A 252,585-nucleotide genomic window follows, 5' to 3' on the forward strand; every position below is an offset into this window, starting at 1 on the left:
TGTATAATCGGCTCCAGTTTCATCCATCTCATCAGAACTGATTCAAATGTATTCTTTTTAATGGCTGAGTAATACTCCATTGTGTATATGTACCACAGCTTTCTTATCCATTCATCTGCTGATGGACATCTAGGTTGTTTCCATGTCCTGGCTATTATAAACAGTGCTGTGATGAACATTGGGGTACATGTGTCTCTTTCAATTCTGGTTTCTCAATCCACACAGTCAAAGCCCTTAGTGTAGTCAATGAAGCAGAAGTAGATGTTTTCCTGAAATTCCCTTGCTTTTTCTATGATCCAACGAAGATTCACAATTTGATCTCTGGTTCCTCTGCCTTTTCTAAATCCAGTTCGTATATCTGTAAGTTCTTCTTCTTCTTTTTTTTTTTTTTTCCTGTGCATCTACTGCATTTATTTATTTTTCTTTTTTAATATAAATTTATTTATTTTAATTGGAGGTTAATTACTTTACAATATTGTATTGGTTTTGCCATACATCAACATGAATCCGACACAGGTATACACGTGTTCCCCATCCTGAACCCCCCTCCCTCCTCCCTCCCCATACCATCCCTCTAGGTCGTCTGAGTGCACCAGCCCCAAGCATCCAGTAAGTTCTTGATTCACATGCTGTTGAAGCCTAGCTTGTAGGATTTTGAGCATTACCTTGCTAGCATGTGAAATGAGTACAATTGTGTGGTAGTTTGGGTATTCTTAGGCTTTGACTTTCTTTGTGATTGGAATGAAAACTGACTTTTCCAGTCCTGTGGCCACAGCTGAGTATTGCAAATTTGCTGTCATATTGAGTACAGCACTTTCACAACATCATATTTTAGGATTTGAAATAGCTCAGCTGGAATTCCATCACTTCCATTAACTTTGTTTGTAGTATTAATGCTTCCTGAGGCCCACTTGACTTCAAACTCCAGGATGTCTGGCTCTAGGTGAGTTACCATACCACAGTGTTTATCCAGGTCATTAAGACCTTTTTTGTATAGTTCCTCTGTGTGTTCTTGCCACCTCTTCTTAATATTTTCTGCTTCTGTTAGGTCCATACCATTTCTCTCCTTTATTGTGCCCATCTTTGCATAAAATGTTCCCTTGGTATCTCTCATATTCTTGAAGAGATCTCCAGTCTTTCCCATTCTGTTGTCTTCCTGTATTTCTTTGCATTGTTCAGTTAAAAAGGCCTTCTTATCTCTCCTTTTTTTGGGGAACTCTGCAGTCAGATGGATATATCTTTCCTTTTCTCCTTGGCCTTTTACTTTTCTTCTTTTCTCAGCTATTTGTAAGGCCTCCTCAGTCAACCTTTTTGCCTTTCTCCATTTCTTTTTCTTGGGGATGGCTTTGACCACTGCCTCCTGTACAATGTTATGAACATCCATCCATAATTTTTCAGGCATGAAGGAGGGGAATATATGTATACTTGTGGCTGATTCACATTTTTGTATGGCAGAAACCAGCACAACTTTCAAAGCAATTATTTTCTAATTCAAAATAAACAGAGAAAGGTTAGGTAACTAATTTGAGGTCACATAGTTAGAAAGTAATACTTTTGGTGTTTGAACCCATCTGCTGTTCTAAAGTCTGTACTCTACTATGATGGCACACTGCCTCTGTAGGCACTCAGGAGACCTGTTTTTCCTCTGTATCACTAGCTTTTGCCTCCATATCACTCTTGTATCCTGGCCAAGTCACCTTGTCAACTTTAAAATGAGAGAACTGGGCTTAATGAACTCTGGTAACCTTCCAATTCATCTCTGACGGCAATAGGTCTTGGCCCTCCTTGCCAGAGGGTTGAAGGTTACTGAACTTCTACTTCTCATGAACTCAGTGGAGGACATTATATTTAGGTATCAATAAATGTTTAAAGCACATCTTTTCTTTCTGCTAAGTTACTAGGAGGGCTGGGAGGGTTTTACTACACATTTATAAGTATGTATATGGCTTCCCTGGTGACTCAGTCAGTGAGGAATCTGCCTGCAATGAAGGAGATCTGCCTGAGTACAAGAGAACTAGGTTTGATCCCTGGGTCAGGAAGATTCCCTGAGGAAGGAAGTGGGAACCCACTCCAGTATTCTTGCCTGGGATACACCACGGCCAGAGGAGACTGGCATGCTACAGTCCATGGGATCGCAAAAGTCCGACATGGCTTAGTGACTAAACCACCATATGTATATATAGTTATTGAAAATTAGATTATCTATCCTATGACACCATTTTCATATAATGGCCAAGGCATTTCTTTTAGTTTCAGTATATCTTGATAAATTATTAACAGACTGAAAATTTGTTAATTTTTTCTTTTCTTGACTGTCTGCCCAGGGAGAGACATTACTTCTCAGCAATGCCATTCTCTGAAAGAAAGCTGAAACTGCAAAAACCCATTATACCTTCTTTCTAGTTAATAAAACCTATGTATAGGCATTTAATCCTATGAGAATGCACTTCCTTCCATAATGCAAAACCAATGTGTGATTCATTGGACTTTTACCAACAGACAGACCAGCCAGCAAGCTCTTATTCAAATATTTCATTTGTTTCACACTTCCAATCAGAGTGCTTGTTAACAGTATGTACACTAGGAACTCAACTTTACCAGGAACTGAAGGCCCTGGATCACACTGTGAAGTAAAAATCCAAGAATCTTATCCTCTGAAGGAGTTTTGATATTATCTAGTCCTTTCCCCTTATCTTAACAAATGAGAAAACAGCTTCAGAGAGGTCTTACCAAGAGCATGGTCTTCAGAGCTTTTTCTCCCTCCACCCCATCTTCCCATCCCAAAATATATTCTTGTGTCTATACCTTTTTTGAACACTTTTCCTCCACCTTATGTATATCCAGTCCATGAATACTGACTTCTGAGGATTCCATTTCATACCTTTCCCTTCAATTTCTCCTGGACTTCACCAACCCTTCTCAGGTCAACTTTAAATGGAATGTTATAAAAATTCTGTTCTTACAGTTTTTTCTAATACCATAATGCCCTTGTGACCATTTTCTCCACTCCACCACCCCCCCCCCGCAACAAATTCTAAACTTATGGGGATTTATCCCCTTTCCTCTGGGCCTTGTTCCAAAGAAAGACATTAGAGCTAATATGAGAAAACTAATAAATGTTAATGGTGTGAACTGGTTAATATGTTGCCTCTTCCAGGAATGATGCTTGCATTTTAACAGAGAATATTGAGATGAAGTTAATGAACTGGAGTGACTCTTCCCTGGGAATTTCAGGCCAGACTAGTAAAGAATAAGGTTCTGAGTGGGAACCCTTTAACCCTGAATCACAAGGTAGAACCTATCACTATACCTAAGGCTAACACTGTTACCCATGGTTAAGAATTTGTCTTTTTGGCAAATTAATATATAACCAATCATGTACAAACTAATTTGAGTGTTTTTTCTTTTTTAAAAGACCAGTTCTTAAAGATATTTTAACGCAGGAACAACCCTGAAACCAGCTTTCAACTTCAAGAAGAAAGTCATTTGTATGAGCACAAAGACCTTCAGTGGACCCTATTCCATATTAGATACAGAATCAAACTATGTTTTCTTTCATGTGACAAGTTAGAGTTCTCCTCTGAAAGCCATTTACCTAGTTTTCTTCTTTCACCTTTCAAGGTTTATTTAATCCCAGTCTCTATTTTACATTCCTTGCCTTCTGTTTTTATTTCTATAAACTCTCTTTGATTAGTTCCTTTCTCTGACTCATCTGTTATTTTACATATTCTTTCTCACATTTTCCTTTTCCTGTAGGTTTCTTTCCACTATTTCTCCTGCCAGCTTTGGCATCTCAGGTACAGAGAATCTCTTGATGATTTGGCTTTTAAACCATTCTGAGAAATTTCACCTTCCAAAGGAAAAATTCCAATTCCAGTGTCACACTCCTGGTCTCTGGGGAAAAGTAGTAAGTGGTCCTCTTAATAAAATCAGGACAGCTTAAAGACATTACTAACTGTACTCTCTACACGTACAATATCTTTAACTTTAGTGATTTTTTTTCTTTTCTTTTTTTTAAATTTTTTTTAATTTTTTTTATTTTTTTTAAAATTTTTTATTTTTTTATTTTCTATTTTTTTTTAAATTTTAAAATCTTTAATTCTTACATGCGTTCCCAAACATGAACCCCCCTCCCACCTCCCTCCCCATAACACCTCTCTGGGTCATCCCCATGCACCAGCTCCAAGCATGCTGTATCCTGCATCAGACATAGACTGGTGATTCAATTCTAACATGATAGTATACATGTTAGAATGTCATTCTCCCAAATCATCCCACCCTCTCCCAATGTCAAATGTTTACATTTCACTTTTCTCCTCTGAAGATTAATTCTCATGTATTCTTGTGTTTAGTTTCAAGTCTACTATGTTCAGTTGCTTTTGATGTTCTATAGACAGGTATTTGTTTTTATTATGCTAAGTGTGCTACCTCCTCACCCACACTATTCCCACCTCAGCAAGCACAATTATTCTGCTTCTCCCTGTATCTGACATATTCTTGACTGACTCTAACTTTGTATTCCGCAATTCTCAAACCTTAGTGAACAGTAGAATCAGCTGAAGACCTTGATAAGTTACAAATTTCCAGTCCTCATCCACTCAGGATATTATTATTTACAGCAGGTTGGAATGCAACTGTACAACATTCATCCCAGGTGATTCTAATAAAAATAACTCCTGGTTAAATTTTTTGACATGCCACCGTGTGGGTGAAGAGATACATCAACCAAGTACTCTAAAAGGCCTGTGCAGAATCTAAAGTTTACAATCAGAAGAGTACTTAGACAAGTGGTTTTCCATGATATTTTGCTACAAGAGCCTTGTAACATAATGAAACAATTAGTATGTGCAGGTTCTTTGACATCACTCACTTAGGCCAATGGGGAGAATGGTATCTCTTACTGTCAGTCATGAAAATTCATCTAATGGAAGTGGAAGAGACTTTAGAAATGTTCTAGTTCAATAAATCATTTTATTTATAGAGAAACTATGGCCCTGAAGGGGAAATTGACTTGCCAAATAGAGTAAAATTCTAGCCAAGGATTAGAAAACAGGTCTGCTAACTCAAATTTTAATATTTGCTCTTCTAAAAACTGAGATCTCCATAGGCAAATCTTATTTTTACCTTACTACACATATGTCCTTGCACTGACCTATATTAATTTTAAAAAGTTCATTGGTATTGGGGATGTCAAGAAAGATTGGGATGTATTTAAGGAAGTAGAGAACCAAGAGAGATATTAAGAGCTAGAAGCATTTTGAACCCATTGCAGACTGCTTTGAAATACAGGACTTATTTTATTTTATTTTTTTACTTTACAATATTGTATTGGTTTTGCCATACATCAACATGAATCCGCCATGGGTGTACACACAGGACTTAGGCCCTGTAAAATTGACTATAACTTGAAGATCAAGAGAATACATTTTTAAATTTAAAGGCTTCTAACATTTTCCCTTCAAATGTTAAATTCTTGGAATGATCAAAGACCTTCAGCAAAGATAAAATAAGGTAAAAATCAGTAACTACTGATATGAAGCCTTTAGAGCAAAATAATTATCTACTTTCTTATAATAAAATTAAACACAAAAGTTGATCCAATAAACGAATCATACTAGATCACTTTTTTAAAAAGTTAAATAGCATAGAGAAGTACTCTAAACCTGTGCTTAATTAGAAACTGGTGATAGTCTAAAGCAAATTTGGACTTCAGCAGACTAGCCATAAATATTTGCAGTTGTTGTTCAGTCACTCAGTCATGTCCAACTCTTTGTGACCCCAGGGACTGCAGCACACCAGAGGACTCTTCTGCCCTTCACTACCTCCTGGAGTTTGCTCAAACTCATGCTCACTGAATCAGTATTGCCATTCAACCATCTCGTGCCCTGTCACCCCCTTCTCCTGCCCTCAATCTTTCCCAGCATTGGGGTTGTTTCCAAATGATGCAGCCCTTCACATCAGGTGGCCGAAGTCTTGGAGCTTCAACATGAGCATCAATCCTTCCGATGAATGTTCAGGGTTGATTTCCTTGAGGATTGACTGGTTTGATCTCCTTGCAGTCCACGGAACACTCAAGAATCTTCTCCAGCACAATTCAAAAGTATCAGTTCTTTGATGTTCAGCCTTCTTTATGGTCCAAGTCTCACATCCATACATGATGTCAACTACAAATTGGCACTTACCAAGAGCATTGCCAACAACTGAACAACAAAGGTGTTTGCCATCTGCCTCTATGGAGATTGAGCCCCATGCTGCTATAGCTGTTGACCTTCAACAACCCCTGAAGGAGTTCAGGGTGGAGTGAGACACTCTGTGCTCCAGGGAATCTGGTGGGACAGGTCTTTAGATAGTTGGATGTTTTTAGGAACAGATTTAATGATCTCAATCCTTCAGTTCAGTTCAGTTCATTTCAGTTCATTCACTCAGTCGTGTCAGACTCTTTGCGACCCCATGAATTGCAGCACGCCAGGCCTCCCTGTCCATCACCAGCTCCCGGAGTTCACTCGAACTCATGTCCATCGAGTCCGTGATGCCATCCAGCCATCTCATCCTCTGTCGTCCCCTTCTCCTCCTGCCCCTAATCCCTCCCAGCATCAGAGTCTTTTCCAATGAGTCAACCCTTCACATGAGGTGGCCAAAGTACTGGAGTTTCAGCTTTAGCATCATTCCTTCCAAAGAAATCCCAGGGTTGATCTCCTTCAGAATGGATCTCCTTTCAGTCCAAGGGAATCTCAAGAGTCTTCTCCAATACCACAGTTCAAAAGCATCAATTCTTTGGCGCTCAGCCTTCTTCACGGTCCAACTCTCACATCCATACATGACCACAGGAAAAACCATAGCCTTGACTAGACGGACCTTAGTCGGCAAAGTAATGTCTCTGCTTTTGAATATGCTATCTAGGTTGGTCATAACTTTTCTTCCAAAGAGTAAGCATCTTTTAATTTCATGGCTGCAGTCACCATCTGCAGTGATTTTGGAGCCCCCCAAAAATGAAGTCTGACACTGTTTCTACTGTTTCCCCATCTATTTCCCATGAAGTGATGGGACCAGATGCCATGATCTTTGTTTTCTGAGTGTTGAGCTTTAAGCCAACTTTTTCGCTCTCCTCTTTCACTTTCAACAAGAAGCTTTTTAATTCCTATTCACTTTCTGCCATAAGGGTAGTGTCGTCTGCATATCTGAGGTTATTGATATTTCTCCCGGCAATCTTAATTCCAGCTTGTGTTTCTTCCAGTCCAGCGTTTTTCATGATGTACTCTGTATATAAGTTAAATAAGCAGGGTGACAATATACAGCCTTGACGTACTCCTTTTCCTATTTGGAACCAGTTTGTTGTTCCATGTCCAGTTCTAACTGTTGCTTCCTGACCTGCATACAGATTTCTCAAGAGGCAGGTTAGGTGGTCTGGGATTCCCATCTCTTTCAGAAGTTTTCACAGTTAATTGTGATCCACACAATCATAGGCTTTGGCATAGTCAATAAAGCAGAAATAGATGTTTTTCTGGAACTCTCTTGTTTTTCCATGATCCAGTGGATGTTGGCAATTTGATATCTGGTTCCTCTGCCTTTTCTAACACCAGCTTGAACATCTAGGTAGGTTTATTCCTAGGCAATTTATTCTTTTTTGTTGCAATGGTGAATGGGATTGAGTCCTTTATTTCCCTCTCTGATTTTTCATTGTTAGTATATAGAAATGCAAGTGATTTCTGTGTATCGATTTTGTATCCTGCAACTTTGCTAAATTCACTGATTAGCTCTAGTAATTTTCTGGTAGTATCTTTAGGGTTTTCTGTAAAATATCATGTCATCTGCAGACACTGAGAGCTTTACTTCTTCTTTTCTGACCTGGATTCCTTTTATTTCTTTTTCTTCTCTGATTGCTGTAGCTAGGACTTCCAAAACTGTTTGAGTAATAGTGGTGAAAGTGGACACCCTTGTCTTGTTCCTGATCTTAGGGGGAATGCTTTCAGTTTTTCACCATTGAGAATAACATTTGCTGTGGGCTTATCACATATGGCCTTTACTGTGTTGAAGTAGGTTCCTTCTAAGCCCATTTTTTGAAGTGTTTTAATCATAAGTCGGTGCTGAATTTTTTCGAAGGCTTTTCTGCATCTTTTGAGATTATCATATGATTTTCCTCTTTCAATTTGTAATATGGTGTGTCAGATTGATTTATTTGTGTATATTGAAGAATACTTGCATCCCTGGGATAATCCCAACTTGATCATAGTTTATGAGCTTTTTAATATGTTATTGAATTCTGTTTGCTAAATTTTTTTTTTTAATTTTTGCATCTACGTTCATCAGTGATATTGGCCTGTAGTTTTCTTTTTTGTGTGTTGTCTTTGTCGAGTTTTGGTATCAGTGTAATGGTGGCCTCATAGAATGAGTTTGGACGTGTTCCTTCCTCTGCAATTTTTTGAAAGAATTTTAGAAGAATACGCATTAGCTCTTGTCTAAATGTTTGATAGAATCCACCCGTGAAGCTGTCTGGTCCTGAGCTTTTGTTTTTGGGGAGATTTTTGATCACTGTTTCGATTTCAGTGCTTGTAATTGGGTTGTTCATAATTTCTGTTTCTTCCTGGTTTAGTCTTGGAGGATTGAACTTTTCTAAGAACCTGACCATTTCTTCCAGGTTATCCTTTTCATTGCCATACAGTTGTTCATAATAGTCTCTCATAATCTTTTGTATTTCTGCATTGCCTGTTGCAACCCCTCATTTTTCATTTCTAATATTGCTGGGTTTATTCTTCTTTCTTTTTTTCTTGATGAGTCTGGCTAAGGGCTTGCCAGTTTTATTTCTCTTCTCAAAGAGCCAACTTTTAGTTTTATTAATCATTGAAGTGAAGTGAAGTCGCTCAGTCGTGTCCGACTCTTTGTGACACTTTGGACTGTAGCCTGTCAGGCTCCTCTGTCCATGGGATTCTCCAGGCAAGAATACTGGAGTGGGTTACCATTTCCTTCTCCAGGGGATCTTCTTGACCCAGGGATTAAACCCGGGTCTCCAGCATTGGAGGCAGACGCTTTAACCTCTGAACCACCAGGGAAGCCCATTGTTTTTTAATTTCTTTTTCATTTACTTCTGCTCAAATCTTTATCATTTCTTTCCTTGTGCTAATTTTTGGAGTTTTTAGTTCTTCTTTTTCTAGTTGATTTAGGTATAAAGTTAGGCTGTCTATTTAATTTTTTTTTCTTGTTTCTTGAGGTAGGATTGTATTGCTATAAACTTCCCTCTTAGAAATGCTTTTGCTGCATCCCATAGGTTTTTAGTTGTCGTGATTTCATTGTCATTTGTTTATAAAATTTTTTTGATTTCTGTTTTGACTTCTTCTGTCACCTGTTACTTAGAAATGTATTATTTAATCTCCATGTGCTTGTGTGCTTTATGGGTTTTTTTTCTTGTTATTGCTATATAGTATCATAGTGTTGTGGTCCAAAAGGATGCTTGATTATGATTTCAATATTCTTAAAGTTACTGAGGTTTGAATTGTCACCCAAGGTATGGTCTATCCTGGAGAATGTTCCATGTGCAATTGAGAATAAGTTATATTCTGCATTTGGATGGAATGTCCTGAAGATATCAATGAAATCCGTTTCGTCTAATGTATCACTTAAGACTTTTGTTTCCTTATTAATTTTCTGTTTTGATGATCTGTTCATTGGTGTGAATGGTGTGTTAAAGTCTCCTACTGTTATTGTATTACTGTCAATTTCTCCTTTTATGTCTGTTAGTGTTTGTCTTATGTATTGAGGTGCTCCCACATTGGGTGCATAGATATTTAAAATTGTTATGTCTTCCTCTTTGATTCATCCCTTGATCATTATGTAGTGTCCTCCCATGTCTCCTTTAATATTCTTTATTTTAATGTCTATTTTGTCTGATATGAGGATTGCTACTCCAGCTTTCTTTTGCTTTCCATTTGCATGGAATATATTTTTCCATCCTCTCACTTTCGGTCTGTATGTGTCTTCAGGTCTGAAGTGTTTTTTTTTGTAGACAACATATATATGGGTCTTGTTTTTGTATCCATTCAGCCAGTCTGTGTCTTTTAGTTGGAGCATTTAATCCGTTTATATTTAAAATAATTATTGATATATTGCCTATTTTTTTGCCTATTGATATATTGCCTATTGGTTCCTATTGCCATTTTCTTAATTGTTCTGGGTTTGTTTTTGTAGATCTTTTTCTTCTCTTGTGTTTCCTGATTATATAAGTCCCTTTAACATTTGTTGTAAAGCTGGTTTGGTGGTACTGAATTCTCTTAACTTTTGCTTGTCTGAAAATCTTTTTATTTCTCCATTAATTTTGAATGAAATCCTTGCTAGGTATATTAATCTTGGTTGTAGATTTTTCCCTTTCAGTACTTTAAATATATCCTGCCATTCCCTTCTGGCCTGCAGAGTTTCTGCTGAAAGATCAGCTGTTAGACATATGGGGTTCCTCTTGTATGTTACTTGCTGCTTTTCCATTGCTGCTTTTAGTATTCTTTCTTTGTACTTAATCTTTATTAGTTTGGTTAGTATGTGCCTTGTCATGTTTCTCCTTGTATAGGACTCTTTGCAACTCTTGGACTTGATTAGCTATTTTCTTTTCCATGTTGGGGAAATTTTCAACTATAATCTCTTCAAAAATTTTCTCATATGCTTTCTTTTCTATTCTTCTTCTGGGACACCTATAGTTCAACTGTTGGTATGTTTAATATTGTCCCAGAGGTTTCTGAGACTATCCTCAGTTCTTTTCATTATTTTTCATTTATTCTGCTCTTTAGTAGTTATTTCTACCATTTTATCTTCCAGCTTACTGATACATTCTTCTGTGTCAGATATTCTGCTATAGATTCCTTCTAGAATATTTTTAATTTCAGTAATTGTGTTGTTTGCCTCTGTATGCTTATTCTTTAAATATTCTAGGTCTTTGTTAATTGATTCTTGTATTTTCTCCATTCTATTTTCAAGGTTTTTGGATTATCTTTACTATATTCTGAATTTTTTTCAGGTAGTTTGCCTATTTACTCTTCATTTATTTGGACTTTTATGTTTCTAGTTTGTTCCTTTATTTCTGCAGTATTTCTCTGCCTTTTCTTTTCTTTTTTTTAACTTATTGTGTTTGAGGTCTCCTTTTCCCAGTCTTCAAGGTTAACTTCTTTCTTCTTTTTGGTTTCTGCCCTCCTAACATTTGTCCAGTGGTTTGTGCAAGCTTCTTATGGGGTGAGATTTGTGCTGAGTCTTTTTTCCCCCTTCCCTCTGATGGTCAAGGCTGAGTGAGAAGGTAATCCTGTCTGCTGATGATTGGGTTTGTATTTTTATCTTGTTTGCTGTTTGGATGAGTTGTTCTGCACAGGGTACTACTGGTAGTGGGTGACGGTGGGTCTTGTATTCAAGTGGTTTCCTTTGTGGGAGTTTTCACTAGTTGATATTCCCTAGAGTTAGGAATTTTCTGGTTGTCTTAAGTCTTGGAATCAGTACTCCCACTCCAAAGACACAGGGCTTGATCTCTGGCCATGAACAGAGATTTTATAAGTGGTTTGTTATTGCATTAAATGAAATTAAAGCAAATACCCAGAAAAAAATAAACCTCAGACAAATGGCAATCACAAAATCATGCAAATAGTAATTAAATAATGGAATATATACATATACACCCATAAGCAAAATCAAAGCAGTCCAAAAAAAAAAAAATAAGGTACAATAGATTGACCTGGCAAATAAAGGAAATGAAATATAATATCCACCTGTTAACAAAACTAACTAAAGCACAAACTGGAAAACAAAGCTAAAGCAAGGTGCCAACTGGGGAATAAAACAATGCAAATAAAACTAACAACAATGGTGAGAAAAAAAAAAGAATAGAAGTGCAAAGTTAAATAGAGGTAGATAAAGAAGATTTATTTATATATATATATATATATATATATAAGATTAATTATAAGGAGAAAAGAAGAGTACAAAAAGTAAACAAAGGAATAAATGTAGAAAAACAATAGAAAACAATAATAGGTTGTAAAGATTTAAAAATTATAGTTAAGAAAGAAGAAAAAAAAGGAAAACTCTGCATAAATCCAAAAGGCCAAAGTAGAGGCAGAGGTTTATAACAGCAATAAAAAGTGTGATTAAAAAAAAAAACTCAAAAGCTTAGTTAGATTTCATAGTGCTAATAAAATTGACAGCTACAACAGAGGGGAAAAAAGGGGGGGAAAGAAAAAAGAAAAAAAATCCAAAGGAAACTACATAAAAAGTCACAATGGGATTAATAAATGTTTTTCGTGAGTCTCTGCTGTCAGCATCCTTTCCCTCTCTGGAAGTCACAGTCCACCTCACTTCCCTAGGATGCCTTCCAACACTGTGTTGGTCTCTAGACCTGCTGTGGGGGTAGCTCAGACTTTAATCTGGTCCTACTCCTGTGTGTTCTTGCCTCCAATGTCCACAGCTATCAGAGCTAGTGCATTTTTGTGTGTGTGAGAGAGCTCTCAATGTCCTTTCATATATTCCATAGACACAGAGTCTGCCTAGTTGATCACGTGGATTTGATCTGCAGCTTGTACAACTCGTGGGAAGGTTTTGAGTCTTCTTCCTTAGCCACACTGCCCCTGGGTTTCCATTTTGGTTTAATTTCCCCCTCTGTATGTGGGTCATCCACTGGGGTTTGCTCCTGAGGCTGCCCTGGAGGACTTGGGTCTGCTTCATTGAGGGCCAGGTATGGAGGTGGTGTGGCTGCTTGGGTCTCAGGGGTTCTGGCAGCACCAGGTACTCAGGGGAGTTGGTGGCTAGGGCTGCAGGAAATACAATGCTCTAGAAGGGTATGGCAACCAGTATTGGCCAATGAACTCCAGTATTCTTGCCTGGAGAATCCCACTGACAGAGAAACCTGGCAGGCCACAGTTCACATGATCACAAAGTCACAGCAGAAGCTACACCGCATGCATAGATGCAAGACTTTTTGGCTGGTGGCAGCTCTGCCCCAGTGAGGATTGAGCCTGAAGGTGGCACAGCTGCTTGGGTCACAGGGACCCTGATGGCACCAAGTGTGTAGGGACATGGACTGCCTCAGCCAGAGGAGTTATGGCCCTGTCAGAGTCTTTTTATGAGTCTCTGGTAGCTGGCAATCAGAAGGCCCCTTTGGCTAGTCTTTCTGCATTGCTCCATCCATTCAGTCACTTAGAGGGTTCCCTTGCCTGGGGTCCTTCTCTGGTGTTCAGTGCATCAGGCACTTAAATGGGCACCCTGGGTGGGGTTCTACTCTGTTGTTTTGCCTGTCAGGCACTTGAGGGGCCAGCCTCTCTATTGTTCACCTGCTGGCATGTGGGGAGGGAGAGGCTATGGTGATGACTTTATCCCCTACGCATGACTCAGAAGTATTGCCTTGCTTCTGAGGCTGCCTGGCTTTCCTCCACAGGAATTTCCCACCACAGTCTTCTTGCTCACATCCCCTTGGTCCATATCTACACAGTCAACAGCAGCCCTCGCCCTGGGATTACTCCATAATCTCTATGCTCCAGCTCCCAGTCGCTGCACCTTCTAGAGGACCTGCATCCTTGTGCAGGGCATGTATGGCTGCAGTAGAGACTGTCGGATTCTCATCCCATTTAGGCTTCCATAGATCAGCTGCTTCACTCTTGGCCCTAAATGTTTCTCCTCTGACCCAGACAATTACCCCTATGTGGGGATTGGACCCCTGTTTCACTCCCCCCACTGTCCAAGGGCAGGTCCATTCTTACTAACACTCTTGTATTTCTTCTAGTTCCTTCATCCTACCAAGTTTTGCATGCTTCTGTATATTCTTTTACAGTGGCCAGGTACTCCTGTCCATTTCCGGCTGGTGTTTAGCAGGCAATTCTGTGTCTGAAGGTGTATTCCTGATGTATCTGTGGACAGAGATGTACTCCACATCCACCTAATCTTCCACCATCTTGTTCCTTCCTAAGTGTTGCTTCTTGACCTGCATACAGGTTTTTCAGGAGGCAAGTAAGGTGGTCTGGTATTCCCATCTTTTTCAGAATTTCCCACAGTTTTCTGTGATCTACACAGTCAAGGGCCTTAGTGTAATCAATGAAGTAGATGTTTTTTTCTGGAATCCCCTTGCTTTTTCTATGATCTTATGGATGTTGACAATTTGATCTCTGGTTCCTCTGCCTTTTCTAAATCTAGCTTGTACATCTGGAAGTTCCCAGTTCACATACTGTTGAAGCTTATCTTGAAGGATTTTGAGCATTACCTTGCTAGCATATGAAATGAGTACAATTGTATGGCAATTTGAACATTCTTTGGCATTGCCCTTCCTTGGGATTGGAATGAAAACTGATCTTTTCCAGTCCTGTGGTCACTGCTGAGATTTCCACATTTGTTGGCATATTGAATGTAGCACTTTCATAGTATCATCTTTTAGGATTTGAAATAGCTCAGCTGGAATTCCACCACCTCCATTAACTTTGTTTGTAGTAATGCTTCTTAAGACCAGCTTGACTACAAACTCCAGGATGTCTGGCTCTAGGCGAGTGACCACACCACAGTATTTATCCAGGTCATTAAGACATTTTTTGTACAGTTCTTCTCTGTATTTTTGCCACCTCTTCTTAATATCTTCAGAGGCTACAGCAAAGGTAAAGGTGAACAATTGCTCTCTCTGAATTAGTATATCTTCTGGAATCTAAGATCAATTGTGGACTAAAAAAGGACTTTTTTGTCTTTATTGTTACTAAAGATTTTCAGCTTCATATAATCCTTACAAAAATATATTAAATTGCAGCTATTCATTTCAGTTCAGTAGTAATAAGTACATATGAGAAAATGTACTAGCTCTCTGCCTAGTACTGTGGGGAAAAAGGAAAGCTATAAATACACACTCTTCCTTATAATGGTCTTGCAATTTACCATTTACAACATTCTATAACATCTACCATTTCAATTCACCCTCTCATTCTCTCACCTCAAATATGCGAGCAAGGCAAATCACGTACTATTCCCATTTTATAGATGTTAAAAGGGAAATTTTGAGAAATAATGAAACTAGAGCCCAATTATGTGCATTAAGTGCTGTTACTCAGTGGTATTTGAGTTTTCTTAGATGTCTCAAGTTGTTTTCAAACAAATTTCTTTCCAGAACATATAGAATGAATCTCTCATGGTATCATTTCAAGTCAGCAGAAAAGACAGCTGTTTTGGGGCCAGAGCTATTTTCATATTACTTACTTGGACCTGGGACCTAGTCTGGCACCCCAACTCTTGATGCCCTTATGTCTTCCCATCCTAGGTCTAGTGCTGTTTTCCTGCTGCCTTCCATCTACCTAGAGCCCCCTTGCAATGGACATTAAGATATTACTTGTTCTCTGAACCTGGTTTACTTCTTTTTTCTTCCTAATCAATATTGTTCTCTTTTGTCCTTGTGACCAAGTACCTCAGAGCACTTTCCCCCTTGATAATTAAAACATCTATTTCTGCTTTATTGACTATGCCAAAGCCTTTGACTGTGTGGATCACCATACTGTGGAAAATTCTTAAAGAGGTGGGAATACCAGACAACCTGACCTGCTTCTTGAGAAAATTGTATGCAGATCAGGAAGCAAGTTAGAACTGGATATGGAACAACAGACTGGTTCCAAATAGGAAAAGGAGTACATCAAGGCTGCATATTGTCACCTGCTTAATTAACTTATATGCAGAGTACATCATGAGAAATGCCAGGCTGGAAGAAGCACAAGCTGGAATCAAGATTGCTGGGAGAAATAGCAATAACCTCAGATATGCAGATTATATCACCCTTATGGTAGAAAGTAAAGAGGAACTAAAAGCCTCTTGATGAAAGAGAAAGAGGAGAGTGAAAAAGTTAGCTTAAAGCTCAACATTCAGAAAAATAAGATCATGGCTTCTGGTCCCATCGCTTCATGGGAAATAGATCGGGAAACAGTGGAAAAAATGTCAGACTTTATTTTTTGGGCTCCAAAATCACTGCAGATGGTGATTCCAGCCATGAAATTAAAAAACGCTTACTCCTTGGAAGGAAAGTTATGATCAAACTAGACAGCACATTGAAAAGCAGAGATATTACTTTGCCAACGAAGGTCCGTCTAGTCAAGGTTATGGTTTTTCCTGTGGTCATGTATGGATGTGGTAGTTGGACTGTGAAGAAAGCTGAGTGCCAAAGAATTGATACTTTGGAACTGTGGTGTTGGAGAAGACTCTTGAGAGTCCCTCGGACTGCAAGGAGATCTAACCAGTCCATCCTGTATGTTCATTGGAGGGACTGATGCTAAAGCTGAAACTCCAATACTTTGGCCACCTCATGCGAAGAGCTGACTCATTGGAAAAAACCCTGATGCTGGGAGGGATTGGGGGCGGGAGGAGAAGGGGACGACAGAGGATGAGATGGCTGAATAGCATTACCGACTCGATGCACATGAGTTTAGGTGAACTCCGGGAGCTGGTGATGGACAGGGAGGCCTGGCGTGCTGTGATTCATGGGGTCGCAAAGAGTCGGACATGATTGAGTGACTAAACTGAACTGAAGTGAAGGTATTAATAAGTGCTAATTAACTAATGAACTAATGCATTATTTTCCCAGGGAGCACAATTTGCATTTTAACTGAGGCTTTTTAGAGAACTGTGCTTCATCCTGTTCAAGTCGCCCCCTGGACAAACTCTTCAAAGGCTCCCCACTGTCAGTCAAATTAATTTCAAACACTGCAATCCTGAGGTATTAAAGCTCCCAGAATATGATCACAATATAACCTTTCTTTCCCAGAAATCTACCCTGTATGTCCAGCAAAATGGACTACTCCCTTTGCTCCATATAGTCACACTTCAGATGTTAACCTCTCCTCTCCATAAATGTTTCCCTAATCCTTTCTGACTGCCACACCTTTAGCATTCAAACAATTATGAGCTAATCTTACCAGACTAGCTGTTGGAAGAATTACAGAAGTAATTGAAACAAGCAGCCAAATTAGAAGTGCTTACACAATTATGAAGATAGAAGGATTCTAGAGATAAGCTTTGTCCACTTCATACTTTTGCCAAGTATTATGCCTGGAAGTGGATGTTCAGTAAGTTACCAATTAGAGAGCTTTGTCCTCGATTCAGCCTTGCTGAAAAAGTGGGCCTATGGGTATCAGAAATTTGCAAATATCAATATCCTCAGAGAGAAGAAAATTAAGGAAGTGACATACATAAGGTCATATAGTTAGTGAAGTGGCAATCCAGAACTTGAAAATCCACTGCTCTTGAAAATCCTAATAGGAAAAAAACTTACACTGTAAAGGTGAGCCTTTACACAAGGAAGGAAATCATCTACAAAACAGAAAAGCAATGGGCTGACTGGGAGAAGATATTTGCAAATGATATTTTAGATAAGGGGTTAATATCTAAAATATACAAATATGTCATACAGCTCAGCATCAAAAAAATCAAACAATCCAATTTAAAAAAGGACAGAGGACCTAATAAGCATTTTTCCAAAGAAGACATGCAGATGGCCAATGGACACAGGAAGAGATGCTCAACATCATTAACCAACAGGGAAATCAAAATCAAAACCACATGGGATATCACCTCACACCACTCAGAATCTGTTCAGTTCAGTTCAGTCACTCAGTCGTGTCCGACTCTGCAACCCCATGAATCACAGCACGCCAGGCCTCCCTGTTCATCACCAACTCCCGAGTTCACTCGAACTCATGTCCATCGAGTCAGTGATGCCATCTAGCCATCTCATCCTCTGTCGTCCCCTTCTCCTCCTGCCCCCAATCCCTCCCAGCATCAGGGTCTTTTCCAATGAGTCAGCTCTTTGCATCAGGTGGCCAAAATATTGGGGTTTCAGCTTTAGCATCACTCCCTCCAATGAACACCCAGGACTGATCTCCTTTAGGATGGACTGGTTAGATCTCCTTGCAGTCCAAGGGACTCTCAAGAGTCTTCTCCAACACCACAGTTCAAAAGCATCAATTCTTTGGCACTCAGCTTACCTTATAGTCCAACTCTCACATCCATACATGACCACTGGGAAAACCATAGCCTTGACTAGATGGACCTTTGTTGGCAAAGTAATATCTCTTCTTTTGAATATGCTATCTAGGTTGGTCATAACTTTCCTTCCAAGGAGTAAGTGTCTTTTAATTTCATGGTTGCAATCACCATCTGCAGTGATTTTGGAGCCCAGAAAAGTAAACTCTGACACTGTTTCCACTGTTTCCCGATCTATTTCCCATGAAATGACAGGACCAGATGCAGTGATCTTAGTTTTCTGAATGTTGAGCTTTAAGTCAACACTTTGACTCTCCTCTTTCCCTTTCATCAAGAGATTTTTTATTTCCTCTTTACTTTCTACCTTAAGGGTGGTGTCATCTCCATATCAGAATATCCATTATTAAAAAGCCTACAAATAAATGTTGAAAAGCAAGTATAGTCCTTAGATTTGCAAATTCAATTCTTCCATTATTTCAGAGAATTTTTCTATTGTTATATCTTCTAATATGTTTTCTGTTTTATTGTACAATAAATAGAAGTCATTCTGTTTCAGCATTATTCTTAGTAGATTATTTTTGATCCCATTTCTATTATCTTGTAACTAGTTTAATTTGTCTTTATCCTTTTCACTAACTGTTTACCCCAGAATTTTTGTTCATTGTTATCACTTTGAATTTTTAGCAATTCTACTGAGTTTCTTGCTCTTTATATTAGTTTTTAAATTATGTTTTTGCATCTCAATTTGTTTTCTTGACTCTGTACAGATACTTGCTCAAGTGCCTGCTTTCAATTATTTTGTGTATAATCCTAGGAATGGAATTGCTTAGTCATATGTTAACCAAGAATTTTGTGACCAGGAAAACTATCCTTCAAAAATGAAGTAGAAATTAAAACATTATCAGATAAACAAAAGCGAAAAAAAAATTGTTGTTAGTAGACCTCCATTACAAGAAATCCTAAAAGGAGTCCTTCAAGCTAAAGGGAAAGTCAAGTCAAAGTGAAAGTCAAGTCACTCAGTCGTGCCCGACTCTTTGCGACCCCATGGATAGTAGCCTGCACCAAGCACCTCCGTCCATGGAATTTTCAAGGCAAGAGTATTGGAGTGGGTTGCCATTTCCTTCTCCAGAAAAATGTGTCACAATATCATTTCTGTATGTTTATTTAATTGTATGAAGTGAAGTGAAGTGAAGTCGCTCAGTCGTGTCTGACTCTTTGCAACCCCATAGACTATAGCCTGTCAGGCTCCTCCGTCCATGGGATTTTCCAGGCAAGAGTGCTGGAGTGGATTGCCATTTCCTTCTCCAGGGCATCTTCCTGACCCAGGAATCAAACCAGGGTCTCCCACATAGCAGGCAGACTCTTTACCACCTAAGCCACCAGGGAAGCTAAAGGGAAAGGAAGCTATAATATATGGCAACTTAAAGTCATATGAAGAAATAAAGATCTCCAGTAAAGAAAAGTGCATAAGCAAAAATAAAAGCTAACATCATTGTATTTTTGGTTTGTAAATTCTCTTTTGTTTCTTATGTGATTTATAAAGACAAATGCATAAAAAGATAATTATGAATCTATGATAATGAGCACAAAATATATAAAGATTTAATTTGTGACAACAACATAAATGAAGGGAAGAATTTGGATAGGAGCAGAGTTAAGGTACGGTTCTTGAAGCTAACTTGGTGTCAATTCAGATTAAATTATTATGTATCTAGGATGTTGACTATAATCTCCATAGCATAACTAAAATGTGCAGAAAAGAAAGCAAAGAGGAAATAAAAATGCTACACTAAAAATTTAATCAAAGACAAAAAAAACAATATTGGAAGAATAGAGGAACAAAAAAGATACAAGATATATATTTTAATAGCAAAATGACAGAATTAAATCCTTCATTATCAGTAAATTCTTTAAGTGTAAATAGATTAAACTTACCAATTAAAAGACAGAGACCGCAGAATGGGTAAAACCATGTTGCCACTATATACTGCTTACAAGTACTCACTTTAGACACAAACATAAAAATAAGTTGAAATTGAAAGAATGGAAAAAGAAATTTTATGCAAACACTAACCAAAAGATAGCTGGAGTAACTATGCTGCTGCTATTGCTGCTGCTGCTGCTGCTGCTAAGTTGCTTCAGTCGTGTCCAACTCTGTGCGACCCCATAGACGGCAGCCCACCAGGCTCCACCATCCCTGGGATTCTCCAGGCAAGAATACTGGAGTGGGTTGCCATTTCCTTTTCCAATGTATGAAAGTGAAAAGTGAAAGTGAAGTTGCTCAGTCGTGTCTGACTCTTAGCGACCCCATGGACTGCAGCCTACCAGGCTTCTCCGGCCATGGGATTCTCCAGGCAAGAGTACTGGAATGGGGTGCCAGTGCCTTCTCCGGGAGTAACTTTAATAATATCATTAAAAAGTACTTTATTTTTTTTTAATTTTACATTGGAGTATAGTTGATTATGGAGAAGGCAATGGCACCCCACTCCAGTACTCTTGCCTGGAAAATCCTATGGGCAGAGGAGCCTGGTAGGCTGCAGACCGTGGGGTCACTAAGAGTCAGACACGACTGAGCAACTTCCCTTTCACTTTTCACTTTCATGCATTGGAGAAGGAAATGGCAACCCACTCCAGTGTTCTTGCCTGGAGAATCCCAGGGACGGGGGAGCCTGGTGGGCTGCCGTCTATGGGGTTGCACAGAGTTGGACACAACAGAAGTGACTTAGCAGCAGCATAGTTGATTAACAATTTTGTGTTAATTTCAGATGTACAGCAAAGTGATTCAGTTATACTTAAATATGTATCTGTTCTTTTTCAAATTCTTTTCCCATTTAGATTATTACAGAATATTGAAGAGTTCTCTGTGCTATACATTAGGACATTTCTTGTTATCTATTTTAAATATAACTGCATGTACGTGTCAATCCCAAACTCCAATCTGTCCCTCCCCTAGCCCATCTTCCTTGGTAGCTATAATTATTCTCTTAAGTCTGTGAGTCTGTTTCTGCTTTGTAAATAAGCTGCTTTGTACATATATAATTTTTAGATTTCGCATATAAAGTGTACCAAGCTTCCTTCACTTAATATGATAATCTCCAGGTCCATCAATGTTACTGCAAATGGCATTATTTCATTCTTTTTAATGACTATTATTCCACTGTATATATGTACCATATCCATCTTTATTCATTCACCTGTCTATGGACATTTGGTTTGCGTCCATGGCCTACTTATTGTAAACAGTGCTGCAATGAATATTGGGTTGCATGCATCCTTTCAAACCATGAAAAAAAACTGACTTTAAATCTGAAAAGTTACAAGAGACTGAGAGGGGATTATATATTAGTGAAAGGTTTAGTTCAGCATAGCTAGAGGATATAACAATTATAAACATTTATATACTCAATAACATTCAAAATTTATGAAGTAAACATTGACAGACTAAAGGGAGAATTAGTTCTTCAATAAACTGGAGACTTCAATATCACACTTTCAATAATGGACAGAATATTTAGAAAGAAAATCAATATGGGAATAGAGAACTTGAACAACTCTGTAATTCAACTAAACACAGTAGACATACACAGAACAGTTCACCCAAAAAGAAACTATGCATTCTTCTCAAATGCAGATTGAACATATTCCCTAGGCCACAGGTTAGGCTCCAAAGGAAGTCTTAATAAATTTAAAAATATTGAAATCATACAAAGTATTTTCTCCCTCAACAGTGGGCTGAAGCTAGAAATCAATAACAAAAGGAAAACGGAAATTCACAGGTATATTAAATCAACAGTGTATTCTTAAACAACTACTGGGCTAAAGAAGAAATCCTAGAGAAGCTAGAAAATACACTGCGATTGATGAAAGGAAAAATATGAATACCAAAATTTATGGGATGCAGCGAAACAAGTGCTCAGAGGTATGTTTGTAACTATAAATGCATACATTAAGAGCTCAAATCAATGGACTACATTTTAAGCAATTTGAAGAGGAAAATTGTGAGGGGTGAAAAGGAACATATTTTCGAGAGGTATCATCCATATAGTCAAAGCTATGGTTTTTCTAGTAGTCATGTACCAATGTGAGTCTTGGGCAATAAACAAGGCTGTGTTGAAGAACTGATGCCTCCAAAGTATGGTGCTGGATAAGACTCTTGAGAGTCCCTTGGACTGCAAGGAGATCAAACCAGTCAATCTTAAAGGAAATTAATCCTGAACATTCATTTGAAGGACTGCTGTTGATGCTGAAGCTCCAAAACTGTGGCCAAGAGATGCGAAGAGTTGACTCTTTGGAAAAGACCCTGATGGTGGGAAAGATTGAGAGCAGGAGGAGAAGGAGACAATGAGGATGAGATGGTTGGATGGCATCACCGATTCAATGGACATGAGTTTGAGCAAACTCCAAGATATAGTGAAGGACAGGGAAGCCTGGTGTGCTGCATTCCATGGGATTGCAAAAGAGTAGGACACAACTGAGCAACTAAATAAAAACTCTGTTATCAATACTATACATACAATAATCTCATTCAATCCGTGGGGGGCGGGGACTCCAAGGCATAGGTAATGTCATTACTATTTTACAGAGGCAAAAACTGAGATTCAAGAAAGCTAAATAATTTGTTCAAGGTTTCACAGTAATTTGTTGAGCTAAATCCAGGTTTAGGTATGTCTGACTCAAAAGATTTTTCTTTAGCCCAGTGCCCATAAAGACATAAGGATGGAGACATATTGAAAGAAATATCAGAGACAATTGATAAGATGCTATGAGAAATTATATGTAGAAACCAAGAGAGGGAAAAAATTCAAAGAAAACTCATGCCTGGGTTTTTTACTTGAGTGAGTAGATTATGCTGTCAACAACAGATATTGGGAGAAGCTGGTTTAGGGAAGGAAATTCATTCAGTTAAGAACATATTGAGTTTGAGGTACCAGAAAGGCATCTAAGTGGAGTATATTTAGTACTTAAAAGTGCATCTAACACTATTTGATCACCATAGTATGCCAAGTGCTTTCCATCTTTGCATTCATTTCTGTAAGATGAGGGGGCTTCCTTGGTGGCTTAGTGGTAAAGAATCTGCCTGCAGTGCAGGAGACATGGTTTCAGTACCTAGGTTGGGAAGATCCCCTAGAGAAGAAATAGCAACCCACTTCACTATTTTTTGCCTGGGAAATCCCACAGTCAGAGGAGCCTGGTGGGCAAAGTCCATGGGGTCACAACAAGTCAGACATGGCTGAGAGACACAACAATATCAATGTAAGATGAGAGATTAAAATTTAGACTTCATCAGTCTGTTGAGAATGGAAAGGAAGGAACAGATACAAGAGATCTCACAAAGGAAGGATCTCTTAGACTTAGTAAGTGCCTGGATTTGGAGAAGTACTCCAAAGTCCCAGGCCTAGGTGCCTGGGTAAACAATGTTGTCTTTGATACTGAATGAGAAATATAATACTTTGTATTTATATTTGTCTTTATAGATATCAAGTTCCTTTCCCACTTTATTGGGAACTGACTTGGAAAAGAAGATGTTAAATCTAACATTTGATGGGTTTGAAGCAGCATCTAAATGTCTCTGTGGAAATGTCCAAGAAACAGCTGTGATACAGATTTGGAGTTAGTGTGATAGGGTAGGGCTGCAGATATAGATTTAGGAGTCATCCACATAGATATGAGAGTTGAAGCCACGTTACTGGGCAAGAACTTAGAGGAGGGGAATGCAGATGGAATATCAGTTCATTTGAGTCACTCAGTCGTGTCTGACTCTTTGTGACCCCATGGACTGCAGCACGCCAGGCCTCCCTGTCCATCACCAACTCCCAGAGTTTACTCAAACTCATGTCCTTTGAGTCAGTGATGCCATCCAACCATCTCATCCTCTGTTGCCCCCTTTTCCTCCTGCCTTAAATATTTCCCAGCAACAGGGTCTTTCCCAATGAGTCAGACCTTTGCATCAGGTGGCCAGAATATTGGAGTTTCAGCTTCAACATCAGTCCTTCCAATGAATATTTAGGACTGATTTCCTTTAGGATGGACTGGTTGGATCTCCTTGCAATCCGAGGGACTCTCAAGGGTCTTCTACAACATCACAGTTCAAAAGCATCAATTCTTCCGTGCTCAGCTTTCTTTATAGTCCAACTCTCACATCCAGACAGGACTACTGGAAAAACCATAGCCTTGACTAGACAAAGTAATTGTTGGCAAAGTAATGTCTCTGCTTTTTAATATGTTGTGTAGATTGGTCATAACTTTCTTTCCTAGGAGTAAGCGTCTTTCAGTTTCATGGCTGCAGTCACCATCTTCAGTGATTTTGGAGCCCCCAAAAATAAAGTCTGCCACTGTTTCCATTGTTTCCCCACCTATGAAGTGATGAGACCAGATGCCATGATCTTAGTTTTCTGAATGTTGAGCTTTAAGCCAACTTTTTCACTCTTCTCTTTCACTTTCATCAAGAGGCTCTTTAGTTCTTCCTCGCTTTCCGCCATAAGGGTGGTGTCATCTGCATATCTGAGGTTATTGATATTTCTCCCAGAAATCTTGACTCCAGCTTGCGCTTCTTCCAGCTCAGCATTTCTCATGATGTACATAATTTAAAGTATGCACACAGAAGAACTGTACAAAAAATACCTTCACGACCCAGATAATCACGATGGAGTGATCACTCACCTGGAGCCAGACACCCTGGAATGTGAAGTCAAGTGGGCCTTAGGAAGCATCACTACAAACAAAGCTAGTGGTAGTTTGTACAGTTCTTCTGTGATGCACATAATTTAAATAAGCATGGTGACAATATACAGCCTTGATGTACTCCTTTTCCTACTTGGAACCAGTCTGTTGATTCACGTCCAGTTCTAATTGTTGCTTCCTGACATGTATACAGATTGCTCAAGAGGCAGGTCAGGTGGTTTGGTATTCCCATCACTTGAAGAATTTCCCACAGTTTATTATGATCCACACAGTCAAAGGCTTTGGCATAGTCAATAAAGCAGAAATAGATGTTTTCTGGAAACCTCTTGCTTTTTTGATGATCCAGCAGATGTTGGCAATTTGATCTCTGGTTCCTCTGCTTTTTCTAAAACCAGCTTGAACATCTGGAAGTTCACTTTCATGTATTGTTGAAGCCAGGCTTGGAGAATTTTGAGCATTACTTCACTAGCATGTGAGATTAGTGCAATTGTGCAGTAGTTTGAACATTCTTTGGCATTGCCTTTCTTGGGACTGGAGTGAAAACTGACCTTTTCTAGTCCTGTGGTCACTGCTGAGTTTTCCAAATTTGCTGGCTTACTGAGTGCAACACTTTCACAGCATGATCTTTTAGAGCATATTTTCACAGCATCTCAACTGGAATTCCATCACTGCCACTAGCTTTGTTTGTAGTGACACTTCCTAAGGCCCACTTGACTTCACATTCCAGGATGTCTGGCTCCAGGTGAGTGATCACTCCATCGTGATTACCTGGGTCGTGAAGCTATTTTTTGTACAGTTATTCTATGTATTCTTGCAACCTCTTCTTAATATCTTCTGCTTCTGTTAGGTCCATACCATTTCTGTCCTTTATTGAGCCCATCTTTGCATGAAATATTGCCTTGGAATCTCTTGTTTGTGCTGACTGTATAAAGCTTCTCCATCTTTGGAGGCAAAGAATATAATCAGTCTGATTTCAGGGTGGACCATCTGGTGATGTCCATATGTGGAGTCTTCTCTTGTGTTGTTGGAAGAGGGTGTTTGCTATGGCCAGTGCGTTTTCTTGGCAAAACTCTGTTAGCCTTTGCCCTGCTTCATTCTGTACTCCAAAGCCAAATTTGTCTGTTACTCCAAGTGTTTCTTGACTTCCTACTTTTGCATTCCAGTCCCCTAAAATGAGAACAACATCTTTTTTGGGTGTTAGTTCTAGAATGTCTTGTAGGTGTTCATAGAACCATTGAACTTTAGCTTGTTCAACATTACTGGTCAGGGCATAAACTTGGATTACCATGATATTGAATGGTTTGCCTTGGAAAAAAACAGATCATTCTGTTGTTTTTGAGACTACATCCAAGTACTGCATTTTGGACTCTTTTGTTGACTATGATGGCTATTCCATTTCTTCTAAGGGATTTTTGCCCACAGTAGTCGATATAATGGTCATCTGAGTTAAATTTACCCATTCCAGTTCATTTTAGTTCGTTGATTCCTAAAATGTCAATATTCACTCTTGCCATATCCTGTTTGACCACTTCCAATTTGCATTGATTCATGGACCTAACATTCCAGGTTCCTATGCAATATTGCTCTTTATAGCATCAGACCTTGCTGCATATTGGGGACCTACAGACCTGGGGTGTTCATCATTCAGTGTGTTATCTTTTTGCCTTTTCATACCATTCATGGTTCTTAAGGCAAGAATACTGAAGTGGTTTGTCGTTCCCTTCTCCAGTGGACCACATTTTGTTGGAACTGTCGACCATGACCCATACATCTTGGGTGGCCCTACAAGGCATGGCTCATAGTTTCATTGAGTTAGACGAGGCTGTGGTCCTTGTGATTAAATTGGTTACTTTTCTGTGATTGTGGTTTTCAGTCTGTCTGCCTTTTGATGGAAAAGGATAAGAGGCTTATGGAAGTTTCCTGATGGGAGAGATTGTATCTTGTTCTGATGGGCGAGGCCATAGTCAGTAAATCTTTAATCCAATTTTCTGTTGATGGGTGGAGCTGTGTTTCCTCCCTGCTATTTACCTGGGGCCAACTAGCCCAGGCGGCTGCGGCCGGTGCACTAAGAGCGGCCGAAAGGAGCTACCCCACGTGTGAGGTCAGGGGCAGCAGCCTAGAGTGCCAGAGGAGGCAGCTGGGAGGAGCAACCCCATGTCCAAGGAATTGTGGTTGCGTGAGTGCAGGAGGGCCTAGAGGAGCCAACCCACGTTGAAGGTCAGGAAGGGCAGCAGTGAGGAGATACCCCTCATCCAAGGTAAGGAGCAGCGGCCATGCTTTGCTGGAACAGCCGTGAAGAGATAACAAATGCCCAAGGTAAGAGAAACCCAAGTAAGATGGTAGGTGTTGCAAGAGGGCATCAGAGGGCAGACATAATGAAACCATATTCACAGAAAATTAGTCAATCTAATCACACTAAGACCACAGCCTTGTCTAACTCAATGAAACTAAGCCATGCCCGAGGGGCAACCCAAGATGGGGGGGTTTGGAGAGGTCTGATGGAATGTGGTCCCCTGGAGAAGGGAATGGCAAACCACTTCAGTATTCTTGCCTTGAGAAGCCCGTGAACAGTATGAAAAGGCAAAATGTTAGGATACTGAAAGAGGAACTCCCCAGGTCAGTAGGTGCCCAATATGCTACTGGAGATCAGTGGAGAAATAACTCTATAAAGAATGAAGGGATGGAGACAAAGCAAAAACAATACCCAGCTGTGGATGTGACTGGTGATAGAAGCAAGGTAGGATGCTGTAAAGAGCAATATTGCATGGGAACCTGGAATGTCAGGTCCATGCTGCTACTGCTGTTACTTCAGTGTGTCCGACTCTGTGCAACCCCACAGACAGCAGCCCACCAGGCTCACCGTCCCTGGGATTCTCCAGCAAGAACACTGGAGTGCGTTGCCATTTCCTTGTCCAATGCATGAAAGTGAAACGTGAAAGTGAAGTCGCTCCAGTCGTGTCTGACTCTTCACAACCCCATGGACTGCAGCCTACCAGGCTCCCCTGCCCATGGGATTTTCCAGGCAAGAGTAGCAGAGTGGGTTGCCATTGCCTTCTCCAGTCAAGTTCATGATCAAGGCAAATTGGAAGTGGTCAAACAAGAGATGGCAAGAGTGCACGTCAACGTTGTAGGAATCAGTGAACTAAAATGGACTGGAATGGGTGAATTTAACTCACATGACCATTATATCTAGTACTGCAGGCAGGAAGAAATGGAGTAGCCATCATGGTCAACAAAAGAGTCTGAAATGCAGTACTTGGATGCAATCTCAAAAACGACAGAATGAACTCTGTTCATCTGCAAGGCAAACCATTCAATATCACCGTAATACAAGTCTTTGCCCCAAACAGTAATGCTGAAGAAGCTGATGTTGAATGGTTCTTTGAAGACCTACAAGACCTTTTAGAACTAACACCCCAAAAAGATGTCCTTTTCATTATAGGGGACTGGAATTCAAAAGTAGGAAGTCAGGAAACACCTGGAGTAACAGGCATATTTGGCCTTGGAATACGGAATGAAGCAGGGCAAAGACTAATAGAGTTTTGCCAAGAAAACTCACTGGTCATAGCAAACACCCTCTTCCAACAACACAAGAGAAGACTCTACACATGGACATCACCAGATGGTCAAAACCAAAATCAGATTGATTATATTCTTTGCAGCCGAAGATGGAGAAGCTCTATACAGTCAACAAAAACAAGACCAGGAGCTGACTCTGGCTCAGATCATGAACTCCTTATTGCCAAATTCAGACTCAAATTGAAGAAAGTAGGGAAAACCGCTAGACCATTCACGTATGACCTAAATCAAATCCCTTATGATTATACAGTGGAAGTGAGATATAGATTTAAGGGACTAGATCTGATAGACAGAGTGCCTGATGAACTATGGAATGAGGTTCGTGACATTGTACAGGAGACAGGGATCAAGACCATCCCCATGGAAAAGAAATGCAAGAAAGCAAAATGGCTCTCTAGGGAGGCCTTACAAATAGCTGTGAAAAGAAGAGAGGTGAAAAGCAAAGGAGAAAAGGAAAGATATAAGCATCTGAATGCAGAGTTCCAAAGAATACCAAGGAGAGATAAGAAAGCCTTCTTCAGTGATGAAAGCAAAGAAATAGACGAAAAGAGCAGTAGGGGAAAGACTAGAGATCTCTTCAAGAAAATGAGAGATACCAAGGGAACATTTCATGCAAAGATGGGCTCGATAAAGGACAGAAATGGTCTGGACCTAACAGAAGCAGAAGGTATTAAGAAGAGGTGGCAAGAATACACAGAAGAACTGTACAAACAAGATCTTCATGACCCGGATAATCATGATGGTGTGATCACTCATCTAGAGCCAGACATCCTGGAATGTGAAGTCAAGTGGGCCTTAGGAAGCATGACTATGAACAAAGCTAGTGGAGGTGATGGAATTCCAGTTGAGCTCTTTCAAATCCTGAAAGATGATGCTGTGAAAATGCTGCACTCAATATGCCAGCAAATTTGGAAAACTCAGCAGTGGCCACAGGACTGGAAAAGGTCAGTTTTCATTCCAATCCCAAAGAAAGGCAATGCCAAAGAATGCTCAAGCTACTGCACAATTGCACTCATCTCACATGCTAGTAAAGCAATGCTCAAAATTCTCCAAGTCAGGCTTCAGCAAAACGTGAACTGTGAAGTTCCTGATGTTCAAGTTGGTTTTAGAAAAGTCAGAAACCAGAGATCAAATTGCCAACATCTGCTGGATCATGGAAAAAGCAAGAGAGTTGCAGAAAAACATCTATTTCTGCTTTATTGACTATGCCAAAGCCTTTGACTGTGTGGATCACAATAAACTGTGGAAAATTCTGAGAGAGTTGGGAATACCAGACCACCTGACCTGCCTCTTGAGAAACCTATATGCAGGTCAGGAAGCAACAGTTACACCTGGACATGGAACAACAGACTGGTCCCAAATAGGGAAAGGAGTACGTCAAGGCTGTATATTGTCACCCTACTTATTTAACTTTTATGCAGAGTACATCATAAGAAACACTGGGCTGGGAGAAACACAAGCCGGAATCAAGATTGCTGGAAGACATAACAATAACCTCAGATATGCAGATGACACCACCCTTATGGCAGAAAGCGAAGAGGAACTAAAAAGCCTCTTGATGAAAGTGAAAGAGGAGAGTGAAAACGTTGGCTTAAAGCTCAACACTCAGAAAACGAAGATCACGGCATCTGGTCCCATCACTCCATGGGAAATAGAAGGGGAAACAGTGGAAACAGTGTCAGACTTTATTTTGGGGGGCTCCAAAATCACTGCAGATGGTGACTGCAGCCGTGAAATTAAAAGACGCTTACTCCTTGGAAGAAAAATTATGATCAACCTAGATAGCATATTCAAAAGCAGAGATATTACTTTGCCGACTAAGGTCCATCTAGTCAGGCTATGGTTTTTCCAGTAGTCATGTATGGATGTGAATGTTGGACTGTGAAGAAGGATGAGCGCTGAAGAATTGATGCATTTGAACTGTGGTGTTGGAGAAGACTCTTGAGAGTCCCTTTGACTGCATGGAGATCCAACCAGTCCATTCTGAAGGAGATCAGCCCTGGGATTTCTTTGGAAGGAATGATGCTAAAGCTGAAGCTCCAGGACTTTGGCCACCTCATGCAAAGAGTTCACTCATTGTAGAAGACTGTGATGCTGGGAGGGATGGGGACAGAAGGAGGAGGGGACGACAGAGGATGAGATGGCTGGATGGCATCACTGACTCAATGGACATGAGTTTGAGTGAACTCCAGGAGTCGGTGATGGACAGGGAGGCCTGGCATGGTGAAATTCATGAGGTTGCAAAGAGCCGGTCTGAGCTGAACTGAACTGAAACTATGGTGGAAGTAATGAAGATAATGGTGACCTCCTTCAAAAGATCCCATGCATGTACTGCAACACTCAGTGCCCCGAAACCTGCAGCAGGCCACCACCGACACACGCCTCCAATGGAGATGCTGGAACAGTCACAGGCAAGTCTGGTCAGTCTCTTATGGGGTCAGAAGAAAAACTACCTGAATAACTCTTGGCCTTACCAGTCCTCCATGCCTTTTTTGTATGTCAACCAAAGGCATGTATTTCTCTTCTGGAATATTACTCCCTGGAAATAATTTTTTATTTCTGACACTGAAATTAATATATTGAGGCTTTCCCTCCTTGAAAGACAGGTCTCTGACTAAATTCTTAGTAGATTCAGAGGTTGTTTGCTACATTATTATTTGTTAATTTGTGCAGGGTTGGTCTCCTCCATTCTTGTAAGAGAATGTTTACTTTTACCCCTGGCAAATGTATTAGATCTGAACTGAAAACTCACATGTTTCTCCCAGTTTTTTGGTTTCTTGGTGGAAAGGCTAGGCTCTTCTCTCCTTTGACCTATGACTCAAAACACTGCTGATGTGGAACATTCCTCCTTTCCAACATCACTATGAAAGCCTTGGCATGCCATGGCCCTTTCATGCAATGTGAGGGAAAGTACTGATGCAGGGTTTTGGCTTTTATCTGCTATTTTAGCTGCCCCTGGAGATCTCAATATTCTTTTAATATAAGACTTAACCTGTTAGAGCTTAAAAGGACTTTAGAGATCAATCTAATCCCCTGATTTTATTAATGTGGAAACTAAGGCTCAGTAGAATGAATGTGGAAACGAAGGCTCAATAAAATGTTATAGAGCCAACAGCATTTCCTACTGGTTAAAAGTGTGACCTCAGGAGTCAGATGAACCTGAGTTTGAATCCTAGTTCTGATACTTACTAACTGCTTGAACTTTGGTTCTGAAAACTTCCATAGTCTAAGGCCATGTGAAACTTTGAGAGATTTTCTCAACTTCTCTGAGCTTCAGCTACATAATCAACAAAGTATTAATTATAATAGTGTCTATCTTATAAGGATGCTGTAAAGATTTAATGGAATAGAGCATCTAAAGTACTTCTTTCATTGCTTGGCAGATAGTAAGTATGCAATGCATATTACTATTATAATTGTTGCTATTTTTATACTGGAGAAGGAATGAACTTGCCCAAAGTTGCATGAGAATTAAAAGATGCATCTGGGACTCAAATGGAGATTTCAACTCTTACTCAGTGCTGTTTCCTCTACACTATGCTACTTCTTTTTAAAATATATATTTTTTAATTGGAGGATAATTACTTTACAATGTTGTGATGGTTTTTGCCATGCAGACTGCTTCTTTATCAAGATTTCTTTGAGGAATCTCCAAGTCTTCCCCAATATAGCTGAATTATAGTATTCAATGCTGTTATTATTACTTAGAACATTCTTAGTTCTAAGAACATTTTTAAATATATAGTAGATAAAATACAGAAGAAGAAATGTTTTCAAAGCTCTGCAATTCACAATTAGAATAAAGAGAAACTTTACTTTGAAACTAGAAAGATAAAGGAGAAGATGGAGTATTTTTCTCAACATTTGGATTTGATTTCAATTCTGTCCAGTCTTTTCTGTCAACTTGATATTTATGGATTTATAAATGAGCTGTCTGGGTCAAGGGCTTCCTGAAAGATCTAGGTTAAAATGACTTTAGAGAAAGTCATTGATGATAGCTCTGTGAGGCCAACATATTCCAGGGGTGCCGGGGTCCAGCCCCGGTGGATCCAGGGAATTTGAAGGGTGGACGGCATTGGCGTGGAAAGACTTGTTTATTTATTAATGTAAGATTAGATTAAGAAACTATAGTGTAGTATGAAGATTAAGTGGAGGAAGAGGGCTGAATAGCTTGGTTTACGCGGAAGGCCAATAAAATTCCAGACAAGGAATTTGCACCATCTACGTTGGGCCACCGGTGCCCGCTTGAATATCTAAGGGTGCCTCGCCTTAAGCTCCCTTTCGTGCGGGTCTTAACAGCCAGGGCAAGTAAGTAGACCTGACGAGCCTCCGCGCCCCAGGTGGAGATTCAGCCTGAAGTTAAAGTAAAGAGCAGAGAGAGGGAAAGGGAGAGAAGAAGAAAGAGAGAAAAAGACACGGGGGGAGCCAGAGTCCCAAAAAACCAGGCCGAGAGACTAGTTCGAGAAACTGGTCCGAGAAGCTGGTCCCCTCTTTTATTGTTCAGAAGGCCTTTTATACTTTTGATAAAACATGGCGATCAATGGATAACACAAAATTATGTGGCGCTCGCAGCCCAGACTCTTTCTATACATCATTTTGTGTACAGAAGGTCTCAGGTGATTTACATTATCTTCTGGCCAAGAGGCTTGTCAACACTTTTTGGCTCTCTTCCTTAATGAATGTTAATTTTGTTTCCCCTGAAGTGTTTTTCTTTAATCTGCATCTCCTTAAAGCATTAAAGTTACATCTCTATAGAACAAAGGTGCAGTGGGATATAACAAAGAAGGTACTTAACTCAAAGATCTAATGTTGCTAATACCAGGTCTACTACTTGTTTTTCTATATACCAACTATATCTAAAAATAAAGGATATGAAAATTTGGCAGCAAGCATTGACTCAACAAATGAAACCTTTAATCAGTCCTATTCTAAAGATTTTGACTCCTCGGAAGCCCCTACATTCCTAGGATGTTTTAAGCTTCCTGTGCCTCCTGCGGTCAGGAGGCCTCAAACAATCACAAGCGCAGCTGTATGAGTCCTGCAGGCAGGCTAGAAAGCCATCAGAGGGGTTTTTGGATTGAAACACTCTTTCAAATGTAGAAGACTAAAGCCCTGAATTGACTTTTTCCAGAAAATGTCAGAAGAGTAGAAAAGCAGAGCACAAAAACCGGCAGATTTTTGTTGGGGTACATGCTTAGGAATTTCCAGAGGGGCCCCTGAAGTCTGAGCACGCCTTGCGTATGTCAGCTTCCTTCCTCATGACCTTGTCACGGGAGGGATTCCTCACACTGGCTCCCGGCACAGGGGTCTAAGGAAAAAGCAAGAAATGAGGAATGGAGGGTTAGGCAGAAAGGGAATAAACAGTGAAACGGTCAATGGAAGAGGAACTGAAGGACGGAAAAGACAGCATGCTTGGGGAAATAAAAAGAGTGAGCTCAATGAAGAGATAGACCTCCAAGAGCTGGCACTAACATACAGGATAAGTTGTTTAATGACTACTCTTATTCCTTTCAGAGAAGGGACTAGGTAAAAACAGATAGGAGTTGTACCATCTCTCTCATTGGTTTTCTAGTAAGGGCAGAATTCACCCATAAACTTCTTAACTTCTTCTGGCTGTGATCTACACTTGTACAACCACACCCAGCAAATAGGTTAAAATCAATTGGATCAAATATATGCTACTCTCAGATTAAAGCTAATTAACCTTGCACATCTCTCATCCTCTTGATAACTTTCAGACCTCTAAGCCTCTGGACTCTGATTTCTGCCATAACTGGCCTATACCTTAATCTAGGCCTGTACATGTGTCCAATATCTCTTATTAACACTTTATGTGCAGGACATATTGAAGAATTAGAATATTGTTACCCAATACATGGAAACAACCTAAATGTCAACAGATGAATGAGTAAAGAAGATGTGAAATATATATATATATATATATATATATATACACATACACATACATACATATATATATGTATATTTATTTATTTTTTTTTAGTCACTAAGTCATGTTGGATTCTTTTGTGACCCAATGGACTGTAGCTCTACAGCCTCTTCTGTCCATGGGATTTCCCAGGCAAGAACACTGGAATGGGTTGCCATTTCCTTCTCCAGGAGATCCTCCCAACCCAGAGATTGAACACATGTCTCCTGCATTGGCAGACAAATTCTTTGCCACCAAGCCACTAGGAAAGCCCATATGTATGTATGTGTACACACAGACACACAGACACACATACACACAGGAATATTACTCAGCCATAAAAAGAATGAAATAATGCCATTTTCAGCAACAATGATGGACCTAGAGATTATCATACTAAACGAAGTAAGTCAGAAAGAGAAAAAAAATACCATATGATATCACTTATATGTGGAATTAAAAATGTGACACAAATGAACATATCTACAAAACAGAAACCGACTCATAGAATATAAAGAAAAGACTTGTAGTTGCTAAGAGTGAGGGTGGATGCGGGAAGAAAGGATGGAAGTTTGGGATTAGGAGACACAAACTATTATATATGGGGGTCTCCCTGGTGGCTCAATCTGTAAAGAATCTTTCTGCAATGCAGGAGACCCAGGTTCCATCCCTGGGTTGGAAAGATACTTGGAGAAGGAAATGGCTACCCACTCCAGTATTCTTGTCTGAAAAATCCCATGGACAGGGGAGCCTGACAGGCTACTGTATATATAGAATGGATAAACAACAAAGTCCTACTGTATAGCCCAGGGAATATTATTCAATGTCCTGTGATAAGCCATAATGAAAAAGAATATATATTGAAGAGCCTAAGCCACTCTATTTTGCCAAAAAAAAAAAAAAAAAAACAACTCCATTTTAGAGTTCTGAGGAAAGAGTCTTTGGAAATCCCCTGACCTCACCCCACCACCTGAGAGCCAATCAGATCCCAGATCAGGATCTCCTGACTTTATGTTCAGGACTTATGACCTGCCCGGGAAATTCGAATTAAGCCCGGGAAATGGGAACCAATCAGAACCCATGGCCAGCCCAGGAAATGAAAACCAATCAGAACCCAACACCTAACCCTTCCACAGAAAGTAACCAATTAGACGTCTCCCAACCCGGAAACTCCTGTTTTTCGAATTTTTCACGCGAGAACACCCTATATAGGCAATGTAACCCAGAGTTCGGGGCTCGTCTCCTTAACCGCTGAGTCAGTAACGGTGGGAGCCCCAGCTCGAGCTTGATAATAAAAACTCTTTTGCTTTGGGTCACCGGTGCAGGTCATTGGGAGACATCCCCGGCCCCTTCGGAGGGGACGGAGTGCCCCTCTTCTCTGTAAACAATAGCGGGTTGCTCCCGCTGAACGGCCAGAGGCCATCGTCTTACTCTCAGTTTTGCCTCCGGACTCCCGGAGGTCTGTATCTTCTGTCTCTCTGTCTGTCTGTGTGGCTATCTGTACTGTCTGTGTTAATTTACCAACATTTGACTGATCTAGGAATGATGGGGCAAAGTCAATCTAACCCTACCCCTCTATCCCTGATCACTGACCATTTTAGGGAGGTCAAGATGTGTGCACGTGACCTCAGTGTGGAAATTAAGAAAGATAAATTAATCACTTTTTGCAGCGCGGAATGGCCAACCTTCCACGTGGGATGGCCCCCAGAGGGCACCTTTGACTTGGAAACCGTGCACCGAGTCCAAGACATCATCTTTTGACCACGGAGCAGACACCCTGACCAAGTTCCCTATGTCATAGTGTGGGAAGATCTCATATTGCGCCCCTCTCCATGGGTAAAACCTTTCTTGCCTCAACAGGCATTCTCCACCGCACAGGTGCCGGTGACACGTGTAGGAAAGAACCTGAAAGATCCCAAGGAACCTGAACCAACGGCGCTGCTGTACCCCATTTTACAAGGGGGAACAGAGGAAGAACTTCTCTTCCCACCCCTTACCAACCCCTCGAGCCACTGCGGGCCCCTGCTATCCCTCCACCTAGGGCCGATGCATCAGAAGGGGGGCCTGCAAAAAATACTCTCCATAGGCCAGCCATGTCTCTGGTGGGGCCAGTAGACTCAACTGTTGCCCTCCCTTTACAAGTGGCCGGTCCCCTCGATGAGGAAGGGAACCAACCTCATCAATACTGGCCCTTCTCTACCAGTGGCCTATATAACTGGGGGTCACAGAATGCTAGGTTCTCAGATAACCCTAGAGATCTAACTAACCTTCTAGAAACTGTGTTTTTTACTCATCAGCCCACATGGGACGACTGCCAACAGCTGCTCCAGATTCTCTTCACCATGGAAGAGAGAGAGAGAATACAGAATGAGGCCTGTAAAAGGGTCCCAGGGACAAACGGAGAACCCACCACTAATACAGATGAAATTAACACCTCTTTTCCTTTATCACGACCTGACTGGGATTACAATAAGGCACAAGGTAAGGAGAGGCTCCAGGTCAACCACCAGACTCTGTTGGGGGGGCTCAAGGCAGTTGCATGGAAACCCACTAACCTAGCTAGAGTAGGAGATGTTCAACAAGGCCCCACTGAGAGTCCACCCGCTTATCTGGAAAGGCTGATGGAGGCCTTTACACAATACACCCCCATGGACCCAGAAGCAGAAGGCTCTCAGGCTGCTTTGATAATGCATTTTGTCAACCAGGTGGCTCCAGACATCAGGAAAAAGTTACAAAAACTAGAATGCCTGGGTGAAAAGAGTATCCAGGATTTAATAACAGTGGCAGATAGGGTCTACAATACTCGAGAGGCACAACAACACCCCCAACTAACCTTGTTGCAATACGTAGATGACCTCTTAGTTGCAGCAAAAGACCAACAGACTTGCCTCATGGGCACCCAAAAACTATTGCAGACCCTTGGAAAATTAGGGTACCGAGCCTCAGCCAAAAAGGCTCAGATATGCCAACCAGAGGTCACCTACTTAGGGTATGTGTTAAAAGAAGGGCAGAGGTGGCTGCCAGAGGCACGAAAGGAGATGGTACTCAAAATACCGACCCCAGACTCACCTTGAAGGGTGAGAGAATTCTTGGGGTCTGCTGGCTTCTGCCATCTTTGGATTCCAAACCCTTATATGAAGCCACCAAAAGTACCACCCCTTTCAGCTGGACAGAACAGATGGAGGCCGCCTTCAAAACTATTGAAACGGCTCTGCTGTCAGCCCCCGCCCTAGGGTTGCCTGACCTCACAAAACCCTTTCTCCTGTATGTGGATGAAAAACAAGGAGTAGCAAAAGGGGTGCTGATGCAACATTTGGGACCTTGGAAATGGACAGTGGCCTGCTTGTCTAAATGCCTAGACCCCGTAGCATCAGGCTGGCCCCCATGCCTCAGCATGATTGCGGCCGTGGCCCTAATGGTCAAAGATGAAGACAAACTGACACTACGGCAGGAGTTACATATTACTGCAACCCATGCCATTGAGGGCATACTGAAACAACCCCCAGATAGATGGATCAGCAACGCTCGGCTGACCCACTACCAGGGACTACTGCTAAACCCCTCCAGAATCATCTTTCTACCGCCTACTGCTCTCAATCCAGCTACGTTGCTTCCTAACCCAGACTTGGAAGCCCCGATCCATGACTGCAGCAACATACTAGCCCAGGTGCGTGGGAAGCGAGAGGACTTGCAAGATCGCCCCCTGGCGGATGCTGAGGTCACCTGGTATACCGACGGGAGCAGTTTCGTTTGAGATGGACTCAGGTATGCGGGGGTGGATGGAAACCCAAATTGTGTGGGCAGAAGCACTACCTCCAGGTACTTCGGCTCAAAGGGCTGAACTAATCGCCCTAACAAAAGCCCTCCAGCTGGGAAAGGACAAAAAGCTTAACATCATTACCGATAGCCAATACGCCTTTGCTACTGCCCACATACACGGGGCCATCTACAGAGAGAGGGGGCTCCTCACAGCCAAGGGAAAGACGATTAAAAACAAAGAAGAAATAAAAGCTCTCCTCTCAGCATTATGGCTTCTTAAAAAACTAGCCATAATACACTGCCTGGGGCACCAGAAGCCAGACACCCCAATCTCAAGGGGAAACAACTTGGCCGAAAGGGCAGCCAGGGATGCAGCCCAGAATACCATGATAGAGGCCACTCTTCAGCTGCCTGACCCTGGGAGCCCTATTCTGCCAGCTTTGCCCAATTACTCAACAAGAGACTTAGACTGGATAAAAAAGCCTGCCTATGGCCCAACAGCTGGCTGGGTGGTGGAGAGCAGCAGACAGCTCTCTAATCTTCCCAGAAGAACTAGGAAAACAAGTATTACTAAAAATGCATCATGCCACTCACCTGGGACCCCACAAGATGCAAGACCTGATTAGACATGCCAAGATTACCATGAAAGATGTCAGGACGATAATAGGACACATCAAACTGCAAAGCATGCCAGCTCACGAACGCTGTCCCTCATCTGGCCAACCAAGGAATTAGAGAATGGGGGACAAGACCAGGAACTTATTGGGAGGTGGACTTCACTGAGGTAAAACCTGGTAAATATGGATACAAATACCTGTTGGTGTTCATAGATACCTTCTCAGGGTGGGTAGAAGCTTTCCCCACCAAGAGAGAAACAGCACAGGTGGCGGCCAAAAAGCTAATTGAAGACATCTTGCCACGGTTCGGGTTTCCGGCACAGGTGGGGTCAGATAATGGGCCAGCCTTCATGTCTCAGGTAAGCCAGGGGGTAGCCTGGGCTTTGGGGGCTAGATGGAAGCTGCACTGTGCCTATAGGCCCCAGAGCTCAGGGCAAGTGGAAAGGATGAATAGGATGCTTAAAGAGACATTAGCAAAACTAGTTGTTGAGACTGGTGGGGACTGGGTGGCTCTCCTCCCCTTTGCCCTGTACCAGGTGCAGAACTCACCATACCAACTGGGACTCACCTCTTTTGAAATCATGTATGGGATACCTCCCCCAATAATCCCTAACCTAAAGGCAGAAGTGTTAAAAGAAATAGATGATCAGCAGTTGCTTTTTTGTCTCCAGTCCTTACAATACTGCCACAGGGACACATGGAAGAGGCTCAAAGCACTATCTAAATCAGGCCCTCCACCTGAACCTCACTGCTACCAGCCAGGAGACTGGATGTACGTGTGCCATCATCGCCAAGAGACCCTAGAGCCTAGGTGGAAGGGACCCTTCCTTGTCGTCTTGATGACACCAATTGTTCTCAAAGTTGACAGCATCTCTGCTTGGGTCCACTACACCCACACACGGCCTGCGTGCCTGTTCGCCTTACGAGAAGAGTTCCTCCCCCAGTGGAAGGCTGAATTGGACAAAACTAACCCACTCAAGCTAAAACTGCGATGACAACAAAAGTAGGTAAAATGGTAAAATGGCTACTCGGCTACTCCTGGTGCTCTCCCTCCTGAGCTGGAAGGCTTTAGGTGTGGCCCAGGACCAAAATACACACCAACCTTTTAAAGTAACCTGGAAACTATGAAATGGAGAGACATACGATGTGCTGAACCAGATGATTGCCATGCACCCTGTAAACACATGGTGGCCCGACTTATACTTCCACCTAAAAGAATTGATGGAGACTTCCTGGGCACGTGTTTATCTGTGGAAAGTGGGTTTTTATGCATGTCTGGGGCACAAAAGAGACCGGATAAAGACTTGTGGCAGCATGCACAGTCGTCACTGTAAGGCATGGGAATGTGTGACTTCAAATGATGGCTGGTGGAAATGGAGTGTGGCCAGGCCATTGGACCTGGTCACGATGACTTTCGTAAATCCTATCACCTCAGACATGTGGAACAAGCGATTTACTGGTAATTGCCCTGACTATGACCTCGTCAAGGTCTCCTTCACTTCTGAAGGACAGAGGGACATAAGATGGACATCGGGACTCGTCTGGGGTATACAGGGCCTCTGATTATCTTACTTTTACTACTCACCTTCAGGCCGTGTTTATTGAACAAGTTAATGACCTTCATCAAGAGCCCCATCAACATGGTGCAGCTTATGGTGCTCAGGTCCCAATATACAGCTCTGCCAGAAGCCCCCTTAGCGGAAGAAAATACAGAGCTGGTTACAGACCCATGATTGGGTCTGTTCTGGGTCCTTGAGAAGCGGGGAATGAAGAGCCTAAGCCACTCCATTTTGCCAAAAAAAAAAAAAGACTCCATTTTAGAGTTCTGAGGAAAGAGTCTTTGGAAATCCCCTGACCTCACCCCACCACCTGCGAGCCAATCAGATCCCAGATCAGGATCTCCTGACTTTATGTTCAGGACTTATGACCTGCCCGGGAAATTCGAATTAAGCCCGGGAAATGGGAACCAATCAGAACCCATGGCCAGCCCAGGAAATGAAAACCAATCAGAACCCAACACCTAACCCTTCCACAGAAAGTAAACAATTAGATGTCTCCCAACCCAGAAACTCCTGTTTTTCGAATTTTTCACGGGAGAATACCCTATAAAAGCAATGTAACCCAGAGTTCGGGGCTCCTCTCCTTAGCCGCTGAGTCTGTAATGGTGGGAGCCCCAGCTCGAGCTTGGTAATAAAAACTCTCTTGCTTTTGCATCGGATATCAGCTCCCTGGTGGTCATTGGGAGATTTCATGACTTGGGTATAACAATATAACTGAATCTCTTTGCTGTATAGTTGATTACTTCAATAAGTTGTTTTAAAAAGTATTAGAATATTATTGCTTGGGAAAGGAGATTATATTTAATAGAATGAAAGGAGTTTACAGACGTAATTGTTGACTTTAAAATTCCATGAAGGGAATTCCCTGGAGGTCCAGGGGTTAAGACTTGGTGCTTTCACTGCAATGACCCGAGTTCAATCCTTGGTCATGGAACAAAAGTTCCACAAGTTACATGATGCAGCTCCCCCCCCCCCAAAAAAAAATCCATGAACATATCCTTCCATTTTTTTCTCCCTTAGTCATTGTTTTTTGGAATAAGCTTTTATATTCACATTAACAAGGTGAGGGGACTTTCCAGGTATCTCGATGGTAAAGAATCCAGCTGCCAATTCAGAAGATGCAGGAGATGTGGGTTAGATCCCTGGTTTGGGAAGATCCCCAGAATAGGAAATGGCAACCCACTCCAGTATTTTTGCCTGGAAAATCCCATGGACAGAGGAGCCTGGCAGGCTATAGTCCATAGCATCTCAAAGAGTCAGACACTACTGAGCAACTGAGCACACATGTAACAAGGTGAAGAACAGTTCTCTTCCATGCTAAGAAACTTGGGTTCCTTCCTACCTTTGATTGATTGTCTTCTTTCTTCAGTTGCCCACTAATTTCAGTGGGTCTTAGTTTTCCCCAATATACCTACAGAGATAGTTGTATATAACGGAGGACTTTAAATCCTGAGGAAAAATGTAAAAAACTTTTCAGCAATGTAAAAAAAACTTCTCAAAGTAGTTGATTCACTATAGAAGGAACTTTAAAACTTTATATCCTTTTAACCACTGTGAAAAGTTTGGAAAGTTTTGTCTGGCTGTTTTAGTGAGCAATTTATGATTCTGTTCAATCAAAAACATTTATTGGGTTCCTATTATGTGCCAAAGTAGAAAAGACCCTGATGCTGGGAAAGATTAAAGGCAGGAAGAGAAGGGGATGGCAGAGGATGAGATGGTTGGATGGCATCACCAACTCAATGGACATGAGTTTGAGTAAACTCTGGGAGTTGGTGATGGACAGAGAGGCCTGGCTTGCTATGGTCCATGGGGTCACCAGGAGTCAGACAGGACTGAGTGACTAAACTGAACTGAACTATGTGCCAGGCTCTGAGGTAAGTAGGCACTATGCCAGTTCTACAAGGAAAAGTTCATCAGGGTGTTGTTTTAAGTGGAGCTACTAGAGAGCAGATTTAGCCCTGAGACACCCCTGGCAAGGACCAGTTTTACCATGGCAAGTCCCGCCAAAAGTTAATACTAAAATATTTCCACTCCCATTCTTATCCCCTATAGCCATTGACATGTGGTTAGGAGTAGACTTACCATTGCAAACTTCCTTCTTGGCATACTATCCCAAACCCTGAGTTATATACTCTGTGGCAAACTACCCTGAACTTGGAATGAATATACAGGTAAATAAGCAAGAAGAATAGAGAGCATTAAGGGAGAGAAAGAGAAGTATTTTGCCTATGAGCCATCCAGGACTGGATATGAATTGGGATACCCTAGAAAGTGAAGAGGAACTAAAAAGCCTCTTGATGAAAGTGAAAGAGGAGAGTGAAAAAGTTGGCTTAAAGCTCAACATTCAGAAAATGAAGATCATGGCATCCGGTCCCATCACTCCATGGGAAATAGATGGGGAAACAGTGAAAACAGTGTCAGACTTTATTTTGGGGGGCTCCAAAATCACTGCAGATGGTGACTGCAGCCGTGAAATTAAAAGACACTTACTCCTTGGAAGAAAAGTTATGACCAACCTAGATAGCATATTGAAAAGCAAAGACATTACTTTGTCAACAAAGGTCCATCTAGTCAAGGCTATGGTTTTTCCAGTGGTCATGTATGCATGTGAGAGTTGGACTGTAAAGAAAGCTAAGTGCCAAAGAATTGATGCTTTTGAACTGTGGTGTTGGAGAAGACTCTTTTTTTTTAATTTAAATTTATTTATTTTAATTGGAGGCTAACTACTTTACAATATTGTATTGGCTTTGCCATACATCAACATGAATCCGCTATGGGTGTATACATGTTCCCAGTCCTGAACTCCCCTCCCACCCTCCTCCCCATGCCATCCTTTGGAGAAGACTTTTGAGAGTCCCTTGGACTGTAAGGAGATCCAACCAGTCCATTCTGAGGGAGATCAGCCCTGGGATTTCTTTGGAAGGAATGATGCTAAAGCTGAAACTCCAATACTTTGGCCACCTCATGCGAAGAGTTGACTCTTTGGAAAAGACTCTGATGCTGGGAGGGATTGGGGGCAGGAGGAGAAGGGAATAAGATGGGTGGATGGCATCACTGACTCAATGGACGTGAATCTGAGCAAACTCCGGGAGTTGGTGATGGACAGGAAGGCCTGGCGTGCTGTAATTTATGGGGTCACAAAGAGTCGGACACGACTGAGTGACTGGACTGAACTGAACTGAACTGAATCTTCAAACTGGAAAGACAATCTTTTTTTTTTAAGTATTTATTTTAATTGGAGGACAATTACTTTACAAGGTTGTGATGATTTTTTGCCATACATCAACATGAATTGGCTATGGGTATACATGTGTCCCCCCATCGTGAACCTCCTTCCCCACCTGGATTGTCACAGTGTACCAGCTTTTGGTGCCCTGCTTCATGCACTGAACTTGCACTGGTCATCTATTTTACATATGGTAATATACATGTTTCAAAGCTATTCTCTCAATTCATCCCACCCTTGCATTCTCCCACTGAATCCAAAAGTCTTCTTCTTTGCTGTCCTTCATGTAGTGTCGTCATTACTGAAACCAGAAAGACAATTTTTATAGCCTATCTAGTTAGAAAATTTGCCCCAAGAACACAGCATCATACCCCAGAGCCCTATATTGTGCCTGAGCTTCAGTCCTGAATCCTTATATAGCCCTACTTCCTTCTCTATGGTTCTTGCTTTTCTATAATAGATGAAGCACTAAAAATAGATACTCCCAGCCTAAGAATTTCAGACATATTATGGCTTCTGTACTGTATTATTTGAGTATATCTGAGCTTAGGGCACTATTAATGGACTCAGTTTATACCCTTCTACCCCACTGTGCCTTATCTTTAGATTCCACTTCTGTTCATGCAAGTTAGGATATCAAGTTACCAAATTCTGCTCAAATGTTAGGACCCTGCTCTGGTATGTGCTCTTGTGCCAAGCATGGATTTGTAAGCATTAAACCCACTGCTATTTTAACATTGTCCATATCCTGTTCCCTCTGTTTTAACATGACACCCAGATTTCTGATTACAGTTTTTCCCTTTGGATCCATTATACACTTGAGCCACTTATTCTGTCAGACTTGACTTCTATCTTATTCTCCTCATATTGCCTGTGAGTGAGACTTATTCTCCAGAGAACTGTCTGTGGGGAACCCAGCTTCAGGGTCTGCAAAGCAATCATGAAACAGCAGCTTCTTGGTTTTGAAGCCAAGTCCTACCCTTGGTTAGAAAGCTGACAACACTGATGTAATATCTACATAAAAGGGTTAAATCAGACATGGCCAAAACATTTCAAATTCTGACCTATTATTGGTGAGGACAGAGATTCCTGGAGTCTTGCCACCCCCAGGAGTGTATAAATGGGCAGACCTGAATTAGAATCTTCACAGGTGGTAGACAGAAGGGAGACAGAGTGGACAGCATGGGCTGAGAGCAGCAATCAGGTAAGATTTCTGATTGCTATGGTATATGAACTAGCCTGAGCCTTTCATTTAGATTGTGTGTGTGTGTCCGTGTGTGTGTATGTGTGTGTATTCTGGGCACTGAGAGCTTCTCAAGCAAGTTTCACTCAAATCACAGATTTCTCCTCTGGAGCAGTAGAGCGTTCTACCTTTCTTTCTCCCCTGCTTCACACTTACCACACAGTTAGGTTGTGCCTGAAGAGTTTTTGGTGCTTATGGAGTCTTTTCCTGAGGATGACTGGACTTCTCTAGGAGAGAGTAAAGCTGATGAACAACAACTATCAGCTGGCCTCATTAAGGATGATGCTGGCAAGAGAAGAAGTGGAGGGGAGAATGAAAGCTGTTCTTAAGCCAGGTAGGACTTGAAGGCAGAAACCAGGGAGTTAGGGATCTTGTGTGAAAGCTAAGGAGGTCTTGAGAGTGATACCAGAAGTGTTGGCATGAGATCTGTTTGGATAATAATTTCTCACACTTCTACAGTGCTCTTTGCTTTGCAAAGTGCTTCCATCTCTGTGATTTCATTGGGCCCTTCTAGTACCTCTGTGAGGTTGTTAGATTCAATATTAGAGGAGAAGGAATTTGCTCAAGCTCACAAAATGATTCAATGACAGAGATGGAACTAAAAACCTAGGCTCCTGCTTCCCTCTCCTGTGTCCTCCCACAGAAGCAGGCTGGCTACCTCTGAAAGCCAATGAAGACCCAACTTCTCTGTGGTGAGTAGATTTTCAAGTGTGTTCTTAGAACAGCAATGGAAGCCTCAGAGTGAAGGATTATTTTTTTACTGGTTATTCCTGTGGCCTGGAGCTCTTTTTCCTTAATACATTCAAAGAGCTTTCCAGAATTCAACTTTACTTTCTTTAGCAACCATTTTTCTAATCTCTTTTCTAACAGATAGTTGTTGGTTATTGTTGTTGTTTAGTCATGTCCAACTCTTGGCTCCTCCACCCATGGGATTTCCCAGGCAAGAACACTGAAGTAGGTTGCCATTTCCTTCTTCAGGGGAACTTCTCAACCAGGGATTGAAACTGTATCTCTTGCATCTTCTGCATTACAGGCAGATTCTTTACCAATGAGCCACTAGGGAAGCCCTGTTGGTTATTGCTTTCTTTTATTATTCCATTTTTTTAAATGTTTATTTCTGCTATTCAAGCTGATTACCATGCCAAACACTGATTTTTCTTCCTGCAGAGCACTGGAATTAAGTGGGCAGGTCTTATACATTCCTTATGAGGATCACTTGGTTGTGTACTGTTTACAGCCAGCCATTTGAAGTGCCTCTTGAGAAACCTATATGCAGGTCAGGAAGCAACAGTTAGAACTGAACATGGAACAACAGACTGGTTCCAAATAGGAAAAGGAGTACGTCAAGGCCATATATTGTCACCCTGCTTATTTTACTTATATGAAGGGTACATCATAAAAAATGCTTAGCTGGAGGAAGCACAAGCTGGAATCAAGATTGCCAGAAGAAATGACACCACCTTTATGGCAGAAAGTGAAGAGGAACTAAAAAGCCTCTTGATGAAAGTAAAAGAAGAGAGTGAAAATTTGGCTTAAAGCTCAACATTCAGAAAATGAAGATCATGGCATCTGGTCCCAACATTTCATGGGAAATAGATGGGGAAACAGTGGAAACAGTGTCAGACTTTATTTTGGGGGGCTCCAAAATCACTGTGCATGGTGATTGCAGCCATGAAATTAAAAGATGCTTACTCCTTGGAAGGGAAGTTATGACCAACCTAGATAGTATATTCAAAACTAGAAAAATTACTTTGCCAACAAAGGTCTGTCTAGTCAAGGCTATGGTTTTTCCAGTGGTCATGTATGGATGTGAAAGTTGGACTGTGAAGAAAGCTGAGCACAGAAGAATTGATGCTTTTGAACTGTGGTGTTAGAGAAGACTCTTGGGAGTCCCTTGGACTGTAAGGAGATCCAACCAGTCCATTCTAAAGGAGATCAGTCCTGGATGTTCTTCGGAAGGAATGATGCTGAAGCTGAAACTCTAACACTTTGGCCACCTCATGCGAAGAGTTAACTCATTGGGAAAGACTGTGATGCTGGGAGGGATTAGGGGCAGGAGGAGAAGGGAACGACAGAGGAAGAGATGGCTGGATGGCATCACCGCCTCGATGGACGTGAGTTTGAGTGAACTCCAGGAGTTGGTGATGGACAGGGAGGCCTGGCGTGCTGCAATTCATGGGGTTGCAAAGAGTCGGACAGGACTGAGTGACTGAACTGACTAATTTGAAGTGTGGTTGCTCTTCTAGAGAAGGACACCAGCATCAGCATTGAGAAACACAGGGACTCAGAGATTAATCAGGTAATCTCTCTTTGAATGATTATCTTCAAGCATTATTCTGGTTGTGCAGGTGAGCTGGAAAAATGGGCATTTTCTCTCCCCTCATCAGTAGGCAGAACTGTTCCGGGAATATGACAAGTGGAGTTGATCTCCATGGGGCTGTAAATTTAAGGTACTCCTGTGGGCAGACAGTAAGTAAGGAAGGCATTTCATAAACTGGTACTAAAAGACCTAGAGCATGTATATGCAAACACATAAATATCCCATTCCCCCTCTGCAGCTACCTCCACCTGCTTCTCCAAGGTACAGCAGCCAGGGGTGGCTTTCTTTCCTCTCTTTCATACATGCACCCTCAAACTGACCTCTAAGTGACTGCTCTTTTGCTCTCAGACTTCCCTGTTATTTCTTGTAACACAAATGTTGAGAGAGAGAGAACAGCATGTGATTACTTTAGGGCCCTCAATTCCTAGTGATGACCCTACCTTTAAGCAAGTTACTGAGCACAGACATACCTGGGAAGAGTACCTACCCACTCTTCTTCCCACTTCATAATTGTGATATGGCCCTTCTATCTTTCCACAACTACAGGAATAACTCAGCTTCTCTCCAGAATCAAGCAATTCTCTGACTATAGAAGTCAATTTGGTAGCTGCCCTAACTTTGAATTCCTGTAGTTCCTGAGCTATGTCACTACTGTTTAAACTATGTCACTACTGTTTAAACTATGTCACTACTATGTCACTACTGTTTAAAACTATGATAATAATATATGGAAGTTTAAGAGAAAATCTCAAAAGTATGTCATGTATATAAACAGATTTTGACTTACACTCTGGAGGAATCTGATTTACATTACCCCACTTGAGATTCATGTCTTAGTTATTAAAACACTGAGAGTGCTATTGATGATTTAGCCTTATCAAAATGATAACAAATCAGTTTATTTCCCAGACCTTAAAACTTTTGAAAGTTGCTACTGGATGCACAATCCCCTTCTCCACCTCCAAACCCTCCAGTTTCTTCCTTAAAGATGGTTTCCTGTCTTTGTTTAAATAAAATTTGTTTATTACCTTCTTCAGATGTACCCTCCCTTAAATCTTTACACAGTGAGTATATGATCCATTCATAAAGCTGTGTAAGAGCTTAATCTGGACACTATACTGTTTTAAATTACATTAGTCTTGTTTAAATTGCATTAGTTTTGTCTATTGGTGGTGATGTTTTTTTTTGTTTGTTTGTTTCTGGATTTTTTTTTCAGCAGATACTGGTTTACTGTGTTTATGATCAACAGCAACAACAAAAAACCCTTCCAGTGTTTTTAAGGCAGTCCTCCTTGTGTAGATAGTTTATAAACTAATTAAGATACTTTTCATTAATTACTTCCATTTCATATGGCTAGATTTTAGTCATTCTTTTAGATTGACATCACACTCATGTGCTCACCCTTCTGGTTTTGTCATCTGCTCATTAAAAAACACATTCCTTTTCTATTTTCATCATGAGAGCCTGATATCAATGTGAATAAAGTAGGAGAGCCTATAACTTTCCACTATTGTCAGCAACGAATTAATACATCTGTTAGAGTGTTTGGTTGTTGTGATTGTTTAGTTGCTAAGTCATGTCCAACTCTTTTGTGACCCCATGAGCTGTAGCCCACAGGCTCCTCTGTCCATGGAATTTTCTGGGCAAGATTACTGAAGTGGGTTGCCATTTCCTACTCCAAGGGATCTTCCTGACTGAGGAATTGAAACTTCATCTATTGCATTTCCTTCATTTGCAGGCAGATTCTTCATCACTGAGGCACCTCTGAAGCCCCAGAATGGTTGGTTACTTAACTATATATCCTCCTACTTTTCCTGGCCACATTTTGTTTGCCTAACAACAGGAAGATTATGCTTTGTTCATTTCAGATATGATACCTGTAAGGCATCTATCTGATCTATTAGACTATTCATACTATCAAAAAAAGAAATGAGGTTAGTTCGGGCTAAATTGTTCTCTGTAAACCTTTGCTAACTTATTGAAGACAAAATGGTCTCTATCTTGCCAGTTCAAGTTATTTGGATTTAAGAAAGATAAATTATATGCTGTCAGAGTACCTATACTGTCCTGACCAACCCCAGAAGCGGAACTCAAATTCCAATTAACAGAGCTCATGTTTCAGAAGTCATATTTAACATGAAAGTGACCCAGAAGTCAGTATGATAGACAGAAATAAAAGCTGGAAAACTGAGAGAACATGACCCTACCTTTGTCTAATAGGAAAGAAAAGGAGGGAAATACTGGTCTGTCACCTTTTCTGTTCATTTTAAGCAATCTTATTTCTTTCTTTATAGTTTGGGATAGAGACCAAGTGGAAATTTAAAGTATGTGTGTTAGTAGGTGGATTGAAGCAGACTTAAAAGTCAAAAGGAAGCAAAAAGACTTAAGGCAGCTGTAGTCAGTAAAAAGAGAGTAACTTGAGGTCAAAAGTTCGACTGAAATATGAGACTCTGGTACATATTAGGTAAGTGCCCTTGAGTAAGTCATTTAATACTTTTGAGCCCTGGTTTCTGGGTTTTTGCTTTTTTTTTTTTTTTCCAGATGAATGGTACTGCATAAAGTTGTTGTGAAGATTAAAATCCTTCCTTCACAAGGTATAAAAGCAGAGAAACTGTGTTCAACAGGGACTTACTTTCCTGCTGCTCTTACTTTAGGGACTGTCTTTTTGGGGGAATCTTATTTTGCCATTTTGTAATGTTATATTAGTACAAGATACACATGTGAATCTGATAAAATGTGTAGGAATCTCCATGCCTTTTGACTTGATGGTAAAGCTTGAAATTTAGACAGCATCATTAATGTTGAGTATTTTATGATTTTTTACCTTAGAAATTCAAAGTATGTTTTTTTCTTTAACCTGAATTCCTTATCATTAACCTGTATTAGACAAATCAAGATTTTTTTTCAGTTTTTTGAACTGGAAAGATAAGGTATAGCTAAATTATTTAGATAAGTGGTCTCCAACATAGGCTGTGTAAAACAAGCTATTGGGATATGGTAAGAAAAATAACGTAACTATAGTTACTGTTGACTCAATCTTTTACATTTTCTGCCTTTTGTGTAAGTTTTGTATATAATTAGATTGCTACATTAATATAATTTCCCTACAAATTTGGGGAACACATATCCAAAATTTACTGATAGGTTGCACAAATTTTAAATCACTGCTTTGGAGGATGATAGAAATAAGATCAGAGAACTTTTGCCAGAAATTCACTGTGCCTGAAACCAAATACTTCTGTTTCTCCTATGAATCTGCTTTTCCTTTTGATGTACCTACTTCTATCAATGATATGATCATTCTCTTAGTTATTAAAACTAGGAACTTAGGAATCCTTCCTCGTCTTATCTCATTTATCACATAAAATTAGTTGCTGTGTTCATTATTTCTGAAACATCTTTCATATCTGCTTCTCTCCTTTTAATTCTACAGCCACCATGCTAATTCATGCTTTAGGTTTTTTTTATTGTAGCTGTTTGCTTGCTTGTTTGTTTGTTTTTAGCATGCTTACTGCAGTATTGTAACAGCTTCCTAACTGGCTCATTTTCTCTTGGCCTAATTTAACCTATCCACTTTTTTTGTCTGCATACCTGTCTTATCCTTCTTAGTTAAGATATGTGAAGCTATGGGCAATGTCTTTTAACTTCCTATTTAGTGCTTTGCATGTGGTAGGCACTCAAACATTTCTAAGTGCATAAAATTAGACTGGGATTTATATTTTTGTCTGGAACTGAGAATTAGGGTTCAGGCCTTGAGGTTCAAACTCACATAGTTCTCTACGATTTGTACTATCAAGTAATGTTAATCTAGCAGTCTAAGAAAGCAGTGCTTCCTAGGATTATATTCAGAGATCAAATTTGCCAACGTCTGCTGGATCAATGAAAAAGCAAGAGAGTTCCAGAAAAACATCTATTTCTGCTTTATTGACTATGCCAAAGCCTTTGACTGTGTGGATCACAATAAACTGTGGAAAATTCTGAAAGAGATTGGAATACCAGACCACCTGACCTGCCTCTTGAGAAACCTATATGCAGGTCAGGAAGCAACAGTTAGAACTGGACATGGAACAACAGACTGGTTCCAAATAGGAAAAGGAGTACATCAAGGCTTTATATTGTCACCCTGCTTATTTACCTTATATGCAGAGTACATCATGAGAAACCCTGGGCTGGAGAAAGCACAAACTGGAAACAAGACTGCAGAGGGAAATATCAATAACCTCAAATATGCAGATGACACCACTCTATGGCAGAAAGTGAAGAACTAAAGAGCCTCTTGATGAAACTGAGAGAGGAGAGTGAAAAAGTTGGCTTAAAGCTCAACATTCAGAAAACGAAGATCATGGGATCAGGTCCCATCACTTCATGGCAAATAGATGGGGAAACAGTGGCTGACTTCATTTTTCTGGGCTCCAAAATCACTGCAGATGGTGATTCCAGCCGTGAAATTAAAAGACGCTTACTTCTTGGAAGGAAAGTTATGACCAACCTAGACAGCATATTACAAAGCAGAGACATTACTTTGCCAACAAAGGTCCATCTAGTCAAGGCTATGGTTTTTCCAGTGGTCATGTGAGTTGGACTATGAAGAAAGCTGAGTGCAGAAGACTTGATGCTTTTGAACTGTGGTGTTGGAGAAGACTCTTGAGAGTCCCTTGGACTGCAAGGAGATCCTACCAGTCCATCCAAAATGAGATCAGTCCTGTGTGTTCATTGGAAGGACTCATGTTGAATCTGAAACTCCAGTACTTTGGCCACCTGATGCGAAGAGCTGACTCATTGGGAAAGACCCAGATGCTGGGAAAGATTGAGGACAGAAGGAGAAGGAGATGACAGAGGATAAGATGGTTGGATGGCATCACCAACTCAATGGACATGGGTTTTGGTGGACTCCCGGAGTTGGTGATGGACAGGGAGGCCTGGCATGCTGCGGTTCATGGGGTCACAAAGAGTCGGACATGACTGAGCAACCGAACTGAACTGATTCATTTGTTCTTGTTAGGTACTCTGTAGAATCTCAGTTTCTCTGAGAAAAGCATTTCATGAATAAAATAAACATTATCATAGACGAAATGCCACTTCTCTTTTTCAATACATGCTTGCAGGGTGCATTTTTTTCTTTTTTTTTCCCCCCTCCAAAGCCATTTGTTTATTCATTATTTTTTAATAAATTTACTTATTTTAATTGGAGGTTAATTACTTTACAATATTGTATTGGTTTTGCCATACATCAACATGTATCCACCACAGGTATACACGTGTTCCCCATCCTGAACCCCCCTCCCTCCTCCTTACCCATATTGTCTTGGGAATTAGAGTTGAATTCTAGGCTGCACTTTTTAATCAACTTCCTGTGATTACCTCGGTGAATTGTTACAAATCATATGTTTGCTATGTTTATAGAAATAATCAGATCTTCCCTTCCTCCCTCTTTACCTACCTTCGTCCAGCTATCTTATAGAGATAGAAGAAATGTGATCTTACATTTTACATGACTAAATATTCTTAAAAGAAAAACTCTATAAATTCAGAACAATGTAATAAAGTTGCCTCTTGGGAAGAAAAGGAATTGAGAATAAGATCAAACTGGTTCATTCCTGTATAATTATGAATTTATTACCTTATTCAAAAATCTTCACAAATAGTGTATATGAAGTAGCTCCATGACTATTTATTTAATGAATAGATAGTAATGCTTATAGTCTTTCATGTTCATGCTACAAATATACTTGGTGGGTTCTGCCCTCCTTCCTTCCACCTACCCAGCCACCAGTTCTAACATTTCCCTTTGAGTTCCCCATGACAATTACAATTTGCTTCTGTATGGTATTTAGAATATAAACCATCATGTTCTTTCTATTAATACAAATCTCTCCCATTTTCATTTTAAGCACCAATTCACTAACATATTTAATATACATATTATTCATTTTTAGTTGTATGTTTCAAGCTCAAGCCTTCTTCCCTTTTTTTTTTTTTTTTACCAGATTGTTTTAGCATCAAAGAAACTGAGCACTCAATGCTGATATTGGCAGCAGTGGCCTCTCCTTGTTTAAGACTGATTATAGCCAACTTCTTTAGGTTTGCATGACAAAGAGGCTGCTGATAGCACCACTGATTGCTCTGTTTATCCCATGCCAAACAATCCATTAATTCAGTGCAAAATTGATTTGCAACTGGAAACTACAAGGAAACAACTGGTTTCTAAACTATCAGATCAGTCTGATATTTAAAAAATTGTTACTGAGCTGGGGTGTGATTCAAGAATGTACACACCCATGTGATTAGACGATGTATTCTATCTACATACATTTTTCCTTGAAGATCATGTAATATATGCAAAATTTGAAAATGCAGGGAAGTAAATGATACTGTGTAGGCTATTTCAAGTAAGTTACTTGTTATGAATCATCTCAGAGCAGCTACTGTAGCACATTTCTAAGCAATAATTGACTGTTGAGAATATGTTCTTTTGGTCATTTTAAGCAGAAAAAAAAATCCCAGAGGCACTCTCTTGACCTGCTTCCAATTTGGTGCATTACATTTTGCCATAAAGCCACTGCTTTTAGTAGTTTCAGTTAGCCCACTCCAATACTCGTTAAGAGTCGGCACGACTAAACAACTTCACTTTCACTTTTCACTTCCATGCATTGGAGAAGGAAATGGCAACCCACTCCAGTGTTCTTGCCTGGAGAATCCCAGGGACGGAGAGCCTGATGGGCTGCCATCTATGGAGTCGCACAGAATCGGATACGACTGAAGAGACTTAGCAGCAAGGTAGGGCCTCTACAGTTAGATCCATTTCATACTTCTTATCAAAGCTTAATATAACAGTTTGTCTGAGCTTCAACACTGTCAAATGTACTCCAACACAGAATTGGTTTTGTTACAAAGACGTATGAACAAATTTCTACAACTGTTATGTTTGTGAACACTTTTTAAACTATGAAGAGTATAAATAACTTCATGGTATTACGGAGGATGGAATTTTGGTTTCTTTCAGTACTGAGATTTTATAAAACTGTCAGACATGTTGGAAACAGGAATTTATTGTCCTGTAGGCATACTCTGTGTATACAGAAGGAACTGGAAAGATATACATTATGGTACACAAACAAAAACTAAGGAGTGAAGTTAATTTATTCTAAAATTCGGATCACAAAATCTTATGAGAGCAAACCTAGCTTTTGTGACTGGTTTCAGAAAACAACTAACAAAAGGGAAGTATATAAATTGGTCCTGACTGACATGCTTCCTACTGGCTTCTTAGAATTTGTGCATGGGTTCTTAATAGCCAAGACCCGTTTATCATAAGGGTCTAATACTTCATTTTATTTTAAGATCATATATACTTATTGCCACTACATTTACAAAGAGAGGAAGTGCCTTAGTTATACCCCTCTTAATTCCTGTTAATGCACAAGGGGATGTCTCTTCTTTGATCCACAGGCTAAGAATTAATTTTATAAAGTTAATGAGTTAATTAGATATCAAATTAAGAATTAATTTTATAAAAATGACATATTGCATACAAAGTATTTTCATATAAGCTATAACCATTCATCCCCATTACAATCTCTATTTCGCAGTTGACAGAAGTAAAGTTTACATATGTTGCCATTCATCCAAGGTCACAAATTAATAAAAGGCAGAATTGTTATCAGAGCTCCTCATCCTCCTGAATTACTAATAATGAGACTGGAAGAATTTACCTCAACCTGAACCCAAATATAAGCACTTGGAAAGAAACCATCTCCTAAGAGATGCTTTCTTTGCTGCTAACCTGTTATAAATTCTTCATAACATGAAATCAGTTGCCAATATTCTTACAGTAATTTTCTTTTGGACTATAAACATCCTAATAACTTGAAATAGTCTCTATAAATGTCACCTTGCAGATTGTCACTAAGACATGGTGTATAAGCAGGGTTTATCAACCCTCTCTAGTTACTAAACTAATGCCTGGAAATTTTCTCTCCATTTGCTAAAGCTACATTCATAATTGTTTCATGCAAGCTTTTAAAATATATACTTATTAACAGGTAACTGTGGAAAAAACAGAATGAAGGAGTAGGAATCTGAAGGTCAGGTTTTATGTTCTGGCTTTGTTGCTGTGACCTTGCACGAGCTACTTAGTCTATGGGAAACCAACATTAAATGATTGGTTGTGATGACTAGCACCATTACATAATTGGTGTTTGTGAAGAGCTTTGTAAACTGTGACATTAACAACAACAAGTGAAATTGCTCAGTCATGTCTGACTCTTTGTGACCCCATGGACTGTAGCCCACCAGCCTCCTCCATCCATGGAATTTTCTAGGCAAGAGTACTGGAGTGTGTTGCCATTTCCTTCTCCAGGGGATCTTGACCCAGGGATCAAACCTGGGTCTCCCACATTGCAGGCAGATGCTTTACCCGCTGAGCCACAAGGGAATCCCAGTAAACTGTGAAGTACCGTATAAAGTTTATATAGTAAGTGTAATGGCTACATCTGAATATTGCACAAGTGAACAATTTAGAGGACTATGAACAAGTGAACTGTGTTAGAGGATTTGCTTAATGGCTAAATTATTTGTCTTTTGACCAAAATTTATTGCTTTGTTATTATAGTTCCTCCCCAGTGCATTTCTTGATAATGTTCAGTTAACAATAGAATGATTTTATCAGCATTATTTGAGAGATAATTATTAGTGAACCAAATGTGGTGAGGTACTGTCTCATTTTAAACTCAACCTTATATTTTTCATATGTCAGTCTCTTAATTTGCTGGTGAATCTTGGGACAATAACTTTTTTTTAATTTATTTATTTTAATTGGAGGCTAATTACTTTACAATATTGTAGTGGTTTTTGCCATACATTGACATGAATCAGCCATGGGTGTACATGTGTCCCCCATCCTGAACCCCTCTTCCACCTCCCTCTCCATCCCATCACTCAGAGTCATCCCAGTGCACTGACCCTGAGTGCCCGGTCTCATGCATTGAACCTGGACTGGCAATCTAGTTCACATATGGTAATATACATGTTTCAATGCTCTTCTCTCAAATCATTGCACCTTTGTTTTCTCCCACAAAGTCCAAAAGTCTCTTCTTTACATCTGTGTCTCTTTTGCTGTCTCGCATACAGGGTTATTGTTACCATCTTTCTAAATTACATCCATATGCATTAATTGGAGAAGGCAATGGCAACCCTCTCCAGAACTCTTGCCTGGAAAATCTCATGGACAGAGGAGCCTGGTAGGCTGCAGTCCCTGGGATTGCTGCGAGTTGGACACGAACGAGCAGCTTCGCTTTCACTTTCCACTTTCATGCAATGGAGAAGGAAATGGCAACCCACTCCAGTGTTCTTGCCTGGAGAATCCCAGGGATGGGGGAGTCTGGTGGGCTCCCATCTGTGGAGTCGTACAGAGTTGGACACGACTGAAGTGACTCAACAGCAGCATGCATTAATATATGCATATTGGTGTATGCATACCAATTGGTGTATTGGTGTTTTTCTTTCTGACTTACTTCACTCTGTATGAGAGTCTTCCCTGGTGGCTCAGATGGTAAAGCATCTGCCCGCAATGCGGGAGACCCAGGTTCGATCCCTGGGTTGGGAAGATCTCCTGGAGAAGGAAATGGCAACCCACTCCAGTACTCTTGCCCAGAGAATCCCATGGATGGAGGAGCCTGGTAGGCTCCAGTCCATGGCTTTGCAAGGAGTCAGACATGACTGAGCGACTTCACTCACTCACTCACTCTGTATAATAGGCTCCAGTTTCATCCACCTCACTAGAACTGATTCAAATGTATACTTTTTAAAGGCTGCGTAATACTCCATTGTGTATATGTACCACAGCTTTCTTATCCATTCATCTGCCGATGGACATCTAGGTTGCTTCCATGTCCTGGCTCTTATAAACAGTGCTGCGATGAACATTGGAGTACACGTGTCTCTTTCAATTCTGGTTTCCTCAGTGTGTATGCCCAGAAGTGGGATTGCTGGTTCCTATGGCAGTTCTATTTCCAGTTTTTTAAGGAATCTCCACACTGTTCCCTGTAGTGGCTGTACTAGTTTGCATTCCCACCAACAGTGTAAGAGGGTTCCCTTTTCTCCACACCCTGTCCACGATTTATTGTTTGTAGACATTTGGATAGCAGCCATTCTGACTGGCTTGCAATGGTACCTCACTGTGGTTTTGATTTGCATTTCTCTGATAATGAGTGATGAGCATCTTTTCATGTGTTTGTTAGCCATCTGTATGTCTTCTTTGGAGAAATGTCTGTTTAGTTCTTTGGCCCATTTTTTGATTAGGTCTTTTTTTTTTTCTGGAATTGAGCTGTAGGAGTTGCTTGTATATTTTTGAGATTAATTCTTTCATTTGCTTCATTTGCTATTATTTTCTCCAATTCTGAAGGCTGTCTTTTCACCTTTCTTAGAGTTTCCTTCATTGTGCAGAGGCTTTTAAGTTTAATTAGATCCCATTTGTTTATTTTTGCTTTTATTTCCATTACTCTGAGAGGTGGGTCATAGAGGAGGGTGCTGTGCTTTATGTCGGAGAGTGTTTTACTTACATTTTCCTCTAGGAGTTTTATAGTTTCTGGTCTTACATTTAGATCTTTAATCAATTTTGAGTTTATTTTTGTGTATGGTGTTAGAAAGTGTTCCAGTTTCATTCTTTCACAAGTGGCTGACAAGTTTTCCCAGCACCATTTGTTAAAGAGATTGTCTTTTCTCCATTGTATAGTCTTGCCTCCTTTATCGAAGATAAGGTGTCCATAAGTGTGTGGATTTATCTCTGGGCTTTCTATTTTGTTCCATTGATCTATATTTCTGTCTTTGTGCCAGTACCATATTGTCTTGATGACTGGCTTTGTAGTAGAGCCTGAAGTCAGGCAGGTTGATTCCTCCAGTTCCATTCTTCTTTCTCAAGATTGCTTTGGCTTTTCAAGGGGTTTTGTATTTCCATACAAATTGTGAAATTATTTATTCTAGTTCTATGAAAAATACCATTGGTAGCTTGATAGGGATTGCATTACATTGAATCTATAGATTGTTTTGGGTAGTATACTCATTTTCTCTATATTGATTCTTTCAATCCATGAGCATGGTATATTTCTCCATCTGTTTGTGTCCTCTTTGATTTCTTTCACCAGTGTTTTATAGTTTTATATATATAAGTCTTTTGTTTCTTTAGGTAGATATATTCCTAGGTATTTTATTCTTTTCTTTGCAATGGTGAATGGATTTTTTTCCTTAATTTCTTCTTCTGTTTTCCCATTGTTAGTGTATAGGAATGCAAGGGATTTCTGTGTGTTGATTTTATATCCTGCAAATTTACTATATTCATTTATTAGCTCTAGTAATTTTCAGGTGGAGTCTTTAGGGTTTTCTATGTAGAGGATTGTGTCATCTGCAAACAGTGAGTTTTACTTCTTCTTTTCCAATCTGGATTTCTTTTATTTCTTTTTCTGCTCTGATTTCAGTGGCCAAAACTTCCAAAACTAGAATAGTAGTGGAGAGAATTGGCATACTTGTCTTATTCCTGACTTTAGGGGAAATGCTTTCAATTTTTCATCACTGAGGATAATGTTTGCTGTGGTTTATCATATATAGCTTTTATTATGTTGAGGTATGTTCCTTCTATTCCTGCTTTCTGGAGAGTTTTTATCATAAATGGATGTTGAATTTTGTCAAAGGCTTTCTCTGCATCTATTGAGATAATCATATGGTTTTTATCATTAAATTTGTTAATGTGGTGTGTTACATTGATTGATTTGCAGATGTTGAAGAATCCTTGCATACCTGGGATAAACCCACTTGGTCATGATGTACGATTTTTAATATGTTGTTGGATTCTGTTTGCTAGAATTTTGTTAAGGATTTTTGCATCTATGTTCATCAGTGATATTGGCCTGTAGTTGTTGTTTTTTTTTTTTAATAGCCTCTTTGGTTTTGGAATCAGTGTGATGGTGGCCTCATAGAATGAGTTTGAAAGTTTACCTTTCTCTGCCATTTTCTAGAAGAGTTTGAGTATGATAGGTGTTAGCTCTTCTCTAAATTTTTGGTAGAATTCAGCTGTGAAGCCATCTGATCCTGGCCTTTTGTTAGATCCTGGCCTTTGGAAGATTTCTGATTATAGTTTCAATTCCCATGCTTGTGATGGGTCTGTTATGATTTTCTATTTCTTACTTGTTTAGTTTTGAAAAGTTGTACTTTTCTAAGAATTTGTCCATTTCTTCCATGTTTTCCATTTTATTGGCATGCAATTGCTGATAGCACTTATAATCCTTTGTATTTCTGTGTTGTCTGTGTTGTCTGATCGCTCCATTTTCATTTCTAATTTTGTCGATTTGAGTATTCTCCCTTTTTTTCTTGATGAGTCTGGCTAATGGTTTGTCAATTATATTTGTCTTCTGAAAGAAACAGCTTTTAGCTTTGTTGAGTTTTGCTATGGTCTCTTTTGTTTCTTTTGCATTTATTTCTGCCATAATTTTTAAGATTTCTTTCCTTCTACTAACCCTGGGGTTCCTCATTTCTTCCTTTTCTAGTTGCTTTAGGTGTAGAGTTAGATTATTTATTTGACATTATTCCTGTTTCTTGAGGTAAGCCTGTATTGTTATGAACCTTCCCCTTAGCACTGCTTTTACAGTGTCCCATGGGTTTTGGCTTTTTTTTTTTTTTTTGAAATTTTCATTCATTTCTATGCATATTTTGATTTCTCTTTTGACTTATTCTGTGGTTTGTTGGTTATTCAGCACCGTGTTGTTCAGCCTACATATTTAGAATTTTTAATAGTTTTTCTCCTGTAATTGAAATCTAATCTTACTGCATTGTGGTCAGAAAAGATGTCTGGAATGATTTCAATTTTTCTTAATTTACCAAGACTAGATTTATGGCCCAGGATGTGATCTATCCGGGGGAAGGTTGCATGTGAACCTGATAAAAAGTTGAAATTCACTGTTTTGGGGTGAAATGTCCTATAGATATAAATTAGGTCTAACTGGTCTATTGCATCATTAAAGTTTATATTTCCTTGTTAATTTTCTGTTTAGTTGATCTATTCATAAGTGGAAGTGGAGTATTAAAGTCTCCCACTGTTACCGTATTATTGTTAATTTCCCCTTTCATATTTGTTTGCATTTGTCTTACATATTGTGGTGCTCCTATGTTCAGTTCAGTTCAGTTCAGTCGTTCAGTCTTGTCCGACTCTTTACGACCCCGTTAATCACAGCACGCCTGGCCTCTCTGTCCATCACCAACTCCTGGAGTTCACTCAGACTCACGTCCATCGAGTCCATGATGCCATCCAGCCATCTCATCCTCTGTCGTCCCCTTCTTCTCCTGCCCCCAATCCCTCCCAGCATCAGAGTCTTTTCCAATGAGGCAACACTTCGCATGAGGTGGCCAAAGTACTGGAGCTTCAGCTTTAGCATCGTTCCTTCCAAAGAAATCCCAGGGCTGATCTCCTTCAGAATGGACTGGTTGGATCTCCTTGCAGTCCAAGGGACTCTCAAGAGTCTTCTCCAACACCACAGTTCAAAACCATCAATTCTTCGGTGCTCAGCCTTCTTCACAGTCTAACACTCACATCCATACATGACCACTGGGAAAACCATAGCCTTGACTAGACGGACAATAGTTGGCAAAGTAATGTCTCTGCTTTTGAATATGCTATCTAGGTTGGTCATATCTTTTCTTCCAAGGAGTAAGCGTCTTTTAATTTAATGGATGCAGCCACCATCTGCAGTGATTTTGGAGCCCCAAAATATAAAGTCTGACACTGTTTCCACTGGTTCCCTATCTATTTGCCATGAAGTGATGGGACCAGATGCCACGATCTTCATTTTCTGAATGCTGAGCTTTAAGCCAACTGTTTCACTCTCCTCTTTCACTTTCATCAAGAGGCTTTTTAGTTCCTCTTCACTTTCTGCCATAAGGGTGGTGTCATCTGCATATCTGAGGTTATTGAGATTTCTCCCGGCAATCTTGATTCCAGCTTGTGCTTCTTCCAGTCCAGCATTTCTCATGATGTACTCTGCATATAAGTTAAATAAGCAGGGTGACAATATATAGCCTTGATGTACTCCTTTTCCTATTTGGAAGCAGTCTGTTGCTCCATGTCCAGTTCTACGTGTTGCTTCCTGACCTGCATACAGATTTCTCAAGAGGCAGGTCAGGTGGTCTGGGATTCCCATCTCTTTCAGAATTTTCCACAGTTTATCATGATCCACACCGTCAAAAGCTTTGGCATAGTCAATAAAGCAGAAGTAGATGTTTTTCTGGAACTCTATTGCTTTTTCCCTGATCCAGCGGATGTTGGCAATTTGATCTCTGGTTCCTCTGCCTTTTCTAAAACCAGCTTGAACATCAGTAAGTCTACGGTTCACGTATTGCTGAAGCCTGACTTGGAGAATTTTGAGCATCACTTCACTAGCATGTGAGATGAGTGCAATCATGTGGTAGTTTGAACATTCTTTGGCATTGCCTTTCTGTGGGATTGGAATGAAAACTGACCTTTTCCAGTCCTGTGGCCACTGCTGAGTTTTCCATATTTGCTAGCATATTGAGTGCAGCACTTTAAAGCATCATCTTTCAGGATTTGGAATAGCTCAACTGGAATTCCATCACCTCCACTAGCTTTGTTCATAGTCATGCTTTCTAAGACTCACTTCACTTCACATTCCAGGTTGTCTGGCTCTAGATGAGTGATCACACCATCGTGATTATCCGGGTCGTGAAGATCTTTTCTGCACAGTTTTGTGTATTTTTGCCATCTCTTCTTATTATCTTCTGCTTCTGTTAGGTCCATACCATTTCTGTCCTTTATTGAGTCCATCTTTGCACCAAATATTCCCTTGGTATCTCTAATTTTCTTGAAGAGATCTCTAGTCTTTCCCATTCTGTTCTTTTCCTCTGTTTCTTTGCATTGATCATGAAGAAGGCTTTCTTGTCTCTCCTTGCTATTCTTTGAAACTCTGCATTCAGATGCTTATATCTTTCCTTTTCTCCTTTGCTTTTCGCTTCTCTTCTTGTCACAGCTATTTGTAAGGCCTCTCCAGACAGCCATTTTGCTTTTTTGCATTTCTTTTCCATGGGGATGGTCTTGATCCCTGTGTCCTGTACAATGTCACGAACCTCATTCCATAGTTCATCAGGCACTCTGTCTACCAGATATAGTCCCTTAAATCTATTTCTCACTTCCACTGTATAATCATAAGGGATTTGATTTAGGTCTTACCTGAATGGTCTAGCGGTTTTCCCTACTTTCTTCAATTTGAGTCTGAATTTGGCAATAAGGAGTTCATGGTCTGAGCCACAGTCAGCTCCTGGTCTTGTTTTTATTGTCTGTATAGAGCTTCTCCATCTTGGGTGCATATATATTTATAATTGTTATATCTTTTTCTTGGTTTGATCGTTTGATCATTATGTAGTGTCCTTCTTTGTCTCTTTTCACAGCCTTTACATTAAAGTCCATTTTATCTGATATGTGTATTGATACTCCTGCTTTCTTTTGGTCTCCATTTATATGAAATATCTTTTTCCAGCCCTTCACTTTCAGTCTGTATGTGTCCCTTGTTTTGAGGTGGGTCTCTTGTAGACAACATATTTAGAGGTCTTGTTTTTGTATCCATTCAGCCAGTCTTTGTCTTTTGGTTGGGGCATTCAACCCATTTAAGTTTAAGGTAATTACTGAGAAGTATGATCCCATTTCCATTTACTTTGTTGTTTTGGGTTCGAGTTTATACACCTTTTCTGTTTCCTGCCTAGAGAAGACCCTTTAGCATTTGTTTCAGAGCTGGTTTTGGGGTGCTGAATTCTCTCAGCTTTTGCTTGTCTGTAAAGTTTTTGATTTCTCCTTCATATTTGAATGAGATCCTTGCTGGGTACAGTAATTTCAGTTGTAGGTTTTTCTCTTTCATCACTTTAAATATGTTCTGCCATTCCCTCCTGGCCTGAAGAGTTTCTCTTGGAAGATCAGCTGTTATACTTATGGGGATATCCTTGTGTGTTTTTGTTGTTTTTCACTTGCTGCTTTTAATATTTGTTCTTTTTGTTTGATCTTCATTCATTTGTTTAATATGTGTCTGGGGTGTTTCACCTTGGGTTTATTCTGTTTGGGACTCTCTGGGTTTTTTGGACTTTGGTGACTATTTCCTTCTCCATTTTAGGGAAGTTTTCAACTATTATCTCCTTAAATATTTTCTCGTGGTCTTTCTTTTTGTCTTCTTTTCTGGGACTCCTATGGTTCAAATGTTGAGGCATTTAACATTGTCCCAGAGGTCTCTGAGGTTGTCCTCATTTCTTTTAATTCTTTTTTTCCACTTTGCTTCATTTATTTCTACGATTCTATCTTCTACCTCACATATCCTAGTCTCCCTTCATTATTCCACTGTTGGTTCCCTCCAGAATGTTTTTTATCTCATTTATTGCATTATTCATTATTGATTGACTCTTTTTTATTTCTTCTAGTTCCATGTTAAGCATTTCTTGCATCTTCTCAATCCTTGTCTCCAGGCTATTTATCTGTAACTCCATTTTGTTTTCAAGATTTTGAATCATTTTCACTATGATTATTTGGAATTCTTTATCAGGTAGATTCCCTTTCTCTTCCTCTTTTGTTTGGTTTGGTGGGCATTTATCCTGTTCCTTTACCTGTTGAGTATTCCTCTGTCTCTTCATCTTGTTTATATTGCTGAGTTTGGGGTGGCCTTTCTGTATTCTGGCAGTTTGTGGAGTTCTTTTATTGTGGATTTCCTCACTGTGAGTGGGGTTGTATGGGTGGCTTGTCAATGTTTCCTGGTTAGGGAAGCTTGTGTCATTTTTCTTGTGGGTGGAGCTGAATTTCTACTCTCTGGTGCAATGAAGTGTCCAGTATTGAGTTTGAGATGTCAGTAGGTTTGGTGTGACTCTGGGAAGCTTGTATATTGAAACTCATGGCTATGTTCTTGTGTTGCTGGAGAATTTGTGTGGTATGTCTTGCTCTGGAACTTGTTGGCTCTTGAGTGGTGCTAGGTTTCAGTGTAGGCATGGAGGCTTTTGGATGAGCTCTTATTGATTATATTCCCTGGAGTCAGGAGTGCTCTCATATTCTCAGGTTTTGAACTTAAGCCTCCTGCCTCTGGATTTCAGTCTTATTCTTACAGTAGCCTAAAGACTTCCCCATATATACAGCACCAATGATAAAACATGTAGGTTAATGATGAAGTGTTTCTCCACGGTGAGGGACACCCAGAGAGGTTCACAGAGTTACAAGGAGAAGAGAAGAGGGAGGAGGGAGATAGAGGTGACCAGGTGGATAAGAGGGGGAATCAAAAGGGAATAGAGCAAGCTAGCCAAGGATCACTTCCCTATGTGCTCTCCACATTCTGGACCCCTCAGAGATGTTCACAGAGTTACACAGAGAAGACAAGAGGGAGGGAGGAGACAGAGGTGACCAGGAGGAGAAAAGGGGGAATCAAAAGGAGAGAGACAGATCCAGCCAGTAATCAGTTCCCTAAGTGTTCCCCACAGCCGGGAATACACAAAGAGATTCAGAGTTGGGTAGAGAAGAGAAGGAGGAGGGAGGAGTTAGAGGCGACCTGGTGGAGAAAAAGGAGAGTCAAAAGGGGGAGAATGCAATCAAGCCAGTAATCACACTCCCAAGTAAAAATGGGTACTGACGATTGCATTCTTAAAGGTACAAAATTGATAACAAATACCAAAAAGCAAAGATTAAAAATCTAGAATAGAGATTAAACTCTCAAAAGTAAAATATTAAGAAAACAAAACAAAGTCACAAAAATTGAAAAAAATATATATATATATGAAGTTTTTTTTAATAGGGTCTTTTTTTGCAAGTTAATAGTAGATTATAAAAGTGAAAATTAAAGGGGTAATAGAGGACTTAAAAATTTTAATAGTAAAAATATATCTAGGAATTTCTCTGAAGCTGTTGTGGACAGTGTGGGGTCAGTTCAGTTTCAGATAGTTCCTTGATCCAGCTTATACTTCTCAAGTTCTGTAAGCCCCTTCCAATGTAGTCGGTGCTAACTACAGGGTTTTAATCTGTTGCACCTATCACTTCCAAAGTGGTTCCCTCTGTTTATTTTAGCTTCTTCTGTTTGCTGATCTCTTCAGTGTTTAATTTCCACCCTGACACAATGGGGTGGAGGTGGTCACTTATTAGGCTCACTTGTTCGGTCGTGGTGTGAGGAGGGAGGAAAACCGCAAACAAGTATCACTGGCATGAGTCGGGATTGCTCGCATTGTTTCAGACACACTGGGTTGCCCCCGCTTATGGTGTGTGTGCTTTCATGGTCTACCCTTCTCAGGCTCTAGGCTGCTCTGCCTGGAAATGTCTGATTTGGGCCCTGGGTTGCGTGCACTTTCCAGGTCTAAGCTGCTCAGGTTCAGGTTCAGGTTCTCGAGTACTCCACAAAGGCACAGATTCGGTTAGGTCTGCATTTTGTGCCCTTCACAGTTCTGAGCAGCTCAGGTGACCAGGTGCTTGGGAAGGGCAGTCATCCCTAGGTGGGTTGGGTATCTTATCACCTCCCCTGTCCCAACTGCTTGGTTTTCTGGGTGTACAATGGGCGTGCCTTCTCAGGTGTTCTGTGTGCCTCTTCTGGGGAGCTGATCTCTTTCTGTGACCCTCCTGATGGATGTCAACCATCCAGAATCCCAAGAACTCTTGGTTAGCAATGGAGCCTGCTTGCAGTTTGGTAGAGGATGCCTCTCTGTGGCTGCAATTGCCCCTTTCTGGCTCTGGCTGCCCCCTGCCTGCTTGTCTACAGTGGGGGATGGGCCAGGCAACAGCCTGCTAGCTCTCCTCTGGAGTTTGCTCAGTCCTCTGTTCTGTGAGCGGGCCTGACAGTGCTTCAGGTTAGGGCTTTTTGAGGTATAATTATCTCTCTCTCTCCCCCCTTTTTTTTTTCTTTTCTCTCTCTCTCTCTCTCTGGCTATCCCCGATTCCATCACTTCATGGCAAATAGATGGAGAAACAGTGGCTGACTTTATTTTTTTGGGCTCCTAAATCACTGCAGGTGGTGATTACAGCCATGTAAATTAAAAGACCCTTAGTCCTTGGAAGGAAAGTTATGACCAACCTAGACAGCATATCAAAAAGCAGAGACATTACTTTGCCAACAAAGTTCCATCTAGTCAAGGCTATGGTTTTTCCTTTTGTCATGTATGGATGGGAGAGTTGAACTCTGAAGAAAGCTGAGTGCTGAAGAATTGATGCTTTTGAACTATGGTGTTGGAGAAGACTCTTGAGAATCCCTTGAATTGCAAGGAGATCCAACCAGTCCATCCTAAAGGAAATCAGTCCTGGATGTTCATTGGAGGGACTGATGGTGAAGCTGAAACTCCAATACTTTGGCCACCTGATGCAAAGAGCTGACTCATTTGAAAAGACCCTGGTGCTGAGAGGGATTGGAGGCAGGTGGAAAAGGGGACGACAGAGGATGAGATGGCTGGATGGCATCACTGACTCTATGGACATGGTTTTGGGTGGACTCCGGGAGTTGGTGATGGACAAGAAGGCCTGGCTTGCTGTGGTTCATGGGGTCACAAAGAGTCAGACACGACTGAGCGACTGAACTGAGCTGAAGAATTTGATCTGAGTGGTATTTTATGATCACAACTATCCTAAATCACCAAATTGTTTAGTGTTACTAACCATGCTATCTGTTTTTAATCTTAAGATAATTAGATGTAGCTTTACATTTAACATACTGGCTAAGCCAATATAACTCAGAATAGTGAAACTCAGTTTTGAAGGCTAATTTAGCTATTAGGTTGCTGTAGTATAATTAAGACAGAGAAGGCAATGTAACCCCACTTCAGTACTCTTGCCTGGAAAATCCCATGGATGGAAGAGCCTGGTAGGCTGCAGTCCATGGGGTCACTAAGAATCGGACACGACTGAGCGACTTCACTTTCACTTTTCACTTTCATGCATTGGAGAAGGAAATTGCAACCCACTCCAGTGTTCTTTCCAGGAGAATACCAGGGACAGGGGAGCCTGGTGAGCTGCCGTCTATGGAGTCACACAGAGCCAGACATGACTGAAGCGACTTAGCAGCAGCAGCAGTATAATTAAGAAATAAATAAACCATCACTCACTCTTCATTTTAGTGGTATAGAGCTAGTCATTTCCCCAGTACTCTTATACAGATTATAAATATGTGTGTGCACGCTAAGTTGTTTCAGTCATGTAAGACTCTGGGACCCTATGAACTATAGCCTGGCAGACTCCTCTAACCATGGGATTCTCCAGGCAAGAATACTAGAGTGAGGTGCCATGCCTTCCTACAGGGGATTTTCCTGACCCAAGGATTGAACCTGTGTCTCCTGCATCTCCTGCACTGGCAGGTGGATACTTTACCACTGGCACCTTGGAAGCCCAGATTATAAACACGTTTGCTCTAAAAGGTTTACTTCAAGCGTGACCGTTTTGGGGCAATTTAAATTTTCAATGTTATTCTTCTCCTTTGTTCCATGTGAAAAGCCTATGATTCAATTGCAGCTTTCAGGTGTGGTATTTGTGTGTGTGTGTGTGTGTGTGTGTGTGTGTGTGTGTGTGTGTTTGTCATTAGTAGTCTGACTCTTCTGTTTTGTTCACTCCTCTAAGCCAGCAGTCAAGTTTTTTTTTTTTAAGCCTCTATCCCATTTTCAAATTATTATTAATGATACCTTACAGTGAACACTGTCAGATTCGTGATCTCCAAAGATTTAACTTTGGCACCAGGGACCAGTCTTGATCACTCAAGAGATTTTGTGTATCAGAGTTTTATTAAAGTATAAAAGGGACAGAGAAAGGTTCTGACATAGACATCAGAAGGAGGTCTAAAGTGCTCACCTTGCTAATCTTAGCAAGGGAGCTATAGACTTTTCAATTGGTTATTAACAATAAATCAAAAGAATCTCTCAAGATTGTAAAGATCTTACCAGACCCACTCCCATAATACATATTTTAGGATAACAGGATTAGTCATAAGGTTCTCAAGAAGAAACAGGTCTTCAAGCAGGATACATTGTTGTTATATAATCATTGGTACAGAGTTTAAGGAAAAACATATCCTTGAGCAAGATGAGTTGTTTTATTGTGCTCTGGGCTGAAAGAAAAAAAAAAGTTTGTCCTTTTCACCTCCTTGAGAATTTCAGGCCCCTATCTCCTCCCTGAGAACCCCAGACCACACTCTCCTTCTTGGGAACCCCAGACTTTTCATCAACCTGCCTAGGAATTGACTCTTTCATTGGTAAGTATCCTTTAGTCCTAAACTGCAAACTCACTTTCCCTATCAATAGTCCATATATCAAAATTGCCAGATATATGTTCACATAAATGAGTCGTTTTTCTTCTCTCCAACTCAAATCTCTATCATTTCAGTTCAGTTCAGTCATTCAGTCGTGTCCGACTCTTTGTGATCCTATGAATCGCACCATGCTAGGCCTCCCTGTCCATCACCAACTCCAAGAGTTTACCCAAGCTCATGTCCATCAAGTTGGTGATGCCATCCAGCCGTCTCATCCTCTTTTGTCTCCTTCTCCTCCTGCCCCCAATCCCTTCCAGCGCCAGGGTCTTTTCCAATGAGTCAACTCTTTGCATGAGGTGACCAAAGTATTGGAGTTTCAGCTTCAGCATCAGTCCTTCCAATGAACACCCAGGACTGATCTCCTTTAGGATGGACTGGTTAGATCTCCTTGCAGTCCAAGGGACTCTCAAGAGTCTTCTCCAACATCATAGTTCAAAAGCATCAATTCTTCTGTGCTCAGCTTTCCTAATAGTCCAAATCTCATATCTATATATGACCACTGGAAAAACCATAGCCTTGACTAGACAGACATTTGTTGGCAAAGTAATGTCTCTGCTTTTGAATATGCTATCTAGGTTGGTCATAACTTTTCTTCCAAGGAGTAAGCGTCTTTTAATTTCATGGCTGCAATCACCATCTACAGTGATTTTGGAGCCCCCAAAAATAAAGTCTGACACTGTTTCCACTGTTTCCCTATCTATTTGCCATGAAGTGATGGGACCAGATGCCATGATCTTTGTTTTCTGAATGTTGAGCTTTAAGTCAACTTTTTCACTCTCCTCTTTCACTTTCATTAAGGGGTTTTTTAGTTCCTCTTCACTTTCTGCCATATAAGTGGTGTCATCTGCATATCTGAGGTTATTGATATTTCTCCTGGCAATCTTGATTCCAGTTTGCGCTTCTTCCAGCTTAGCATTTCTCATGATGTACTCTGCATATAAGTTAAATAAGCAGCGTGACAATATGCAATATTTGCATACTCCTTTTCCTATTTTTTTCAGTCTCTAGCATTTCCACATTCCCTTCTGTCTATGGAATGTGTTGTTCCTTTATTTTCATTGATAATTCTATATCCATTTCCCTAGTTCTATCCTTAGTCTACCTTTATAGGAATTTTCTTCACTTTTTATCAAGGTCTGTGTTGCTGTTGTTTTTTATTCATTAAGTCGTGTCTGACTCTTAGACCCCATGGACTTTAGTTTCCCAGGCTTCTCTGTCCATGGGATTTCCCAGGCAACATTACTGGACTGGGTTTCCATTTTCTTCTCTAGGAGATCTTCCCAACTCAGGAACAAGCTTGCGTCTCCTGCAGTGGCAGGTGGATTCTTTACCACTGTGTCTCCAGGGAAGCCCATCAACGTCTGTAGACAGGACCAACTTTGACCAAATGGCAAACAAAGTAGTGAGGTTTTCTTACTCTTTCCTTTAATATATGTCTGCTGCTATCTTGCTCTAAGGGCCCTTTCCACCATAGAGTGTAATTCTCTCAATTAGCAATCACATTTGTGAATTTAGCTGATAAGAACTATGGTGTTAACAACTGGTAACTATAAAGGGTCAGAGCTTTTACCCTTCTGGAGTAATTATATTTTTAATTTGAGGATAAGGGACATGCTGAAATCCACCCGCTTTGAAACACTTTTATTAGTAAATCCCTAAGGATGTAATATCAGCCATTAGTTAAAGAGATATTTGTGGGCATATGCCTTTCCCAATGTCTCTTAAATCACACCAGATTGGCAAGTGCCTGTTTTGTCTACTTTAAAATCAGCCTTTTCACCTTCATACTATTATTTTTGAGACAGTTTGAGTGGGTATTTACTAGAATTATTTGGTAGATTAAATGTCTACATGGTGAAATTTAAAGCAGTGCTGATTTTTACAATGTTGTGTTTAGTCACTAAGTCATGTCTGACTCTTTGTGAACCCATGAACTGCAGCCTGCCAGGGTCCTCTGTTCATGGGAATTCTCCAGGCAAGAATACTGGAGTGGGTTGCCATGCCTTCCTCCAGGGGATCTTCCTGACCCAGGGATCAAACCTAGGTCTCATGCATTGCAGGAAGATTCTTTACCATCTGAGCCACCAGAGTTACCCAGAAATATTTTGCTGATTAGCTGCAGAGCAAATTTGCAACAGCTCTGTGTATTGAAATGAACATCTTGTTTTAATAATTCTGCAAAATTTCAGAACTAAGTACTTTCAGATGGATAACAGATTTGGATAGCAAATTTTTTCCAGATAGTCTAGTGGGTAACATTTGACTAATAGTTTGTTAAATAATTGCTCTTTTGTTTAAAGCATGATGCCTCATTGCTATGACATTTTCTTGTATTCTAAATGCATATCTAAAATTCCAAAATCTTATAACTGAGTGCCCAACCTCCTAATATTCAACTGGGAGCAGTTGTAATCCGTATAGATTTTATTTTGGTTATTCTAGAAATTTTTACTGGACTTAGCATGTGAATACTTTTCTAAACAGGTGAATTGTCTTCCCCATCTGTCCAGCTCAACTCCTGCTTTTTGAGGCTGGAGCTCATGTAAAATTCCAATTATCATAAAAATAGTTAGTCAGTGTTATTCATGAACACTTCTTGTAGACCGTGCTGTGATGTCCATAACTGCTACTATTAGAGACACAGCTTCCTATCTGTGGACTTTAAGCTAAGCTAATCTTTCCTCTTTATTGGGATAACCTTTAAGTAAATACTTAACAGGGACTAACTAGAGTTTAAAATAAATTCACTGTTTGCCTTGGAATATCTCTAATATTCAATAGATTTGTTGATATGTACCTTTTGGAGGAGAATATCTCTGGAATTCCATCCAATGCAATTTTAGTATTTTTACCTAAGCTCGTGATAACATTAAGATAGTTTTCTATTAAGTCAGACAGTTATAGATTCTTCATTAGCAGGCACCGTTTTCTATTTCTTTACCTTCATTCATTATTCCAAGCAATAGCTTCAGCTGCTGGGGTACCTTCTTTACTATTCAGTTAAAATTTCCATTGGGCTTTCCTGGTGGCTGAGTGGTAAAGAATTCACCTGCAATGCAGGAGACACAGGTTTGATTCCTAGGTTGGGAAGATTCCCTAGGAAGAAAATGGCAACCAACTGCAATATTGTTGCCTGGGAAATCCCATGGACAGAGGAGCCTGACAGATTATAGTCCATGGGGTTGCAAAGAGTCAGACACGACTTAGTGACTGAACAACAATAAGTTTCCATTCTTCTGCAACATCCTGTTTAAAGGCATTCATTTTGGTTATAGATAGCATGTTTCTTTGTTGGTAAAAAAAGGTCTCTGCTTTTTAATATGCTGTCTAGGTTGATCATAGCTTTTCTTCCAAGGAGCAAGGGTCTTTTAACTTCATGGCTGCAGTCACTATCTGCAGTGATTTTGGAGCCCAAAAAAATATAAAGTCTGTCACTGTTTCCACTGTTTCCCCATCTATTTGCCATGAAGTGATGGGACCAGATGCCTTGATCTTAGTTTTCTGAATGTAGAGTTTTAAGCCAACTTTTTTACTCTTCTCCTTCACTTTCATTAAGAAGCTCTTTAGTTATTTGCTTTCTCCCATAAGGGTGGTGTCATATGCGTATCTGAGGTTATTGATATTTCTCCAGCAATCCTGATTCCAGCTTGTGTTTCATCGAGCCTGGCATTTTGAATTATGTGCTCTGCATATAAGTTAAGTAAGCAGGGTGACAATATACAGCCTTGACGTACTCTTTTCCTGATTTGGAGCCAGTCTGTTGTTCCATGTTCAGTTCTAACTGTTGCTTCCTGACCTGCATACAGATTTCTCAGGAGGCAGGTCAGGTGGTCTGGTATTCCCATCTCTTGAAGAATTTTCCACAGTTTGTTTTAATCCACAAACCATAGTCAATGAAACAGAAGTAGATGTTTTTCTAGAACTTTCTTGCTTTTTCAATGATCCAGCTGATGTTGGCAATTTAATCTCTGGTTCCTCTGCTTTTTCTAAATCCAACTTGACCATCTGGAAGTTCATGGTTCCTGTACTGTTGAAGCCTGGCTTGGATAATTTTGAGCATTACTTTGCTAGAGTGTGAGATGAGTGCAATTGTGGGATAGTTTGAACATTATTTGACATTGCCTTTTTCTGGGATTGTAATGAAAACTGACACTTACGAGTCCTGTGGACACTGCTGAGGTTTCCAAATTTGCTGGCATATTGAGTGCAGCACTTTCAACGCATCATCTTTTAGGATTTGAAATAGCTCAAGTGGAATTCCATCAACTCCACTAGCTTTATTCACAGTGATGCTTCCTAAGGCCCACTTGACTTTGCATTCCAGGCTGTCTGGCTCTAGGTGAGTGATCACACCACTGTGGTTATCTGGGTCATGAAGATCTTTTTTGTATAGTTCTGTGTATTCTTGCCACTTATTCTTAATATCTTCTGCTTCTCTTAGGTCCTTACTATTTCTGTCCTTTATTGTGTTCATCTTTGCGTGAAATGTTGCCTTTGTGTCTCTAATTTTCTTTAAGAGATCTCTAGTCTTTCCCATTCCATGGTTTTCCTCTATTTCTTTGCAATGATCACTGAGGAAGTCTTTCTTGTCTCTCCTTGCTATCCTTTGGAACTCTGCATTCAAATAGATATATCTTTCCTTTTCTTCTTTGCCTTTCACTTCTCTTGTGTTCTCAGCTATTTGCAAGCCTCCTTAGACAACCATTTTGTCTTTCTTTTTCTTTGGGATGATCTCAATCACTGCCTTCTGTACAATGTCATGAACTTCCATCCATAGTTCTTCAGGCACTCTGTCTATCATATTTAATCCCTTGAATCTATTTCTAACTTCCTCTGTATAATCATAAGAAATTTAATTTAGGTCATACCTGAATGGTCTAGTGGTTTCCCGTACTTTCTTCAATTTCAGTCTGAATTTGGCAATAAGGAGTTCATGATCTGAGCCACAGCCTTGTTTTTGCTGACTGTATAGAGCTTCTCCATCTTTGGCTGCAAAGAATATAATCAATCTGATTTCGGTATTGACCATCTGGTGATGTCCATTTGTAGTCTTCTCTTGTGTTGTTGGAAGAGGGTGTTTGCTATGACCAGTGTGTTCTCTCGGCAAAACTCTGTTAGCCTTACTTTACCAAACAAAGGTCCCTCTAGTCAAAGCTATGGTTTTTCCAGTAGTCATGTATGGATGTGAGAGTTGGACTATAAAGAAAACTGAGCGCTGAAGAATTGGTGCTTTTGAACTGTTGTGTTGGAGAAGATTCTTGGGAGTCCCTTGGGCAACAAGGAGAACCAACCAGCCCATCCTAAAGGAAATCAGTCTTAAATATTCATTGGAAGCACTGATGCTGAAGCTGAAACTTCAGAGTTTGACCAGCTGATGCAAAGAACTGACTCATTGGAAAAGACCCTGATGCTGGGAAAGATTGAAGGCATTAGGAGATGGGGATGACAGAGGATGAGATGGTTGGATGTTTCACCAATGGAATGGACATGAGTTTGTGTAGGCTCCCGGAGTTGGTGATGGACAGGGAAGCCTGGCATAGTGAAGTCCATGGGGTTACAAAGAGTTGGACACAACTGAGTGAAGGAACTGACTGAGCATGTTTCTTCCACTATGGCTTGCTGCCAATCTGCAATATTTTATTCATTTTATCAGCTTTCACGTTCTGAATGAAGATGCAAAGAAAAGGGTGGAGGGTTGCTGTAGGTATCTATTGCTGGCCTATCCTTTGTTTTGCCAGTTTCCAGTTGAGTGGCTTAATAAGAATGGCATAATTCCATCCTGCTTGTCTATTTAATGAGTCCTGGGAAACGTGACTGAGTAATTGATTGACATATTTCAAACAATTACCCAGTATTTCTCAACCCTTTCTGAAACCATTGCATTGGGGCTCTTGAAATCCTTTGTAGTGCCTAATCACTGGGTATTAAAAGTCTTTCCAGTGTCCAAAGCAATCTGTTGCTTTTGCTTTGCTTCATCTTATTTTGATCATAACAATCAAGACCTCCAGGAATGAGCTTTCTTCATACTAATTCTATTTTCTCTTCTTTGGGATTTTAAAAAGAATAAAATGGCAACCATTACTTGATGAGGATCCACTTGTATTTAACTGAAGTTTTGTGATTGTTGCAGGCATGCAGGGACACATGAGTTGCTAATTTAAAGGATTAGTTCCCCCAGAACCAGATTGTTGCATGTAACCCCCCTCCGTTTTGCTTCTCTGTAAATCTTAGAGAGGAACGTGTGGATGGAGAAGCTGACCTACATATCAACCTTTCAACCCTTTATCTACATGGCTGGGAAACCACCAAGGTAAGGCTTTGAGATCTATCAGTAGCTGCTGCTGCTACTAAGTCGTGTCCGGCTCTGTGAGACTGCATAGACGGCAGCCCAACAGGCTCCTCTCTCCCTGGCAAGAATACTGGAGTGGGTTGCCATTTCCTTCTCCAATGCATGAAAGTGAAAAATGAAAGTGAAGTCACTCAGTCGTGTCTGACTCTTAGCGACCCCATGGACTGTAGCCTACCAGGCTCCTCCATCCATGGGATTCTCCAGACAAGAGTACTGGAGTGGGTTGCCAGTGCCTTCTCATTACCTAATTTGGGGACAGTTGACCTAGGCTGATTGGACTATAAGATGTTATATCTTGAGAGGATTGCTATTATTAATATTATTAATGACTAGAAATCCCACTAATAAAGAAAAAGCAGAAGGCAAAAGAGGAATAAGAAAGGCCATAGATACTCATCCTATTCTATCCAAGCTGCTGTTCTTCTTCATAAGGGATTGTTTGTTGATTCAAACTGGATGGTATAAAATCCCCCTATAAACAATGACTATGGTAATACCTGTAAAAACCTTTATTATTCTCTTCCTAACCATGGATTCAGTCAAAATTTATCCTGAAAAAAAGTAAAAAGCATTTTAAGTGATCGTCTCTATTTTCTTTTTTTAAAATTAGTTCTCATTTCAACCAAATGATTTTGCCTAGATTGAGTATTTCGACAAAGGAGTCATAAAACTCCTGAGTAGCATACCATCAATGCTTGAAATTACAGATAATAAAATGGATTAAAATGATAAGAGGGTTTCAAAAGTTGGGAAAAAAACTTAAGAGTTAGAGGGGATTATTGCAGAAATATGAAGACAAATAATGTGAATTCTAAGAACAAACAAGGGAACGATGGTCATAAGGATAGACACTTACTGACAGGAGAGTTAGAGATTTCTAATATATATATTATAGAGATTATTTATATATAATATATTATATATGTGTGTGTGTGTGTGTGTGTGTGTGTGTGTGTGTGTGTATGACTCAGTAGTAAAGAGTCTGCCTGCAATGCAACAGATGCGGGCCTGATCCTTGATTTAGGATCTCTGGAGAAGGAAATGGCAACTCACTCAGGCAACACTTGGATGAGAAATTCTATGGACAGAGGAGCCTGGCAGGCTACAGTCCATGTGGTCACAAAAGAGTCAGACATGACCGAGCGACTAAACAACAACAACAACTATATATGTGGTTTACCAGAAATAGAGGGAAGGAAATAAAACATTGGAGCTTCCTATCTACCTTTCCTTTCCCCATTATATATATATATTTTGTTTGTTTGTTTGTTTGTTTGTTTTGTTTTGTTTTGTTTTTTTCTGGAAGAGAGGAGGAGGAAAAGGATTATTCAAGAAGGGGGTAAAAAAGGAAATGAAGCATCTCAAAGCTGTCAGAATTCAAAGGTTACAGATCAGATTGCAAAGTGTCTTTGAATGAGGAGATATCAAATTTAAACATTGAGCAGGGAGAGGGAGATATGAAAACTCAAAGAAAGAGAATGTGGTGGGTTGAAAGCAATGGTGGCTGGTACATCATGGACATAACATCATTAGGGAAGAAAGCATGCATGGGTAAGAAGAATTAAGAGCTTCAAAGTTATTGTTAGAAAGTTATTGTTTATTTTTGCTATGGTTTCTTTTGTTTCTTTTGCACTTATTTCTGCCTTAATTTTTAAGATTTCTTTCCTTCTACTAACCTTGGGGTTCTTCATTTCTTCCTTTTCTAGTTGCTTTAGGTGTAGAGTTACGTTATTTGACTTTTTTCTTGTTTCTTGAGCTATGCCTGTATTGCTATGAACTTTCCTCTTAGCATTGCTTTTAGAGTGTCCCACAGGTTTTGGATTGTTGTGTTTTCATTTTCATTCGTTTCTATGCATATTTTCATTTCTATTTTGATTTCTTCTGTGATTTGTTGGTTATTCAGTGGCGTGTTGTTCAGTCTCCATATGTTGGATTTTTTTAATAGTTTTTCTCCTGTAATTGACATCTAATCTTACTGCATTGTGGTCAGAAAAGATGCTTGGAATGATTTCATTTTTTTTGAATATACCAAGGCTAGATTTATGGCCCAGGATGTGATCTATCCTGGAAAAGGTTCCGTGAGCACTTGAGAAAAAGGTGAAATTCATTGTTTTTGTGTGAAATGTCCTATAGATATCAATTAGGTCTAACTGGTCTATTGTATCATTTAAAGTTTGTGTTTCTTTGTTAATTTTCTGTTTAGTTGATCTATCCATAGTTGTAAGTGGGGTATTAAAGTCTCCCACTATTATTGTGTTATTGTTAATTTCCCCTTTTAAACTTGTTAGCATTTGTTTTACATATTGTGGTGCTCCTATGTTGGGTGCATATATATTTATAATTGTTACATATTCTTTTTGGATTGATCCTTTGATCATTATGTAGCGTCCTTCTTTGTCTCTTTTCACAGCCTTTGTTTTAAAGTCTATTTTATCTGATATGAGTATTGCTACTCCTGATTTCTTTTGGTCTCTATTTGCATGGAAAATCTTTTTCCAGCCCTTCATTTTCAGTCTGTATGTGTCCCCTGTTGTGAGGTGGGTCTCTTATAGACAACAAATATTGGGATCTACTTTTTGTATCCATTCAGCCAGTCTTTGCCTTTTGGCTGGGGCATTCAACCCATTTAAGTTTAAGGTAATTATTTATAAGTATGATCCCGATGCCATTTACTGTTTTGTTTTTGGTTTGAGTTTATACACGCTTTCTGTGTTTCCTGTCTAGAGAGTATCCTTTACCATTTGTTGGAAAGCTGGTTAGGTGGTACTGAATTCTCTAAGCCAAAAGCTGGTTCTTTGAAAGGATAAATAAAATTGACAAACCATTAGCCAGACTCATCAAGAAACAAAGGGAGAAAAATCAAATCAATAAAATTAGAAATGAAAATGGAGAGATCACAACAGACAACACAGAAATACAAAGGATCCTAAGAGACTACTATCAGCAATTATATGTCAATAAAATGGACAACGTGGAAGAAATGGACAAATTCTTAGAAAAGTACAACTTTCCAAAACGGAACCAGGAAGAAATAGAAAATCTTAACAGACCCATCACAAGCACAGAAATTGAAACTGTAATCAGAAATCTTCCAGCAAACCAAAGCCCAGGTCCAGACGGCTTCACAGCTGAATTCTACCAAAAATTTAGAGAAGAGCTAACACCTATGCTACTCAAACTCTTCCAGAAAATTGCAGAGGAAGGAAAACTTCCAAACTCATTCTATGAGGCCACCATCACCCTAATACCAAAACCTGACAAAGATGCCACACAAAAAAAGAAAACTACAGGCCAATATCACTGATGAACATAGATGCAAAAATCCTTAACAAAATTTTACCAATCAGAATCCAACAACACATTGAAAAGATCATACACCATGACCAAGTGGGCTTTATCCCAGGGATGCAAGGATTCTTCAATATCCACAAATCAAACAATGTAATTCACCACATTAACAAATTGAAAAATAAAAGCCATATGATTATCTCCATAGATGCAGAGAAAGCCTTTGACAAAATTCAACATCCATTTATGATAAAAACTCTCCAGAAAGCAGGAATAGAAGGAACATTCCTTAACATAATAAAAGCTATATATGACAAACCCACAGCAAACATTATCCTCAATGGTGAACAATTGAAAGCACTTCCCCTAAAGTCAGGAACAAGACAAGTATGTCGACTTTCAACACTACTATTCAAAATTGTATGGAAGTTTTGGCCACAACAATCAGAGCAGAAAAAGAAATAAAAGGAATCCAAATTGGAAAAGAAGAAGTAAAACTCTCACTGTTTGCAGATGACATTATCTTCTACATAGAAAAACTTAAAGATTCCACCAGAAAATTACTAGAGCTAGTCAATGAATATAGTAAAGTTGCAGGATATAAAATCAACACACAGAAACCCCTTGCATTCCTATACACTAATAATGAGAAAACAGAAAGAGAAATTAAGGAAAAAATTCCATTCACCATTGCAATGAAAAGAATAAAATACTTAGGAATATATCTACCTAAAGAAACTAAAGACCTATATATAGAAAATTATAAAACACTAATGAAATAAATCAAAGAGGACACTAATAGATGGAGAAAAATACCATGTTCATGGATCAGAAGAATCAATATAGGGAAAATCAGGATACTACCCAAAGCAATTTACAGATTCAATGCAATCCCTATCAAGCTACCAACGGTATTTTTCACAGAGCTAGAACAAAGAATTTCACAATTTGTATGGAAATACAAAAACGCTTAGATAGCCAAAGTAATCTTGAGAAAGAAGAATGGAACTGGAGGAATCAACCTGCCTGACTTCAGGTTCTACTACAAAGCCAGTCATCAAGACAGTATGGTACTGGCACAAAGACAGAAATGTAGATCAATGGAACAAAATAGAAAGTCCGGAGATAAATCCACACACCTATGGACACCTTATCTTTGACAAAGGAGGCAAGAATATACAATGGATTAAACACAATCTCTTTAACAAGTGGTGCTGGGAAAACTGGTCAACCACATGTAAAAGAATGAAACTGGAACACTTTCTAACACCATACACAAAAATAAACTCAAAATGGATTAAAGATCTAAACATAAGACCAGAAACTATAAAACTCTTAGAGGAAAACATAGGCAAAACACTCTTCGACATACATCACAACAGGATCCTCTATGACCTACCTCCCAGAATATTGGAAATAAAAGCAAAAATAAACAAATGGGACCTAATTAAACTTAAAAGCTTCTGCACAACAACAGAAACTCTAAGCAAGGTGAAAAGAAAGCCTTCTGAATGGGAGAAAATAATAGCAAATGAAGCAACTGACAAACAACTAATCTCAAAAATATACAAGCAACTCCTGCAGCTCGAATCCAGAAAAATAAACGACCCAATTAAAAATGGGCCAAAGAACTAAATAGACATTTCTCCAAAGAAGACATACAGATGGCTAGCAAACAAGTAAAAAGATGCTCAACATCACTCATTATCAGAGAAATGCAAATTAAAACCACAGTGAGGTATCATTTGACGCCAGTCAGAATGGCTTCGATCTAAAAGTCTATAAGCAATAAATGCTGGAGAGGGTGTTGAGAAAAGGGAGCCCTCTTCCACTGTTGGTGGGAATACAAACTAGTCCAGCAACTATGGCGAACAGTGTGGAGATTCCTTTAAAAACTGGAAATAGAACTGCCTTATGACCCAGCAATCCCACTTCTGGGCATACACACTGAGGAAACCAGAATTGAAAGAGATATGTGTACCCAAGTGTTCATCACAGCACTGTTTATAATAACCAGGACATGGAAGCAGCCTAGATGTCCATCAGCAGATGAATGGATAAGAAAGCTCTGGTACATATACACAATGGAGTATTCCTCAGCCATTAAAAAGAATACATTTTAATCAGTCTTAATGAAGTGGATGAAACTGGAGCATATTATACAGAGTGAAGTAAGCCAGAAAGAAAAATACCAATACAGCATACTAACACATATATATGGAATTTAGAAAGATGGTAATGATAACCCTTATGTGAGAAAGCAAAAGAGACACAGATGTATGGAACAGTCTTTTGGACTCAGAGGGAGAGGGAGAGGGTGGGATGATTTGGTAGAATGACATTGAAACATGTCTAATATCATCTGTGAAACGAATTGCCAGTCCAGGTTTGATGCATGATACTGTATGCTTAGGGCTGGTGCACTGAGACGACCCAGAGGGATGGCACGGGGAGGGAGGAGGGAGGGGGGTTCAGGATGGGGAACACGTGTATACCTGTGGCAGATTCATGTTGATGTATGGCAAAACCAATACAATATAAAGTAATTAACCTCCTATTAAAATAAATAAATTTAAAACAACAAAAAAAGAAAGTTATTGGACTTTTAAAACGTGAAATCTTTGAGCTCACTCAAAACATTTTACTGCTAAAAAGTTGATCAAAATTAAGTACCTCTGAAGTTTTGAGCTCATGGTTTCTGTTCACAAGAAAAATAAACTCACAATTGGAAACTTATTTCACAGCAATCTACTCATCCCCATATTATTCACTTCACAGAGCAGAGCAAGCACTGAATATGAACTGAGTAGCTTTATGTTTTCTAATGATTCAACCCACTGTTAATGAAAATGCATCCCTTTTTATGACTGCCTTAAGTGATCAATAATGTACTACTTTATTTACCTCTCTCTATACCTTTGTATCTGGTTACACTAAACTGTAAACTGTGCTTTTAGGTACATTCAGAAGTAAGGGATTCTGGTTTGTGAACTACTTTATCCTTAGGTCCATTTTTTATTTCTGTCTCACAAATATAAGCCATGAGTGGACTTTGAAGTGAGAAGCAGAGCGCTACCAGAGGAAATACTAGATTTAAAATAGGGCTGCCTAGTTCATTCACAGCCCCTAACTCCTATCTCTTTTCCTCTACTTGCTGGGTAATAGAAGAAAATCACTAAACTGCACAGTGCCTGCTAATTTACACTCTATACATTGGCAAAAGAAGAAAATATTCCACATCTTAATTACACAGTTTTTAAAAAGCCCAATCTGCATCATGTATTCAATAAATACTTGTTAACAAAAGTGTCAATTTTCAAAGGAAATCACAAGCTTCAAATTGAATTCTTATACTGCCACTTTCATTCCTCTAGCTTTGTTTTCTCAAATTACAAATAAAGCCTACCCTCCAGAGCTGCAGGAAATAAAAGTCAAATCAGCCCAGGGACTATAGTCATGAAAACAATAAGTAAAATCTAGAAACCAATTAAGCATTATATCTACTCCCCCCAAAATTTTCCATCTAAGACCACAGCATTCTGCTAGGCTGAATATCCAAATTCTCATTCAGTCATGCCTGACTTTCTGCAACCCCATGGACTGTAGCCCATCAGGCTCCTCCGTCCCTGGAGTTTTCCAGGCAAGAACACTGCAGTGGGTTGTCATTCCCTTCTCCAGGGGATCTCCCTGACTCAGGGATCAAACTCATGTCTCCTGTATTGCAGGCAGATTCTTTACCATCTGAGCCACTAAGGAAGCCCAGGCTGGATATGCAAAGCAGCCAACTAAAAGGAAAGCTTGAACCTCATCTATTACCCAAATAGAGAAATTCTTTGAATACATATTTGTATGCACTCAATTTATTGAGATAAAAGGTTGAGCCAGACAATTTGTATGTTTTGTAAAGTATTTGTCAAATGAAAGCTTACACCAGACTTCTAATTTCAATTGCAGCTTTAAGAGAATTTATTGATTGTGAGAATATTTCTTCAAGGGAGACAGTAACATTTGCCTTCATGGCTATAATCTTCCCCAGGATTGTTGAACAGATTATTAATTTTAAATCATATTTGAATTTCAATCAGTGCATGCATCAGTAAATGATTCTGCATAGCCTGAGTTAGTATATCCCATTCAGAGAAGAAAAACTTTACTTACGTGAGCATTAGCATTTTCATTGTTACTGCAGTGATATATTATTCCTTTTTCCAGATTCTGAGAAATGCTGCTGCAAAATGCACTGCTGCAAAATGCACTCCAGATATCAGGTGAAAGCCCATGACTTGCCTATATAAAGCTGTTCATTTAAATACAAATATCAGCTAAAAGGCAAGGGAAATATGTTTCATCATCTTTGCCTATTCATTCTCCCTCTCCCAAGAGACTTGATACCTTCTCCTTTTCTGTGTGATTATTAACTGCAATTTCTGATGCAGTGCTTGGTCAGTAATTAAGACAGATAGGTGAGAAGGATTCTAGCACTACTAGTTGATTCCAAAGACTCAGAAAAAAAAAAATAAGTGGCATCGATTACAGCAGCTGCAATGAATTATCATTTAGTCTCTGATAATGTAGACTGTAAATGATTGTGTAGGTATGAGTTATGAGGGAGAAAAGAGACCTAGAGATAGAAGGAGAGATGGGGAACTAATAGTGATTCATGTCAAGTATAAAAACATAAGAAATTTTGAACACAATGGATGATAGTCTATAAAATAAGCCTAACTCAATACTAAAAGAAATTATTGTGCTTAATGCTACCAAGTATTTTTCCTTAAAAAAATCCAGTTTTGATGATTTGTATGACTTTTCATTTTAGAATTTCTAATATAGGTGTTGACAAACCAGAACTTAAGCTAGAAAATTTTGAGGTGAGGTAATAAAACATCTCCTTGGAAGGAAAGCTATGACAAACTTATGTGTGTTAAGTCGCTTCAGTCATGTCCAACTCTTTGCAACCCCCTGGACTGTAGCCTGCCAGGCTCTTCTATCCATGGGATTTCCCAGACAAGAATACTGGAGTGGGCTGCCATTTCTTTCTCCAGGGGATCTTCCCAACCCAGGGGTCGAACCTGCGTCTCTTATGTCTCCTGCATTGGCAGGTGGGTTCTTTACCACTAGTGCCACCTGGGAAGCCCTAGACAAACCTAGACAGTGTATTAAAAAGCAGAGATGTTACTTTGCCAACAAAGATTTGTATAATCAAAGCTATGGTTTTCCCAGTAGACATGTACAGATATGAGAGTTGGACCATAAAGAAGGTTGAGCACTGAAGAATGGATGCTTTCAAATTGTGGTGCTGGAGAATACTCTTGAGAGTCTCCTGGACTGCAAGGAAATCAAACCAGTCAATCCTCAAAGAAATCCACCCTGAATATTCACTGGAAGGACTGATGCTGAAGCTCCAGTACTCTGGCCACCTGATGCCAAAAGCCGACTCATTGGAAAAGATCCTGATGCTGGGAAAGATTGAAGGAAGGAGGAGAAAGGGACAACAGAGGATGAGATGGTTGGATGGCATCACCAGTTCAATGGACATGAGTTTGAGCAAACTCCAGGAGATAGTGAAGGATAGGGAAGCCTGGCATGCTATAGTCCTTGGGGTCACTAAGAGTCAAATACGACTTAGAGAGACTGAATAACAATAAAAATTAAAAATATAAAAAAAACCTTTCCCTTTCCCATCTATCACTTGAGTTAATAAACATCAAGGATAAAATGGATTTTGTTGATTTAAACAAAAAGAGCTTACAGAATTGTGTTTATGGAAAATAACATACTAAGCATACTAAGCATACTTTGTACTTCAGTGCTTTCAATTGAGAATATGAGCATTCACAAATGGGTTTGGATTTATCCATAGTATTAACATTTCAAAATGCCATTTTTAGCACATGTGTAAGTCACAGAATGTAGCCTAATGATTTGATTATTGTAGAAGTGAATGTGTCTCTACCAGGGCTGTGCAGAGGCCTGGCTAGGCACATCCTCATTGGCCTTTCCTTGTAATGCACAAGCACTAATTGGATATTGCCATGAATGTAGGATGGAAAGAGACACTGAACCTAGAGTGTCCATTTGCCCCTAAGTGCTAACCAATGTGATCCTTTTACTGGTTTACTTATTCTTTCAGTTTATATATTTTTAAAAGCCAATTTCAGAGGCCTCTTGAGTATATACATAATGAATAACATAGGCCTATTCGTCTGGCACTTAATTACTTGCCAAACAGGGAGAATCACAATATTAGGGAGGGAAAGAAAGCAGGATATATCTCCAGGCAGCATTTGGGTAAATTATAGAGGTTCTTTACATTCACTGATTGTATGTGATGAGGAATGGCGTTTGATAGGTAAGAATAAAATGAGAGAAAAAGGAAACTGTGTGGTTGCTATCAATCTTCAAAGAAGCTCAAGAGATTCTGGGCTTCTGCAGGATGATTTAAAAAGTACTGGCATGCATACTCAGTTATGTTCAACTCTTTGTGACCACATGGACTGTAGCCCACCAGTTTCCTCTGTCCATAGGATTTCCCAGGCAAGAATACTGTGGTGGGTTGCCATTTCCTCCTTCAGTTCATCTTCCTGATCCAGGGATTAAACCCACATCCCCAGCATTGCAGGGGGATTCTTTACCACTGAGCCATGGGGGAAGCCCAAAGACTACTGGAGAAGACCATAAATCTATCTCTCAGAAGTCTTCCATAAACTCTGAAAGTATCACACTTTGAGGTTAAGATGTGAGAGGCTCTCATCACAGTCCTAACTTACTACCTCAAAGCAGAAATTCATTAGGATTTGTTCATCTATTAATGGCTTAATACGGGTTATTTTGTCAGATCAATTTCAATCATCTAGCAAATCCTTGAGAGAAAAGAATACAATAATAGGTGAGGGTTGCTAGTGAGAAACAGGAGAAATATACAGAATATAAGTGATTACTCCAGCCAAATATATTTTAGTGGGGAACCTGCTCAGTTGAGGGAATAATATAAAGAAAGTGGAGGCCTAGGCACTGTATGGGCAGAGCCTAGAAGAGCAAAGGTAGAGAAAAAACACATGAGTTCAAGGCCAAAATAATCTTTGCTCTCTTTTGTAGCTTAGCTGAGCATACTAGCCTAGTCTAATATACTGTCTTCTGTCTATGGCAGCAGACCCCAGACTTTTTGTCATCAGGAACAGATTTAGTGGAAGACAATTTTTCCATGGCCGGTGGGGGTGGGAAGTAGGGGGAGATGTTTCAGGTGGTAATGCAAGCAACAGGGAGCAGCAGTTGAAGCTTTACTTGCTCGCCTGCCACTCACCTCCTCCTGTGCCGCCTGGTTACTAATAAGCCTCTATGGTACCAGTCTCTGGCCCTGGGGTTAGGGACCCTTGGTCTATAGCATCTATTTTTTTCAGCCTTTGTTGAGCAGATGGTGGCCATGGTGGTGAAAGGGGACATTTAGTAATTACAGGCCACCTCCTCACTTTTTTGGTCCTTTTCTTTTCAGGTTCACTTTTCAGGCTTACACTCTGTGATCAAAAAACGCTAGGACATTGTTCTTCCTTGTGATCATAGAGTATAAACCTGAGGAGAAAAGTCTTGAGAAAAAGTAGAGTATAATATCAATTAATTGGAAACGATTTTGTCAAAATCTTTGGGTTGGTTAACAGACTTCTTTGTGAAAAGTCACGTGTAAGGAGATAATCAGCTTGTAGAAATTACTTAATATTAACCTTGTCTTCACATGACATCTGGCTGTGAAGAGCAGTGGCATTGATAAAGAGCTAGATGTTGTATATTGTGGTTAATTCATTACTGTTTTTTTAACCCCTGAACACTCTCATTTTCAGACTGGAATTAATAAGGAAAAAAGAAAAGACATTGCATTTGTATAGTCCTGAGTAGAGGATTGGAAAAGACAAAGGCATTCCTGGTGCTTCATTGAAATGCAGGTTCTCATCCTCTTAGTTGGATATCTCTTATCACTATAAAGTGGGTTTTTAGTTCTTTGCTTTTTGGAATTAGCATTCTATTTGATTTAAGACTTGGAAAAACTGGAGGGACTCTCCTGAAAATATACCAAAATAATCAACAAGATGGAGACTCAGCCCTAACACAATTATGGTTACTCTGCCTGGAGAAGAGTAAAGGATAATATAGTTGTAGTGTACAAGAAAATATAGGAGGGTTATGTAGAGAAAAGGTAGTTGTTGACCACTTGTTTTCTATTACTATGAAATAGTTTACAGAGAAAAAAACAACTTAATTTTAAAGAAGAACAGATCTTAGTTGGCCCAAAAGTGTTTTTGAGGATTAAGTTAAAATTGTAAAGTAATTAACCTCCAATTAAAATCAATAAATTGGGCACTCAGTCCTCAGTGCCCAGACCCCCCAGATGGGGCTGGCGGTTGGCCGGCCTCACGTGCCCTGTAAGCGGCCTGAGCCTGCTGCAGCCCCAGTGCCTCACCAGCACTGCACTGGAGCCCCGGGCACCAGGCCAGAGAGTCTTCTCTGTGCTTCACAGCCTCTGGCCTGTTTTTCATAGTCTTAATAGTGTGTCGCTTTGTACTCAGAAATAAAAAACATTTTCATACCATTAAAAAAAATAAATAAATAAAAGAAAATAAATAAATTTATATTTTAAAAAATAAATAAAAATAAAATCAATCAAAAAAACATATTCATGGGAATGCAAACTATGTGAGAAAGGTTGGGAAGTCTCTAAGAGTTCTTGAGATATAATAGTCATGAATACACAGGAATTTGCAATAATATTCTTTATAACTTTTTATTATAAAACTTTCTTTCCTCACTGGGCAGCAGGCCAAACCTTAGTTCCCTGACCAGGGATGGAGCCTGTTGCCCCCAGCAATGGAAGCATGACGTCTTAATCACTTGCCCACCAGAGAAGTCCCTGCTAAACAATATTTTAAAATAATGAAAAAGAATAATGATACCATTATTTTCTTTTTAAAATGTTTCTGATAATCTTAAAAGGAACACTGTATTTTTAAATAACTAGATGAAAAATGATTAAAAAGTGTTAAAGTTGAGAAAAATTACCTCCATTTTCTATAGATTGGGCATTTTTTATATTTTCTCTCCAAAACCTCTTTGACATTCTTGTCTAGTTTTTATTTCTGTCTGCCCTCCTCATTTAATTAAGATTTTTAAAAAATATTCAATAAAGTTTAAAGTACCAATGTACTGTATGAAATGCATGGATACTAACACAACCAAAGCAGAGCCTCTACCTTCATATTGCTTAAAGTCTTAAGAGGGATACAGAGAAGCGAATGAAATAATGGAGCAATTATCACAGCAGAGTTGTGAATAGGCTGTTATGGAAGCAGAAGAGTGAAATCTTGGAAGAAGTGAAGTGAAGTGAAGTGAAGTCGCTCAGTTGTGTCCGACTCTTTGAGACCCCGTGGACTGTAGCCCACCAGGCTCCTCCATCCATGGGATTCTCCAGGCAAGAATACTGGAGTGGGTTGCCATTTCCTTCTCCAAGGGATCTTCCCAACCCAGGGATCAAACCCACATCTCCCGCTTTGCAGGCAGACGCTTTAACCTCTGAGCCACCAGGGAAGCTTGGAAGGGCAATTAATATCAAATCTGAAAAAGTTAATCTGAGTGGGATAAGTAAGAAATGTCTTAAGTAAAAAGAAAGAAGGGAGAGCATTTCAGGCACAGAAGTCTATTTACAACAGCAGAATTGTGAAGGGCCTGACCATTCTAGTGAATGACAAGAAGTTCAAAAAAAGGAGTCAAGTCTGACATCTAGGTTTCTGAGTTAGGGCATTTGGTTGCTTGAGGCCATTTACTGAGAATAGAAGCAAAGGGGGAGGAACTGTTGCAACCACTTTGAGGTTGGAGTTGGAGGTTGATAAATTCAGTTTGGGTGATACTGAATTTGAGTAGCCTGAGAGAAGTTCAAGTCGAGATATCTAATAGTTTAGAAAGGAAGTCTGGATTGAGGATGAAGTTTATGATATATTGTTGTTCAGTCACTGTCATGTCCAACTTTTTGTGACCCCACACACTGCAGCACACTAGGCTTTCCTGTCCTTCACTATCTCTCAGGGTTTGCTCAAACTCATTTCCATTGACTCAGTGATGCTATCCAACCATCTCATCCTCTGTCACCCCCTTGTCCTCTTTCCCTCAAGCTTTCCTAACATCAGGGTCTTTTCCAATGAGTCGACTCTTTGCATCAGGTGGCCAAAGTATTAGAGCTGCAGCTTCAGACCTTCCAATGAATATTCAGGGTTGATTTCCTTGAGGATTGACTGGTTTGATCTCCTTGGTGTCCAAGGGATTCAAGAGTCTCCTCCAGCACCACAATTTGAAAGCATCGATTCTTCAGCATTCTTTATGTTCCAACTCTCACATCTATACATGACTACTGGAAAAACCATAGTTTGACCATATGGACCTTTGTGACATATTTAGCATATAGGAATAGATCACATGGAGAAGAGAGTGTAAAATGAGACACATGGAGAAGAGAGTGTAAAATGAGAAAAGTCAAAGGCTGAGGGTAGGAAACTAAAAAAGACCAATATTTTAAGGACTTTAAAGGAAATAGAGTTACCACCAAAAAAAGACTATTAAGAAGTACCTAAATAGATAGGAAGAAAAGCAGAATGGTGTCTTAGAAACCAAAAGGCAAAGAGGCATTTCAGTAAGACAGAGATCAATATCACCATTGGAGTTAACAATAAATTGGTCATTGTAGACTCTGGAAATTCCAGTGGATCAGAGGAGTGGAAACAAGATTTATAGTAAGTTGCAGAGTCAACAAGAGGTGTGGACATTGGACCAGTGAATGTAAACAATTCTTTAAAGAAATTTGGCAGGATGTGAGACTGTCTAAACAGACTACAAGGCAGAGGCATGGTGATCGTAGGAGAGACAATCAGATTCGGAATAGGCTAAAAAAGAGACAAGAGGATCACTGGATGGCATTGAAAGCAAGCTGGGTTTAGAGACCAAGAATTTGCATTAGGCCAATTTATGCTTTTCTCTAACAACATCTATGAGTTCGATATAGTAGAGCTAAAGATGTGGACTTTGGGGTTGATATAGCTCTTGGAATTTACTGTGTGGATGCTGCATAAGGACAATGAATATAAAAGATGAGGAAACTGGCAAATTGAAGTGATAGATAATAGGATCTAGGCTTGAAGGCTGAGCACTGAAGAACTGATGCTTTTGAATTGTGGTGATGGAGAAGACTCTTGATAAAAATTGAGTCTTTGAAGGACATAAGTGCTAAGTCTAAAATTCTAAATGCTTGTAACTAAAATTTTAGGGAAGAGGCTTGGCAAAGGGAGGTGGTCAATATGCAGTGATCTGGGATAACAGTGGTAGTATAGTGGAAGCATGGGATTTGGATTTAGTGAGACTCTGACACAATGGAAAATGCTGGTGGTAGTTTTGTGTGTCACTCTAGCTGTGGCCTAAAGGCATAAGAAAAGTGGAAAAGGAAGAACTTCATAGGAGTTGGTGACTGTCCTGATAAAATGGGTAAAGTGATGAATTATAGATGGAAAAATGTTATGAGAGAGAGACAGAGAGAGACAGGAAAGGGACATTTATGAGGAAAAATATGATGAGCTCTGTTTTGGAATAAAAGAATTTATATTAATGATTATTAGCCATGTAAACATTTTAGTAAGACATATGAGACTGTATATTACCTGAAGATCTAGCTTTACTGTCATCAACACAGATATGATAGAATCCACAAAATCGAATGAAATTTCTAAGGTAAAGAGTGAAAAAAGGACAGAGGCATTAAAAACTAAGTCCAGAGAGACATGTAGAAGTTAAGAATAACCAATGAAGTAAATAAAGAATAATTATGTGGGGAGAAAGGAAGAGAATAAGGATACTGTTACAGATGCCAAAGGAAGAAAACGTTTCATATAAAGGTGATGGTTAACAATGTGCTGTGAGGAGAGAATGTGGATTTTTAAGAAGTTAGTGGTGAATACTGAGAAAGTAGTTGTCCTAATGAGGTGGAGCAAGGTAAAAGTTGAAGAGTTATATATAGGGACATTACACAGAAAAAGGAGTAAGTTTATGTATACCATTTGAGAAGTTTGATCATGAAGGGAAAAAAAATGTGGTACTAGAGAGAACAATAGGATATTATAATAGTTGTTTTCAAGGCTGGGTATACCTACTTTCAAAAAAATGTTAAATATTAAAATGTTTATTACATGTTTTACATTACAACCAAAACAAACCATGTTTTGGTTGTAAAATCTACTAATTATTGACCAGATCCATCAAGCTGTCCACCAACGTACGGGGCCAATAAAAACCTTTAGTTGATTGTCCGTTGATGCTAGAATATTAATGCTACAGATAAGTCAGCTCAAATGTTTAATCATGTATAGTATAACCTAACAATGTTTTCCTTTAATTTAATTTTTCGAATAAAATCTCAAGAGTTTATGTGGTATTATAAATGATTAGATTATAAACACAGGCTAAATTTAGGGGCTTGGAATACTAATGGTATTTAATGATTAGAAATAATACTTCTAAGGCTTGATCCTTAGAATTTATTTTTCTGTTCCTTATTTCTAAATCCAGGAAAGCAAAAAGCTGTATCCATTTTTACAAATATAATTTATTTTGAAATAGTTCAACTCTGTAAATATATTTTGGAACAGAATAAAGAAGCTGTATTATTTTGTTACATTGTTCTGTCAAAATAGAAGAATAGTGGATAGAGGAATGAGTAGCTACTCTATTGGAAATTAGTTTCTGTTTTTGTGCCTCAATTTTCATTATGTACTCCCGGAGGAGCCTGGTAGGCTACAGTCCATGGGGTCGCTAAGAGTCAGACACGACTGAGTGATTTCACTTTCACGCATTAGAGAAGGAAATGGCTCTTGCCCAGAGAATCCCAGGGACAGAGGAGCCTGATGGGCTGCCATCTATGGGGTCGCACAGAATCGGACACGACTGGCGCGACTTAGCAGCAGCAGCGACTCCCTTTACCAGAGTGGTGAGATATAGAAAATGATCAGTTTGGGGGCTCAGATTTCAATTTCAGTGTGAACTATGCCACTAATTAACTGTGGGCACTTCTCTGAACCTTAGTTTTCTTACCTGCAAAGTGGGGATGATATTATTTACTTTAGAATTTTGAGGATTTAATAAGTTAACTTGTGAAAAAACATCCAGCTCATTGTCTAGCCAAGATTTTTTTTCATTTTTTCTTGTGTTTCCTTCTTCTTCCAGCCTAACCACTCTTGTCTATAAAACTGCACCTATTTTCATTGTTTTTATTCATATCAGCTATAATGCTTATAACTATTAATTCAATCCAGGCTCATTAACAATCATGAATTTGGCCTTGGTAATTGATTCTAACAGCTAATGTGAAGAAATGTTTTCAAAGAGTACCTTTGATGAATGAGAATAAAAGACAACATTATATAACAGTTTCATCTACCTCTAATGAAGCAAACTCTGTTTTTCTTTGTTTAATCACATTATACTGTTGGAGAGAGTTAAAAAGGAAGATGATAGGGACATACTAGCTTGATGGGAAAAATATTCTGTCACCTATATATTCCTTAGAATAAAGATTTGCTCGTTTCAGCAATACTCATTGTCACTAAATACTCCTATAAAAAAGATAAAACTATTTTTCAGCCTAGTTATTTGGGGATATTTAAGAAAAAGTAGATATGGTGCAAATATACAGAATCTCTTTAAAAATATTTGAATGAAACATTTCAGTAATAATAGATGATAGCACGTCTCAAATTTAGTGTCAGCTGCTTCTAATCCTTTTTAGAAATACATATAATATAAATTATAAATAAATAAAATAAAATTTCAATGCCAGACTCCAGCTGTTCTCTGTCCCACATAAATTCAAGTGCTTAAAACTGAAAATTAACTTGACCTACATTTATACTAGGGAAACTGAAATACCAAGCATGTTTTCGATTAGTAAGTTCTTTACTCTCTCCAAACCCTTAATGCTTGGTATAATCTATTTTAAGTTTTAGCACAAATTTACATTGACATAGGACATTGGTTTATCATAACTTCATATTAAATGTTAATGATATAGTAGGTGCCATCAGTTGGGTCCACAGTCCAAATTAATTACTCATGTTAATATTTGTAGCTTCTAAGTGTTGTATAATTAAAGACATTCAACATTCCAATTATTGATAGAAGGGACATTGCCAGTTGGCTGGAGTCCCAGAATATCTGAGCTGAGGTGGAAGGATATATTTATGACAGGAACTGCCCAGGGACAGAGACAGTTCTGAAGTAGGAATGCCAGTAATTTAAGGAAGAAAGAGTAAGTGAAAATCCTAGGAGAAAATAGATTAATAAAGGAATAATTTAGCCTATTTTTTTCATTCTATGTCTTAGGAATATGTAAAACCTATGATTTATAGAGGGTAAAGTCTCATGTGAAGAGTTGACTCATTGGAAAAGACTCTGACGCTGGGAAGGATTGGGGGCAGGAGGAGAAGGGGACAACAGAGGATGAGATGGCTGTATGGCATCACTGACTCAATGGAAGTGAGTCTGAGTGAACTCCGGGAGTTGGTGACGGACAGGGAGGCCTGGCGTGCTGCAATTCATGTGGTCGCAAAGAGTCGGACATGACCGAGCGACTGAACTGAAGTGAACTGAACGGAAAGTCTCATTAAGTTTTTCTTCTGCATTCTCTTCCGCTTGCCCAAGAGAAAGAGTTGACCTAAAGAGTTGCATTATTGTTGTTGTTGTTGTTACAGCAAGCATAAAACTTTCTGCACCCCCAGAGAGTAAGGGTTAAGGTAAGATCACCTATCCTGGATACTTCTTCCCCTACTCCATTCCTTCTCCCTTCCCATGTATTGAATTGCTGTATTTTCTAGCTCCACTACTGTTCCTTCCCAGTCACATGTGTTTTTCCAGGCTGTACTCCAGGGGAAACACACTTATAGACAGTATCCACTTTGAGGCACAATGAGTTCTAGAAGGACACATCGTAGGTCCAACTTCAGTTTAATTCTGTACTGTTGCCTTCCATTCTTTGAACATCACTGGACACTCCTCAAGAATCATGTAAGAACATATAGAAACAAGGCTCTGGGTATTATAGGTTGTGACTAAGGGGCAGAGGTTTGGAAAATGTTAAATGTCTTAGTGTCGTGTGCCGGGAGCCACTGTGAGGAATCCCTCCCGTGACAAGGTCATGAGGAAGGAAGCTGACATATGCAAGGCGTGCTCAGACTTCAGGGGCCCCTCTGGAAATTCCTAAGCATGTACCCCAACAAAAATCTGCCGGTTTTTGTGCTCTGCTTTTCCACTCTTCTGACATTTTCTGGAAAAAGTCAATTCAGGGCTTTAGTCTTCTGCATTTGAAAGAGTGTTTCAATCCAAAAAAACCCTCTGATGGCTTTCTAGCCTGCCTGCAGGACTCGTACAGCTGCGCGTGTGATTGTTTGAGGCCTCCTGACCGCAGGAGGCACAGGAAGCTTAAAACATCCTAGGAATGTAGGAGATTCCAAGGAGTCAAAATCTTTAGAATAGGACTGATTAAACGTTTCATTTGTTGAGTCAATGCTTGCTGCCAAATTTTCATATCCTTTATTTTTAGATATAGTTGGTATATAGAAAAACAAGTAGTAGACCTGGTATTAGCAACATTAGATCTTTGAGTTAAGTACCTTCTTTGTTATAACCCACTGCACCTTTGTTCTATAGAGATGTAACTTTAGTGCTTTAAGGAGATGCAGATTAAAGAAAAACACTTCAGGGGAAACAAAATTAACATTCATTAAGGAAGAGAGCCAAAAAGTGTTAACAAGCCTCTTGGCCAAAAGATAATGTAAATCACCTGAGACCTTTTGTATACAAAATGATATACGGAAAGAATCTGGGTTGTGAACGCTACATAATTTTGTGTTATCCATTGATCTCCATGTTTTATCAAAAGTATAAATGGCCTTCTGAACAATAAAGGAGGGGGCCAGGGGCCGGGGGCCAGTTTCTCGGACCAGTTTCTCGAACTAGTCTCTCGGCCTGGTTTCTTGGGACTCTGGCTCCCCCCATGTCTTTCTCTCTCTTTCTTCTTCTCTCCCTTTCCTTCTCTCTGCTCTTTACTTTAACTTCAGGCTGAATCTCCACCTGGGGCGCGGAGGCTCGCCAGGTCTACTTACTTGCCCTGGCTGTTAAGACCCGCACGAAAGGGAGCTTAAGGCAAGGCACCCTTAGATATTCAAGCGGGCGCCGGTGGCCCAACGCAAATTCCTTGTCTGGAATTTTATTGGCCTTCCGCGTAAACCAAGCTATTCAGCCCTCTTCCTCCACTTAATCTTCTTACTACACTATAGTTTCTTAATCTAATCTTACATTAATAAACAAACAAGTCTTTCCACGCCAACGCTGTCCACCCTTCGAATTCCCTGGATCCACCGGGGCTGGACCCCGGCAGTCGTGACTATGCAGATCTACTGAATACATTTATTATGTTTAAGAGTTTCCCTAAGGAACTCATACAAGTCAAGGAAGTCTGCTTTTGTGGGTGGGTGTGGGGGATTGAGGAGGTGGGATAAGACTGGGATTCCAAACAATTTTGACAAACTAAAGTGAGTAAAAAATAAACAAGAAAAAGTTTATTAAAGGCAAACTCAGGAGGAATACCTGCTTACAGAAATTAGTGCAAGATAGTTCTTGATTGGTTATGTGTAAGTATAGGAAACAATTGCTTTGGGATTGTGGGAGTTATAGGTAAAAAACACTAATAATAAAAGGTCATATGATTGAAAATGATGAACATTTTCTCTTATATAAATATGCTGTTGCTTAGTCACTAAGTCATGTCTGACTCTTTTGCAATCCCATGAACTATAGACCATCAGGCTTCTCTGTCCATGAGATTTCTCAGGCAAGCATTAATGGAGTGGGTTGTCATTTCTTTCTCCAGGGGATCTTCTTGACCCAGGGATTGAACCCACATCTCCCACAATGGCAGGTGGATTCTTTACCACTGAGCCACCAGGGAAGCCCTATATAGGTATATAGATATATTAACAGCATGAAAGGGCTGAGATGTAATATTTGTGTATTAGTTAGATTTTTATTATGTCTTCTATATAGAATAATCATTATTTAAGTATGTATGGCTTATATGGAGTATTCAGAGAAGGACCAGGATAAGCTATCCAAAATGATTCCTTTGAAAGATTTAGATAATCGCCCCTGTGAAAGAAGCCTAAGAAAATGGAAGGGTTATTTTAACCACATCTTCAAGTATTAGGAATGTATCATATGAGGAGTGAAAAGGCAGCTGTTCAACGTATCCACTCAAGTCAGACCAGAGAAGATAAGTTTTAATTATAGTGGGGAAATTCAGAAGTTTGTTTTTATTTAATAACACTTCTCACTCTACAGTATGCAAAAACTAGACTTATTTAGAAGTAAAGATAAATTAGAAGAATCTCCCTTTTGAGATTTCTCTGCATAGAAGAAACAGCTAACTTTATGAAATTATTATATTGTCAATTGGCCATATGGCAAAGTGGATCTCTTTAGTAGATGTTTGGAAAGCCTTTTAAGAAATAGAAGTCTGTGAAATAAGGTTCATTTACCTTGGTGTCAACAGTCAAAGGAGAAAATTAGATTTCTAAACATCCATTTTGTTTCTCATTATAATTTTGATAGCATTTGTCCTCAGGGTGTTTTTAAACAGTTTCATAGACTTTAAGACTTCCCAGACTCTTTTACATTTCTAAATATTTAACACTAACATTTTTTTTCCAGTTCTTAATGTGCCTACATAGTTGTCATCTGTTTATCATAGACTGAGTGTTCTAACAACATAAACATGATATGTGTGAAAATATTTATATTTAATCATTACATTTCTGGGTTATCAGATTATTCTAGTTCTTATTTAGTATTATAACTCTAGAATTTGTCTCTATGTCCAAAATAGGCATTTGTGGCAGTTGCTAAAATCAAGTGGGCTACTAAACTGCCCTTCAACTCATTATTTATTCTTTATTGGCATAAATTTTCTTAATGTAAACAACAGACTGGTTCCAAATTGGGAAAGGAGTATGTCAAGGCTGTATATTGTCACCCTGCTTATTTAACTTATATGCAGAGTACATCATGTGAAATGCCGGGTTGGATGAATCACAAGCTGGAATCAGGATTGATGGAGAAATATCAATAACCTTAGATATGCAGATGACACCACCCTTATGGCAGAAAGTGAAGAACTAAAGAGCCTCTCGATGTAAGTGAAAGAAGAGAGTGAAAAAAGTTGGCTTAAAACTCAACATTCAAAAAACTAAGATTATGGCTTCTGGTCCCATCACTTCATGGCAAATAGATGGGGAAACAATGGAAACAGTGCCAGACTTTATTTTTGAGGGCTGCAAGATGGTGACTACAGCCATGAAATTAAAAGACGCTTGCTCCTTGGAAGAAAAGCTATGACCAAACTAGACAGCTTATTAAAAAGCAGAGACATTATTTCGCCAACAAAGGTCCATATAGTCAAAGCTATGGTTTTCCAGTAGTCATGTATGGATGTGAGAGTTGAACTTTAAAGAAAGCTGAGTGCTGAAGAATTGATGCTTTTGAACTGTGGTGTTGGGGAGGATTTTTGAGAGTACCTTGGACTGCAAGGAGATCCAACCAGTCCATCCTAAAGGAAATCAGTTCTGGATATTCATTGGAAGGACTGATGCTGAAGCTGAAACTCAAGTAATTTGGTCACCTGATGCAAAAAACCAACTCACTGGAAAAGACTCTGATGCTGGGAAAGATTGAAGATGAGAGGAGAAGGGGACAACAGAGGATGAGATGTTTGGATTGGCATCACCGACAGGATGGACATGAGTTTTAGTAGGCTCCAGAAATTGATGATGGACAGAGAAGCCTGGCACGCTGCAGTCCATGGGGTTGCAAAGAGTCAGACATGACTGAAAGACTGAACTGAAACTCATTTCAAGAGACAAAATGAGAAATTGAAGAAAAGTATGAATTTTTAGTGTTCTGACTCACTGAGTATATATGACTGTGCACTGGTAGGCATGCTAAAGGTATGCTTATTTTTCTTTAGTCCAATTTCACCATGGCTATATCTAAATGCACCAAGGCTTGATAACCAAACTACTGGTAATTTCAGGCAATTAGCAACTCGTTTGGACTTAGATACTCAACATCAGCTTATGACTATTTTTTTTTTTACTGACATTTTCAGTGGAAATTTCACTCAATTAGTTGTTTCACTCAAAGTGAAGTTAAAAGTTGGCACAGTTATCCATGTGATTTAAACAAAAAGGTGACTTGTTTGACCTCAATTATAGTACCTGAATATTTTAAGAAAAATGTGAGTTTTGTTTGAAAACTGGTTAGGATGTTGCTGATAAACATTTAGAAATGTAAAATTTGTGGAGAAACTGCCTAAATTCTCAACTTCTGTGTTGGTGTATGTGTGTCTGAATGTAAACTGCTATAATGCTAATACAATGCAGAGTATACTGATTCCTGATAAGAAAGGCTTTGTTTAAAGACAAATAACAATTCTAAATTATCCTTGTGGAAACAAGCTTATTAAGAAAGGAGAACAGGTGACAGAGATCCTAAGCTGTCTATTGGTACTGATGCGGTATTGTACCAAAAATATGTAATAAGGGAAAAGAGTCAATAAAATTAACATTTGAAATGACAAGTCATATAACACACAGCATACTAACAAGTGGGTACAAAGAGTGGTAGCTGGATAATTGAAGGGTCTTTTCTCCACTTTTCTCCAGCTACAAACATGCATCATTACTTCAATGAGCTGAAGTAAAGCAACACTAGTCACTTATTGCTGAACAGTGGTTTAAAAAACTAGAAAATGCAACACAATTAAATTAAAATCATTACTTAGCAAATAAAAACAAAAACAAACATAGAGAATAAACTTACCATTGGCTGGGGGGAGGATGGGGGGAAGAGAGAGTTAGGGAGTTTGGGGTTGACATGCATACTCTACTGTATTTTAAGTGGATTACCAACAAGGTCCTACTGAATAGCACAAAGAACTCTTCTCAATGCTATGTGGCAGTCCAGATGGGAGGGCAGTTTGGGGAAGAATGGATACATGCATATGGATGGCTGACTCCCTTTGCTAACTACAAACATTGTTAATTGGCTATACTCCAAAATAAAATAAGAAGTTAAAAAAAAAAACAGGAAAGCAAATCAGCCTGATAATATGACTATGGAATAATAAATGGTTATTATTCCATAACAGACAAAGAGGAGTCATCACAGAAGACAGAGTTTTCTTAGCTCTAAAAAGTAAGACAGGTCTAAAAGGTACATCGAGAGAGAAGATAAAATGATATATGGTAAAGCCTAAACTTATCTTATAGCCTTTCAGTCACAATCTGAAATGGATTATCCTGTTGAGTGTTTGATCTGAGCATACTAGCATAAAATTTTTTTTAATTGGAGTATAATTACTTTACAATGTTGCATTAGTTTCTGCTGTGCAACTAAGTGAATCAGCAATATGTATGGCATAAACATTTGTAGTATGTTGTTCCCCGAAGAAATCTGTAATCTCTACTTGTCTGGAATTTTTCAGAAGTCAATCAAACCCACCTTTCATTAGTTCTATTCTTGGAGATGACCGTTCATCCTTTAGTAAATAATTTATCTCAGTTGTGTGCTAAATATTGCTAATTTCCACTATTTAACTACTTGGATAATTATATGTAGATGAAAGAAGAGGAAAAGGGTAAAACAAGTGGTCTACTGAAAGAAAATTGCCAACTTGATAGAGTGAATACAATGGACATGTGCAGAAGTGACTGCATTGTAAATCCATACTTTTCAGAAACATTATGTATCATGCATATCAAAGCATGCAAATAGAGAAACATAAACTCTCCTTTTGCTTCACACAAATAAATTATATTCAATTCCCCCAAAGAAACAGGGTTTCTCATGCTTCAGGACTTTTGTATGTGCTGTTTCCTTTGCTTAGAATATGCTTATCTTCACTAATCTTCCCCTTTCCTTGCTCTCCCTCCCTCCATCCTCAGGACACACACTCAAGTCCCCATTTTCCCTTAAAGACTAGTTTTTTTTTTTTGGAAATTATCCAAACATTTCTGTCACTCAGCCTGTCCCCTGGTTGCCACAACACTGAGGATTGTCACCTTTCCTGTGCTCCTAAATTACATTTTACCTACAATTGTAAGATTTATAATGCAGATACACTTTTATTTATCCATTCTCCAGTATTCTTCTCCTACTAGACCATTTCATTTTTAAGAAACTTTTTACTATAGAAGTGAGCCAGGCAGTAATTAATAAAATGTTATTTATATGGAAATTGAGATATTTTGTATAAACTAGCTGTTCAAATTTCATTAATTTCTTGTGATTTCTTATTATAAATAGATATTAACTTTGGCACCTAAATAAAATAAAATAGTTTTAGGTTTACAGAAAAGTTATGAACTGAGTAGAGAGAATTCTTATATATCCTGCACCCTGCACCAATCTCCACTATTGTTAACATTTTACATTAATAGGTACATTTGTCACAACTGATATTGATACATAATTACTAACTAGGAGAGATTAGCTCTCATAGAAATTAGGTCTGGAGAGAATAAATAGTAAAAGAATCTTCTGTAGCAATAAGGTTTTATTTAGAGAAATGGGCAGGAAGTGAAAGTAAAGGAATGGAGGGTAGAGTTTGGCAGAGATATCTTTGATTGACTGAAGTTTTTATAGAAAGAGTAGCTTATCCTGGACCAAATGCTACAATGGGGGGACTTCCCAAATGGATTCATTGTACTTACAGAAGTTTGTAACCAAATATTTCTGGCAATATGGTGCTTAAGGCCTTTTCTTGACACACTATGGACAGAGTGAGCTATTCTGGCTTTAAAGACTGCCACCCCTTGGGAACAAGAGTCTATGACTTCTTTAGAACAGGAGTTCCTACCTACCCGCTGCCCTCAGGGAAAAAAAAATCTGTTTTAGGAAAAAAAAAAAAAAACATTCTAGTCTAGAAAGGAGTTGAAGGACCTGGGTATTGTCACTCTCTAATTTGTCCTTTGGGGTCAAGCCAGCTTCCTTGCAGCATTATATTTGACCACGATATTGAGAACTCAGGCTCAATGGGGAGAAGAGCTGGCAATGTGAAGGATAGTGAATAGTATTGGCAATAGTGAAGGACAGAGGAGCCTGGTGAGCTGCAGTCCATGAGGTCACAAAGAGTGGACACACCTTTGTGATTGAGCAACAACAATTGCCAATGTTTTATATTGTGATATTTTGCTTATGTTTTTCTTTCTACAAATTGTCTATATTTTATTCATTTAGTTCTAAGATAGACTAAAGCAGGGAACAATCATAAATATTTTAGCTATAAACAAATTCTTCCAATGATTGAAAAAGAAAACTTGCCAGAACATGTGTCAGTGATGATATACAGTTCATTTCTATAATTGTTATAAGGTCAGGTTGATTAAATATTTTCTGGAAGCTTGACTTTTATCTCTGAAAACAAGATTGGATCATTTGTTATAATGAAAGAATATTTCTTAATCAAGATCTTTGTTCAAGTAAATGGGATCTACCATACATAATTGATTTAACTCTAATTTATCCATTAGGCATGTTAATAAAAATGCAAATTATTTGTATAAGTACAAGTAGAAAAGTAAAAGTAATTTGCTTTTACAATTGCAAGCATGTTAGCTTGTCATCTAGATGGATGTGCTTCTGATAAAAGTTTTAGTGCTGATTCTAATCAAGTTGAGATCAATAGTGCATTGTTATCTTTCTATAATTCAGATGAAACAAATGAGTTACATTAATTCAGGCCTGAGTACATGGATAGTTATATCAGAGTAAGACAGTTAGGACTGAAAAGTATTATTTGAAGAGGTAACATGAATTCAAGGAACAAATGAATTCTAAAGACTCCACTCACCTGTCTAGTCATTTATGTAGAATTTACCAAAGTAGTAACTGCCTGAAATCTCTGTAGTAGGACAGAGATTCAGTATGCTAGGAAGAAAACATACTATGGGTGGGTAAATAGACTCAGAATGCCCTTTGCCATCAGCAGATGGTAGCCATGGGTGGGCCATTATGAAGACCTAATAATTTGATGACCTTTGCTTATTTGCTGATGTCTGTCTGAAAATTTTTCCTGACTATATGTACTGTACTCTCATGTAACTGGAGCTCAATATTGCAAGATGAGTGATTTAACAGAGGTTTTATGATAGTCATTACATTTTCATGAATTTGAAGAGTAGGGCCGCAAATTGGATTTTCTTTTATTAAGACAGTTTTTAAAGAGTAGCTTTAGGTTTATAACAATATTGAGAGGGAGGTACAGATTCCCATATATCCCCTGCCCCCACACATACATAGACTTTGCCATTACAAAACATCACTCACCAGAATGGTACCATTTATTTTTTTAACCAAGGATAGACCTAAATTGACACATCATAATCACCCAAAGGCCATAGTTTACTATAGAGTTCTCTCTTAGTGCTGTACATTCTACAGGTTTGAAAAAATGTGTAACATATATCCATCATTACCTTATCATATTTTCTGTACCTGAAAAAATCATCTATACTCAAAATTATTTCTCCTTTTACATAAATTATTATCTTTATGTTTTACATACTTTGGTTACTACCAATTCTCTACATCAATGACTAAAGGAGACATGTATTCAGATTTCATAATGCTATCTTATCCAGGCACTATAAATCATTATCATAGAACATGAGTAGAATTGGAAGATTTCCATATGTGACTTGATATTACATGAATCACTTCTGTTGAAACCGAGAGTATTTTCAGATGTGATTCTTCTTTTTTTTTTTTTTTTTCAAATCCTTATATTAAAAGACTTCTTGTTGGTCAGCAAGGGAATATTATTTCTATCACATTAATAAAACTGGACACAGGATACAGCATGCTTGGGGCTGGTGCACGGGGATGACCCAGAGAGATGTTATGGGGAAGGAGGTGGGAGGGGGGTTCATGTATGGGAACGCATGTACACCCATGGTGGATTCATGTCAATGTATGGCAAAACAAATATAGTATTCTAAAGTAAAATAAAGTAAAATAAAAATTAAAAAAAAGAAAAAACCACACAAAAAACTGGAAATTGGATTATTTAACACGCAATATATTCTAAATAATTCTTTGCCCATTTTATAAAACAGATTCAGATGTTCTGCACCTAATGTTTTTTATTATATTTTTGCATGTAAAAGAGATAACTAATGAGAACCTACTTCATAAAACAGGGAACTCTACTCATGCTCTGTGGTGACCTAAATTGGAAAGAAATCCAAAAAAGAGGGGATATATGTATAGTATAGCTGATTAATTTTGTTGTGCAGGAGAAACTAAAACAACATTGGAAAACAATTTTACTCCAATAAAATTAATTTTAAAAAAGATATGGTAATAGGCAGTCTTTATTTTCAATCTGTATTATACTCTTTTGTGAGGATAATAGCAATCAGAACACTTGATTATCACTGTATATGTCAGAAAGGGTACTCAAATGAAAGCATGATAGACCACATGTGATGGTAACTGGAGAGGTGAGTAACTAGAGTCTAAATTTGGCCTTGGGATGCGAAATGAAGCAGGGCAAAGACTAATAGAGTCTTGCCAAAGAAAATGCACTGGTCATAGCAAACACCCTCTTCCAACAACACAAGAGAAGACTCTACACATGGACATCACCAGATGGTCAACACCAAAATCAGATTGATTATTTTCTTTGCAGCCAAAGATGGAGAAGCTCTATACAGTCAACAAAAACAAGACCAGGAGCTGACTCTGGCTCAGATCATGAACTCCTTATTGCCAAATTCAGACTGAAATTGAAAAAAGTAGGGAAAACCACTAGACCATTCAGGTAAGACCTAAATCAAATCCCTTTTGATTATACAGTGGAAGTGAGAAATAGATTTAAGGGATTAGATCTAACAGATAGAGTGCTGATGAACTATGGAAGGAGGTTCTTGACATTGTAGAGGAGACAGGAATCAAGACCATCCCCATGGAAAAGAAATACAAAAAAGCAAAATGGCTGTCTGGGGAGGCCTTACAAATAGCTGTGAAAAGAAGAAAGGCAAAAAGCAAAGGGGAAAAGGAAAGATATAAGCATCTGAATGCAGAGTTCCAGAGAATAGCAAAAAGAGATAAGAAAGTCTTCCTCAACGATCAATGCAAAGAATTAGAGGAAAACAATAGAATGGTAAAGACTAGAGATCCCTTCAAGAAAATTAGAGATATCAAGGCACTATTTCATGCAAAGATGAGCTCAATAAAGGACAGAAGTGGTATGGACCTAACAGAAGCAGAAGATATTAAGAAGAGGTGGCAAGAATACACAGAAGAACTGTACAAAAAAGATCTTCATGACCAAGATAATCATGATGGTGTGATCACTCATCTAGAGCCAGACATCCTGGAATGTGAAGTCAAGTGGGCCTTAGGAAGCATCACTACGAACAAAGCTAGTGGAGGTGGTGGAATTCCAGTTGAGCTATTTCAAATCCTGAAAGATGATGCTGTGAAAGTGCTGCACTCAATATGCCAGGAAATTTGGAAAACTCAGCAGTGGCCACAGGACTGGAAAAGGTCAGTTTTCATTCCAATCCCAAAGAAAAGCCATGCCAAAGAATGCTCAAACTACCGCACAATTGCACTCATCTCACACACTGGTAAAATAATGCTCAAAATTCTCCAAGCCCAGTTTCAGTAATACATGAACTGTGAACTTCCAGATGTTCAAGCTGGTTTTAGAAAAGGCAGAGGAACCAGAGATCAAATTGCCAACATGCACTGGATCATCGTCAAAGCAAGAGAGTTCCAAAAATCATCTATTTCTGCTTTATTGACTATGCCAAAACCTTTGACTGTGTGGATCACCATGCACTGTGAAAAATTCTGAAAGAGATGGGAATACCAGACCACCTGACCTGCCTCTTGAGAAATCTGTATGCAGGTCAGGAAGCAACAGTTAGAACTGGACATGGAACAACTGCCTCGTTCCAAATAGGAAAAGGAGTACGTCAAGGCTGTATATTGTCACCCTGCTTATTTAACTTATATGCAGAGTACATCATGAGAAACGCTGGACTGGAAGAAGCACAAGCTGGAATCAAGATTGCCGGGAGAAATCTCAATAACCTCAGATATGCAGATAACACCACCCTTACGGCAGAAAGTGAAGAGGAACTAAAAAACCTCTTGATGAAAGTGAAAAGGTTGGCTTAAAGCTCAGCATTCAGAAAATGAAGATCATGGCATCTGGTCCCATCACTTCATGGGAAATAGATGGGGAAACAGTGAAAAGAGTGTCAGACTTTATTTTTTTGGGCTCCAAAATCACTGCAGATGATGATTGCAGCCATGAAATTAAGACACTTACTCCTTGGAAGAAAAGTTATGACCAACCTAGATAGCATATTCAAAAGCAAAGACATTACTTTGCCAACAAAGATTCGTCTAGTCAAGGCTATGGTTTTCCCAGTGGTCGTGTATGGATGTGAAAGTTGGTCTGTGGAGAAAGCTGAGCGCCAAAGAATTGATGCTTTTGAACTGTGGTGTTGGAGAAGACTCTAGAGAGTCCCTTGGACTGCAAGGAGATCCAACCAGTCCATTCTGAAGGAGATCAGCCCTGGGATTTCTTTGGAAGGAATGATGCTAATCATGCTTTTAGTGTCAAATCTAAGAAACATTTGCCTTTAAAAAATCACAAAATTTTTCTTCTTTTTATATTCTTTATTCTAGAAAATTTATACCTTGTGTTTTACCTTATGGTACATATTGAGCTACTCTTTGTTTATACTACAAGGAGTGTATCGAAGGTAATTTTCTTCCACATGGGTATCCAAAGTTTACCCTGCCTGTTGTTGAAAAGTCTCTTCTTTCTGTGCTGAATTGCTTTTCCTACTTTGTAACAAAGTCAGTTAATTATGTATATATGTTTCTATTTCTGAGTCTATATTGTGTTCCACTGATCTGTCTCTAATAATATACTCTCTTTATTATTGTATTTTTATAATAAATCTTGAAGTCTGATACTGTACATCTTTTAATTCTTGTTTTTAAGAGTTGTTTTGGCTATTATAGGTCCTTTGCCTTTCTGTATCAACTGCAGAATCAACTGACAAATTTCTATAAAAATCATGCTGGTATTCTCTTCGGAATTGCATTGAATCAATGGATCATATTGGATAAAACTAATATGTTAATAATATTGAGTCTTTGAATCTGAATCCAAATGCAGTCCATCTCTCCATTTGTATTGGTTTTCTTTGATTCTTTCATCAGTGATTTGTAGTTTTATTACACAAAGTTTGAACACATTTTGTTAGGTTTAAATCTGTGTTTCCATTCTTTTATGCTATTAAAAATGCTACAACTTATTTAATATTAATTTCCAATTGTTTGTTGCTAGTATTTACACATAAAAACGATTTTTTTCATATTGACCTTGTACCTTGTAAACTCACTAAACTCACTTATTAGTTCTAGTAGATTTTTTTGTATGATTCTTTCTTTTTTTGTTAGTTTTTTATTTTTTAATTTTAAAATCTTTAATTCTTACATGCGTTCCCAAACATGAACCCCACTCCCACCTCCCTCCCCATAACATCTCTGTGGGTCATCCCCATGCACCAGCCCCAAGCATGCTGTATCCTGCGTCAGACATAGACTGGCGATTCAATTCTTACATGATAGTATACATGTTAGAATGCCATTCTCCCAAATCATCCCACCCTCTCCCTCTCCCTCTGAGTCCAAAAATCCGTTATACACATAGATTTTTAATGTATATTTTTGTTTTTTCTATGTAGACACTCATGTTTTCTATGAATAGAGTTTTATTTTTTCCTTTCAAACCTATATACCTTTTAATCATTTTTCACCTCATATTGAATTGGCTGGAAGTGCCAGTGTAATGTCAAATAGCAATGGCAAGAATAGACATTCTTAACTTTTTTGTCCTTGATTATTATTTTTTTTAAATAGGGTAACATTGATTTATAACAGTATACAATTTTCAGGTATACAGCATTATACTTCTACTTCTGTGTACATTGCAGTGTGCTCACACACACATAATTTTAGCTTCTATTCATCACGATATGTTTGACCACCTTTATGCATTTTACCCTCCTCTCCACCCCTTCCTCTCTGGTAACCACTACTCTAGTCTATTTTTATTTTGTTTAATTTTTTTTTTTTTTTTTGGTCACACTGTGTGGCATGTAGAATCCTAGTTCCCCAACCAGGGATCAATGCCACACCGACTGCATTGGAAGCATGGAGTTTTAACAACTGGACTGCCAGGGAAAGTCCCACTACTACTGTATTCTAAATGTCTACAAGTTTGGTTTTGTTTGTTCACTTGTTTTGTTTTAGTTTTTGTCTTTTATATTCCATATACAAGTGAGATCGTATGATGTTTGTCTTTCTCCATCTGACTTATTTCATTTATTTCACTCATAAAATATCTGGTCCTTTGTGTCTGCCTTCTTTATTTTTTTTTAATTTTATTTTTACTTTATTTTACTTTACAATACTGTATTGGTTTTGCCATACATTGACATGAATCCACCACGGGTGTACATGCGTTCCCAAACATGAACCCCCCTCCCACCTCCCTCCCCATAACATCTCTCTGGGTCATCCCCGTGCACCAGCCCCAAGCATGCTGTATCCTGCATCGGACATAGACTGGCGACTCATTTCTTACATGATAGTATACATGTTTCAATGCCATTCTCCCAAATCATCCCACCCTCTCCCTCTCCCTCTGAGTCCAAAAGTCCACTATACACATCTGTGTCTTTTTTGCTGTCTTGCATACAGGGTCATTATTGCCATCTTTCTGAATTCCATATATATGTGTTAGTATACTGTATTAGTGTTTTTCTTTCTGGATTACTTCACTCTGTATAATCAGCTCCAGTTTCATCCATCTCATTAGAACTGATTCAAATGTATTCTTTTTAGTGGCTGAGTAGTACTCTATTGTGTATATGTACCACAGCTTTCTTATCCATTCATCTGCTGATGGACATCTAGGTTGTTTCCATGTCCTGGCTATTATAAACAGTGCTGCGATGAACATTGGGGTACATGTGTCTCTTTCAATTCTGGTTTCCTCGGTGTGTATGCCCAGCAGTGGGATTGCTGGGTCATTAATGTTTTCAAGTTTCATCCATGTTGCAGGGTGTTGCAGCATTCCATTCCTGTTGTGGCTGAATATTCCACTGAATCTTGAGTGAGCTTTTGTTTTTGTTTCTTACAAGTGAAATCATATGATGTTTGTCTTTTTCCACCTGACTTAATTTCACCTTCACTAAAGGTTCATCCTTGTTGTCACAAATAGCAGGATTTCATCTTCATGCCTGAGTAGTGTTCCATTGTGTGTGCATGTGTGAATCTTATATCTTTATCCATTCATCTGTTGATAGGCACTTAGGTTGTTTCCATATATTGGCTATTGTGAATAATGCTGATAATCCTGGTCCTGATCTTAGGGGGAAAGTATTTGGCATTTTATCATTGAGTATGATGTTCATTATATGTTTTTCATAGATGTCCTTATTCAGTTTGTGGAAACTTCTTTCTGTTCTTCATTTGCTGAGAGTTTTTATCATGAATGGATGTCAGGTTTTGTCAAATACTTTTTCTGCATCATTGAAACAATGCTATGATTTTTTTTCTTATTTAGTCTCTTAATTTGTTAAATTATGCTGATTGTTTTTCCAGTGTTGGATTACCCTTCGATTTTCATGAGGAGAATCTTTTGGCCATAATGCCTTTTGGTTTTTAACTATTTGTGAACTCTGCTCATATTTTGGAGAATATATTTGTGTCTATGTAAAGTATACTAGTGTGTATTTTTATTTTCTTGTAGTTTCTCTTTTTTATACCAGGTTATTATTGGAATTAAAAGTAACTTGGTATGTGTTTTCTCCTTTTATTTTCTGGAAGAACTTATGTAGAATAGGTATTATTTATTAATTAAATATGTGTTAGAATTCACCAGTCAAGCTATCTGGGCCTAATTTTCTTGTTGTTGTTGTTGGAAAGTTTTTTTTTTAATAGTCTGTTTCATTCAACTGAAATTAAATAATGTTGTGATAACAAAAAAAAATCTAAAAAGTCTCAGTGATTTTCCAAATGAAGTTTATTTTTCACACAAGTTACAAGTACTTTTAGGGTCAAGAATGATATATCTTCCACATTTCTTTGTTCTTTACCTGAAGGAAGGGAAAAGAGAGCATGGAGGAACCACACAACAATTCTTAAAACGTTTGTCGGAGAGTGTTTTGCCTATGTTCTCCTGTAGGAGTTTTATAGTTTTTGGTCTTACGTTTAGATCTTTAACCCATTTTGAGTTTATTTTTGTGTATAATGTTAGAATGTGTTCTAGTTTCATTCTTTTACAAGTGGTTGACCAGTTTTCCCAGCACCACTTGTTAAACAGACTGTCTTTAATCCATTGTATATTCTTGCCTCCTTTGTCAAAGATAAGGTGTCCATAGGTGTGTGAATTTATCTCTGGACTTTCTATTTTGTTCCATTGATCTATATTTCTGTCTTTGTGCCAATACCATACTCTCTTGATGACTGTGGCTTTGTAGTAGAGCCTGAAGTCAGGCAGGTTGATTCCTCCAGTTCCTTTCTTCTTTCTCAAGATTGCTTCGGCTATTCGAGGTTTTTTGCATTTCCATACAAATTGTGAAATTATTTGTTTTAGCTCTGTGAAAAATACTGCTGGTAGCTTGATAGGATTTGCACTGAATCTGTAGATTGCTTGGGGCAGTATACTCATTTTCACTATATTGATTCTTTCGATCCATGAACATGGTGTATTTCTCCATCTATTAGTGTCCTCTTTGATTTCTTTCACCAGTGTTTTATAATTTTCTATATATAGGTCTTTAGTTTTTTTAGGTAGGTATATTCCTAAGTATTTTATTCTTTTCATTGCAATGGTGAATGGAATTTTTTCCTTAATTTCTTTTTCTACTTTCTCATTATTAGTGTATAGGAATGCAAGGGATTTCTGTGTGTTGATTTTATATCCTGCAACTTTACTATATTCATTAACTAGCTCTAGTAATTTTCTGGTGGAGTCTTTAGGGATTTCTATGTAGAGGATCATGTCATCTGCAAACAGTGAGAGTTTTACTTCTTCTTTTCCAATTTGGATTCCTTTTATTTCTTTTTCTGCTCTGATTGTTGTGGCCAAAACTTCCATACAATTTTGAATAGTAGTGTTGAAAGTGGACATACTTGTCTTGTTCCTGACTTTAGGGGAAATGCTTTCAATTTTTCACCATTGAGGATAATGTTTGCTGTGGGTTTGTCATATATAGCTTTGATTATGTTGAGGTATGTTCCTTCTATTCCTGCGTTCTGGAGAGTTTTTATCATAAATGGATGTTGAATTTTGTCAAAGGCCTTCTCTGCATCTGTTGAGATAATTATATGGCTTTTATTTTTCAATTTGCTAATGTGGTGAATTACATTGTTTGATTTGTGGATATTGAAGAATCCTTGCATCCCTGGGATAAAGCCCACTTGGTCATGGTGTATGATCTTTTCAATGTGTTGTTGGATTCTGATTGGTAAAATTTTGTTAAGGATTTTTGCATCTATGTTCATCAGTGATATTGGCCTGTAGTTTTCCTTTTTTGTGTGGCATCTTTGTCAGGTTTTGGTATTAGGGTGATGGTGGCCTCATAGAATGAGTTTGGAAGTTTTCCTTCCTCTGCAATTTTCTGGAAGAGTTTGAGTAGTATTGGTGTTAGCTCTTCTCTAAATTTTTGGTAGAATTCAGCTGTGAAGCCGTCTGGACCTGGGCTTTGGTTTGCTGGAAGATTTCTGATTACAGTTTCAATTTCTGTGCTTGTGATGGGTCTGTTAAGATTTTCTATTTCTTCCTGGTTCCGTTTTGGAAAGTTGTACTTTTCTAAGAATTTGTCCATTTCTTCCACGTTGTCCATTTCATTGGCATATAATTGCTGATAGTAGTCTCTTAGGATCCTTTGTATTTCTGTGTTGTCTGTTGTGATCTCTCCATTTTCATTTCTAATTTTATTGATTTGATTTTTCTCCCTTTGTTTCTTGATGAGTCTGGCTAATGGTTTGTCAATTTTATTTATCCTTTCAAAGAAACAGCTTTTGGCTTTGTTGATTTTTGCTATGGTCTCTTTTGTTTCTTTTGCATTTATTTCCGCCCTAATTTTTAAGAGTTCTTTCCTTCTACTAAACCTGGAGTTCTCAGTTTCTTCCTTTTCTAGTTGCTTTAGGTGTAGAGTTAGGTTATTTATTTGACGTTTTTCTTATTTCTTGAGGTATGCCTGTATTGCTATGAACTTTTCTGTTAGCACTGCTTTTGTAGTTTCCCACAGGTTTTGGGTTGTTGTGTTTTCATTTTCATTCGTTTCTATGCATATTTTGATTTCTTTTTGATTTCTTCTGTGATTTGTTGGTTATTCAGAAGCCTGTTGTTCAGCCTCCATATGTTGGAATTTTTACTGGTTTTTCTCCTGTAATTGAGATCTAATCTTAATTCATTATGGTCAGAAAAGATGCTTGGAATGATTTCAATTTTTTTGAATTTATCAAGGTTACATTTATGGCCCAGGATGTGGTCTATCCTGGAGAAGGTTCTGTGAGCACTTGAGAAAAAGGTGAAATTCATTGTTTTTGTGTGAAATGTCCTATAGATATCAATTAGGTCTAACTGGTCTATTGTATCATTTAAAGTTTGTGTTTCTTTGTTAATTTTCTGTTTAGTTGGTCTGTCCATAGATGTGAGTGGGGTATTAAAATCTCCCTCTATTATTGTGTTATTGTTAATTACCCCTTTCATACTTGTTAGCATTTGTCTTACATATTGTGGTGCTCCTATGTTGGGTGCACATATATTTATAATTGTTATATCTTCTTCTTGGATTGATCCTTTAATCATTATGTAGTGGCCTACTTTGTCTCTTTTCACAGCCTTTGTTTTAAAGTCTATTTTATCGGATATGAGTATTGCTACTCCTGCTTTCTTTTGGTCTCTATTTGCATAGAATATCTTTTTCCAGCCCTTCACTTTCAGTCTGTATGTGTCCCTTGTTTTGAGGTGGGTCTCTTGTAGGCAGCATATATAGGGGTCTTATTTTTGTATGCATTCAGCCAGTCTTTGCCTTTTCGTTGGGGCATTCAGCCTATTTACATTTAAGGTAATTATTGATAAGTATGATCCCATTGCCATTTACTTTATTGTTTTCGCTTGGGGTTTATATGCCCTTTTTGTGTTTCCTGCCTAGAGAAGATCCTTTAGCATTTATTGGAGACCTGGTTTGGTGGTGCTGAATTCTCTCAGCTTTTGCTTATCTGTAAAGCTTTTGATTTCTCTTTCATATTTGAAAGAGATCCTTGCTGGGTACAGTAATCTGGGCTGTAGGTTATTTTCTTTCATTACTTTAAGTATGTCTTGCCATTCCCTCCTGGCCTGAGGAGATTCTATTGAAAGACTAGCTGTTATCCTTATGGGAATCCCCTTGTGTATTATTTGTTGTTTTTCCCTTGCTGCTTTTAATATTTGCTCTTTGTGTTTGATCTTTGTTAATTTGATTAATATGTGTCTTGGGGTGTTTCACCTTGGGTTTATCCTGTTTAGAACTCTGGGTTTCTTGGACTTGGGTGATTATTTCCTTCCCCATTTTAGGGAAGTTTTCAACTATTATCTCCTCAAGTATTTTCTCATGGTCTTTCTTTTTGTCTTCTTCTGGGACTCCTATAATTCGAATATTCGAGCGTTTCATATTGTCCTGGAGGTCTCTGAGATTGTCCTCATTTCTTTTAATTCATTTTTCTTTTTTCCTCTCTGATTCATTTATTTCTACCATTCTATCTTCTATTTCACTAATCCTATCTTCTGCCTCTGTTATTCTGCTATTCGTTGCCTCCAGAGTGTTTCTGATCTCATTTATTGCATTATTCATTATATATTGACTCTTTTTTATTTCTTCTAGGTCCTTGTTAAACCTTTCTTGAATCTTCTCAATCCTTCTCTCCAGGCTGTTTATCTGTGATTCCATTTTGATTTCAAGATTTTGGATCATTTTCACTATCATTATTTGAAATTCTTTCTTAGGTAGATTTCCTATCTCTTCCTCTTTTGTTTGGTTTGGTGGGCATTTCTCTTGTTCCCTTATCTGCTGGGTATTCCTCTGTCTCTTCATCTTGGTTATATTGCTGCATTTGGGGTGGCCTTTCTGTATTCTGGGAATTTGTGGAGTTCTCTTTATTATGGAGTTTCCTTGCTGTGGGTGGGGTTGTATCAGTGGCTTGTCAAGGTTTCTTGGTTAGGGAAGCTTGTGTCATTGTTCTGGTGGGTAGAGCTGGATTTCTTCTCTCTGTTTTTGAAGACAATGATATGCTTTTCTGGGTGCCTAATGTCTTCTGCCAGCATTCAGAAGTTGTTTTGTAGAATTTACTCAACGTTGAAATGTTCTTTTGATGAATTTGTGGGGGAGAAAGTGGTCTCCCTGTCCTATTCCTCTGCCATGTTAGGACCACCCCCCATAAATAAATATTTTTTAAAAATTAACTTGTTAGAAGAATGTTTAGGGAGAGGTCATATAGGATATAGGAGTCTTCTTGTGTATAGGCATAGTAATCTATTTTAGTTTAAGATGTATTGCTATGTTAATGTTTTTTTTTAAAGCGTTCCAAACCTCCCCTGACTTAAGTTATAGTATTTACATTTTTAATAAGATTTTCCTCATTGCAATGTCATTTGATAAGCAACAAAGGCTTTTTGGATTCATCTTGAATAGCTATTAATTTAAATAAAGCTTTTAAAATTTCTTTTAATTTTTATTTATTTAATTATTTAATTTTTATTTATTTATTTATTTTTACTTTATTTTACTTTATAATACTGTATTGGTTTTGCCATACATCAACATGAATCCGCCACGGGTGTACATGTGTTCCCAATAAAGCTTTAACTTAAAACCTTTTCTTGAAATGTATTAAAATCCATAAGATAAGAAATGCCATTGTGAGACCTCTGGTTAAGGATTGATTTTACTAAAAATTGAACTACCAAATGAACCAGTAATCCCTCTTTAGGGCATATACCCAAAGGAAATAAAATTAGTACTTCGAAGAGATACATGCACTCCCATGTTCATTGCAGCATTTTTCATAGTGGTCAAGATATGGAAATGACCTAAGCATCTATCAATGGAGAAGTTGATTAAGAAAATGTGATATTTGGAAAATTATTCAATCATAAAAATTAAGGAAATCCTGCCATTTATAACAATATAGATGAATCTGAAGGACATTATGCCGAGTGGAATAAGCCAGACACAGAAAGAAAAACACTTTCATGATTTCACTTATATGTAAAATCTAAAAGAAAAGAAAGTTGAATACATAGAAGCTTAGAAGAGAACAGTAGTTACCAAGGGCAAAGAGGTGAAGGAAATGAGGAAATGCTGGTCAAAGAGTACAAAGTTACAGTTATGTAGGATGAATAGCTCTGGAGATAATCTACAACATGATGATTCTAGTTAATAATACTGTATTGAATACTGGAAATTTGCTAAGATAATATGTTTCACGTCCTCTTATCACACATTGAAAATGGTAACTGTGAGAGGATGTGTTAATTACCTTGACTGTAGTAAACCTTGCACTATGTATATTGAATCATCATATAGTACATTCTAAGCATATACAGTTCTTTTTAAAAAACCTTTAATCTTGATTTAATTAAATGTCCAATGAAATATACTAGAACATACTCAAAGATGTAGAAAGCAAAGAAGTTAGGTAGAAGCTGTGTTGCCACGTAATTAGCCTGCAGTTAAAATTTTAAAAAAGAACTTTTCATGATTATATAGAATGTATTTTCTAGCAGTATGCTAACAGTTATAAGATTATTTTCTACTACATTCATGTTGAAAATCTCTTGAACTAGACTTTAGGTCAATTCAATAAATAATTTAAGAGGTAAATGAACTCTGAATCAGTAACTGCAGAAGGAAAATAATGAAAGTAATTCTTTGCTTTAGAATAGAAAGCCAATTCTTGGTTTTAAAAGTCTTCTTTTGTCTAAATATGTCAGGATCCTGACATAGTCTACTTGGGATTATAGATATCTCTGATAGTGGTTCTGAATGTTACTAGTGAAATTAAAATGTTCTTCTGCTTCCTAGTATCCAGGGGCTCAAATCTGCGTAAATGTTTGGGCTCCTTGAACATTCAGAATTGTAACAAGAAAAGTGTTGAAAGCCTTAGTCACTCAGTTGTGGTCGACTCTTTGTGACTCCATGGACTGTAGCCCGCCAGGCTCCTGTGTCCCTGGAATTCTCCAGGCAAGAATACTGGAGTGGGTTGCCATTCCCTTCTCTGGGGTATCTTCCCAACCCAGAGACCATACTGGGGTCTCCTGCATTGCAGGCAGATTCTTTACCCTCTGAGCCACCAGGGAAACCCTTCTAACAATGAGAGGGGCTCTAAATAGGAAAAAAAAAAAAAAGGCTTACTTAGGTGAGGCCAGACTTAAAGCAACTTCTCCTCCAGGGAGCTATCCAGGGTACTATACCACATTTACCTGAAGTTTTCCTGATCCATTGGACAAGAACCCTCTGCCCTTATCAGTGTCTACATATCTTCCTAATTTCAACTTGCTTATCTCTGACCTGCTGACCACAAGTAACCTAGGAACATGTCATATGTCTTTGTCTGTGGCCAATCTGAATCACAGCAGATGGTGATTGCAGGCATGAAATTAAAAGAAATTAAAAAATGCTTACTCCTTGGAAGGAAAGTTATGACCAACCTAGACAGCATATTACAAAGCAGAGACATTACTTTGCCAACAAAGGTCCATCTAGTCAAGGCTATGGTTTTTCCAGTGGTCATGTATGGATGTGAAAGTTGCACTATAAAGAAAGCTGAGCGCAGAAGAATTGATACTTTTGAACTGTGGTGTTGGAAAAGACTCTTGAGAATCCCTTGGACTGCAAGGATATTCAACCAGTCCATCCTAAAGGAGATCAGTTCTGGGTGTTCATTGGAAGGACTGATGTTGAAGCTGAAACTCCAATTCTTTGGCCACCTGATGTGAAGAGCTGACTCATTGGAAAAGACCCTGATGCTGGGAAAGATTGAGGGCAGGAGAAGGGGACAACAGAGGATGAGACAGTTGGATGGCATTACCAACTCGATGGACATGGGTTTGGGTGGACTCGGGGAGTTGGTGATGGACAGGGAGTCCTGGCGTGCTGTGGTCCATGGGGTTGCAAAGAATCGGACACGACTGAGCGACTGAACTAAACTGAACTGAATCTGAATCTGAATATATACATAGTTTTTCTTCTGTAACCAACTCCAAATTTGCCTATTTTCCCTGTTGAACTCCTAATAGAGGGCACCAGGAAAAAGGCACTTTTATTAACCTCAACTATGTTTATTAATAATAAGTTGTTATTAGCATGTCAACTGCTTTTATATAATGAAGCTTTAAAGTGCTTCACTGGGGATTGTATCTTATATAATATTTCCTTTGTAGATTTTTTTATTTTGAAGTTTAAATTTGCACTTTCCAATTCTCTATAATTTTTATATGAATTTTTAAAACCTGAAATTTGAATGAATCATATAGGCTTTTTGAACAAATTTCCTCTCTAAAATATGTCTCTTACTTTGGCTAATTGTAACTTAAAACAGTAGTTGTCAAAGTGTGGTCCCAAGACCAGTAGTATCACCTGGGAACTTGGCAGGAATGCAAACACTCAGTTCCCAACCCAGATTTAATTAATCAGAAACACTGAGGCTCAGCAATCTGTGTTTTGACAAAGCCTTCCAGGTTATTCTGATGCACACTTAACAATGACTTAGAGTACAATGTCAATAAGTCTGAAATTACCTGGTTCCGTTTAAAACAATTCTTATTTAGAAACTGTAAATACCAGGGAAACCTAGTGAATAGGTATACATGGGTCCAGATGAGTCAGTTAACTTTTTCCAGCTAAATTGTATGACCATGGAAATCTTTTATCAGTACTTCAGTCATAGGAACTCTAAACACATATTTTATTGCAGTTGACAAGAGTTTTGCAAATTACATGCAAAAGACAGTTTGAAACTAGGTAAATTGGTAGGTACACAAATTTACATTTTTATTATTGTTATACAGATTTATGAGTTATGTTTGAAGTCTGAGTAGGGTAACATTGCTACTCTCATATCCTTAATGAAAGAATGGTCCACCTTTAACTCAGAAGAACTTTCCATAACAAAGTTCTAAAATTTGCAGGGACCCAAATGAAAAATTTGAGTTAAGGAAGAGACATCAAATGAGTGGCTCAAATTAATTGGCTCTATCTGGGTGAATAATACTGTGAAGGATGTGGGCAGCCAGATTACCTTCACATCTGGTGTTATTGCTTGGGTTTATAAAAATGTATCTGTTTTGTCACCTACAGGTAGTTATGACATTTGTGTATGTTATCCTAGGAATTAATTTCCTGTTTCATAGATCCATCATTCTAACATTTAGAAAACCTACCAGTAAGACAACTGTTTTTTTTTTTTTCCAGAAAATAACATTATAACCAAATATGTTGGCTGGATTTGAAGAGATTTAGAAATAAAAAGAAAATAAAATGTTATTTCTTGATATTTTGCCTATATATAATACAGCAGAACTCCTTTGTAACATGTGCCATTGTTAAATGGCTTAGAATTCTAGCTAAACCATAAAATATAATAATAATACATTTTCATAAAAATCTTAGGAGTCAGGCTACAAACAATGGTAACTACTCTTCCCCCTCTCTCGTATCATTAAGGGATTTTGTTCTCTGTGTACTGTAAACTTTAGTTACTGCCCAAAGAGAAAAACTAACTATAGCCATATTTATCATTTATTTACTGCTTAATCTCATTCATCTCAACAAAAATGAAACATATTTCACAAGTATGTGTGACTTGCTTGCCCTTTTGAAATTGATTTGTAGGGGGACCAAAGTTACTTAGTATTTTTAGAGAACAAAAGTTATCCGACACTCCTGAGGAATAACTTAAATATAATAAGTATTTGCTAAAATTTAAAAGTTTCCTGTTTCTGCACACAAATCCCATTTTTATATATTTAAATCAGAATATCTCCAAATAAAATATTGGAATATTTTTCTAATAGTGCTTTTATGCTCTATGTTGATTCATCAATTTCCAGCTATTTGGATTATAAACTTTGGGGAACTAGGCAGAAAATGCTGAGGGACTGTGTGGCTCTTTCTGTAATTATACCCCAAATAAGCAGTATTTGTATATGTCACAATCTAGGAATAAGAACCACAATGTAGGATCTGTGGCTGGTCTGTGATCTGCTGATCAAAGGTCCTTGGTTCATATTTCACATCCCCTTAGTGGGGCCAAGATGAGTTTGTTTTTATCTCCATATGGGTTGGTTAACTTTTTTCAGCTAAATTACATGACCACCCACTTTTACACCTGACCCTGGTCATCTGATGTGTGCCATTTGTCACAGGGCAAAGAAGTCAGTGTAGAGGTTTATGTACCCTGTCCCTAGTTCTGCAAATACTCAGAAATCATGCTCTAATGGTGGTAGAACCCATTGCATCATCCTTTATGATGAATAATATATTATTTAGAAACTAGTTAAGTACATCCCAGTTCTAGAACAACCAAAACCTTGCCAAATACTTTTTAAACTTTTAAGGCTACATTAATGGAAATCCAGAGATACATAGGCATATAGAAATTTTGAGGCAAAAATGTCCTGATCACTGAAGGGAAAGCAATAAACTCTGTTGTGTATACTTATAGAAAATTTAGAATTTTAAGTTCCAGTCTTCCTTACTACATGCCTTTATGCTTAAATAAAGTCATCATGTTTTTTATCAACAGTTCAAGGGCTTTCTCATTTAGTAGAAATTAGATCTAACAGTCCCTGGTAACCAATAACTTAAAATCAGGTAATATGTCTTTGATACAAGAAGTCAACACAGAACAGATAGGCATTAAACTTCTCAAGAGTTAAGTACTGTCGTACATTTTTATAACAGACCACAGTTTTAACATAGTGTCTGGCTAAAGTAGAAATGTTGTTTGTCCATCCAGCACGTTTATTGAACACCAGCCATATGCTGTGAATGCAGAGCTTAATTAATTCACTACCATCAAAAAGCTCAAAGTTCACTGGTAAAGATAAAGAAATGCTGAAATTAGTATATGGATAATATGTTATGGAAGTACAGAGGAATGGGTGACTAATTTATCCCTGGGATGAGTGGAAAGAAGGAAAGAAGAGGGGAAGTTAAGCTCCAAGAGGCTTCACAGAGCAGCAGAGTGGGGTAAAAGGTTTGGCCCCAGGCAGACCTCATTTTAATTCTAGACTTTTCCTTTATTATCTGTGAGGTTTTGGGAAGATCACTGAACCTTAGGCTCAGGTACCTCATCTGTAAAATATAGATAATATAAGTTTTTACAAGTTCTTAGGTAGGCTAAATGAATCCATGAAGAGCATAAGCCTGGAGCACAGTTGGCTCTTTTCTCAGTAAATAGTAGTTAATATTGACTGCTATTGCTTCAGTTGTGTCCAACTCTGTGTGACCCCATGGACTGCAGCCTACCAGGCTCATCCGTCCATGGGGATTTTCCAGGCAAGAGTACTGGAGTGGGTTGCCATTGTCTTCTCCTATTAAGAGAAGTGATCTACAAAGACTAGGATAGGGAAGAGACAATAACATGTGCATAAATTTGACTGGAATATGAAATGGTACATGAAGCTAGGAAGATAGAGGCCAGATAGTGAAAACATTTAAACATCTGTATTCAGAGTTAAAGAGTTTGGGTACTTTACTGGAGATGATAAAAGAATCACCGGAAAATTTTGATCACTGGGCTGCCAATGAGGAGGATGGTTTGAGGAGACAGTATAAATTTAGAGTCAGAAAAATCAGTTAAGAGGAATCATTGTTATAATTGGTTCAAGTAAATATTTTATAAGGTGAACTGAGTCAATGGCAGTGGGGATGGAGCAGACATTTAAAAAATAATTGAGATAGAAGAAAAGACTTGTTAACCAATGGAAAGATTTGAAAAATGAGAGTCTATTAAAACCATTGAGTTGAGGAAGGGAATTTAATTATTTAAATTATTTTTAATGAGACATTATATTTATATATTGGAGAAAAAAATGGCAACCCACTGCAGTATTCTTGCCTAGAGAATCCCATAGACAGAGGAGGAGCCTGGTGGGCTACAGTCTATGGGATTGCACACAGTCAGACATGACTGAGTGACTAACACACACACGTGTCTATATCTTAAGGGGAATGTTAAATGAATGAACATACATGAAAGTTAAATTTTATATAGAAGCAGAGTAATACATTCATAGTGAAGAAGCTTCTTAATATAGTTGATGTGGTATATTTATCAAATGCATAGGAGGAAAGGACAAATTCATTCATTCAGAAAAATTTACTGTGTATCATTATGTTAGATGCTGGATGGAATAAATAAATCAATCATATATCACATGTTGATTAGTATTATCAAGAAAAAGCAGGGTGAGGCTAGATAGTTATGGGGATGGTGTTTTAGAACGGATGGTCATAAAAAGACTCAAATGACATTTGAGCAACAAACTAGTGGGTGGTAGAGGTCATTAATTATTCGAAGACTAGGCAAGGAACAGGTTAGTTAGGGTCGAATCTAGAATTCAGTTAGGTATCCAAATAGAATAAGCAGTTTCATGTACAAGTCTAGACTTCAAGAAAGTGTTTATGGTTAGAGATAAAATTTGACAGTCTTCAGCATACAGATGGGATTTAAAGCCGTGGAACAGGATGGGATATGGGAATACCTAAAATGTTGTGGAAGGTATAGGTCAAGGACTGAGCCCTGAAGTTCCAGTTTTTAGAGATTAGGAAGATGAAGGATGATATAGCAAAGGACATGGAGAAGAAATGGCCAGTGATGTAGAAGGAAAATGAACAAATGTTTTGCCCTGGGGGCCAGGTGAGGATAATGCTTTAAGAGACATGAACTACTTCAGATACTAATGAGTGGTTCAGCAAGTTGAAGTAAATAACAGCATGCTTTCTGCTGATAGGAAACGTCCAGTAGAGGAGAAAAATAGATGGTTTGAAAGGGGCAGACAGGAAGTGGAAGAATTGCAGAACAAGGCCTTTGAGTAGGCAAGAAAAGATGATATCCAGTGCTCAAAGCATTGGCGGAATCAAGATCAGTTCAGCCAAAGGGAAGTCTACCTGCATGTGGGTACATGCTCACATATTTTCACTGTTTATAGCCCCATGTCTCCACTATTTTCAAAGCTTTCATTTTTATAGAATCATATTCTTAAAGCTTCCCTGCTGGCTCAGATGGTAAAGCGTCTGCTTACAATGCGGGAGACACGGGTTCAATCCCTGGGTCGGGAAGATCACCTGGAGAAGGAAATGGCAACCCACTCCAGTATTCTTGCCTGGAAAATGCCATGGATGGAGGAACCTGGTAGGTACAGTCCATGGGGTCGCAAAGAGTCGGACACGACTAAGTGCCTACACATACACACATATTCTTAAAACTTAATTTCTCCCTGGGGTTTTAAGCTGAGTAGGTGGGAATGATCTAACAGTCATCTTTGATTGCAATTCAGGTACAATCTCTGGTTCACTTTACGTTGCCAGTGCTAGAAGCTAGACGGTGAAATAAACAGAGAGCATCGTCAACGTTTTCCGTGGAGCACAGTATCACTGTCCCAGGTGTAGTACGTGGAAGAGGGTGTTATTTTATGTCTACCGTTAGAAATCTCGCCAAGGTACTGAGCTGGCTTAGTCGCTGTTACAGTTGTTCTTTCAAGTTCTTTGAAGTGTTAAATGTGGAATAGCATTTTTACTCTAGGTTTTGAAGTATTTCCCATGTATTGATCATCTCCCCTGTATGAGGCTATACTTCATCTCAGGTAAATTGCTAGCATGGTACAGTGTGTGGCTTAGAGTAGCAAAGCAGTAAATGATTTGGAGAAGAGAGAAAAATGATAATTTGTGTCACTACAGGTCCAATATCCTCAGAGCGGGGTGGAAATGAAGTTAGCTTCGTACGCTCTGTCTTCACTGCCTCACGTTGAGCCCAATAAGTGGTGTATGTTATGCATGTGAATACTGGAAACACGGGGTGACATCGATAGTATGAAGACAAGCAGAGTAAATACCAACATTGTGAGCAGGACAAGCGGAGAGGGGAGAGTTAGGCAGCGCAGTTGTACCACTTTATTTTAAGCGGATTTTATTCCTGCCTCCAGCTTCTACCGGCTAATGTATACTGGACTAAAACCCCTGCCTTAATATTTGTCACTAAATACCAAATGGGCATGCCTCGGTGTATAGCGCACCTGCTTTTGCAAGTACTGAAAGCAGGTATTCCTGGAGTCTTCCTCTGACACTGACTCCTCCAAATGCTCATGAGGGACCCCAGCTCCCAAACCTTTTTCGGGACTCCTGCCGGCAAGGCTGTTCTGTTGACTTGCGAAGGCCTGCTGAGCATGTGTGAACAGCGCCGCGCATGCTCCGTGGAGCGCGCAGGTTTACCGAGGAGCTAGCAGAGGATTTTACTACGCCTCTCCCGCCTTCCCTGCCCAGTAAGCACCCCCCTCTCCCAACCCCCACCACGCGATCCCTCGCACCTCCCCGCCTACCCCCCGCCGCCACCCCCCCCCTCGCTTCACCCTAGGCTGGGGAATCTCCATTGACGTTTGGGTGACGCTGCCGTGCCGCCGCGGTCGGGAGTTCCAGGCGCCGCACAGGTAACGCCGCCGCTGCCGCCATATTGACAGAGCTGGGAGGGGGCCCGAGGGAGCGGGGAGCTGGCGGGGCGGGGGGTGGGGGGGGGAGTCACCGCCGAACGACTGTCGCGGCGTTGGCGGCAGTGGTGAGCACAAACCGAGCGGCAGCTCTTGGAGAGGCAGCACAGAGTTGTCTTCTCCGTGGGGAGCAGCAGCCTGCGGTGGCGACGACCCCTCGCTTCGAGTCTTTGAGGGACCCCACGGCGAAGGCAGCTGTCGCTGAAGGCGAGGCTGGGGATCCCGGCGGTGGCGGCGGCGCAGTGGCAGGCAGGCTCCAAAAACGGGATGCGCGGCCGCTCGGGCAGTTGGCAGCTCCTGTTCGAGTGCTCCTGAAGGGGCGATGCTACCGTTCGCTCCTCAAGACGAGCCCTGGGACCAAGAAATGGAGGTGTTTGGCGGCAGTGCAAGAAGCGGCGAGGTTAGTGTGGTGGCCAAGAGGGGTTGGGGCCACCCCCTTCCTCCTCTCAAGACCTTTGCTGGGGGGCCCGGGGGAGAAGGGGCATGGGGCTGGGAAGCGAGGTGCCAGGCCAGGCCCCTTGAGGCTGCGGGGCGGCGGACAACGCTCTGCTCGAAGCGCGCTTTCTCTTGGGAGCCGGCGGGGATTGGGCGGCGGGCTCGGGAGTCAGGAGTAAGTGCAGCCCCGGCCAGGCTTGGCCTCGGGGGAGTATCTGTCTTGCGGGCCACGCCAGAGTTGTGACTAAGTTTCTTCACTTTTCGACCTGAAGTGGAACTGGGGGATACGCCAGGTGCCCGCGCCTGGCTCCGCATGTTTCTCTTTCTCCGCTGCGCCAAGTGTGCTAGCTGCCAATTTGAGGGACAGCTGCTGACTCCAGCTCTCTGTTGAACACCGGGTGCTTTAGGAACCCAGCGCAACAGAAACAGCAAGGTGACGAACTCTGGGGACATTTACACATAGGGATGAATGCTCCTTAGTTACTTTTCTCATTTCTTTGTGGCTTGTGGTTCTTTGTAACAACCTAAGTGGAGATTAACTGGAGGCAAGGTTTCTTTATCTACACTCAGGTGATGTTCTGCAGCCTCCTTGGCGGTCTCCTGAATTCTACCGCCCTCTTCCGCCCCTTCTCCCTTTGCCCAACTGCTGTCCCCGCCCCGTTGGTCAGTGAAAGAACAGGCAAAGTAAACTCCAGCCCTTATAAGAGGAATCTTTGGTAAGACAGCGAGGTTCAACCAAAATATTTTGGTTCGCCTCTCTTCCCGCTCTTCTTACTTCCGAAACTGTTCTGGTTATGCTTTGGTCAGCTGTGCAGTGAGAACTCAGATGTGCACAGGTTCTTTGTTTTTTATTATTGTTGCTTTGTTGTTTTTGTTGTTACTATTAGAAGCAGGCAGCATTAAAAACAAAAACAAGACTTTTTGGAAAGTCGGATGTTTTTCTGATAACCTAATCTATTGACAGCCTGGTAGTGCAGTAGAGGCCATCACGATTACAGATCTCCTAAAATTTTGAAGGCCAAATTGATTCACAGTAGGATATTTTGAGGTAGGACTTGAAATCCTCCACATCTCTAGGTGCAGATTTGTCTTTTAAGTACTTGCTTCATCCTTAAAAATATACGTTAGACTGCTGTCTGTTTAATTTGTTCTTTTTCTTTTCAAATTTCCAACTGAGCTGGGGTTAAAATTACATGCCAGAATAATATTTAATAAGAAATGTAGTGCAATATGGAAGAAGTCTAAAGTTGAACCCTCTCTATTTATAGGAAATATTTTACTATTACACTAAGGAATTCCTAGATACATTTTAATATTCTACATCTCTTAAGAACAGGATAAATGAAGAGGGGTTTGTTTCTTCTTGGAATGTTTCATACTTGCAAGAATTTTCTAGAAGATTACTCAAGGGAAGAGGAATTTTGTTTAATTTGTGTATGTAATCTTTTGACTTATAGTTCTAGGCATCTGGTTTATAAAAACAGTTAAATGCTTGGATAAAAGGTTGGGATGGGAGGGGGGAACCATTCGCATGCTTGCTATTATTTTTGTTAACTTTGAATGTAGAAATGTTTTAAATTGTAATTACCACATATGGTTTTTTTTTTATTGTTTGCAGTATGTTTTAGGTATTATAGAGATTTAACAATGGGTCTCTCTACCTCAGCAATTTGGAAAAATACTGGAGTGGAAATTGTTAATCCCTATGAAGTAAAACGAAAGGTGAAGGTAATGTGGTAAAGATAGTATTTCTGCCTTCTTTGTCTAAAACAGTTATGAGTGGTTAGATTTAACCCTGCAAGTGACTTAATTAAACTTTTTTCTAAAACAAATATTCTAGGTGAAAACTAACCACTACATCTGACCTGCTTAGACCTGTTTAGTACTCAGAACAGGATATGTTTTTGTTGTTGTTGTTGTTGTTATTGATGTTTGTTTATAATGGCTTTCTTTTGATAAGGAGACACTTTTACTTCCCAGAATTTATATTTATTTTAATTACATGTTTGTTGATGTTGGCTTTGGAAATGTTAACCATTAAATGTGAACTTTGCAGCCCTCAATCATGATAGTTTTTAGGACTAAGGGTGCTTTCATTGTAGAATATATTTTTTGAATATGTGTTGAAATCCTTAAAAAAATGTAAGTATGAATCTGTTAACTTTAATGTTACAGGAAACTTTAATGTCTATTTCTGTGTGTGTTAAATCCTGATAAAATAAAAGATTGTATACACTGTCATATTTTGTGGAATCTTTTTCAGCATCTTTTGCTGTCTTGTTTCATGGGCAGTTGTTAACCTTTGAATTATCATTCAGAAGTGTGATAATTGGTTGTTTAGCCTCTTAACATGTTTTTGCACAGGAAAAAATTATTAAGGACAGTTGTGTTTTTATACCAGTGCACAGTAATGAGGTATAATGATGAAGAGTCTAATCACTGTAACATTGTTCAATGGGAAATGTGTCAGAGGTTTCAAACAAGAATTAGATTGGTTCCAGTGAGAGGTGGAGAATGGGCCTGAAAGGGGAAAGAGGGTTCCTGGGAGAGGGTAAAATAGGATAAGCAAGAAGCTTTGGTTCTGAGAGCTCTTGCAGAGAATATCTCAATTAGGTCTATTGGGAATAGGGACTTCAAAGGATATTATCTCTCAGGCAGCCATAATTTTAGCTATTGCCTGAATTCTGTCAGCGTCAGGGAAGAGATATAATGATGAAAACCCTAATCACTGTAAAATTGTCCTATGGGAAAATGTGTCGAGGTTTCAAGTAAGAATTAGGAGGTGTGATGGGTATTGGTCATTCCTGGACAAAGGTCATTAAGAATAGCCTGTTTTAGTAGTAAAGTGGACTTTTCATGAAATAGTGCCATGTACAGAGTTTGTGCACTTTCTGTTTTGGTGAGAGACTACTTGATTCCTGATGGAGTTTGTTATAGAATTTTCAATTGTATATTATATCACCATATTATATTAAATATTTATTGGTACTTTTATATTATTTTTTAGCATACTGCTTTTGTTTAAGGAAGTTAGTTTTGAAAGTAGTACAATTCATTGCTAAAACAGTTTGGGGCTAAAGCCACTGACTCTAAAAATTTAACTAGGACATCAGATATATGGCAGATTGGGAAAAACTGTTAATTTTACTTAAATTCATGAGACCCTGTAGTAATAGAGCAAAGAATATGGGCTTTGGAGGCCAGTTTAATCTAGGTTCCAGTTTCACATCCAACTTACACTAGCTCCACTGCAAGTTACCTAACCTCTCTGAGCTTCATCTCTAAATGGGAGAAGAACTGTCTTCAAGAGTTGTTATATAAAAACTAAATACCTTGCTGTGTTTAATTCCTTAGCAAAATGATTTGCACATAGTATGTATACAGTTCCTTCTCTTTCTCCATAGTCACCTCTTTTTTCTGCCCCTAAATTCTGAATTATTGTCAACTATATTAAAACCTGGAGAAGGCAATGGCACCCCACTCCAGTACTCTTGCCTGGAAAATCCCATGGACAGAGGAGCCTGAAAGGCTGAAGTCCATGGGGTTGCTGAGGGTCGGACACAACTGAGCGACTTCACTTTCACTTTTCACTTTCATGCATTGTAGAAGGAAATGGCAACCCACTCATGTGTTCTTGCCTGGGGAATCCCGGGGACGGGGGGAGCCTGGTGGGCTGCCATCTATGGGGTCGCACAGAGTCAGACATGACTGAAGTGACTTAGCAGCAGCATATTAAAACCTTGGGATTTAGATAACCATGGTCATAGCTTCAGTTTTCCTTATTATGAGTGGTTTTTTTCATAAGATCTCCTTCTTAGATCATTTCATTTAAGTATATTGATCACATTTGTAATGATAGGATGATTAAAGATGAAATAGAAAGTTATATTTGGGAACACTTTGGGGGATAAGGAGAGGCAAATAATTTGTTATAACTAGCTAATGAGATGTTTCATTGACATTTTTCTTATTTTGAACTTTTGTCATGGTAGGAATTGGTTCAGTTCATGAAGTGTTTATTGGGTACAAGGCAGTTCAGTACATAGCATTGTAATGTGAAATGTCTAAAGATATACCATCCTGAATCCTGCCCCATCCCCATGGGTTTACATTCGGGTGGGCAAGATAGTCATATGCAGAAACTGCTATTATACAAATTACAAGACCGTCAACAATGAGGTGGCTGTGATGGTGGTTTAGGGAATAGATTTAGTAAGGCATTGTGAAAGAGGTGGAATTTGAGCAGAGCATTGGAGAGTGGATAATATTTTCGCAGATTAAAGGAACCTATTTCTGGTGGATGAGTGCAGTGTAAGCAAAGGCATGGATGTGTCCTTGGAGGAAGGAGGAGTATGATTTGGTAGGATATAAGTCTATGATGTGAGAATTGGAATATAGTGTGATATGAGGTATTCATCTAAAGGTAGGCAAGGCCCAGATTGTATGGGGCTTTTAAAGCTAGTTTAAAGGTTTTCAGTGTTCTGTAAATGGGAGCTACTGAAGATTTTTGAGATCATGAATGGCATGACCAGATCTGTGCTGGCAATAGCTGATGGCAGCATGTAGGATGGATTGGAGTTGAGGAGAGACTGAGGGTGGAGAATTTTAATCAGTGAAAGTGAGTTTTTTTTTTTTTAACAAAGACAGAAGGCAGTAGAAAGGAGAATACTGAGGGAGAGACCTTGAAGAGTTAAAATAGTTTAACAACTGATCAGATATTAGGGAGTAAGAGAAATTAGAAGTATTATGGTAGGACTAAATTCAATATAACAGATATTTAATGCATGCTTGCCAGTAAAAGTGTCTGTTAGCCACTAGACTAGTATAAAGATAAACAAATATTTGCAGCGTAGGGAGATAGAAAGCTAAAACAACACTGCTCCAGTTGTGTCTTAAACAAGAACAAACCACTCTAAAGATTTCTGGCTATGCTTGGCATGCTTAAAATCTTTACCTCTAAAGGTGAATACGCTTATTACTAGCTGAAAAGTTTTTCAGTACTTTTAAAATAGTGCTTTAGCTTGAAATTTTTGCTTTATCAGTATTCATCTTAAATAGCAGCCCACGAGTGCAGAGGGCTGTGCTGAAAATAGTGACTGGTGCTTTTTTCTAGAATGCAATAAAGAGAACAGGGATATCTGTTTTCCTTATATACTCTCACCAGGTTTATTTGGACTAGAAAGAGGGGAGTGGCCAACAGGGCCCTGACCCCAACCCACCACTGATGCCTTCCCAGTTTTTCTAAGACTATTTTACTTTAAGCCAGTCTGGTCTGGAAATATTCAGGCCAGTTCCTTCAGGGCAAAGCCTCTGTATTTCCCTACCTTGATTTTTTTCTTCAAGAGAGGTAATCATTACCTCACCATTCCAAAATAAGGCCTGACTTGGTTCTATTGCTTTCTCTGGCCATATTGTTTCCATACCGCCCCTTTCAGTTTCTCTCATCTATAATTTTGAGAGAGAAATATAAGATTTTTTTCTGTTCTTGTAATTTCTCTCTTGGTGGATGCTGTCATCTTTAGCCAGCAGTTCTCAAAGTCTGGTAAGTACTTGGAATCTTGAGGTCTTAATTTTTAATACTTTTGTCAAAATTTGCTGTATAATATTTATACATTTATGTGATTTCCAAAGATAATGTACTGTTCTTGATGATGGTTTTATTTTCTTTGTCTATATTGTTTTCTTTTGGTTTGTTTTTAGGTGGGAAGAGAGTTGAAAAGAGATTTAATTTATTTTATTTTTGGTTCCACTGAGTCTTTGCTGCTTGTGGGCTTTCTCTAGTTGCTGTGAGTCGTGGGTACTCTCTAGTTGTGGTACTCAGGCTTCTCATTGCAGTGGCTTCTTTTGTTGTAGAGCACTGGCTCTAGGTGAGTGGGCTTCAGTTGTTGCAGCTCGTGAGCTCTAGAGCACAGGCTCAGTCGCTCCTCAATGGCATATGGGACCCTTCCAGACCAGGGGTTGAACCCACATTTCCTGCACTTGCAGACAGATTCCTAACCACTGGACCACCAGGGAGGTCCTAGGAGAGAGATGTAGAGCTAAGTTTGAACTGGCTTTTGTAGATAATAGAGATGTTTTCTGAATTGCCCTGGAGGCATTCTACGCAACTGATTTTGCTGCTAGATTTTAACTCTTATCTGTACATTTGAAGTAGGTCCTGCTGTGTGTGTGTGTGTGTGTGTGTGTGTGTGTGTGTGTGTGTGTGTTGGTATGTGAGAGAGAGAAAGAGAGAGATTGAGAGGGAGAGAGTGTGTTTTGTTTATTCCTTGCTTCCATTTCACAAAGTATTTCAGATGGTTTATAGGAGATAAGATCCAATAAAAATTATTTTGATATTCAGGATAAGAGGAAACAGCATAGAAAGGATGGAAAGGATGGAGGATGGGGTTGGAGGGTGAGCTGCTACATATTTAAAATACAGTTTAATTTCAAATTTGACCTTGATTTCCATGGGCTGGTAGTTTTTAGTTTTGATCATACATTGGATGGGGCTTCCCTGGTGGCTCAGTGGTAAAGAATACACCTGCCAATGCAGGAAACACAGGATCAATCCCTGGGTCAGGAAGATCCCCTGGAGAAGGAAATGGCTACCCACTCCAATATTGTTGCCTGGGAAATCCCATGGACAGAGGAGCCTGGTGGGATACAATCCATGGGGTCTCAAAAGAGTTGGATACGACTTAGCGACTAAATAACAACAGCCTAGATCAGAGATATCTGGGAATTAAAAAAAAATTTCCATGATGGTGCCTAACTCACAGAGATTCATATTTAATCTGGTGAGTGTCTGGGCATCATTTCCTAGGTGATTGTGATATACAGCCAATGATAAAGAGCCACAGCTCTATGCCAAAAGGAAAAAAATAGTCATGTAGTTCTCATTATCCAACAGAAAAAAAGTGTCTGTCAATTCCTAAGCCAGCAATTAGCTGTAAAATAAATTTTCTGTGAGTTATGTTTTTTGTATGTTTTATTCTGTTGTTCTACAGTATGATGGGAGCAGAGGAAGTATTTGAAGTATCTTGTATACTCTTCCTGTGTAGATTTGAGGAATTTCCTTTTCTATAAGAGAAAAAAAAGTTTAGTGACCTGTTTTAACCTTATAATTTTGAAGCTAAATAATCTGCATACCTTACTACTAGCTAAGGAGATAGTGACTCCATTGTGAATAAAATATCCCTTCACTAACAAAAATTTCAAAGGCCACAAATAATTATTCTTACAATGAGGCCTGTCTCTCTTTCCTGTAAAGTGGTTGGGGACAGACTTTAAGAGGATATGTAGTAATTTTAGCACCTAATGTAAATTTTTTACTCAAAAAGACATTGGAATCCATTCCATCTTAAATGTATCTCTTAAGGGAAAAAGAAACGACATTTATTGAACATGTATTATCTCTTCAGTTTTACTAACTCTTCAAAACAGTTTGGTATGAAAAGGTGTATCTTTTTAACAGATGAGAAAGACAAAAATCAGTGGAAGGCACAGTTGGAATTTGAACTGAGATCATTTTAAATTCATGTTTTTCCCTGTATACATTGTTGTCCCCCTTATAAAGATTATATTGAAGATGAGAAGACATAGACAAGTTGTTGACAACCATATCAGATCAGTAAATCAGAATTGCTGATTGAATAGCTATGCTCACTCAAAATAAAGGTCAATAAAATCCAAGGAGGTTTTATGTAGACATAGACAGGTTCATTCCCAATTTCATATATGAAAGCATAGGATCTAGAGTATCTAAAACAGTTTTGAAAAAACTAAAATGCAAGAAATCACTCAATATAGGGTAGTAAGGCAGTAAAAACAAATTAAAGCAGTGTGGTATTGGAAGAATAAACACATAGATCAGTGGAACAGAATAGGGAATCCAGAAATAGTCCACTCAAATAGGCTCAACTGATTTCTGAGAAAAGTGCAGAAGCAGAGTAAAGGTCTTCAGTTTCCTCATATATAAAATGGAAATTAATGTGTTTATCTCTGATTATTTTGAGAAGTAAACAAAATCATTGTTCTTTGCATATACTCTCTGACAAGAATAATAAAGTTATTGCTGTTTTTAACAAAATAAGATTTAGATGTTGTACACAAAGGACTTCTTTTACTCTGATAAATAACTCAATGGCCAATTTAAACTTGTTTCACATTCCCCAAGGTTGTATTTTTATGAAATTGTAAGGACCTCATATCTCTAAGAAATTACTACAGTGAGAATTGCTACTAAAGAATACCATGTATGTACACATGCCATGTAAAAGTGTGCATTCATCTATGCTACACACAATACATGTATCTTTTGAAAGTAAAATTTTCCAAAGCATATGTTGTAGTTTGCATTAGACTGGCCAGATGACCAGTGTCTTAGCATGGGGAACATTTTGGAGCTATTTAGAACCATTAAAGTCATTTCGACCAAGGAGAGTAAACAAATTCCTGCCTGAACAGTAACCAGGGAAGCTGCTTTACTGTCATTGGACCAAAGTTTTAAAATGTTCCACAGATACCTTCTAATGTATATATAATATTGATATGCTTAGTTCAACTAATAGTAACCTATCATTTGCACAACTACCAGTCCTTTTAAAATGTATGGCAAAACCAATACAGTATTGTAAAGTAAAATAAAGTAAAAATAAAAACAAACAAAAAAACAAAACAAAAAAATAAAATTAGCTACTATAAAAAAATAAATAAAAAAATAAAAGCATGATGATACTCAGATTGGTTTTAATTGATTCTAAATGTTATTTTGCATTTATTCAGCAAATGATCATTAAATGCCTGCATGTGTAGATTGTTGTGTTAGTTACTAGATAGAATTCATTTGCTTATTGTTCTGGGTTTCTACCTTGAAAGCTGAAAACCAATTAACTGGGAAATGTTGGAAGGGACAGTATATTATGTCACAACAACCAGCAAATTTAGGCTGATAGAAAATTTTTTAAAATTTTATTTTTTTCTGGGATAGCAGTGTTCTAATTCCATACTCTTGTGAAATTACTCACAAGTTCAGTGATAACTCCTTCTCCTTGGCTTTGCAAAACTCCTTTGGTAGTTTTAAAAAATAGTAATAGATTTCCTCCTATTCAAATCAGCTGTCAAGAGTAGAGCCTAGGTATGTATGGGAATTCTATTTGTGTCTTATTTTTGCTTTAGGTACCTCTCTTTACTCTTGGCATTGGATTATGGCAGTTAAAGAGGATTATTCTTTGGAGGCATGTGTCCCTTTTGCTTTTATTTAGTGCTCTTCTACAGTCTTTTTTGCTGCATGGGAAAGGAAAAAAAAATTCCTAATGAATTGCCTTTGAATAGGCGTCTCTTATTTCTTGACGTTGAAGTAATACAGAGTCTACAGGTTGGTTTTCTGGGTTAACAAGTTATCCTTCAAGTTACTAGTGTTTGATTTTGTGTATTTCACCTCTAACTTTTTGGAGGTGTATACTGAAATAACTAGTAAAATTTTGAAATTACCTTTATCCTCATTATTTTCATAGCGAGATTGTTCAGAAGCTGGATAGCAAGATCAGTAATACCTTATGTGACCAATTTTAACATACTGTACATGTAAGCAGTCTCTGGGAAGCATGGGTTTGTCTAGATAACAATAGGGCTGACTTCAGCCTTTTTATTTAACCTATTGGGCTCTGTGTTGCAGAAAGATTATTAAGAGGGCCATGGCATGACTGTTTTTCTAGAAATAACGTCTCTGAAGATTTAGAGTGATCTTGAATTAGGGTATTACTTTGAAGACTGATTCTAATTGAATAAACAGTAACTTTAGAGTCATTATCATTTTTTAATTTGAGAGGAACAGAAATGTCATCATCATTGTTTCAGATTTTACGTTTTTAGATTCTATGTTTTAAAAAGTAGTGTACTTGACTTTATTTGTTTTAAATACTTGTAACAGTATGGCACAAGTGAAATATTGAAAAAGATTTGGGTGAATAATGCCGGTTCCAAAAGGTGAACTAAGTATTCATTAGTTTGTTATTAGAGTTAACAGCATCTAAAAATCTAACATAATCTTCCTTCAGGGAGATGACAGGTTTCTGCTAGTAAAATTATTGGTTTCAAAAAGCATGGAAAAGTATCTATTCTGCTGGCATTTTCTTTTAATTTACAAGGATACAGGAACATTGGAGTAAAAGTAAATTGAAAATACAGCTTGAGTGTTATGAAATCGTGAACATAATCAGGGGAAAGCAATATTCTGTGTGTACTGCAGCAGTTATAAGCCCATAGCATAGATAATTTTAGTTTGTTCTTTCTTTGCTAGGCCAACTTGGTTCAGTTCAGTTGTTCAGTCATGTCCGACTCTTTGTAACCACATGGAATGCAGCACGCCAGGCTTCCCTGTCCATCACCAACTGTTGGAAGCTACTCAAACTCATGTCCATTGTGTCAGTGATGCCATACAATCATCTCATCCTCTGTCATCCCCTTCTTCTCCCGCCTTCAATCTTTCCCAGCATCAGGATCTTTTCCAATAAGTTTGCACTTCTGATCAGGTGGCCAAAGTATTGAAGTTTCAGTTTCAGCATCAGTCCTTCCAGTGAATACTCAGGACTGATTTCCTTTAGGATGGACTGGTTGGATCTCCTGGCAGTCTCCACCAACACCACAGTTGAAAAGCATCAATTTTTCGGTGCTCAGCTTTCTTTATAGTCCAATTCTCACATCCATACATGACTACTGGAAAAACCAAAGCTTCGAGTAGATGGACCTTAGTTGGCAAAGTAATGTCTCTGCTTTTTAATATGCTGTCTAGGTTGGTTATAGCCTTTGTTCCAAGGAGCAAGTGTCTTTTAATTTCATGGCTGCAGCCACCATCTGCAGTGGTTTTGGAGCCCAAGAAAATCAAGTCTGTAACTGTTTCGACTGTTTCCCCCATGTATTTGCCATGAAGTGATGGGACCAGATGCCATGATCTTAGTTTTCTGAATGTTAAGCTTTAAGCCAAAATTTTCACTCTCCTCTTTCACTTTCATCAAGAGGCTCTTTAGTTCTCCCTTTCTGCCATAAGGGTGGTATCATCTGCATATCTGAGGTTATTGACATTTTCCCCTGCAATCTTGATTCCAGTTTGTGCTTCATCCAGCCAAGTGTTTCTCATGATGTACTCTGCATATAAGTTAAATAAGCAGGGTGACAATATACAGCCTTGACGTACTCCTTTTCCTATTTGGAACCAGTCTGTTGTTCCATGTCCAGTTCTAACTGTTGCTTCCTGACCTGCATACAGATTTCTCAAGAGGCAGGTCAGGTGGTCTGGTATTCCCATCTCTTTCAGAATTTTCCACAGTTTATTGTGATCCACACAGTCAAAGGCTTTGGCAGTCAATAAAGCAGAAATAGATGTTTTTCTGGAACTGTCTTGCTTTTTCGATGATCCAGCAGATGTGGGCAGTTTGGTCGCTGGTTCCTCTGCCTTTTCTAAAACCAGCTTGAACATCTGGAAGTTCACAGTTCACGTGTTACTGAAGCTGGGCTTGGAGAATTTTGAGCATTACTTTACTAGTATGTGAGATGAATGCAATTGTGTGGTAGTTTGAGCATTCTTTGGCATTGCCTTTCTGTGGGATTGGAATGAAAACTGACTTTTTCCAGTCCTGTGGCCACTGCTGAGTTTTCCAAATTTGCTAGCATATTGAGTGCAGCACATTCATAGCATCATCTTTCAGGATTTGAAATAGCTTAACTTGAATTCCATCACCTCCACTAGCTTTGTTCATAGTGATGTTTCCTGAGGCCCACTTGACTTGATATTCCAGGATGTCTGGCTCTAGGTGAGTGACTATGCCATCGTGGTTATCTGGGTCATGAAGATCTTTTTTGTATAGTTCTTCTGTGTATTCTTGCCACCTCTTCTTAATATCTTCTGCTTCTGTTAGGTCCCTACCATTTCTGTCCTTTATTGAGCCCATCTTTGCATGAAATAGTGCCTTGATATCTCTAATTTTCTTGAAGAGATCTCTAGTCTTTCCCATTCTATTGTTTTCCTCTATTTCTTCACACTGGTCACTGAGGAAAGCTTTCTTATCTCTCCTTGTTCTTTGGAACACTGCATTCAATTGTGTATATCTTTCCTTTTCTCCTTTGCCTTTCACTTCTCTTCTTTTTTCAGCTATTTGTAAGGCCTCATCAGACAGCCGTCTCGCCAGTGTTCAGAAGTTGTTTTGTGGAAGTTGCTCAGCATACAAATAATCTTTTGATGAAATTGTGGAGGAGAAAGTGTTCTCTCTGTCCTATTCGTCCACCGTGTAGTATGAAATATGACCAACTTGGTACTCTTGTGCATTTTTAAATGTTATGCTTCTAATTACTAAAAAATTAGATAGTTTAGACTAAGTTGTGGTAAACTTTTTCTGTTAAGAGCCAAATAAATATTTTAGAGTTTGTTTGCTTTTTATAACATCTATTGCATATTTTTAAAACAGTCCTTTAAAATGTAAAAAAAAAAAATTGCCTGTGTGTCACCGTTTAGACAAATGGTTTTAGAATGTCGTTTACAAAGTTGTTTGTACTAATCTGACAAAATTTAGTGTTAGGAGTCTAAGTGAAAAAAAAAAAAACAGCAACAAAAGAACATTTGAAGTAAATCCCATGGAATATATGAAGTATCAAGAATTTTTGTAGACTTATTTTGAAAAATATCTTATGAATGACGCAAGCCGTGTATTTTTCAAATGATTTTGAAAGAATTGAATTTATATTGGCTGTTAGAATTTAAAATTGAGTCAGAAATCATAAGCAGAATGACTATTGGAAATACTTTATGAAATTAAGTTTCAAAGTTTTTAAATGTTTCAAGTAAGAAAATTAATAAAAAGGAAAATCTCTGGTAGTTACTACTGAAGTTATTTTTTACATTTAATTCATTAAGATTATAAATTTAGTCATTCCATTCCACAAATTTTTCCAGGATTAATTATGTTCTGGATAATATGCTAGATACTGGGGTTATAAAGAATCATAAGACATGATCCTTTTCCTCAGGGAGCTTATAGTGTGATTGAGGGATGGAACAGATATTTAATATGTAAGACAGTGTTTATGGATAGAAGTCTGTGTCTGTTAAGGTAGAAGGAAAAAAAAGGAAGATATAACATTGAGTTTTGATAAAGATGAGCTGATGTTCAAAAACACAGGTAACATGAAATGGTAAATACTTCAAAGACGATTCATAGTTAAATTGGACTGTTTTTTATGCTTTGATTTGAACATGAGTGTGTTTTAACAGCTAATTTACTTTAGAGCAGAGTCTATTGTGGCTGCCTGCATGCTCAGTCGTGTCCAACTCTGCGACCGCATGGACTGTAGCCCGCCATGTTCCTCTGTCCATGGGATTTCCCAGGCAAGAATACTGGAGTGGGTTGCCATTTCCTTCTGCAGGGGATCTTCACAACCCAGGATTTGAACCCACGCTTTTGCATGTCTTGCATTGGCAAGTGGATTCTTTATGACTGTGCCCGAGCAGAGTCTCATAATTGTTTTTAAATACCTGACTAATAGAGTAACTTAGAGACAGTATACTCTTGCTCATCCTGAGAATCTCTTTAAAAGGTAACTCTTTTAGGGGAATTCCCTGGAGGTCCAGTGGTTAAAGCTGTGCTTTTGATCCTTGATCAGAGAACTAAGATCCCACAGACCTGTGGAGTGTGGCCACACACACACACAAAATATCTGAATAGATATATTGAAACAGAATTCCGTTCAGTTCAGTCGCTCAGTTGTGTCTGACTCTTTGCGACCACATGGACTGGAGCATGCCAGGCTTCTCTGTCCAACACCAACTCTCGGAGCTTGCTCAGACTCATGTCTATTGAGTCGGTGATGCCATCCAACCATCTCATTCTCTGTTGTCCCCTTTTCCTCCTGCCTTCAATCTTTCCCAGCATCAGGGTCTTTTCAAAGGAGTCAGTTCTTCACATGAGGTGGCCAAAGTATTGGAGTTTCAGCTTCAACATCAGTCCTTCCATTGAATATTTAGGACTGATTTTCTTTAGGATGGACTGGTTGGATCTCCTTGCAATCCAAGGGACTCTCAAGAGTCTTCTCCAACACCACAGTTCAAAAACATTGATTCTTCAGCACTCAGCTTTGTTTATAGTCCAACTCTCACATTCATACATGACTACTGGAAAAACCATACCCTTGACTATATGGACCTTTCTCTGCAAAGTAATGTCTCTGCTTTTTAATATGCTGTCTAGGTTGGTTATAGCTTTTCTTTCAGGGAACAAACGTCTTTTAATTTCATGGCTGCAGCTACCATCTGCAGTGGTTTTGGAGACCCCCAAAACAAAGTCTGTCACTGTTTCCATTGTTTCCCCATCTGTTTGCCATGAAGTGATGGGACTGGATGCCGTGATCTTCGTTTTCTGAATGTTGAGTTTTAAGCCAACTTTTTCACTGTCCTCTTTCACTTTCATCAAGAGGCTCTTTAGTTCTTTTGCTTTCTAAGGGTGATGTCATCTGCATATCTAAGGTTTTTGATATTTTTCCCTGCGATCTTGATTCCAGCTTGTGTTTCATCCAGCCCAGCATTTCACATGATGTACTCTGCATGTAAGTTAAATAAGCAGGGTGACAATATATAGCCTTGACATACTCCTTTCCCAATTTGGAACCAGTCTGTTGTTCCATGACCAGTTCTAACTATTGCTTCTTTACCTGCATACACACTTGGAGAAGGGAATGGCAAACCACTTGAGTACTTTTGCCTTGAGGACCCCATGAACAGTATAAATCAAAATTGCCTTTACTTAAACCTGTGAAGCAGTGACAGTGAGTAGTTATGTAGTTATGTTTCAAAGGACTAACCTATTGGGGTAAAAAAAACAGGAAGATCAAAACAAATCATTTTAAATGAAGTTTGCAGGTGCTATCAAATTTTCTATAAGTAATGTGTTGACTATAAAATTCAATCTAAAACATTAAAAGCATAAATCTGGAGAAATGACCATAACTAGTAATAAACCTTTGAAAGTATTTAGTAGTTTAAAACTCAGGATGGAGATTAAACCTGCTATGTGGAAAGCAAAACAAAAAGAATAATTTTTGGACATGCCCAACTAAAAGACTATTAGTGAAACTGATAAAGTGTGTTATAGTAAAAATATACAAAGATAGTTTTCACTTCTCTCTGGTTTGTGATTCTTCAAGTAAGACATTTATCCATGGATATATCTATATCTATCTATCTATCTATCTCTCTCTATATATGTATATATATATTTCAGTTCAATTCAGTTGCTTGGTCATTCTGACTCTCTGCAGTATGTATGTGTGTGTGTGTGTGTGTGTGTGTGTGTGTGTGTGTGTACCTTTATGGGTTGACTTGGAAGATTGTTTTCAAGTTGACCAAAAATAGTTGTATTATTATTTAAGAGTAATGTTCCCACAATTGTATGTCAAAACTAAATCTGTTAAATTAGTAGCACATGATGATGTAGCAGTAAGTTTTGATTCACAGGTATATTATTTTGTACATAGGTAGCATTATTCAACTTTGATTAATTGTTAACTAAAATGTTCCATATATTTTTTCCTGTATTTTCTTTTGGCAGGAAAACATTCATGCATCAGGCATTTATTGAGCACATGTGACACTGTGCCAGCTGCTTTAAGAACATAAATATTAATACTGAAAAAAAAATGAGGGTTTTCATGATAATATGTATTGTTGTTACACAGTGAGGTAAAGGTGGGTGTTTGGAAGCTGGATATGATGTTTTCTAGATAACTGCATGATTCCTTTGGAACAAATATTCCTAAGGAACTGTTGAGAAATTTGTCAAAGTTTGTTGATCGTACAGGAAAAGGGAGCTATGGGTTTGAGTAAGTGAGCAGACATGCTGGGAGAATAGATGAATTCTGCACAAGACATGGTGCAGTGATACCAGTAATATTGGAGATAGCTAAGGTAAGGGGATCTCAGAATTCAGTGAGTAATTTGGGGTACACTGATGATATATCCAACGGTTTGTTAGATTTCCTATAGTGGCTAGACTTTGGGAGATGTGAGCTAAGGGATTATTTTCCCAGGCGTAAGGGCTCTGGATGGATATTAAGATAAATAATAATAACATAACTATAGTGAAAGAACTATCCCAAGAAAAGTCAGCCATTTTACAATATAGAGGAGTAAGGGTGGCCTATTGGCCTTGGTCAGTGAAAGAATCCCAAGCTGAATAGATTAATCAGATGCCCAATAATTGGAGCCAGAGGCTTATTCCTAGCAGAGTTCAAGCAAGATCTTTGGTTTTCCTAGAATTACCACCAACGGGGGATGCCCACTGTATGTAGTACAGCACATTAATAAACTTGCAGCCACAAGGAAGAGTCCCAAAGGTTAGATTCTTCTCAGTCCTCCATTGTCAAAATTAAGAGGCAAAGGGTCAGGGACAGTTCTTCTGAATTATCATTCTAGGTATACACCTATTCATGAAAATTTTCACTCCTTGAAAATGTGTCTATAATGTTAGAAGTATAATGAGTGTTAAGTTGATGCTTCATCAGATATTACAGAATAGAGGACATATCACAACTCTGTGGTAACCACAATTAGAACAAGGGTAATCAGAGATATTTCACTGATGGAGATCATGAAGAGTATTGGCTTAGTCTAGAGTCTTGGAAGAGCCATCTGTATCAGATGTTATCTGCTTGATTTCTAGGTCTAATTTAGGTTTAGGTCTCCAACGGTTTCAGAGGCCCATTCAGTTGGAGAAGTCTTTTTAAAATGTGAAACAAATTCAAGAATCAATGCTTTAAAGTTTAGCAGCACAGGGATTGGTTAAAAGTATTGTGATAGTACCCCTTTCATCTGATCTGTAAGAAGTCTGTTAAAAGATGTCTTTTCCAATAAACATAGTCTCCTGGGTGTAAATTGTGGTGTTCTATACCTTCATCCCCTGGATGTGGAAAGATTTTTCAACCAGATGCTCATTTTTCTTCAGAGTCTTAATGATATTTTGACAATAATGTAAAAGATCTCCCTTGACTAGAAGTGCCTCATGTGATCCTGATTCACAAATCTTGGGTCTTCCAGTAATTATTTCAAATGTTTAATATAACTATAAGTAGCAATTTAAGCCAAGGAAGGCCAAAGGCCTTAGAGAGTTTTGCCGATTGAGTTTTGTAAATTATGCCATTGGTCTTTCCCCTAGACCAGAAGATTGGAGATGATAGGCACAGTGGAAATGTAGTATAGGCCAGATCACAAACAGCATTTAGAATTTTTCCAGTGAAATGGGTACTGTTATCACTACATAATTCCAGGGGAATTCCTCAGGTAGGAATAGTCCTTTCCAACAGTCCTTTGTCCACTGCAAGGACAGTTGCTTGTTTGTAAGGAAATGATTCTAACCAATGAAAACACATACAAATCATCACCAGAACATGTATATGTGGCCTTGAGAAGTATTAGTAGATTTTCCTTCAATGTACTTAGGACAGATCTGACACCTCTGATGTATTTTGGTCACTACTGTGAAAAAGGTTTCCAAAAGTATTGTTTTCCACAGGTTTTCATTTTATTAGTTCCCCCATGAGTCATTTCATATGTTAATTTTAATATGGTTGCTTGAATGACTTCAGAAAGAGCAGAGCAGCCATTTGGCCCATACCAAAGCCCAATATGTTGATCAAATGTGTATCCTTCAGAAACCCACCTCTGTTCCTTATACGTAGCATGCTATTGCCCATCTCTGATAATATCCTTTAGATCTTGGGTGCCTGTCCAAGTAATAGCTAACATGGTGTGAATAGAATGACCAACAGGAGGTTCCTTTGTGGAGCCTGAATCTTGTAATCTTGTAATGCTTCTACCTTAGTTTTATCTATTTAACTGGTTCCCTTTTCTGCCTCAATGTTGTCTTTGGAATGCACTAGGAGCTTTATTATTGCCAGTTGTGACAGCAGGATTGCATCCAGTAAGATGTTAACAAAGGCATCACTTTCAATTTCATTTCGCCCTGGGAGCAGGAGACTTCTCTGTTTCCAAAGCATTCCAAAGTCATGAGCTACTCCAAGAGCATACCTGCTGTGTAATTGTTAGCATGTTTGCCAGATACCTGAGTGCAGGCATGAGTGAGTACTTATAGGTCAGCTTCTATTTGGGCTGAAGAAATAAAGGGCTAAGCTTTGTATTCTGTTAAAGTGAGGGGAATAGACACAGTGTATCCCATTTTCAGATGTCTATCATTATTTCATAGGTAGGAGTCATAAGTAAACTAAGCTCTAGAGTTGTCTAAAGGTGTTTCTTGTAAATTTGGATGTGGACTAGTCAAGAAATCACTTGTGGTTATGCAGTCATGTGGGGTCTCATCTGTTGGTGATGTTAAGAAAGTAGCAGGATTTAGGGAGTTTCCATGAGACAAAAATGACATTTGGAGAGGAAAACAATAAGATTTCATGAGGCTTCAGTCCACTAACAGATTAAGTGTTGTGTGTAGTATGAGTTCACAAATGCTGCAATAGAGTGAGAGACAAACACTTGTAAAGAAGACCCTGTAACTCTCTCTCCTGTGGTCCACAGAAGAGTAGCAGTGGGCTATTGCTCAAAGGCAAGGTGGATGTCCTTGAGTTTTGAGTTCCAACTTTTGGCTATAATAGCTGATAGGTGAGCATTTTCCCCATGGGCTGAACAAGCACTCCAAGGGTATTTCTGCTAACTTCATGTAACTTCATAGTAGAAAGGGAAGAGAATCACTAGGGTTTCCTATAGCAGGGTCAGTGACCAATTTAATTTTTAAAGTTTCAAAAGCTGACTCAATGTCATGATTCCAAACAAAAGGATTGGGTCTCTTATCATTTGAAAAGGAATAAATGGATTTTGCATAAAAGGAGAAATTGGAAACCCAACTTCTACAGTGGGCATCACCAGATGGTCTTTATTGAAATCAGATTGATTATATTCTTGGCAGCCAAGGATGGAGAAGCACTATACAGTCAACAAAAACAAGACCAGGAGCTGACTGTAGCTCAGATCATGAACTCCTTATTGCAAAATCCAGCCTTAAATTGAAGAAAGTGGGGAAAACCATTAGACCATTTGAGTATGACCTAAATCAAATCCCTTATGATTATACAGTGGAAGTGAGAAATAGATTCAAGGGATTAGATTTGATAGAGTTCCCGAAGAACTATGGATGGAAGTTCACAACATTGTATGGGAGGCAGGGATCAAGACCATCCCCAAGAAAAAGAAATACAAAAAGGCAAAATGGTTGCCCAAGGAGGCCTTATAAATAGCTGAGAAAAGAATACAAGTGAAAGGCAAAGGAAAAAAGAAAAAAAAATACCCATTTGAATGCAGAATTCCAAAGAATAGCAAGGAGAGATAGGAAAGCCTTCTAAGTGATCAGTGCAAAAAAGAAATAAAGGAAAACAATAGAATGGAAAAGACTAGCGATCTCTTCAAGAAAATTAGCGATACCAAGGGAACATTTCATGCAAAGATGGGCTTGATAAAGGACAGAAATAGTATGTACCCAACAGAAGCAGCTGATGTTAAGAAGCGGTGACAAGAATATACAGAAGAACTATACAAAAAAGATATTAATGACCCAGATGACCATGATGCTGTGATCATTCACCTAAAGCCAGACATCCTGGAATGTGAAGTCAAGTGGGCCTTACGAAGCAGTACTACTAAGCTACTGGAGATGATGGAGTTCCAGCTGAGCTATTTCAAATCCTAAAAGATGTTGTTGTGAAAGTGCTGCACTTAATATGCCAGCAAATTTGGAAAACTCATCATTGGCCACAGGACTGGAAAATGTCAATTTTCATCCCAATCCCAAAGAAAGGCAATGCCATAGAATGTTCAAATTACCACACAATTGTACTCATCTCACACGCTAGCAAAGTAATGCTCAAAATTCTCCAAGTGAGGCTTCAACAGTATGCGAACCTAGAACTTCCAGATGTTTAAGCTGGATTTAGGAAAGGCAGAGGAACCAGAGATCAAATGGTCAGCATCTGCTGGATCATAGGAAAAGCAAGAGAATTCCAGAAAAATATCTACTTCTGCGTTATTGACCTTGCCAAAGCCTTTTACTATGTGAATCACAACAAACTGTAGAAGATTCTTAAAGAGATGGGAATACCAGACCAGCTTACCTGCCTCCTGAGAAATCTGTATGCAGATCAAGAAGCAACAGTTAGAACCAGACATAAAGCAACGGACTAGTGCCCGGTTGGGAAAGGAGCACCACAAGGCTATATATTGTCACCTTGCTTATTTAACTTATATGCAGAGCAAGTTCAGTTCAGTTCAGTCACTTAGTAGTGTCCAACTCTTTGCAACCCCATGGAATGCAGCATCCCAGGCCTCCTTATCCATCACCACCTCCCAGCGTTTACTCAAGCTCATATCCGTTGAGTCAGTGATGCCATCCAACAATCTCATACTCTGTCTTCCCCTTCTCCTCCCACCTTCAATTTTTCCCAGCATCAGGGTATTTTCAAATGAGTCAGTTCTTCACATCAGGTGGCCAAAAGATTGGAGTTTCAGCTTCAGCATCAGTCCTTCCAGAGTACATCATGCAAATGCCAGGCTGGATGAAGCACAAGCTGGAATCATGATTGCCAAGAGAAATATCAATAACCTCATATATGCAGATGACACCACCCTTATGGCAGAAAGTGAAGAGAACTAAAGAGCCTCTTGATGAAGGTGAAAGAGGAGAGTGAAAAAGCTGGCTTAAAAGTCAACATTAAAAAAACTAAGATCATGGCATCCAGTCCCATCACATCATGGCAAATAGATGGGGAAACAATGGAAACAGTGACAGATTTTATTTTCCTGGGCTCCAGAATCACCGCAGATGGTGGCTGCAGCCATGGAATTAAAAGACAACTTGCTCCTTGAAAGAAAAGCTGTGTCCAACCTAGACAGCATATTAAAAAAGAGACATTATTTTGGCAACAGAGGTCCATCTAGTCAAAGCTATGGTTTTTCCAGTAATCATGTATGGATGTGAGAAGTTGACCATAAAGAAAGCTGAGCGCCAAAGAATTGATACTTTTGAATTGTGGTATTGGAGAAGACTCCTGAGAGTCCCTTGGATTGCAAGGAGATCAAACCAGTCAATCCTAAAGGAAATCAGTTCTGAATATTCATTGGAAGGACTGATGCTTAAGCTGAAGCTCCAGTACTTTGGCCCCCTAACGCGAAGAACTGACTCATTGTAAAAGATCCTGATGCTGGGAAAGATTGAAGGCAGGAAGAGAAGGGATTGATAGAGGAGATGGTTGGGTGGCATCACTGACTAGATGGGCATGAGTTTAAGCAAGCTCTGGGAGATGGTAATTTAGGATGGGGAAGCCTGGTGTGCTCCAGTCCATGGGATCACAAGAATTGGACATGACTGAGCGAGTGAACTGAAGTTCTACAATAACCTGCTAGCCTGAGAAGGCCTCTCAACTGGCACTTGGTGACAGGAAAGGGAAACTGTGATATGCCTTGGATGCTTATAGGATCCATCCAGCATTAGATTTGGTTGAGGGGTGGATCTTAAACAAATGACTTAAGTATTCTATCTGGGTTTTGTTGACTTAAGGAAAAACATGCGAAATCAGTATGAGTTGAAGTTTTATTCAGGAACCATAATGAACACTTTTTTTCCCCCCAATAAACTATTCTTTGTATTTATTTATTTTGTATTACAGTATAACTGATTAACATTGTTGTGATAGATTCAAGTGAACCAATGGACAATTCTTATATTGAATCTCATAAGAGCTCAGAGCATAACACTAAATTTTTAACTCAATGAGAGCATTCCTGTTGGGAACAGAGGTGATCTGGCCCAGGTATGCTGCTTCCTGATATTACAACAAACCACAGGCATAGAGATTAGAGTCCTTAGAAGAGGAATGGAGGGCTCGCCTGTTCATCATCTCTCCAACATCATGTCTTAGGTGAGCCCTTGGCAAGTGCACAGATACAGGTCACTTCAAGATTGAATTCACTGACAAGTGCCTGAAGTGCCAGTAGTCTTTGATGTTGATTATCCATACACTTTCAACACCAGATGTACAGGAAATGAGGTTGACATTCTGTTGTCAATTTTTTAGGAACATGACTTGTATATTTGCCATCCCATTTCTGCTCAAAGATAAGCTGCAGGGGTTCCTGCAGGTGACAGCAGTATTTCCCTCAAAATGGAGTTTGAATCCACTCACATACTTAGACACTCTTTTTTTTTAAAATTTTAATTGGAGGTTAATTACTTTACAATATTGTATTGGTTTTGCCACACATCAACATGAATCCGCCACAGGTATACACGTGTTCCCCATCCTGAACCCCCCTCCCTCCTCCCTCCCCATACCATCCCTCTGGGTCGTCCCAGTGCACCAGCCCCAAGCATCCAGTATCATGCATCGAACCCAGGAGACAGCCGCTCCATAGCTCTGGGGGAACTGCTGGGGATCAAACCCGGGTCTCCCACATTGCAGGCAGATTTTTTACTGTCTGAGAGACCAGGGAAGCCCCACAGAAGTAGGAGAGAAGCCAATATATATATGATTTCTTAGCTGGAGAATATGTGCAGGCCAACATACATTTTCCTGAAAGTTTACTGCAAATTATGAAGAACAGATATCTCAAGTTAATGACTTTAGCAATTCACTCTGTATGCGAAGATGCAAGAATCTGGGTTCATTAAAATTTTCCCAGAGATATATATTTAACTAGCTAAAGGACCTTCTTGTCCAAAGCACAGAGCATCCTGTTATTGTCTTACTTTCCTCTCAGATTGTGCTGTTGTTCATTGTCTTCAGTGGGTTGTAAGGTAATCCTTGTAGAATTGGGTAGTGAGCAGGAACACTCTGCTTTTCTTTGTTTATATTTCAAAAATTGAAACTTAACCCTTGACACCTAACGTTTTTGTGTGCTAGCTGAATGAGTCAGTGTAGGCTACCCTTCAGGTTTGCTCTCTCAGTAGGGGACTATAATAAAAGGTCATCCCCATATTAGAGTTAAGTAGAGCTATGGGCACAATATAAATCAGCCAAGTCTGGTTTCAGTATCTCTGAAAAGTAAGTAGAGTTATCTGTGTAGCTCTGAAGCATAATGGTCCAAGTAAGTTGATGTCCTTCTCCCTGGAGGAGTGCACGGTAACCGACTCCAGTATTCTTGCCTGGAGAATCCCATGGACAGAGAAAGCCTGCTGGGCTACAGTTCATAGGGTCACAAAGAATTGGACATGACTGAAGCTACTGATCCACACAGTCAAAGGCTTTGTCATAGTCAATAAAGGAGACATAGATGTTTTTCTGGAACTCTCTTGATTTTTCCATGATCCAGCAGATGTTGGCAATTTGATCTCTGGTTCTTCTGCCATTTCTAAAACCAGCTTGAACATCAGGAAGTTCACAGTTCACGTATTGCTGAAGCCTGGCTTGGAGAATTTTGAGCATTACTTTACTAGCATGTGAGATGAGTGCAGTTGTGTGGTAGTTTGAGCATTCTTTGGCATTGCCTTTCTTTGGGATTGGATTGAAAACTGACCTTTTCCAGTCCTGTGGCCACTGCTGAGTTTTCCAAATTTGCTGGCATATTGAGTGCAGCACTTTCACAGCATCATCTTTCAGAATTTGAAATAGCTCAACTGGAATGCCATCACCTCCACTAGCTTTGTTTGTAGTGATGCTTTCTAAGGCCCACTTGACTTCACATTCCAGGATGTCTGGCTCTAGATGAGTGATCACACCATTGGGATTATCCAGGTCATGAAGATCTTTTTTGAACAGTTCTTCTGTGTATTCTTGCCACCTCTTCTTAATATCTTCTGCTTCTGCTAGGTCCATACCATTTCTGTCCTTGATCGAGCCCGTCTTTGCATGAAATATTCCCTTGGTATCTCTAATTTTCTTGAAGAGATCTGTAGTCTTTCCCATTCTGTTCTTTTCCTCTATTTCTTTGCATTATTCACCGAGGAAGGCTTTTTTATCTCTTCTTGCTATTCTTTGGAATTCGGCATTCGGATGCTTATATCTTACCTTTTCTCCTTTGTTTTTCGCTTCTTTTCTTTTCACAGCTATTTGTAAGGCCTCCCCAGACAGCCATTTTGGTTTTTGTATTTCTTTTCCATGGGGATGGTCTTGATCCCTGTCTCCCGTACAATGTCACGAACCTCCATCCATAGTTCATCAGTCACTCTATCTATCAGATCTAGGCCCTTAAATCTGTTTCTCACTTCCACTGTATAATCATAAGGGATTTGATTTAGGTCATACCTGAATAGTCTAGCGATTTCCCCTACTTTCTTCAATTTAAGTCTGAATTTGGTAATAAGGTGTTCATGATCTGAGCCAGAGTCAGCTCCTGGTCTTGTTTTTGTTGACTGTATAGAGTTTCTCCATTTTTGGCTGCAAAGAATATAATCAATCTGATTTTGGTGTTGACCATCTGGTGATGTCCATGTGTAGCGTCTTCTCTTGTATTGTTGGAAGAGAGTGTTTGCTATGACCAGTGCATTTTCATGGCAAAACTCTAGCCTCTTGAGAAATCTGTATGCAGGTCAGGAAGCAACAGTTAGAACTGGACATGGAACAACAAACAGGTTCCAATAGGAAAAGGAGTACGTTAAGGCTGTATATTGTCACCCTGCTTATTTAACTTATATGCAAAGTACATCATGAGAAATACTGGACTGGAAGAAACACAAGCTGGAATCAAGATTGCTAGGAGAAATATCAATAACCTCAGATATGCAGATGACACCACTCTTAAGGCAGAAAGTGAAGAGCAACTAAAAAGCCTCTTGATGAAATTGAAAGAGGAGAGTGAAAAAGTTGGCTTAAATCTCAGCATTCAGAAAATGAAGATCATGGCATCTGGTCCCATCACTTCATGGCAAATAGATGGAGAAACAGTGGAAACAGTGTCAGACTTTATTTTTTTGGGCTCCAAAATCACTGCAGATGGTGACTGCAGCCATGAAATTGAAAGACGCTTACTCCTTGGAAGAAAAGTTATGACCAACCTAGATAGCATATTCAAAAGCAGAGACATTACTTTGCCGACTCAGTTCTGTCTAGTCAAAGCTATGGTTTTTCCTGTGATCATGTATGGATGTGAGAGTTGGACTGTGAAGAAGGCTGAGCGCTGAAGAATTGATGCTTTTGAACTGTGGTCTTGGAGAAGACTCTTGAAAGTTCCTTGGACTGCAAAAAGATCCAACCAGTCCATTCTGAAGGAGATCAGCCATGGGATTTCTTTGGAAGGAATGATGCTAAAGCTGAAGCTCCAGTGTTTTGGCCACCTCTTGTGAAGAGTTGACTCATTGGAAAAGACTCTGATGCTGGGAGGGATTGGGGGCATGAGGAGAAGGGGACGACAGAGGATGAGATTTGTGGATGGCATCACTGACTCGATGGACATGAGTCTGAGTGAACTCCCGGAGTTGGTGATGGACAGGGAGGCCTGGTGTGCTGCGATTCATGGGGTTGCAGAGTCGGACACGACTGAGTGACTGAACTGAACTGAACTGAACTGAAGCTACTGAGCATGCACACATGCACCTCACAAAGGCAAACAGGTACTGAACTATGTGGATGTATAGGAGTGCTGAAGAAAGCATTGCATATGTTTCTGATTATTAAAAAAAACAGAACCCTCCAAAAAAACAGAAACAAACTTTGTGTTTAGAGGGACTAACTTGAGAATGGTGTGAGGGTTGGGGACCACAGTGTGACATGGTTTGACTGTATTGTTTATGGCTTGATGATTTTGAACAAAATGCCAGTGTTGGCCATAAGACTTTTGTCTGGAAAGAGCTAATGTATTACTGAAATTAATGTAGGGGATTATGAGGCCCTTGTGGAGATGTGCCTTGATAGTGAGATGAATTACTTCCAGGTCCTCAAGCCTAAGAAGTTATCGTTTGAGGCAAAGGTTTATTTGGGTCTACCTAGATCTTAACTGGAGGTACTGAATGAATGCTTCCTATGTTAAAGAGGTGGACCATAGATAAGAACAGAATTTATTAGATCCTTGTAAATGAGTGTTGACAAGACAGGAGCAAGGAGGGAAATCTCAATATTAGGACTGGAGTTAAAAGTAGACCTTGAGAAGTCAAGGATTTATAAGTGTATTTCCCCTTTTGGGGAAATGGAAATATTAGGTTGTAATTTTTCCAGGAGATCTTGACTGAAAAGGTGTAAATGAACAGAAGGAGCAAGAAGGAACTGTAGAGTTTCCTGAAAAGGGCTTATCTTGAAAGATGAGGGGTCTGTTTGCTCAAAACTCCCATCATTTGTACCTTTTCTGTATTCTGAGGAAGTGGGGCTTTGAGCTTGGTGGGGTTCAAGCCAGACAAAATTGCTCCTGTGTTCATAATGGCAGTAATAGCTTCAGCTCCTATAAAAAAGGTACAGTTCTCTCAGTGGGAGTACTAGGAAGACCCTGACACTTTCCTTGGAGCATCCCTATTCATGAGTATACAAAAAGGGGGCACTTCTCACATTTCTCAGAAAGTTCTTGATAAAAGAGCAAGGGGCCTTGAGCTGCTAATAGGACCTTCGTTTTAAATTTAGGCAATTTTTCCAGTGGCCAGTTCACTTACAGTAATGTCAGGCATTTGGCTTCTGCAAGGGGGACGTTATGGGAACACTGTGTTCTTTCTATTGAGGTAGCTACTGAGCAGCAGCAGCCACCAGTTGATGCAGCTACAAATTCATGATTTTAGTTGTCTTACAGTTTTCTGCACATTTGATTGTTTTAGATAGCTAATTAGTCAAGTTAACTAGATCAGGTATGGCCACCGTTTCCCAATTTGATTGTGCCCATTTCATCAGCAGTCAAAGTTTCTCATCTGGTCCCTAACAAAGACTGAATTAAAGAGGGTTGAGTATTGTTTACCCTAGCAAGTAGTCTGGAGTTTTCCCAGAATACTATTGTTAGCTGTGAATGATAATCTGAACAGTTTTATCAAGTCTTTATGTAGTAGGCTGAATCTTTTTCCAGTTGATGGGGCAGGGAAAAGCCTGAGGAACTGCTTCATGAAGCACTCGAGCCAACTGAGAAGCTGGTGCTATCACACTGATGTCCTTTCTGTAGATACCATCTAAAGGGTGAAGCCAGCTGGCATTAGTTTGCAGTGTCTGGCTTGATTTTCTCTGGCTAATATTCAGTTTAGTTGATACAAGTCATAGAATCCTGGACCATAGGTTTATAACACAAGGTTAAATTCTTCTGCAAAGTGGAGGGGGTCCTCAGGGACCTTGAGAAAATCCTTGGCTATGACCCATAATTCTGCAGGGCATGAAGGCATATAGTCTACCAGATAGAAAATGCTATCAGTGTTCAAAGTAGTGATAAAGGGAAAAGTTTTTATGGGAGACTGAGGAGGTAGGGGTAAAGATTTTAGAGGAAGAATAGGAGAAGAAGAAATATAGAATGACAGCTCAGCAAGTTTAGGATACATAGGGGGCAATGGAGAAAGAGAAGAGGAAGAGGGCTCTTGAGCCTTTTCTGGAATATTTAGAAAGACAGCCTTTTCTGGAGTATTTAGAATGCTGTGCTTTGCTGGACCAACCGTGAAGAGATATCCCACATCCAAGGTAAGAGAAAACCAAGTAAGATGGTAGGCACTGAGAGAAGGCATCAGAGCGCAGACAGACTGAAGCCACAGTCACAGACAACTAGCCAATCTGGTCATATGAACCACAGCCTCGTCTAACTCAGTGAAACTAAGCCATGCCATGTGGGTTCACCCAGGATGGATGGGTCATGGTGGAGAGGTCTGACAGAATGTGGTCCACTGGAGAAGGGAATGGCAAACAACTTCAGTATTCTTGCCTTGAGAACCCCATGAACAGTATGAAAAGGCAAAAAGATAGAACACTCAAAGATGAACTCCCCAGGTCAGTAGGTGCCCAATATGCTACTGGAGATCAGTAGAGAAATAATTCCAGAAAGAATGAAGGGATGGAGCCAAAGCAAAAACAGCACCCAGTTCTGGATGGGACTGGTGATAGAAGCAAGGTTTGATGATGTAAAGAGCAATATTGCATAGGAACCTGGGATGTTAGGTGCATGAATTAAGGCAAATTGGAAGTGGTCAAACAGGAGATGAAGAGTAAACATTGACATTCTAGGATTCAGCGGACTAAGATGGACTGGAATGGGTGAATTTAACTCAGATGATCATTATATCTAATACTATGGGCAGGAATCCCTTAGAGAAATGGAGTAGCCATCATAGTCAACAAAAGAGTCTGAAATGCAGTACTTGGATGCAATCTAAAAACAAAACAAAACAAAACAAAACAAAACAAAACAGAATGATCTCTATTCATTTCCAAGGCAAACCATTCAGTACCATGGTAATTCAAGTCTATGCCCCGACCAGTAACACTGAAGAATCTGAAGTTGAACAGTTCTATGAAGACGTACAAGACCTTTGATAACTAACACCCAAAAAAGATGTCCTTGTCATTATAGGGGACTGGAATGCAAAAGTAGGAAGTCAAGAAACAGGCAAATTTGGCCTTGGAGTACAGAGTGAAGCAGGGCAAAGGCTGACAGAGGTCTGCCAAGAGAACGCACTGGTCATAGCAAACACCCTCTTCCAACAACACAAGAGAAGCCTTTACACATGGTCATCACCAGATGGTCGACACCAAAATCAGATTGATTATATTATTTGCAGCCAAAGATGGAAAAGCTCTATACAGTCAACACAAACAAGACTGGGAACTGACTGTAGCTCAGATGATGAACTCCTCATTGCCAAATTCAGACTTAAATTGAAGAAAGTATGGGAAACCACTAGACCATTCAGATATGACCTAAATCAAATCCCTTATGACTATACAGTGGAAGTGAGAAATAGGTTTAAGTGAGTAGATCTGATAGAGTGCCTGATGAACTATGGACACAGGTTCGTGACATTGTACAGGAGACAGGAATCAAGACCATCACCAAGAAAAAGAAATGCAAAAATGCAAAGTGGCTGTCTGAGGAGGGCTTGCAAACAGCTGTGAAAAGAAGGGAAGTGGAAAACAAAGGAGAAAAGGAAAGATACAAGCATCTGAATGCAGAATTCCAAAAAATTGCAAGGAGAGACAAGAAAGCCTTCCTCAATGATCAATGCAAATAAATAGATGAAAACAACAGAATGGGAAAGACTAGAGATCTCTTCAAGAAAATTAGAGATACCAAGGAAGCATTTTTTGCAAAAATGGGTTCAATAGAGGGCAGAAATGGTAGGAACCTAACAGAAGCAGACTATATTAAGAAGAGGTGGCAAGAATAGAAAGAAGAACTATACAAAAAGATCTTCACCACTCAGATAATCCAGATGGTGTGATCACTCACCTATAGCCAGAATCCTGGAATGTGAAGTCAAGTGGGCCTTAGAAAGCATCACTACGAACAAAGCTAGTGGAGGTGATGGTATTCCAGTTGAGCTATTTCAAATCCTGAAAGATGATGCTGTGAAAGTGCTGCACTCAATATGCCAGCAAATTTGGAAAACTCAGCAGTGGCCACAGGACTGGAAATGGTCAGTTTTCATTCCAATCCCAAAGAAAGGCAATGCCAAAGAATGCTCAAACTATTGCACAATTGCACTCATCTCACACACTAGTAAAATAATGCTTAAAATTCTCTAAGCCAGGCTTCAGCAATACATGAACCATAAATTTCCAGATGTTCAAGCTGGTTTTAGAAATAGCAGAGGAACCAGAGATCAAATTGCCAACATCCGCTGGATCATGGAAAAATAAAGAGAGCTCCAGAAAAACATGTATTTCCACTTTATTGACTATGCCAAACCCTTGACTGTGTGGATCATCATACACTGGAAAATTCTTTAAGAGATGGGAATCCAAGACCACCTGACCTGCCTCTTGAGAAATCTGTATGCAGGTCAGGAAGCAACAGTTAGAACTGGACATGGAACAACAGACTGGTTCCAAATAAGAAAAGGAGTATGTCAAGGCTATATATTGTCACCCTGCTTATTTAACTTACATGCAGAGTACATCATGAGAAACACTGGCCTGGAGGAAGCAGAAGCTGGAATCAAGATTTCCAGGAGAAATATCAATAACCTTAGATATGCAGATGACACCACCCTTATGGCAGAAAGTGAAGAGGACCTAAAAAGCCTCTTGATGAAAGTGAAAGAGGAGAGTGAAAAAGTTGGCTTAAAGCTCAACATTCAGAAAATGAAGATCATGGCATCCGGTCCCATCACTTCATTGGAAATAGATGGGGAAACAGTGGCTGACCTTATTTTTCTGGATTCCCAGATCAGTGCAGATGGTGATTGCAGCCATCAAATTAAAAGACGCTTACTCCTTGGAAGGAAAATTTTGACCAACCTAGATAGCATATTCAAAAGCAGAGACATTACTTTGCCAACAAAGGTCTGTCTAGTCGAGGCTATGGTTTTTCCTGTGGTCATGTATGGATGTGAGATTTGGGCTATGAAGAAAGCTGAGCACAAAAGAATTGATGGTTTTGAACTGTGGTGTTGGAGAATACTCTTGAGAGTCCCTTGGACTGCAAGGAGATCCAACGAGTTCATCCTTAAGGATATCAGTCCTGGGTGTTCATTGGAAGGACTGATGTTGAAGCTGAAGCTCCAGTACTTTGCAACCTGATGTGAAGACATAACTCATTGGAAAGACCCTGATGCTGGGAAAGATTGAGGGCAGCAGGAGAAGGGGATGACAGAGGATTAGATGGCTGGATGTCATCACTGACATGGGTTTGAGTGGCCTCCAGGAGTTGGTGCTGTACAGGGTGGCCTGGTGTGCTGCGGTTCATGGGGTTACAAAGAGTCCGACACGATTGAGTGACTGAACTGCACTGAAACCTTTTAGATTCTAATTGTGCAGAAAAAAGACCAATTTTGAAATTTCAGAAGTTTCCCATTGTGAACAGATAAATTTTACGTTATCTCTGTCTAGTTTCTAATTGTGCACAAAAAACCCAATTTTGAAATTTCAGAAGTTACCCATTGTGACCAGATATCCCATTGCCGTTTACCTAGCCAAGCATAAGGGGTGGTGCCATACTTTTTATTCAGTTACCCAGCAAGAGTCCCAGATGGGTGAGAATCCTCCCCCATAACAGTCTTAGACATTGACCATCCCATTATAGTGTACTAAACAAAAGGGAACAAACAATTGATCAAAGAAGCCACCAAGAATAAGGGCCTCATCCTCAACCTAGGAGGGAAGTTCGGGACTTAGAAGACTTATCACTCAGACTCAGTACTGCTGGGGAGGTGACAGAGCATAAGGGGCTCTGCAAGTAACTTGTTTAAATCCATTGTGGCTTGGAGATGGGAGGAAGACTGTTTTGGATCCCACTTTTGACGTCAAAAATGTAGCACAAAGTACCATGAAATGTAAAGAAGCCGAAAAAAAAAAAAAAAAAGAAAAAGTTTATTTGTGGAAATACAATTCCAATTAAGGGATCACAGGTTCTGGAGGAACACTGAATATTGTCTCACTGAAAGAAAGTAGCAGGAATTTTTATAGGAAAAAGAGGGAAGTTACTGTAGAGTTTGGATTGGAGGGTAACATTGTTCTTTACTTTCTATGGGTTATGGAACAAATCTCATTCATTGCTTGGAAAAGGTATGTTTTCTTTAGTCCAGAAGAAGTCCAGTCAGTTAGTCAGTCCAGTCGCTTAGTCATGCCTGACTCTGTGACCCCATGAATCGCAACACGCCAGGCCTCCCTGTCCATCACCAACTCCTGGAGTTCACTCAGACTCACGTCCATTGAGTCAGTGATGCCATCCAGCCATCTCATCCTCTGTCATCCCCTTCTCCTCCTGCCCGCAATCCCTCCCAGCATCAGAGTCTTGTCCAATGAGTCAACTGTTCGCATGAGGTGGCCAAAGTACTGGAGTTTCAGCTTTAGCATCATTCCTTCCAAAGAAATCCCAGGGCTGATCTCCTTCAGAATGGACTGGTTAGATCTCCTTTTTAACATTAGGTACTATATAAATATAGTGCTTTTGTTTTTTAGGTGGAATTTGGTGATCCTGGAGACTACTTGAAAGTTTATAATACTGTCAAATTTGTTGTGAATATTTATGTTTTGTTGTGTGTGCTAAGTGACTTCAGTCATGCCTGACTCTTTGCAACCCTGTGGACTGTAGCCCACCAGGCTCCTCTGTTGCTGGAATTCTCCAGGCAAGAATACTGGAGTGAGTTGTCATGCCCTCCTCCGTGGGATCCTCCTGACCCAGGGATTGAACCAAATATCCTGCATTGCAGGCAGATTCTTTAAGGTCTGAGCCACCAGGGAAGCTGTGTATGTTTTGTTAGTGATTTACATTTTCCATGCTTCTCACTTACTTTTTACCTTCCTTGCATAATTTATGTTTCTGCATCTTTGTTCAGTATTCTTGTCAGTACCAAGTCGTGAACTTCTCAAATTTAACACTGAGAAACATATATGCTTAATAGTGTTAATCATGATCAGATTACAGTCTTTTTAAAAGCTCTGTGCACTTATGCATTCATTTTCCCACACCACCTCCAATTCTAAGGATCTGAAGGGAAAATATATTTTGGCAGTTTAATTTTCCATGATGAGGTACTTTTGTGATTATTAGTGAGAAAATGATATTTTTTGGGTTACCTATGTGATTTTCTGAGATCAGATGAGTACTGTCACTCAATTTTAGTATTTCTGTTTGTTCAGAATCTTTTAAAGTGATTTATTTAATTATTTTTTGAGAAATTGAAAGTAGTTTTAAAAAATTATTCACTGGGCTTTGATGGACTCACTTGGGTTTGAGTATTTAAGTAAATTATTAGTATCTTTGTCATTGTTGGTTAGCTTTCAGAATCTTCTGTAGGGAATTTTTTTAATTCCCTGCTTCGCATTTAATTCAGAGAAGGCAATGGCACCCCACTCCAGTACTCTTGCCTGGAAAATCCCATGGGTGGAGGAGCCTGGTAGGCTGCAGTCCATGGAGTTGCTGAGGGTCAGACACGACTGAGCGACTTCACTTTCACTTTTCACTTTAATGCATTGGAGAAGGAAATGGCAACCCACTCCAGTGTTCTTGCCTGGAGAATCCCAGGGACGGGGGAGCCTAGTGGGCTGCCATCTATGGGATTGCACAGAGTTGGACACGACTGAAGTGACTTAGCAGCAGCATTTAATTGGGGGAAAGAGCATATCTTCTTGTTTTTTCAAAATATAAATTTTGTTCTTGAAATAAAGGTTTATTGACCCAGAGAATTCTGAAAATGTTTTCATGCAGATAAATATTACTTGTTATAATAAATATCACTGAATACTAAAGTCCTTTAGAGAAATGAATATTCTTATTTGAAAACCTGGTATCTTGTTGAAGGTAGATGAGGTGGGAGTACTGGAGTATTTTCTTTTTAAAGCTATTTATGTAGACTGTGTTGGTTTTTAGGATATAGTCATCTTTTTAACTCATTCAGATTAATTTTATTTGTAGTCACTTCAGGCACACAGGTTCATGCTAAATTAATCATAAGATGGTATGAATTGGAAGTAACCAGCGACTGAGGTAACAGGAATGCAGTATTACCTTTTTAAAAAGTGGATAATCTGAAAGTCATTTTGTCATAAAATTTCACATATCAGGATTCTGTCCTAATATTGGTTTGTGGACTCTTGCTGAATGTACCTCTTCCTATATGCTGGTCATGAATTCATTATCATTCTTTCATCCCCCATAGTCTATATGCACTTTTGAGTTAAGACAACAAATAGTGGTGCTATTGCCCTGGAGGAAAGATGTATGTGTGTTGGAGGGGGATCACTAATTTGTTTTTATATTATTTATTTTTTTGAAAGACAGATGAGCAAGTGGAAATGTCAAGTAGGCAGTTGATTATATGGATCAGGAGCTCAGAAGAGTAGTGTCTGAGTAAATGTGAATCATGTCAGTAAATTATCTATCTGGGGACAGATGTGAAGTGAGATGAAATTGTGGCCCAAGTCCATTTCCTGAGGACCTAGAAGTTTTCAAAGATACTGAAAAGAGCAAAGAAATTTGAGTAAAAGGAAATGAAAGTACGGTTTTAAAAAACTCAAACAGGAGGGAGTGGTTGGTCAGCAATGACATGTAAGATCAAGTAAGATAAGGATTGTTGATGATTTTGTTTTTTGTTGAGTTTTTTTATAAAGATGCTAGTCAAGTAAATAATGCTGGGTAAATTACTCTTTAATAAGTTTATTTTCAAATTTACATACAGTAAAATTCACTCTTTTTCATGTAAGTTTCTGAGATGAATAGAGTTGTGTAACCACCACCACAGTCAGATTACTCCCATCATCCCCTGACCTCAATTCTCATTGCTGCCTACTGCTAGGCCTAAACTCTGACAATTGCTAATCCCTTCTCCATGCCTTATCATTTTACCTTTTCCATAATGTCTGATAAATAGAATCATATACTGTGTATGCTTTTGAGGCTGTTTTCTTCCCATTAATTGTATAATATATTTCAGATTCATCTATATTGTTGAATATATCAGTAGATTGTTCTTTATGTGTTGCTGGGTAGTATTCCACTTTTCATTGCTGAGTAGTATTCTATTCTTTCTCCATGTTGAAGGATATCTGGACTGTTTCCTTAAAGCAGTTAGAAACAAAGCTGCTATATACATTCATGAATAGCTTTTTGTGTTAACGTAAGTTTCCATTTATCTCAGGTAAATATTCTTACTGTCTTTCAATGTCCATGATGTCTCATAAGAAATATTTTTTAAAAAAGAGAAATCTGTTATTCAATGTGATGTCTATGTAATGTGTTTTTCTCTCATTGCTTTAGAAACTTCTTTTGATTTAGTGTTGTTTAATTAAGATACGTCTTGGGATGGCTTTCTTTAATTTTACCTTTTGGGTTTCCCTGAGCTTCTTGAAATTGTAAATTTATGTCTTTTATCAAATTTGGGAAATTCCCAGCCATTTTAAAAAAGACAGCTTTATGGAAACATAATTCACCCACTTAAAATGCACAGCCTTATGGTTTTTAGTATACAGTATTCACAGATATGTGTAACCATCACCACAGTCAATTTTAGAACATTTTTTGTCACATCAAAAAGAAACCATCTACCTTGTAGTTGTTATCTGCATCTCCCCGTCCTTTAGCCCTAAGGAACCACTAATATACTTCCTATCTCTAAAGACTTTCCCCTTAACATTTAATATGAATTGAATTGCCATTATTGAATTGCCCACAAACAGTATGAAAGAGCAGAAAGATAGGACTCTGAAAGATGAATTCCCCAGGTCGGCAGGTGTCCAGTTTGCTACTGGAAATCAGTGGAGAAATAATTCCAGAAAGAATGAAGAGACAGAGCCAAAGCAAGAACACCGCCCAGTTGTGGATGTGAGTGGTGATGGAAGTAAAGTCTGATGCTATAAAGAGCAGTGTTGCATAGGAACCTGGAATGTTAGGTGCATGAATCAAGGCAAACTGGAAATGGTCAAACAGGAGATGGCAAGAGTGAACATCAACATTTTAGGAATCAGCAAACTAAAATGGACTGGAATGGGTGAATTTAACTCAGATGACCATTATATCTACTACTGTGGGCAAGAATCCATTAGAAGAAATGGAGTAGCATCATAGTCAACAAAAGAGTATGAAAGGCAGGACTTGGATACTATCTCAAAAAGAATAGAATGATCTCTATTTGTTTCCAAGGTAAACCATTCAATATCGCAGTAACGCATGTATATACCCCGACCAGTAATGCTGAAGAAGCTAAAGTTGAACGGTTCTATGAAGACCTACAAGACCTTCTAGAACTAACACCCCCAAAAGATGTCCTTTTCATTATAGGGGACTGGAATGCAAAAGTAGCAAATTTGGCCTTGGAGTCCAGAATGAAGCAGGGCAGAAGCGAATAGAGTTTTGCCAAGAGAACACACTGGTCATAGCAAACACCCTCTTCCAACAAGACAAGAGAAGACTCTACACATGGACATCACCAGATGGTCAGTACCAAAATCAGATTGATTGTATTCTTTGCAGCCAAAGATGGAGAAGCTCTATACAGTCAGCAAAAACAAGACTATGGCTCACATGATGAACTCCTTATTGCCAAATTCAGACTTAAATTGAAGAAAGTATGGGAAACCACTAGATCATTCAGGTATGACCTAAATCAAATCCCTTACGATTATACAGTGGAAGCGAGAAATAGATTCAGGGGATTAGATCTGAAAGAGTGCCTGAAGAACTACGGACAGAGGTTCATGACATTGTCTAGGAGGCAGGGATCAAGACCATCTGCAAGAAAAAGAAATGCAAGAAGGCAAAATTGTTGTCTGAGGAGGCCTTACAAATAGCTGTGAGAAGAAGAGAAATGAAAGGCAAAGGAGAAAAGGAAGGATATACCCATTTGAATGCAGAGTTCCAAAGAACAGCAAGGAGAGGTAAGAAAACCTTCCTCAGTGATCAGTGCAAATAAATAGAGGAAAACAATTGAATGGGAAAGACTAGAGATCTCTTCAAGAAAATGAGAGATACCAAGAGAATATTTCATGCAGAGATGGGCACAATAAATGACAAAATGGTGCCAATCTAACAGAAGCAATAAATATTAAGAAGAGGTGGCAAGAATACACAAAAGAACTATACAAAAAAAGATCTTCATGATCCAGATAACCATGATGGTGAGATCACTCACCTAGAGCCAGACATCCTGGAATACGAAGTCAAGTGGGCCTTAGGAAGCATCACTACGAACAAACCTAATGGATGTGAAGGAATTCCAGTTGAGCTACTTCAAATCCCAAAAGATGATGCTGTGAAAGTGCTGCACTCAGTATGCCAGCAAGTTTTCTAAAACTCAGCAGTGGCCAAAGGACTGAAAAAAGTCAGTTTTCATTCCAATCCCAAAGAAAGGCAATGCCAAAGAATGTTTAAATTGCCACACAGTTGGCACTCATCTCACATGCTAGCAAAGTAATACTCAAAATTCTCCAAGTCCAGCTTCAACAGTATATGAACTGTGAACTTCCAGATGTTGAAGCTGGATTTAGAAAAGGCAGAGGAACCAGAGATCAAATTTCCAACATCTGTTGGTCATTGAAAAAGCAAGAGAGTTCCAGAAAAACATCTACTTCTGCTTCACAACAAGCTGTGGAAAATTCAAGAGATGGAATCCCAGACCACCTCACCTGCCTCCTGAGAAATCTGTATGCAGGTCAAGAAGCAACAGTTAGAACTGGACATGGAACAAAAAACTGGGAAACTCCAAATAGGGAAAGGAGTACATCAAGTGTGTATATTGTTACCCTGCTTATTTAATTTACATTCAGAGTACATCATGAGAAACTCTGGGATGGATGAAGCACAAGCTGGAATCACGATTGCCAGGAGAAATAATCAGTAACTTCAGATATGCAGATGACACCACCCTTATGGCAGAAAGCGAAGAACTAAAGAGCCTCTTGATGAAAGTGAAAGAGGAGAGTGAAAAAGTTGGCTTAAAGCTCAAGATTCAGAAAACTAAGATCATGGCATCTGGTCCCATTACTTCATGGCAAATAGATGGAGAAACAATGGAAACAGTGGCAGACTTTATTTTTGGGGGCTCCAAAATCACTGCAGATGATGAATGCAGCCATGAAATTGAAAGACACTTACCCCTGAAAGAAAAGTTATGACCAACCTAGACAACATATTAAAAAGCATAGACATTACTTTGCCAACAAAGGTCCATCTAGTCAAAGCTATTGTTTTTACAGTCGTCATGTATGGATGTGAGAGTTAGCATATAAATAAAGCTGAGTACTGAAGAAATGATACTTTTGAACTGTGGTGTTGGAGAGGATTTTTGAGAGTCCCTTGGACTGCAAGGAGATCCAGTCTGTCCACCCTAAAGGAAATCAGTCCTGAATATTCACTGGAAGGACTGATGCTGAAGTTGAAACACCAATACTTTTGCCACCTGATGTGAAGAACTGATATATTTGAAAAGACCCTGATGCTAGGAAAGATTGAAGGTGGAAAAGGGAACGACAGAGGACGAGATGGCTGGATGGCATCACGGACTTGATGGACATGAGTTTGAGTAAGCTTTGGGAGTTGGTCATGGAGGCCTGGCATGCTGCAGTCCTTGGCGCTGCAAATAGTTGGACGTGACTGGGAGACTAAACTGAACTGAACTGAACTCATACATTATAATATTTTTTTTCTAAAGTTATTTATATTTGTTTATTTTATAGTTTCTTTTTCTCTGCCTATAACTTTAAACCTTCCCATTCAGGTGTGTTTATTTTTAACCCAAAGAATATAATTATAATAGCTGCTTAAAGTGCTTGTCAGATATTTCAACATTGGTGTTATCCTGGAATTGAAATCTGTTGATTTTGATTGTTTCAGCATTCGGTGTGGTTAGATTCAGACTCCGAAGTTCTGTCTCACCCTCTCTGGTTGATGGTTCCTGTGTTAAATATGTTTTCAGAGTGTTTGGGTCAGCACGATGGCATGTGCCACACAGTGCCTTTGCTAACTCAGTGGTTTAGTCTGAGGCTTGAGCAGTTCAGTTTTCAAAGCCTTTGTTAGACTTCTCTGATTCTTTTCCACATACGTGCAGTTTGTTGTTGAGACCAGGACTTGTGTCTGTTCATACACAGTATTAAGGAATCTCCTTTTCCCATCCTATCATCTCTGTGATTTCTTTTATGGATTCACCAGTTGGCAAGGACCTTTTATTCTTGTTCCTCTGACCAGAAATTTGAGTTTATCTCAGTCTTAGCCTTTCATGCTGTTACGTAGCTTTGCACTGTTGGGGTGAAATGAAGGAGAGAGTGAAGAAAAACAAGTATTACCCCCTATAATATTCTTATAGGAACCTCTTTTTCTGGTTCCTCCAATCAGAGACAGAGGTTTTCTCATGAATGAGGCTTGCCTTGGAGCGAGAATGATAATCAAAAAAGAAAAACAAAAGTGGGGAAATAAAGTTGAGGTTTTCTTTATCCTCACCAGCTGAAAACTATGTCTTTTTCTTGTCCTTTCGAACTTTTCTTCATGTAGGTCCATGACTCAGTCTATCCTTGGGTAAAAATCAAGAAATAAAGGTAGAAACTAAACCCAAGAAACTCACTAGAGTACGAGTTATTATTCAAGTTTTGATTTCCCCCTCTAATCTGCTTGTTCTTATTTAGTTTTTAAAGGCCTCAGGTAGTTGCTTTTTATGTTTTGTCCAGTTTTTAGTTAATAATCAGAGGAGAGATAGTCTTATTCCATCTTGGCTGTCACCAGAAGCTCTATTTAGTTTAGTTTACTTTCTTCTCTTTTTAATTAAAAAAAAAATTGAGGACTCTTATAAATAGACAATGGTAAAATTTAATTTTTAGGCCATCTTGCTGTTGCTTAATTTTCAAATATCTTATTTAAGAGACCCGTGGTTGACAGAGTTTTTCTGTAAAGGGCAAAATAGTATATATTTTAGGCTTTGCAGACATAGGTTCTCTGTGAACTGTTCAATACTTCTGTTGAAGTGAGAAAGCAGCCATAGGTAATATGGAAACAAATGGATGTCTCTGTGTTCCAGTAAACTTATTTATAAAAACAGTGGGCCAGTTTGGACCATGGACTACAGCTTGCAGACCCTTAATCTAAGTGCTCCATGCTTAGTCCTTTCTGAGGTATTGCTTGAAGAGTATTATTACCCACTGAACTTTGTATATTGAAATAATTTTGTTTCCTTGGCCATTTATATTTTTCTCCTATACTTCATTATATCTTCTGTAGAGTAATTCAAAATTTAATTGAACTTATTGAAAGGAAAGGAATTCACAACAGTGTAATTATATGATACCTTTCCCGTCCTTATTTACTTAGACTATATCCTCACAATAAATTTCCTCTGAGGCATTTTTTCTGTCTTATAAATATTTGATTTTGAACAGTCCTAATGAAAGTATATAGGTCATATGTTTAGTATATATTCATTAATCATAACAAAGCTCTAAACAATATGAAATGAAATACACAGCTTTGAAAGTCAAGAATTTTTAAAGATAACCCAGAAATCATATTAATAATGTTCCTTTTCTAACTACTTTCTATGTGTTCTTTGTCCTTTTGTGTTTCCTTAAATGTGGGTCTTGTTAAATTGTGAAGGGCAGCTTAGGGTTGTATTTTTTTCTTAGTTACTACTCTTGTTCTCGTACTCTTGAACTTCAGTTTTGAACAATATTTTTCAGGTGAATGGTCTTAAAATGGTCGATGAGCCAATGGAAGAGGGAGAAGCAGATTCTTGCCAAGTAAGTACTCACATTATTAAGCTACATTTTTCAAATATAAGGACAAATAATAGTATGAAAGGAGATAATCTTATGTCAGTTAAAGAAATGTATTTAGGTGAGTTAATAAGCAAATCCAATTCTTAATAAAATAGCAGTAGTTCAAAGTATAGGACAGATTTTCTTGGAAGAAATTTTTTTTTTTTAAGCACTGTGGACTGTTTATTTTAATTGAGGTATAAGTATAATTGATTTATAATATTAGTTTCAGGTATACAATATAGTGATCCAAAAATTTTATAGATTATACTCCATTTATACTTATTACACACTATTGGCTATATCCTCTGTCTTGTACAATATATCCTTGCAGCTTATTTATTTTATTTTTTAAATATAAATTTATTTATTTTAATTGGAGGATTCATGTTGATGTTTGGTAGAAATTCTTATCCATAAATTTTTTAACAACTTTATTGGAGCATAATTTACATGCCATGAAATTTACCCATTTTAAGTTTAACAGATGAAATATTTATTGCCAATATATGAGTAACTGGATTAAAATTCAGAGTCCTCTGAATTAAACAAGACTGTGTGTTTAACTATAGGGTAGAAAGGAGATCTAACATGAAAATACTTAACTAAAAGGATAACCTGAGTTCATTTGATACCTATTACCTGGTTTTCAAAAAGAATTGCATGTAAATTATTTCAGAAATTTCTAACTATTTTAAAAGACTGCTTAACTATTTAATATTAGACCATGCTATGCAAGGAGTGTAATCTTAGTCTCTCATTTTACAAGATCTCATTACATAGAAGAGTGTTCTTAAGATTTTAGGAAGGGTCTGACTTAAGTAGGCTTCCCTGGTGGCTCAAACAGTAGAGATTTTGCCTGCAGTGCAGGAGACCTGGGTTCAATCCCTAGGTCAGGAAGATCCCCTGGAGAAGGGAATGGCTACCCACTCCAGTATTCTTGCCTAGAGAATCCCAGGGACAGAGGAGTCTAGAGGGCTACAGTCCATGGAGTCACATAGAGTTGGACATGACTGAGCAACTAATACTTCCATTTGTACTTTTTGACTAAAGTAGACATTCCCATGGATGTTGATATTTTGATTATCATTTCTATGATATATGTCAGAGAATTATAGTTCTTTTAAACCTGGAAGGAGACTCAGACATTGTATTCTATAATACCTTCATTGTATAGATAAGTCTCCTGAGACCTGTAGAAGTTACTGTGATTTATACTAGGCCATAAGACTAACAGGTAGCAGAATCAAGACTTAATGACCCAATGTGCCTCATATTAGGTCAGTTGTGCATTGTGCAGATGCAAAGACGTGGAAAATAAGGAAAACACTGTTTTTATCTTTTATAGTTGTGGATAAAATCATCTTTCATGTCTTTTATACCCCAGAAACTGGTTAAAGTGAATTTTTCTCAGATAGGAACCAGCAGAGAGATTTAAATTGGGTTTGTCCAACACTCTCTTTTGAAATGTCTTGTGCAAAAATCAGCTTTCTCTGCAGATACTGATGATGTAACAATAATATCAGTTTTGGTTAACAAGGTGGGAGGTAAAATGTTGTCATTTTAGCTTTTGTAATTTATGTAATAATTTTTATGTTAATTTTGAGTATAATTGAATGTAAACTTATACCAAAATCATATCGAGCTTTATCTGTAGATCATATGGGCTAAGGCATAGTAATATTTATGTTGGAAGTTTATAAAATAGTGTAAGGAAATACAAAGGTAATGAGTAAGGGTGCATTTTAGTATTAATAAATCAGTGGGAAAATACCGTGCCTCACACCACAGGAGGAAGAAAAGATGTTTGTATGTGTGTATATGTATCTATGCATGTGTACATGTGTAGCCAATGTAAACACATAGACATATACACAGGGTTATCAGTTCAGTTCAGTCGCTCAGTCGTGTCCGACTCTTTGTGACCCCATGAATCACAGCACCCCAGGCCTCCCTGTCCATCACCAACTCCCGGAGTTCACTCAGACTCACGTCCATCGAGTCAGTGATGCCATCCAGCCATCTCCTTCTCCTCCTGCCCTCAGTCCCTCCCAGCATCAAAGTCTTTTCCAATGAGTCAACTCTTCGCATGAGGTGGCCAAAGTACTGGAGTTTCAGCTTTAGCATCATTCCTTCCAAAGAAATCCCAGGGTTGATCTCCTTCAGAATGGACTGGTTGGATCTCCTTGCAGTCCAAGGGACTCAGTTAAATACTAATTTTAATTAAAAGTGGTAGTACAAATGAACTTACTTATAAAACAGAAATAGAGTCACAGATGTAGGAAACAAACTTATGGTTACCAAAGGGGAAAGAGTGGGGAGGGATAAATTGGGAGATTGAGTTTGACCTATACACACTAATATATAAAGTAGATAACTAATAAGAACCTACTAAGAGAACTCTATTCAGTACTCTGTAATGACCTATGTGGGAACAGCATCTAAAAAAGAGTGGGTATATGTACGTGTATAGCTGATTTACTTTGATGTAGAGCAGAAACTAACACAACATTGTAAGTCAAATGTACTCTAATATAATTATTTTTAAAACATGAGGGAAAACATATAGTTTTAATGGAAAGACAGTAAAAATATAGTGTTGGATTCTAATGTCATTTATATTAGGCAATCAACTTCAGTGGCTAGAAAGGGGAATCTAAAATTTTGGTGAACAGCGCACCTAGAATCACTTTTAAGGATTTGATTTAATTTGTGACCTAAGTTTTCTGGACTTAAAACATTATGTATTTTTTGCTGTGTGATAGTTTAGACATTTGTTTTGTGACAGTTAAATGATACAGGTGATAAGACACACTAACAATATAAATTATTCATCCCTCTTTTTATGTTTTCATATATAGGATTGTTTTAGTGGGGGGTTTGTGGTCACCTATTCCAATGTGATTTTGGCAGCTGTGTCTTTTTCTGATTGGCTTTAAAAAATGATGGTGGGTTATAGAGACTGCTCTATGATGTTTAGATTCTTTAAACAGTATTCTTCAAATTTGAGCTTTATATATTATTGCCTATGTGGCCTGATGCTGTTTTGTGTTTGGCTAATTTAGATAGCCAGTCTGCTAAATCTCATTTATGGTAGCTGTAGACTTTCATGGTCATTAGATTTCTTCAATTAAAACAAACAAAATTAAATAAAATGCTTCACAGTCTATATATCTAGCATATGATTAGCAAAGCTGAATTATAGTTAATGTAGTTTTAATATATCTAGATTTGTTACAAAGAATTGTTCCATTTCTCAAGACAGCCTTTACATTTGGTAAGTATTCAGTAATAGGTCACTAGTAAAAGATATCTGATATTTCACCACCTAAGTCCTATACTTCTCTGAAAACTGTCCAGGTTAGAAAAAATATGTTAGAATTCTTCTTTAGTAGATGACTGACATGAGTTAAATTTTTATGTTATCAAAATAAGCATGATCATATTTGGTAGCTTTTGAACCATTTATATTCACTTTTTAAAGGAATTATTTATTTTATTTGGATGATAATTACTTTACAATATTGTGATGGTTTTTGCCATACATCGACATGAATTGGCCATAGGTATACATGTGTCACCCTATCCACCCGCATCCCTCCCACCCTATCCCTCTAGGTTGTCCCAGAGCACTGGCTTTGGATATCTTGCTTCAAATATCAAACTCGCACTGGTCATCTATTTTACATATGGTAATGTATATGTTTCAGTGCTATTCTTTCAAATCATCCCACCCTCTCCTTTTCCCACAGAGTCCAAAAGTCTATTCTTTACACCTGTGTCTCCTTTGCTGCCCTGTTCATAGGATCGTCAGTATCATCCTTCTAGATTCTATATATATGCATTAATATACAGTATTTGTCTTTCTCTTTCTGACTTACTTCACTTTGTATAATAGGCTCTAGGTTCATCCACCTAATTAGAACTGACTTAAGTGTATTCTTTTGTATACCTAAGTAATATTTCAGTGTGTATATGTACCACAACTTCCTTATCCATTCATTGGCCAATGACATCTTGGTTGCTTCCATGTCCTAGCTATTGTGAATAGTGCTGCATTGAATACTGGAGTACATGTGTCTCTTTTGGTGATGGTTTCCTTGGAGTATATGCCCACCAGTGGGATTGCTGGGTCGTATGGCAGTTCTGTTCCCAGTTTTTTAAGGAATATTGACACTCTTCTCCATAGTGACTGTACCAGTTTGCATTCCTACCAGCAGTTTTAGACATTTCCCTTTTCTCCACACCCTCTCCAGCATTTATTGTTTGTAGAACGTTTGATGATGGCCATTCACTGGTGTAAGATGATACCGCATTGTAGTTTTGATTTGCATTTTTCTTAAATTTGTATGGAATGCTTATTATTCCCTTAAATAAAATATATAATTTTAATGCTACCAGTATTTTAGGATGGAGAAGGCAATGGTACCCCACTCTGGTACTCTTGCCTGGAAAATTCCATGGACAGAGGAGCCTGGTGGGCTACTGTCTATGGGATCACACAGGGTCGGACATGACTGAAGCGACTTAGCATAGAATAGCATAGTATTTTAGGAATTTCCAAAGGTGATGATTTGTTGATTTCATTAGCACAAAGTCAGCAATACTTTTAGTCTCTGAATCTTTTTTAACTTTTTATATTATATTAAAATATAGCAGGTTAACAATGTTTTGATAGTTTTAGCTATACAGTGTAGTGAATCAGTTATGTATATATATAGATATACATATAGATGTTTCAGTTCAGTTCAGTCGCTCAGTCATGTCCTACTCTTTGTGACCCCATGGACTGCAGCACACTAGGCCCCCCTGTCTATCACCAATTCCTGGAGTTTACTCACACTCATGTCCATTGAGTCAGGGATGCCATCCAACCATCTCATCTTCTGTTGTCCCCTTCTCCTCCCACCTTCAATCTTTCCCAGCATCAGGGTCTTTTCAAATGAGTCAGTTCTTTGCATCAGGTGGCCAAAATATTGGAGTTTCAGCTTTAGCATCAGTTCTTCCAGTGAATATTCAGGACTGATTTCCTTTAGGATGGACTGGTTGGATCTCTTTGCAGTCCAAGGGACTCTCAGGAGTCTTCTCCAACACCACAGTTCAAAAGCATCAATTCTTTGGCACTCAGTTTTCTTCATAGTCCAACTCTCATATCCATACATGACAATTGGAAAAACCATAGCTTTGACTAGATGGACCTTTGTTGGTAAAGTAATATTTCTGCTTTTTAATATGATGTCTAGGTTGATTATAACTTTTCTTTCAAGGAGCAAGTGTCTTTTAATTTCATGGCTGCAGTCACCATCCACAGTAATTTTGGAGCCCCTAGAAATCAAGTCTGTCACTGTTTCCACTGTTCACCCATCTATTTGCTATAAAGAGATGGGACTGGATGCCATGATCTTAGTTTTCTGAATGTTGAGCTTAAAGCCAACTTTTTCACTCTCCTCTTTCACTTTCATCAAGAGGCTTTTTAGTTCTTCTTCACTTTCTGCCATAAGGGTGGTGTCATCTGCATATCTGAGGTTATTGATATTTCTCCCAGCAATCTTGATTCCAGCTCATGCTTCATCCAGCCCAGCATTTCTCATAATGCACTCTGCATATAAGTTAAATAAGCAGGGTGACAATATACAGCCTTGACGTATTCCTTTCTCGATTTGGAACCAGTCTGTTTGTTCCATGTCCAGTTCTAACTGTTGCATACAGATTTCTCAAGAGGCAGGTCAGGTTGTCTGGTATTCCCATTCCCTGAAGAATTTTCCACATTTTGTTGGGATCTGCACAGTGCAAGGCTTTGGCATAGTCAATAAAGCAGAAATAGAGGTTTTTCTGGAACTCTCTTGCTTTTTCCATGATCCAGCGCATGTTGGCAATTTGATCTCTGGTTCCTCTGCCTTTTTTAAAACCAGCTTGAACATCTGGAAGTTCGTGGTTCACGTACTGTTGAAGCCTGGCTTGGAGAATTTTGAGCATTACTTTACTAGCATGTGAGATCAGTGCAATTAGCAGTAGTTTGAGCATTTTTTGGCATTGCCTTTCTTTGGGATTGAAATGAAAACTGACCTTTTCCAGTCCTGTGGCCACTGCTGAGTTTTCCAAATTTGCTGACATATTAAGTGCAGCAGTTTCACTGCATCATATCTTTTTTTTTAGCCATTTAACATTTATTTATTTATTATTATTTTTACTTTTTTTTTTTTTTTACTTTGCAATATTGTATTGATTTCGCCATGCATCATCATTTAGGACTTGAAATAGCTCAATTGGAATTCCATCACCTCCACTAGCTTTGTTCATAGTGATGCTTCCTAAGGCCCACTTGACTGCATTCTACTATTCTGACTCTAGATGGGTGATCACACCATTGTGATTATCTGGGTCTTAGTATAGTTCTTCTGTATATTCTTGCCACCTCTTCTTAATATCTTCTGCTTCTGTTAGGTCCATACCATTTGTGTTCTTTATTGTGCCCATCTTTGCATGAAATATTCCTTGGGATCTCTTATTTTCTTGAAGAGATCTCTAGTCTTTCCCATTCTATTGTTTTCTTCTATTTCTTTGCATTGATCCCTGGGAAAGGCTTTCATATCTCTCCTGCTATTCTTTGGAACTCTCAATTCAAATGGCTATATCTTTCCTTTTCTCCTTTGCCTTTAGTTTCTCTTCTTTTCACAGCTATTTGTATATGTGTATCTATATATCTATATGTATATCTATATACATACACACATGTATGTCTATTATTTTCTCATTTAGGTTGTTGCATAATATTGAGAAGAGTGCTATACAGTAGATCCTTGTTGGTTATCTACTTAAAATATGGCGGTGTGTACATCTCAGTCCCAAACTCCGAACTATCCCTTTCCCTCACCCTTCCCCTAGTGACTCAGCTGGTAAAGAACCTGCCTGCCAGTGCAGGAGATGTAAGAGACATGGGTTCAGTACCTGTGTTGGAAAGATCTCCTGGAGAATGGAATGGAAACCACTCCATTATTCTTGCCTGGGAAATCCCTTGGACAGAGGAGCCTTTCTGTCCAGGTAACCATAAATTCCTTCTCTAAATCTGTGAGTCTGTTTCTGCTTTGTAAATTCATTTGTATCATTTCTTTTTAGATTCTGCTTATAAGCAATATCATATGATATTTCTCTTTCTCTGTTTGGCTTACTTCACTCAGTATGAAAAGTTCTAGGTCCATCCATGTTGCTGCAAATGGCATTATTTCATTCTTTTATCCATTCCTCTGTTAATGGGCATTTAGGTTGCTTCCATGTCTTGGTTATTGTAAACAGTACTGCAGTGAACATTGGGATGCACATATCCTTTTGGGTCATGTTTTAATCTGGATATATGGTCAGCAGTGGGATTTCAGGGTCATATGGTACCTCAATTTTTAGTTTTGGAAGGAACCTCCATACTATTCTCCATAATGGCTATACTAATTTACATTCCCACCAACAGTGTAGGAGGATTCCCTTCTCTCCACACCCTTTGCAACATTTACTGTTTGTAGATTTTTTGTTGATAGCCCTTCTGGCTGGTGTGAGTTGGTATTCATCGTGGTTTTGATTTACATTTCTTTAATAAATGGCAGTGTTCAACATCTTTTCATATGTTTCTTGATCATCTATATGTCTTCTTTGGAAAAACATCTATTTAGGCACTATGCCCATTTTTTGTTTGGGTTGTTTGTTTCCATGATGCTAAGCTCCATGAGCTGTTCATAAATTTTGGAGACAAATGCAGTGTCAGTCACATCATTTGCAAATATTTTCTCCCAATCTGCAGGTTGTCTTTTTGTTTTGTTTATGATTTCCTTTGCTGTTTAAAAGCTTTTGAATTTAATTAAGCCCCATTTGTTTATTTCTGTTTTTATTTTCATTGCTCTGGGGATGGATTGAAAAATACATTGCTCAATTTATGTCAGAGAGTGTCCTGCTTATGTTTTCTTCTAAGTGGTTTATGGTGTCTGGTCTCACATTTAGATCTTAAATCCATTTTGAGTTTATTTTTGTGTATCGTATTAAAGGAAGTTCTAATTTCATTTTTTGCATATAGCTTTCCAGCTTACCCAGCATCATTTGTTGATGAAACTGTCTTTCTACCATTTTATAACCTTGACTCCTTCCTTTGTCATAGGTTAATTGACTGTAGGTGTGTGGGTTTATCTCTGGCATTTCAATCTGATTCTGTTGAGCTATATGTCTGTTTTTGTTCTAGTGCCATACTGTGTTGGTGACTATAGCTTTATAGTATAGTCTGAATCCAGGGAGCCTGATTCCTCAAGGTCCTCCCACCATCACCACCCGCCACCACCACTCAGGATTCCTTTGGCTATTCAGGGTCTTTTGTGTCTCCATACAAATTTAATTTTTTTTTCTAGTTCTGTGAAAAAATGCCATTGGTAATTTCTTAAGGATTGCATTGAATCTGTAGATAGTATAGCCATTTTCATAGTATTGATTATTCCAGTCCAAGAACATGGTTTATCTTTCCATCTGTTTGTCCTATCTTCTATTTCTTCTATTAGCATCTTATAGTTTTAGAAGTTCAGGTCTTTTGTCTCCTTCAGTTCAGTTCAGTCGTTCAGTTTTGTCCGACTCTTTGTGACCCCATGAATCGCAGCACGCCAGGCCTCCCTGTCCATCACCAACTCCGGAGTTCACTCAGACTCACGTCCATCGAGCCAGTGATGCCATCCAGCCATCTCATCCTCTGTCATCCCCTTCTCCTCCTGCCCCCAATCCCTCCCAGCATCAGAGTCTTTTTCAGTGAGTCAACTCTTTGCATGAGGTGGCCAAAGTACTCCTAGGCATTTTATTCTTTTTGTTTCAATGCTAAATGGGATTGTTTCCTTAATTTCTCTTCCTGATCTTTCATTGTTAATGTATAGAAATGCCTAGGAAATCTTTCTGTTGTAAACTCCAACTTTACCAATTTCATTGATGAGTTCTAACAGTTTTCTCATAGTGTCTTTAGGCTTTTCTATGTATAGTATCATGTCATCTGCACATAGTGACTGTTTTACTTCTTTTCCAATTTGGATTCCTTTTCTTTCTTTCTCTTCTCTGATTGCATTACTTAGTACGTCCAAAACTATGTTGAGTAAAAGTGCTGAGAGTGGACATCCTTGTGTTGTATTGATCTTAGAGAAAATACTTTCAGCTTTTCATCGTTGAGTATGATGTTAGTTGTAGGTTCAGTTGTATAATGTTAGTTGTAGGTTTGTTGTAGATGGCCTTTATTATGTTGAGATATATTCCCTCTTTGCCTACTTTCTTGTAAGCAGATTTTGAATTTTGTCAAAAGTATTTATCCTTTTCTTCCAGGTTGTCTAGTTTATCGGCATACAGTTACTTGTAGTAGTTTCTTATGATCCTTTGTAATTCTGTGGTGTCAGTTGTAACTTTTCTTTTTTTTCATTTCTAATTTTATTTACTTGAATCCTCTCCCTTTTTTTCTTGATGATCCCAGTAAAGGATTAACAGTTTTTTTTTATCTTTTCAAAGAACCAGCTCTTAGTTTCATTGATTTTTCTTATTGTTTTCATTGTCTCTCTTTCATTTATTTCTGCTCTAAACTTACGATTTCTTTCCTTCTACTGACTTGGGTTTTGTTTGTTCCTTCTCTACTTGCTTTAGTTGTAAGGTTAGGATAGTAAATTGCGATTTTTCTTGTTTCTTGAGGTAAGTGTTTATTGGTATAAATTTCCCTCTCAGAATTGCTTTTGTTGCATCTCATAGGTTTCAGATTGTTGTGGTTTCATTTTCATTTGTTTCTTGGTGTTTTTTGATTTCCTCTTTGATTTCTTCAGTGATCCATTGGTTATTTAATAGCATGTTGTTTAGCCTTCAGGTGTTTGTGATTTTTTACAGGTTTTTTCTTGTAGTTTATTTTTAATCTCATAGTGTTTTGGTCAGAAAATATGCTTGATATGCTTGAAGTTTTCTTAAATTTACCAAGGCTCACTTTGTGACCCAGCATGTAGTCAGTCTTGGAGAATGTTCCCTGTGTATTTGAGAAGAATTTGTATTCTGCTGCTTCTAGATTGAATGTTCTATAAGTATCAGTTAAGTCTATCTAGTCTTATGTGTCGTTTAAGGCCTGTGTTTCCTTACTTATTTTCTGTCTAGATCATTTGTCCATTGATAAAAGTGGTGTGTTAAAGTTCCTTACTATCCTTGTATTACTGTCAGTTTCTCTCTTTATGGCTGTTAGTATTTTCTGTATACATTGAGGTACTCCTGTGTTGAGTGCATATATATTTACAACTCTTATATCTTCTTGAGTTGATCCTTTGATCATTATGTAATGTCCTTCTTTGTCTTTTATAATAGTAATTTTAAAGTATATTTTGTCTGCTATGAGTATTGCTACTAAAGCTTTCTTTTGATTTCCATTTGCATGGACTACCTTCTTCTGTCCCCTCACTTTCAGTCTGTATGTGTCCCTAGATCTGAGGTAGGTCTGTCTCATGTAGACAGCATATATACAGGTCTTGTTTTTGTATTGATTCAGCCGATTCTTTTGGTTGGAGCACTTAATCCATTTACCTTTAAGGTAATTACTGGTATGTATCTTTCCTGCTGACATTTTCTTAAGTTGTTTTGTTTTGTTTTGTTTTGTTTTAGGTCTTTTTCTTCTCCTATTTTATTCTTTTCTCTTTTTGTTTGATCGCCATTTTTGTGTTGTGCTTGGGTTGCCTTTTCTTTTATATGTGTGTATCTATTGTAGTTTTGGGGTTTGCTGCTCCACCTAGAGGAGTTTCTTTAGTATTTGTTGCAAAGCTGGTCTGGTAGTACTGAATTCTCTTAGCTTTTGCTCTTTGAAAAATTTTTGATTTCTCCATCAAATCTGAATGATAGCCTTGCTGGGCATAGTATTCTTGGTTGTAGATTCTTCCCTTTCATCACTTTAAATATATCTTGCCACTCCTTTCTGGTCTGCAGAATTTCTGCTGATAAATCAGCTCATAACCTTATTGGTGTTCCCATGTTATGTTATTTTTTGTTTTTCCCTTGTTGCTTTTAATATTTTTTCTTTGTCTTTAATTTTTGTCAATTTGATTATTGTGTATCTTGGCATGTTCCTCCTTGGATTTATCCTGCTTAGGACTCTGCACTTCTTGGACTTGGGTGATTGTTTCTTTCTCGTGTTAGGGATGTTTTCAGCTATTATCTTTTCAGACATTTTCTCAGGTCCTTCTCTCTCCCTTCTCCTTGGACCCTTCTTATGTGAATGTTGGTTTGTGTAATGTTGTCCTAGAGGTGTCTTAGACTGTCTTAATTTATTTTCATTCTTTTTTCTTTATTCTGTTTCATGGCAATAATTTCTACCATTCTGTCTTCTAGGTTACTTATCTGTTCTTCTGACTCAGTTATTCTGTTATTGATTCCATCTAGAGTATTTTTCATTTCAGTTATTGTATTGTATTCATCTCTGTTTGTTCTTCAGTTCTTCTTGGTCTTTGAGCATTTTTCACATCTTCCCAATCCTTGCCTCTTTTCTTTGAGATCCAGGATCATCTTCCCTATCATTTTTCTGAATTCTTTTTCCAGAGTGTTGCCCATCTTCACTTCACTTGTTGATTACTGGGATTTTATTTTGTTCTTTAATCTGGGACATAATCTTTTGCTGTTTCATTTTGTTTAACTCACTTCAGTTGTGGTTTTTGCTCCACAGAGTTCAGAATTGTAGTACTTCTGCTTCTGTTGTCTGTTTTCTCATAGATGAGGCTATATGAAAGGCTTGTGGAATCTTCCTAATGGGAGGGACTGGTGGTGGGTGGAGCTGGGTTTTGTTTCCCTATTGTGTAAGGCTATACTCAGTAGAACTTTAATCTGCTTGAATGCTGATGACTGGAGATTTGTTCCCTTCACATTGGTTGTTTGGCCTAACACTGCCGAGCACTGGAGCCTACAAGTTGTTTGATGGAGCTAATGGTGCCCTTTAGGAGGGCTCATGCCAATGAATCCTTCTCAGAACTGTTGCTATTAGCATCTTTGTCCTTGCAGTGAGCCACAGCCACCCCTCACCTCTGCAGGAGACCCTCTAATACTAGCAGATAGGTTTGACCTGGTCCCTTATGGGGTTATCACCTTTTCCCCCTTGGTCTTGGTACACATAAGACTTTGTGTGTGCCCTCTGAGAGTGGAATCTCTGTTTTCCCCTGTCCTGCTGAATTCCTGTAGTCAAATCCCAGTGGCCTTCAAAGTCAGATGCTGGGGACTCCTCTTCTAATTGTTGAACCAGGTTGTGAAGCCTGACAGAGGGATCAGAACCTTTACTCTAGTGGAAGAACATCTGTGGTGTAATTGTTTTCCAGTTTGTGGGTCACACATTTGGCGGGTATGGGATTTGATTATGTTGTGATTGTGTCATTCCTTCCATTTTGCTGTGGTTTCTCCTTTGTTTTGGGGTATCTTTTTGGGTAGGTTTCATTACCAAATTCAGACTTAAATTAAAGAAAGTAGGGAGAACTGCTAGACCATTCAGGTATGACCTAAATCAAAAACCTTATGATTATACAGTGGAAGTGAGAAATAGATTTAAGGGACTAGATCTGATAGATAGAGTGCCTGATGAACTACAGAATGAGGTTCATGACATTGTACAGGAGACAGGGATCAAGACCATCCCCATGAAAAAGAAATGCAAAAAAGCAAAATGGCTGTCTGGGGAGGCCTTACAAATAGCTGTGAAAAGAAGAGAGGTGAAAAACAAAGGAGAAAAGGAAAGATATAAGCATCTGAATGTAGAGTTCCAGAGAATAGCAAGTAGAGATAAGAAAGCCTTCTTCAGTGATCAGTGCAAAGAAATAGAGGAAAAGAACAGAATGAGAAAGACTACAGATCTCTTCAAGAAAATTAGAGATACCAAGGGAATATTTCATGCAAAGACGGGCTCGATAAAGGACAGAAATGGTATGGACCTAACAGAAGCAGAAGATATTAAGAAGATGTGGCAAGAATACACAGAAGAACTGTACAAAAAAGATCTTCACGACCCAGATAATCCCAATGGTGTGATCACTCATCTAGAGCCAGACATCCTGGAATGTGAAGTCAAGTGGGCCTTAGAAAGCATCACTACGAACAAAGCTAGTGGAGGTGATGGAATTCCAGTTGAGCTCTTTCAAATCCTGAAAGATGATGCTGTGAAAATGCTGCACTCAATATGCCAGCAAATTTGGAAAACTCAGCAGTGGCCACAGGACTGGAAACGGTCAGTTTTCATTCCAATCCCAAAGAAAGGCAATGCCAAAGAATGCTCAAACTACCGCATGATTGCACTCATCTCACATGCTAGTAAAGTAATGCTCAAAATTCTCCAAGCCAGGCTTCAGTAATACGTGAACCATGAACTTCCTGATGTTCAAGCTGGTTTTAGAAAAGGCAGAGGAACCAGAGATCAAATTGCTAACATCTGCTGGATCATGGAAAAAGGAAAAGAGTTCCAGAAAAACATCTAATTCTGCTTTATTGACTATGCCAAAGCTTTTGACTGTGTGGATCACAACAAACTGTGGAAAATTCTGAGAGAGATGGGAATAGCAGACCACCTGACCTGCCTCTTGAGAAATCTGTATGCAGGTCAGGAAGCAACAGTTCAAACTGGACATGGAACAACAGACTGGTTTCAAATAGGAAAAGGAGTATGTCAAGGCTGTATATTTTCACCCTGCTCATTTAACATATATACAGAGTACATCATGAGAAATGCTGGACTGGAAGAAACACAAGCTGAAATCAAGATTGCCAGGAGAAATCTCAATAACCTCAGATATGCAGATGACACCACCCTTATGGCAGAAAGTGAAGAGGAAATAAAAAGCCTCTTGATGAAAGTGAAAGAGGAGAGTGAAAAAGTTGGCTTAAAGCTCAACATTCAGAAAATGAAGATCATGCCATCTGGTCCCATTACTTCATGGGAAGTAGATGGGGAAACAGTGGAAACAGTGTCAGACTTTATTTTTTGTGGCTCCAAAATCACTGCAGATGGTGATTGCAGCCAGGAAATTAAAAGACGCTTACTCCTTGGAAGAAAAGTTATGATCAACCTAGATAGCTTATTCAAAAGCAGCAACATTAGTTTGCCAACAAAGGTCCGTCTAGTCAAGGCTATGGTTTTTCCTGTGGTCATGTATGGATGTGAGAGTTGGACTGTGAAGAAGGCTGAGCGCCAAAGAATTGATGCTTTTGAACTATGGTGTTGGAGAAGACTCATGAGAGTCCCTTGGACTGCAAGGAGATCCAACCAGTCCATTCTAAAGGAGATCAACCCTGGGATTTCTTTGGAAGGAATGATGCTAAAGCTGAAACTCCAGTACTTTGGCCACCTCATGTGAAGAGTTGACTGATTGGAAAAGACTCTGATGCTGGGAGGGATTAGGGGCAGGAGGAGAAGGGGACGACAGAGGATGAGATGGCTGGATGGCATCACTGAGTCGATGGATGTGAGTCTGAGTGAACTCCGGGAGTTGGTGATGGACAGGGAGGCCTGGCGTGCTACGATTCATGGGGTCACAAAGAGTCAGACACGACTGAGTGAGTGAACTGAACTGAACTTTTTTGTATTGATGTTTGCTCAGCAGTTAGTTATGATTCCAATGCTCTCACAGTAAGGGTGAGAGTAATCCTTCCATTCTGCCATCTTGAGCTAATCCCCCCTTTTCAAAAGACTTTAAATTGATTTACATTTTTATTACAGAGATGTAAATGTTACATTTAACTGAAAATTATATTCAAAAGGACAAAACTGATTCCTGATATTTTTAAGCCCTAAGTTTCTAATTTTAGAAACCGATATTGACATGTTTCTCACATAAGAATCCTTTAAATACTCTCTCGGAAGTGTGTTTTACGTAAACTTATATGTAGCCATAAGTGGGGAATATGTTAAGTTAAAGTGCCTTTTTCCTATATGGTTTGTTTTTCCTTCTGTTTATCTTTCCATTTAGCTTTATAGTGCTTCAGTATTTCCCTTTCAAAGTTGATGCTTGCTTCTGCTTTTTATTCATTTATTCCCCTCCCACCATTTTTTTAAAATGGTGCCACTATACTATAAACTCACAAAACTCTTAAAGAAAATTATGTTTCAGCTAAATGTTGATGGACACCTAACTGTAAGGTGGAGTTACATGCTGCACCATGACGGATGCAAGGATTAATAGTACCAATAAGTTTAATTGTTATAGATGTTTTGTGGTTTTCAAAATTATTAGTTGAATCTTATAACCAAGATCTGAAATGGTTTGGGCAGTGTTATTCCCATTTTATATATGAGGGAACTAAAAAGCCAATTCTAATAAAATAGTAGAATAAACTGACCTAGGTGGGAACCAGTTTGCCACACTTTTCAGTCACCAATACAAATTGATACAATTTTGCAAGGCTAAGTATTCTACAATTACTTTCCAACATGTACATCATCTCATCTGTTTAGGTCACTCTAGTGTGTGTTTTGACATTTACATTATTGCCGTTATTCTTATTTCGAAGTATGATGATACTTGATTTGGTTTACAGTGACCCTGCATTATTTACTCTGTGAGAAGGGTACATCGAGATTCTTTTCCAGATTTTTGCATGTATGTTTTAACAGATCTGTAGTTTAAGTGCTTCTTGAAATTTCAGATTGATCAAACTGGCCTATCAACCCACCAATAAAGCAAACAAGTGGATGTTGCATTATTACATTAAAACCCCAAATTTAGACTTTAAAAATCTCTCTTCTTTTGTTTTGATGTGTTTCCTGGGGATATCAATGCTCAGTTCCACAGTCCTATGAAACTGTTGTAATAGAAGTATGGTTTCCTAATAGATTGTCAACAGATCTTTCTCCTTCTGATTAACATGTGATTTCTTCCTCCTAATAAAATCAGTTGTCAGAAAATGGAGCAGTAGTGTATTTGGTAGTTTGCTTTATACTTTATCAGTATGTCTTACCAGTGTTAGAACATTGTTGGCTCCCTATATTGAAAAACATGATCACAAATTTTAAACGTCAGAGCATATTATTTTGGTTGCAGTTGAACCTTTATAGTTTTTCTGTTTATCAATAATTACTATGATGTTCCAAAAAAATTTCTAACTCATAATTATCCTTGCCTAAAATTTGTCATTTGATGTTTGAAAGAATAGCAGTCCCTATTTCAAAGTTATTAAATCTTAATTTTACATTACCAACTTTATTTATGCAGATTAACTAAAATTAGGTACTGTGTATTAGTGCTCTAGGGCTGTCATAACTAAGTGCCACATACTAGGTGACTTAAACAACAAATTTGTTTTCTTTCAGTTCTGGAGACTATAACTTCAAGATGTTGGCAGGAGTGGTTTCTTCTGAGGCATCTCTGCTTGACTTGTATATGGCTGTCTTGACTTGTAGATCCGTGTGCCTTCATGTGCTTTTTCCTGTGTGTGTATCTGTGCCCTGATTTCTTCCTTTTATAAAAACACTAGTCATACTGGACTAAGGCCCACACTATTGACCTTTAAAGACCCTATCTCCAAATACAGTTACATTCTGAGGTACTGTGGGACTTCAGCATATGTATTTGAGGGGACATGTTTCAGCCCACTATATATTATATACCTTTTTGTCATGTTAAGGAAAATGATATTTCTGACAGCATTCGCTTTCCCCAAGTCCTCAAGTCCCAGTATATAGCTTAGTGACTAATGCATGAAAGTGAAAGTGAAGTCGCTCAGTCATGTCCGACTCTTTGCGACCCCATGGACTGTAGCCTATCAGGCTCCTCAGTCCATAGGATTTTCCAGGCAAGAGTGCTGGAGTGGATTGCTATTTCCTTCTCCAGGGGATCTTCCCAACCCAAGAATCGAACCAGGTCTCCCACATTGCAGGCGGACGCTTTACCATCTGAGGCACCAGGGATGCATGTGCTTTATGAGTGTTCTTGATTGTTTTGAGTGAGTAAATAAAAAAAAAGAGTATTATGAGAAGCTAAGTATCATGATAAGATAAGATAATAATAATACGACATTGTTATACCAGGATAGGAAAATTTTTTCAAAGATGATTCACTCTTAGGAAAAACAAATGGATCACTGATAAGTTCATTACTACTTTATTTTGTGTTAAATTGCTGCCACTCTCAAGCTTTCAGAATGGTATAGAACCAGCAGAAAGCGAAGTGGAGGAAGGATTGAAGATGGGGGCGAGAACATTTAAATAGTAAGCATTAATAAATGTAACCTTGGGGAAGCTGAGAAGTGTTGAGCAATAGACAATAATAGGGCAGGGAGTAGATGAAATAAGAAAGACCAGAATTGAAAGTGATGACACCAGAGGGTACCAGATAATTTGACAGAGCCAAAGAGCTAGTTGCATACAAATATTAAAATAATTTTGTAATAATTAGCCAGTTGTGTGTGTGTGTGTATTTGAGTGCACATTTTATCTAACTATGTATATCTTGGTGCTCAGTTGCTCAGTCGTGTCCAGCTCTTTGCCACCCCATGGTCTATAGCCTGCTGAGCTCCTCTGTCCATTGGATTCTGCAGGGAAGAATACTGGAGTGGTGGCCATTTCATCCTCCAGGGGAGTGCCTTAAAAAATACATATGCCTGAATTTCGTTTTTAGTTCTAATGAACCATAATCTCTGAGGGTGTGACCCACACTTGTGTATTGAATAAACACTCTAAAAGTAATTTTTTAAAACTAAAACATTTGTAAATTACTGTCTAAAAGGCAAACTAGCCATAATTTAGTAATGTAATACATATAGCTATTTGTTTGGGAACATATATCTATAAAAGGCAGATGGCCAGTCAATAAGGTAATATCTGCAATTTTTAAAAGTGCAGATTCTGGGGTCATTATGCCCTTTATTTGTGTTGAATATAGCAGAGTATAATAAAAATATGAATCATGGGAAATTCCCTGATGGTCCAGTGATTAAGACTCCATGCTTCCAGTGCAGGGGACATGAGTTTAATGCCTGGTTGAGGAACTAAGATTCCATACGCCACATGACCTGGCCAAGAAAAAATACTGATCATGAATAATATGAAAAATTATTTATATTCCTCACACTCTAAGGAAAAATGTTTATATTATTAAATTTAGATATGTTGTTATCACAGTCAGTTCTATTCAAATTTGACATAATTCCATTATTCTGAATGAATCTGCTGTTTCCCCATTTCCTTTATGTATTTTAAAAAATAAGTTCTTCATACATATTTTTCTGTTTTTTAAAGGTAATTAAAGATAATTTTGAAGATTCTTACTGATTTTATTCTTCTTAAAAATAAGTGTTTGTTTTTTTCCATTCCAATTTTATGAAATTGGTTGGATTGTTTTGGACTGTCCACTCCCATAAGGTCAAACAATTATTGTGCTAAGCATTAAGAATGCAGAGTTGAGTGTGATATTACCCGGATACAGGAAGCTCATTGTCTAGTGGGAAAGACAAGGTAATAAGCTGTTAGTTATATGATGGCTGCCTATTGGGAAAAGTCTTTTCTAATCTAGAGCATTTTCACGTCAGAAATTTTATTGTGTAATACTGCTAAAAATCGAAGGACATAATGCATTTTTAAATGATAGGCATGTATGGATTTTAATTAGAAGAGGCATTAGACCGACATTTCCGTTCAAAGACTTGCTTAGTAAATGACTGAACTAAACTGAACTGAAAGTAGGATAGAGTATAGCTGTTTCTTAGCTCTGAACATTTTTAAAAAATAATATTATGACCCAGGTATTGATGCTGATTGTAAAAGTGGCAGAAACTGAAGTACCTTATTAAATATAAAAATACTGTATTGTGTTCAATCACAGACTTAGAGAAGACCTTAAAGAACAATCTAATGTAATTTTTGTTATGTGGGAACACTGAGGTAGAGTGGTCTGTGATTTGGCCAAGGCTGCTTAGCTTACGAATGACAGAGCTAGAAGCAAAACTTAGTCTGTGACTTTTCCACCAGTGTTCTTTCCACTAGAGAAAACTCCCAATAAGTTATGTTTTTGTTACAGTCCATACTTTGAAGACTTTTACTGCATTCATAATATGTGGTATAAAATCAGCTAGTTGTAGTATTAATGAGTATGCAATTTGATGTTGCTTTTGGTATACATATATTGCAAAGATGCATAAAGATATGCCATATTTTAATGTAATCCCAAAATGTCAGTTACAAAACATGTATTTGCATTAAAAAAAGTCCTTAACATTTTTACAGAAAATACTCCTTTTCAAAGAGGAAACTCACTCTCATAGCTACTTAAAAGAGTCTAGTGAAATACTCTTTTGATGTATAAGAAACATCCAGGGACAAGCTGCTTATATATCTTGGACATTAATCCTTTGTCAGTTGTTTCATTTGCTATTATATTCTCCCATTTTCAGGGTTCTGTTTTCACTTTGTTTAGTTTCCTTTGCTATACAAAAGCTTTTAAGTTTAATTAGATCTCACTTATTTGTTTTTGTTTCCATTATTCTAGGAGGTGGGTCATAAGGGATGTTGCTGTGATTTATGTCATACTGTGTTCTGCCTGTGTTTTCTTATAAGAGTTTTGTAGTTTCTGGTCTTACATTTAGGTCTTTAATCCATTTCGAGGTAATATATTTGTATGATATTAGGAAGTATTCTAATTTCATTTTTTTGCTCATAGTGGTCCAGGTCCTCCAGCACCACTTATTGAAGAAACTGTCTTTTTCCCATTGTATATTCTTGCCTCCTTTGTTAAAGATAAGGTGCTCATATGTCTGTGAGGTGATCTCTGGGCTTTCTATCATGTTCCATTGGTCTATACTTCTCATACTGTCTTTATGACTGTAGCTTTGTGGTATAGTGTGAAATCAGATAAGCTTATTCTTCCAGTTCCATTCTTCTTTCTCAAGATTGCTTTGGCTATTTGGGGTCTTTTGTAATTCCATATGAATGTGAAATTTTTTGTTCTAGTTCTGTGAAAAATGCCATTGGTAATCTGATAGAGATTACATTTAATCTGTAGATTGCTTTTGGTGGTATAGTCATTTTCACAATATTGATTCTTCCAACCTAGGAGCATGGAATATCCCTCCATCTGTTTATATCATCTTAGATTTCTTTCCTCAGTGTCTTATAGCTTTCTGTATATAGTTCTTCTGTCTCCTTAGGTAGATTTATTCCTAGATATTTTATTTTTTTAGTTGCAATGGTAAGTACCAGAAAAACAAACAACCCAATCAAAGTGGGCAAAAGACCTAACTAGACATTTCTCCAAAGAAGACATACAAATGGCTAATAAATACATGAAGAGATGCTCAACCTCACTCATTAGAGAAATGCAAATTAAAACTACAATGAGATATCACCTCACACTGCACAGAATGGCCATAATAAAAAAAAAATCCACAAACAGGAAGTATTGGAGAGGATATGGGGGAAAGGGAACCCTCCTATACTGCTGGTGGGAATGTAAATTGATACAGCAACTATGGAAGACAGTATGGAGATTCCTTAAAAATTAGGAATAAAACCATCATATGACCCAGCAATACCACTTCTAGTCATGTACCCTGAAGAAATCAAAAGTGTAAAAGATACATGTACCCCAGTGTTCACTTCAGCAGTATTTACAATAGCCAGGGAATGGAAGGAAACTAGAAGTCCATAGACAGAGGAATGGATAAGAAGCTGTGGTACATACATACAATGGAATACTACTCAGCCATGAAAGGAATGCATTTGAGTTCTAATGAGGTAGATGGACCTAGAGCCTATTATACAGAGTGAAGTAAGTCAGAAAGAGAAAAGCAAATACTGTGTATTAACACATATATATGGAATTTAGAAAGATGGTACTGTCGTATCTGTTTATAGAGCAGCAATGGAGATCCAGACTTAGAGAACAGACTTATGGACAAGGGTTGGGGAGAAGAGGGAGAGGGTGAAGTGAGTGGGGAGAGTAGCACGGATGCATATAAACTAACATATATAAATAGATAACCAATGGGAATTTGCAGTATGACTCAGGGGACTCAAACTGGGTCTCTGTAATAACCTAGAGGGATGGGAATGGGCGGGAAGTGGGAGGAAGTTTCAAGAGGGAGGGGACATATGTACACCTATGATTAATTCATGGTGATGTATGACAGAAATCAAACCAATATTGTAAAGCAATCATCAATCAATTAAAAGTAAATATTTAGAAAAAGGAACATCCAGGGGCATATTTTTCAGAACTGATACTTCATTTCTGACTGATTAATGAGTCCTAATACCTTAAGCTAAAATTACTCTGCTGGATTATATAACATGGTAGTTATTTTAGCTACCATGAAGCCTAACTTACTTGGGACCATACTCTTGTCCACTTTGGCCACAGTCACCATTGGTTAATGAGTTAATTAAAAGGTGAATTGATTGAGAACATTTTTGCCATCCAGACCAGAATTAATACGATATAATGGAAAGCTACCACAACTTCAAGACATCGTGATTAACTAGTCATGTGAACTTAAACTCTGTGGGTGTCAGTTTTCTCCCTTATACAGTCAAAAGTTTGGATAATATATCCCAGCTCTTGTTATTTTGTGATACGTAATACATCTGAAAAAATTTTTTTTTCCTTACTACTGTGCTGGGGGCTAGAATTACAGTTCACCTGAGTGTAGTCTTGATATATAGAGTCCTATATCAAGGCGTAGAAACAGTTTCAGGGTGGCTTGCCTTCTGCCTGTCCCAGTTGGTGGGAAATCTGGCATATAATTTATCAGTGTATGTAAAATTTCAATAAAAGTAGGCGTATGGCCTGGAAACATCTTTGGGCTTTGCAGATTTTGTTTATCCATGCCAGTTTCTTTTCCAATGATATGAATAGCTGGACATTTAAATATTTGTATACACTGACTATTTAAAATGGTATAATGAAATAATTCTTGAGGTTCACAGTTTTTGTCATATCACAATTTACAAGGATTTTTTACTTTCTCTGCATGTACTTGTGAAAGTCTTAAAAGGCGACTCTTTCAGTTGTTGATTTTTTTTTTCTATATCTACTTAGTTGGAACAGAAGCTGAAGCATAGATATTGTATGCTTCTGTTTACATGAAATTATAGAGGTTGTGGTGTTATTTCTGTGTTACAAAACCCAGGAAATGGGGATGCTAGTAGGCAATGGCAACCCACTTCAGTACTTTTGCCTGGAAAATCCCATGGACGGAGGAGCTTGGTAGGCTGCAGTCCATGGGGTCGCTAGGAGTCAGACACGACTGAGCGACTTCACTTCCACTTTTCACTTTCATGCATTGGAGAAGGAAATGGCAGCCCACCCCAATGTTCTTGCCTGGAGAATCCCAGGGACGGGGGAGCCTGGTGGGCTGCCGTCTCTGGGGTCTCGCAGAGTCGGACATGACTGAGGCGACTTAGCAGCAGCAGCAGCAGCAGCAGCAGTAGCCCATTAAACTCTGTGCTAGATTGAAAGAGTTAGGCATTAAATTATTTCTGTTGTGATTTCTGCTTCTAAATGGAGCTAATCATAAGATGTTGTAACTATATTTGAGTATTGCTTGGATTTCTTTTTACAGGATGAAGGAGTTGTTAAAGAAATCCCTATTACTCACCATGTTAAGGAAGGATATGAGAAAGCAGATCCTGCACAATTTGAGTTGCTCAAAGTTCTTGGTCAGGGATCCTTTGGAAAGGTAATGAATGCTTTTTTCCCTCATTTGTTTTTCTTTTAAACATTTAGCAAAAAATTGAACACATAGGTAGAAATCTGGTAAATGTGCCATTTCTAAATTATCAAATGATACACCCAAAGGAAAGTCTAATTTCACTCCTTTTCTGTCGTTTTATAATCCCATTTCAATGTTTGCTAATCTTGTGGGATAATTGATTTCTCCAGGACAGTGTATAACTTGCTATTTATTTGCTGCCTAAATCAAGAAAGTTTGAGTTTTGTAAAAGAGGTCTTCTTTCTCTGTTCACATGCTGTCATGATCTCAGCTTTCTCTTGGTGATTTTTTCCTTAGCTCTATCACAGAAGTCAGAATGCATGTATCAATTCATGTATGAATGCATGAATTATTAATCTATCATCTGTTATAAAAATATGTGAATGTACAGCTATGGTAAGTACTGGGTAATATAGGGATTATATAAAACTCCTACCTTCAAAGGGCTTTAATTTCAAGGGAAAAAGCAAAATTGAAGAGGATAAACTCTGACACTCATTAAAATTGATTATCTAGTGCTTACTGGTACATGATTATTAGAAAAGAAGTTTGTAGGTCTGGTTCCTGAGTTTTGTATACCTAGCATCTAAGATACGAAAAATATTACATACAGGTATTAAGTAACAGCATGTAGGAAACAGCAACAACAGCAATTTAAGGGAAGGAAGATAGTGAGAAAACTACTCATTTCTAATTTTAGGGTGGCTGAGATTTAGTTTCAAAGAGGAAAGTAAGGCAGTTGAGCATTGCTTATTTATTATGCTCTGAAATATTTTAAAAGAAAGACATCTATTGAACACCAGGTTTGTGTATACCACTTTTAAAGTGACATTGATGAATATAAAGTAGACGTTATTGTCTTAAAGTAATCTGATATCTGTGCAGTATAAAATACAACATGTAAAATATAGAGAAACATTTTTCAGGACACAAAAAGGACAAACTAGGGTGGATTATTGTTTGGTAGTGAATTGGTAAAAGAGGTATATGATGACAAGGAAATAGGACTTGAATAGTTATGCTGGGGAGAGTAAAACTAGAAGGAGCTTTTAATAGATGTGTGTATCTGTGTGTGTGAGGGGGAGTGTATTTATAGAACTGACCTGTAGAGGAGGCATGTGCATCCTGAATACCTTTAGTTTTTAAAGTTACTAAAAGTACAGTATTTTTAAAAAATATTTTAAAGAATATATAAAAAATATTTCTATGATATTAATTTTAGAACAGAGATGAATTTCTTTTATATCCCCAATATATAAATGCTTACATATTGATTTAAATAAAATCTCTTCACGCAAACATTTCAAGCCACTAAAAGTATCTGCCTTGTTATTTGATACACACACACACTATCCATATGTGTATTTATTTATATCCAGCTTTGTTCCAGAAAGGATTTAAGGCTGTCATAAATGAATACTAAAGAAAATAAAATTAAAAATAACTGGGAATGATGGTGGAAGCAGAAAAATTAGAACAGGAAAGATGAGTTGAAGCCAGGAATAAACTGTTGTTCACAAATGCATGGTCTAATGGCCTCAAAATTTTTGGCCGCATTATAAAGAGGCTGATACATTTAATTGTGTGATTATTGACAGAATCTTTAAGAAATATATCAAACAGACCAGAGAAATTTTTCTTATAGAGCTTCATAAAGAAAATACAGTATGACATAATGAGATATCTTCAATAACATCTTCACACTAAATGTAGAAACATGCTGACAAGTTGTCAATGTGGTCCTTAAAAAATTCAGGGAACGTTCAGCTTTGTGCAGGCACTTTGATTTAATAGGGATATCATGGAAGCCCTTTAAAAAATTCCTAATACTAAAATACAGAATAGTAATCCTTGTGTAGGTCATCAACCAAAGAAATATTAAGGAAGTGGTTTATTTTTTCCTTCCTAGGATGTGAAAACACTTGCTTGTCAGTATTACATCATTTGTGTAGGCATTGTGTGGTTGGGACTTGTTATATGCCAAACCTAGTCAGGAATTTGGCCAAAGCTGTGAATCAGATAAGTGTAGGAGCAATTCCAAGAAGCTTTGTGCTGTAGTCTTATTTATAAGTTTTCCTATGAAAGTTCCATTGTTAAAATGCAATAAATATATTTTAGCATATATAAACCTTTGTGACATTAAATATCTATACAATCTATTTAATCAGGAAAAATACTATGAAAATCAGTTGTAAAATTGTATTTTAAAGATGCATGTATTATCATAAAAGATACATATAAAATTCTGTAGTAAGCACATCAAGTAATGTGTGGATTGAAATGAAGTATACCAAACAACTTATGTTGTTGTTTAGTTGCTAAGTCATGCCTGATTCTTTTGTGACCTCATGGACTATAGCCCACCTGTCTCCATGGGATTTCCCAGGCAAGAATACTGGTGTGAATAGCCATTTCCTCCTCCAGGGGATCTTCCCAACCTCAGGATCAAACCTATGTCTCCTGCTTTGGCAGGCAGATTCTTTACCACTGAGCCACCAAAAGACGCATATAAGATTCTGTAATAAACACATTAAGTAATGTGTGAATTGAAATAAAGTATACTAAATAACTTATTTATTTTAAAACACAATAAAATAAAACACATGAAAACATCTTTGGCATTATCAGACTAGCCTTTCATATATTTCACATGTCAAGTCATATTTACATAAAGCATACATTTTAACATTCCTTTCTTGTTTTTGCTTTTGTGATAGTAAAACCTTTAACTATAGGACTTAAAAATGAAATTTTGAAAATATCAAACCCTTGCCCTCCTTAATAATTGATTAAGTATATGTGTTTACAACTTAAAATTTCTTGCAGTTGGTCCTTTCTTTCCAATTAGTGTTAAAACTGTGCAGTTTTTCACTTTACTTCAGCCAGCAAATACTTCTTAATGAAGTCCATATGACAGAGAGAAAGTATGTTGGAGTAATTCACTCATTCATTTCTCTTTTGAACAATTTCTGAGAATTGGATTAGGGTGGTTGTAAAGAAACCTCTCTTATCAGGAGAGATACATTTTTGGATAACAGTAATTTGAAATCACTCAGCTTCTGTAGTTGATCATGGGAAGAGAGTAGAGTGATATGATGTTTTCTTATGCTGGAAGGTTCATCCATTAGACCTGAGAAGAATAAATCAGGTAATGAAAAAATAAACAATTACTTCCCTAGGCTGTGAATGATGGCTTCTATTAGATGCCATATTGAGATATTAGTGAGTGTTTTAAGAGATAGGGGAACAGTGGCCGCTTTGTGTGTCTTTTCAGAAAACCTGGACTACTGTTTTCTTCCTTCCTTAATTGCCTCTTTTTACCCTCTGTATTCCATTCTTTTCAGCCCCACTAAAGGCTGTGTTCTAGAACAGTAGTTCTCAAAGTGTGATCTTACTACCCTTGGACATCCACCAGACACTTTCAGGGAGTCCTTAAGAATAAGACTATGTTATAATAATGCTAAGATATTATTTGTAAATTTTTGGGCACTTTGGCACAATCCAGGAAGTGATTTTAAACTATCAGTAATCATTATGACCTTCACTGCCACACATAGTTAGAAAAATACAAGTTTTACTTAAGAATGTCCTTGATGAGGTATTAACAGTTATTAGATTTATCAAATATCAATCCTTGAGTATGCTTCTTTTTAATATTGTGGGATGAAATGAGAAGTACCTAAAGTACTTTAGCTGCACACCAAAAAATATAATTGTCTCAAGACAGAATACTTGTGAAGTTTTTTGAATTGTGAGCTACACTATACACTTTTTTCATGAAATGTCATTTTTCCATGAAAGAATGATTGACAAACTATGATTACTTAAAGTTGGGCATTTGGTAGATGTTCTCCTCAGAAATGAATAGAGTGAAGCTGTTATTTCATGGAAAACAACTTAGCATTTTAGCCAATGATAAAATTTGAGCTTCAAAGGAAAAAGTTAGAATTTTGGCCAATTTTTATTTGCCACTGTGCTCAACATGTTCTCAGTACTCAAAAGACTTTCCTGATGAGATTGCTGCTGTCAACATTTGGAAGATCTGCATAACTCAGTGAACCAGTGCTTTTGAGTTGACAAACACATGATGTTATCAAATCAGCCATCAGTGCAAAATCCATTCAACATGTCCCATAGACCAGTGGGTTATTATGTAAAAGAATATGGACAGTTAATTGACGTGGGTTCAGATTTTTTCACTGCAACTAATCTTTAAGAAACTTCTACTTGTCAAATTCTTGTGTCATATCAAAGAAGAATAACCATGATTATATCAAAAGACTATTAAAATACTTCTCCCTTTTCCAGTTATGTAACTGTGTGAAGCCTGATTTTCTTCTTATAATTTAAGCAAAGCAGTTTAATTGCAACAGATTGAATGTAGAAGCAGATACAAGAATCCAACTATTTTCTGTTAAGCCAGGTATTAGGGACTTGTAGAAATGTAAATCAGTGTCAGTCTTCTCAGTGTTGTTGTTGTTGTTGTTGTTGTTGTTTTTGGTTTGTTTTAGAAAAAATAGTCATTAAAATATTTATATTCACATGTAATTTTATTATTTTTAATCAATAAATACATAGTTAATTTTTTGCTGTAATTTCTAATACAGTAAATATCAGTAGTTATAACCCACAAAAACAAAAGTACTTTGGAGTGATCAGTAATTTTTAAGTTTGTAAAAGAATTCTTGAGACCAAAAATAATTGAGAACTGCTTTCTTGGAAGAAATTGAGAAAGATTGTTCTCCTACTTGTAATGGAGTCATCACTCATGAAATGACTTGACTCCTTTGTTGTCAATATCTTGATCACCTGATATTGATTAGAAAAAAGGAAACTGTTTATCAACATTTATTTGTCCATGTCATTAAAATTGAATGAAAACTAAGTCTAGTACTTAGGGTTAATGCCATTTACTTAACTTTGAAGCTTTTGTGTGTATATTATGGCAGTTAATTTAATCTGCTTTTTAAAAACTGATATTGACTGAAATAAGCTATACAAATACATATAAGTCCATGGTTTTTCACTGATGAAATACTAAGTAATGGTATACAGTGGATTTGGAGGAAAGGGGGAAAAAAAGACTATTTGGTCTACACACAAAGTATGAGAAGCACTACAATAGACAGTGTGAAAATCAATAAAACTGAAATGTTCTTAGAGTTTAGGTCTGATACAAGAATAGGAGAAGGAGAGATGAAGTAATGATTAAATGAACCCCCCACTTGCCCAGTTGGCTGATATATAATTATCACATAGAATATTTTGAATAAAGAATTTTAAGCTCTACCATAGGAAAAAGACAAAAATTACCTAGAAGCTCTCCAATCTGCAGTTTTGTGTATACAAATTAGTTAATTTGATCACATTTTAAATTTATCACCATTTGAATAGAGCTTGTTAGAGTTGAGGATGGCAGGTTGAGGCAGTGAACACTAATTTAAAACTGGAAACAACCCTTTAATAGTAAATACCTGCTATGAAACTATAATATATTTATCTTCATAAGTAAGGCTTTTTAAAACTTACCTTTTAATGAATCATTTATTGGTTTGAAAATGTGAGAAATTATTACTTTAAGCTTAATCAGTAACTTTAATTTTTTTATTGAAATATTCACCATTATGATTCTTTCACTTGGCAGGTAGATAAGAATTGCCTCTAATATCTTCTTAGAAAATAAATTGAAAATTTTAGTCACTGATTCTTGTCTGACTCTTTGCGACCCCATGGACTGTAGACCTCCAGGGTCCTCTGTCCATGGAATTCTCCAGGCAAGAATACTGAAGTGGGTTGCATTTTCCTCATCTTCATGACCCAGGTGTGGACCTGGGTCTCCTGCATCTCAGGCAGATTCTTTACCATCTGAGTCACCAGGGAAGCCCTATTAGAAAATAAAATACCTGGTAACTTACAAAATGAACCAATAGGAAACTAGAAATGAAGGTGTCAAATTAACAGTAATTACATTTGTTTGCTCCATATTAAGAAAACAAAAAGGAGCTTGTGTCTTATAAGGAGCTCCCTTAGCTCAAATTGTCTTTCGTTACATTATTTATCTCTTATATCACAAACTTCTCAAATGTTCTTTTTTCTTTTCCACATTAGGATGTATGAGCATGTGATTTACTAAGTGAATGAAAGTGAGAAAGTGTAAACTAAGTATAATTTATAGGGAAAGGTATATCTTTATACAACTAGAGAATATGTAAGTCTATTTATATATTTTAATATATATGTATAGTGGGAATGGCTTGGGATGTGAATTTCACTTTTTAAATTTTAATTCTCCTATTAGGTATTTCTCGTTAGAAAGAAGACTGGTCCTGATGCTGGACAACTCTATGCAATGAAGGTGTTAAAAAAAGCTTCTTTAAAAGGTAGAAGATCAGAAAGCTTATTAAAATAAAACATGGCAAAGCTTGTTTTAAGAAATGTGCTATGTATTGCCTATATGAGTAGATTTAGTTTCCTTTTAACATTAATAATTGTTACAGTTTTCTGGTGGTAATTGATATTTCTAGGTTTGAATTTAGTGAGTGTATCCTGGTAAAAAAGAATTAATGGGATAAAAAGTGAAACATTTTATTTAATTTAAAGTGAACTTGTTTTATTAAACTATATTCTTTTTCTTCAAGATTCTTATTTTTTCTGTTCCATCTGTTGGTATTACATATTGAGAAGGCACAGCCACCTGCATACACTTATATACACTGTCTTTTAGGCTGTGATAACAACAACACTGTGCTCAGTTTTAATCAGTGAACTCATTTGAATACTAATATTTAATTCTTATCCACCAAATAACACTGTGGCACTTAACCCATCTCTAGATCTAAACTGAATTTGTTAGCTTTTAGACTGTGGTAATTACTGCCTAGGAATATTGACTTCAAATTCAGGCACTTACAAAGTTATATTTTAAATTTCTATATTTGTGTTTGGTGAATTATTGATGGGATCTCTACTGAAATTATGTACAAGAACAATATACTCTACCTTTCTGTAATTTTTAGTTCGAGACAGAATTCGGACAAAGATGGAGAGGGATATACTGGTGGAAGTAAATCATCCATTTATTGTCAAATTGCACTATGGTATGTATTCTTTTTAAAAAAATATTGAACTGGAGAACTAAGATTTCCTTTCAGACAATAATGTAACATAAGATAAATACTTCAAATAGGAAATAAATATGGAATGATTTAATACTTTCAGCTATGTAAAACATACTTATCTGCAATAAGAATTAATATCCAGCTTTTAGATGTATTTCCTGTATTTGTTGGTTAACTTGTCTAAGGTAACAAGATAGTGTCTTTAGACTACTATCTTTAGATAGTGTCTAGTAGAATTTCTGTATCTATTAGGCTGTAACTCTAGGGATCTTAGGCTGTAAACTACTGTGATAATTTATTCAAAACTTTCTTGTGTTTGAATGGGTTCCTCTTACATGTTCATAATGATGATATTAGTCTTATTTCCTCATCCTGTTGAAGAGGACCATATGGTATACTAGTCTATTTGAGTTACTTTTTCTTATATTTAGAGAGAGAGGGATACTAGTGGGAAGCAATAGATACAATGGAAAGAACATGAATTTGGAGTCAAAGAATTCTGAGATTTTTTTTTTTTAATTGAGGTATAGTTGATTTACAGTATTATATGTTTCAGGTGTACAATATAGTGATTCACAATTTTCGAGGTTATATTCCATTTATACTTATTCCCCATATTATATTATATATCCTTGTAGCTTATTTATTTTATGCATAGTAGTTTGTACCTCTTAATCCCATACCCCTGTCTTGCCACTTTCCCCTACCTTTCCCCATTGGTAACCAGTAGTTTGTTCTCCAAAAGTTTGTTCCTTTTTTGTTAAATTAACTAATTTATTTTTTGATTCCAAATGTAACTGATATCATCCAATATTAAGCATAATACCCTCTAAGCTGATCCATGTTGTTGCAAATAACAATATTTCATTATTTTTATGGGTGAGTAATATTCCATTGTGTGTGTGTGTGTGTGTGTAGATGTATGTATGTGTGTGTATATATATAAACATATGTATTTTCCATATCTTTATTTAATGCATTTACCTGTTAGATACTTAGGCTGCTTCCATATCTTGTGTACTATAAAAAATTCTGCTAAGAACATTGTGGTGCATATATTTTTTTGTGGCAGTATTTTCATTTTCTTCAGATATATACCCAAGTGTGGAATTGCTGAGTTACATTTTTATTCTTTTGAGGAACCTCCATACTGTTTTCCACAGTGCTTGCACCAATTTACATAACTTCTGACAGTGTACAAGGATTTCATTTTGTCTACACCCTTTCCAACATTTGTTATTTGTAGTCTTTTTCATGATATACATTTCTGATAGATGTGAGATGGTATCTCATTGGGATTTTGATACTCTGATGATTAACAATACTGAACATCTTTTCATGTGCTAGTTGGTCATCTGTATGTCTTCTTTGGAAAAATGTCTATTCAGGTCTTCTGCCCATTTTTAAAATTGGGTTGTTTGTTTTTTTGGTGATGAGATATATGGTCTGTTTATATATTTTGGATATTAGCTCCTTATTAGTCATATCATTTGAAAATATTTTCTCCAATTTAGTATGCTATCTTTTCATTTTGTTGATGGTTTCCTTTGCTGTGCTAGAGCTTTATATTTTAATTAGGTCTGATCTGTTTATTTTTGCTTCTGTTTCCTTTGCCTTAGGAGACAAATCCCCAAAAAACATTGCTTTGATTCATGTCAAAGAGTGTTCTACCTATGTTCTCTTCTAGAAGTTTTATGGTTTATGGTCTTACATTTAGGTCTTTAATCCATTTTGAGTTTATTTTTATATATGGTGTTAGAAAATTTCATTCTTCTACATGCAACTCTCCAGTTTTTCCAGCACCACTTATGGAAGAGAATCCCTTTTTCTCTTTTGAATATTCTTGTCACCTTTATTACAGGTTAATCGATCATAGGTGTGTGGGTTTATTTCTGGGCTCTCTATTCTGTTCCATTGATCTATATGTCTCTATTTATGTCAGTACATATTGTTTTGATTTCTGTAATTTTTAGCATGGTCTGAAGTCAGGAGTGTGATGCCTCTAGCTTTGTTCTTCTTTTTCATGATTGTTTTGGCTATTGAGAGTCTTTGATATTTCCATACAAATTTTTAAATTATTTGTTCTAGTTCTGTGAAAAATGCCATTGGTATTTCAGTAGGGATTGCATTGAATCTTTAGATTGCTTTGTGCAGTATGGTCATTTTAACTATTAATTCTTCTAACGCATGCCATTCTGAATTTTAATAATGGCTCCATTGCCAAATTATTGTATGCATGAGATTATGGCATTTAACTTACCTGGGGAATTCAAAGGCAAAAATTACTAATCCACTTTTCTATGTTGCTCTTGGTTTTTGAAATTCAGACGAATAGCAGCCATTGATTTTATTTTTAGGTAATTTTGACTAATATGCAGTTCAGTTCAGTTCAGTCACTCAGTCGTGTCTGACTATTTACAACCCCATGAACCACAGCACACCAGGTCTCCCTGTCCATCACCAACTCCCGGAGTCCACCCAAACCCACGTCCATTGAATTGGTGATACCATCCAGCCATCCCATCCTCTGTCGTCCCCTTCTCCTGCTGCCCTCAATCTTTCCCAGCATCAGGGTCTTTTCCAATGAGTCAACTCTTCGCATGAGTTGACCAAAGTATTGGAGTTTCACCTTCAACATCAGTCCTTCCAATGAACACCCAGGACTGTTCTCCTTTAGGATGGACTGGTTGACTCTCCTTGCAGTCCAAGGGACTCGCATGAGTGTTCTCCAACACTACAGTTCAAAAGCATCAATTCTTTGACACTCAGCTTTCTTCACAGTCCAACTCTAACATCCATAAAGGACCACTGGAAAAACCATAGCCTTAACTAGACGGACCTTTGTTGGCAAAGTAATGTCTCTGCTTTTGAATATGCTATCTAGGTTGGTCATAACTTTCCTTCCAAGGAGTAAGCGTCTTTTAATTTCCTGGCTGCAATCACCATCTGCAGTGATTTTGGAGCCCCAAAAAATAAAGTCAGCCACTGTTTCCCCATCTATTTCCCATGAATTGATGGGACCAGGTGCCATGATCTTAGTTTTCTGGATGTTGAGCTTTAAGCCAACTTTTTCACTCTCCTCTTTCACTTTCATCAACAGGCTTTTTAGTTTCTCTTCACTTTCTGCCATAAGGGTGGCATCATCTGCATATCTGAGGTTATTGATATTTCTCCCAGCAATCTTGATTCCAGCTTGTGCTTCTTCCAGTCCAGTGTTTCTCATGAAGTACTCTGCATATAAGTTAAATAAGCACGGTGACAATATAAAGCCTTGACATACTCCTTTTCCTATTTGGAACCAGTCTGTTGTTCCATGTCCAGTTCTAACTATTGCTTCCTGACCTGCATGCAGGTTTCTCAAGAGGCAGGTCAGGTGATATGGTATTCCCATCTCTTTCAGAATTTTCCACAGTTTTCTGTGACCCACACAGTCAAAGGCTTTGGCATAGTCAATAAAGCAGACATAGATGTTTTTCTGGAACTCTCCTGCTTTTTTGATGATCCAGTGGATGTTGGCAATTTGATCTCTGGTTCCTCTGCCTTTTCCAAAACCAGTTTGAACATCTGGAAGTTCATGGTTCACATATTGCTGAAGCCTGGCTTGGAGAATTTTGAGCATTACTTAACTAGCAAAAATTTAGAATTTTTCACCCATTATTCTTTCATTCCCCATTACCCAAATGAAATGAAAGTACTAGTAGTATCTAAAGATCTCCTTCCTTGAATCTCTGAGATATCATTAGATTAATCACTAAACACCAGTTTTATGCAAAATATTCTGTTAAAATCAGTAGGCTCTAGAGGGGATATAATCTCTGTTCTTAAGAAATTTGTAATGTATAGGGAACACAGACATATAAGACCAATTAATCTTATAAATAAAAATAGATTAAGGTATCGAGATATAAATAAAGTACAGTGGAATCTCAAAAGTAGTAGCAAGTAATTCTGATGGGGAAGAGTGTAGGGACACTGTGGGGAAATGTGAAAAGGAGGAAATCCTTAATAGAAGAAAGTCTCTTAATAGAAGAAACAGGGGGTGACATTTTGTTGAGCCTGACAGAATTAGTAGATTTTCAATAGATGGGAAGGTAGAATTCAGGCAATTGCAGTAGATTATTGTGCTTCATAAATGAGGAAAATGATGATGTTACAAGTTTCTGTGTAAAGCTACAATGTAGAACATCTGATATATTGTGGAAAGGGTTTTATAGCTTTTCAACACTAGTTTTAATTATGAAATGATGTTATTGAATAATGCACCATGTAAGTAAATGGTTAATTTCAGTATAGTGTTCAGTGATAAAATTCTAAACAGCTATATTAAATAAAAAGTATACTAAGCTTTGTAAGCCTTAAAAATTGTTACATCTACATTTTAATTTCTAATTAGCCTTTCAGACTGAAGGGAAGCTGTATTTAATATTGGATTTTCTCAGGGGAGGAGATGTCTTCACAAGATTATCCAAAGAGGTGAGTATTTGTAAATGTTTGCTATATTTTATTGAAACAAAACTAAGACATTGTTTTTGTTGTTTTGCTAATTACTTTTGCTATGGAAATTTTAAATATTCTTTTTTGTTTGGTTACATAATATTTCATGAATGTACCAATTAATGGCATTTTCTGACTGTCATATAAATCATTTCAATGCATTACTCATTTTCCTCTTAGGAATAAGATCAGTAAAAATAACTGGATGAAGTAGATAGGGACAAGCCTAGGACTTTGGCTACTTGAGCTACCAAAATGCCTTTGAGAGTAAGCTTTAATTTATTCATGTTTAGAACAGCTTTAGCGAGGTATAGTTGACATACCACAAACTGTACTTACTAAAGTACATGCTTTGATAAATTTTGACAATTGTGTAAATTTATAAAACTATCAATACAATCAAAATAATTTGTTTATCCATCGTCCCCAACAGTTTTCTTGTATTCTTTTGTAATGCTTCCCTCCTGCCCCACCACTACTGAATCTGCTTTCTTTACTATTTAGTTTTCATGTTCTAGGACTTCATATAAATGAAATCATATGATATGTATTGGTTTTTTGTCTGGCTTATTTATTTTAGCATACTTATTTCGAGATTCATTCAAGTTGTGGCATGCATCAGTAGTTCATTTTTATTGCTGAGTGGTATTCCACTGTATGGGTACACAGTGATTTGTCTATTCATTCACTTGTTGATGGATATACTTTTTTTGCAGTTTTTGGATAATACTAATAAAGCTACTAGAAGCGTTCATGTATGGACATATGCTTTTTTATTCCATGGTTAAATATCTAAGAATATAATGACTGGGTTATATAGTAAGTCTATATTTTAACTTAAAGATACTGTCAAGCTATTTTCCAAAGAGGTTGTATAATTTTTACAGTCTCACCAGTAGTATATGAGAGTTTTAGTTGTTCCACATTCTTACCAACACTTGGTTTGGTCAGTCTTGTTTTAATTTTGTATATCTGATAAGTGTATGATGACCTTATTGTGGTTTTGAATTTTTATAGCCCTAATGATTAATGATGTTGAACATCTCTTCATGTGCTTATTTGACATGTATGTATCTTTTTTGATAAAATATCTGTTTAAATCTTTGGCCCATTTTTTATTGAGTATTTTTTGTTACTGAACTTTGAAACTCTATATATATTGTGAATGCTAGGTCCTTTATCATGTATGTTTGAAAGTATTTTCTTCTGGTCTATTGTTTATCCTTTCATTCTCTTTAACTGTGTCTTTCAAAAAGCAGAAGTTCTTAGTTTTGGTGATGTCTAACTTATAATACATTTTTCCTTTTATGAATGATCGTTTTTGGTGTCTTGTTTAAGGAATGTTTGCCTCATCCCAGGTCACAAAGATTTTCTCTTATGTTCTCTAGAAGTTTTCAAGTTTTTGGTTTTACCCTTTTCATATATGATGATAAGTGTTACAGTTATTTTTTCACAGTTATCCATATTTTACTGATACATAAGAAATGTTGAACTGTATTTGAGTTTTGAAATTAGAATCCTTTTTATTTCAGGCATTTTTAAAAAGTTTTAATTTGGAATTTGGGTATAGCTGATTAAAAATGTTGTGATAGTTTCAGGTGAACAGCTGAAGGAACTCAATCATACATCTTGTCCTCTTTTTGCATATAGATATCTTATTGGTTTAGCATCATCATTGGAAAAGCCTTTGCTTTCTTCCCCCTTATGGATCACAGTCATTTTTGGCAAAGGGGCTTGTGTAACTCAATGAAACTATGAGCCATACTGTGCAGGGCCATCCAAGATAGACGGGTCATAGTGAAGAGTTCTGACAAAATGTAATCCACTGATGGATGAAATGGCAAACAGTGCCAGTATTCTTGCCTTGAGAATCCCATGAACACTATGAAAAGGGAAAAAAAGAAATAGAAGATGGCACTAGAAACTGAGCCCCCCAAGGTTGGAAGGTGTCCATTATGCTATTGGGGAAGAGCAGAGGGCAATTACTAATAGCTCCAGAAAGAATGAAGCGACTGCACCAAATTGGAAAAGATGCTCAGCTGTGGATGTGTTTGGTGGTGGTAGTGAAAGTTCTTTGCACAACAGTATTTCATAGGAACCTGGATATTATTTCAAGGGAAGTTTGACACGGTCAAGCAGATGATGGTGAGTTTGAACATTGGCATCTTCAGAATCACTGAACTAAAATGTATGGGAATGGGTGTGACCATTATATCTACTACTGTGGGCAAGAATCCCGTAGAAGAAATGGAGTAACCCTCATAGTCAACAAAAGAGTCCAAAATGCAGTACTTGGGTTTGATCTCAAAAACGACAGAATGATCTTGGTTCATTTCCAAGGCAAACCATTCAACATCACAGCAATCCAAGTCTATGCCCCAACCACTGATGCCAAAGAAGCTGAAGTGGCTGGTTCTATGAAGGCTTACAACACCTGAAACTAACATCAAAAAGATATCCTTCTTATCATAGGGGGACTGCACTGCAAAAGTAGGAAGTCAGGAGATACCCAAAATAACAGGCAAGTTTGGTCTTGGAGTACAAAATGAAGCAGGGTGAAGGCTAACAGAGTTTTGTTAAGAGAACATGCTGGTTGTAGCAAACACCTTTTGCCAAAACCAAAGAGACAACTTTATACATGGAAATGGAAATCACCAGATGGTCAATACCAACATCAGATTGATGATGTTCTTTGAAGCTTAAGATGGAGAAGCTCTATACAGTCAGAAAAAACAAGACATGGAGGTAACTGTGGCTCAGATCATGAGCTCCTTATTGTAAAATTCAGGCTTAAATTTAAGAAGTGGGGAAAAGCACTAGGCCATTCAAAGTGTGAGTCGCTCAGTCGTGTCTGACTCTTTGTGGTCTGATGGACTGTAGCCCACCAGACTCATCTGTCCTTGGAATTCTCCAGGTAAGAATACTGGAGTGAGTTGCCATTTTCTTCTAGGGCATCTTCCTGACCCAGAGATGGAACCCAGGTATCCTACATTGCAGACAGATTCATTACCATCTGAGCCACCAGGGAAGCCATTCGTGTATGACCTAAATCAAATCCTTTCTGATTATATAGTGGAAGTGATTAATAAATTTAAGGGATTAGATCTGGTCGACAGAGTGCCTGAAGGATGGGGGTTAGTAACATTGTACAGGAGGCAGTGACCAAAACTAACCTAAAGAAAAAGATGTGCAAGAAGGCAAAGTAGTTCTCCAAGGAGGCTTCACAAATACCTGAGAAAATAAGAGAAATGAAAGGCAAGGGGGAAAGGGAAAGCTTTACCCAACAGAATGCAAGTTCTAGAGAATAGCCCAGAGAGATAAGAAGGCCTTCTTAAATAAACAATGCAAAGAAACAGAGGAAGACAATAGAATGGGAAAGACTAGAGATCTCGTCAGGAAAACTGGAGATATCAAGGGAATATTTCATGAAAGAATGTGCATGATAAAGGACAGAAATTGTAAGGACAATTTGTTGACAAATTGTAAGGACAAAGTTGTTCACCTAACAGAAGCAGAAGAGATTAAGAAGAGGTGGCAAGAATACACAGAAGAAACTAGGAAAAATAGCCTTAATGACCCAGATAATCACAGTGAAGTGGTCACTCATCTAGAGCCAGATATCTTCGAGTTTGAAGTCAGTTGTGTCTTAGGAAGCATTACTATTAACAAAGCTGGTGGAGGTGATGGAATTACAGCTCAGCTCTTTCAAATCCTAAAAGATGATGCTGTTAAGGTGCTGAATGTCTTAACAGCTAATTGGAAGACTCACCAGTGGCCACAGAACTGGAAAAGATCAGTTTTCATTCGAATCCCAAAGAAGGACAATGCCAAAAAAAATGTTCAAACTACCACACAGCTGCTCTCATTTCACATGCTAGCAAGGTAATGTTCAAAATCCTTCAAGGTAGGCTTCCGCAATACATAAGCCAAGAACTTCCAGATGTATAGGCTGGGTTTTGAAGAGGCAGAGGAACCAGAGATCAAATTGCCAACATCCATTGGATCATAGGGAATGCAAGGAAATTCCAGAAAATCCTCTACTTCTGTTTCATTGAATATGCAAAAGCTTTTGACATTGTGGATCACAATAATGGAAAATTCTCCAAGAGGTGGGAATACCACACCACCTTACCTGTCGACTGAAAAACCTGTATGTGGGTCAAGAATCAACAGTTAGAACCAGACTTGGAACAACTGACTGGTTCGAAATTGGGAAGGAGTACATCAAGGCTATATATTGTCACCCTGCTTCTTTAACTTATATGCAGAGTACATCATGCAAAATGCTAGGCTGGATGACTCACAAGCTGGAATCAAGATTGCCCGGAAAGATATCAACAACCTCAAATATGCAGATGATACCACTCTAATGGCAGAAAACAAAGAGGAACTAAAGAGCCTCTTCATGAAGGTAAAGAGGTGAGTGAAAAACCTTCCTTGAAACAGTATTCAATAAATTAAGATCATGGCATTTGGTCCCAACACTTTATGGCAAATAGAAGGGGGCGGGGGGGGGGGAGAAAGCCAAGACAGATTTTCTTTTCTTTGGCTCCAGAATCACTGCTGACAGTGACTGCAGCTATGAAATTAAAGATACTTGATCCTTGGAAGGAAAGAAGTAACAAACCTAGATAGCATATTAAAAAGCAGAAATATTATTTTGTTGATAAAGATCAGAGCTATGGTTTTTCCGATAGTCCTGTTCAGTTAAGTTCAGTCACTCAGTCATATCTTACTCTTTGTGACCCAATGGACTGCAACACGCTAGGCTTCCCTGTCCATTACCAACTTCTGGAGCTCACTCAAATTCATGTCCATTGAGTTGATGATGCCGTCCAACCATCTCATCCTCTGTCATCCCCTTCTCCTCCTCCTGCCTTCAATCTTGCCCAGCATCAGAGTATTTTCAAATGTTTTGGTTGTTCACATCAGGTGGCCAATATATTGGAGTTTCAGCTTCAGCATTAGTCCTTCCAATGAATATTCAGGACTGATTTCCTTTAGGATGGCCTAGTTGGATCTCCTTGCAGTCCAAGGGACTCTCAAGAGTCTTCTCCAACACCATAGTTCAAAATTATCAATTCTTTGGCACTCAGCTTTCTTTAGTCCAACTTTCACATCCATACATGACTACTGGAAAGACCATAGCTTTGACTAGACGGAACTTTGTCAACAAAGTAATGTCTCTGCTTTTTAATATGCTGTCTAGGTTGGTCATAGCTTTTCTCCCAAGGAGCAAGCGTCTTTTAATTTCATGGCTGCAGTCACCATCTGCAGTGATTTTGGGGCCCCCCAAAATAAAGTCTCTCATTGTTTTCATTGTTTTCCCATCTATTTCCCATGAAGTGACGGGACCAGGAGCCATGATCTTCATTTTTTGAATATTGATCTTTAAGCCAAGTTTTTTACTCTTCTCTTTCACTTTCATAAAGAGGCTCTTTATTTCTTCACTTTCTGCCATAAGGGTGGTGTCATCTTCGTACCTGAGGTGATTGATATTTCTCTCAGCAGTCTTGATTCCAGCTTGCGCTTCATCCAGCCTGGCATTTTGCATGATGTACTCTGCATATAAGATAAATAAGCAGGGTGACAATATACAGCCTTGACGTCCTCCTTTCCCAATTTGGAACCAGTCTGCTGTTCCATGTCTGGCTCTAATTATTGCTTCTTGACCTGCATACAGATTTCTCAGAAGGCAGGTCAGGTGGCCTGGTATTCCCATCTCGAAGAATTTTCCACAGTTTGTTGTGATCCGCACAGTGCAAGGCTTTGGCATAGTCAATAAAGCAGAAGTAGATGTTTTTCTGGAACTCTCTTGCTTTTTAGATGATCGAGCGCATGTTGGCAACTTGATCTCTGGTTCCTCTGCCTTTTCTAAATCCAGCTTGAACATCTGGAAGTTCACGGTTCATGTACTGTTGAAGCCTGGCTTTGAGAATTTTAAGCATTCCATTTTTGGTGTGTGAGATGAGTACAATTTTGTGGTAGTTTGAACATTCTTTGGCATTGTTTTTCTGTGGTTGGAATGAAAACTGACCTTTTTTAGTCCTGTGGCCACTGCTGAGTTTTCCAAATTTGTTGGCATATTTAGTGCAGCACTTTCACAGCATCATCTTTTAGGATTTCAAAAACTCAACTGGAATTCTATCACCTCCACTAGCTTTGTTCGCAGTGATGCTTTGACCCACTTGACTTCACATTCCAGGAAGTGTTACTCTAGGTGAGTGATCATATCATTGTGGTTATCTGGATCATGAAGTGCCGAGGTCCAACCCTGGTGGATCCAGGATAATACGAAGCAGGGATGGAGTTGACGTCTAGAGGAAAATTGTTTAATTAAAGCTATGGAGAGAGATTAGAAAAGAATAGTGTAGTAGGAAAATCAGTGGAGAAAAGAGGCTGAATAACTTGGTTTACATGGAGAACCAATAAAATCCCGAGACAAGGGGTTTGCACCACCTACCTAGGCCACAGGTGTCTTCCTGGTCCCCCGAAGGAGCAGAGACACAAAGCGCCTCCCCATTCAGATCTTAGAAGCCCAGGCAAAACTAGTAGGCCTGGCGAGCCTCCACGCTCCAAATGGGAATTCAGCCAGAAAAGGAGAAAAGATGACACGGGGGAAACCAGTCATTTCAGGAACTGGTCCGTTTCTTTATTTTTCAGAGTCAGCTGCTCTGACCTTTATCTAAAGACAGTGTTCTTTGCATATCTTTGTTCTTACAAGGGTCTTACATTTGTTTACAGTATCTTCTGGTCTGGAGACCTGTTAACATTTTATGGCCCCATCTTTCTTTCTATTGATAAAGGTTAGTCAATCAGAAAACTTGTGTTCCCTTAAGATCTACTTAGTCTTAAGATAGTGATAAAGTTACATTCTTACATAGCAAGGGCACAATGATTTATAACAAAGAGGAGTACAGTGATTTATATCAAAGAGAAAATTCATTAACTCAAAAATCTAGTATTGGTAACATCAAAACTACTATATTTCTTTTTCTACATTCCAATTACATTGATTAACATACTCCCAGGTGCCTAAGGATATGGAGGCCTGGTGGCAATCATTAACTCAGCAATGAAACACTTCATCATGATTTTTATCTTTAGAAAAACCCTATGCTAACAAAGACTTTCAAAATACTCCAAACTCTCTGTGCTGTTTATGGTTGAGAGGTTGTAAACAATCATGTATGTAGTAGCAAGAGTGTGGATAATCCTGTCACACAATCTAGTCTGCCAGCAGAGAGGTTTGAGCTGAGACACTCCTTTTATATGCAGAAGACTATTAACTGGAGCTCTAAGTTAATTTTCCAGAGAAAGGTGGTTGGGGATAGCCCCTGTTAATGTCAGAACAGTGCATTATAACAGACAGATTTTGGTTTCGGGGGGTAGATGTTCGAGCAGATCTAAGGGGCTTCTTGAGTTCTTGATCTGCCTTGCCTACATGACCTTGTCATGGCTGGGGTCGGGTAGTCTCTTGAGTCCTGTCCCGCCTTTGCCATGGGTGGGATCTCCCGTGCTGGCTCCCAGCAATGAAGATCTTTTACAGATGTGAAATTTGGACTATAAAGCAGGCTGAGCACTGACAAATTTATACTTTCAAATTGTGGTGCTTGAGAAGACTCTTGAGACTCCCTTGGACTGCAAGGAAATCAAACCAGTCAATCCCAAAGTAAATCATCACCTGAATACTCACTGGAAGTACTGATGTTGAAATTTCAGGTCTGTGGCCACCTGTTGTGAAGGAGCAACTCATTGGGAAAGACCTTGTTGCTGGGGAATGTAGAAGGCAAAGGAGAAGAGGGTGGCAGAGAATGAGATAGTTGAATAATATTACTGACTCAATACACATGAATTTCAGCAAACTCTGGAGATAATGAAGGGCACAGGATCCTGGAGTGCTTCCGTTATGGGGCTGTAGATTGTCAGACACGATGTAGTACCTGAACAACAAAAATGCTTTCTTCGTTTAATTACCTTGTATTTTTTGGTGACAATCAGTTGATCGTGTACATGAAGATCTATTAATACATCTAGACACTCTTTTCTATTTGTCTATCCTTATGCCAATACAACACTTTCTTGATTCCTTTATATTTATAAAATAAGTATTTATAAAAGCTCAGGTTGTGCAAGTCCTTGAGGTTTGCTCATCTTTTTCAAAGTTGTTTTGCCTCTTCTAGATCTCTTGCATTTCCATATTGATTTATAAAGTAGTTTTTCACTTTGTACAAAAATGCCTGCTGGGATTTTGATTGGGATTGCATTGAATCTATAGTTCAGTTTTTATATAATTGACATTTTCAGTGTTGAGTCTTCTCATCCATGAAGACAGTATCGCTCTCCATTTATTTAAGTCTTTTTAAATTTCTCTCACCAGTATCTTGTCATTTTCAGCATATAGATCTTTTACGTGTTTTGTCAGATTTGTCTCTGAATATTTTTCTTTTTAATACTGCCGTTGTAAGTGGAATTACTTTCTTAATTTTATTTTCAAATGGATGGAAATACTACTTTTTTGATATTGAATTTTGTATTTTAAAATATAACTAAACTTACTTTATCTAGCAGCACTTTGATAGACTACAAATAGAAGTTTCTATTTTTAATCCACATAAGGAGTTTTACTTCTTTTCCATTATGGACTCATTTATTTGTCTTTGTAACACTGACTTGACCCTCCAGGTTCTTTTGAAAAGTATTGAAAAAAGGAGACATTCTTGCCTTATTTCTGATTTTATGAGGAAAGCATATGTTCACCATGAATTACAAAGTTAAGTTCTTTATCAGATTGAGAAATTTCCCTTATATTGCTAGTTTTTGAAAGTTTTTATCAGGAATGCATGTTTGATTTTGTGAAACACTTTTTTTTTGTTGTTGTTTGCAGTTATTAAGATGGTGATTGTATTTTTTTCTTCTTTAATCTTTATTTGTTGACTGTACTGGATCTTCATTGCTTTGCACAGGCTTTCTCTAGTTGTGGTGTGTAGGCTTCCCATTGTGATGCCTTCTTCTGTTGTGTAGCATGGGCTCTAGGGCCCATAGGCTTCAGTAGCTGTGGTATGTTGGCTCAGTAATTGCAGCACATGTGTTCTAGAGCATGAGCTTAGTTGCTGTGGCATACAGGACCTAGTTGCCCACAGCGTATAGAATGTCACCAGACCTGTAATCAAAACCTTATCCCTTGAATTGGCAGGAAGATTCTATACACTGGACCACCAGGCAAGTCCTCTTCTTTAATCTTTTAATATGGTGAATTACATTGAACTAATTGTCAAATGTTGAAGTAGTCTTGAATCTGAGGGGGAACTCCATGCAGTAATGATGTATTATCCTTTTTGTATATTATTGGATGATATTTACTAAAAGTTTGTTAAGAATTTTTGCATCTATTTTCATGAGAGATATTTGACTGTAGTTTTCTTTATTGATCATATCTAATTTTGGTGTCAGAGCAATTCTGGTTTCATAGAATGAGTTGGGTAGAATTTTCTCCCCTTCAGTTTTCTGCAAAAGCTCAATGTTACGTTGTCCTTAAATGATTCGTAGAATTCACTAGTGGAGCTATCTGGGCCTAAAGGGTTTTTTCCAATGGTACAATGTTTAATTATGAATTCAGTGTTTTAAAAGTTACTTGGGGTTATTCAGTTCATCTTTTCTTTTTAAATGAGTTTTTTATCATGTCTTTTAAGGAATTTATGCATTTCATCAGAGTTACCAAATTCATTGGCATAAAGTTATTCATAGTATCCTCTTGTTATGATTTTTTTTTGTCTTTTATTTTATTTTATTTTTTGGAAATTTATTTATTTATTTTATTTTTTTATTTTTTAATTTTAAAATCTTTAATTCTTGCATGTGTTCCCAAACATGAACCCCCCTCCCACCTCCCTCCCCATAACATCTCTCTGGGTCATCCCCATGCACCAGCCCCAAGCATGCTGTATCCTGCGTCAGACATAGACTGGCGATTCAATTCTTACATGATAGTATACATGTTAGAATGCCATTCTCCCAAATCATCCCACCCTCTCCCTCTCCCTCTGAGTCCAAAAGTCCGTTATACACATCTGTGTCTTTTTTGCTGTCTTGCATACAGGGTCGTCATTGCCATCTTTCTAAATTCCATATATATGTGTTAGTATACTGTATTGGTGTTTTTCTTTCTGGCTTACTTCACTCTGTATAATCAGCTCCAGTTTCATCCATCTCATCAGAACTGATTCAAATGAGTTCTTTTTAACGGCTGAGTAATACTCCATTGTGTATATGTACCACAGCTTTCTTATCCATTCATCTGCTGATGGACATCTAGGTTGTTTCCATGTCCTGGCTATTATAAACAGTGTTGCGATGAACATTGGGGTACATGTGTCTCTTTCAATTCTGGTTTCCTCAGTGTGTATGCCCAGCAGTGGGATTGCTGGGTCATAAGGTAGTTCTATTTGCAATTTTTTAAGGAATCTCCACACTGTTCTCCATAGTGGCTGTACTAGTTTGCATTCCCACCAACAGTGTAGGAGGGTTCCCTTTTCTCCACACCCTCTCCAGCATTTATTGCTTGCAGATTTTTGGATCACAGCCATTCTGACTGGGGTGAAGTGGTATCTCATTGTGGTTTTGATTTGCATTTCTCTGATAATGAGTGATGTTGAGCATCTTTTCATGTGTTTGTTAGCCATCCGTATGTCTTCTTTGGAGAAATGTCTATTTAGTTCTTTGGCCCATTTTTTGATTGGGTCATTTATTTTTCTGGACTTGAGCTGCATAAGTGCTTGTATATTTTTGGGAATAGTTGTTTGTCAGTTGCTTCATTTGCTATTATTTTCTCCCATTCAGAAGGCTGTCTCTTCACCTTGCTTATATTTTCCTTTGTTGTGCAGAAGCTTTTAATTTTAATTAGATCCCATTTGTTTATTTTTGCTTTTATTTCCAGAATTCTGGGAGGTGGATCATAGAGGATCCTGCTGTGATTTGTGTCTGAGAGTGTTTTGCCTATGTTCTCCTCTAGGAGTTTTATAGTTTCTGATCTTACATTTAGATCTTTAATCCATTTTGAGTTTAGTTTTGTGTGCGGTGTTAGAAAGTGATCTAGTTTCATTCTTTTACAAGTGGTTGACCAGTTTTCCCAGCACCACTTGTTAAAGAGATTGTCTTTACTCCATTGTATATTCTTGCCTCCTTTGTCAAAAATAAGGTGTCCATATGTGTGTGGATTTATTTTTATAGGTATAGAATCATTATTGTTGTTGATATCATCATGCCTAATACTGGTATTTTGTGTCTTCTCCTTTTTCTGTCTTGCTTAGGCTTGGTAGATTGTTACCAATTTTATTTTTATTCTCAAAGAACCCGGAGCTTTGGGTTTCAGTGATTTTTCTCTATTGCATTTCTTCTGTTTTCTATTTCTACTTTAATCTTTATTGCTTCATTTTTTTCTGCTTAATTTGTGTTTCACTAGCTTTTGTGGTTTTTAAGATGGACATAGAAGTTATTGATTTAAGACTTTTGCTTCTTTTCTAATATAAGTATGTAGTGGTATAAGTTTCACTCTAAATACTAATTTAGCATCATCTCACAAATTTTGAGGGCTTCCCTGGTGGCTCAGATGGTAAAACATCTGCCTACCATGTGGGAGACCCGGGTTTAATCCCTGGGTCGGGAAGATCCTCTGGAGAAGGAAATGACAACCCACTCTAGTACTCTTGCCTGGAAAATCCCATGGACGATTTGTGATGCTTTTATTTTCCTTTAGTTCAACATGTTTTCCAATTTCCTTTTTTTTCTTCTTTGACTCATAGACTATTTACAAGTATGCAAATTCATTTTAAAATATTTAGGCAGCTTCCAGATAAATTTCCATTATTGATTTCTAATTAAATTTTATTTTATTCGAACAGCACAGTTTGTATGACTTCATTCCCTTAAATTGTTTTATGCTTCACAATATGGTATATCTTGGTAAATTGTTCAATGTATACTTGAGAAGAGTGTGTATTATGACTTGGGGTACTGGAAAGTTCTGTAAATATCAGTTAGATTAAGTTGTTTGATAGTTGGTATTTTTCCTAACTTTCTGTCTATATGTCTTAAAAATTTTTAAGAGACAGTGGTTCAAATTTGAACTATAATTATGGATTTATCTGTTTCTTTTTGAATTTCTGTCAAATTTTGCTTCATATATGGCAAATTTCTGTTATTAAGTGCATAAACCTTAGGATTATCATTCCGTCTTAGTGAATTTACCCTTTATCATTATGAGATGACTGACTTTATTCTTGCTAACATGCTTTGTTTGAAATCTACATTGATGTTAATCCAGGTTTTTAAAAAATTATTGTTAGTTTAAGATAGTATTTTTCACATTTTTATTTAATTTGTCTTTATATTTAATGTGCAGTACTTAAGGCAGCGTATAATTATTTTATTTTTTAATACAGTCTGACAATTTATGCTTTTTAATAGGTGTGTCAGACTTGTTACATTTAATATGATTTTTGATATGATTGGGTTTAAATCCTCCATCTTTCTATTTGTGGGGTTTTTTTGTTTGTTTGTTTCCATCTGTTCTTTTATGTCACTGTTTTATTTTTAATATAAATTTATTTATTTTAATTGGAGGCTAATTACTTTAAAATGTTATATTGTTTTTGCCATATATCGACATGAATCTGCCACAGGTGTACACGTGTTCTCTTTTTCTCTGCTATCATTTTATCTTCAGTTAGCTTTTTATCAAAATAGCATTGCATTGTGTTATTTTAGTAGTTCTTTTAGGGTTTGTAGTATAATTCTTTAACTCAACAGCCAGGGATCTATAGTCTCAAGCCAAATATGGCCTGCTGATATATTTTGTAAATAGTTTTATTGTAATACAACCACACCCATGTGTTTAAGATTTGTCTATGGTTGCTTTTGTGCTTCAATTGCAGCATAATTGTATGGTCATTTTTACTTAATTTTATTAAATTTAATTTTCTTGTACTCTAGATACTTGTGTTTTCTTACAAAGTATTTAGCTTTGTTCTGGGATGCAGTTGACCTGTTGAGTCTTGCTTTTAACTTTATTATGTGAGACAAGAGCAGAATTTAGGATTATTTTTTTTCTAGTACTGATATGACCCTTCTTAGTACTCTAACCAACACACTATCAGTTAAGTGATTTTTCACTCTCACTTGTCGGTACAGGACTTATCCTGATCCTTTGTGAGCTGTGTGGTTTCTTTTTCTTTTTTTAATTTAGTGTTGTTCGTTTCTTGGGCTCAGGTAATTTCCCTAGATCTATAAATAGTAATTTTTCATGGATGACAGACATCCTGAAATTCACCTTGTTAGGTGATGGATATTTTATATTTTGGTTTTTGTATTTCTCTAAATAGTATTGAACTTTATTCTGGAATATGTGTAGTTTATTGTGAACTAGTTTCTTTCAGGCAGTATAAATGGACCAGTTCAGTTCAGTTCAGTTGAGTCGCTCAGTCGTGTCTGACTCTTTGCGACCCCATGAATCACAGCATGCCAGGCCTCTCTGTCCATCACCAACTCCCAAAGTTCACTCAGACTCACGTCCATCGAGTCAGTGATGCCATCCAGCCATCTCATCCTTGGTTGTCCCCTTCTCCTCCTGCCCCCAATCCCTCACAGCATCAGAGTCTTCCAATGAATTAACTCTTCACATGAGGTGGCAAAGGTACTGGAGTCTCAGCTTCAGCATCATTCCCTCCAAAGAAATCCCAGGGCTGATCTCCTTCAGAGTGGACTGGTTGGATCTCATTGCAGTCGAGGGACTCTCAAGAGTCTTCTCCAACACCGCAGTTCAAAAGCATCAATTCTTCAGCACTCAGCCTTCTTCACAGTCCAACTCTCAGATCCATACTTGACCACAGGGAAAACCATAGCTGTGAGTAGACGGACCTTAGTCGGCAAAGTAATGTCTCTGCTTTTGAATATGCTATCTAGGTGGGTCATAACTTTTCTTCCAAGGAGTAAGCGTCTTTTAATTTCATGGGTGCAGTCACCATCTGCAGTGATCTTGGAGTCCAAAAAAATAAAGTCTGACACTGTTTCCACTGTTTCCCCATCTGTTTCCCCGATGGGATGGGACTGGATGCCATGATCTTTGTTTTCTGAATGTTGAGCTTTAAGCCAACTTTTTCACTCTTCACTTTCACTTTCATCAAGAGGCTTTTTAGTTCCTCTTCACTTTCTGCCATAAGGGTAGTGTCATCTGCATATCGGAGGTTATTGATATTTCTCCCGGCAATCTTAATTCCAGCTTGTGTTTCTTCCAGTCCAGCGTTTCTCATAATGTACTCTGCATATAAGTTAAATAGGTAGGGTGACAATATACAGCCTTGACATACTCTTTGCCTATTTGGAACCAGTCTGTTGTTCCATGTCCAGTTCTAACTGTTGCTTCCTGACCTGCATACAGATTTCTCAAGAGGCAGGTCAGGTGGTCTGGTATTCCCATCTCTCTCAGAATTTTCCACAGTTTATTGTGATCCACACAGTCAAAGGCTTTGGCATAGTCAATAAAGCAGAAATAGATGTTTTTCTGGAACTCTCTTGCTTTTCCCATAATCCAGCAGATGTTGGCAATTTGATCTCTGGTTCCTCTGCCTTTTCTAAAACCAGCTTGAACATCAGGAACTTCATGGTTCATGTATTGCTATAGCCTGGCTTGGAGAATTTTGAGCATTAATTTACTAGCATGTGAGATGAGTGCAATTGTGTGGTAGTTTGAGCATTCTTTGGCATTGCCTTTCTTTGGGATTGGAATGAAAACTGACCTTTTCCAGTCCTGTGGCCACTGCTGAGTTTTCCAAATTTGCTGTCATATTGAGTGCAGCACTTTCACATCATCATCTTTCAGGATTTGAAATAGCTCAACTGGAATTCCATCACCTCCCCTAGCTTTGTTCGTAGTGATGCTTTCTAAGGCCCACTTGACTTCACATTCCAGGATGTCTGGCTCTAGATGAGTGATCACACCATCATGATTATCTGGGTCATAATTATCTTTTTTGTACAGTTCTTCTATGTATTCTTGCCACCTCTTAATATTTTCTGCTTCTGTTAGGTCCATACTATTTCTGTCCTTTATCAAGCCCATCTTTGCATGAAATGTTCCCTTGGTATCTCTAATTTTCTTGAAGAGATCTCTAGTCTTTCCCATTCTGTTCTTTTCCTCTATTTCTTTGCATTGATCGCTGAAGAAGACTTTCTTATCTCTTCTTGCTATTCTCTGGAACTCTACATTCAGATGCTTATATCTTTTCTTTTCTCCCTTGTTTTTTGCCTCTCTTCTTTTCACATCTATTTGTAAGGCCTCCCCAGACAGCCATTTTGCTTTTCTGCATTTCTTTTCCATGGGGATGGTCTTGATCCCTGTCTCCTCTACAATGTCATGAACCTTATTCCATAGTTCATCAGGCACTCTATCTATCAGATCTTGGCCCTTAAATCTATTTCTCACTTCCACTGTATAATCATAAGGGATTTGATTTAGGTCATACCTGAATGGTCTAGCGGTTTTCCCTACTTTTTTCAATTTATGTCTGAATCTGATAATAAGGAGTTCATGATCTGAGCCAGAGTCAGCTCCTGGTCTTGTTTTTGTTGACTGTATAGAGCTTCTCCATCTCTGGCTGCAAAGAATATAATCAATCTGATTTCGGGGTTTACTATCTGGTGATGTCCATGTGTAGAGTCTTCTCTTGTGTTGTTGGAAGAGGGTGTTTGCTATGACCAGTGCATTTTCTTGGCAGAACTCTATTAGTTTTTGCCCTGCTTCATTCCACATTCCAAGGCCAAATTTGCCTGTTACTCCAGGTGTTTCTTGACTTCCTACTTTTGCATTCCAGTCCCCTATAACTAAAAGGACATCTTTTTTGGGTGTTAGTTCTAAAAGATCTTGTAGGTCTTCATAGAACCATTCAACTTCAGCTTCTTCCGCATTACTTGTTGGGGCATAGACTTGGATTACTGTGATATTGAATGATTTGCCTTGGAAACGAACAGAGATCATTCTGTCATTTTTGAGATTGCATCCAAGTAGTGCATTTCAGACTTTTTTTGACCATGATGGCTACTCCATTTCTTCTGAGGGATTCTTGCCCGCAGGCAAACGACTTCAGTATTCTTGCCTTGGGAACCCCGTGAACAGCATGAAAAGGCAAAATGATAGGATACTGAAAGAGGAACTCCCCACGTCAGTAGGTGCCCAATATGCTACTGGAAATTAGTTGAGAAATAACTCCAGAAAGAATGAAGGGATGGAGCCAAAGCAAAAACAATACCCAGCTGTGGATGTGACTGGTGATAGAAGCAAGGGCTGATGCTGTAAAGAGCAACATTGCATAGGAACGTGCAATGTCAGGTCCATGAATCAAGGCATTTTGAAAGTGGTCAAACAAAAGATGGCAAGAGTGAACGTCGACATTCTAGGAATCAGTGAACTGAAATATACTGGAATGGGTGAATTTAACTCAGATGACCATTGTATCTACTACTGTGGGCAGGAATCCCTCAGAAGAAACTGGACCAGAGCAACATTAATCAGTTGTTGATTTTACTCTACTTGGCAACAAAATCCATCTGATTCCTCCATCCAGTGCCTTGTGAATTACAAAGTTTTCTGCTCTCTTTGGAGGTAACGTGAACTATTCCTGACCCTGTATGAGTTCCATGGATTAGTCACTCTAATCCTTTGATTATTTTCCTGGCTCAGGTTAGTTTCCTCACTCACAGATGCTGAGTACTTGAGGAATACCATCTATATAACTCTACAGTTCTCTCTGTATTTATCCCTTCTGTACTCTATCTTCTGAATTCTCTCCATCATGTCTCCCCAGTCTCTCAGATCCATCTCATCAACTTAGGAGTCTTCCAGGCTCTGTCTGACTTTACCCTCCTTGCATTACTGCTTAGGACCTCTTTCTAGGTAGTAAGCTAGGACACTGTAGGCTATTTTCATCTCTCAATCAGTATTCACTATCCTTTGTTGCCTTATGTCTAATGTCTTGAAAAGTGTCATTTCATATATTTTGTCTGGTGTTTAGTTGTTTCTGATGGGAGATTAAATCCTGCCCTTATCTACTTCATTTTGTCTTGAAGTGATAGTCTAAGAATAAGTAGAATTTTAACTGGGTGGTAATGATTCAACATCTCACTTCCAGAATTAAAATGTTGAATGTGGGAGAGCTACTGTTGATTCCCAGAGCTCCAGAACTTGCTGTGAGAAAGGAACAATGTGCTTCTGGGATGCTAGCCATTGCTTAAATGGCTGAGATCTCTGGCTTGTATCTGCTTATCTCCAGTGTAGAACATTCCATGCATGGACATAGACCGTGACTTTGATGTATTGTTATAGAACAGAATTATCTGTATGATAGGGTCTGTCTAGGACCCCTTCCCCGAGGGTTATTAAAGGACCTTATTAAAACACGGTTCTGAGATATAGTGGGACAACAGTGAAAGGTTGTTGTTGAACCACACAAAGACGCCGGGATTCTTGGCCTCCGGAGGAGAATTCCATCCAGGTCCAGAGACGAGGCTTGATCGCTCAGAGCTTTTGTGTAATAAAGTTTTATTAAAATATAAAGGAGATAGAGAAAGCTTCTGACATAGGCATTAGAAGGGGGCAGAAAGAGTATCCCCTTGCTAGTGTTAGCAATGAAATTATATACTCTCTAATTAGTTATTGCAATGAATCAAAAGAATATCTGGAGGTTGTAAAGACCTCATTAGACCTACTCCCATAATTTACATTTTAAGATAACAAGGTTAGCCAGAAGGTTTTTTCCAGAGACTGTCCTCAAGTAGGATACATTATTGTTATATAATCTTAAGGAATGGAGAGGGGAAAAAAAAATTTGTCCTTTCTTCCTCCTTGAGAATTCCAGACCCCTCTCTCCTTAGGGACCCCTAGACTTCTTATCAACCTGCCTAGGAAATTACTCTCTCAACAGTATAACAGATATTCATGATTTCTTATGTTAGACTGTAGAAGTGACAATAATAATTGAGACATTCTTACTTGTAGTTGTTTCTGATTTTCTTTTAAACCCTTCAGACCTCTATTCTCTATGTGAGACTATCTAAACTCATACTAGCACAGAAATGCAGTTAGTAAGTTTTGATTCCTGAGTCTGGAATATTAGGTAATAACAAGCATTTAAAATTCATTTCCCAAAGATAATAAATTAGTATAATCATTAAGCAGGCTTCTAAGAAATTATTTAATGGTTACTTCTATAGACAGCTTGTTAATAAGTTTTTTTATTGGTTTTACTTCATGTATCTGTACAAAAAAGCTGCTATATCATATCACCAAAAATGAGAACTTACTTACTCTCTAAGTCTTAGAAAGACACTTCTAAAACTACATTTTTGTATGTGTAAGTAGTTAACCTCCAATTAAAATAAATAAATTTCTATTAAAAAAATAAAAAATAAACTGGCTAATGTCAAAAAGAATTTTATTTTGTGTGAGATATATATATATAAGGGAATGACACCTCCCCAAATTTCTTTCCTCACAAACACACACATGTGCACACGCACACACACACACACACACACACACACACACACACACCCCTCACTCTTAGGCCATACCATGTTTTGCTAATGTCAAGAAAATATAATGGGATGAATGACTGATACTTATAAAGCTGCTAGTTCTTCCAGAATTAACTTGTAGACCTAACAAGATTTCAAACAAAGTCCCAACAGGAATTCTTGTATGAAATTGAAAGATGATTTTATCAGTGTGCTTGGAAAAGTAAATGAAAAGAACTAAGATGTTTTGAAAATAAAGAACACCCTCTCCTCGCTCTATCAATTGTTTAAAACTTTATTAAGCTGCTACTATAAGCAAACCATCATAGTATCAACACAAGATTAGAAACATACTGCATATTCCAGGAAAATTCTGGTATATGTGATTTATCATATATTATAGTAGAAGAAGAATCACAAGGTAATGGCAAAGAAAATGATTGTTCAGTAAACAGTATATGAGAAATTGGTTAGATATTTCAGAAAGAAAAAAAAAACATTTTAAATTATCACTACCACTTACAAGGATAAATCTTACTTACATTGAAGAGGTAAATCTGGAAAAAAATTCATTCTGAAAGAAAATGCAGCTGAATATGTAGTTGATTGAGGAATACATGGCAGTCCACTCTTGTATTCATGCCTGGAGAATCCCCATGGACAGCGGAGCCTGGTGGGTTATAACCCATGGGGTCACAAAGAGTCGGACATGGCTGAGCAACTAAGCACAGCACAGCACATGTAGTTGATTATTAAATGGAGGTCTTATTGATCATGAAAGTGATGAAGTAAAATCATACAGAAATTATATTTAAATTTGTGTACATAAAATTAAGAATTACTAAACATTAAAAACCAGCACAAAGTGGGGAAAATATCTACATGTAATATGATGAACTGACATTTTTATTATTTAAAGAATTTTTACCAATTGAAAAAAAAACAGCAGATAATGGGAAATAGGCAAAAACATTACTGATAGTTCACTAAAAATCTAGAAAGGTCATTAGACATGGAAAAATATATAGCCTAAGAATAAAATTTTAAGACAGTGGATACCATCTTTGTTTGTCAGTTTAGAAAAGATTTTTTAAAAGGGTAATTTTCAGTGCTGCCATGACTATGGTAAGACACGTGCTTTCATAAGCTGCTGATGGAAGTGTAAAGTATTATAACCCTTTGACAAATAATTTTGTTATATATGTCAAGAATCTTGGACTGTTTATTCTCCTTGACTGTATAGTATTTGCTTTTTTATTTCTCATAAAATCCATTTTGGGGAAGTAACCATAAGTATCAGAAATATATATGCATATTGCTGATTTATTTATAACAGTGAAAAATTGAAATAACCTAAATAAAAATTAGGTAGACTATAGTAAATTAGTATGTTAATATTGTATAGCTATTGAAAACTCTTTATAAATAAGTTTTAAAGATATTAAAAGAATCCCTGTGATATTAAGTGGGAGAAAAGGAGTCCACTAACTAGTATATATATAGTGTGATCTCAAATATATTGAAACGTACACACTCATACATATATACATGAATGTCTTGAAGAGCAAACAAAAATACTAGCATTTCTTAACTCAGGGTGCTGGGGTTTTACATGATTTTTATTTGGGGGAAGACTCAGGGTAATTAGTGACTAGGAAAACATTAGTGGTAGTGAACCTGAAACTTATAAAAGTTTTAACATAGCATATGGCAAAAGTGGATTCTGGGGAACAGGGAGTTCTTAGGGACAGTTATTTCTGAGTTCAAATCCTGAGCATTCTTACTGTGTTTTTCTGGGCAGGTTAGTTTATCACTCTGAGTGTCCATACATAAGGTGGTGATAATACGAACCTCGTAAGATTGTTTGGAAGATTGTAATAACATAATGAATGAAAAGTTTAAACTATAAACTGGTGAGTATATTATCTTGTTATGAAATTGTCTTTGAGGAAAACCTCATGAGGGACATAAAGAAACTTACTATTATGTGCTAGTCACTTTTCATTCATTATCTTCCAAACAACCTTATGAGGTCAGTGTTATCACCACCTTACATAAGGACACTCAGAATTATAAACTAACCTGCCTAGAAAAACATATAATTGCCATAAGCTATAAACTGGGCTTTCTTAGTGGTGCAGTGGTAAAGAATCTGCCTGCCAGTGCAGGAGACACAGGGTCCCTAGAGAGGGAAACGGCAACCCACTCCAGATTCTTGCCTGGGAAGTCCCATGGACAGAGGAGGCAGGTGGGCTACAGTCCATAGGGTCACAAAGAGTCCCAAACAATTTATGACTAAAACAACAACAACAAACTAAACTATAGACTGTTTCTTCTTTTAGAGTTTCAAAGATTTTTGTTTAGGGTTTTCTTATGTGTTAAATTGCAGTGAATGTTTGATTAGCCTTATTCAAAGGTGAAATAGGTAACATCTGTTTTTCTTCTTAATAAAATATCATGTGAAAATGTTCTTATACTTTTGCCATTATAATAGTCAAATGAATTCTCCTGAAACTTAGATAATGAAAGTCTTTGTTTATCTGCAGATTATTTTAAAAAGTGAGTGGAGTATCAAAATTTATCTTAAATTGCTCATTCTCAGCAATTTTACTAGTAACCTTAATTGGCATAATGTAATTCAGTGGCCATGTTTCTGAGTGGAAAAGCCAGTTTCAAGATTTTATGATATGTCATTCAAATTTTGAACTTTCTTAATAATCTATATATTTCTTTAATGAAAATAAAAAAAATTCTAGACAAGTCATTTGTTTTGCCAATTAGAAGCCCTTGCTAAATCTTAACAATTACATCTAATGGTTGTATAGTGCTCAATTTTGTGTTTAAATAACACTTACTTATGAATATAGATGTAGACCTGTAATAATACCACCTCATCATTGAACACATAGAATTTTATAATTTACAAAGCTTTTTTTCCCCACATAAACTAAGCTGACTCTTAAAACAATCTTGTTAAATAGATGTAGCAGATACTATTATCCTTATTTTACAGGTTTAGAAACTTAAGCCCAGAGGGCTAAGTGCCATGTCAGACCTTATACTGCTAATTTTAAGTCCAGTGCACTTTTCACTTTATCATAGTAACTCTATTCCCAGGCACAAAAGATTTAGGAATTCAGTGCCTTTAGACCCATATTGGCAACCCACTCCAGTGTTCTTGCCTAGAGAATCCCAGGGACAGGGGAGCCTAGTGGGCTGCTGTCTGTGGGGTCGCACAGAGTCAGACACAACTGAAGTGACTTAGCAGCAGCAGCAGCAGACCCATATATTTTGCTGGCAGAAGAGTCCTGGAGCTACCCCTTAGGTCAGGGATTGGATTTAGAATTGTGTTTAATGTAAGAGTTACTAATTGACAACTTATATTAGTAATAGAAGCTTTAGGTTAGTAGACCTGCTAAAAGCAAAATTATCACTGAGAAGTGATAGTAGAAAATGAAAGAGAAAATAGTAGAAATAGTGGAATTCCAGTACTAAAGCAAAATAACCAATATATTGTAAAGATCCTGAGAATATCCCTATATATTAGTATACTAAAATTAATAATTAAATTATGATAATAAATCATTTTTCAAAGGTAAATCTGTGTGGTACATTCAGTGTAAATAGATATACAAACTGCATAATATATTTTAGGAAGATCCACATTAAAATGATTAATAGTGAGAGAAGGATTCTTAAAGAAGTTAATTTCATCTGTATACTTGTTTTATTTTCCTGTTTGCCTAGATTTGTCTGTTTCCTGTTTTTAAAAGAACAAAATTTAAGTAACTGCAACATTGAAAAAAAGATTAAATGGTAAATTATTATTTTATTCTAGGTTCTGTTTACAGAGGAAGATGTGAAATTCTACCTTGCAGAACTAGCCCTTGCTTTGGATCATCTACATCGATTAGGAATTGTATATAGAGACCTGAAGCCAGAAAAGTAAAGTTGTATTCCTTTTATGTATACCTGTTCCCAGTATTTCTACTACTTTTTTCTTCATTAAGTCTATTATTTTAAAGATTCTATGAAAATATAGATGAATTATACAATTATATGAAACATACTTTAAAAAGTAATCTTCATCAGATTCCCATTGATTTTAAATTAGTCATTTCAAAATTTTCTGGTACATCAAATTTTATGTGAACATTTTATCCTGTGTTATTGAATATGAATTTTGATTTACAGCATTTTGCTTGATGAAATAGGACATATCAAGTTAACAGGTATGCAAATTTTCTTATTCTATCCTAAGCCTGTTTTCTGTTTTTATTAATATGTATATTTGTCTAAGCCTGTTTTTCCTCTTGATTTAATTTGCATTTTATTCATTTCTTTAGTGAACTAAAGTTCATTTAAAGGGTAGATAACTCTCAATATGCTCTAATTGTAATACAAAAAATTATACAATAGTGTCATTGTCCTCATTAAGAAATGACATTTGGTTTTCTAGGTGAAAGCAGATCATTTTTATTTCAGTCTAGACTGATTTATCATAAGTAGTTACCACATTTGAAATATAGTGAATTAGAAACTTTTAAACCAGGTGTTTCATAATCAGAGGTTCATTTTATTCTTTTTTTTTTTGGTAAAAACACGTTTTATTTTTTACTTTATTTTGAATGCTGAGTGTTTATAGTATATAACACACTCTGCTAATTCTCTCAGGACTCTTAGGCATAAAGTCTCCTTATTATACCATTAAAATCTTTTACTTTCAAATAATTATAGACTGACAATAAGTTGCAAAAATAGTGCCATTACCCAGCTTCCCATATGATGACATTTTATAAAATTACTACTGTGTTGTCAAACTCAGGAAATTGATAGGTACAGTAGAACTAACTAGACTATATATTTTACTTAGATTTCACCGGTTTTTGCGTGTATTCATTTTTTTTGTTTGTCTCCATGACATTATATCCATATATGTAGATTTGAATACCATCATCATTATCAATAAGCAGAACTGATCTACAACCATATCTGTCCATTTATAATCACATTCTTACCCCCTTCTTTAACTCTTAACAACCATTTATCTGCTCTACATTTCCCAGTTTGTTACTTTAAGAATATGATACAAATAGAACTGTACAGTAGTCACATACCTGGACATTTATCCTAGAGAAATAAAAACTTACATGCACACAAAAAATCTATACATGAGTTTTCTTTTTGTTTAATATAAATGTATGGCAAAACCAATATAATATTGTAAAGTAATTAACCTCCAATGACAATAAATTTATATTAAAAAATCTATACATGAATTTTCATAGCAGCTCTATTTGAAATGGCCCAAGGCTAGAAATGTCCAAGATGTCCTTCAAAGAGTAAATGGATGGGTACATCTATATAGTAGAATACTACCCAGCAGTATATGCAGCAACTTGGACTGGGCATTATGCTGAGTGAGCCAATCTCAAAAGGTTACTTATGTTTTAAATAGGTAGTAAATTCTGTATTTAATTATCAGAATGTTAAAAAAGAGATAAAATGAAGATATGGTCTTTACAAACAAGTTTGGACCAGTACACTTTAAAGGTTCAGTTCAGTTCAGTCGCTCAGTCACGTCCGACTCTTTGCGACCCCATGAATCGCACCACGCCAGGCCTCCCTGTCCATCACCACCTCCCGGAGTTCACTCAAACTCACATCCATCGAGGCAGTGATGCCTTCCAGCCATATCATCCTCTGTCGTCCCTTTCTCTGCCTGCCCCCAATCCCTCCCAGCATCAGAGTCTTTTCCAGTGAGTCAGCTCTTCACATTAGGTGGTCAGAGTACTGGAGTTTCAGCTTCAGCATCATTCCTTCCAAAAAACACCCAGGGCTGATCTCTTTTAGAATGGACTGGTTGGATCTCCTTGCAGTCCAAGGGACTCTCAAGAGTCTTCTCCAACACCACAGTTCAAAAGCATCAATTCTTCGGCACCCTGCTTTCTTCACAGTCCAACTCTCGCATCCATACATGACCACTGGAAAAACCATAGCCTTGACTAGATGGACCTTAGTCAGCAAAGTAATGTTTCTGCTTTTGAATATGCTATCTCGGTTGGTCATAACTTTCCTTCCACGGAGTAAGCATCTTTTAATTTCATGGCTGCAATCACCATCTGCAGTGATTTTGGAGCCCCAAAAAAATAAAGTCTGACACTGTTTCCACTGTTTCCCCATCTATTTCCCATGAAGTGATGGGACCAAATGCCATGATCTTAGTTTTCTGAATATTGAGCTTTAAGCCAACTTTTTCACTCTCCTTCACTTTCATCAAGAGGCTTTTTAGTTCCTCTTCACTTTCTGCCATAAGGGTGGTTTCATCTGCATATCTGAGGCTATTGATATTTCTCCCAGCAATCTTGATTCCATCTTGTGTTTCTTGCAGCCCAGCATTTCTCATGATGTACTCTGCATATAAGTTAGATAAGCAGGGTGACAATATACAGCCTTGCCATGCTCCTTTTCCTATTTGGAACCAGTCTGTTGTTCCATGTCCAGTTCGAACTGTTGCTTCCTGACCTGCATATAGGTTTCTCAAGAGGCAGGTCAGGTGGTCTTGTATTCTCATCTCTTTCAGAATTTTGCTTTAAATTCTTAAGTATACCACTTCAGTGTAAAAGTAAAGTATGAAGTTGTTAACTTGAAAGCTCAAATAAATGTGACAAAGTTCAAGTAAAGTAGTAAATCTTATTGACTCACAACCTGGGTATCTTTCTCATACATGAGACAATCAAAGCAGATTTAAACAGATTCAGAGTGGGTTTGATCCTTGGGTCAGGAACATCGCTGGAGGAGGGCATGCAATACACTCCAGTATTATTGCCTGGAGAATCCCATGGGCAGGGCAAGTAGCCTGGCAGGCTACAATCCATAGGGTTGCAAAGAGTCAGACATGACTGAAGTGACTTAGCATGCACACACAAGAGAACAAGGAAGAAAAATATGAAGAGAGAACAGCAGAGTTTTGAAATTTTATACAAAACATGTATTTTTTAATTTTATAACAATCTTTAATTCAAAGCTAATTATATTTAATTCTTTTCATTTTTCTTAATAAATTATGCTTGTAGTGTCTCAGGTGAGGAAGGAAAGTGGGGAAAGAGTAGAATAAATTCTACCTTTATCTCTCTTCTTCATTAAGGTTAATTGGGTGAATAATGATATCAACTCGATTTATATTTAGTCTTATAATATGAACTCTGCTGTTATATCTTTTGGGCTTAAATTGGCTTAGGAGCAAAAAATGTTTAGAATCAATGTTAATTTATAAGCAAGGGACTCAAGGATTATAATGGAAAGAAACTGATTTATGTATATATTTAAATAATTCAGTCTATATTCCTTTAAAGGGACACCAATATTTCTTTAAAGAAAGTGCACAAGGATAAATACTAGCTAATTTACAGTTTAATGATTATAACCTAATTTGAAGTTTAACCTTTCCATAATCCAGTGTGGTTGGTTAAAGATAACTCATAGCAAGCATGTATTTTAAGACATTTCAGTTTTTTCTTTCCTTTTTCTTTTTATTCTTCCTTTCTTTCTCTTTTTTCTTCCTTTCTTATGTGCTGTGCCTGTTTCCTCCTTCCTTCCCTCCCCTTCCTTCCGTTTTGAATACTATCATCAAAAGTGCTATTTGCTATTTGTCTTTGATACCAGTGATCTCAAGTGATTTAGGAATGTCTTTTCTAGTTATGGTCTTCCTCAGCATTCTAAGTTTCCCGAGAATAATCTTAGAAGATTATCTTTTTTTTAGAAGATACTTTTTTTTTTCTTTACCTGTTCACTTTAAAAATCCTCCAAAGAGGAATAGACTTTTTAACAGATTACTCTGGAATAGCAGCAGACTATAGAAAAGTTCCTTTATATGACTGTGCTTTGAGCCTGATTAACCTCATACTGGAATTATGTTTGTATAGTGAAGATCAGTAGAATGACAGTGAATGTTCCCAAAATATATGTATACTTCCTAATATATAATTTATATTGTTTTTATGTCTTAGCCTTTCTTTCTTTCTTTTTCTTTTTTTTTTTTTTTTTGCTGTAATACCATCTACTAGTTTTTGTAAAAACAAACTATATTACATGACTTGCCTGGTTTAGAAAAAAAGTTACTCATTACTCCATATTAAAAATTATAAATTGAACAGAGTTGATTTGAACTGTCTGTGGTCGCTATGTTTTCTTTTTAAAACTTTTAAATACCTACTTTAATAGCTTTTTAGACACTCAGGTTTTAAATACAACTGCTTACAACAGTTTAAAATCTGATCTGGAAAAAGATATACCACGCAAATAGAGACCAAAAGAAAGCAGGAGTGGCAATACTCATATCCGATAAAACAGACTTTAAAACAAAGGCTGTGAAAAGAGACAAAGAAGGCCACTACATAATGATCAAAGGAACAATCCAAGAAGAAGATATAACAATTATAAATATATATGCACCCAATATAGGAGTACCACAATATGTAAGACAAATGCTAACAAGTATGAAAGGGGAAATCAACAATAACACCATAATAGTGGGAGACTTTAATACCCCACTCACACCTATGGACAGATCAACTAAACAGAAAATTAACAAAGAAATGCAAACTTTAAATGATACATTAGATCAGTTAGACCTAATTGATATCTATAGGACATTTCACCCCAAAACAATGAATTTCACCTTTTTTTCAAGTGCTCATGGAACCTTCTCCAGGATAGATCACATCCTGGGCCATAAATCTAAACTTGATAAATTCAAAAAAATCGAAATCATTCCAAGCATCTTTTCTGACCATAATGCATTAAGATTAGATCTCAATTACAGGAGAAAAACTATTAAAAATTCCAACACACTTCTGAATAACCAACAAATCACAGAAGAAATCAAAAAAGAAATCAAAATATGCATAGAAACTAATGAAAATGAAAACAAAACAACCCAAAACCTGTGGGACACTATAAAAGCAGTGCTAAGAGGAAAGTTCATAGCAATACAGGCATACCTCAAGAAACAAGAAAAAAGTCAAATAAATAACCTAACTCTACAACTAAAGCAACTAGAAAAGGAAGAATTGGAGAACCCCAGAGTTAGTAGAAGGAAAGAACTCGTAAAAATTAGGGCAGAAATAAATGCAAAAGAAACAAAAGAGACCATAGCAAAAATCAACAAAGCCAAAAGCTGGTTCTTCGAAAGGATAAATAAAATTGACAAACCATTAGCCAGACTCATCAAGAAGCAAAGAGAGAAAAATCAAATCAATAAAATTAGGAATGAAAATGGAGAGATCACAACAGACAACACAGAAATACAAAGGATCCTAAGAGACTACTATCAGCAGTTGTATGCCAATAAAATGGACAACATGGAAGAAATGGACAAATTCTTAGAAAAGTACAATTTTCCAAAACTGAACCAGGAAGAAATAGAAAATCTTAACAGACCCATCACAAGCACAGAAATTGAAACTGTAATCAGAAATCTTCCAGCAAACAAAAGCCCAGGTCCAGACGGCTTCACAGCTGAATTCTACCAAAAATTTAGAGAAGAGCTAACACCTATCCTACTCAAACTCTTCCAGAAAATTGCAGAGGAAGGTAAACTTCCAAACTCATTCTATGAGGCCACCAACACCCTAATACCAAAACCTGACAAAGATGTCACAAAAAAGGAAAACTACAGGCCAATATCACTGATGAACATAGATGCAAAAATCCTCAACAAAATTCTAGCAATCAGAATCCAACAACACATTAAAAAGATCATACACCATGACCAAGTGGGCTTTATCCCAGGGATGCAAGGATTCTTCAATATCCGCAAATCAATCAATGTGTTTCACCACATTAACAAATTGAAAAATAAAAACCATATGATTATCTCAATAGATGCAGAGAAGGCCTTTGACTAAATTCAACATCCATTTATGATAAAAACTCTCCAGAAAGCAGGAATAGAAGGAACATACCTCAACATAATCAAAGCTATATATGACAAACCCACAGTAAACATTATCCTCAATGGTGAAAAATTGAAAGCATTTCCCCTAAAGTCAGGAACAAGACAAGGGTGTCCACTTTCACCGCTACTATTCAACATAGTACTGGAAGTTTTGGCCACAGCAATCAGAGCAGAAAAAGAAATAAAAGGAATCCAAATTGGAAAAGAAGTAAAACTCTCACTGTTTGCAGATGACATGATCCTCTACATGGAAAACCCTAAAGACTCCACCGGAAAATTACTAGAGCTCATCAATGAATATAGTAAAGTTGCAGGATATAAAATCAACACACAGAAATCCCTTGCATTCCTATACACGAATAATGAGAAAGTAGAAAAAGAAATTAAGGGAACAATTCCATTCACCATTGCAACGAAAAGAATAAAATACTTAGGAATATATCTACCTAAAAAAACTAAAGACCTATATATAGAAAACTATAAAACACTGATTAAAGAAATCAAAGAGGACACTAATAGATGGAGAAATATACCATGTTCATGGATTGGAAGAATCAATATAGTGAAAATGAGGATACTACCTAAAGCAGTTTACAAATTCAATGCAATCCCTATCAAGCTACCAGCCATATTTTTCACAGAACTTGAACAAATAATTTCAAGATTTGTATAGAAATACAAAAAACCTCGAATAGCCCAAGCAATCTTGAGAAAGAAGAATGGAACTGGAGGAATCAACTTGCCTGACTTCAGGCTCTACTACAAAGCCACAGTCATCAAGACAGTATGGTACTGGCATAAAGACAGACATATAGATCAATGGAACAAAATAGAAAGCCCAGAGATAAATCCACACACATATGGACACCTTATTTTTGACAAAGGAGGTAAGAATATACAATAGAGTAAAGACAATCTCTTTAACTTGTGGTGCTGGGAAAACTGGTCAACCACTTGTAAAAGAATGAAACTAGATCACTTTCTAACACCGTACACAAAAATAAACTCAAAATGGATTAAAGATCTAAATGTAAGATCAGAAACTATAAAACTCCTAGAGGAGAACATAGGCAAAACACTCTCCGACATAAATCACAGCAGGATCCTCTATGATCCACCTCCCAGAATTCTGGAAATAAAAGCAAAAATAAACAAATGGGATCTAATTAAAATTAAAAGCTTCTGCACAACAAAGGAAAATATAAGCAAGGTGAAGAGACAGCCTTCTGAATGGGAGAAAATAATAGCAAATGAAGCAACTGACAAACAACTAATCCCAAAAATATACAAGCACTTATGCAGCTCAAGTCCAGAAAAATAAATGACCCAATCAAAAAATGGGCCAAAGAACTAAATAGACATTTCTCCAAGGAAGACATACGGATGGCTAACAAACACATGAAAAGATGCTCAACATCACTCATTATTATAGAAATGCAAATCAAAACCACAATGAGGTACCACTTCACCCCAGTCAGAATGGCTGTGATCCAAAAATCTGCAAGCAATAAATGCTGGAGAGGGTGTGGAGAAAAGGGAACCCTCCTACACTGTTGGTGGGAATGCAAACTAGTACAGCCACTATGGAGAACAGTGTGGAGATTCCTTAAAAAATTGCAAATAGAACTATCTTATGACCCAGCAATCCCACTGCTGGGCATACACACTGAGGAAACCAGAATTGAAAGAGACACATGTACCCCAATGTTCATCGCAACACTGTTTATAATAGCCAGGACATGGAAACAACCTAGATGTCCATCAGCAGATGAATGGATAAGAAAGCTGTGGTACATATACACAATGGAGTATTACTCAGCCGTTAAAAAGAACTCATTTGAATCAGTTCTGATGAGATGGATGAAACTGGAGCCGATTATACAGAGTGAAGTAAGCCAGAAAGAAAAACACCAATACAGTATACTAACACATATATATGGAATTTAGAAAGATGGCAATGACGACCCTGTATGCAAGACAGCAAAAAAGACACAGATGTGTATAACGGACTTTTGGACTCAGAGGGAGAGGGAGAGGGTGGGATGATTTGGGAGAATGGCATTCTAACATGTATACTATCATGTAAGAATTGAATCGCCAGTCTATGTCTGACGCAGGATACAGCATGCTTGGGGCTGGTGCATGGGATAACCCAGAGAGATGTTATGGGGAGGGAGGTGGGAGGGGGGTTCATGTTTGGGAACGCATGTAAGAATTAAAGATTTTGAAATTTAAAAAAAAAAATAAAAAATTAAATAAAATAAAATCTGATCTGGAAGAGTAAGTCATCCCTTATCTCTGCTTTTCACTATTCTGGTCTTTTATTTGGTGAACTGTGTTACTCATTTTTATCAGCAACCTGTGGAATTTATAGATGGAACATAAGTCATGTTGTCTGCAGACAGAAACATTCCACAGCTGTCTCTTCCTGAGTTCAGCTTTTCCTTTTCAGGTTTGCATGCTTTGGCCAGTCTGGTAAAAGTCCTGAGTCATATATAGTACTTTCAGTGAGCCATTCAAGTTCTCTTTTTCAATTCAGTTCAGTTCAGTCGCTCAGTTGTGTCCGACTCTTTGTCAGCATGCCAGGTTTCCCTGTCCATTACCAACTCCAAGAGCTTGCTCAGACTCATGTCCATCGATTTGGTGATGCCATCCAACCATCTCATCCTGTTGTCCCCTTTTTTTCCTGCCCTCAATCTTTCCCAGCATCAGGGTCTTTTCCAGTGAGTCAGTTATTTACATCAGGTGGCCAAAGGATTGGAGCTTCAGCTTCAGCATCAGCCCTTCCAATGAATATTCAGGACTGATTTCCTTTAGGACGGACTGGTTGAATCTCCTTGCAGTCCAAATCACTCTCAAGAGTCTTCTCTAACACCAAAGTTCAAAAGCATTGATTCTTCAGTATTCAGCTTTCCTTATGGTCCAACTGTCACATCCGTATATGACTACTGGAAAAAATATAGCTTTCACTAAAGGGACCTTTTTTGGCAAAGTAATATCTCTCTCTGCCCTTTAATAGGCTGTTTAGGTTGGTCATAGCTTTTCTTCCAAGGAGCAAGCATCTTTTAATTTCATGGCAGCAGTCACCATCTGCAGTGATTTTGGAGTCCCCCAAAATAAAGTCTGTTGCTGTTTCCATTGTTTCTCAATCTATTTGCCATGAAGTGATGGAACTGGATGCCATGATCTTCATTTTTTGAACGTTGAATTTTAAGCCAGCTTTTTCACTCTCCTCTTCCACTTTCATCAAGAGGCTTTTTAGTTCTCTTTGCTTTTTGCCATAGGGGTGATGTCATCTGCATTTCTGAGATTATTGATATTTCTCCCTGCAATCTTGATTCCAGCTTGTGCTTCATCCAGCCTGGCATTTTGCATGATGTACTCTGCATATAAGTTAAATAAATAGAGTGACAGTATAATACAGCCTTGATGTACTCCTTTCCCAATTTGGAACCAATCCTTTATTCCATGTCCCACACTAACTGTTGCTTCTTGACTTGCATACAGATATCTCAGGAGGCAGGTAAGGTGGTCTGGTCTCTTTTTAGGCAAAGGAACTAATAACTCTAAGACATTAGCTCGATTAAGAACCCTTAGTCTTGGAAATGAAAATACATGAAGGGGCAGACTGAGAATCTAGTGTGAGGAGAAGGTGCCATGGATGGGTCAGGGATTTGGACAAGAATGGGTGTTACAGTATCACAAATCTGGGTAGGAAAGGTAATCTGGAGTCACCAGAATCACTTCTGAGATACAAAGTTCAGAAGTAATTTCTATAAAGAAAGGAGAAGAAAAAATATACAGTGTAAAAAATTAAATCACACAGTACTTGAGCTGAATATTTAAGGAAAAATGTATACATTACAAAAAGTTTTAAGTAATTTTTATGGCTATCTGAAAATTAGTCATTGAAATTACATTTTTCATTTATTATTTTTTATTGGGAGTATAATTGCCTTACATTTGTGTTTCTGCTGTACAGCCAAGTGCAACAGCTATATGTATACATATATCCTCTCCCTCTTTAAACTCCCATCCCACCCTTTTCTGTTCAGTTCAGTTCAGTCGCTGATTCGTGTCCGACTCTTTGCGACCCCATGAATCACAGCACGCCAGGCCTCCCTGTCCATCACCAACTCCCGGAGTTCACTCAGACTCATGTCCATTGAGTCATCTCATCCATCTGTCATCCCCTTCTCCTGCCCCCAATCCCTCCCAGCATCAGAGTCTTTTCCAGTGAGTCAACTCTTCGCATGAGGTGGCCAAAGTACTAGAATTTCAGCTTCAGCATCATTCCCTCCAAAGAAATCCCAGGGCTGATCTCCTTCAGAAGGGACTGGTTGGATCTCCTTGCAGTCCAAGGGACTCTCAAGAGTCTTCTCCAACACCACAGTTCAAAAGCATCAATTCTTCGGCACTCAGCTTTGTTCACAGTCCAACTCTCACATCCATACATGACCACTGGAAAAGCCATAGCCTTGACTAGACAGACCTTTGTTGGCAAAGTAATCTCTCTGCTTTTGAATATGCTATCTCGGTTGGTCATAACTTTTCTTCCAAGGAGTAAGAGTCTTTTAATTTCATGGCTGCAGTCACCATCTGCAGTGATTTTGGAGCCCCAAAAAATAAAGTCTGGCACTGTTTCCACTGTTTCCCCATCTATTTCCCATGGAGTGATGGGACCGGATGCCATGATCTTCGTTTTCTGAATGTTGAGCTTTAAGCCAACGTTTTCACTCTCCTCCTTCACTTTTATCAAGAGGCTTTTTAGTTCCTCTTCACTTTCTGCCATAAGGGTGGTGTCATCTGCATATCTGAGGTTATTGAGATTTCTCCCGGCAATCTTGATTCCAGCTTGTGCTTCTTCCAGTCCAGCGTTTCTCATGATGTACTCTGCATGTAAGTTAAATAAGCAGGGTGACAATATACAGCCTTGACGTCCTACTTTTCCTATTTGGAACCAGTCTGTTGTTCCATGTCCAGTTCTAACTGTTGTTTCCTGACCTGCATATAGGTTTCTCAAGAGGCAGGTCAGGTGGTCTGGAATGCCCATATCTTTCAGAATTTTCCACAGTTTATTGTGATCCACACAGTCAAAGGCTTTCACATAGTCCATACAGCAGAAATAGATGTTTTTCTAGAACTCTTGGTTTTTCAATGATCCAGGGGATGTGGGCAATTTGATCTCTGGTTCCTCTCCCTTTTCTAAAACCAGCTTGAACATCTGGAAGTTCATGGTTCACGTATTGCTGAAGCCTGGCTTGGAGAATTTCGAGCATTACTTTACTAGCGTGTGAGATGAGTGCAATTGAGCGATAGTTTGAGCAATCTTTAGCATTGCCTTTCTTTGGGATTGGAGTGAAAACTGACCTTTTCCAGTTCTGTGGCCACGGCTGAGGTTCCCAAATTTGCTGACATATTGAGTGTAGCACTGTCACAGCGTCATCTTTCAGAATTTAGGCCATCACAAAGCATTGAGCCCCACTCCCTGTGCTATACAGCAGCTTCCCAGTAGCTTTCTATTTTACACATGGAAGTATTTATATGTTAATGCTCGTCCCACCCTCTCCTTCCCTTGCTGTTTTCAACAGTCCTCCATCTGCATCTCTATTCCTGCCCTGCAAATGCATTCATCTGTAATAGTTTACATATAGTAGATTCTCATACGGGGAAGGCAATGGCACCCCACCCCAGTTCTCTTGCCTGGAAAATCCAATGGATGGAGGAGCCTGGTAGACTGCAGTCCATGGGGTCGCTAAGAGTTGGACACAACTGAGTGACTTCACTTTCACTTTTCACTTTCATGCATTGGAGAAGGAAATGGCAACCCACTCCATTATTCTTGCCTGGCGAATCCCAGGGATGGGGGAGCCTGGTGGGCTGCCGTGTATGGGGTCGCACAGAGTGGAACACGACTGAAGCAACTTAGCAGCAGCAGCAGATACTCATACTGTATTCTGGGCATGCTTTTGAAGGTGGCTTAGATGGTGAAGAGTCTGCCTGCAATGCAGGAGACACAGGATCCATCCCTGGGTTGGGAAGATCCCCTGGAAAAGGAAATGATAACCTCTCCAGTATTCTTGCCTGGAAAGTCCCATGGATGGAGAATCCTGGCAGGCTACATATCATGGGGTCGCAAAGAGTGGAGCATGACTGAGTGACTTCACTTTCACTTTGAAATTTAAAGTCTTTAAAAGAGTCATGTAAAGAAACAAAGATATACTCCCTCCTCAAACATAGCCCCACCCTGAACCCTTTATATAGCTGATTTCTTCATTTTCTTTTCAAATTAGTGGTTTGGAAAAACCACTGATTAACATATGTCTTATTCAATCTCGTAGCTAACTTTTATTATGAAAATTTTTGTCAGTTGATTACCAAGCAAATTCTGGTGTTACATGCCAGTTTTGTCAGAAGTAGTACCGCAAAGGACCTTTACAGAGTGATGTAAATCTCTGAAAAGTAACAGAGATAGTTTTTTTCCCCTCTTCCCTCTCTCTGGAATAGCCAAATAAGCCAATGTTCTTTTCCATAAACTATGTTGTTATATTCAGCTGAACTGACCTTAGAGACTGGGTTTTATTACATTTAATTTTGAAATGGAATTGTAGAGTTTAAAGCCTTAAAATATAGAAAAAGAACCTGGTAGTACAATAAAAAGATTTTTAAAAATTACAGTGAAAATCATAATGTATTCAGTTATTATATAAGGATAAGTAATTTTTAAATGAAAATATTGAATATGGTTAGAAAATCATTTTCAAGGGGCCTTAAAATTAAGTATTATTTTTTTCATTTTATAATAAAAATATAGGGTTTATAACTTTTTTCATTTATAGAATATATAATTTACATAGATTAAATCATATTGTTCAAATTCTTGTGATAATGAAATTCATATCTTGAGTGCATCATTGTCATTATTGTGGTTGTAATGTCATAACATAGTTTTGTAAGATATTAGCATGGGGTGAACTGGCTTAAGGGTAAATAGGATTTCTGTAGTATTTCATATAATTGCATGTGAACCTACAGTTGTCTCAAAATAGAAAAGGTTATTTTCTTAATTATGTTTTTGTGTACAGTTCTGCAAGCTTTGAGAAAATACAGTCTTATAACTACCACCAGCATCAAGATAGAAGACAGTTATCTCACCTCCTAGAATTTAACATTATGAATTAGTTCTCCCTTTACCCTTGACAACCACAAATCTGCTTTCTGGCTCTGTAGTTTTGGCTTTTCCACAAAATGAAATAAAAAGAGGAAGACAGTATAAAATATTTTGAATCTTGCTTTATTTACTTAGTATATTACATTTGAGATTTATATATATTGTTGTGTGTATCAATAAATTTTTTTTATTGCTGAGTTGTATTCCATTTTATGATGGCACCATGGATCACTTATCCAGTTCCCAATTAAGGGGCATGTGGGTTGTTTCCTGTTTTAGACAGTGGCAAATAAAGCCACTATAAATGTTTTTGTACAGATTTTATGTGAACATAAATTTTTATTTCCATTCAGTAATTACCAAAGTAGTGGGATTAGTTGGTCATATGGGAAGTGTATGTTTAACTTAATGAGAAGCCGCCAAACTGTTTTCCAGAGTAGTTGTATTATTTTGCATATCTATCAGTGATATGTGAGAGCTCTGCCACTCTGTATCCTTGCCATTACATGGTCAGTATTTTTGACTTTACCTCCTCTAAAAGGCATATGGTAATATCTCACTGTGATTTTAATTTGCATTTCCTTAATAAATGGTGACATTGAGCATCTTTCATGTGTTTCTTGGTAGAAATATCTGTTCAGAATTTTTGGCCGTTAAAAAATTGGACAATTTGTCTTCTTATTATTGACTTCTGAGATTTTAAAAATATACCCTGAGTATAAGTACTTTGTATAATATGTGATTTTCACATATTTTCTCCCAGTCTGTAGCTTCTTTTTAATTTTCTCAGCAGTGTATTTTGAAGAGCATGTTTTGACTTTGATAAAATCCAGTTATCATCTTTTTTCTTTTATGGATTATACTTTTGCAATTGTATCTAAGAAATCTTTGCCTAACTAAAGATAACAAAGATTTTCTTCTATATTTCTTTTAAAAAATTTTACAGTTTTAAGTTTTACACTTAGTTCTGTGATTCACTTTGAGTTAATGTTTATTTATGGTAGAGGATGGATTTTTGTGTTGTTGTTTTCAGTCACTGAGTTGTGTCTGACTCTTTGCAACCTCATGGACTACAACTCACCAGGCTCCTCTGTCCTCCACTGTGTCCCAGAGGTCGCTCAAATTTGTGTCCATTGAGTTTGTGATGTTATCTAATCATCTTGTTCTCTGCCTCCTGCTTCTCCTTTGGTCTTCAATCTTTCATCAGGGTCTTTTCCAATGAGTCAGCTTTTCACAACAGGTGGCCAAAGTATTGGAGCTTCAACACCCAATCCTTCCAATGAATATTCAGGATTGATTTCCTTTAGGATTGACTGGTTTGGTCTCTTTGCGGTCCAGGGGACTTTCAAGAGTCTTCTCCAACACCACAGTTCAAAAGCATCAATTCTTCAGCATTCAGCCTTCTTTATGGTCCAACTCTCACATCTGTACATGACACTGGAAAAACCATAGCTTTAACTATAAAGACTTTTGACAGCAAAGTGATGTCTCTGCTTTTTAATACGCTGTCTAGGTTTGTCAAAGCTTTCGTTCCAAGGAGCAAGCATCTTTTAATTTCATGGCTACAATTACCGTCCACAGCAATTTTGTAGCCCGAACAAATAGAATCTGTCATGGTTTCCACTTTTCCCCCCTTTCTTTGTCATAAAGTGATAGGATTGTGTTCCATGATCTGAGTTTTTCAAATGTTGGATTTCAAGTCAGCTTTCTCACTCTTCCCTTTCACACTCTCAAGGGCCTCTTTAGTTCCTCTCCAGTTTCTGCCTTTAAGCAGACTTTTATATATTGATACCTTGTTATCCTGGCACTATTTATTAAAAAGACTGATCATTTTTTCCCCCATGAAGTTGCTTTTACACCTTTGTCAGAAATCAGCTGGCAATATATACCCAGTTCTGTTATCAATTCAGTCGCTCAGTTGTGTCTAGCTCTTTGCAACTTCATGGACTGCAGTTTACCAGGCGTCCCTGTCCGTTACCAACTCCCAGAGCTTGCTCAAATTCATGTCCATCAAGTCGGTGATGCCTTGCAACCATCTCATCCTCTGTCATCCCCTTCTCTTCCTGCCTTCAAACTTTCCCAGCATCAGGGTCTCTTCCAGTGAGTCAGTTCTTGCATCAGGTGTCCATATTATTGGAGTTTCAGCTTCAGTGGCAGTCCTTCCAATAAATATTCAGGGTTGCTTTCTTTAGGATTGACTGGTTGAATCTCCATGCAGTTCAAGGGACTCTCAAGAGTCTTCTCCATCACCTCCATTGAAAAGCATCAATTTTTTGGTGCTCAGCTTTTTTATGGTCCAACTCTCACATGCATACATGACTCCTGAAAAAACCATAGCTTTGACTAGATGAACCTTTGTCAGCAAAGTAATATCTCTGCTTTTTAATATGGTATCTAGAATTGTCATAGTTTTTTTTTTTCCAAGAAGCAAGTATCTTTTAATTTCATGGTCACAGTCACCATCTATAGTGATTTTGGCTTCAACAGTTTGTGAACTAAAAGCTTCCAGGTGTTCAAGCTGGATTTAAAAAAGGCAGAGGAACCCGATATCAAATTGCCAACATCCGTTGGATCATAGAAAAAACAAGAGAATTCCAGGAAAACATCTACTTCTGCTTCATTGACTATGCTAAAGCCTTTGTGTGGATCACACAAACTGTGGAAAATTCTGAAAGAGATAGGAATACCAGGCCACCTGACTTGCCTCCTGAGAAATCTGTATTCAGGTCAAGAAGTAGCAGTTAGAACCAGACATGAAACAATGGAGTGGTTCCAAATTGGGAAAGGAGTACGTCAAGGCTGTATATTGTCACCCTGCTTATTTATCTTATATGCAGAGTATATCATGCATAATGTCTATCTGGATAAATCACAAGCTGGATTCAAGACTACAGGGAGAAATATCAATAACCTCAGATATGCAGATGACACCACTCGTTATGGCAGAGAGCGAAGAAGAACTAAAGAGCCTCTTGATTGAGGTGAAAGAGGAGAGTGAAAACCCTGGCTTAAAACTCAACATTCAAGAAATGAAGAACATGGCATCTGGTCCTATCAGTTCATAGAAGATAGATGGGGAAACAATGGAAACAGTGACAGACTTTATTTTCTCAGGCTCCAAAATCACTGCAGATGGTGACTGCAGCCATGAAATTAAAAGACGCTTGCTCCTTGGAAGAAAAGCTATGACAAATCTAGACACTGTATTTAAAAGCAGAGACATTTCTTTGCTGACCAAGGTCTGTATGGTCAAAGCTCTGGTTTTTCCAGAAGTCATGTATGGATGGGAGAGCTGGACCTTAAGGAAGGTTGAGGGCCAAAAAAGTGATGCTTTTGAACTGTGGTGTTGGAGAAGACTCCTGAAAGGCCCTTGGACTGCAAGGAAATCAAACCAATCAATCCTAATAGAAATCAACCCTGAATATTCATTGCAAAGACTGATGCTGAAGCTGAAGCTCCAATACTTGGCCACTTGATGCAAACAGCTGACTCATTAGAAAAGACCCTTATGTGGAAAGATTGAAGGCAGGAGAACGGGATGACAGAGGATAAGATGGTTGGTCAGCATCATCAACTCGATGGACATGAGTTTGAGCAAGCTCCAGAAAATGGTGAAGGACAGGGAAGCCTGGAGTGCTGTAGTCTATGGCATCCTCAACACGACATTTCTGAGCAACTGAACAGCAATAAATATGATATACTACCATGAAAAAATTCTTGAAATTTGCTTGTAAAATGGGAAAGATTGCAGATTGTACATTATTGTGAAAAGGTGGAAGGTAGATTATCTGGAATTGGGAGTTCTAATACTGTAGGTGAACAGGAGTAGCTCATAACACATGTGATATGCTGATGTTCGTGTATGTATTTCTGCTTGGCTTGGTTTAACTAGGTACAGTTTTCTAGTGTTTTACCCAGTGTTTCTTGTGGATAAAATTGCACATAAACCAACCTGAAAAATTAAGCTCATGTTAGCCACCAAGCAAATTCTAGTGTTAAATATTAGTTTTGTCACAAAATAGTACAGCAAAGGACCTTTGTGGAGTGGTGCAAATCTCTGAAAGGTAACAGTAAGATATAAATTATATTGGAACAAATTTGCATTTTTAAGACAAGCATCATAGCAGAACTAAGTATGTATGTCAGTTCTCTAGTACAACACTGTCTTGATTACTATAGTTTTATAGTAAGTATTGAAGTCAGGTAGTACGATTCCTTGAATTTCCTTTTTTTTTTCCCCACATTTTTTGGCTTTTCTGTTTCCTTTGTGTTTTTATATAAATTTTAAATTCAGCTTGTTGATTTTTACAAAAAACATCTTGCTGAGATTTTTATTAATGTTTCATTGACTCTGTAGATCAGTTTTGGGAGAATTGACATCTTTAACAACATTGAATCTTCCAAACTGTGACCAATATCTCTCTCCATTTACTTAAATCTACTCCGATTCCTTTCATTGGTGTTTATAGTTTTTATCATGCTGATCTTGTATATACATACTTTGTATGTTTTTATCTATTGGATTTAATGTGAGACCAATATCTCTCTCCATTTACTCAGATCTACTCTGATTCCTTTCATTGATGTTTATAGTTTTTATCATGCTGATCTTGCATATACATACTTTGTATGCTTTTATGGGATTTAATGTGAGTTTTTGGTGGTATTACAAATAGGACTTTTAAAATTTCACCTTTCCATTTTTTAGTGTATTTTTTAAAATTTTCTTTTATTATTATTATTTTTATTGTAAGTATATGGAAATAAGATTGATTTTTATGTACCTTTAGCTCTTTGAGGGCTTCCCTGGTGGCTCAGAGGTTAAAGCATCCGCCTCCAATGCAGGAAGCCCGGGTTCGATCCCTGGGTCAGGAAGATCCCCTGGAGAAAGAAATGGCAACCCACTCCAGTATTCTTGCCTGGAGAATCCCATGGACAGAGGAGCTTGGTAGGCTACAGTCCACGGGGTCACAAAGAGTCGGACACGACTGAGTGACTTCACTCACTTTAGCTCTTTGAAGACCAAAAGCAAAAATGGAAGTTCTCCAATGTCAAAGCAAAATTTGCTTTTCTAATATCTGCAAGTTAGCATCTATTTTTGACTTAGCCTATTTTAAAAATCAAATTACTGTAACAGTGTTGACTTAATTGTTGTCTTTTCAAAGTTGTTGAATCATATTCTAATATAAACATGAAAACATGTATTTTTAGAATGAGGTTTAATTGCACAATTTTAAATGCTCTGATAGAGTATTGTAAAATACAAGCTTTTCTCCATTCTTTCTGTCAACTGGTCTCACAAGAGCTTTCTTACTGGTAATCGTAGGCCATCCATGAATACATTTAATTCATAGTTTCGTTTCTTTTGGTATTTCTAGTTTCCGAAAATCTTTAGATATATTTTTGTGCAATATTGTTATAGATTTTGGACTCAGCAAGGAATCAGTAGATCAAGAGAAGAAAGCCTACTCATTTTGTGGTACAGTGGAGTATATGGCTCCTGAAGTAGTAAATAGGAGAGGTCATTCCCAGAGTGCTGATTGGTGGTCATATGGTGTACTTATGGTAAGTGACATGTTTTTAAAATTATGTCAATATAAATTAAATATTGTTTAGAATTTTAATCTGAGTGTTGGAATGTGTTTATTGAGAATAGGGTTTTAAAAGTTCATAACTGTTTTTAAAGAATTTGTGATTGACTAGCTGTCATACAATAAGAATTAGGGTTTTGGTGTTCTGATTTGTTTTAAAAGTTGCTTGATTAAAAGGTAAATGGCAGCATTCTTTTATAAGTTATTCAAATTTAAAAATTAGAAAAAAAGCTGTTAGATTTTAGATTTCAGAATACTGTGTTTAATAGTATATAATATTTTAATTAGGTGTCACCGAATATAGCACCTTACTGTTTACTATCTTATTGTCACATTATTTCAAACATGTCTGTAGGAAGATTATAAACTTCTTAAGGAAAGCAATCCTGTCTTCTACTTGTTCTACTTTTCCACAATATCTAGCATATTGAGCATATAGACTGATTAATTTGGTAAAAGATTAATCATAGAGTTTGTAGTGTTAAGTAGGGCGATAAATGAATAGCTATTGAATGCAATACAGTTTGCTTTAGAAACTTGATAATCCATTTTACCTAATTATCACTATATGATTTATCATATAGTGAATTACTATATTATTTATCAGTATATTAAGTGGATATTATAAGCCTGACATTTGGTAAGGGCAATGGATTGGGAACAGTCTGGAAGTACAGTATTTGACATTTTCCTTGGCCTAAGAAGACATGCCATCTGGTTGGGGAAACAAACGTAATAGCTAAGTAAATTGTCTGGAAGTACCTTAGGAGTTCAAACAAGAATTCATTCAAGTTGATATAGGGAAAGCAGAGGAGACAGAACTCAAATTAAGCCCTGAAGCATGGATAAAATTCAGATAACTGTGTCTCAAGGATGATATTGCGATAATATTAGGAAAGATCTGGAGAAGTAGTTTAACTAGAGTAGTAGTAGAGAATGAGGGTGAAGGTGGAGGAAATGAAGCTATAAGCCTATAAGCATTTGTATGCTATTTTTTGAGTGGTAAACTTTTGTAAAGTCTTAAACAGGATGGTAGTTAGAGAAAAATTGTATTTTAATACTAACCTTGGTGGCATTATGTATATGGATTGCAAATGGAGGAAACTAAAAGTAGGAAGATCAAGAAGTTCTCCTTGCAAGACAGTTGTAAGATTACAAAATAAAAAAGGAAATCTTCAAGACATTTCAAAGGAAGAAATGACTGACCTTAGTAGCAGATTAAATGTCAAAGATAAAGCAGAGGGAAAGGGTTAAAGACAAAGATACCTTTAAAACGTTAGGGGATTGAAAGAAAGATAGTTTATTAGAAAAGACAGTTGGGAAGTATAGCTGATTTTGAAAGTGAGGAAATAATTTATTTTTAACATGTTGCATAGGTTACTGTGGGTTCGTATTTAACCCCTTGATAGTAATGAATTAGGAGAGGGCAGTGGAGAGAGCATCAGAATCATCTGAAGACCTTAAAAAAAAACAAAGCAGAAAGAAACAAAAACAACAAGCAAATATTCTGCCAGCCAGTATATAGTATTTTTGAGGGGAAGGTGTGATTCCAATATAGTGTCCTTCTCTTTCTCTTTTTGTTCTTTCCATTTCCACCTCTTAATCCTCCAGTTCCTGGGACAGAACCATTACTTTAGGTTTGGAGACAGGGGACTGGAACTTGAGAGAGATGATTCCCATACACCATATTTTGCTTCTTCATTCCCTTTCTATGACTCCTACCCCTATCACTTCAGTCTTCAGTTGAGAAACACTACTGTAGATGTGGAAGGGAAAGCTGGGGATTGAAGGAGATTGAAACTGGAACCAATTTTGAGTCATCAGTCGTCAAGAGGAGAGTTGAATGGATAAGATAACTAAGGTTTTAAGTTCGGAGAAGGCAGTGGCACCCCACTGCAGTACTCTTACCTGGAAAATCCCATGGATGGAGGAGCCTGGTAGGCTGCAGCCCATGGGGTCGCCAAGAGTCGGACACGACTGAGTGACTTCACTTTCAGTTTTCACTTTCATACATCGGAGAAGGAAATGGCAGCCCACTCCAGTGTTCTTGCTTGGAGAATCCCAGGGACAGGGGAGCCTGGTGGGCTGCCGTCTATGGGGTCGCACAGAGTCGGACACGACTGAAGTGACTTAGCAGTAGCAGTTTTAAGTTCAGTATCAATAGAGGACTGAGGCCAAACCCATTATTGAATCTCAGCTTGAAATTTAAATATTAGGGATATAAAAACTTTTCTCTTTAATGAGCTTCATTTTCAGATCTTTCTTTTTTCCAATAGAATTACTTTTTTAAATACCATTCTTTAATGTTCTAGTTATCTGCGTTGCAGTTAACTCTCTTTAGGGAAAATATTTTCATTATGCCATGTACAAATTGAAATGGCTCAGTGAATATTTTTACATTTCTTTCATTGTTAAATGTTTTCTTTAAAAGCTTATCTTTATTTTGAAAGATAATGCCTCATGTTTAGGGCTTCCCAGATGGCTCAGTGGTAAAGAATCCACCTGCTAATGCAGGAGCTGCAGGAGACAAGGGTTTGATCCCTGGGTCAGGAAGATCCCCTGGAGGGGACATGGCAACCCACTCCAGTATTCTTGCCTAGAGAATCCTATGGACAGAGAAGCCTGGTGGGTTCCAGTCCCTGGGCTTGCAAAGAGTTGAACACGACTGAGCATGCACACCTTGTGTCTATTTCCACATTGCTTTGGTTTGGGAAATTTAGCCAAATTAGGACTGAAATAATGGTTGGTTTCATTTGCTATGTGTCATCTCTCATTTAGGCTATGTATTGTGGGGTACCAGAGGTGTATTTCCTCAAGTGACCTACTTTTCTGGTCCTTTTTGATTGCTGTCATATAGATCCTGCATGATTTGATGATCACATTTTACAAATCTCAATTTTTTCCTTAAAGAATTTCATTGTACATTCCAAGGTGTGCTAAACTTGTTTTATTTTGTGTTTATGTGTTTTAGTTTGAAATGCTTACTGGTACTCTGCCATTTCAAGGTAAAGACAGAAATGAGACCATGAATATGATATTAAAGTAAGTGGAAACTTTTTTATCCTTTGGGGAAAAATGTCTTGCTTTCAGTTTTGACAAGCTTGTTATAGTTTCCATTTGACACAAAAGAACATTTTCACACTGTCTCATTCCCTTTCACCTTATAGGGGATATTATTTGCCATTGTGAAAGCATTCATTAACTTTTTGGGGGAATTTTTCTGTTTAGAAATATGACTAGATTTAAATGAAATTTTCTGAAATCTTCTTTTCCAGAGCAAAACTTGGAATGCCTCAGTTTCTTAGTGCTGAAGCACAAAGTCTTCTAAGGATGCTATTCAAAAGGAATCCAGCAAATAGATTGGGTATTGTTTATTCTCTTAGTTTTTGTAACAAAATATTGGGAGGTATAATTATATTGGGAAGATAATTATAACTTTATGTTTTCTGGCTTAACTTCATTTACCTCTGCTATGTATCTATACCTAGACTTTTACATTTTATATATGTAAAGATTCCAGTAATCTATCTGTGATTAAAAAATGAAGTAGTCTAGTTATGCAAGACTTATATTTAATATATATCATATCATTATGTGTATCATATGAGTGTCTCTTTTGACATAATTCACAGAATTCTCCCTTGTATAGAAAAATCCTTTTATATATTTGAAGATAATTATTTTGTTCCTTCTATTATTCATGAAGATAAATATTATGTTTCCATAACTGCTCATTATTTGGCTACTTTCTTGTGGTCTTTCTCTGGATCCAAATATGATTCTATTATCCTGTTTATGTCCATGTGTTGAAATTTCAAAGTCACTTTATTCATTGCATTTTTAATTTGATATATAAATAGGAGGTCATAAGTTAAATTATGAAGAAAATAAAACTACTTAAATTATTTTTCTATTTTTAACTAAAGTTTAACATTATGTTAAACATGATTTTTATTTGATTCAGAAGGCATTTCAGTATTTCATGATACCCTATGTGCTTCAACATGAACACCAGATATTTTTTATCATATTAAATTCAAAGGACCAATTAATAAAACATCAGATAAGAAATCATAAACTTTTTACTGTAAGAAATCTATAAAATATGTGTATTCCTGTTTTATAGATAACAATCTGGAGACCAAGTAAACAGATTTTTAAAAATCAAACTGGTAAAAGAATTCTTTCCATTTTTGTAGGTTCAGAAGGAGTTGATGAAATCAAAAGACATCTTTTTTTTACAAATATTGACTGGAATGTAAGTAGAGTAGAAAGTGTGGTACTGAATACCTTTAAGAAGAGCAAAAACTCAAGAGTAAATGGTAATATGTGGACTTTGCTGATAAACTTAATCCATTTGTTTCATATTTAGTGTAAGATTTTTATTTACAAGTATAGCATATTATGCAGTTACCNTTACGTCTTTTGAGTGACCATTCTGCAGGCATGCTAGGGGTCGTTTAACAAACCACATTGGTTTTTTGATGTCCAGCAATTGAGATTTAAGATATGGTTTTCCATTAGTAATGCCGAACGGGCTCCGTGTGTTTTATAGCGCGGGCTGTCAATGGGTTGGGCCCTCCCTCTTGGCGGTGGGTGTGGCCCACCTACTACGAGCAACGAAGGTTCGGCCCAATGGGAAGCCACTTTTAGAATGACTACTATCACTGGTAAGAAAGTCAAACGAAACATACGTAGGGTTATGTGGTTAAGTTGCTGGTGGGTGATGGGCATGGGCCTTGGTTGGCTGATTGTGATGGGGCGGTAAAGCTGCCAAGGTGTTGTGGCGGCAATGAAGGCCTTGGGAAGGAGTTATGCGTTTCAGATCGAGGAGTTTCGAGGTGTGGTGGCGCGAATCCGAGGGAGTGTTGCGGTTTGGGCGTCGGAGAATGAGTTGATGGAGACAGCGGGTGGTCTCTTCGTCGGGACAGCGGTAAGGGGCTGGTAAAGTGGGGCGTCGGAGTCGCTTATGGCCGGCCGGGGGCCGGGGGGCCTAACACATAAGGACTGACCCAAAACAAGACAAATTACTGACGATGGATTAAAAAATCTGAAGCAAGTGATTATTACTAATAGTTCTGGGGGTTAATAAGGTGCGGATGGGGCTGGCGGGAGGGGAAAGTACGTAAGAGAACGACTGGCATAGGAGACAGATAAGATATAGATCAAAATTATAAAAATAATTACTTTTTCATCTTCCTGATTTAAATAATTATGGATTTAAAAAACTATAAAAAGAAGAACACATTCATAGTAAATTAAATAATTATTCAATGAAAGATTTAAACAATTAAGTATTAGATAATCGAATTAATAATGACAGAGGATCAAAAATATCAAGTTTCTTGAATTATTAGAATTTTGCGGCGAGTAGGTCTGGGCGAGGTGTCGGGTGCGAAGGCCGGCCAAAGTTGAAAACAAGAAAACAAAATAAGAAGTCTTGGGAAGGTGTTCTAAAGTCGCTGAGCATGAATAATTTGGAAACCTTAAGTACTTAAGGTCGTTTCCTTTTGGCCTTCGGATCTCAATCTGTATTAGATCTACGTGCTTTGGTGACTGGGGGTCAGATCATGTCTTGAACATTCTTATGGCGACTATGACACTAACAATATGGAAGGGGAAATTCATATTAATAACACGCATTAATTAGTGGAGACTTTTAATTACAGCCATACACTTATAGATTTCAACTAAACAGAAATTAACAAATGGGAAAGCGCTAAATAAATATACATTAGATCAGATTTAGAACTAATTAGGAATATTATAAGGACATATATACACATCCAAAACAATGTAATTCACGTTTTTTTTTGCAACGGGTGTCAATGGAACTTCTCCAGGATAGATCACAACCCTGTGGCAAACCTGTCGAAGCCACCGCCTTTAAATCCTATGGGCATAAAAATAAAAAAAGTTGATAAAATTTCAAAAAAAATCCGAAAATCATAAAATATCATAGCACATAACATGTGGTGTTCTCGGACCATAATAAGCATCTAATTAGATATCTACTTACAGGAGACACACAAAACTATTAAAAATTCGCAAACATCATTCTGGAGTATTTGAAACAACACACGTTCTGGAATTAACAAATCAAGATCACAGTGAAACAATCATTGGACAATTAAAAGAATCATATAAACAATATGCAGAATAAAAAAAGGACAATAGAGTGCATAAGCATAATGGAGTGGTGTGCCATAGTGTAGAATGCAAGACGCAGAAACAAATACACCTTGGGGTCTGGGACACTATTTACAAAGCAGGGCGGAAGAGGAATGAATGTTATTAGGCACTTCAGGCACTACACTCAAGAGGCACACAAAGAAAAAAGTCAGAGTAGAATAACACTTAGTAGAATTTTCTTCAAAAGCTACTAACTAAATGCGAACTAGAAAAGGGAAGAGGTTGGAGAACCCCAGGAGTTTAAGAGAAGACAGAAATCTTAAAAATTAGGGGCAGAAATAAAATGCAAGAAGAAACAAAAGACATAGCAAAAATCAACAAAAGGCCATAAAGTAGTTCTTTGAAAGGATAAATAAAGATTGGACAAGACCATTAGCCAGACTCATCAAGAAGGCAAAGAGAGAAAATAATATCAAATAAAATTTAGAAATGAAAAATGCGAGTAGATCAGCAACAGACAACACAGGAAATACAAAGGATCATAAGAGACTTACTGATGAGGCAGTTTTGTATAGCCAATAAAATGGACAACGGTGGAAGAAATTGGACAAATTCTTTAGAAAAGTAGAATTTCCTCAAAAACTTGAACAAGGAAGAAATAGAAATCTTAAGCAGAACCATTACACACAAGAAGAATTGAAATGGTAAATCAGAAATTTTCAGAAACAAAAGCCCAGGTCACAGAACGCTTAAGGCTGAATTAAAATAAACCAAAATTTAGAGAAGAGCTAACACCATATCCTCCTCAACTGCTTCCAGAAAATTGGGCAGAGGAAGGTAAACTTCCAAGATACCAAACTCATTCTATGAGGCGGCAGAATTCCATTTCTACGGGGGGCTAGTACCGGAAAGACTGGAACAAGGAGATGTGGAAAAAAACGAACTACTTATGGCCAATTATCAATGGGATGAACATGTAGATGCATAAAATCCTCAACATATAAATTCTATGCATCAGAATCAACAACAACATTAAAAAAGTATCATAACACATTGACAAGTGTGGCTTTATCCCAGGTGATGAGCAAGGTATTATTCAATATCCGCAATCAATCAATGTGTTCACCACAGTAAATTAAGAAATAAAAAAAACATATGATTATCTCCAAATAGATGGCTACGGAGAAAGGCTTTGACCTAAATTCAATCATCCCATTTATGATAAACACTCTCCAGAACGCAGGAATAGAAGGAAAGAGTACTCGACGGATAATCAAGAGCTGATATGATGGACGAAATCACAGTAAACATTGATCGCTGGAGTGGTGAGAAATTGAAAGCATTTCCGCCGGTAAAGTCAGGCGAGAAGGACAAGGTGTCCACTGTTCATCCGGCTACTATCAACATCAAGTTCTGGGAAGTTTTGCCACATGCAATTCAGAGCAGAAAAAAGAAAATATAAAGGAATTCCAAATCTGGAAAAAAGAAGAAGTAAAACTCTCACTGTTTCGCATGATGAGACTGATCCTTACATGGAAAACCCAAAGAACTTCCACCGAGAAAATCTAAGAGGAATCACATGGAATATAGTAAAGTTGCAGGATATTAAATCAACACATGTCAGAAATCCCTTAGCATTCCTCATACACGAATAATGAGAAAGTAGATAAAAGAAATTAAGGAACAATTCCATTCAACCAATTGCAACAAAAAGAATAAATACTTAGGAATGATATCTTACCTAAAAGGAAACTAAAAAGACCTAATAATAAGAAAAACCTATAAAACACTGACTGAATAGAAATCAAAGAGACACTAATAGATGTGATGAAATATACCATGTTCATGGATTGGAAGAATCAATAATGTGAAAATGAGGATACTACCCAATAGCAATTTACAAATTCAATGCAATCCCCTATCAAGCTTAAGTCCACATTGTTCTCACAGAACTAAGAACAAATCATTTCAAGATTTGTAATGGAAATACAAAAACCTCGAAATAGCCAAAGCAATCTTGAGAAAGAAAGAATGGAACGTGGAGGAATCACTTGGCCTGACTCAGGCTCGTACTATCAATAGCGCACAGTCTCAAGTAAGTATCGGTACTTGTCACAAAAGACAGACATTTAATCTAATGGAACAAAATAGAAAGCCAGAGATAAATCCTACACACATATGGACGAGCCGTTATCTTTCGACAAAGGACAAGATATAGATAAATGGAGAAAGTACAATCTCTTTAACACATTGGTGGCTGGAAAACTGGTCAATCCACTGTAAAAAGAATGAAACTAGCACTGTTCTATCACACGTACACAAAAAATAAACTCAAAAATGGGATTCAAAGATCTAAATGTAAGAATCAGAACACTATAAAACTCTAGAGGAGAACCTAGGCTAAAACACTCCTCAAGACAAAATCAAGGCAGGGATCCTCATGACTACACTCCCCAGAATTCTGGAAATAGATGAAGCACAAAATATAACAAATGGGATCTAATTAAAATCTAAAAGCGTTCTGCACAACAAAAGGAAAATTGGAAGGCAGAGGGTGAAAAGACAGCGCCATTGACATGGAGAAAGAAGTAGGATAGCATGAAACAAGGCTGACAACATCGAATCTCTAAAATAGTAGCAAGAGAACTGTATTGGCAGGCTCAATTGGCAGAAAAAGTAAGAGTGGACCCAAGTCAAAAAATGGGCGCAAAGACTAAATACGACATTCGCCAAAGAAGGAGACGATTACGGATTGGCTAACCGCAACACGACAGTGAAAGAGGAGATGGCTCATGAGCATCACTGCATGGTATTAGGGGAGAAATGCAGGAATCGAAGAACCACAATGACGGCGACACCCTTCACAGCCAGTCAGAATGGCGTGGGATGCAAAAGATCTGCCAAGCCAATAAATGCTGGAGAGGGTGTGGATGAAAAGGAAACCCTCCTAACTTGTTGGTGGGAAGAAACTCAGTACAGCCTATGGAGAAAGTGTGGGATCCTTACAAAAATTTGCAAATAAATTACTATGACCAGCAATCCCACTTCTGGCAATCACATCAACGGAGGAACCAGAATTGAAAGAGACACATGTACCCCAATGTTCATCGCATGCATCTGTTTATAATAGCCAGACATGGAAACAACTCAGAGTCCATCAGAGGATGAATTGGATAGAAACTGTTGGGTAGACATAGCACATGATGGATATTACTTCAGCTACTACGTTTAAAAAGGAATTCATTTGGTGAATCAGTTTTCCTGATGAGGATGGGTGAAACTGGAGCCAATTATACAGAGTGAAGTAAGCCAAAAGAAAAACACCAATACAGTAATACTAACGACATTATATATGGAATTTAGGAAGATGGCCAAGTGACGACCCTTGTATGCTAAGACAGGAAAAAGACGACAGAATGTGGTATACCAGACTTTTGACTCAGAGGGGAAGGTAGAGAGGTGGGATGAATTGTGGAAGAGAATGGAATTCAAACATGTATAGTGTCAATGTAAGAATGAATCGGCGCATCACTGTCTGTGACGTAGGGTGCAGCATGCTTCGGGTTGGTGCATTGGGATTGTGCACCAGAGAGATGCTGATGGTGGCGAGGGACGGTGGAGGGGTTTCATGTTATGGGAAGCATGGTAAGAATTAAAGATTTTAAAATTTAAAAAAAATAAAAAATTTAAAAATAAATATGAGTACTTAAAAAAAATATAAAATTCACGTATACAAAAAACAACATTACAGCAAAAATCGTGAGTGTGATGGTAACTGGACATACTGTAAACAAAGAAATTTAAGAACACTGCTAACACCATACAAAAAATAAAATAGACTCGAGGTTCCGTAAATGGTCAGTGTGTAAAGAATTGCCTGCCAATGCAGAAGAATAAGTGTTGGAATACTGCTTTATCTGGGAAAGATCCCACAAGCTTTAGAGTACAGAATCTCCCTGCACCACAACTACTGACTGTGTCTTAGAGCTGGGAGCCACAAATCGCTGAAGCCATTGCACGGTAGATCGCGCCGGGCGGATGGCTCCGCACAAAAAGGAGAAGGATCGACTGAACGAGGAAGGCCCAAGCACCGCAACTAGATAGTGGTCACCAGTCTGTTTACTCCCATAAACTAGTAAAACCATGACCAGCAATGAAGACCTAGCACAGCAAAAATAAATTAAATATTTAAAAGAAAAAAACAAAACTCACAAGTATTAAAGACGCCGAAATGTAAGCTGGATACTATAAAACTGTTAGGAAAATGGTAGGAAATACACACTTGAATAAAGGCAGCAAAAATTTTTTTGCCCCCAGGTCGTAATTGAAAAAAAAAAAAACAAATGGGACTTAATTAATACCACCATAAAGAAATGAAACGTAGAACAACTTCTAACACCATACCAAAATAACTCAAATGATTAAAGATCTAAAGATGGACCGGAAAGACCATGAAACTCTAGAGAAGAAGAATAGCAAAACATCTCACGACATAAATCAAGGCAGGATTCCTCTATTGATCCACCTCAGAATTACTGATAAATAAAAGTAAACAGTAAACAAATGGACGTATAAAACTAAAAGCTTCTGCAGACAAAGGAAAGACTATAGCAGGTGAAAAGAAAGCCTTTAAAAGAATGGAGAGAAAATAAAGGCAAATGAAGCCAACTGGCAAACAACTAAATATCAAAATTATACAAAGCACCTGCCAGCTCAATTCGCAGAAAAACAAATGACAGTCAAAAAACATGGGCAAGGGAAAAAATAGAATTCCCAAAAGAAGACATACAGAATGCTAACAAAACATAAAAAAAGCTGAATATACGGTTATCAGGAGGGAAATGCACAGATCAAACACGACAATAGGTACGATTTACGCCAGTCAGAATGGCTGTATCAAATAGTAATACAAGAATAAATTGGGAGAGGTGTGAGAAAGGAACCTCTTTTACACTGTGTGGTGGGAAATGAAAATAGGACAGCCACTTATGGAGAACAGGTGGAGCATTCTTAAAAAACTGGAAATAGTTAATGATATGACTAGCACCAATGTGGCATACACAGCAAGGAAACTAGATGAAAGGAGACATGTGGTACCCTAATGTTATTCCGCCACCGTGTTATAATAGCTAGGAATGAAGAACCTAGATGTCCATCAGGCAGATGAATGATAAGAAAGGCTGTGTAGCATATAACAATGAAGTATTACTCTAGATAATAAAAGTAATACATTTGAGAGTGTCAATGAATGATGAATGGAACCGATTTAAGAGTGAAGTAAGTCCAGAAAGAAAAACGACAAAAGTATATAACGCATATTTGGGAATTTAGATAAACTGGACAAGATAACCAAAGTATTAACGAGATAGAAAAGACACAAATGTTAGAAAGTCTTTTCGAATTTGTGGAAGAGGGTAGAGGTGGCATGATTGGGAGAATGATTGATAACATGTATAATGATCGTCGTGTGAAGATGAATGTGCCAGTCCCAGGTTCGGAGTGCGGGGATAGGCAATATTGGTGGACTGTGACTTGGGATGACCACAGGGTTGTTAGTAAGGGGAGGTAGGGTCAAGAGGATTCAGGATGGAACGTGACACCCATGGTGATTCATATTTGATGTATGGGAAAAACAATACTAATACTGTAAATGTAATTAGCCTAATATATAACAAATAAATTTTAAATTATAAAAATAAATAAATAAATCTTAAAAGTTCTTGCATAGCGAAAGAAATCATAATCAAGATGAAAAAACCATGACATGGGAGTAAATATTTGAAGTGAAACACTGACAAGGAATAATTCAAAATATAGACTTCATGGTATAATATAAACAATCTATCAAAGAATAGTAGAATATTTAAATAGATTTCTAAAAAGAAGACATACAGATGGCCAATGGGCAAGAAAGATTGATAAAATCATAATTATTAGAGAAGAAATAACAATACAGTGAACTTAACCTTCAAAAGTGAAAAGGCCATCATTTTATTTCAAAAATTAAAACAGTAATGCGGAAGGATATGTAGAAAAGTGGAACTCCTTACACAGTTGGTGGAATAGTAGAAGCACTGATGATACATATGAACAGAAGGGGTATGTGAAAACTAAAAATAGAACTGCCGTATGACTCAGAAATCTTACTGCTGCTGCTGCTAAGTCACATCACTCGTGTCCGACTCTGTGCAATCCCATAGATGGAAGCCCACCAGGCTCCCCACTGCCTAGGATTCTCCAGGCAAGAACACTGGAGTGGGTTGCCATTTCCTTCTCCAACACATGGAAGTGAAGAGTGAAAATGAAGTCACTCAGTCATGTCCAACTCTTCGCAATCCCATGAACTGTAGCCTACCAGGCTCTTCCATCCATGGGATTTTCCAGGCAAGAGTACTGGAGTGGGTTGTCATTGCCTTCTCCAGAAATCTTACTACTGGGTATATATGCGGAAAAAAACGTAATTAAAAATATACATGTAACCCAATGTTCACCACAGCACTATTTACAATAACCAGGACACAGAAGCAATCTAAATGTCCACCAACAGAGGAATGGATAAAGAATATATGGTACATAAAGCCCAATGGAATATTACTCAGTCATAAAATAGAATGAAATTGTGTCATTTGCAGAGATGTGGATAGATCTAGAGACTTTCATACACAGTGTAATTAAGTCAGAAAGAGAAAGACAAATATTCTCTAATATCTCTTATATGTGGAACCTAGAAAAATGGTATGCTACTGGTAAGTCACTTCAGTCATGTCCGACTCTGGGTGACCCCATAGACGGCAGCCCACCAGGCTCCCTCCTCCCTGGGATTCTCCAGGCAAGAACACTGGAGTGGATTTCCATTTCCTTCTCCAATGGAAAAATGGTATAGGTGAACTTATCTGCAAAACAGAAATAAAGACACAGACACAGAGAACAAACATGTGGATACCAAGAGGGTACGGGGAAAGGTATAATGAACTGGGAGATTGATATTGACAGGTATACACTATTATGTATAAACAGATAACTAATGAGGACCTTCTGTAAAGCACAGGGAACTCTACTCAGTGCTCTGTGGTGACCTATATGGGAAGGAAATCCAAAAAAGAAGGGATGCATAGCTGACTCACTTTGCTGTACAACAGAAACACAACATTGTAAAACAACTATATTCGAGTAAAAATCAATTTTAAAAGACACAAAAAATAATAATATCTGTTTTGCAAAAGACAATGTCACTATCTCAAAAGACATCTGCACCATCATGTTTATTGCAGTATTATTCACAATACCCAAGACATGGAAATAACCTGTGTCCATCAACAGAAGAATGAATTAAGAAGAAATGAGTCAGAAAGAGTAAGACAAATACTGTAGATCTTACTCATATGTAGAACCTTTTTTAAAAAAAACAAAAACAGGTTGCTCTTGCCTTCTAAGACAGACTGCATTCTGCCTATGGAACGTTACTCTCTCTCAATAAACCTACTTTCACTTTATAGAAAAGTAATTTTCATTTATTCAAATACATAAACATTCTACTTTTTGTTATTTAAGAACAATAAACAAACTTTATATATAAAAATAATGGAAATTAATTTCTAGCTTTTCCTAGTTAAGGAAAAAGGAAGAGTAGAGAAGCATTAGAAAAAAATGACAAGGAAATGCAAGAATACTGAAAGAGGAATGCACACAGATAAGACAAATGCAATGCAATTCCTATGTTCATTACAAGGCTTTTCAGGTAATTAATGCTAACAGCTTATGTTATGTTGCAGTTTTATAACTACTAAAATAAATCAAAATATTGGGCTACTGAAACTTGTTCTACAAGCCAGATGAAATGATAATTTGGTCAGTGAATACTGGTTCTCTGCCTCTGCCTTAGAAATCAAGAGACATGTTTTCTTTGAGGATAATTTTCACTATCAATGTTAGAAGTAAATAATCAAAAATGCTTACCTATGATGATTAATAGTACATAAAATACATAAAGCTGTGTTGTAAACAACAATAAGAAAAAGTGAAAAGCTCACTAGTCTGGGAGTTGCAACTTAAAAAATTCAATAAATGACTTAGCAGGATTTCACTATGTTTTTGTTTTCATGCCCTCTCAAAATTTAGTGAAATAACTATACAAAGATTTTTACTTCTTAGCAAATTTAAATTGTTCTAAGATACAATGACAAAGGATCATTTGAAATTAAATAACATCTTCTTTACATTATTTTTTCTATAAGAATCTGCCCTTTCATTCATCCCCTTTCTCCTTTTTCTTCTTCCACCCATATTTTCAACTAAGAATAGAAGAGAATATTAATAAGAACACATGAGAAACAAAAAATTTAACTATATATCCACTCCATAGTGCTGGTTGAC

The 252,585-nt window shown here is 38.0% G+C and overlaps 1 protein-coding gene across 1 annotated transcript; it reads left to right on the forward strand.

The window, feature by feature from the left end:
• The first annotated feature begins 122,084 nt into the window (after nt 1-122,084).
• LOC102179926 (ribosomal protein S6 kinase alpha-6) lies at nt 122,085-242,738 on the forward strand. Its single transcript, XM_018044606.1, has 14 exons — nt 122,085-122,167; nt 123,821-123,930; nt 162,415-162,474; nt 185,035-185,151; nt 191,483-191,564; nt 192,201-192,281; nt 196,696-196,775; nt 219,199-219,305; nt 219,555-219,592; nt 237,912-238,054; nt 241,052-241,122; nt 241,356-241,444; nt 242,280-242,402; nt 242,605-242,738. The coding sequence occupies exons 2-14, from the start codon at nt 123,850-123,852 to the stop codon at nt 242,736-242,738; spliced, it is 1,206 nt and encodes a 401-aa protein (XP_017900095.1). The 5' UTR covers nt 122,085-122,167; nt 123,821-123,849.
• The last annotated feature ends 9,847 nt before the right edge of the window (nt 242,739-252,585 follow it).

The sequence above is a fragment of the Capra hircus genome, unplaced genomic scaffold (genome assembly GCF_001704415.2).
Source record: "Capra hircus breed San Clemente unplaced genomic scaffold, ASM170441v1, whole genome shotgun sequence".
NCBI classification, from domain to species: Eukaryota; Metazoa; Chordata; class Mammalia; order Artiodactyla; family Bovidae; genus Capra; species Capra hircus.

What these genes read in the sequence shown, in the direction of transcription:
- LOC102179926 (XM_018044606.1), top strand. Translation starts at nt 123,850, where the DNA reads ATGGGTCTCTCTACCTCAGCAATTTGGAAAAATACTGGAGTGGAAATT. An exon ending in GTCAGGGATCCTTTGGAAAG is followed by an intron (nt 185,152 to 191,482) that starts GTAATGAATGCT and finishes TTCTCCTATTAG; the next exon opens with GTATTTCTCGTTAGAAAGAA. An exon ending in GGTCATATGGTGTACTTATG is followed by an intron (nt 238,055 to 241,051) that starts GTAAGTGACATG and finishes TATGTGTTTTAG; the next exon opens with TTTGAAATGCTTACTGGTAC.